General features: G+C 39.3%; 1 protein-coding gene across 3 annotated transcripts; it reads left to right on the top strand.

Moving 5' to 3' along the window:
- The first annotated feature begins 63,132 nt into the window (after positions 1–63,132).
- On the top strand, positions 63,133–265,773 carry LOC127573398 (kelch-like protein 4). 3 transcript variants are annotated; one of them, XM_052021587.1, is made up of 11 exons: positions 63,133–63,246; positions 224,469–224,642; positions 225,945–226,081; positions 228,350–228,546; positions 242,954–243,166; positions 243,991–244,177; positions 244,933–245,157; positions 251,338–251,500; positions 255,416–255,628; positions 257,975–258,146; positions 262,531–265,773. In XM_052021587.1, the coding sequence occupies exons 2-11, from the start codon at positions 224,500–224,502 to the stop codon at positions 262,588–262,590; spliced, it is 1,710 nt and encodes a 569-aa protein (XP_051877547.1). In that variant the 5' UTR covers positions 63,133–63,246; positions 224,469–224,499; the 3' UTR covers positions 262,591–265,773. The 3 variants fall into 3 exon arrangements, with proteins under 3 accessions (XP_051877547.1, XP_051877545.1, XP_051877546.1); XM_052021585.1 differs by lacking the exon at positions 63,133–63,246 and adding an exon at positions 154,155–154,672; XM_052021586.1 differs by lacking the exons at positions 63,133–63,246; positions 257,975–258,146 and adding an exon at positions 154,155–154,672 and having other exon boundaries at positions 262,531–262,591.
- Positions 265,774–288,358: the final 22,585 nt, after the last annotated feature.

Genomic DNA, 288,358 nt, shown 5'->3' with positions numbered 1-288,358 from the left:
TTTAGGGGGGAAAACTGCAAATGCTGGAAACTAAAATTAAAAGCAGAATCAAAGGAAATAAACAAGTCATACATTAATATCTATTGAGAAAAAATGTGTTCATATTCTATGAATCTTCATAAAGTTAGAATTGGAAATAACTAATCAACACAATAAACATTAATGCATTTTATTTTCAGACTCTGATGTGAATTTCCTGTATTTTGGGCTTTTCTGTTTTCAGAGATAGTGGAACAACATTTTTTAGGTGCTATGTGGTCCAAAATGAGATGTAAGTTGTATAGTATGTCATAATAATGTGTTAGTGTGTGTGCACTGAATTCTGGCAGAAGTGTACACTCACAGATGAAAGACAATTCAGACTAATATTATCAGACCATGCTCAATTCAGCCTCCATTCTGAATCTTGTAAGATATTTCTATTTTTAATCAGTGTGAATCAGTTCTGCAAAGATTCAGGATGATCCTCTCCAGCCAACCTTCCTGTTTCCTTTGAGGAAGACAACTGTGGTTAACCTTACAACAATGTGAACCTAGTTCTCAAACAGCATTAAAATCAGAACTGTCACAACTTTTGGGATAGCTCTTGGCTGAAGTTGAGAAAATAATATCGATTTGTTAGAGAGGATTTGTCAAAATGAGTAGGTAGCCCAAAGCTCTGGAACAAGACTCCAACAGTTGTTACTATACTACAATGACTTGGATTAATAAACTCAAAGCAAATTGGGCAAATATGTAGATACTACCAAATCTGGGGCAGCAACAAACTCAAGTAAAATAACTCAGAAATCATAGAAAGCATTGGATGAATTCTCAGTGGAAATTGCAAAAGCAGATGAAACAAATTAAATGAGTTTAAAATAATATACTTAATAATCTAAATAGAAGACTAATGGCAAAAATGGAAAGACCTACTCTTGGGCTTGAAGTAGTCGATGCAGCTCTTCTCTCCACCAGCATGATGAGACACACTCATGGGAACTATTTCTTCCAGCAACCTTACCAGCAGTGGCCCTCAGGTAATTTCACTGGGTAAGAAGATAGGGGACTGGTGGAGACTGGAGAAGAAAGAGAATGGAAGGGGGGTGTGGTGTCGGCTGACAACATCCCATGGTGGAACCAGGATGAACAGCTAACTCCTCCTCTGTTCCAGATAAAGATGAGTTTATAAAGATTTACTTACTTGTTCAAGATCATTGACAAGATCACTGATCTATTGCTACAAGGAGAAAAACAAACCCATTTCCCTCCATCACACAAACAAATTTCATGGAAAGGTTTGTGAACAGGCGTTAAGTTGCTCAGTTCCATAGTTATGGGTCTTTCTGCCAATTTTAGACATGCTTGAATATTGCCTTATCCAATCTGAGAAAGGAAATACTTCAGGTACCACAAAACTTGGCTTTTATTTCCCCCTTAATTCCTATTTTTTTCTTCAAAACACCTAATGAATAGTTTTGGAATTCCTGAAAATGAAGACTCTTAGTGAACATAATTTGCTTTATGTCCAACCAATGCACCTTAAGTGTCAACAAAGCCATGGTGAGCTACCTAGACAAAATGATAGAATGCAAGTCAGATGAAGTTGTAATCTGTTTACAGACAAGCAAAGGATATGTCCCTATTGTCATACTGAAGATAATTCAGAGAAAAGTTGAGGTGATGCTACACAGTATATGTCAGATAATTGTGTTGCATAGGTTGTGCTCTACCGGTATCAATCTGAGTCTGATTTTTTTGTGCAAATTGCTTGCACACATTTTTTGCATGACTTGCAAGGGTTGCCCTTTAGTCCTTGAGTTTGTCTGCCCTTTAGTTTCCATCACCTGAACTACTCTGGAGGTGCTTTGCATCATAGATCAGAGCTGGTATCACAATCTGTTATAGTCGGTGGCATCTCACATAATGTGAGAATTATCTGAACCAGTAGATGTGATGCTGGAGATGATGCTGGAGGAGGTGAAACACAGAGCAATGTTGGGAGATGTATTCTGGTAGTGCCACCAAGAACTGACAGGTAACATTGTGGCTTCAGTGAAAAGAATCTGAATCCAATTGTTGCTCCAAGGAGGAGAAGCAATCCAGCTCTGGACAACATGCTGGCATGGGTTGGTAAGTGATAAATAATATTCAAGCCAAACAATTGTCAGGCATTGATCAACTCCAAGAATGAGAATCTAATAATTCTCCTTGATATTCAAAGGCATGACTATTCAATTCTCCCATTAACTTCTGTCAGTTCTATTGAGCAGAAATGCTACTGGACCAGCCAAATAATTACTTTAGTTGCATAGGCAAATCAGTGGCTGGGTAATGTGTAGCAAGCAGTTTGTCATCATTCAACAGAAGGTTGACTGGTTGATAGACACCCTCTCTAGACCCCTCTCTCCAGCTGCACATCGCCAGCTGCAAGTTCATCTCCATATCAAGACCACCTCATGGTATCTCCAACACCATTGGGTTAAAATTTGGAACTGTCTGCTTCATAGCAACACTAAGTACCCTCAACAGCAATAGGGCTTGTGTAGCCAGCAATTTTGTGAGTGAATAAATTAGGATAAAAATAAAACTGTGCTCTCCAAGACTCTCTGATCCCAATGTAATCTTCCTCTGTTGCAGATCACCACAGAGTGTACTTGACAACAATAGTAGAAGTCCAAATCAACATCAAAAGCTGTATTTAAACATACAGTTATTTCAAACAACATAAATATGTCCAGTAATCACCTTCATGCACAGTAGCACAGCTAGCTGAGCTGCTGCCTCATTTACTCTGGTGAACCAATTTTATTCTGACCTCTGCTGAGTGTATGGAGTTTGGAAGTTCTACCTGTGACCAGGTGGCTTTTTTCCAAGTGCTCTGGTTTTCTCTCACATCCCAAGGATTACTGGCTGGTAGGTTAATTGGCTACTCTGTATTACCCCTAGTGTAGATGCACGTGGAGTTGACCTTTATGTGAAAGATAATAGGTTACAGGGAAATAAGTGTGGGAAATAAGCATTCTGACCAGTTGCATCACAGACTAGTATGGATGCTCCAATGCACAGGATCACAAAAGGCTGCAGAGGGTTGTAGACTCAGCCAGCTCCATCATGGGCACAACCATCCCCACCATTGAGGACATCTTCAAGAGGTCGTGCCTCAAGAAGGTGGCATCCATCACTAAGGACCCTCACCATCCGGAACTTGCCCTCTTCTCGTTGCTATCATCGGGGAGGAGGTAAAGGAGCCCGAAGACCCACACTCAATGATTCAGGAACAGCTTCTTCCCCTCCGCCATCAGATTTCTGAATGATACTTGAACCCATGAACACTACCTCATTCTTCCTTTTTTTGCACTATTTATTTATTTTGTAATTATACTAATTTTATGCCTTTGCACCGTCCTGCTGCTGCAAAACAACAAATTTCACGACATGTAAGTTGGTGATAATAAACCTGATTCTGATTCTGAATGGGATTGACAGGATTATTCTGAAGGCTGGCATAGACATAGCGGATTGATTGGGCTTCTTGTGGGAAATGCCATTAGAAATACATTTAGGGTCCAACCCCTCACTTGCCTTTGACTATACCACAGTTCCTGTGTGGTGGTCCCTCAAACATTGCAGCTTGGCCAGTGGAAAGCTGCTGACTTGCAGTGGAGGAGGCTTCAGATGACCTAGGAGGCCATCCTAGAGCAGATTTGGGCCAGGAAGGCCCAGCAACAGATCACACCACCTCACCATGGAAAGCAGCATCCTGAGCTGGCTGACTGACAGGACACAGCAGGAACGGGTGGGGAATAGGTCTGGTGACAATATTGATTCTGCCATCCTGACAGAGGGCAACCAAAGTGTGCTCCGTGGAGTGCTGCCAATCCCAGGGCAGTGCCACAGCAATCCTGGTTAGTTGTTGGAGAGCATCCTCAGAGGACTTTGAACAATCGGGCTGGGAGCCATGAAGGCAGTATCCTGACTGCAGGTTCCCTAAGTTGAGATATCAGTCATCAAAATGTTGCAGCATAGAAATGGCCACCACATCTGTGTGGGAAGGATGGGCTCCGGGCTCCAGGCTCCACCAAAGCCACCTGTACATTTTGTTGGCTCTCCTGTTCTCCTTAGTTTCTCAGACAGGCCTGCCAGTGCCTTGGGCAGTTCCTTGCCTGTCAGCCTTTCCTGTCAAATGCCTGTCAAAAAGTTCTCTGAAGCCAACTTTGCCCATGATGGAACTGGCTCCTGGCTACCACTTCCCCTTCCCTAACAGGAAGGTGTTCATGCTTGGCACTCTTCCTCCTAAAGCAGTCTGCAAAATGCCAGGATCTGAGCCTTATGTGCAGCTTTGGGCCAACCATTTGTTTTGTTCACAATAAAGTGCAGGAAGATCAGGGTCTTTAGACGTAATGAACAAGATGTGTTCTTTATAGTGTTACGCTCCTGAGGCTGTAATCAACACTGCTGGGGTCTCCAACAGTTCAATGTGTGTTTTATGCAGCATTCTTCTAATTATCTTCTGTTCTGTTCCTAATGCTGATTCCAGAAACTTTGTAAAAGCCGGCAGTGCAGTAAAATCTCAGTTATCTGGCATGTGCCAGACTTGGCAGCTGCCTGTGCATTAGGTAAAGTGGTTAACATGTTATCAGTCCTGGTGCTTCCTTGCTGCTGTCCTGATGTAATTCTGGCCACTGCCTCAGCACTGTGCGATGTAAACCCATGAACTCCCTCAGTCGTATTCCAACATCAGCCTGTGCGCTCCCTCGGTGGTGTCCCGATGTAAATCCATGCACTCCCTCAGTGGTATTCTGACCTCAGCCTGGGCACTCCCTCGGTGGTGTCCCAATGTTGGCTCGGGCACTCTATCAGTTGTTTTACTGATATCAGGCTGGGCCCTCCTCAGTGGTACCCTGATGTTGGCCTGGGTGCTCCCTAAGTGGTGTCCTGACGTCAGGCAGGGCACTCTCTCAGTGGTATCCTAATAGAAGCCCAATGGTCCCTATGTTGTATCTGGATTTCACTCTGGGTGTACTCTCTGAAATACTGGCTACTGGAGCATTCCTGTTTCCCAGGTGCTATTACAGTAAAGATCAACAGAGACGTCTGTAACACATGGAATGTCTCCTCTCATTGCTTATTTAATAAATGCATTGTTAATTGTACCACTAAAGTATAAGGAAGAGTGAGGTCCCAACTTCAGAATTATTAGAGTTACCTGATCTCAGGCATTTAGAAGCTAAAGGTAGGACAATGGGTTTGTTACTGGACAAGCAATCTGGAAGCTTGGGCAACAGATGCTGGCCTTGTCACCAGCAACTACAACACATAAATGAATTAAAATGTGATAGATTGGAGCAAGTACTCTGCAATTTATTCATTGTTTGAGGAATAAGTAGATGCACATTCATTTCAGTGGCAATCATCACCAAAATGGAGATCAGAATAGGGTGATATCTGACAACTATTATGGTTCTCTTTTTCCTTCCATTGTCAGAGCTCATGCATGAAGAGTCAGCATCTGGTTAATGTACAGGGAAACTCTGGTTATATCTATACATTCAAAGTACATTTAGATCTTTAAGATGGGCAGGGAGATGGTGGAAAAACATTCAATATCATTTATGTCTGAGCAACCCTTAAACTCGGACAGATGGCTGATGGGAATGTCCTTAAATGTCATCAATGTCAACACAAATGACTGCAGATGCTGGAATCTTGAGCAAATATCAACCTGCTAGAGAAATTCAGCAGGCCAGGCAGCATCTGTGGAAGCAAAGGAATAGTTGGCGTTTTGGGTTGAAACCCTTCATCCTGTCTTGATGCAGGGCCTTGACCTGAAACATTGATTATCCCTTTGCCTCCACAGATGTTGCCTGACCCCCTGAGTTCCTCCAGCAGCTTGATTTTTATGTATAGCTGTGCACTTTTTCATCACAGCCACTCCCTGACCTACTGAGTATTTACAATTGCTATTTAAAACTTCCAGGTTGTTTAGTTTTTTCACTTTCTGACCTGGTGCCTGGTGACTTGTTAGGAATTTGAAGTTCTCTACAAGTTGGCACACAATTCATTGAAATCTCTGCGTACTTGTGCATAATCAAAAATGGTCTTACAAGAATTGTGCAAATATAAATTCAAAGGTCCATATTTATCAGGATTATCTATCAGAAGGTTCTACCTTTCCTGGCTGTTTTGTCTCTGTTGTATGTTATTGCATTGACTCACTGAATTTATTTACTTTCTAACACTGGTGCTGATTGATCTCAGCTTCATTATGGCTGCAGGAAAACATACTTCAGCACTTTCCTCTCATCATAAATAAAAAAAGAGTTACAGAATGCATTCTCACTCACTTGTATGGCATTGCCTATTATAAATTTTTGATGGCTTATATTTAGTTTTAGCTCAATCAGTTGGGGAAAACTGTTATAGCTTGCTTTGATATTCACTTTATGCCTGGGTAGAGGTGGGGTGGAGGAAGGTGGTTGCCTCGGTGTGGTGCATGTATAGTAATCACTCCAGTCTTTAAACAGGAAGATTTCCTTCTTTGATTTCCTTTTAGTAACCAATAATGAATACAGCAATCACATTCTAATTGCTCAGTGAAATGACAATGAGAAATAATTAAGTTTATTTCTAGTGTACCATCAATAGACATTTCCTTGTTATTCTCAGGTTCATCTTTTTGCCAGTCAAATGAGAATTTCAAAGATGTATTGAAATATTCTCGGCCACTATACTTGGCAGCCCAAGACAATTATGCCTTAAATGCCTTAACTCAAGCAAGTGAATTATGGAAGTTTAGAAGCTAGCTATATCCTTTTGCAGTTGTACACTGCACATTTTTTTTAATACTTATAGAAAACAAGGATATGATGTGTGAGCTCAGGATTATCCAGTGTATATGCTGAGGGAAGTGAAACGGAAAACAATTATCAGCAACTTCCTCTCAGAAAGGAAAGTGTTTTGGAGTAAAATGCAAACATTTATCAGTCTTTGAAGGGCAGAGGAAAGAGGAAGCAGGTTGCTATTGCATTCTCCAAAGTAATTGGTCATTAAAAGGAGTGAAACAAAAAGCAGATTTAATGTCACAGCTTAGTGAAAAGACACTTCTGTTATAACAAGGACGAAAGCACGACTTCAGCCTCTGGATACACAACTGATTTGACAGAGTACCTGCATCTCCTGCTCTTTTACTTTAAAAGGTAAGAGCTTGATTTTTTTTACTCTCTTGTTTGTATTTGCTGCAGTCCAACCTCAGGCACATACTCCACCTGTATTGTGCCAACACCATACCTATTACTTAATATATCTGGTGAAAATACTAAAGCTATATCAAAACCCATTTGAAAAATGCATATATAGTCTTTTCCAGAAAGGACAGCTGTTGAAGTAAGCAATGTGATCGTGTTTCCTAACTCGAGCCTTTCGCTATTAACACATATCATTTCTGAATATTTCTTCTATCGATACATAACTTTTGCCAACTGCTTTATGGCTGAAGCTTCCCAGAGTTAATGAATCAGGATTTCTTACATCAAGAGTATACTTCTACAGCAAGTGTAGGTTTACTTAAAATAAGTAATTAATAATATATCAAAATATTTTCAAGGTAAATGTGTTCAAGAAGCAACAAACACAATATTTTCTTTTGATTCTAATCCAGAGCTAAAATACTGGGAGAATTTTTCTAAATTATACCACTATGCAGAAAGAGAAATTCTGAATTGTTACGTTAGTGCTTGTAATCCTGAATAAAACACAAACTTTGTATTGCAGCAAAAAATAAAACACTCACAAAGAGTTAAGAAAGCAAATTGAAATTGATTTTGATTTGTGCTTCTACAACCTGAATTCTGCCATGATTGATGATTTCCTATTCTTTATACCTTTTGCTTCACTTTCTAAATACCTTGCGGGTATCCAAATCTACTTTAATTGTACAGCCTAATATTGGTGTGGATTTTTAAAACCAAGTCTATGGTTTGTATATAACAGTTAGACAGCTCAGTGAACAGTCCAAATATCCCAAATATCTTTAGACCTGGCAATAAATCAAACAGAGGGACAATTTCAGTATCAGTGGAAGTAACAGTTATGCAGTAATTCATAGTCAGTCTTTGCACTTTGTCTGAGCTCAATCTTAGAATCAAGCTAACATTCACAGTGGATTCATTTTCTCTGAAAAGCAGGAATTTGGGATTATTTATTTTTGAGGAAAAGGAAACTGAAGTTCTATGGACACAAATTTTGCCAAGACGAAAAATACTTGGGATATTTAGACTGTTATCTGAGTTGTATATTTGTTATATACAAAATGTAGACTTAAACATAATGATTCAGAATAGCACACAGTTGTAGCATTCAAAGGATTCAAAACATCTCTCAGGATGTTAGTATTGGTTGGAAAGACAAAGAAAATACTGCTTTTGATGCCTCTTGAACACATATATAATGATATATTGTATTGTACTGTTACAGTTAATGCTTTGCCCATTTCCCTTCAACAATTGAGTGCACTGTTGTCAACTGAATTGGTGTAGAGTGCAACCAATACATAGCTCCTTTATCAGAAACAAGAATGTAGCCAGAGATTCCTGGCTGAGTTAACGAGACAGAGGACACATGATGAAGATTAGCCATTTCCTTATTCAGTACACTACTGAAAGGCCTCATAAACTCAGATACCTAACTAATGAGTAATAATGAGGTTAAATTTATAAGTAAGGCTTTGTTTGGTACTCCACAGTGACTAAGTTCCCTACTTGATTTATGTGGTCCTCTTTGTTGTCTATAATGAGTCTTTTTTTCAAATTGTACTTCCCAGTTAGGGTGCATGAGAAAATCGAGTTTGAGCAAAAATACATCAATAATGCAGTTGACACATGGGGGAGGGGAAAGAGGAAATCATGCCAGAAGCTAGGAGGTGATAGGCGGAGGTGACAAAGAGCTGAAAGTGATGGAATCTGAAAGGAGAGGAGGATGGCACATGGAATCAAGGGAGGGAGGTGGGGACGGCAGATGGGAACTGTGGGGGGAGAGGAACCAGTGGGAGGAGTGTGTGGGTGATGGTCAGATGGAGAGGGTGGAGGAGGGGAAGGAAACAGGGCGAGGGGGGCTGAGTTGAGTGTAGAAAGAACTGAGTAAATCAGGAGGATGGAGGAAAGGGACAGAGGGGAGCAGTTTACCGGAAATTGGAGAATTCAGATGTTCATGTACCCAGGCTGTAAATTACCCAGGCGGAGTAAGAGGTGTTGTTCCTCTAGTTTGTGTGTGTGTTCTAACCTTGGCTGAAAAGTGCAGGCCTAGAGTCAGAAATGTGCTGACCTTGTCAGCAGATCTCTTCCAACCCACCAACCAAAGGTAAGTACTCTCCATGTTACGTCTGTAAGTTTACGCAAATGTTGTCTGTATAAATGGGTGCAGTAGATAAAGCAAAGATAGAGAAACTGTTTAAGTGTCTTATTCAGGGTTCAAGAATATTATTACAGACATTGTGATGACTTTAGTTTTGTACTGTTGCTGTTCTTTCTTCACCACTCTTCTAACCCAGTTGTAACTGTCTAAGCCATAGACTTTCCTCTGGACACATTCAGTGTTGTCTCAGAGTCCAATCAATTAAACAGACTGATCCCGCAATAATTGCCTTAACATTTCTCTTTCTTACTCTGTTTTACTCACGCATCACTCTCTTTTTCGACTATTATTTTACTCTTACACTTGGTGCAGTCCTCATTTACCTTATTTATATCATTATTTGAGGAAAGGTGATCAAAGTTGAACATGTAACTTCAAGAGATTGACACTTCTAGCATCTTGTTTCCATGTGCTGTCACCAAAAATTCCAATACTTGTTAAAGCGTGTCAGATCAGAGTAAAGCTGACTCAAAACAGCCTTGTAATAAGCCTTAAATCCTTACTCAAAAAAATTCACTTCTTGCAGCAACATCCAAGAGCAGCCAACAACACAATACATCTCAATTTCAAATCCTGGTTAGTTGCAACTTGTGGATCTACACTACAATAAGAATCATCCACCAAGACAGAGAGAGGAGAAAGCAGAAGGAGTTTCTTTATGTAACAGGTTTTTGACCCTTGGAATGCTTTATCATAGGGAGTGATTAAGACAAAGGTTACTACATTTAAAAAGAAAGTTAAATTCTAGAAACAGAGAAATATGCAAGAACATGTAACGAGATCAGAATGAAATAACAAAGACACTATGGACTGGATGCCCTTTCTCTGTGCTGTAAATATCCGCAGCTCTTGTTACAGATCTACTTCCCAGACAGGAACACTGGACAGATGGAGCACAGCGTTCTTCTTCCAGTCCAGTACATTCCTGAGCTTTTGTATTATTTCCAAAGCAGTTGATTTTCATCCAACCACTTCAAATTATTAAGCTATGCTCAGTTTTGTCCTTTTAATTAAATATTACACTGCTGTTGATTTAAGCATTTATGTGGGAGTTTAAACTTGATCACTTTCATCATTAACTCATCGGGTTGGACTGATGTTTGAATGCCAAAGAGAACTAACTTATGGCAATGGATAAAGGATAACATCATGCTCCTTTGCTCTGTTTGAAGAACTAATTCTGGGGTTAAAATCAACCAGTAACAATTCTTCAGACAAATAGAATGGAACAAAATAAAATTCAATGTTGAGCTTGATGATGAAATGTAAAACATGCAGTCATGGCCTCTGTACAAAATACAGCTGCTGATCTTCTAGTCTTCTCTATATGAATGATTAAATACACAAAATGGGCTGTTGTAATATCACCTTGCAATAGTTTCCCACCCACCCCATTTACCAGTGGCAGTACTGGAGGGCAAACGACTTTAGTCCAAAGAATGAGTGCATGTTAGCATTTGATTCAGCCTGGCTAAAAACACAATAAACAGATACTGGTTAAATGCTCCAAGGAATATAATCGCCTCTCTGCTACTGGAACAACAAATGAGTCATCTGTATGAAGCAATTGTTCAGAGCCCAGCAGCATGTCTTGGAAGGTTGTATAAACATTTGGGCATTTTGTTTTTAGAGATGAGAGTATTGTAGTATTTTATTTTCTTGCCAGTCTGTCTGTAGTGGGTATTCTCCCATAGGAGTTTTACTAGTTGGTTGTAAGCAAGTTTGTATATTGTGTGTGACAGGATCGGGTGAATAGTCTACTCTCATTTCAAACACTCCTTTCATCAAGAACATTGCTTTATTAGAACAATTATGAATGCAAGAACCGAGAACAAGTGAAACAGTCAAGTAGTAGCTGGTTCCAGTGAAACTTAAAGGCTGCACAGCTAATTTCATATTAAACTGTTGAAAATTTTGGCAGATGCCTTATTCATATCCACCTTAACTCAGGGATGTGGTTGCAGTGGCATGATCTAAATTATTAGAGGGATTTCAGCTTCACGTTATCTTGAGGGTCCTCAGGGAGCAGCAACAAAGGGTGGAAGTAAACCATTGTGGAGGGAAGGATAACAAATGAGAGATATGGTGATATGATCTCCTCCCAGCAGTGTTTGTAGTCCAAGGACCCACAGTTCCCAGAGGATTAAGTTGAAGAGGCTTCACTACAAAATAAATGGTGACAGAGTTGTCACATCTTACAGCAAGATCTGTAAGACTACAGATGGCACAGTAGTGACTTACTGTTCTAATGGTCACTAATTCAATCAGGACCTTCACCGCTGCATCGGGCACCCTGTCCACATTACCCATTCTTCCAGTTTTGCTTGTCTTTGTCCTACATAAGGGAAAGTTTCTCTTCCCTTTATAGTGCTGATGCTACCAGCCTGTAAGAAGCAACTCTGTTTTATATATATATGAAGATTTGTGTGCCTTTTAGAACTGAGTGCACCATGTGGTGAGACTTTGGATAATTTGTTGTGCAAGCTACTGATGTTAGATAGAGCATGATTTTTGATAGCCCAGCCTGTGTTATTTGCCTCAGTAACACCACCAAAAAGCCTGTTGACAGCACAGCCTGAAGTTCCCATCTCCTATTTAGGAATGTGCTTCACACAGGAAGCTTAGCATGTGCATTAGAATTTGCTGTGATCCCACAGCAAATCTGTCATTCAATCTCTATGCACATCAAGTACCTTGGCCAATATACATGTAATCAAAATCAATCCTGTTATCTTTTTATCATTATGAATGAAACAGTCTAGTTTGCTCTGAATTGTGAAATAAAAATACAATTTTCATTTTGTTGATAATCAATTCTAAAATAACTACTTTCTACAGATAAGTAGAACCAAATAAATGTATGATCTAATTTTCTCATTTGAAGTAACATGGATATCACTCCAGCAGGCATATAACCAATAAATTGTACCAGCTTTACTCTAAAAAGTTTGAACTTCATATTTAGATGTCACACTTGGCTGAAATATCTGCACCTGGATTTATGATTGTACCACAAAGAGTGAGCAATATAAACTTTTCTTCCTTGTGATTCTTGGATCACATGTACAACATTTTCAAAGGTAATTTTACAGTTAGGTTCATTGGAGAAAATTCCTTTTTCCTTCATATAGTTCACCATGAATGAACATCTCAGCCATTGATTCTGTATTCAGACTACTGAATGTTCAATGGGAATTCTTTAGATGAAGCTACTCTCTTATCAGGATGTGGTTGAAGTTGTTTCTGTGTGAAAGAGCCTCAAAAACAATAAAGGAAGGAAGGAAATTGAAAAGAAAAACCTAAGTGGGATAACATTAACAGGTATTTTAACATAATCCTTTATAAAGAGCTAATCACATCTGGTCACTATTTTATATTGCACATAGAAAAGCTTAGTGTTTTTCAATGGATTGTAACATACTGTGTTTTTTTTGTGATTTCAGTTCTCCAATTTTCACCCTCTATTTCTTCACCAAGGCTCGTTTAACTTGTGTGATGTTTTAACTTGACTGTGTCCACATTCTTTGAGAGGTTGCTGTGCATTTGCTCTTCTCAAAAAAGTAATTTCTTTTTGTTACATGCTTCAGTTTCAGCTGATTATTTACTAGGGATCCTTGATTTCCTTTTTCAAAAGTGTTGCTTTCAAGTTCTGCTGAATTTTGATAGACTGAGTAGAAATATCTGAGAAATTTAAAATCACTATCAATCGGATGGTAGCAGCAGTGACGTACCATCCAGCCCATTAACACTGACCCACTGGCCAGTGCCATTTTTAGTGGGACATTATCACCAAAATTGGCAGAATTCAATTTGACGCAGTCTTCTCTACAAAGAAAGTTGTGGTCCAATCACACACTTTGAACACTAATTGTAATCTTTAGGTACCACGCGAGCAAAGATAGTTGCTTCAGACATGGCTCCAAAATACTTAACAAGTTTTATTTGCTAACCTATCAAGTATCAAGTGTATTGTTCTCCACCTGGCCCACAAAACACACACACACACACAACCACACACACACACACAACCACACACACACACACACACACACACACACACACACACACACACACACACACACACACACACACACACACACACACACACACACACACACACACACACACAATGTTTTTGATTTGTGTCTCAGCAATGAAGGAATGTTACAGTTTTGAAATGTCTGGAGACAGATGAATTCAGCTACTAGCCTGATGGAGAGGTCTTAAAAAACTTGTGGGAGGGAACACAAAGAGATAAATGTGATTTGTTCTGGCAATCGTGGCACAACATGGAAGAGAATGAGCTCGACAGATATACAGGAGGCATTGGTTAATATAGAGAGGGAGTCGTCTATTTCTTGGAATCCAATATGTCCTCAAGGCATCAGCTGCTTTGTCAGTTGGAGATCACTCTGGAGCTGACTGCCTTGAGCCAGTTGCCAAGGACTTGGGTGGAGTTTTATAATCTGTTCAGTGAGCTCACATGTGCAATCAAGGTCAGTCATCTTCAGATGCTACTGTGACATTCTTATTCAGCTAAACCATTTTTCGCATTTGACACTGTTAGCGATGATGGGTACAGTACCCAAATCAATTGAAAGACATTTACCAACCCACTTCCCTTTCTCTTGCTGTCACGTAATTACCAGGAATGTATTGAACTGGTGGGAGTCAAGTGCATTTGATGAACTAATCCCCACACGAGACAGTGTAGTCCATAATTTGAATGTGTGTGTGACATAGGTAGTGTCTAGTGGTAGGGTCAAAATCATTGTAGCCTCAGACTCCTTAGCCTCCTTCTTACATCTCATTTTCTCTTCATTCTGCAAGCTCTTTTGATGTGCAAATTGCCAGTAGTGTAAGGATGGACATCCATCTTCCTCCCTATCCAATGCCTGCAGCCCTGAACTCATGCTTTTCTTTTTTCAGAGAACCAATAAACAGCATCTTGGTCAGGTAGCGGTGTTAAGAGTCAAAAGCTAGAAAAGGTGAAGAGACACAACCTGTGATGAAAGATTTCCAGCTGCCATGTCAGATATTGACATGTTGCCCAATTTAGTGATTGGTTCAGAGGTGAGATCTGTAGGTGGTGACGTTCTGGGAATGTGACCATAGCCAGGCAGGGAGAGGACAGATCAGATGCCAGCTACCACAGAGGATGAGAACTGAACATTAATGCAGAGGACTCAGAGGACAACTTCATTGGGACATCCCACAGAAGATGCTCAATGCACGATAAACAATTTGCTGCCTTGGCAGGGTGCCAGAAAGTATACAGAAAATGTTAAGGTGCATGGGGATATTGGGTTCCCACCTTGTATAAGGACCTGCACAAAGCTTGGAGCTGAAACCTTCTAGCCACAGAGTGCTCAGAGGCTTCACTAACAAGCTTGTGTAGCCAGACTGGATGCTGCTGTCTCAGCTAACAATGTATGCAAGCAGAAGTCACTGAGTTACTGAGTATTACAAAGGAAACTTAGGCTTCTGCCACTATGACTCTGGATACCTGTATTCAGAAGGGCTTGTGGGGTGTCATCAGCTGAGGTGCCACCCAAGGGGAGTGCAGTTGCCCTGTTCTTCTCTCTCTTGATCCTGCCAATGCCCTTGCAGTGCCTGTCGGTCAGGCCAGTTCGAGGCCATCATTAAAGGCTACTTCCAGCCTCCTCCACTGCAAGGCAGACACCATGCTGCATCCATAGCTTAAAGCCATATACAGGTGATGCATTGGAATACAGGCATAGAAGGAGTGGAGGGTTAGTAGCTGTTTGTATGGTTGGCTTTATAAAGTGGCTTAGTTTAGAATGTTTACTTAGATGTGGCATTTAGATTTGCCTTGAGGCCAGATGGTTTCTGTGATTCCTTCATCTTCTTCCTCCTGCCTGCTGCTGTTTGCTGGTGATAAGGGACAAGATCCCATATTACCATGGTTTGTAGCACACAGCAGACCACCACAAATCTCAAAACACACTCTGTTGGTCTGTACAGGTCATCCCCAGTGTGATCCAAGCAACAGAATGTGATCATATGCATGGATAAGGACCCATAAGTGCAAGGGTTAGCCTTCATCTCTCTATAGCCATCTGGACTCATATATCAAAGACCCAGGAGACTGAGCAAGGTAGAGACATAATGACCACTGTTGTTCTTTTGTGGTCTCACATCAGCAGTACAATGGAAGAGAGTAATCCCTTCTGGTTTTGATAGACTTTTGAATTGTTATCTGGTACCCTCAATGTGAGTGAAGTCAATAACAGCCTGAAATACTATAAATTCTGCAGTCCTTCTTGCTCTTTCTGCTGCTCTTTTGAAAGGGAGAATGAGATGTATTCAGTATGAGATATTGAGCATTCATGACTTTGCCTGCACCGTAGTGAAATATTTTGCAGATTATCTCCTGCTCTAGCCTGATACAAGACCAAGACATTGAAAATGATGACCCCCATTACCTTGACAGTCCTAGAGTAATTCCATATTTGGATATGTGACTGTAAAATCTGGTATTTTTTAGTGAGGATCTCCTTTGTGAAGTGCAAATGTTTCACACTCTCCTCCCAGATGCACATGGGAGAATCACTCACAGAAGATCCTTGGTGGATGCAGTTTTCAAATGAGAGCACTTTGCTGACTTTTCCTCTTCTCCCTTATAACGTGTCTTGCTCTACACAGCCTCTGCTCATTCTCCTTGTTACATAACAGTCATAGACAATGGCTACTAAAATACCAGTGTGTAGGAGCAAATGGCTATTATAGGTGTTTTGAATAAAAACAATCTCCTCAGCAACTGGAGTAACATTTCCTGCAGAACCTATTGACTTTAAGAAGAAAGCCTAGAAACATCAAACACCAGTTGAATTGAATACTCAATAGAAATCAATCAACAACTAACCAGCAAGAATCGATGATCCCTCTTGATGATGTTCTAGTGGGGTCCTTCCTGCCACTCTCTCCATGTTTGGCTGTGATGGTGGTATCTGTAATGGGCATTAAGATTTCATGAGTTAATTCCTTTCTCACCATGGTGACCAACACAATTTATATGCTCATTAGACACTGCTTTGAAAACAAATGGAGATTTGTGGTGACCAAAAGAGAGGCTGCACATCTGAATTTTATGACCACAGAATCATGGAAAGTTATCACACAGAAGGTGGCTATTCAACTCATTGTACCTGCCCTGGACCTCTGGAAGAGCATTTGTGCTTTATGCCACACATCTGGCTTTTGTCCTCATTCTCACACTTCTGTAAATTGTATTTATGGGATTAGCTTCCATTATCTTTCCATAACCTTTTCAGATCCATTCCTGATTTCAACTTTAAGAAACAAAAATACTTCCCATTTCTATTTCTATTGTCCTCCAGTTTCCTAGCCTTGTTTCCCAGAGGACTCCTGGGGCACTGCAAAACAAAGTCGCCAACAGATCTTCGGTCCTTTGGGGCGGCACAATGGCGTATCTAGTAGAGTTGCTGGCTCTCAGCTCCAGTGACCCAAATTCAATCCTGACCTCTGGTGCTTTCTCTGTGAAGTTTGTTCATTCTCTCTGTGACTGTGGCTGATTCTCCTGCGTGCTCTAGGGTCCTTTCACATCCCAAAGGCATGCATGTTGGCAGATTAATTGGCTACTGTAAATTTCCCCTAGTGCGTAGATGTGTAGTAAAATGTAGGGGAGTTGATGGAAAAGTGAGGTGAATAGATTGTTGGGAATAGGATTGGTCTGTGAGCCAGCAAAGACTTGTTGGGCTGAAACGGTCTCCTGTTATGTTGTATGGAAATATATGGAAAGTATCTGTGAAGCCTGAACATCTGCAAAAGGAAATGTCCATGTCCATGTGTATCAGATTCAGATTGATAAGCAGCTTTGGATGTTTTACTATTTTAAAGGTAGTGCAGAGAAACACTTTATTTTATCACACCAGCCAGAAAGGGACCTGTTGTGAAGAACAAAATCTCTGCACAACATCTTTTAAAAGAAACAAAAAAAGATTTAAAATTGGTTATGTGTAATTATCCATGTCTAAATTTCAGTTAAATGTTCATGATATTGAAAGTGACCACATTATTCATTTTTGGTTTAGAAATGCAGAGTAAGTATTTTGGTGTAAATGCAGAACAGATTGCAAAAGAAATAAATCGACATGATTGTGGTACTGTTTTTAAAACATTACAATTTATTGATTTTATTGGCACGATATTAGTGCATTAATAAAATGTTTTACGTGGAGTTGGATTAGATTTTAATTTAATGTTAGTTTGATAAACATGAAGGAATGTAAATCGCAAATTCTACTGATATGTGCAACATAATATATGGTGGCACTGAAAGCAATGCTTCCAGTTAATACTTTTCCAATTAACTGCAATCTGCTAATTTTATGTGTTCTGTACTTGCACATTTGAGTTATTTATAAACATCACCCACACTGAGCACTGCGCTCTTCTTGGCCTAGTTAGGGCCTTGTTTCTGAGCAGAATAATTACAACCTGCAGTTTTCACACCTGTTAGGTTTGCCTCATTTACTAATTTGCTCTTCATTGTCTGATGATGCTGACTTTTGAACCTAAAGCCTCACACACAAAATATACTTTTCAGGCTTCTTAAAGATGTTTAACCTTATGTTATTTTTGCTCTAATGTTTAAAGACCCTGATTCAGAATTTGCAGTCAGTAGTGAGAAAAAAACTCAGTTCGAAAGATTCCCTGCCATCCAGCAGTTGTAATGCTATTGTGTTGGCATGGCAGCCAATCACATTAATCAATTCTCAGAGACAACAAAGCAGGATGCAAAATGCAGAAATGTAAATTAACATTTTAAAATTATTCAGAATTCTAAATAAATAATGGAGCAAACACATATCATTAAAGTTGAATCTGACTACTAATACATATTAAAATAATTTTTGGTATTATAAAATCCTTTAGATTTTGAAATAATGTAATGAAGGAACTACAACTCACTTACATAAAATGTATTTATCATTAATTCTTCAGTCTGTTGTGACTGACAAAACTAAGTCACACAGAAGCTGTAAATGGGAAATATAAAAAGTCTTTATTCATATGGCAGATCTACTGGAGAGAGAGAATCTAGATCTCCTCACACAATGTTTTATACTTTATGAATACAAGGACAACAATAAACATTTAACTACAATTTCAATGGCTATAATCACCTACTTTAACATTTTGAATGCAGACAGGTAACTTTGCAGAATTAGATATTTACAAAGGAGCACATCCAACTAGCAGGACCCCTTAGATCCTGAGCAGATCAGCCGGCAGGGGTATTTGCAGACATATTTAACCTCTCCCTGCTTCAATCTGTGATTCCCACCTGGTTTAAGAAGAACACTTTCATCCCGGTACCTGAGATAAACAAGGTAACATTCCTTAATCACTACCGCCTGGTGGTCCTGACATCTGCCATCATGAAGTGTTTGGAGAGGCTGATCAGGGCACACAATAACTCCAGCCTCCCGGACAACCTCAACCCACTGCAATTCGCCTACTGCCGAAACAGGTCTACAGTGGATGCCATCTCCCTGGCCCTACACCCACCTCTGGAGCATCTAAACAGTAAAGGCACCCATGTTGGACTATTGTTTATTGACTATTGGCTCTGCCTTCAATATTATAATTCCAAACAAACTCATCACCAAACTCTGGGACTCAGGGACTTGAGACCTGGGACTCAACACCTCCCTTTGCAACTAGATCCCCCTACTCTGCTCCCTATACACTCATGACTGTGTGGCCAGATTCTATTCGAACTCAGATGATACCATTGTAGTGGGTTGTATCTCAAATAACAATGAGTTGGAGTACAGGAAGGAGATAGAGAGCTTAGTGATATGATGTCATGACAACAACCTTTCCCTCAATGTCAGCAAAACAAAAGAGCTGGTCATTGACTTCAGGAAGTGGGGGGGGGGGGGGGGGGATGGTGCACATGCTCCTGTCTACATCAATGGTGTTGAGGTCGAGAGTGTTGAGAGCTTCAAGTTCCTTAGAGTGAACATCACCAACAGCCTGTCCTGGTCCAACCATGTAGAAGTCGTGGCCGAGGGAGCTCACAACCGCCTCTACTTCCTCAGAAGGCTAAAGAAGTTTGGCACGTCTCTTTTGACCCTTACGGCATCACGGCTTGGTATGGCAACTGCTTTGCCCGAGACCGCAAGAAACTGCAGAGCCTTGTGGACACAGCTCAGCACATCACGGAAACCAGCCTCCCCTCCATGGAGTCTGTCTATACTTCTCGCTACCTCAGTAAAGTAGCCAGCATAATCAAAGACTCCACACACCTGGGACATTCTCCTCCCCTCTCCCATCAGGCAGAAGATACAAAAGCCTGAAAGCATGTACCACCAGGCTCAAGGACAGCTTCTATCCTACTGTTATAAGACTACTGAACAGTTCCCTAGTACGATAAGATGGACTCTTGACCTCACAATCTACCTTGTTATGTCCATGCATCTTATTGTCTACCTATACTGCACTTTCTCTGTAGCTGTTACACTTTATTCTGCATTCTGTTATTGTTTTACCGTGCACTACCTCAATGCACTGTGTAATGAATTGGTCTGTAGGAATGGTACGCAAAACATGTTTTTCACCGTATCTTGGTACATGTGACAATAAAAAAAAATCAAATTCCAATCCAGCCCCTTTGTATATTTAATACTGATGGCTGGTCCCAAAACTTCTGAGCACAATCTCCAGACACTCAAAATGTACCTCCTTTGCTACAGTGTTGAGGGATGGCTCCTTGAATATGCAACTAGCCAGAAATATTAAGTAACAAAACAGACCTATCTTGAACTATGCATTAACTGGCAGGGATATGTCTTTAACAATGCATTAATACAGGAGATGCCCACTTAATGCATTTGCTGATACACAAGGGAGACTGTAGATGCTGGAAATCTGAAGCATCACACACAAAATGCTCGAGGAACTCAGCAGGTCAGGAAGCATCTATGGAGGGAAATGAACAGTCGACGTGTTGGGTTCAGACCCTTCATCAGGACTGGAAAGGAAGAGGGCAGAAGCCAGAATAAAAGGGTAGGGGGAGGAGGAGGACTTTGAGCTAGCAGGTGATAGGTGAGTCCAGGTGAGAGGGGGAAGACAGGTGGGAGGGGGAAGGGGGCATAAAAGGGAATGATGTGAGAAGCTGGGAGTTGATAGGTGGAAGAGGCAATGGGCTGGAGAAAAAGGAATGTGATAGGAGTGGACAGTAGACCATGGAATAAAGGGAAGGAGGTGGGCAGGTCATGAGGGCTGGGGAGGGGAAAGAGAATAGGTGAAGGGGCCACAGGAATGAGGGAAAACAAAGGGGAGGGAAGGAAAGCAGAGGAGAGTGGTTACCGGATGTTAGAGAAATTGATGTTGATGCCGTCAGGTTGGAGTACTGTCCTCTCCGATCAGATAATAAAAATTATCCATAAGTTCATCACTCCAGAATAATCTCTAACAAAGTCTTCCAATAAAAATCCAACTGGATCCCATTTGAAAAAGCATGAGATTTTCAGGGGTTAGTTCATAAATGCCCTAAGTTTATGTGTGTTCCATTGATTTTCCTTGACTCTGTTGGAAAAGACTACAGATAGTGCAACCTCTGGAGAAGGGCTGAACACCAACAGCAATGTCAGGATTTGTGTTAAGTTACATCTGTGTGGAAATCCTGAAGTTACTGTCAGCTTCACAAGGTAAGCACAGCGAAAGCCAATAATTTCACTGTCATCACCACAGGGCCACTGGCTGCCTTTGAAAAGTGAAATTGCTGTTTTAATTTAATTTGTGCAAGTCTGAATTGCATTTTCTTTGATCCCTGGTCGGGGTTTTTTCAAATGCACTGTTCATTTTTGTACTTCTTGTGTGTGTTCTACCTTTCATTGGCAGTAATGTAGAGTAACTGCTGGTACCTAAATCACAGAATGTCTCCTGACAGGGTTGAATTTATGTTGACTGATACTGAGGAACATGTCTGGATTGCCACAAGCACAGCAAACTATGTGTCAAATGAGACATATTTACATGGCCCTTTCAACAACCTCTCTATTTGTTTACTTCATCTTTTTGCTGGGGATTGTAGAAATGATGTCACATTACTTTCAAAGGATATTCAACGATGTCAAATCTGTACAAAGTACATAAACAGGCCACAAATTTGACATGGTTTCGGTGGTTTAAATAGATTTCTTTACATATCCTACCCAAATAAATGTTGTATCTTTCCCATTTTTAAATAAACATTACTTGCTGCTTCTTCATAAGTCTGCAGTTTGCTGCTTCCTTTACTGAATTCTTTCCTTTTGTGCTTGGCTGCACACTTATTTAGGCTGTCTGCTTCCACAAAATTTCTTTCCCATGACGGGACCACTAGTCAATTCAATGGGGTAATACTTCTTCCAATATGGTTTGATGGACCTTCTTTTATTTTTTTATATTCATTTTTAGCACCTGTGTGGGACTGACAAGGCCAGTATTTATTGCCCATCCCTAATTGCCCTTGACGAGTTGGTGATAAGTCTCCTCCTTGGACTGCTATAATCCTTCTGGTGATGAGACTTCCACAGTGCTGTTAAGTAAGGAGATCTTGGACTTAGATTAAGCAATAATGAAGAACTGACGATATATTTCCAGGTCAAGATGTATGTAATTTGGCAAAGAACCTGAAGGTGACAGTGTTCCCTTGCACCTACTGCCCTTGTCCTTCTTGGAGGTAGATGTGTTGTTGAGATATGCTGTTGGGGTAGCCAGATGAGTAACTGCAGTACATTTGTTGATTGTTCACACATAAGCCACTGTGTGGTGGTGGAGGGAATTAATTTTCAGGGTGGTAGATGCAGTGGAGATCAAGCAGCCATCTTTGTTCTGAATGATGTTGGGCTTCTTGACAGTTATTGAAGTTGCTCTCATCCAAGCAAGAGAAAAATATTCCATCGCAATCCTGATTTATGCTCTGTGAATAGTGGAAAAGTCTTCGGGTGTTAGAAGGTAAGTCACTTGCCACAGAACTTCTAGCCTCTGACCTGCACTTCTAGCCACAGTGTTATGTGGCTGGTTTGATTGAGGTTCCGGTCAATGGTGACTCCCAGGATATTGATAGTGCGGGACTCAGTGATGGCAATGCTGTTGAGTGTCAAGGCTTGTGGTTAGACACTCTCTTGTTAGAGATAGTCATTGACTGGCACTTCTATGGTGCAAATATTATTTGCTACTAATCAGCCCGTACCTGAAAGTCGTCCAGGTCAGGTCTTGCTGCATGCAGGCATAGGCTGCTTCATTTGCTGAGGAGTTGCAAATGGATTTGAACTGCAATCATCAGCAAACATTCCCATGTATGACCTTATGATGTAAGGAAAGTCACCAATGAAGCAGCTCATAATGTACGGCCAGGACACTGCCTTGACAAACTCCTTCAGTGATACTCTTGGGCTGTGATGATTGACTCCTGACTCTGACAACTATTGTCATTTTGTGTAAGGTATGACTCATCCATTGTCGTGTTTTCCCTTTGATGTCCAGTAACTTCAGTTTTCCGGAGCACATTGATGGCACATTCTGTCAAATGCTGCTTTGATGTCAGAGGCAGTCATTCTCACTTCACCACTGAAATTTGGACCAAGGTTGTAATGAACAGATTGGCCCTGGTGAAGCCCAAGCTAGCCTTTGGTGAGCAGTTTATTGGTTAGTAGGCACTGCTTGATGGTGCTGTCAATAACAGTTTCCATCATGTTGCTGATAGATGAGAGAAGACTGATGGGGTAGTCATGAGCTAGATTAGTTTAGTCCTGCTTTGTGTGAACAGAAGATACTTGGACAATTTTTTACATTGTTGGCTAGATGCCAGCTTTGGAACTATACTGGAGCAGCTTGGCTGGAGTTGCAGCTGGCTCTGGAGCACTGTTCTTCAGTACTACAGCTGGGATGTTATCTGATCCCAGAGCCTTTGCTGCATCCAGTGTTCCCAGCCATTTCTTCATAGCTCTTGGAGTGAATGCATTTGGCTTCTGTGATGGTGGAGATCTCAGGCAGGAGCTGAGGTGGATCATCCATTTGACACTTTTGAGTGAATATGAGTGCAATCAGCCTTGTCTTTAACACTAACATTCTGCCCCCGCCATCATTGAGGAGAGGATGTTCTTGGAGTCTCCTCCCCGCATTAGCTGTTTGCTTGTCCAGAGATATTTACATTTAGATGTGCTACAATTGCAGATCTTTGATCTGATCCACTGAATGGCCTAATCAGTGTTTTAGTTATCTTCTTTTTCACCTCTCAAGTTCTTACCTACATTCATGTTTATATTTACCTTATTTCTCCTACCCTATCAATAATCAAAATCAGACACAGGATTATTATCGTTGACATATGTTGTGAAATTTGTTGTTTTGCAGGAGCAGTAGAGTGCAAGACATAAAGACATAAAAACTACTATAAGTTACAAAAACAAATAAATAGTGCAAAAGAGGAATAACGAGGTAGTGTTCATGGGTTCATGGACCGTTCAGAAATCTGATGGCAGAGGGGAAGAAGCTTTTCCTGAAACATTGAGTGTGGGTCTTCAGGTTCCTGTACCTCTTCCCTGATGGTAATAATGAGAGGAGGGCATGTCCTGGGTGGTTATGGTCTCTAATAATGGATGCCACCTTCTTCAGGCATCGCCTCTTGAATATGTCCTTGATGGCAGGGAGGGTTGTGCCCATGATGGAGCTGGCTGAGTCTACAACCGTCTGCAGTCTCTTTTGATCCTGCACATTGGAGCCTCCATACCAGGCAGTGATGCAACCAGTCAGAATGCTCTTCACCGTAGATCTGTAGAAATTTGCAAGAGTCTTTTGTGACATACCAAATCTCCTCAAACTCCCAATGAAGTAGAGCCGCTGGCATGCCCTCTTCATGATTGCATCAATGTGTTGAGCCCAAGATAGATCCTCTGAGATGTTGATGCCCAGGAACTTGAAGCTGCTCACCCTTTCCACCACTGACCCCCTCAATGAGGACTGGTGTGTGTTCTCCTGACTTCCCCTTCCTGAAGCTCACAATCAATTTCTTGATCTTGCTGACATTGAGTGTGAGGTGGTTGTTGTGACACCACTCAACCAGCTGATCTATCTCAATCCTGTATGCCTCCTCTTCTACTTCTTCTACTGCAGTGCTAAGTTAAAATTTTGTAAACCGTATAGTGTAATTTTTCATGACAACACCTCAGTTAATTCCCAGTATTTCAGGAAGATCTTTCTCAGGGATATTTCAGAGCATTAGAGTTGCCCAAATGTATGCCAATCACCCACTTAAAGCTAACTGAAAACATGAAATAGATTTAGAGCAGTGTGTGTTATTTGATCCTGATTCACATTCAGTGGAATTTGGAAAGAAAATGTGGTTATCTCCAGTCAGTATAATTTGACTAGCATTGTTAGACTGGGTTACACTTTAGCAAAGGAGAGAGCATTTAATTCCCCTGAGCTATTGAGAGCAAGGGAAAATGTATTTCAGTAGTTCCATCTCCTGCAGGCCTGGGCTAAGTGAATGTAGAATAGGATGTGAATGCATTAATTCTTCATATTGGCAAGATCAAAAACTTGCAGCCTTCGTATTCCAACTACATCCCATTTCATTTTTATGGAGTACAAAAGGAATTTTGATTTCTACCTCGAAGCTATGTTGGTTGATCAAGGTAAAACAGTATGGAACATGAGTATCCATGAGAAAAATGAGCTGCACATTAAAAATAAAATGACATTTCTAAGAGACATTTCAGTGCAGTACTGAATGGAGGCAGTGTCTTACAGTTGAAATGTTAAACCCATGAAACCTGTCCTCTCAGTTGCATGTAAAAGATGTTAGATAACCAGCAAGTGAAAAAGGACATTTCTAACTAATGAAAAAAAAAGGTGTCTTTAAGAGAAATAATGAAGTGTCCTGTGCCAGTTTTGAGAGGGATATTAGGACTCCAGTTTTCTACTTTGCATGAGACCAGCGTTGTGCACAGGACAATAACTCTTCCACAGTAAATTCTGGAGAGCAGAGATTGGGAAGGAATTGAGCTGGACAGTGGAATGGTGGTCTGGGGAGGGAAGTGCTTAGGATCCAAGACTAGAGAGGAGGGGTGAGGAGATAAAAGTGAGGTAGGGTGAGAGGAGGATTAGGGGGATGGGTGAAGAAGTTCAGGAAGGGAGGCCAGAGAGGGATATAAAAGGTAATTGGTGTATTATTGTCACTTGTACTGAGTTACAGTGAAAAGCTTTGGTTTGCATGCCATCCAGAAAGGTCATTCCAAACACAAGCGCATTGAGTTGGTACAAAGTGAAAAGCAATAACAGAATGCAGAATATAGTGCTACAGTTACAGAGAAAGTGCAGTGCAGGTAGACAAATAAGGTGCAAGAGCCATGATGGAGTAGACTGAGAGAACAAAGTCATCTATATTGTACAAGAGGTCCATTCAAGAGTCTGATAATAACAGGATAGAAGGTGTCCTTAAGCCTGGTGGTATGTGTTTTCAAGCTTTTGTATCTTCTCCCAATGGAAGGTGGAGGGTGGGGGTGGGGGAGAGAAGAGAGAATGACCAGGGTGGGAGCAGGTCTTTAAATATGTTGACTGCTTTCCTGAGGCAGTTGGAAGTGTAGACTGGGTCATTGGAGGGGAGGCTGGTTTTCCTGATAGATTGGGCTGTGTTCACAGCTCTGCCATTTCTTGCAGTCTGTTTATGAAGACTTTGGTGGTGAGGGTGCAGGGTGAGGGGTGAAGGGGTAGCAGTGGGAATTATGGGGGTAAGCTCTAAATCAAGAATCTACCTTGATGAAGATGAATGCCTTGGACTCCCCAGCCATGGGTTAGGTAAGCTTTAGCTCTTTATCTACTGCTGAAGCGGGCCTTCACCCTTAACACCTTATGCATTGTTCAATGCCAGCAATGTTCATGAAAAGATTTTGCATGAATGACATTATTGAGGATTTCCAGTATCCACAGTGTTTAGCTTTGCTGGTCATTTTAAGTGGTCCTTTGTTCTTTAGGAGATAAATTAAAATCTTGTGGATATCCTCTCCATTAATAATTCCACGTATTTACTTGTTTTCTCAATGCCATGGACTCATCTAACATTCCCTTGCCAGTTTATAAGCTTACATGAAAAATACTTCTGAGATTACTGTTCAGCCCTGACTCTCTGTGATACATTTGCTATGTACTTCTTCAGCATTTCGAATAGCTAACCAAACCTGTCAAAATTCATCCATTTGGAATAAGATCCACTTGTCTTAGTTTTGAAACCTACCCTGATTCAATGTATCATACAATGAAAAATAAACATGGTTCTATACATTTAAATGGGTTTGGAATTGGTGTCTGGGTTTTGGAACATAAATCTCACTCTACTCAAGACCTTATCATTGAAACCTCTGTATATTAAGGATGTATTTGAGATTCATTGTTTGGATGTAAATAAAATAAGATGTACTTTGTCTGAATTTACTGTCAGCATTTGGAGCATACAAACAGTTGAGTATCAGAATCAATTTTCAGTAATTAGTCACAGCAGTCTTAACATAATGCTGTCTCTGCAGAAATAAATAATGCAAGAACAAGAGAGAATGCAGGTTACAAAGCCTTCCATGGTATGGCCATTTTGAGTCTTAGATCTCATTGTGGTTGGATTTAGACAATGCAGTTTCCATTTTATCTGAGCTTTACACCATTTGTCATCTACCTTCATGAAGAAAGCCTTTGGCAAACCTTTGTTTGGAAAAGGAAGGAATTATGAGATTTATGCAGCATTTTCAGCTGATGTACTTCATGATGAAGTAATCATAACAATGCTTTACAAAATGAGCTTGCATATTCCTACAGAATTAAAAATATATTACTTTTTTCTCATCAGCTGGGTATACATTTATTCTCAGAAATGCAGGACATGTTTTTTGCTGGACTATTTGTCCATTTGGTACTCTTGTATTCTCAACCAGGAGATTAACTTGAGTTTTAGATGACCTCCTTTCTCAAAATATTTTGTTTCCACTCTTATAATTAATTATGCATTGCATAATTTTTCAGAGTTATATTTCAAACAGTGTAATTTGAGAGGTAAGGGATTTTTGTATCACTTGACAGATTAGGTGGATTGAAGGGAGAAAATCCTCTTGTATCATATTTCACTGCGTGCTAATTCTTGGCAGAAAATTCTGTTGTGACAATATTGATTTTATGTCTGACAAATTACTGAATGTTTGGGTTGTGTTATAGGGCTAGCTTACCATCCAAAACAAACTACAATGTCAAGCCCCGCTATTCTTCATTTAAAATTTAATGCTGTTTAAATCTAATAACATTGTAATCAAGCAAGATTGCCCAATACCTTACGAGCTTCTGAGTGCTTATTGCAACGGGACACACAATTTTCTTTCATTTATTCAGTCATTCAGGGGATGTGGACTTTTCTGGCATGCCTGGAAGCAAGTAAGAGCCAATCACATTGGTGTGACTGGAGTCACATACAAGCTGGACTGGGTGAGGATGGCAAATATCCTTCAATGAAGGACATTAGTAAACCTAGTGGGTTTTTATGATGACCCAATGGTTCCACTACTGTTAGAAAGTATAGTCTATGGTTCCGCTGCACAATTTTTTAGTTCAACATACACAAGCAAGCTATTTTTACTGAAACAAGAAGAGAATGACATTCACTTCACTAAAAGACATAGCTGGATGTTGATGCAAACATCAGTGTATCTGAAAATTCAGCACTTCTATGTTACCTATCTTTTTGCATGTTTGCAGGTCTCAAAGCTGTTTTTAAGATGTGCTGATAACACTTGAGACTATTTTTGATCAAGTTTTTCTGTCCACTATGTTATTAGTAAAATTCGTTAGACCTGAATAGATCACTTGTGATAAAAATAACATATGGAATGTTTTAAGACATTTCAATACACGTCATAACAATGTTCTGATTGCAACAGATCAAAGTGTTAGTGTAGAACATTGAAGTATGAGTCACCTATCAGCACTCTGCTTTGGGATTGTTAAATAATGCTCTCAATAACAGGAATAAAGATTGATGTAAAGTATTAATCATTTGATCTGTGCACACATTGTAAGCAGTTTGAATTGAAAAGCAAGATGTAGTATGTAGGATTAACCCATACACATAATGTATATGGTGTAGTGGTCATTTATAGATATCCAGATTTCAGATTTCCTAAGGTAACACAGATGCTGGAAATATATCTTATATAAATACAAACACTAAGTGCCAGACATCTTCAGAAGGTCAGACAGCATCTGTGGGTGAGGAAAAGTGAATGTCTCAGGTTGATGAGATTCCATTTGGATTCTTTTGTTGGAAGGATTATTAACCTAAACCATTACCTTTCTTCCTCTCCCCATAGATGCTGCTGTGTATTTCAGCATTTTCTGATTTTATTTCTTGAGCTAACTTTTGGTTACGTGCCTTATTCCCTTCAATCCAAAAGTTCAACTGGATGGATGATATTAATAAATTATCTCAAAAAAAGAAGGCTTGGTACCCTGCGAAAGTGGTTCAACTCCCAAACACTCAAAGCTTCTCAACTATTTATATTGGTCAGGGCAGAAATCCGATACTATCAATATTTAATTGTTTGAATGAAGCAAAGAAATTCATATAAGTAGAATCTCAATTCAGGACACACTGTTCTCCTGAAATACTGCTTCTATCCCACTGTTATAAGACTATTGAACAGTTTCCTAGTATGATATAATGGACTCTTGATTTCACAATCCACCTCATTATGACCTTGCGCCTTATTGTCTACCTGCACTGCACTTTCTCTGTAACTGTAACACATCCTCCTTTAGTTTCCAATGGGATGCACTACAACAATTCACTTCTATAGCAGATCCCATTCATTAACCTTCATCACCAAGGAGGATGAGAATGTGGAAGCAGCTTTAGCTCCAAGTTTTGCAGCATTTTGCCTTGGATTTCTGAATGCATTTCTTCATCTCCACTGAGTCAAAATCCACCTACACCTAAAGACATTGTTTATTGACTACAGCTCCATCTTCAATACCAAACTCATCTCCAAAATCCTAGACCTGGGACTCAACAACTCCCTTTGCAACTGGATCCTTGACTTCCTGAAATAGTGGTGTCCCAAAAGGCTTCATCTTCAGTCTCCTACTCTACCCCTTATACACTCATGACTGTATGGCCAGATTCTGCTCCAACTCTATCTCTAAGTTTACAGATGATACCACCATAGTGGGCCATCTCTCAAGTAACGATGAGTCAGAGTACAAGAAGGAGATAGACAGCCTGGTGACATGGTGTTATGAAAACAATCTTTCCCTCAATGTCAGCAAATTAAAAGAGCTGGTCATTGACTTCAGGAAGGGGGGTGATGCACACTCCTGTTTACAATAATGGTGCTGAGGTTGAGACGGTTGAGTGCTTCAAGTTGCAAGGAGTGAACATCACCAATAGCCTGTCCTGGTCCAACCATGCAGATGCCATGCCCAAGAAAGTATACCAGCGCCCCTACTTCTTCAGGATGCTAAAGAAATTTGGCATCTGTCCCCTTTGACCCTCACCAATTTTTATTGTTGTGCCATAGGAAGCATCCTATCCAGATGCATCACAGCTTGGTATAGCAACTGCTCTGCCTATGACTGCGAGAAACTGCAGAGAGTCGTAGACACAGTTTAGCACATCACGGAAATCAGCCTCCTCTCAGTGTACTGTGTCTATACTTCTCACTGCCTCAGTAAAACAGCCAACTTAATCAAAGTCCCCACCCATCCTGGACATTCTCTCTTCTCCCCCCTCCCATTGGGCAGATACAAAAGCCTGAAAGCACATACCACCAGGCTCAAGGACAGCTTCTATCCCACTGTTATAAGACTATTGAACAGTTTCCTAGTATGATATAATGGACTCTTGATTTCACAATCCACCTCATTATGACCTTGCGCCTTATTGTCTACCTGCACTGCACTTTCTCTGTAACTGTAACACTTTATTCTGTATTCTGTTATTGGTTTTCCTTATAACTACCTTACTGTACTGTTGTAATGAAATGATCTGTGTGAATGGTATGCAAGACAAGTTTTTCACTGTACCTCGGTATATTTGACAATAATAACCCAATGTACCTATTTCCTGGAACTTTGTACCATACACATTGCAGGTGCACCATTGTCATGAGAAATATAGTGCAGTAGAATGAAATCCTTGGTGCATTTTTAGGCATGCCAGTAATTTGGAGCATGCAGTGGCAAGAATCTGCGGGAATCCAGCACTAAGTTTGTACAGAGCTTGGGGCCCATTTATTTAAATGTGAAACTGTGGAACCAGCTGTTGTAAGATTTAATGGTCAACGTCTCAGCTTCCTCTGTAGCACAAGCAGAAAGTAACCAATGCCTGCATACCATGGTAGAAGGTCTGATTCCTGCGCCAAGACTTTTAGGTTTTCACAGTAGTCCAACAACCAGTGCACTAATGGATTATTTGGATTGCTAAGGCAGCCCTATGTGTGGCACTGATTCTGTGGAGTGAATCTTACATTGTGTCTTAAGATGACAGCATTTAGAATCCCATTACCGCCATTCTGCCAGACCCCTTGCTGTTACAATGCCATCTGCATATTCCACCATTCTGTCAGCAATTTCTATCAGCCATTCAGTAGCCACCAGAACAGCATTGTGTGGGAGAACTAGGACACACAAAGTAACAGGAGAACAGACAATAAGGGAATGCATAGTAGTTTAGGTTGGAATGTTTATTTTATGGTAGCTTGTATATTTACATTGTGATATACACCAGTCACATTCTACATGCCGAATGCCTCGTTCATAGTTATGGGTGGATTATAGTGGATAATAGTCATGGGTACAGTGGGTAATAAAGTGATACAGAAGACATTAAGATCATGTGATATACTCCAGTAAGCTAGAGAACAGTAGTGAGCATTCCAGTTACATTGGCCCAGATATTTGGCATAGTCTGGTTCATAGAAAAGGGCCATTGAACAGAGAAAGTTGAAACTTCTACTGCAATGCTTGCTTTTGAAATAATTTTATATATATATATATATATATGTCACTTCAGCATACATAATCATTCAGAATAAATACTGTAAGATATAGTATGATAAAATATTTAATTAGCTGCTTGTAGGAGGCTCTTGGTAATAAAGTGCTGCTGTAGCTATATTTTGGTCATGAGTTCTAGCTCTAGGAATGAATTGAAAGTACTTGTGATAGAAAGTTGAAACTTTCACTGCAATGGTTGCTTTTGAAGTAGTTATATATGTCACTTCAGCATACATAATCATTCAGAAGAAATACTGTAAGATACATTATGATAAAATATTTAATTAGCTACTTGTAGGAGGCTCTTGATATGCCTTTAGGTTTTCAGTCTTAATTTACTACTTGGGTTCAGCTCAATGACCCTTTTCTATGAACCAGACTACGCCTCTATCTGTCAGATAGCTAGGGCAATATAACTGGAATGCTCGCTACTGTTCTCCAGCTTACTAGAGTATATCACATGATCTTAATGTCTTCTGTAGATGAATGAATATATAGTCTAAGAGCCCCAGGCTCGTGTCAAGTATCAACAGATAAATGTATTTAGCAGTAATGAATAACGTTGAGTATTATCAATATATTTTTAATAGCTGCAATATTTCCTAGGTTGAAAATAACAAAGATGTTACTAGTGTATGACCTTATAGTCTGAACCTGATGTTTTAAACATGGTCATTCACTTAGGTCCAACCATCATCAGCTGCTTTATCTATGCCCTTCTTTCTACCATATATCAGAGATGGAGCTGTTTGCTGATGGTTAAACAATGTTTAATTCCATTCACAAACACATTAACAAATGAAACAGTCCAAGTTTGCAAGCAGCAAAACCTAGAAACATTTAGGCACGGCTGCTCAGTGGCTACACACACACAAAATGCAGGAGGAACTCAGCAGGTCAGGCAGCATCTATGGAGGGAAATAAACAGTCAACGTTTTGGGTCGAGAGCCTTCATCAGGACTGGAAAGGAAGAGGGCAGAAGCTAGAATAAAAATGTAGGGGGAGGGGGAGGAGAATTTGTGCTACAGAATTTCCAACTAATAACCGTATCTAAAAGAGAGAGTGTAATTATTGAGTTGAGATAATGTCATTGGTAGAAATGGAACACTCTCCTCTTGCCTCAAGACTTTAGGAGTTTGAAACCATCCAAGACAAAAGAGTATGCTTCATTGACACCTCTGAACCATCCTAAACAATCTTTCCCTCCATGGCCAACATTCAGTTATTGTAGGTTGTAGCATCTGCAGTTACACATCTAGGCCAGATTGACAGTACCTCCCAAATCAATGACTTTTACCACCTAGGATAAGGGCAGTGGGTGTTACAGTGTTTAGCACTGCTGTCCTACAGCTCCAGAGGCCCAGGTCCAATCCTGATCCAGGCTGCTGTCTGTATGGTATTTGCACATTCTCCCTGTAACTGTGTGTCTTTCCTACCACATGACAAAAATATGATGGTTGGTAAATTAATTGGAAATTATAAATTGTCCTTAATGTAGACAGATGTCAGGAGAATTGGGGGGAGCTAATAGAGATGAAGAGGAAAAATGGGATCAGTATAGGTGCATGCTTAATGTTCAGCAAGGATATGTTGGGCCAAAGGGCCTGTTTCTGTGCTGTATGGCTCTATTTAATGACATTTAGACATTAAGAATTCATTTCAGAGGTTTAATATGACTATTTTCATCAATGTGAAATTCATCCACTTTTCTCAGTCAAGATTCATATTATTGTATTTGAAATGTCCAATGCAACTACCCTGACTCTTTATCTCCTATTAACATTAAAATGCCTTGAAACTTTACTAAGTGTAAGTACTAATTTATTACATTGGTTATTTCCTTGGTGCTCATCTCTCCATTTCCCATGCCTTCCACAACCCCTTCACTAATTTTAATTCAGCCAAATGTAATAAGTAAGTATGCATAAAACATTAATTTGTGTCGTACTTAACCTTTGTCACATCCCCTTACTTTATCTGTGTTATATAGTCTGCTTTTCCTTTCTTTGTCTGCTTTACTTTTGCATTTTGAATTAGCGATGCACTTCCTGAGCAAATTTACTTATTTGACACAGACTCTTATGAGAAGAAATTCATTTAGGCCAAGAAGGTAAAATGCAAATTAACAGCATGAATTACACTCCACCTGATATTTTTTGTTTGTTAAAGTCAAAGGAGATGGAAATCAGGGGGACTGTAAAATGACCCATTTTACTTTTGTACCCAGGAATATTTTTGTGTCTTTATACCCTCTCATTTACCTCCAGAATCTCCTCCCATATGCTCCCGATTCAACTAGCTCATTGCTTTTTATTGGTACGTGTTGTCCATCAAAGGCATTGTCACAGCATCATCTGTAGCTACTTCACAATGATTATGGGATTATGAGATGAATGGTCATGGAAAATGCAATGAAGGAACATTGATGAAAACAAGTTCTGTCTGCTTGGAGACAAAACACCTCACAGAACTGGCCAGTATTTATTCTTTAAGCAGTGCTACCAAAAACAAATTTAAAGACGATTTAACTCACTGCCATTTATAGTATCTCTTTGTAAACAAATTAGCTGTTGGATACAGTACAACAATACTACAAGTCATAAGTCATTGGTTGCCAAAGTGTTCAGGGTGTCGGATTCGCATTATATAACATAAAAGTATGATTGCATCTTTAGTAGACAGCAGCATTCATATTAACCTTAGCTGATGGAAACATGTAAAACAGCAGATATTTCAGGTCTGAAATACTTACAGAAGTGGCTGACGGCATAAGTGATAGATCTTTAATCCTTTCCTCTCACCTGCCACACCTCAACACCCATGCATCTAACTAGAATACGACTAGTTGTGCATCCTCAGGAACTTGCCAGCAGAGCAGGGTTTTAAAAGCAATGACAGGCAACTTCTATTAAAACACCACAATGAGGTATCTTTAGTGATTCAATTAGCCAAACTGTGGCAACTTTTTTATCACCAATGTGGGTGGTCAGACTGTGGGGTGGTAACTGTGAAGTTAAGAGAGTAAAAGAAGTTCATTTGTAGGTCGACTTATTTACTTTGCAGCTACCCAACTAACTATCCATACTTAAACAGGAAAAGGAATGGGATAAGATTAGTTGATCTTCCATATATTTCCATATGACATGTTAGGGAGCCATTCAATCTTTCTCCAATATCTGTACACATTTTATTAGAATTTGCCTAAGTGATTGCTCGCCTCAAAGTATACTTGCATGCCCAAAAATGCTCCTTTCGCTTCTTGGCAACAAAGTGTTAGAACTAAGAATTGATTTGAAACTAGGTTTAATAATTTACTCAAATTGTCCTAGATTCTAACAACATTCATAGGTCCATTTAATTTGTCTTAAAACGCATCTGCATCCTGTTGGTAAAGTACAAAACATTGTGAGAAAAATAATTTGAATGAGTGTAGACTTCAACTGATGGATTGTTCATTAATCCTCTGCTTGTTAAGATTTTAGTGCCTCAATATTTTAATGAAAGCAAACTGAACCAGCAGTTGTGCTTATGTTTTTCTTTTGTGGAACTGTTGGTATGAAAATGTAATGAGAACATGTGGGAATGACAGCTCACTGAATAAGATTCTAATGGGGTCATTTTGCACTAACGAGCTACTAGATTCCATGTCCATTTGAATTCAAAGTAGAATACAAATAGCAGCAGTTCTACTTCTTGTTATTAACTACAGGGAGAAAAATAGATACTCTCTGCTTGTGATGAATATAGTAAGGATACAAAAAGCCAGATTTATGATGCATTGGAGTGTAAGGTGCATGGAATTACTGAATTTAATCAACTCAATTATGTGAGGCAAGTACTGCTGTAAATCAGAGTGACAAGGTGCAATTGATGGTGTAGCTTTGCATGCATATCCACAGATGGTAAAATTTTAGTGGCAATCATATTTCTGTGGGTTCATGCCAAGCCAGGCCAAGTCATGTTACAATTGTGCTTTGTACTTGCTACTTGCTTCCAAGTTTCATTGGCTGAAGCCTCAGGTGAGTTTATCCCACAGATGCTCTGTCATGAATGGTGAAAAGGAAGTATAGAAAGGACTGTTGCTTTTCATTCTTTTGGAATGAGGGTTAATAGAGAGATTCCCTCCTGCTGTTCTTCAATTCTTAACATGATTAACTTGAACCTTTTTTGATATCTGATCATACACAGCAAAGCAATTTGATTTTCCCATTTAGTTGAATAAATTACTTCGGTATATTTTGTACAATAGTGGACACAATGTGGATGGCATAGTAGTACAGCTGTTAGGGCTGCTGCCTCACAGCTCAAGTGACCTCCAGCACTGTCTGTGTGGAATTTTCAAGCTCTCCAGGTGGTCCAGTTTCCTCCCACATCCCAAAGGTGTGTGGATTGGTAGGTTAATTGGCCAGTCTAAATTGTCACTCGTAGGAGATGGAATCTTGGGAGGGTTGGTGGGAATGGGAGCAGGTATGAACTTGATGGGCTGAAGCAGTCTCCTTCCAGGTCATAAGGAAATATAATATATGGTAGCAAAAACTAAGAGAGATTTTATGCTTTTGGTTAATTTTTTAAATCTTAATTCACCTTCAAGCTTTTTGTGGCTTACTACAGTTTCCAACTTGAGCAACAAAAATATTTCCATAATGAGGCTTGCCACCTCCTATCTTTTGAGGTTTACTTCTTCTTCCTTGATCACTGTTGTCCTTATTTGAAAGATTTATGCCTTCATATTGGATTGCACTTATTTCTGGTGCACAAATAACACTGTTGTGTTTAGCGCTAATGTCAAATCATGACCCCTCAACTTGCTTTAAAATAGGTCAAAAAGACGTTTGAAGCATTTGAGTGGCTTGCATCTAGAAAGACGCACAGAAATGTGACCTGTGCATTTCCCAAAGGGACTTGGCTCAGTTCAGTGCAATTTCTGACAATCAGCTGCTCAGCTATCTGTGAAGGCCATCAGCACTTAAGGGCGCACTCCCCATGGCAACTAGACACTGGTGACATGAACCATGGCTGCCGTGGAGGAGGGAGAGATTGCAGCCGAGAGGAAGCGGAGTCTCAGATTGATTTAAAGGGATGTGCAAATCCTGGTCAGCAAGATAGATACCACAAGAGGACCAGGAGACCTACCAGGATCACTATAAGAAGAGACTGGCAAGAGTTGGCTCCAATTATCATTTCAAGGTGTGAGAATCCCCAGTCAAAGGAACAGTGCAGATATAAATCTCAAGTCCTTGCAAGAAATGAAAGGGAGAACTGTGGGCCAATGACTCACTGTCTCAGTAGCTAAATTATGATGTATAAAAGGCATCTTGACAGGTACTTGGATAGGAAAGGCATAGAGAGATATTGGCCTAACGCAAGCAAATAGGATTAGAGGAGATAGACATGGAAGAGGTGGATCAAAGGGGCCTGTTTCTGTGCTGTACGTTTCTCTGATCCTGAAGTCAAAGTCGCGTTTATTGTCATATGTGCAAGTAGATACATGCACTATTTATAAAAAAAATTGCTTGTAGCTGCATCACAGGCAGATAGCATCATATAAGCAGCATTCACAAGAAAAACATAAATTAAGCACAATCTTTACAAGAAAGAACACAATTGGAACAAAAAAACAACCGAGTCCATTTTAGTGCAAACTGATCAACATGGTCATGGTGTTGCTAAACTGTTGTGATTAGGGTTCAAGAACCGAATGGTTGAAGGGAAGTAACTGTTCTCAAACCTGGTGGTCTGGGACTTCAGGTTTCTCTACCTCCTGCCCAATGGTAGCTGTGAAAAGATGGCATGGCCCAGAAGGTGGGGATCTTTGATGATGGATGTCGCCTTCTTGAGGCAACACATCCTGTAGACATCTATGATTCTAAATGCTGGAGAAAACACTCATTAATGGCTGCAACACACATTGTGGACATTAGCAGGTAGGTTACAGGACTGATGAGCCTACAGACAGTCCTGTAACCTATTCACCTCCCCTGATGTCAACAGTGACCCTTTAAGTAACAAGAAAAGCGCAAAGAAGTGTAATATTCTACTGAAATTGTTCCATGAAGTTTTTGGTTGAAGCTTTCAATTGCAACTTACATTGGTACAGTTGGAAATGGGCTTTGTATGATCTGTGGTATCATTAGGTATCTGCCTGACACCAGGAAAAGGTCAGGTGTGCTACCACAGTGTGCAAACAGAAATGTCCAATTCAATTTTTAATCCAATTTCTAGGCATTTTAATATTATTTTCTCATGGGATATTGGCATTACTGACAAGGCTAGTGTTTAATACCAATCACAATCTTGACACAGTCCAGTCCTGACGCAGGGTCCTGACCTGAAATGTCAACTATTCTTTTGCCACCACAGATACTGCCCGACTCATTGAGTTCCACCAGAAATTTGTTTGTTGCTCCAGATTTCAGCATCTGCAGTCTCTTGTGTCTCTAGGCTTTAATACCCATCCTCAATTGCCCTCAGAGATGGTGGTGAGCTACTCCCTTGACCTCCTGCTGTCAGTGTGGTGTAGTTACTCCTAGAGTGCTGTTGAGTTCCAGGGCTCTAATCCAATGACAATGAATAAAAGGTATAAAAATGAAAATTAACAAAAAACTGCAGATGCTGTAAATCTGAAATAAAAACACAAAATTCTGGAAATGCTCAGCAAGGCAAGGCAGCATTTGAGGAAAGAGGAACAGAGTTAGTGGTTCAGACCTGAAATGTTAACTCTGTTTCCCTTTCCATGAGAGTTGATAGCATTCTGTGTTTAAAAGGTGTAGGGAATTGTGTGTGATGAGGTTCCTTGCCTTGGTTGAAAAGGCTTGACAGCTTGCTGCAGCACAAACTGCTGATGGTGGAGGTATCAGACATGGTGTCCAGAGGTGGAGGGAGTGAACTTTTATAATAGAAATGTAGAAACATAGAAAACCTACAGCACAATTCAGGCCCTTTGGTCCACAAAGCTGTGTCGAATATGTCCCTATCTTAGAAATTACTAGGCTTACCCATAGCCCTCTATTTTTCTAAGCTCCATGTACTTATCCAATAGTCTCTTAAAAGACCCTATCATATCCGCCTCCACCACCGTTGCTGGCAGCCCATTCCATGCACTTAACACTCTCTGAGTAAAAAACTTACCCTTGATATCTCCTCTATACTTACTCCCCAGCACCTTAAACCTGTGTCCTCATGTGGCAACCATTTCAGCCCTGGGAAAAAGCCTCTAACTATACCCATGATCAATGCCTCTCATCATCTTATACACCCCTATCAGGTCCCCCCTCATCCTCTGTCGCTCCAAGGAGAAAAGGCTGAGTTCCCTCAACCTGTTTTCATGAGGCATGCTCCACAATCCAGGCAACATCCCTGTAAATCTCCTCTGCACCCTTTCTATGGCTTCCACATCCTTCCTGTAGTGTGGTGACCAGAACTGAGCACAGTACTCCAAGTGGAGTCTGACCAGGGTCCTATATAGCTGCAACATTATCTCTCAGCTCCTAAATTCAATTTCATGATTGATGAAGGACAATACACCATATGCCTTCTTAACCACAGAGTCAACCTGTGCAGCTGCTTTGAGCATCCTATGGACTCGGACCCCAAGATCCCTCTGATCCTCCACACTGCCGAGAGTCTTACCATTAATACTATATTCTGCCATCATATTTGACCTACCAAACTGAACCACTTCACACTTATCTGGGTTGAACTGCATCTGCCACTTCTCAGCCCAGTTTTGCATCCTACCTATGTCCCACAGTAACCTCTGACAGCCCTCCACACTATCCACAATACCTCCAACCTTTGTGTCATCAGCAAACTTACTAACCCATCCCTCCACTTCCTCATCCAGGTCATTTATAAAAATCACAAAGAGTAAGGGTCCCAGAACAGATCCCTGAGGTACACCACTGGTCACCGACCTCCATGCAGAATATGACCCGTCAACAACCACTCTTTGCTTTCTGCGGGCCAGCCAGTTCTGGATCCACAAAGCCATGTCCCCTTGGATCCCATGCCTTCTTACCTTCTCAATAAGACTTGCATGGGGTACCTTATCAAATGCCTTGTTGAAATCCACATACACTACATCTACTGCTCTTCCTTCATCAGTGTGTTTAGTCACCTCCTCAGAAAAATTCAATCAGGCTCCTAAGGCAGGACCTGGCCTTGACAAAACCATGTTGACTATTCCTAATCATATTATTCCTCTCCAAATGTTCATAGATCCTGCCTTTCAGGATCTTCTCCATCAACTTACCAATCACTGAAGTAAGACTCACTGGTCTATAATGGTGGATAAGATGCCAATCAAGTTCATTGCTTTGTCCTGGTCAACCCATTACTATGATGAATTTCATTGGTTACTTGGTCTAACAGAATTGTATTGCAAGCATGTCATTTTAACGCTCATACTTACAAATGTCACTACTGCACGCACTAGTCATAAGACATATATACTTTGGTTGCCTTAAAGTTAATGACGATCTATAATCCATTATTCAAGTTGCCATTTCAATAATTGATGTTATTTAGCATTGTGATTGTTTTGGTACCTTCTGTAGATGCAATCTTTGAGATGTATTATACGTTTATATTTAATACATTTTATTTAAATAATTTTATTTAAATAATTTAATAACTGTCAGCGGGGAATCCACCTCAATCAGCTGTAAACCCTTTAAGAATTATCTTATTTCCTCAACCACCTTTATAACTCCTGGAGACACAAGAAAGACTGCAGATGCTGGAAATTTGGAGCAATAATGCCGGAGGAACTCAACGGGTCAGGCAGCATCTATGGAGGGAAACGGACAGTTGATGTTTCGGATGGAGGCCCTTCATCGGGACTGGAAAGAAAGAGGGCAGAAACCAGTATAAAAGAGTGGGGTGGAGCAAGAGCTGGTGGGCAATAGGTGAATTCGGGTGAGAGGGGAAATATAGGCAGGTGGGAGAGGGGGAGAATGGGAATGATGTAAACCTGGGAGGTAACAGGTGGAAGTGACAAAGGGCTGAAGAAGATGGAATCTGATAGGAGAGGACAGTGGACCATGGAATAAAGGGAAGGGGAGGAGGGGGAAGGTGTGGGTGATGGGCAGATCGAGAGGGTGGGGGAGGGGAAAGAGAAGGGGCGATAGGACTGGTGGGATAAGGGAAAACAAAGGGGGGAACTGGGGCAAGAGGTTACTGGAAGTTAAAGAAATTGATGTTCATGCCATCAGGTTGGGGACTACCAAGGTGGGGATATGAGGTGCTGTGGAACATAAATACTGACTTCTCTAAATTCTAGTAACCAGTCCCCTTGCCCCCCTTTTTTTCCCTTATCCCACTGGCCCCATCACCCTTTCCTTTTCCCCTCCTCCACCCTCTCGATCTGCCCATCACCCACACATTCCCCCCTCCAGATACCCTCACCTCCTTCCCTTTATTCCATATTCCACTGTCCTCTGCTATCAGATTCCATCTTCTTCAGCCCTTTGTCTCTGCCACCTGTCACCTCCCAGCTTCTTAGATCATTCGCACTCTTCCCCCTTCCCCAGCTACCTATCATCCCCCCACCCCCTCACCTGGATTCACCTATCACCTGCCAGCTCTTGCTCCACCCCTCCCCCCCCCAACCCTTTTATAATGGCTTTTGCCCTCTTTCTTTCCAGTCCTGAAGAAGGGTCTCAACCTGAAATGTCGACTGTCCATTTCCCTTCACAGATGCTGCCTGACCCGCTGAGTTCCTCCACTATTTTGTGTGTTATAACTCCTGGATGTGTTTTGTGATCATTTCTGGTACAAAACTCACAATACATCCATTCCCAATCACTTTGCATTCTCCAAAGTAAGGTGATTTTTAATTTTTTTAAATAGCTAAGTCAGCTTCCTTTCAGCAGATACTCAGTTGGATAGAGAAAAAGTGCCTTACTGTAACTCATCTCATTCTTTAATTACCATTATAAAATTCACACTTAACACACTAATTATATCATCCCATTTTTACCTTGAGGTTCATAGCCTTCTTTCATATTACAGAGCCATTTAGATAATAAAAATTCCATTAACTTTAATTGTCCAGATGACCCACTCTGAGCTCAATACCACTGGGCTGATCAGCCAAAACATCCTGCAACTTCAGCAGGAACAGCAGATGGAAAGGATGGAAAATATAATTATACTGTGTACCCTTTTATAATAGAACATTACAGAAAACAAATATAAATTGAAGAAATAATATGTTACATAATGGCCAGTTGTACAGTGGTTAGTGTAACGCTATTACAGCACCAGTGACCTGGGTTCAATTCCAGCTGCTGGCTGTAAGGAGTTTGTATGTTCTCCCCGTGTACGCTTGGGTTTCCTCCATGTGCTCTGATTTTCTTCCACATTCTAAAGACATACGGGTTAGGAAGTTGTGGGCGTGTTATGTTGGCACTGGAAGCGTGGCGACACTTGCGGGCTGCCCCCAGAACACTCTACGCAAAAGATGCATTTCACTGTGTGTTTCGATGTACATGTGACTGATAAAGATATCTTATCTTTATAGTGGATCTGCACATCCCTTTTCTATGACCCCCTCACCCATCTTCAAATCTCTATTTGATTTATGAAGACCAAGTCTTTTCTTGAAATGCTGGAAATCCAACATGTCAACTAAATCACTGTTACACCTGAGCAGTATTCCAGAGATTATTAAATAAAGTACAATAATTTTCCTCACACCCTTCAAATTTTTCCTCTGTGATCAAAAGAATTACAGAATTGCAGGAAGGTTAGAGCATGGATGATGGCCATTCAGCTTGTCGATTTCATACTGACTCTATGAAAAAGCAATCCAGCTCGACAACACCCCTGTCCTCTCCCCATGTAACTGAGTTGTTCATCCCTGGAATCATTTTGGTAAATCTTTTCTGCTTCCTCTCCTAAGCATTCACCCTTTTCTAAAGTGTGGCATGCCAAACTCGGCAGAATACTTCACTTGTGGCCAAACCAGTGTTTCATCAAGTTTCATTGTGACTTCTCTCCTCTTGTACTCCTATGCCTCTATATATAAATAAAAGGATTCCGTACACATTTTTAAAAAAAAGGTCCTTTCTCAACCTGGTCCTATCACTTTCAATGAATGATGCACAAATAAATTAAATATAAATGATCTGTGCTTATTAAAGCAGGTCAGAGTCTGGATACTCTCTGTCCAGTGGTATATTTCCTGATTATCCAAAGCCTTTCCCCCATCTACATTGTTTTCAGGAATATAATGGAATCCTCTCTTGGCTGAATGAATATAGTTGCAATAACACACAAGAATTACAATAACCTCCAGGTCAAACCAATTCACTTGATCCACACCCTACCTACAGCATAAACTTACAATGCACACCCTGGCTGCGGTGCCTACCAAGATGCTCTGCATCAGCAGCTTAGGGTTCTTCAACAGCACCTCCCAAAACCAGAAGCTCCATCAATAAATAGTTAAGGACAGCAGATGCTTAGGAACATTATTACCATCAAATTTTCTTCCAAATCGTACATCATCCTAATTGGGAAATATTGCCAATGGGTCAGAATCATAGAATACCCTTCCAAACAGGAGTGTGAGAACGCCTTCAGTATAAAGAACACAGAGTTCAAGAAGAAGGATATATAGTACCCTTTCAAATGAAAACAGAGTTAGGCAGTCACTGCTGTGCTTGAATGCATCACATATATTCTGAGAATGAATTAAAATTCATAAATTAAAGGAAATGAAATAAAATGATATTGTGCATCCAAATTACTAATGCTTCAGAGACATTAGCATGTTGTAATTATGCCAGGCATGTTCCAGGTAAATCTGTGAATCTACAGTCATTGACTTTTGTCGTAGTAAATGACAAGAAATATACATTCTATGTGGAATATCCTGCAATAGTCACTGCTGCAAAAGTCTTCATTTCTTTCTAAAGTGCTTTGGATAGGACTCGGGTGGATATCAGCACAGGTAAGGAAAGATTTCTTCCAACAATAGTGCCAATATTCCTGAACAATGATTAAATTGCAAAGAAAGCAGCTGTGCAATACTTATGCTCACTTAGTTTAACTGATCATGTTCCATGTACTAGATTTCTTGTCCAGTAAAGTCCAACTTCCCTCTGCCATCTGGTGAGTGAAGAATAGAGAAATGTACAGCAAGAATTTGTTTAAATTGAACTGGAAACTACAAGGTAAACTCAGCTGTAGAACATATATAGACTGGATATTTCTGTGAGTGTCTCTTGCCATTCATACCGTGTATAGTTGCCCATACAGTATACATTTTGCTAATGTAATAGAAAAGCACTGCCTGTATGAATTTGGAATCCTCTACAAGGGTTCTCTCATTAAACAGGTAAAACAAAGGGACTCTTCAACCAGACGGAGAAATCCTCACAGAAGCATGCACATTGCAAAGCAAGAATATATTTTTTTAAAAATTGGAAGTATAAACAATGTTTAAATCCTTCAAAAAGAAGTGAAATAATGATTGGAACATGCATATACTATTAGCTGAAGTCATAAAAGACAATAACCATATAAACATATTGTTCATTTCCTAAAGGTCTTTAACAATTTTCTTTTGAGGGGAAAGACTCCAGCTTGCAAAGTTTATATAGATTAGGCATGATGGAACTATATTTCAGGATAGGCTCAAGTGACTGTCTTTCTCTAGTTCCCATAGAATTAGAGGACAGAAAATCTTAAAGGAGCTTAAAGATTAGAATGTTTTACATATCCAAGGATGGGGAAAGGAAAATTGCAGCTTAGGAATGGGAAAAAAAGTAATATAGCTGCAAAATAGTTTTTCCATGTTCTACCAATTTATCTTTAGGAAATCACCTTATGAAAATGGTTAGCAGTTCAGATACTATTATATTCTCAAATTTAATGCATATGTATTTATAATAGAGTATAAAATTGAAGTTATCACTAAGAATACTATGTAAACCACCCAATGGGATCTGGAGAACTAATGGTGACAGCAGCTGTTAGTTTTTGTGATGCCTGATGCACATCCTTGCTTTTCCTACAGATAGTAAGAAATCCTCATACCAAACTATTATTCCACTGCAAAGTTGTCTAAACAAACCCTATCACTAATACTTCACTTGGAGAATTCCATTTTGGCGGATCAGAAGATTTCAAAGTTCGAACCATGTTGAATTTACATGAAATATTTTTCTGTGATGAAATTATATTACACATATAATTATGGCCACAGATGCCAGTAACATTTACTTCATTGTCAGTGTGATTTTATTAAATATGCAGTGAGCCATTAGAGAAGCTCCTTTTCTCCCTCTGTACAGTTTTACTGGTGGAAATAAAATGTTTCATTACTGATAAACATAAATTATTGGAAGCAAACAACAGCTGTATGTGATTTCAATATCTCCCATTCTCTTAATAAAATGAAGTCCCACACTTCCTAAAAATGCTGCAAGATAATATTCTTCACTCATGTGATTTTAATTACACACAGATATTTATGGCACTTTTGGCATAAGTGTATTAATTTATTTTTTTATAGATGACATTAAATGTCAAAGGAACTATCTGTTTACTTCCTGAACTCATGTAGATGTCTGTTTTTGTAAACTTTTAATACAAAAAGTTTTCATTTCTCAACATAAATTGAATTATTTTTGGCTTTGTTCGACACTTTAAAAATGTACTGATATTGAGGCAAGCAATGAAACTCTTCGATGAAATCAATAAACATAGAGTCACACAGCACGGAAATCATATGGGCTTTATTAAAATGGTGGGCAAAGGACTTACAAATGAAAAATGAATATGTTAACGTGAAAAGTTTGCACATTCTGATAACACCTCAAGGATTTATATTTGTTTGTTTCAATATATAGGTTGATCTACACCTTGCCTTCCACAGATTAAGTAGGCACTACATGGGTGTGTTTGAAGTATGGCAAGGAAAGTAGACGGGAAAGATGAAGAAGACGAAAAAGGGATGAAGCAAACTGAGGATGAAGAATATTGGGAGAAGGAGAAGATATAAGAATGTGGTGGGAAGTTGAGGCAACTAATATCTGCTGTGTAGGAGGGAAGAAGATAAGCATTTAGATTACAGAATCAGGAAATATGTTAATTGGAATAATGGTGGCAGGGATTTGCACTGGTTGGGGGTGTGCAAAGAGAATGAAGACAAATATTCTCAGTAGGAGTGTAGGAAATATCAGATCATTTTAAAAATAGGGAGGCCATTCCAAGGCTGGGGGCTTGGAGCCATTTTCAACCTAAGGAATAATGGATGTCACAGTCTTGTCGGGTCAGCAGTGAAGCTAATTATGAAGGCCAAAGAGGAGTTAAATGTGGAGTGGAAGCAGCTCAAGATAAGATTTGAGATAGGGATAAAAAATGGTTAAGTGTTTTATGTCAGGCTATTCTTAGTGTAATAAAAACAAAAAATTGCTGGAAACATCCAGCAGATCTGTGGAAAGAAATACAGATACTGTTTAAACTCTGGCATCCTTTATCAAAATTGAGAAAGAGAGAAAACAAGTTAGTTTTATGTAGCAGAGAAGCTGGGGGAAGGATGAGTCGAACAAAGGGCCAGAAGGCTTAATGTAAAAGTAGCAGTTTCTGATCTTTGACATCAGAAAGAAGAAGTAAAGTCAACAATTACAGCCTCGAGTATGTCAGAAAATAAAATAGAACTCCAGACCATGACAGTGTTGTACCTAGTGTGGTTAAGATTTGATATAAAGAGACAAATATCATTGCATTTATGCAAAAGAAAATAACAAAATTTAACGAAATCAGGAATTACAGGAATTTGGTTATCACATCCCAAGAGAACTGCCTCAAGGGGAAAGAAAATCACGTTACCCACCCGCTGACTAATGTAATACTCATTACTTTCTTTTCACCAGAGAGTGGGTCAGTCCTGGCTACACAAAATTACAATTAAATTTTCACACCATGCTCATTTTTAAATATTAATTTTGCAAAACCATAAATATGTAATTTTTGTCCCTTTTCCCTCAGTTCTTTGTTTACTCACTTGAGGCTTTCATAAGTTTATAGCCCCTAACTTTCTTTTTAATTGATCTTTACACTCCCAATTTTACTCCCTGATCTACTGCCCTGATTTTTGAAGTGTGACCTCAATTTTTGGAAAGATTTACTTTATATCGCTTTCCTTTTTATTCAGTATCTTTTGTTTTTTTAAAGCATCAGCTGCCCAAATCTATGCAAAGATGCTGGTAAATCTGATATACCTAAAGGAAATGGATCTAGAAATGTTATTGCAAAGCACAATGTTTATATACACCCTGCAAAATAATTCTATAAGACAAGATAAGATTTCTTTATTAGTCACATGTACATAGAAACACACAGTGAAATGCATCTTTTGCATAGAGTGTTCTGGGGCCAGCCCACAAGTGTTGCCAGGCTTTCAGAGCCAACATAGCATGCCCACAACTTCCTAACCCACATGCCTTTGGAATGTGGGAGGAAATCGGAACACACGGAGGAAACCCATACAGTCACGGGGAGAACGTACAAACTCCTTACAGACAGAGGCAGGAATTGAACCCAGGTCGCTGGTGCTGTAATAGCATTACGCTAACTGCTACACTACCATGCCTGCCCATTGTTAGTGAAGAACCAATCATATTCAGTGGCTGTAGTACATATAACACAGTATACAAAACTGCTTGTGCGATCTCCTTGCACATGATGCTCTAATGCTTATGGGTGCTGTGATATATGGAGCACGAGCTTGATAAGATTCAATTGTGTATGCATTATTTGGGCTTGATCATACTTCAGCAAAAGCTGGCATTATTCTGGAGTAGATCCCAGGCTTTGGTTAGGGCTTGGAATTGGCTGCAGGTGAAGGCCCCTTAAGTTAAAAACTTACACCTCACAATGGGTCTCCTTCAGGCCCTCCACCACTGTACTGTAGCCTAACATAATGTCCACATAATAGTCAGTTGATGTGTGTTTTCTCAGTTTCCTTTACATGAAGCAGAGGTTAAGTACATATTAGATAATTGTAAATGATCATGTTTGGAGATCTGTGTTCCAGAACGGGCAGTAGGCAGACAAGTTTAAGGAGAATGTGGTTCACCTGCTTGATTATAGGATCATAGAAGTGTCCTTTAATAATATCAGATTTGTTCAACTGGCATACGTTATGGACTAGGTTACTATTGGTGAATGTCCCTTTAAGATAGAGCATAGTGGTGTGTGCATGTGGCATGCTTATGTCAACAGAAGATAAAGGATGTAATGATGTTTTTGGAGCAGTCAGTCAGAGGAGAGAGAGGAGAGAGAGAGAGAGAGAGAGACACCAGCTAGCTAGTCTCTATCGATGGATGGAAAACAGTAACTGTGCCTGTCACTACAATCCACGTATGGATTTTTGGAGTAATCCGGTGGAGTTCACTTTGTCGTTAACCTGTAGAGGGAAACAGGTATTTGTGTGGATGGCCACGTCTCGGATGTTTTTCGGGGTGGCAGATACTTTGGAACTAAGCAGTGGAGTTCACTTTGTTGTTGACCTGTAGAAGGAAACAGATATCTGTGTGGACTGCCATGATTCAAGAGCCTTTTGGGGTGAGGCAGATGCGGTGGAGTGGTCTCTGCTGAGTAAACACTGAGGTGTCATTTGGGTTCCAAAGTGGAACATTTGGATTTCGTAATATCTCTATTTTCTCTCTCTACATCTACGTTTTGTCTTCAGTCAACAGTGGTTGTTGAAGAAGCCTTTGCTCACATTTCACCTTACGGCTTGCTGAACTGAACTTTAAGAACCATTCCTGGACTTGGAGTTTGGGAATTTGCCACACACACACTACGAGTTTAGTTTTTGGGGTTAATGTTTAAGAGTTAACATTTTTACTTCTAACATTCTAACATTTTTACTTTTATTTTTCTTATTATCATAAGTAGTTATTAGTAAAGTAGTTTTTAACCCTTATACACGACTCGGAGTGCTTCTTTTGTTGCTGGTTCGTAACACATACCCATGTATATTAAGCTATCCATTGACTTAATTATATATTAGTTGGATAACAGGAAGTGTCATTGTAATAACAACAAACTTTCATCTAATTTATGACTCGATACTTCCAGTTTAATGCTATGTTAGTATGTAACAAAAAGCTGGGTCAGATTCTATTCCATTGAAGTACCCACTACTGATGCCAAATAAATTGGAGGACACATGAACACATTTTTCTCAACTTTCTTGAAAAATATCACAGATAGCATCAACTCTGACTCTGCTTTATTCTTGGAGGAAAAGTCACATGTACAAGAGAACCACACTGAGGCAAAGGCAAAATGATCAAAAACTAACCTCCAATCTTCCTTAATTTAATTTATATTCAAAAGCAATCAATGAATATGAATGAAAATAGGCATTAGGGAAAGAACAATGTATTCACAAACAATGATGTAAACTATTTCCTGCTGTTATTTCAAAGACAACCCGGTGAAATCTGACCAGTCCCACTTTTGAGCTGTTTCTGTTGTGTATGCACAATTGAAATGAAGAAGCCTCTTGTGACTGTGACTCCTGTGGGCAAGCATGGTAGTATAGCAGTTAGACTAATGCTATTACAGCGCCAGCGACCAGGGTTCAATTCCAGCCACTGTCTGTAAGGTGTTTGTACATTCTCCCTGTGTCTGCGTTGGTTTCCTCTGGGTGCTGAGGTTTACTCCCACATTCCAAAAGATGTATGGATTAGGAAGTTGTGGGCGTGCTATGTTGGCGCCAGAAGCTTGGTGACACTTGCAGGCTGCCCCCAGAACACCCTATGCAAAAAGATGCATTTCACTGTGTGTTTTGATGTACATGTGACTAATAAAGGTATCTTATCTAGTTCACCTGTGCTTTTCAGCATGTTGAAGAGCTGGGTTAACTTTCTTTTTCAACCTTTTCTCCAACACAAATAAATTACTCTCTATGACTGTTCTCCAGCTTAGAACTCTGTAGTTCGTTCTCTGAATCCTCCTTAAAAACACCACTTCAATAGGTAAAGGTCCCAGATGTAAAATTCCATTCATCAGATTTTAGTTTTGTTGACTGGAATTTTATTTAATGCACTTGAAATCAACTGCTGAAAATCAACCACTTCAAATACAAAATTGATTTCTAACAACAACAACATTTTAAGAACAACACTTCACATTCCACTTGGGTAGCCTACAACACAATGGTATGAATGCTGAGTTTTCCATTTCCAGGTATCCCAGCACCCACCCCCACCCCTGCGCTCCGCCACGCCAACTGGTTCTCTTTCCCTTTGTGCACCTTTGCCATCCTTCCCTCCCCAACTAACCCCATTACCTACATGTGTTACACCCCTCCACGTAGTTCAGCTGCCCATCAACCACAGAACTATACATCTGGGTTTTTCTCCCTTGGCTCACCCTTCCCATCCCACCCCCTGCCTGGTTCTATCTGCCCATCATCTCTCCCTTGTCTGGTTTCACTTATCGCTTCCAGCCTCTGTCTCTATCTTCTCCCTCCCTTCCCTGGCTCCTTCTGCTTAATTTGTTCCCCTCAGCTGTTTCCAACTACCACCCACCAGCCTCTGCCTCTAAATCCCACTCTCCCCATCCCTCACCTGACTCCATCCTCCACTTCAACTGTCTCCACCTATCACCTACAAGCCCTTACCTCACCCCTCCCCCTCACATCTTTATACTGGCTATCTTTGTTCTGCACTCCCTGTCCACCTGTAAGATCTCAACCTCAAATGTTGATGATCCCTTTGCCTCCACAGATGCTGCTTGACCTCCTGAGTTCCTCCAGCAGTTTGTTTTTTGCACGACATTCATAGTATCTCAAGAGAGGTTCTTAACGTTATACGGTTTATGGTGGATTAGGAAATCTTTAGTTGTACCTTGGTTAATCTGCGAACTGACTCTTAAATTTGCTGGAGTATGATTCAAGTTTCTTGTGTAACTAGGTTCATAATCCGAGGCTGATTTTGGCATGCAGTTCATGACTCCTTAACTGGATATTCTTAAACCATCAGATGTCACCTTCCCCTTCCCCCCTTGTTCAATATCCTACAATGAAGGATAATAACTGAGGGTAATGGTAATATCTTTACACCATAAGGAACTTGTATGTTACATGTCCTGATGGGTCACAGGACATCAGGACATGTAACATACAAGTTCCTTATGTGCAGTGTAACACGTAGGAAACATAGTGAGCTCTAGAAGATGTGTTCAGTTTATTTAAAGTTCTTCTCAGACTACATACGTGTGCACAATACATACATAATCTGGCATGTCATACAGGCACATCACATGTACTGATGTGTGCTACCTTGTTCTCCACCTTCCAGAGAAAAGAAAGTGAAACTAATAACATTTACAAATTTACAGGTTTAACCAATTTATTGTGTTTTGAAGTCTCTTCGATTTTCCTGAATGCAGTGATATTGCTTGTGTTGATTTTGGGAACTCAGTAGATTTTGTTGATGTATTTGTCTCTGGGCTCCTGAACTCTCTTCTGTCAACTACTGTGTCAACTCTGCTTCAGAACTCATTTCAGAAGTATAATCAAATTGGGAATCTTTCTCACTATTCTCTTGGGTATCTTGTACCTAGATCAGAACTTCTCACCTACTATTATGAAATAACTCTTGGAACTGTACATCTTTATAATCTATTTCATCATCTTTGACCTCCCTGGTGGTGCCTGCTCACAAATTCATCATATAATCTGATCTTCTTTCCCTTCTAGCTTGCCTCAGCATAAAAACATCTGAAAAAGCAGAAGCAGGTCACTTGGCCCCTTGGGCCTATTCCTGCATTCAATAAGATCATGGCTAATCCTTTAGCTCAGTGCAAAATTTCTGCACTCGCTCATATCCCTTGACCCTTAATATTCAAAAATCTATTGACCTCTGTCTTGAATATACTCAGTGAATGAGCCTCCACAAGCCATATTGTGTATAAAATTCTAAAAATTAACCCTCTTGGAAAAGAAATTTCTTCTCATATCATCCCTGAATGACAAACCACTTATTTTGATACTGCGACATTTGATTTTAGACAAGTCAACCGGGAGAAAAACTGTCCCTGCATCTATACAGTCAAACTATGTGAGGACTTTGTATGTTTCAATGATATCACATCTCATTCTTTTCAACTCAAGAAACTCTAGAGCCAATTTGCTTAATGCCTCTTCATAGGATAATCCTGCCATCACAAGAATCAACATTGTGAATCTTTGCCTTCTTCTGGATGATGAGATTTCCACAAAGCATTCCATGTGGGGCCTCATCATCATTCTAGAAAATTTCAGTAAGATGTCCTTATTCACGGTAATCTATGGGGGGAGAACAGAATGGCCCAATGGGTCACTTCCCTGTTTAGAATGGTATCCTTTGTAGCTGTGATCCCACCAGATTGTGTACTTGTTGGGTATATCTACCAAATCCTTGTTAATGCCTGGCCATTAGAGAAAGCTATGAGCTATTGCCTTCATGTTAACCATGCCCAAATACTTCATGGTAAGCTCTTCCATTATTTTGTTCTTGTAGTTCTTTGGGTGTAACAACACTATGACTCTAATTGGCGCAGCATGGTTTATGGACAACTCCTTAAGCTTGTGATGGAGAGTCTGGTTCTAGACTCCCCTGCCCCAGGAAAAAGAATGTGACTATCTACCCTATCTATCCCCCTCATAATTTTATAAATCTCTATAAGGTCACCCCTCATTGTTCAATAATATTCCCCAATAGCCATTCATTGTGTATGCCCTGGTCTGTTTTAACTTCCCAAAATGTATCACTTTGCACTTGTCTGAGTGAAATTCCATCAGCCATTCCTTTGCCCACTTTTCCATCTGATCTAGGTCCTGTTGTAGCCTAGTCAACCTACTTCACTGTTCACTACACCACCAATTTTGATGAAAAAAATCATTGATCTGAAATATGAATACTGCTCGTCTGCACAGATGCTGTTGAATTTGCTGCATATTTAAGCATTTTCGGTTTTCTTACAGTAGCGGGCATGGCTTATAATCTGCATTACACGTGCAATGCAACTTGTCAAGAGAAAAATGGAGTTCTTAAACTGCAGAATCAGAATTGGAGTTTGGGCTGAATCAGCAGTCTGTGTAGTATTACATTAGCAATGTGAACTTTAAGTGCACCATGAACTCATGATCCACCAGGCAGCACTTGAGGTGGTACCAGCTCTGATTTATGGCATGTGAAAAGCAGATAATCACATAATGACCAATTGACTCCTCAGTACACTACAACAATAATATAACACACAGATGACCCTCAATAGAAAAAATAATATGTATTTCACAGATTAGGTTAACTCGTTCTACAAGAGAACCTAGTTGAAGGATGTTATATAGGCAATTATCCATCTGCCATTGTTGCTACTTCTGATTATTTGCAGTCCTGTCACCTACTTCTAGCTTTCATTAATATTTTGGCATACATTCTGAGAGTCTGTTTTCACAGCTGTCAGCTGCACAGACAGTCCAGATTGTTTTCATTGGCTTTATCACCACAATTACTCTTACATATTGAATGACATGCAACTGTATCAATCAGCATTGCAAGATTCATACCATTTTCAAAATCTAAAATCAAGTTTTCTATGGCTGCTAAATTGCCCATGCCATGATAACAACCCAACAATGTCTTGGTGCATTCATATGAGTAGCTCACAGCAGCTCTTAACCGTAGTTTGTCTCTTTATGGTTGTCAATGAAAATTATTTTCCTCTTAAAATGGAAGAACTCTTGCACCAGGCCCTTTGCTTGGCAGTTGCCAAAAGGCAGAATTAGACTTCTTCATGATATTTGCTATTTTAATTAAATGATGAATTATTACTTAACTGGTTTAGATTTTTACTATTTGTTAAGTTAAAATAGTGGTCACACTTTGCAAGAAGTGCTTCAGTCTGCACACATAGCAAGTAATTCAAAAGGAGGAAAGAAAACTGTTTGGCTTGAGGACCCTTCTTGACAAAGGACTAATTAATCAAGCTGCAGCAATAATAATGATTCTTGCTTAACGTCTTGATAAAGACCACGATCAAATTGACCCAACTGTTTGAAGCTGATGCAGTATAACGATGGTTAAACAAAACCAGTTGTTGCCTGTCCACAAAACACAAATAGTGTAATTTCAGTTTCAGTGCCTGAAATGTGATATGGCAGGACGGGAATAAGACTTATTTGAAATATGCTTCAGTCATGGGCAGATTAACACAGGAGCTCTGGGTGTGGGGTTCCTGCCATCAATATCCACTTGGATAAAACTGAAAAGCAGCTGAAGGGCAAGAAATTTGACATTAATCCTCCTATTGGTCCTTCAGTCCAATTCTCCAGTCTCTACTTCTTCTTAATGGTCCTCTGCTTCAGTCGCTGCCTCTACTTCCCCTGTTGGTGTAAGGGTCCGACTTCCTCATCATTACTTAACACAATTTGTGATAAGATCCAGCCCCTTTCCCTTCCTGCTCTTATTTGTCAATCACTGTGTCTGCCTCCTCTTATTGGTCCTGGGGAAGTTTAAAGCATTAACACAGGAAGTAGATTGCATGGCATGGGTGTGTGACTGGATCAGAGTTCCCAAGGTAGGGACCAGGGGTCATAAGGATGAAATGTGTACTTTGTTTCGTCAACAGCATTTGCTGTCAAGCCTGCTGCCCCACCCAAGCCCAAGGAAGCCCAACCCTACATTTTGGGTTCGGGTCAGATCACCCAAAAACACGAGTTCATTTTGACTGTGGTTGGGTTGGGGTCAGGCTGGGTTTAAACTTTATACCTAAGTTAACCCTACCCCTCCTGACAACCTATCCCCAAAGAAAAACACGATGATGCTGGAGGGACTCAACAGGCCTGGCAGCATCCATGAAGAAAAGCAGGCGGTCAATGTTTTGGGTCAGGACCCTTCTTTAGGACTGAAGATAGGAAAAGGGGAAGTTGACCGCTTGCTTTTCTCCACAAATGCTGCCTGGCCTGCCTAGTTGCTCCAGCATCATTGTGTTTTTCATCTGGATTCCAGCATCTGCAATCCTTTGTTTCTCTATTCCCAAAGGCCCTGGACCATCCTGCAGTGCATCAGCTTCAGCACAGTGGGGGAGAACAAGTGCAACAGGGTCACAGGTCAGGTCATTGGGTGAGGCTCACAACATCTTGGGCAGGGCCAATGGCTTATGTGGGTGGGGCAGGGGCATAAATTTATGCTTTATTTATTAATGCAACATGCAAAACACTCAATGCTTCTACGTATTAACGCTTTTTAATGCCTCAGTTCTACTTGGGTGGCCTTCAGATTTTCGTCCAAGGCCCCAGTAAAACCTAATCCAGTTGGGTGATGAAATTATAGATGACTCCTAACAGTTCAGAATCTCTGGCAACAATCATTTAGTTAATCTTTGATTAGAAGCTGACTTTTCCTAATGAATGCATTTCATAAGACATAAATGATCACTGAATGATCCTGAAGGAAGCTGTGTGCGTCATCAGAGAACATTGCAGATACGACAACCTATGCTCTTTTTTGTGTGCAGGGATTTGAGTCGACATATTCAAAAATATCTTCTGAACACTGTCTTCCTTGAGACAGGGGTCAAAAGGAAAACATGTCAACTTTGAATTTGCAATTGTAATGGCAGTGGAACTGTCAGTGCTCACTATCATTACTGTTTAAACCTGACAGCTGTTTGTGCACATGCGCTGTTAGATGCAGAAATCCTAAAGTTGCTGTCAGCAATACTCTTCTCCTCCACAATCCTCCACAGATGAAATCCTTGGACAATAAATCATTTGATGTAAATTTCAACATTTTACACTCTTTCTGAACTTGCCAGCGGAGTACTGAATGGTGTACCAGTTCATAATTACTGCTGATCCATTTCCCTGATTCTGACAAATAATTTTATAAGTAGCATCTCAATCTCTCCATTCCATGATTAAAATTCCATAGATTTTTCATAACAACAATTTTTGTGTGTAATTTTATTTCAGTATTCTTCATCACTTGTATTTTTCACTCTTTATATCTTTGATTAAAATGTAACTACTGTCTAGTTTGCTGACTGTAAGAATTTTTTCATCAGAATGGTTCCTCATTCTGCTTCTTGATTTCTCAGGCTCAATTCATCCTCTAGACTTTCAGGTCAATGTCCCATCTAATCATTTTTGCAGAAGCTGCTGAACGTGTATGGGCAGCTGAGAGTGCCATCCCTTTGCTGACTTCAAAATACAGATTCATATGAAACATCATTGTAAGGAGGACTTTTTAAAATATAAACAAATAGATACTCAGCAAATACAATGGGCTGAAACTCACTGGCTATTATTATTGCCTCTTGGAACTAATGTTTGGCCATTCATGTGATAGGAAGTCTGGGGCATATGCACAAGATCTGTCAGAGGAAATGAATCTGTCATTTTTCTTTGCTGAATGACTCCCCTTTGGAGAAAACAGGTATTATTTGTAACGATGGGGATTTGTTAGCACATGGATCATATGCCAGGTCAGATTTGGTACAAGATCTGAGGGATGAAGGGTGGATTGGGGATTGAAGGGTGAAGGAATAGTAAGCGAAGGGGAAGGTAAATGACTTCCGTTTAATTACTCACTGAAGTAATTCCATTGGGACTGTCAGAGTGCGAGAAAAATGTCATACTGTGATGTATTTTCGATGGATTACTGAGTGCCAGAAAACTGTGCACTGAGCAATTAAAACATAGGGCTGGAACAGATAAGTCATGGAAGCAAATTAGAGAAAATGTAGGTGAATGTTGAAATTCTGAGGGAGATTTTTTTGAATGTCATTGAGTTACTGTGTGGTCAAAATCATACAGGTTCCAGCAGGGTCAGCTGTTTATGGAGGCAAGATAGGAACTGACTGGAAGGACAATAGACTTCATTGTAATGCATTGCCAAAAGTAACACTCAGCAAAATAAATATTTAGCTTGTATATTTGTTATAGAGGAGAGGTCTGGGAACTAGCACAGCAACTAAAATATTTTCATTATTATGTTTCCCTTAATATTACGGCAGGTGCCAGAACTGTTCAGGAGTGTCAGCTTCACAACCATTACAGATAATGCAGTTGGCACTAGATTATAAATTAGCCATAGCTCCCTTGATTTATAACAACCCATCTTCAGTACTGTTGCACCATCTACTCCATACATAAAACCTTTGAATTTATTTTAACATTTGCGCTTTGCAAGTAAACTTACCTGATTAAGTCAGCCAAAAGTGCTGACTGGATGAACTATCTTGGCTTCCTCTGAGATCCCCACCATCGCAGAAGTTAGTCTGGTTGTATAATTGAAGACTGTGCTCATGGAACAACTGTGTCTCCAGCCAAGCTGTTTTAGTGCAGATAAAACAGTGACAGCTGCCTGACAATGTGGAAGACTTCCAGGTATATCCTATCCACATGCAGCAGGACAAATGGCTGCTCACTATTTGTAACTTCATCAGTCTCCTCTCAATCATCAGCAAAGTGATGGAAGATATCATTGGCAGTATTGCTAAGTGGAACTGATTCACAAATAACCTGCTCACCGATACCCAGGTTTTTTTCATCAATTGGATCACTTGGTTCCAATTGTTATCACAGCTTGGTTCAAACATGGACAGAAGAGCTGAATTCCAGAGGGAAGTTGACAGTGACAGCCCTTGATATCAAGGGCTGTCACTTGATATCAGTATTTGAGAAAGTCCAGCATCAAGGAACCCTTGCAATACCAAAGTCAATGAGCAAAACATTCTGATGGTTGAAGTCCTATTTTGCAGAATACAAGATGGCTGTTCTTATTAGAGATCAATCCAGCAACCTCAGGACATAGCTGCAAAACCTCTTCAGGGTAGTATCCAGGGCCCAAACATCTTTAGCTGCTTCAGCATAGACCTTCCCTCTATCAGAAGGTCAGAAGCAAGGAAATTCACTGATCATTGCACAATGTTCAATTCTATTCAAAATTCCTCAGCAGATGAAATCCATGTCTGCATGAAACAAGACCTAGGCAACAACGCCACTATGGAATGGATGGCTAAGTGGTTAATACTATGCACAATGCTTGCCAGGCAATGACCATCTCCATCAAGAGAATAACTACCAAACCTTGGCATTCAGTGACATTACCATTGCCACATCAACATTTCGGGGATAATTATTGACCAGAACTCAAGTGGACCTGCCACATAAATATAATGATTACAATAACAGGTTAAAGGCTGACCAGTGACTCATTTCCCAAAGCTTTTCCATCAACCACGATGCACAAATCAGGAGACCGATGGAATATTCTCCATATATCCGAGTACAGTTCCAACAACACGTAAGAAGGTTGACTTCATCAAAGAAAAAGTAGCTTGCGTGACTGGCACCCTAAAATTTCATTCCCTCCTCCACCACCAGTGTGTACCATCAACAAAATGCTCTGCAGTTACTTACTAAAGAGAGTCCAATTTTACTTCCCAAACCTATAACTTTTAACTGCAAGAATGATAAGGATGGCAGGTGTAACAAATTCACCTGCATTTTCCATTCGAAGTAATACACCATTGTTGCATGGAAACACATCACCATTCCTTCATCAATCCTGAGTCTGAATCCTAGATCTCACTCTGGGCGTACCTTTGCCAGAAAGCCTGCTGCCATTCAAAAATAAAGCTCACTATCATCTTTCTAAGGGTTATGAGGGGTGGACAGTACTTGCTGGTCTTGCCAGTTACACCCACATGCTATAAAATGAGTAAATTAAAAGAAAACATAAATTGGAATTCACATGGGGTACAATGAAAGTTACGTGTTACCAGCCTTTCTGAACTTTATACATTATAAATTATCAGTCCTTCAGATTCTTTTGCTGGGATTGTATTCTCTGAAACATAGCAAGAGCTAAGAATTCACCTTTCCTGACCTTCCTGGCCTAGTGAGATGAATATTCACAGAGAAGACAACTTGTGAAGGTTGCATATCTTAGCTGTTACTAGATGTCCAGATGTTAATGGACCACAAGAATCACATCCCCTATGTGTTGTAATATTGCTGCCAAGAAATTCCAGTTCAACCAGTGAACCATCCCCCAACATCCTGGATCTCTTGGCCACCCATGAACCTTCTGATCCATGACCCCCCTCCCACCTTACTCCCTCCCCATTGTTTTGAGGAAGCTGGCTGCTGTATCAGGAGGGGGATAATCAGGGAGGTCAGTGTTATGTCTGGAGATGCAGATCAAGATGTTGTGAGGGGTTGGGTAGAAAATCTTTCCCTATTTGACATCTAATCCTTCCAGCAAACAAGTATTTGTCCATTAATTTTTAAATGCCTTTTCGAAGGAAACAGGTCCTTCACAGTTATTCAACCTGGACTTCTCATAATTTCGTACCCCTCAATTAAATCTGCTCTCAGCCATCTCTATTCCAAGGCAAACAACCCTTGCTTTCCAATCTTTTCTGATGGTTAAAATTCCCCAGTTGTGGTTATATCTTCATAAACTTCCTCTGCAGTCTTTCCAGTGCAATCGCATCTTTCCTGTAATGTAGTGACTACAACTAAACACAATATTCAAACTGTGGCCAAATAAGCATTGTTCTAGAATTAGCCCTGGGGGAGCACCCATCATACGGCACTTCTGGGAAACATGGTCTTAATTCCACAGTGCCAAGCTGGAACACATGCAGATATGTGAAAAGCTTCTCGAAATCCTTGCCACCCACCTCTGCATTGAAAGACCCCAAACGTCTGCCTGTGACCTACCTTCTCAGCTGTGACCTCAATCTTTCCCTCCACCACTGAGGCTTCAAAACTCAGGGGATACAGATTTCAAGTAAATGATAGAAGGATTAGAGGCCAAGTGGGGAAATACTTCTTGTCATCCAGAGATAGAAGGTGTTTCAACTTCACTGCCTGAAAGGATAGTGGAAACAGAAACCATCATCACAACAAAAAAGTGTCTGGGTGTGTACTTGAAGAGTCAATGACCTGCAGGCTGTGGGTTAATTCCTGGGAGGTTGCGTTAGGTTAGTGGCTATTTTTTTGGCTTCAACAATGAACACTCTTTCTGTGTTGTGCATTTTCTATGCTTTTATGAATGTGGTCCATGTTCCTTTACCCACAGGAAGTAATGTCATCATGCTACCCTGCTGTGGAAATTCTGCCAAGGTCACAAAGCTGGCTCATGACCAGAGTGTTTGGTCATATTTCCAGCTTGAGATGAATCAGCCGAGAAAGAGTTGCAAACACAATTTACTCTGGGTTAAGTCTATTATGTGATCCTGTTTCCAGGCATACTTCTCAAATGCATGGGAAAGAGAAAATATAGATGAATATTCTCTGATACAGATCCTCTAGGATGTTTTCAATTAATGGAAACCATGCACGATTGGAATGGTGTAGCATGGAACTAATGTTGGCCAATATTAATGTTGTTGCAACACACCGGAATAGCCAAAAAGCTTATACAGTGTTTCACTATCTCCTCTGAATAGCATTGTCTCTGATTGTTTGCATCTCAGATTTTTTTGTTTGTGTGCATAATGGTGCAGCAATTTATTAGTGCAGAATATCTTTGTGGACCTCTGTTTAATTTTGGGTACCAGGCAGAATTGTCAATTCAGATGAATTAGAAATTAGGACACAAAAGAAATTTATAGTATTAATATCAGTCCAAAGGCTTCCTCATTCAAAGTGTGTTCAATCAATTAAATTCAAAGGCACAATGAGGCAATCTGTGCCAGATGTAACTTAATGAGTTGATTTTTACAGATGGTCCTCTGAGCATCAGCTCATGGAAAGAGGCATTAAATTTTTTCCTTTCAAACTCTTCTTTGAAAGGTTGGCCGTTATGAATAATGAATTCACCTGTTACCCTCCAGTCTGCAAATTCATTTGTGTTTCCATTTGAAAGAGAGTCTGCTCAACTTCTAAGCAAACACTGATCTAATTAGTTTTGGAGTGCAGGGATGAACAGCAACAAAGACAAATCAACTCTTACTGAAGGTGAATTAATCAGCTCAATTTTGTTTATCAGCCTCTCCCCTGCAGACATGGATTCCTTTTCAGTTCCAGGTAGTTGTTCCAGTCAATTCCTGCCATGAGTTTGTAACAGAAATTTGGCAAAAGAGCTTGAAGATAAATTAGAAACTGTATAACCCAAGTCCTGACTCAATCTGCAATGTGCCACATGGTTTTAAGGTGGCTGAAACCTCTTTCAGTACTTCATGAGGTCTCTGATATGAAGGGAAGTAGGCAAGGCATGGTGGTGATGCAATAACGGCTGGGACCAGAGCCACATTCTGTAATATCTTTCTCTCTCAACCCACAAAGGACATAGAAATATATATAACTGGTGAACTGCTGCATGCCCAACTCCAGGAAAATGCAAAAATGACAGCTAGAAGTGCATTAGACTGAAAAGAAGAGGGTGGACTTTGGTAACTTCCTTTCTCATTTGTCTTGAAAGATCTAGGAAATATAATTCTGTGAGAAGGTCTATATTGTTAAAAGCTACCATTCTGAGGATTAGGCCTGTCCTGTCTGATTAAATTCAAAGGATTGTATTATTCCTTAAGATAAGATAAGACAAGATATCTTTATTAGTCACATGTACATCAAAACATACAGTAAAATGCATCTTTTGTGTAGAGTGTTCTGGGGGCAGCCCGCAAGTGTCACCGCACTTCCAGCGCCAACATAGCATACCCACAATTTCCTAACCTGTACGTCTTTGGAATGTGGGAAGAAACCGGAGCACCCAGAGGAAACCCATGCCGTCACGGGGAGAACGTACAAACTCCTTACAAGCAGTGGCCGGAATTGAACGCAGGTCGCTGATGCTGTAATAAGATTATGCTAACCACTACACTGACAAGATTTTCTATTGTATGGTATGATAGTTGGCATTACAATGATCACAGAACCATGATCACAGATCAAATGTTGCATTGATCATTGACCTATGGTAACATTAAGTTATCTGCTTCTTTACTGAAGTAAAAATTATCCCCAAAAATATCATGGTCAAATTTCTCATTTGTTTACTTTCCGAGTGAAAACAGTACTTGGGAAATTTCCCATTTTTTAAATCTGACATCCATAAGTCAGGTGCAATGCAATTTGATGAAGAACAACAGCTTAGGTTTGGCAGTAAATGCTGAGTGAATGGGAATCATTGACAACAGCCTATTGCATTTCCATTGCTGTCATCAGGCATCTGATGCAGTGTAGCACATTTTGACATGAATTAGCAACTATTGGCATAGAAAGCAATAGTAAGGCTCTTCAATAAGTCCGTTTGAAGAAAAGTCTAAGCCAGAAAATCTGAATTGATTTCAGCAGGTAAAAGAAAGTGAGAGAAAGGAATATGGGGCCAAGGGGAAAAAAAAGAGAAAAAGCATTAAAATGTTTTAAAATTTCAGGTGAGTGACCATTTATGAGCATCCATCTTAGAAGGGTGAAGATAACACTTGGTAAGCAACCAAGCCATGCAAGGTTGGAAGGTGAAAGGTTGATTGCGAGATTGTACAGGGATATTTGTCTTTTAATGGGGCAGTGTCATGCACAGATTTTAACATTTACAACGCTGACACGTGTGTAACAAAACAAGTTATGATCCATCATTAGCTGAGGATTTCTCAGTAAAATATCTCCCAGTTGGTTTCTGATATTTCTCCCCTGCAGAAATTTGCAGAGGTAATAAAAATGAACAGCCTCCTTTTCAAGTTTGATTTTAATATCCATACCTGCAAGCTGTTCTGCAGCTCTTTGGCCCTCAAAGGCCTGTTGTTTGCACAGTCAGTATTCTCAATTTAAATAATAAATCAAATATACTTCCCTGGGAACAAAGTGCTTTGAAGTCGAATATTACATTAACTTAGCTAGAATAATGTGTTGACTTTTTTTGATTCACTGCTGTGGAATTGGAAGAATTAGCTCTTTTGGCCCAGTGCAGCACATTTCTCTCAAGGAAAAATACATGGTTAACAATTTCTATGCATTAAGGCACACTATATACATACCAAAAGAAGTAACAGTTTACCTACAAAACAGAACACTTATCCTATATGCATGTGGAATCTTAAACTTTTTCTACAGAGTGAGTGTTCCAGTCAGTGATGCATTGTTACAAAACTGGCATAAGGATGGCATTCTGTCCAACAGAATCACGATATGTCTGCACAAATAGAAACACACGCATATACCACACAATTCATCTTTTTTATAAAAGGTATTCTAATGTCTATGCTTTTTCTCACCATGAGTAATTTAGGGAATGCAAAGAATCCCAAGGAGACTTGGAGAATTGCTTGAGCATTTGCATCTTATTCATTCTCACTTGAACTACACTGCATATGTGTACAGAAATCATACATATCAGTCATACATTCGCACACACTACAAATTTGCCAATACATTTTATTATACTTTCAATAGCATGGTAAAAATAATTTAACAAGATACATATTTCAGGCAATTACAAATAGCTTCCTCTTCTAAATAAACAACAAATATAATGTTCTAGGTTTATAGAGTTTCCTTTATGTTTTTGCAGATTTGGCGCTGATCCTATTTTTGGGCTGTTGGATTTGAACTCATAGAATCCTCTGTCACTTTGTCAGACGTGCTTGGATTTGGTCCTTCGCTTTCCCAAGTCTGCACTACTTCCAACTTAGACACAACTTAAGATCAAATAGTTGACCACCCAGACTTGGATCATCTCACCATTTCAAGCAAATATCTCTCGGTTCCACAAATTTCTGCTATTTTTCTTACCTCCCAATCTTGTGAGCTCAGCTTGACGGGTAAGGACACAAATGTGCTTGTCTTGCTTATAGCTGTGTTCCTACTGATTATAGTGTCCTTGTGACACCTTTGACTTAATGCTTCAATTCAAACCATATTTGCTTGAGCAAGGCTGAAGTGTGTTTGCAATTTTCTCTTTGTCAAGGACTTATTAGCAATAGACAGCATGGGAAATTGTGTCTCATGAATTTGATTGACTTTTTTTGAAGCGGTGACCAAGAGGATTGATGAGAGCATGGTGGTAAATGTTGTCTACATAGACTTTAGCAAGGTCTTTGACAAGGTCCTGCTTGGTAGGCTGGTCTGGAAGGTGAAGTTCATTCCAGGGCCTGTTTCAGTGCTGCAATGAAAGTCAATGAAGTGTATTGTATGACCAAAAGCACACCCAGGAATACTGGCAGATCAGAACAAAGCACCAATTTAATTGACGGAAAATAAGCTTGTGCTATAATTAAGTGCACAATGAACCACAGCCAGACATTCAGAGTGGAATGGGCCCAGATCTCACCAAGGTGATATGGGATCCAGGCAGCCTGTGACCAGTGGTATGCTAGAGGGATTGGTGCTGGGTCCCCTGTTGTTTAATACATATATTAACTATTTGGAGGAGAACGTAGGTGGCATGATTAGTAAGTTTGTGGACGATACCAAAATTGGTAGTGTAGTGGACAGTGAAGAAGGTTACAGCAGGATCTACATCAAGTGGGAAAGTGGACAAAGAAATAGCAGATGGACTCAGGCAAGTACAAAGTGATGCATTTTTGTAAGTTAAATGAGGGCAGGACATACACAGTGAATTGCAAGGCCCTGGGAAGTGCTGTAGAACAGAGAGACCTAGGGGTATAAGTACATAGTTCCCTGAAAGTTGCAACACAGGTCGTCAGCATGATGAAAAGGTGTATGGCATGCTTGTCTTCATCAGTTGGGGCACTGAGAACTGGGACATCATGTTACAGTTGTATAGAACACATGGAATACTGTGTGCAGTTCTGGTCGCCATACTATAGGAAGGATGTGATTAAGCTAGAGAGGGTGCAGAAAAGATTCACAAGGATATTTGTGACTGGAGGGACTGAGTCATAAGGTGAGACTGGATAGGCTGGGACTGTTTTCCCTTGAGTGATGGATCATAAGATCACAGGATCACAAGACAAGGGAGCAGAAGCAGGCCATTCGGCTCATCGAGTCTGCTCCAAGGAAAAGGGAAAAAAAGAAATGAGAAATGGGGAATGGGGGGGGGGGGAGGCTGAAGGGTGACCTCATAGAGGTTTATAAAATCATAGATAAGGTAGATAGGCACAGTTTTCCTATCCTCCAGGGTAGGGTAGTCTAAAACTAGAGGGCAGAGGTTCAAGGTGAGAGGGGAAAGATTTAAAGGGGACCTGCAGGGCAATTTTTCCACACAGAGAATGGTGGGTATATAGAAGGAGCTGCCAGAGGAAGTGATAGAGGAGGGTACAATGACAATGCTTAAATGGCATTTGGACAGATACATTGATAAAAATAGTTTAAAAGGATATGGGCCAAATGTTGGGAAATGGGACACACTCAGGTAGACACTTGGTCAGCATGAATGAGTTGGGACGAAGGGCCTGTTTCTGTGCTGAATAACTCTATAATTCTAAGAGTTATGTAGGTGCATACCACAAGGATGTTGTGGAGTTGCTTTGTACTTAAGCTAAATTGATCAAGGTCTAAATATCTCTGCAACACTTTCTTCTGGAGAGCTTCCTAAACTAACCAAACTGATCTCTCGGCTGTCCCATTTGAAGCCAGAGAAATGAAAGGAGGAGTGTGTGTTATTTTATTTCATTACATTTACAAACAAAATGAATGAAAACTGAGGATCAGAAACAAACTCTTCAGTTGATCCATGACATGCACACACAGATCTCAGGTCATTTCTATTATGTTTATTAGTAGAACTGGAACCCATGTGTTTCACTTCAATTTCCTTCGCTTCCAAGAAATTATCATTCCTTTTCCACAAAAGTCAACATGTAAACTCTGAAAAGGTGCAAAAGATTTTGGTGGCTTGTTCCTACAACTTTGGCAATACTGCATTGACTTACCCATTACAGACATTGTCCAGACAAGACCAGCAAACAAAATCTTCCTGCTTTTGCTTTCATACTGACTCAAAATAGTAGATAGTAGTAGACAGTCTGATTTTGTTGTGCATATATTGATTGAATTGTCTGTCTGTCTTTTTAATATCTGTTCATTGACTCTTTGTTCATTGTTCATTAACACTGGGTCTTGGATGTGATACCATGGAATTACTCAACCTTTAAAGTATAGGTAATATTTTCACTTTCAACATCTGAATTCACATGCGGTCATCATGACATAGAGTAAACCATGGCTTTCTGCTGAGGATTTCTATACTTGATTATATAGTCATATTGCAATAGAGAACTTTGCATGCTGGATGCTCCCATAGTAGGTATTGCCATTTTGGGACATGATATCATCTGTAGTGATCTGTTATTATGGGAGGGATCCGTTTAGTTCAATGGAATTTCCTGATTCCTTCTCAAGTTTTCTATAATTGCGCTTGTTCATTCTGAGTGTGCAAGATACAAAATTTTGAGTTTCACTTTCCTGTCATCCATCAACTTTCACGGAGTATCATAATGAACAAGGAAAGCCACTTTTGCTAAGCATTCCTTGCATTTATCATGTACACTTTGTTTCACATCCTGGCATGAAACATCATGGCATGAACAGTGTTACAAGATCTGGAAGGAAATACATGTACTATTCTACTATCCCTAAGAATGACATTTGTCCTTTACATTTTTATACATTGACGCAGGCTTCTGCTTTTTATTTAACTAGTTATAGGCCATTGGCATCAACATTCAAACCAAGATACAGGACTTATTGCTTAAAAAATGTGCATTTGTTCTTTTTTTGGCTTCATATTGTGCTCACGTATCACCTGAATACTTACCCAAAATCTAAAGAATATTTTCTGTTCTCTTGGTAAACAAGAATACACACAAGAAAACAGGAGCAGGAGTAGGAGTAGGCCACCTACTATATGATCATGGTTGATCTACTCCAGACCTCAACTTCTCTTTTGTGCCAGTTCCATCATTGTCCTCAATTCCTCACTCTTTCAAAAATTTAGATACCTCCTCTTTAAGTACCTCCACAACCCCATAGGGTAGAGAATTCCAGAGATTCACTAGCATGTGTGAGAAGGAATCCCTATGCACTTCAGTTTTAAACAACTGCCCCTTTATTTTGTGACTATATCCCACAGACTCTCCCACTAGTGGAAACATTTCAACATTCTCCTTATTATCGACCTTTAAGATCTCATGTGTTTTCAATAAGATCTCCACTCAATCTTCTAAACTCCAGAGAGTAAACGTCCAGAATTTTAAGCCATTTGTGATGGGACAATCCTCTCATCTCAGGGAATCTCTTATCCTTTCTTAGATAAGCTTTATTTATACAGCACGATAACAGGCCCTTCCGGCCTAACAAGCCCATGCCACCCAATTACACCCATGTTAACCTACTAACCCGTACGTCTTTGGAATGTGGGAGGAAACCAGAGTACCCGGAGGAAACCCACGCAGTCACAGGGAGAATGTACAAACTCCTTACGGACAGTGGCGGGAATTGAACCCTGATCACTGGCGCTGTAATAGTGTTGTGCTAACCGCTACACTACCGTGCCGCCAAAGGGACCAAAGCAAAACCTTTACCATGCTAAACCTTTCCCTTTACTGTGCTAAAGGGACCAAAGCTGCATATGGTGCTCCAGGTGTAGCCTCACCAGGATCCTGTACAATTATAACAATACTTCTCCATTTTTAAACTCCAACCCCACAGCAATAAAGACCAAAACATTAATTACCTTCTTAATTAAAGATCATTTTGGTTGGATAAGCAATGTTGCTCTCCCTGCGAGAAGCTATTCTGTAAAATCTTGGGTAAAACATGACTCTAAGGGGTAACTATACGTATAAGTAGAACACTTTGTGCATATTGATGGCCAGATACTGCATTGTACCTGGGTATGGGAGGAAGAGTAAACTACTGGAAGAACTCAACAGGTCAAGCAGCATCTATGGAGACAGAGGGATGGTCAACATTCCGGGTCGAGACCCTGCATCAGGAATGAGAGTATAGAGGCAAGATAGCTGATATATAGAAGTGAAAGTGGGGGTGAGACAGAAGCTGGTAGGTGATAGGTAGAAACGCAAGAAAGGGAAAAAAAGTAGGGAGATACAAGAGACTGCAGATGGCATAATCAGGAACAAAAAACTCACTGCTGGAGGAACTCAGTGGCTTGGGCAGAGAGGGATGGTTGACATTTCAGGTCAAGACCCTGAATTGGGACTGGGAGAGTAGAGGGGAGATAGAAAGTATAAAAAGGTGAGTGGGAGGGGTGAGGTAGGGGCTGGCAGGTGATAGGTGGAGCCAGGTGAGGGTGGAGATGATGGGCCGATGGGTCCAGATGAGAGTGGGGAGGATGGAGTTGAGAGCCAGTGGCTGGTAAGTGATAGGTAGAAGGAGATAAGGAGAGAGGAAAAATACAAAATGTTGGGGCGGTGGGGTGGAGGGGGGGGGGCAGATGGAGCCAGGTGTGGGGAGTGGAGGATGGAGGTTGAGACAGAGATTGGAAGGTGATGTGGAGACACAAGAGCCCACAGATGCTGGAATCTGATGAGCAAAGTAGGTGATAAGTGGAAGCAGGAAAGGGAGGGATGAAGGGTAGATGGAACCAATTGGGGGAGGGACACAAAACTGGTTAAGTGGGGGAAGAGGGGACTGTGTAGGAGGGATGGTTAGATAAAGGGTGTTGAGAGACCTTGGGTGAACTGATAGGAGTGGGAAAGGAATACAGGGGAAGTGGGTTACCTAAAAATAGAAAATTCAGTCTTCATGCCATTGGACTGTTGGTTGCCCAAGCAGAATATGAGGTGATGTTCTTGTTTGTGTTTAACCTCATTGTGGCAGTGGAGAAGGCCAAGGACACACAGGTCTGTGTGGGAATGGGAAGGAGAGTTGAAATGACATGCAACTAAGAGTTCAGGATGACTGTTGTGGACAGAAAGTGATACAGTCCAGTCCCTATCAGGTCATTAGGAAGGTCTTAGGGCCCTCCATCTCTTTCTGGAACAAAGACCCAAGCAGCTCCTCTACACCAACACTCTCATCTGCCTGGCAGAACTTGTTCTCACTCTCAACAACTTCTCTTTAGATTCCTCCCTTCCTCCTTCAAGAGGGTGAACCCTCACAAGGCATCGGGCCTTGACGTTGCAGCTGGCCGGTACTGAACTGTGCCGACCAACTGGCTGGAGTGTTCAAGGACATCTTCAACCTCTCACTGCTGTGGTCTGAGGTTCCCACCTGCTTCGCAAGGGCAGCAATCATACCGGTGCCCAAGAAGAGCAGAGTGAGCTGCCTCAACAACTATCACCCGGTAGCACTCACATCTACTGTGATGAAGTGCTTTGAGAGGTTGGTTATGGCTAGAATTAACCCCTGCCTGAGCAAGGACCTGGACCGGCTGCAATTTGCCTACCGCCACAACAGGTCTACAGTGGACATAATCTCACTGGCTCTTCACTCGGCTTTGGAGCACTGAGACAACAGTAAAATATATGTCAGGCTGCTGTTTATTGATTACAGCTCAGCATTCAACACCATCATCCCCTCAGTATCAATCAACAAGCTTCAAAACCTGGGCCTCTGTACCTCCCTCTGCAACTGGATCCTCGACTTCCTTATTGGGAGACCACAGTCAGTGCGGATCTGTAATAACATCTCCTCCTCGTTGACAATCAACACAGGCATACCTCAAGAATGCCTGCTCAACCCACTGCTATGCTCTCTCTACACTCATGACTTTGTGGCTAAGCACAGCTCAAACGCCATCTGTAAATTTGCTGATGACACTGCTGTTGTTGGTAGAATCTGAGATGGTGGCAAGGAGGCATACAGAAGTGAGATAGATCAGCTGTTTGAGTGGTGTTGCAACAATAACCTCACACTCAACATCAGCAAAACCAAGGAACTGATTGTGGACTACAGGAAGGGGAAGTCAGGAGAACACACACCAGTTCTCATTGAGGGGTCAGTGGTGGAAAGGGTGAGCAGCTTCAAGTTCCTGGGCATCAACATCTCGGAGGATCTATCCTGGGCCCAACACATTGATGCAATCATGAAGAAGGCACTCCAGAGGCTCTACTTTATTAGGAATTTGAGGAGATTTGGTATGTCACGAAAGACTTACAAATTTCTATAGACGTACAGTGGAGAGCATTCTAACTGGTTGCATCACAGCCTAGTGTGGAGCCTGCAGAGGGTTATAGACTCAGCAGCTCCATCACAGGTACAATTCTCCCCACCATCAAGGACATCTTCAAGAGGCGGTGCCTCAAGAAGGCAACATTCATCACTTAGGATCCTCACAATCTGGGACATGCCCTCTTCTCATTGTTACCATCAGGGAGGTGGTACAGGAGCCTGAAGACCCACACTCAATGTTTCAGGAACAGCTTCTTCGCCATCAGATTTCTGAATGGCCTATGAACCCATGATCACTACTTCATTATTCTTTCTTTTTGCACTATTTGTTTATTTTGTAAGTTATAGTAATTTTATGTCTTTGCACTGTATTGCTGCCGCAAAACAACAAATTTCACGACAAACAAGTCAGTGATAAGAAACCTGATTCTGATTTCTGCTAATCAAAGGTGTAGCCATGGGCACTCGTTTAGGCTGCAAATGCACCTGCCCTTTTGTTGACTACATGGAACAGTCCTTGTTCCAGACCTACTCTGCCACACCTCCCAACTCTTTTTCTACTACATTGACAACTGCATTGGTGCTGCTTCCTACATTTGTGCAGAACCTATCAATTTTATCACTTTTGCCACCAACTTCCACCCTGTCGTGAAATTCATCTGGACTATTTCTGACACTTTTTTTTCTTTTCTGATCTCTCTGTCTCTACTTCAGGAGACAGACTATCCACTGATATCTACTATAAACCCACGGATTCTAAAAGTTACTTTGACTACATCTCCTCCCACCCTGTCTCCTGTAAGGATGCCATCTCCTTCTCTCAGTTTCTCCATCTCCACCACATGTACTCTCAAGATGAGGCTTTCCACTCCGGGTCTTCTAAAATGTCCTCCTTCTATAGGAAATATGACATTTCCTGCCATAGTTGATAAGGTCCTCACAAACATTTCCTCTATTCCCTGCATTTTCCGCTCTCACCCCCCTCTCACGAGACAAAACAGATATAGAGTTCCCCTGGTCCTCACAGTTACCTCACTTGCCTCTGCATCCAGTACATCATCCTTCATCACTTCCACCAGCAACAGCGGAATCCCATCACCAGCCACATCTCCCCCTTTCTCCCCCCCCTTTCTGCTTTCCGTGGGGGGCAACTCTCTTCACGACTCCCTGGTCTCCTCATCTCTTCCCACCCACACCTCCCAGTCCCCTGTGGTGGCTGAAATGTTCTAGTATTCTTGCACGCCATGTTTGTGAATACAACAATTTTGTGTGGAATTTTGAAGTGCACTACAGCTTTGTTCAGTCTACACACAAGTCTGTCATGCAAGTGATGATGTGAACAGTCACCAAAATTGCAATGCAAGGTAATAGAGTCATAGAGTTGTACAGAATAGAAACAGGCCCTTCAGCCCACCATGTTTATGCTGACAATCATGCCTATCTACACAATCCAACTTGCCTGCATTAATTCTATATAAGCCTGTGCCTTGCTCATAACAAGTACCTGCGCAGATGCTTCTTAAATGTTATTACTGTTCCTACCTCCATTCCCTCCCCTGGAAGCTCAGTACAGGTACTAACTACTCTTTTTGTAAAAAAATTACCCTTCAAATCCTTTAAACATCCTCCCTCACACCTTAAACCAAAGCTCTCTATTTTTAGACACCACTTCACTGGGAAACAAATTCTGACCATCCACCCTATCTTATAATTTTATATATTTCTATCATGTCACCATCTACCTCCTTTGCTACTTATAATTCAAGCCTTCCAATCCAGGCAACATCCTTGTGATCTTTTTTTCTGCACCCTCTCTATCTTAATTAAGTCTTTATGTTCTTTAATGAAATAACATAGTCGGCATTTGGCTCTCTTTTCCAAAATTATAGGTTCCAGCTGTTTAAAAGGGCAGTGGATTAAAGTAATCTTCCAGATTTTGTACAACAGTTTTAAATAAAATTTAGTGCTTTGCATGATACAAGGAGATTTTCCAGCATGCTATATGCCTCTGACACAACCAAATTGCTTTTTTACCTCACATAGAACATCATTTTGGTCTCTTGTTCTATCTCCTTCACCTTCAACCTCACTATATTGTATGCTTTAAAGACTATGTTCAATTGTTCGATTTGCAGGCTGAATAGATTTCAAAGTCAATTATACACGCCAAGGCTCCTGATATTGCCAGCGAGCAGCTACGTTACCCCAATCCCATTCAACAATGACACGGCTAAACTTGGTGCATATGTTAATCTAATGACAATCAACACCACTGTCCTTTGCCACTGTAATCTGCCGCGTTACATGCTCTTGTCAGTTCCTACAGAAGCTTAGATAATAAGATTAAAAGCAAATAATCACTAGAAAACACTGCAAAAATCATTTTTGCTCTTGAATACTCACTGAAAACTTGCCAAGCGAGAATCATTAACAATTCAGAAGGAAAAGAATACCTTAGATTCCATTACTGATGTCAATTTGTAACGTCTTCACAAATGAATTAAGGCAATATATATAAAGCTCATGTGCACCATATGCATATTGTCTTTAGCTGCTGCTGCAGCCAGAATGCTCCAGTTAGTGTGACATTGTTAAAAAGTAAACACACAACATGAGTCTTCTGTCCAACACTCATGGATAAACCTCACTGATTAATACTGATATTGCTTTGGGATTAGCGGTAAATTAAAAAAAATGTAATAACATCATTGAAATCTCAAAGCAGTTTGTTTGGGTTTGGAATAGATTGTGTGTGGGACACAGCATATGGAATGGGTAAGAAGAATCTTCCCATACCCCACAACAGAATTCAATACTCACATGTAATATTATTTTGTCAGTCTTCTTTAAGCATGATGTCACATGAAACTCCAATGACATATATTTATAACATATTTAAAAAGTAAACTAACAAATGGCCTCAATACCTACCTTAAGCAATAGGAAAAGACAGCCTGAACCTTTTAGGTGATTGTTTGCAAAAAGAAGCAGGGTAAAAATAAAAAAAATACTGTCAACTCAACAGAAAGAATAGGGGAGCCAAATTTTGTGAAAAATAAAAGTCAAATCCAAATTTGAGTTACTTGCCGAGAGGTTTCAATGCTTCAAGCGAGATCACAAGTTAGCATATCTAACAAACGAACATGAGACTGAGAAAGGTGGGGGTTGGGGATTCCAATTCATACGTAACAAGACCTCACAAACACCAAATGAAATAAACAACCAGTGAATCTGTTTTCTGATTGCACTGGCAAATGGGAAGTGTGTCTGCCAGGAGGTCCCTGCTGCTCAATTTCATTTAAGTACACAGAATGGGTCTTGGTTTAATATTTCTTCTAATAGATGGTGCTCTTGACACTGCAGCTCTCTTTAAGTATTGTACCTTCAGTCTAAATGATGAGGTCAGTTCCACAACAAAAGTGATAACGCTTTCATTACTATGTAACACCTTTGATCTCATTAAAACCTTGCAAAATAAAAAACTGTAAATAAATAAATAGGTTTATTATTGTCACATGTATTGAGGTACAGTGAAGTACTTCCTTGCATACCGTTCATACAGATTAATTCATTACTACCATGCATTGAGGTAATACAAAGTAAAACAATAACAGAATACAGAATAAAGTGTTATAGTTACAGTGAAAGTGCAGTGCAGGTAGAGATTAGGTGTAAATTCATAACGAGATAGATTGTGAGGTAAAGAGTTGGAGCGAGAGCAGACTTGGAGCGAGAGCAGGAGAGTTTAAATGAGGTAGGTCACGGAGCTTGCTTGTAAGTTTCACTTTACAGGAATTTAAAAGAGGCAAGTTTGTTCATTGTTAGTTAGTTTTAAGTTGATTAGCTCACTAGCTAATTAACAGCCACCAATAAAAAGAAGGTAGGGTCAAGTGGAGCAGCCATTGTGACAGTGAAAGAGTGGGAAGCTGAGGCTTTTGCGTGATGAGACTGAGTAAGTGGCCCAGGTGCTAGTAGTGAAAGTGGATCTTTAAAAGGCTTCAGTGAGAAATCACAGGTAAGATTTTACATTGCTGTGGATCCTTAGTACTTGATTCAGTGCAGGCAGGATGATAGAGCAGTGGAAAGCTCCTCCTGCAAAAACCTTACTGTCTCCCTGATGACTACATCTGTGGGAAGTGCACTGAGCTGCAGCTCCTGACAGATTGGGTTAAGGAACTGGAGCTGGATTTGGATGTACTCTGGGTCATCAGGGAAGCTGAAGCATTATAGATGAGACTTTTACTGAGGTGGTTACACCAAAGGTACAAGCTTCAGATAGTTGGGTGACCAGCAGGACAAGGGGAGTAGGCAGTCAGTGCATGGTTCCCCTGTGGCCATTCTTCTCACTAACTGGTATACCTCTTTGGATACTATTGAGGAGGATGTTCGTTGAGGGGCTAGTGGCAGTAGTGAGGTCTCTGGCACTGTGACTGGCTCTGAGGCATTTTGGAAAGTCAAAACAGTGTAGGACTTGTACTAGGGATGGTAGGGCACTAGGGAGTGTAATGGAACAGAGTTGTTGAAAGCAGTGTCACAGGTAGACAGGGTGGTGAAAAAAGCATTTAGCATGCTGGCCTTCATCAGTCAGGGCATTAAGTATAGGAGTTGGGACATTATGTTGCAGTTGTCATTGGTGAGGCTGTACTTGGAGTACTGTGTACAGTTTTCGAAAGATGTGGTTAAACTAGAAAGAGTGCAGGAAAGATTTGAGTATGTTGCTAGGAGTAGAGGGCCTGAGTTATAAGGCAAGGTTGGCCAGGCTAAGTCTTTATTCCTTGTAATGTAGGAGAATGAGGGGTGACCTTATCGAAATGTTTAAACATTATGAGAGGCCATAGGGAAGGTCGATGGTAACAGTCTTTTTCTCAGGGTAGGAGAGTCCCAAACTAGGGACATAGATTTAGGGTGAGAGGGGAAAGAGTTAAATGGGACCTGTGGGGCAAATTTTTCACAAGAAGGTGGTGAGTATATAGCATAAGCTGCCAAAGGAAGTGGTTGAGGGAGGTACAATCGTATCATTTAAGAAGCACTTGGATAAGTACATGAAGGGGAGGGCCTTAAGAGGGATATGTGCTGAATGCAGGAAATTGGGACTAACTGGGTAGGCACCATGGTTAGCATAGACTCATTGAGCTGAAAGGCCTGTATCTGTGCTGTATTTCTCTGTGACTCTATAGGGTCCATCTTGTTATGCTAGAGGACCATTCAATAGCCTTATAACAGCAGGATAGAAGCTGTCCTTAAGCCTGGTGGTATGTGCTTTTAGGCTTTTGTACCTTCTGCCTGATGGGAGGGGGTGGGAGAAGAGACAATGTACTAGGTGGGTAGGGTCTTTGATTAGGGTGACTGCTTTACTGAGAAGTGTAGACAGAGTCTGAGGGGAGGCTGGTTTCCATGATGTGGACACAGCTCGGCATAACCCTCTGCAGTTTCTTGCAGTCACAGGCAAGCAATTGCCATACCAAGCTGTGATGCATCCAGATAGATGCTTTCTATGGTGCATCAGTTAAAAATTCATAATGTTCAAAGGGGACATGCCAAATTTCTTTGGCCTCCTGAAGAAGGAGTGGTGCTGGTGAACTTGCTTGGCCATGGTGTCTATGTGGTTGGACCAGGACAGGCTATTGGTGATGTTTACTCTGAGGAACTTGAAGCTCTCAACCCTCTTGACACCATGTCACTAGGCTCTCTAGCTCCTTCCTGTACTCTGACTCATCATTATTTGAGATACAGGCCACTATGGTGATTTCATCTGCAAACTTGAAGATGAAGTTAGAGCAGAATCTGGCCACACAGTCATGTGTATATTGGGAGCAGAGTAGGGGGCTGAGGATGCAGCCTTGTGGGGCACCAGTTTTGCTGCCTGTCCTCGTTGATTGCGGTCTGTTGGTCAGGAAGTCAAGGATCCAGTTGCAAAGGGAGGTGTTGAGTCCCAGGTCTAGGAGTTTTGAGATGAGTTTGCTTGGAACTGTAGTTTTAAAAGCAGAGCTGTAGTCAATAAACAATAGTCTAACGTAGGTGTCTTTACTGTCCATATGCACCAGAGATGAATGCAGGGCCAGGGAGATGGTGTCTGCCGTAGTGAGTTGAGGTTGACTGGGGAGGCGGAGTTAATGGATGCCGTGACCAGCCTCAAAGCACTTCATGGTGGTGGATGTCAGAGCCACTGGTTGGTAGTCATTAAGGCACATTACTTTGTTTGTTCTTGGGTACTAAGATGATGATAGTCATCTTAAAACAGGTGCTTCACAGGAACATTAAAAACAAAAAATAAATATTGCTGAACCACATTAGAAGAAACTAGGTATGAACCCCAAAGGTTTAGGGAAAGAGGTAAAATTCAAGGAGTTTATTAAAGAAATAGATAGTACTGGCAGGATTGTGTTTTGGAAATTTGGTTCTTGGATCTGAAGGCATGCCCACAGTGGTGGAATGAGTAAATTCAGGGATGTGTAGAAATCTAAATATAATGCTGGCAAATGAGATTAGTATAGATATTTGTGCAATGTCCAGCATGTATGTGGTGGGCTGAAGGGCCTGTTTCTGTGCTGAGTGACTGACTCTATAACCTCAGAGGGTTATAGGGCTGGAGAAGATTAGAGATTGGATGGATTGGAGGGGCTTGAAGGATGTAAAATTTTAAAATCAAGGTATTGCTTAAACTGGAGCCAGCATGGGTCAGCAAGCTCAGGGTGATTAGTAAACAGTACTTGTACAAATTAAGAAGTGCACATCTATGATCAACAGATCATTAGACTGCAGACAGCCATTTGAGTTAATTTATTAATATTATTGTTTTTGTAATCAGTTCGCCAAAAGCAAAACATTCCAGATGTTATCAAAAATGCTGGAAATGTATAGCTGACCATGTAATATGAGTAAGTGAGAAGCCGAACTTGCACTTCAGACTGATGACCTTTCATCAGAACAAATGCTTTAATTGTGTAGGTTCTGTGGTATTGCTGAGAATTTGAGCTCCAACCTCTTGTATTGAGCTAAAATTAGGAACAGTTAGCAGTATATGATTGAAGGATAAAGACGTTTTTCAAATATCATTCCCTGTCACAATTCAATGACCACTTAGATACCTTGTAAACTTCACATTGAATTTAATTTAGAAAATGTGTTAAGAGATCATTTGTGTACAATACCTGGGCTTTCACATCCAAAATCTAGGCTTTCATTGTAGAAGCCCACATTGTCCCTGACAGAAAAAAGGACAGTGATTGATCAAGTTGGTGTGTGTGCAGTCTTGACCAAAATATATCAGCAGGCTTTGGGGAATATAAAATGATCAAAGTAAGCAATATGTAGAAGCTGAGAAGACAGGCTACAGACCTAATTAAGGAGGGATTTCTGTTCATTCTTTGGAACATGGGTTATCAAAATACTGTACTGGATAGTAAAGCTCTTCCATGGCTCTTGAAAACGTATGTGCAGCGTGAAGTAGTTATTTTAAACTAGAGGCTGGAACAATCTCACGACGAGAATGATTATCTGGCTGATTGAAAGATGTGTGGGTGCACACACAGATTCATTCTAAGGAACATCAAGACAGTATAATTAAAAATAATTACCAGACATTTCTTTTGGAAATGCTGAATTCCTGCCTATCGACATTTTTTTTGAAGACAACTGCAGTGGATAACTGACCACTGTCTCGCACACGAGAATCAATGAGATGAGAAAAACAAAAATATCCAGAGTTGGTCTGATCTTTTGGGAAAATCACCTTGAAACTGGAGGATGATTTGTATGTGATGACACCTGTAACTTGATAGTGGGATGCTGGTGTGCAAATATGATTGGTTACGTATATACAAGGTAACTAGCATGTGGTAATGCATCGTGAATTTGTAATGAAGAATTGGTCTTGGGCATGGCACAGCTACTTGAAAACCAGCACTGTGAAAATGATTAAGGTGCCTCAGTGTGAGACATCACTTTAAATTACTAAGTGATTGACACAAGCCTCTATCCAATATGATTGTTTCATTAATAGAATTAATTAAAGGGATTTTCGGTCTTTGAAATGAAGAGACAGTATTTAGGTTGACAGTTGAGGGCTCAGGAGGTCCAATATCTTGAGTTATCCATGGGAGAACTGAAGGAATTTGCATCCACCATTAGGATTGTGTGTAAAGCTACAGCTTTGTCATGTTGCAATTTTTTTCCCCTTTACCATTGTTTGAAAACTAACATGACCTTTTGGAACAGTATCGCGTTCATTTGAAGAATTCACTTTTGTCACATCAGTGTGACCTGAGGCTTGGGTAGACAATTAAGATGGTTTTTATCATCAAAATCCGATTCCAGTGTAATAAGAGACCAAATGTAGTTTCACTGAAACTGGATCCCTGAGACCGTCTTATTGGTGGGATTTCCACCATGAGGAATGTGGCAGCTGTGTCTCCACTCAGTCTGAGACAGTGTGACCACCTCTTTAATATGTTGTCATCAGGATCTCTGATTGACTGGTTGCCATTCCCTTCACATCCTCCTTTGTAGACAGTCCCTTCAGACTGAGGATATCTGGTTTCCCCTCCAGGTTTGTGGGTTTTGAGGTGACAGATGAGCTGCATGTGGACTCTGTTCAGGAGGTGCTTGAAAGGGTGGGCAGATAAGTGCATAGTTTGGAAGGTGGGGTGCTCTTTTTGCCTTTTATGCAGGGCTTCTAAATGGTTCTGATGAAGGAACTTCTCCATTTAGATGTTGCATTCTTTCAAGGAGGCTTTTAGAACCACCTTGAACCTATTCACCTGGTTACCTTAGAATAGGATACATTGTACTGGAGCCTGGTATTTGGTATGGGGTTGAGCTGGCCTCCCCATCAGAGCAGACTGGGTGTAATTAGAGCCTTAATTCCGAGGATCTTGGCCTAGGAAAGGACAATGAAATTGGTTTCCTTTATCCTGCTGGTGGACTTGGAGGATTTTAGAGACTGTGTTAATGATATATCTCTACAGTTTTGAGGTGCTGGCTGCAAGTAGACCATGTTTCAAGTGTACAAAAGGGCAGAGATTACTGATGCCCAGTTAATGATGAGTTTTGTGCTGGGTTTGAGCTCTTGACTTTGAAATGGGTGACCAAAGATACAGTTAATGGTCTATCAACCTTCCTTGCATGTGAAAATAACTGAGCAACTTACAGCACAAAGCCATTCATTAGTTTGATGTATCAAAAATATTCAGTGATGTATCAAACATCAATTCAATGATTCATGGTGGATGGAAGTTAACATAACCAAGAACTTTGACCCCTCCCCACAATAGATGTCAGAGTTACATGACTTTTCTGGTAACAAGTATATTCAAATAAATTGTAAGTGTCTCACTGTTCAAGTGCTGCCATTTGAATGGCAGGGAAAGAATCGTAAGATGGCACCCCAGAGAGAAGTAACAATATCAACGACCAGAACAGCTAAGATGGTACAGATGAATATTCCTGCAGTTGGGAGGTCACTGGACAGAAACAGAATTGACCACTCATTCTGGGTTCAACAAGAAGGAAGGGGTTTACCACGGACGAACTGATCACACATTGTGCCTGCTTATGTGTACTGTCTGGCTGTGACTCTTTGAATATCATTGTCTTTCTGAAGCAGGGAAAATAAGTTATCCCTCATCTTTTCTGAGTTCATTGTTCCAATAGAAGGGCCAGAACATAAGACTGTAGCAGCATGTTAAACAACTGCTTACAAATGGACTAGAGAATGATTGCACTTACCTGCTGCAACACACATTATCCTTCCCTGAACTGGAGAGGTCTACCATCTCTAACCACATTTCTTCTACTGACTGCATGTTACAGAGGAAGGATGCAATTAAATAGAGACCGAGTTTAAAAAAAACTTCATACATATTAGGTAAACAAACAAATCAATTTCTGTTTAAATAAGTTCATACTATTTGAGAAGTGGATTTTAATTAAGAACAAACCTGTATGATTCTCAATAAATTCGATGCATTTGAACCAATTTATGGAAATACAGGAAAAATTGAATCAGCAGAGCATAAAACTTCACATACAAATTCTAGTTTCATATGGGGGGTACTATTTGTTTCCATTTAGAAATAGATTTTTAATGTTATTTGGATTTTAATTATTGCTTGCTGTCAAATATGCACTACCAACTGGTGCACTTATACCATATCTAAATTAGAGGTTTTGTCATATCTATTTCTATATCATTGGTTCAAATTGCCATATTTTTACTTTTATTTATAATATTTTAATGAGCATAGTTTTCTACAAATTTTAGGAATAAATGTTTTCAAAATGCTCTTGGATAACTAAATGACTACAATAAATTGCCCATAATGCAGGTAGCTGTCAAGAGAATCAGGGAGGAGTTGAGGGGACTGAGATAGAATGGATGACCAGTAAATAGAGAGAATGGAACTGATAAGGGCTGGCACAGACTCACTAGGCTGAATGGCCTCCTATATTCTGAGAAATGAAAAATGCTGGAGTTGATCTACTTTATTTTAATACTTTGAAGTATTTGTTAATAGTTTAATGATTGTAATTAAATTTATTACATTATAAATGTTTTAAATAGTTATAAATTATTAAAATCTATTTGATTGGTTTTTAAATCTTTGAATTGCACAGATAGTTAAAAGTTTAAAAAGCTCTTTATCGTTGGTGAGCAGGTTTGGTCCAGAGGTGGGATCTTGGGATACAAACCCTAAGGCTATTCAGAGCCTACTGTACCTTGTCAGACACTTGTAGGGGATGAAGGGTCAGCTTGTTCAGACCTCTATGTAAGTAAAACATATGGGTAGGGACTACAGAGATTGAGGCTGGGCAGAGGGCCAGGTCCAGGATGATGGGGGGTAACACCTGTAATGAAATGAAGGCAGAGAACAAAGCACTAATGCTGCTATATGTTTGTAGGTGTTCACATGTACATCATTCATGAGCAGGAATTGATTTGTGGGCCACAGAACTTCACAAATTGTGCAAATAATACTCTGAACTGCAAGGGATATTATCACTTGCAATTGGGATTGGAGCTAGAGATGGACAGTATATATTGGCCTTGTCAGTGATGTTCCCAACTGAAGAATAAATTATAAACTTGTAATTGATATGGGCCATTTAATTGTGTCCTTGGGCTAGTTGTACTCTGAAGAACGTCAGCAGCCTTCTCTGTTGGAAATCTGTTATCAAAGAACACAGAGCAATCTATAAATTCTTCATAAAGGAAAGCAACATGCCCTTGTAAAGTTACATTTATACAGCACTTCATAACATCTCAGAGCATCTCTGATCCCAGTACAACCAATTAGTTACTTTCAAAGTTCTTCACTATTCTTAAGTAGGCAACTGTAGAGGTAAACATACAGGTAATCTACTTGCTTCACATGAATGATGTTGAATTTAGTGTTCTATAACATCTTGCATCTTTAATACTACATTGCTTGAGATTCATATTGAGTGAACACCAACATTGTGTAGTAGCACTTGCATAATGATTCTTATGATATTAACCCCACAGACTACTGCTAATAACAGATAATTGAATTATCAAATACTTCCAGACATTGAAAGTCATCCCATGTTATATTTAAAGTTCAGAATAATGAACATGCATTGGTTAATCTCCACTACTGTGATTTCAAATGTCACACATTCTCCAAAGCCCTTAACTGATTTGTTTTGGCAGCTACCATTACACATACCATTCATTACATACATTATAATGCTGCTATTTTGTTATAACATTACCCCAATTTAGGCATAATTTCAGTACCATCTTGCTTTCTTTCTATTAGATTCTCAGATTCACATGTTGGATCAGATTCAGTATGGTGACAAAAATAAAATGTCTAAAGCTGCCTCATGAAGGCTACAAAGGAAACTGGTTTAAAAACAGGAAAATAGTTGTAAGTGCTCAGGAAATTGACTAGTACCCGTGGAGAAATGGAAAGCAAAGAGTATATTGATCTAGAAATAGCACACTTCAGGTTTTGGGGATCTTCAGGATTTGGGGAATTCAGGTTTCGGGCATTTTTGCTTTTCTGAAGCAAGGTTGACACTGAATCAAAGATTTAGGATAGTAAGATGAAAGTGTGAAAGAGGTGCAGTTATGTAAAGTGAGTGGAGGAAGGGGAAGGCTATGGACCAAGGGAGGTAGGAGGGAAATTAAATGCGAGGATGAGAATTTACCTGTGAAGTATGCTGGGATTTGGAGCCTTACTGGACAGGATGGTCATGGACTCAGCCCACTGTCTGGACTCGCTATTCATGTTTTTTTTTAACCCAGCGATGAACATGCTGAACATCAACTCACTACAGCCCGTCCTACAGCCATTAGTACTGTGGAATAAGCTCCACACTGTGAGTAGGTTCTATGCAGTGTACAGGGATGCCCTGGCTTATAGCATTCCAAAGTCTGAAAAATGTTTTTTAACTGTTTATGAATCCCTTTGATATTCAGGCACATAATAAGTTATTAACCCCAGAGTGCTGGTGACTGTAATGCAGCAATGATCAGTGGCGGTGTAGGGAAGGACTTCCACTTTAACAGTAACCATAACCTCGCAAATGATGTTCCATGTGGAAAGTCTGGGAATATGTTGCATTACACTGGATAAGTTGGTGAAAAGCTGAGGGTTGGTTGTAAGGTGCATTCAGACCCTCTTCATGGAGGCAATGCTCTGTGGCTGGGATTTAAAGGAGAGTCCAGTGCTGGTGCAGCCAGGATATGTGCTGGTATCTGGCCTTCAGGAAACCTTGGACTTGAGCATCTCGTGGTACATGTGCAGAAGTCCAACACCATGATGTGAAATGCCGAATACCAGCAATTCTATTAACATTCCAGGAGCATGAATCAGCCTGATGCTTTTGGTAGATATTGAACTCCCATGTCAAATACATCGGTTTCATAGAAACTCTGCATCAGCAAACAGTCAGGCCAGATTTAAAGTACACTCAGGCCAAGTCATTGCGTCCAAATGAAAGAGCCATCTTACTTCCCCCTTTTGTTTTGCTCCAAAGCAGTTGTTACATAACAATACCAGCAATGAATGCAACCATGTGATTCAAACGTAACTAGCACTGTCCAAGAAAGGCTATTGTGGGAAATAAACTCCAGATATTTTTCAGTCTAAGCTGTTCTTCCTCATTTACTTCATTCTGCAGGCTATACAGCTGAGATATGGGGGGAGGTGGGGGGAGTAAACAATTCCTAAGGATATTCCTAAGAGTTTTAAGGATATTTTTGATTTAAAAAAAACTTTCTGTAGGTTAATATTGAAATTATTTGATTTAATTGTACATTTCATCAATATTCTTTTTACTGTTTCAAATAAAAACTATTAACTGAGGAATTTTAAGCTGCATTCTCAAATGTGGTGGGTTGGCTGCACCATAATCCAGGTCGTCTCCAGGATATGGCTTATGCTTTGTAAACCACTGAGTGGTCATTGGCACAGCCTGAGCACCTGGTAACTGGCTCTGTGGCCTTGCTGGAGGTGCAGTAATCATCTGTGCTGGATGTGGGGGAAAAAATTTCATTTAAAAAACATTGGCATAACTGGACCTTGAGGATGGTGTTCTCTGTGGAGAGCAAAATGAGTGCACTTGGGATGGGTCCAGGTGATGACTCTTGACCTGAAATGTTTTCTGTCCTTTTCCCTCCATAGATGCTGCCTGACCTGCTGAGTTCCTCCAGTGTTTTGTGTTGCAACTGGGATAGAACTTTGTTGTGCTTAATATACTGTGAACATCTGTGCAAACCCTTCTCACAATTCTTTACTGGAAAAATGCATTTATTAGTTTCTAATTAATGTTAATTTTGTTCTTATTTAATAAAATCAGAATGCACTCGTGTTTTCCTTTCTCATTCTCCTACAAATAAGGAAAATTCCCATTGTGATTCATACACAGATGGATTTTTCAGTCAGCTCAGCCTTGATTTTAACAGATTTGATGTGTGGGTAGAAAAGGATGTGGGAGCTGTCAGGACAAGAGACAAGTTTGTAATAACAAGGTCTGCAGAGGTTTTAGCACTTGGGACTGCTTTATTAGTGCAAGATTAGACTCCTGTCCAAACCCTGTCAGGAATTACTGCCTGGCTGGCAGGAGAGGGATTCTCATTGGAGAGAGGCTGAGGAAACTAGAGACAGTTGTAGATCAAGGTTTCATTGTGAAGCACTGAGGATCATCCTTGTTCCTCCTGACTTAAAAGGGAATCAGAAATGATACAAACTAACTTTGATCTTCACTGTTTTTCCCAGATTTGGCCTGGTAGGAGAAAATCTTTTTTTCCTTTATTTATCTGCACCTTTATTGGCGACTAATCCACCTGCTTAAAGAAGGCATTCTCTTATCAGGTGGGCATTCACGACCTATGCAGTTTAAAACTGGAATTGACTTGATCAGAGTGTTAAGGTGGTCAAGCCACCTTTTCCATTTTAACTGCTTGTACCTCAATTTAGCCAGCTGAAGGAAGTTAAATTCAACGCCGACTTTTCCTTGTGTTGTTGACAAGTATGCCCTATATAAGCTGATTCAATGCAGGATAGTGACACAAGCTGCACAGAGAAAATTAAAGTGGGGAAAGATTTTTACTGTTTGAAGGATCTTCCCTCAGTGCATGAAACAAAAATAAACCAGCTGTGAAATTTTACTGTAAAATATGCAAGAAAATGACATACTTGGTTAACGTTGTGATCAACTGCAGAATATACATTGTTTCAATTGTTAAATCAGAATATAAATTTTCCCCATTCTAACATACGAAATGTCTTGTTTTTAATCGATGTGTCAGTAGATTGATTCAGCTGTGTTTATCCAACAAAACTGCACTGTTGTCTAATCTAAATTATATATTGTGGTCCTGGTATTCTACTTCAGATCTGCTTGGCACTTGCTCTGTGTTTTGCTTCTGTTTAATTTCCACCATGAAGTGTTGAGGGAAATGTTATGTGGTAGGAAGAGAAGTCTTGCACTGAGCTGTCTCTCTAGGTTATCACTGGGCACACTGCAGAATAATAATTTTCTCTAACTCATTTAGACATTAAGCCAATTGCCTTTGCAACAAAAGCTTTCATTGAAGTAAATGGCTTTTTGATGGAAAAAGATTCTCCCTGCACGAACACTGCCAGTCATCTATTTATTATCTTGGGCTATTAGAATTCATTCCATTTAAGTGTATAACAGTATTTTTGTTAAGTGAACACAAATTAAATCCTTTTTTGGGATCAAAACCCAATGGGGTTAAACTTTATTTGTGCAGATTTTTGGACAACAGGAGAAGCAGGTGTTATGGGAATCAACGAGGGAAATGAAGCCAGAGATGGTCTTATTGAATTGTGGTGCATGTTCGAGAGGCTGTACGACCTAACTCTGCTCCTATTTCTTATGTTTGTTTATAGACCAGGCTTTAAAACACTATGGGTCTCCACTGTACACAATTCGATTGAAAATCATGATAGCGACATTGTTGTGAGCCCTATGCTACTTGGAAAATTGAATTAGACACGCATGTTGTTTGATGTGCACAGGATATCCAGCAATATTGTCAATCCTCATGGAGGGGGCTTTGCCTCTTGTACAATATGGGAGCTTCAGTAGTGATACCGTTGGACCTAGAGCAGGATTAGGAGCAGAGAAGGGGGCTTAAAGCCAAACTTTCCTTGCCAGAAGAGGCCAAAGGAGGAAGGCAGAAGGGATCTAGCCAGAAAGCTGTAACCTCCAAAGAGTTTGAGGAACAGTGGTCCTATTGCCACATGTTGAAGGAACAATGAGCCTGGAGAGAAGATTTTCAAAGTATCTGATTGCTGAACCACTGTGGGTCACAGTGACCGTGTATGGATTAGCCTATCACTCATTCCAGCTGGCAGTGGCTGATCATGTGCCAGTTTGGAGAACATGACTACATTTGTGAGGTGATGCAGGCTCTGCACTCGGAGAAAGGAATTCATCCTTTTCTCCTCCAACAGGAAGCTGTTGACTGCAGATTTTCCGAGGCAGAGGTTGATAGACAGGAAGTAATAGACTTCACCCAACCATGAATTTGGGCCAAGTCAATCCCATCTACTCGCCATCATTGCTCACTGTTATTGGCCACTGAAAAATCCCCCTTCCTGTTGGGGGAAAAGGATGAATTTCTTTCTCCTTGAGTGCAGAGATGGCATCATCTCAAAGGTAGTCATGTTCTCCAAACTGGGGGGCCTGACACATATCAGCCACTGCCATCTGGAATGAGCTATAAGCTGATCTATACGTGGTCACTGTGACCCACAGTGGTTCAGCTCTCAACAATCAGATTCTTCACTCCAGGTACATTATTCCTTCAACGTGTGGCAATAGGACTGATGTTCCTCGTAAACCCTTAGAAGTTAGACCTTGTTCTTGCCGAGGCTCCCTCTTCAATGCCCAAAAATGCAACCTTTACCAGCAAGGAGGTTAAGGACAGCAATTGCCTAGGTACACTAGCACTGGTCAGTTGGACTTCAGATCATCTACCGACCTAACCTGAAGCTGTATCTCTTTTCTCTTTGGTTTCTTATTTGCAACAGCACTGTAGGCCTTCTTCCACCACAAGCAATGCACATAACATCCTCCACAACTTTAATCATTAAATCTTGACCTTAATAATTTAATATCAACCACCATGAGTAATTACAAAAAACTCAAATTCCACAGTAATACTGTTCCTATGTTCAGATTCTTCAACCCACTGAATCCATGCCAACCACTTTATTCTCCCCACATTCCCATCAACTCCCTCCACATTCCACCACTCACCTACATGGCTAGGGCAATTCACAGCAGCCAATTAACTTACCAACCTGCACATCTTTGGGATGTGGAAGGAAACCAGAGCACTGAGAGGGGGAAATCAATGTAGTCACAAGGAGAATGTGAAAACTCCACACAGACAGCACCAAAGGTTAGGATTGAACCTGGATCAGTGGAACTGAGGGGTAGCATCTCTACCAGCTGTGTCACTCTGGTCATTCAGATGTTGATCATCTCAGTGACTACTTCAGCACATCGTGAATATAAAAAGCACCATCATCAATATGCTAAACAACTTTATACTTCCAATCAGGAGCAGAAGCATATTATTGGTGACTATACCTCCATGTGCATTCCCTTAGCGTAGGTCTTCTGTGTGCCTTTCCTGCAATACTATTATGCCATGCTCCCCCCAAGCAGCTGCAGCCAAGCTGGTGAATGGTTGCTCCACTCCCTGGAGGAAGCTGCAGATGACATGACATTCTGGTTTCACATGAAAGGCAATGATCTTAACAGAGCATTGTTGGAATGGGAGGAGTGGAAATATGATACTGCCATCCTGAGAGAGGACACTGATAGTCCACTAATCTGCTGCCACACTCCTGCTGGGGGTATCTGTAATCCTAATCATCTGGTTTGGGGCACTCCCACAAAGCCCCAGTAAACACTGGAAACCAGCCCTAGGTCAGCTGCCTGAGGCTAGACAGCAGAAGTCAGAGCTTCCACCACAGCACTCAGTCAATATGTTTGATGTTTGCTTTCCAATGGAAGCTGAGATCTCAGCCAGCAGAGGTTGCACTATAATTGGATCTGTAAGTGTTTTTATGGGTCTCATCACCACGTCCATGTTGAAAATGATGGTGTCTATGCTTCATGCAACGAGGAAGCAGAGCTTCCCTCCCAGCATTTCAGGCCCAACTATGCCCCATACACATCAATGTGCACGTACATCAGCCTCTTTCTATTGCCTGCTCCACACATCCTTATATGTGCTATCGGGTTTAACACATGCCTGGCCTTGCTTTTTGGGGAGTTCATAAACAGGGCACCTTTTCCTTTGGCCTGGCTGCAGACCACTCAAGTCCATCTAATGTCAGAAGTGCTCAGATGGAGGGATTTTTCTTCAATTTCTGTCTGCTGGCACCTATACATGTGTGTCTTCGATACCTGAGATGTGAAAGGCACAAAGATATGGACAAGGGAAAGGACATGAAATGCCCATACTTAAACTGTCTGAATCTTGTAACCTGGAGAGATTATGGGATGGGGACTGGGAGTGGTCGTGGGTGGGAATGGAAAAACAAAGACATTAGGAATGAGTGTACTATTATCTTCCACGTTTTTTGCTCTGCCAGCTATCATTATCTCTCTGATTACTGGCACCCTGTCCCTGACTTGCTCTGTGGCGAGGTTGTGCAGATTTTGCAGGTTCAGCAGGAATCCACATATAAACTCCTTGGATTTGCTGGGGCTGATACCATTATATTTGCATATTTATCATTATAAAAGTGATTTGATCCGTAATCTCTGACTGCAAATTTAGCTTTTAGTTATTGTTGGGGTGCAGGCATGAACATTTGATGAGCTACTCCCTGCAACTTAAATTCTGACCCCAGATCTCCTTTGCAGCTGTAATCATCACACAATAAAATGTGTTTGGGCAGCCTCAATACAATTGTTTGTAGGCAGACAGACAGGGCAATAATTGACCGTTTTATTCAGAGTTCTGCAAGGATGGCTTGCCTGAGCAATAGCAGGTTTCTTTGTGTTCAAAGTAATAAATCTAAGTTTAGGATTGAGGGGAATTAACTTGTTTTTTGGAAGTAATGTAAAATGAAAATAATGAATCAACAGTCTGTTAAACACCATTGACAACTTTACTTTCTATTGTTCAAAGATAAATCAGGCATGGTATAACATGACTACCAATTAGTTTTTCCCCATTTTGCCCCAGAACAACTTCAACCCTAAGGTATTTTGTTGGAAGATAAACAGAGCTTTCCTCTACATTTGCCCAAGCATTTCCTGCCCTCGGTACTATAACTACTCATCAACAACATGCCTCCCCTTGAGCTTTTACTCTGTAATATTTAATGGGACTGACACACTGTCAGGACAGATCATTTATTGAATTCACAAATAAAAAACAGGAACGTAAACTCAAAAGTCCAGAAATTAATATTTGTAATGAAATTCTTGAAGCAGTTAGTATGTTTACATGACTTTTTTTGTCCACTACTTGAATCCAGTAGTAACCAACTTCCAGTAGGGTGAGAAATACCTTTACTAAACAGAGGAGTGTCAAATGAATGCATAAACTGTTTTTTTTTGCTCATATCATACAAGGGCAAGTTTATTATTTGGATTACAAAAACAGGGCAAAGAAAATCATTTTGTTCCAGGGCAGAGATGCATCACCATTTCTAACCGTAAAGAATGAGAAATCTGCAGTAAGAGCAGAGAGAAAAATTTCACCTTCCTGGCCAATGCTGCTCCTGTTGGTCACAATGCCCAGGCAGCACAGCTGCTCAGCTCCTCCTTTTGCTGCAGCTAGGAAGGAGATAATGACATTAGCTGTGGACAAAGCTGACACATCAGGTTTCATGGGGCATGAAAGGCAGATAAGGCTGATGACTGAAGCACCAGGCAAGAAGGTGTCTGAACAATCAATGGAAGTCATTAGTAGATATTACAGAAATATTTCACATTGCTGCATAGCATTAAGCTGCTTTCACATTAGGGTAATACTGCGTGATCTTACTGCCTAGTGCTACTGCATTCAGCTGCATTACCAGCGATCAAGTAGTGGGATTTAATGATGCCAGCAACAAAACTATGGTGTTCACTGAGTTTTCTGATTGCTGCCCATTTTACAGCTTTATTCACTATTCAGATAAATGGGGATGGATCCTGATATTGAGACTGTTAGGAAACGATGTTAAAGGTTATGGATAAAAGGTGGGTAGATGGAACAAAGATAAAGTGGAACATGACCCCATTTACTGGCAGAACAGGTTCAAGAGGATTAATACCTTCTTGTATTCCAGTGTTCCTACAACACCAACTATAAATGTACATGTGATATGTTCATTTTAATTTGTTGGATGAATGTACACTCTCTTTGGCATGATGTCACAGAACTCTGGGTATGACCAGTAGTCAAGTGGCCACAGACAATCTAATTGGCATCAGAATTGGGAGACCGTGTATCTGAGAAGCTGGTTAAATTACATTGAAACTACTGTGGAGGCTGGAAATCTGAAATAGAAACAGAAAATGATGGAATGGAAATAAAAAAAATGCAGATGCTGGAAATATAAAACAAAAACACAAAATGCTGGAAATACTCAGCTGGTCAGGCTGCATCTGTGGGAAGAGAAAAGGTCAACATTTCAGATTGGAGATGCTTTGTTAGAACTTTGCCTTCTGATGAAGGGTCTCCAACTGAAACATTGACTTTCTCTCTTCCCATAGATGCAGTCCAACCTGCTGAGTATTTCCAGCATATTCTGTTTCTGTTTTAAATAGCATTAAGCTGCTTTCACATTAGGGTAATACTGGTCAGTATGTCGGGCAGCATCTGTGCAGAAAGAAACAGTTAATACTTCAGGTCCTCCATTAGAACTGAAGAAAGTGAGAGAGAAAAATGCTCTTAAGTCGCAAAGAAAGGGGGGAGGAGAGAGGATGAGAGAATAAAAGGGAAGTTCTGTGGCTGGGTGGAAGGCAGGAAAGATTAAATAAGTATGATTGATGACTAAAGAAAGTTAGTGAGTGATAATAGGTCATGACCAGTTTAATAAGACTGTCATTATGTTAAAAGGCATTATATTTAACAGGTTAATTATTAGAAACTGGCTCATGATATATAAAAGAACTAATTACATAACACTAATAGGCATATTTTGGGCACACAGTAAAATTGAAAGCAACAGTGCTTTGAATAGTTTAATAATGTTCTGATCTGAATCAAGTACAGCCTTTATTTTAACTCCCTCAAAATGCCTGGATCAGGAGCTGCTTAAAACAAGGATTTTGATCTTCTGAATAAAACATTTGCCATTGAAAAGCAGGTGCTGGAAATGTGAAATTGAAATGGAAAATGCTGCAAGTATCCAATGGGTCAGTCAGTATTTTGGAGAGGGAAATAGGGTTGATGTTTCAGGCCAAATGACGTTTCATCAAATCTGACCCTTGAGGAAATCAATCATGTTTGAATTTAGAGGAAGGGGAGAGGCGGAGAGAACAAAGGTGATGTCTGTGACAGGATAGAAATGAGAGAGACTGGATGACACAAGTGGTGGTGGTGCAGGCTGAGCGAGACAAAGTTTTGTTTAAAAACAGCTGATTGGTTTGGGAGAGATGTACATAATCAAAACAGAAGAGAGGAAAGAAATGCTGAGTTTGAGAGATACAAAACTGCAGATGCTGGAAATCTGAAATAAAACAATGTGGAAAATGCTTGGTAGGTCAACCAGCATTTGTGGTGAGTGAAAACCAGAGTTACGGCAGAGTTAATGTCATGCACGATACTCTATCCAAGGCAGCATATTGTGCATGACATTAAACAAGCCTTGTATTGTGCATCATGTCCTCAGAGAACCCTGACAGAATATCAGGAAGTTCTCTATGAGCACACAAAGTCCCCGGTTAAATTTGACAACAGGGATTTTGTTAATATTCTGTCATAAAGCATATAAAAATTCTATTTTTTGTGACAGAAGTTCTGGTTTTTGAAGATTAGGGGATTTTTAAAGAAAAGTATTGCAGTAAAATACTTAAAAGTGACTTCAGATCAGTAATGTCTATGAATATGAATGCCGCTTTTGAAAGCAGAAGGTTATGTTCATAAGATCTGTGGGACATCTGGAAACCAAAATTGGCACAGCTCTATTGTATATCTCAAATGGCATTGCTAATGATTATTTTCTTATGAGTGGCATTTAAGCCAGTTAGGCATGTGTAGCATATTCAAGTGTGACAGAGGCAGAACAAGATATAAGCTGTTATATCTTGTTCTGCCTCTGTTAGACTCCTGTGGTGCTCACTGTATTTTCTCACAAGAACTCACTCCATCGTGAAAGATTATATATATTACCTTAAAAAGTGCCATCCTGTGAACTCATGAAACACTTATAAATTAAGTTTCCAATAAAAACCTTAACTTTGCTTGACTAACCAATTAACAAACTGAACAGAAATAACAGATGCAGGGAATCCCATGCCAATGGACAAATAGAAGAAAAGCACAGATTCCAAAATAATACTGATACCGTGCAGTCTGATGGTAGGACAGGTGTTGCCTTTCCTTAGAATGTTGAGATCTGGTCCATTTAAGAGGTAGCCTCATTAACGAAGGATTGCTGGATGCAGCAAGCAACAAGTAGCTCAGAAATGTAAGGAGGCAAAAATAAACTATCATAGTCGGTGGCAGGGGACTGAAAAATCTCTGGAGCTCTGCAATGGTATTTTCAACCTTTTGCTTCTGTGGTCTACTTCAATAGAGTCATAGAGAGGTACAACACTGAAACAGACCTTTTGTCCCACTGAATCCCTACTATCACCCAACCACGTGCACTAATCCTACATTAATCTTACATTCTCATCAACTGTCCCAGGCTCTACCACTGGCCTACACACTAGGGGCAATTTACAGTGGCCAATAAACCTGCCAACCTAAACATCTTTGGGATATGGAAGGAAACCGGAGCACCCAGAGGAAACCCATGCAGTTACAGAGAGAATGTGAAAACTCCACACAGACAACAGCTGAGGTCAGGGTTGAAATCAGGTCTCTGGCACTGTTCTACCAGCTATACCACTATATCATCCACAAAAATTCCAGGAATTTCCCTGGTGAAATCCTCCATCACATCCAAATGTTTGTGTTTCTGCCATATTATTGGCCAACTATTGATCAAATCAACAGGGATATAGTGATCACATAAAACATTATTAGCAAGGTTACTAGCAGATTATGGATCACACTTGCTCTCGAGATGATTTGGGGCTCAGTGGCCCCTTTTCTCATAAGTTCAGAATGGTGTCCTTTATCAGGGACAGGTGCTGCACTCAACAAGGCACTTCCCATGTGGATGGCCTTGACCCTATTCCTTACAGTATTTGCCTCAGTGATGAAGGACAATGAACAACTTTTTCACTATCATCCCTTGAGAGCCTTGATTCCTCGGTGGGGTGAATGGGATAGAATGTCAGCAGTGGGATGAGGTGGGAGTGGTGCAGGAGAGCAGAGTGTGACTGAAGAATACTTATGATGGTCTGAAGCTCACCTTGATACATCTCATTAGGTCATAAAATGTCTTCTGGCATTGCTCCATACTGCAGGGATTCTCACTACTGGTCAACACCATCCCAGCATCTTTGCCAGTCTCTTCTAATGGTGATTCTCCTGCCTAACCCCTCTAGGCCTCTATCTCCTGAACGAGGATTTCAATGACCCATTGCATGAATTGTGGAGCTTTTTGTAGCCTCTCTCCTCAGTGGCAAACGTCACATGTGTGTTGCTTTCTGAATGCCATGGGTAACATGCTGTCATCTTTCAGTGTTGTCCCACTGGGAGCAGTGCAGATCCCATTCTAACCATGCTTCTGGGTGCGAACCACTCAAACATTGTTTTAAATATCTTTTTGGTCAATTTGACTATTTTTTTACACTGAAGCTCGCCATAACACATTTCTTCAAGATATAGCAATCTGTAAGAAAGATCTTAAAGTGTGAAGATCCCAGTGTTGGATTCCACTGTTTCAAGTAGTTTTTTTTTAAACATGTATAGTGCTTAATACACCTCAAGTGGCTGTACAAGGCATAACTGCTTCTTAGCTTATTGGTTCGTCTATCAGGTGAATACGTGTTTTCTCATTGGTTGATTTTGCCACAGGTATCTAATAGGTTTTCTGATTGGACTATTGTTATCTAAGGAGTACCTCTTATCTCAGGTATAAAAGGTGTCGTTTTCTGTTAATCACCCTCCTGCTCTCTTCCCCCTCCCAGTTCATTTTTAGTTCCTTTGTCTCGGCTCATCTCCTAGCAGTAAAGCTAGTGCCATGCGCTCTGTGACTGTTTCTTTGTTTTAAACTTCCAATAAAACTTTGCGAAGCACCAAGTAGTTTTCAACTCATTCTTGGACTCAGTTTGAACCTGTGGATTCAAAAATAACTGGATCCGACACCAGTTTGATCATCATGGCTCTAAACCAAGAACCTAGGAAGAAAAAAATCTAAAAACTCATGAGCATTATGGTTCAATAGTTTTGTATTGGATATTACAAAAACACTCACTGTCCAGAAAATCAGTCATCTTACATTTGACCCTACTGCAACTAATAGTTATTCAACCTGACTGAAATCCAGAGGAAGAAATTCATCCTCGGTTGCTTAAGTGAAATGTGGAATATAGAAGCGGCTGTGTTCACCACACACACCCAGAAGGAAGTGTTTAAATTATTATTCTGAATTTGAAATACCACATAGTCAGAAATAAAAGGAGCTGTCCTTACGTAAAGAGTGGATACAGAGTGAGGCAAATGAACAGAGTAAAGATCAACAAAGTAACAGTGAATATCTCACTGGATATTATTTCGCTAACTGCAAACAAAGGTTATTTGAATATGATGAGGTTTTCACCTCAAGTCATATCCCTTTCTTACATTTGTTACCTTATGGTACATCTCCTGGCAGAAGACCCAAAATAGTGATCAGGGTCAGGAACCCAAGACCCTCTTCCTAGCTAGGAATCTGGAGTCCCATTACAGTACATTATATGCTCAGCTATTTCTAATCTTCACATTAATATGAGTTTGAGCAGCCTAGCATTAAACTGTCAATCACAATTCCCTGCCAAATACAAAGAGATGAATTTCCAATTATAAATCTTAAAAGCACTGATAGCACCTTAATTTCAATAGAAATATGTTTATTGGAAAGGATTCAAGCAATAAATGGAAAAAGATAGAAATCAGAAAAAAATGTTAATGGTTATTTGCAATCTAAGCAGCAGTTCTTCATTAATGATTGCAATAGAAGTAATTCACTTTGCAGTTATTAAAAAAAAGGGAACATAAAGAACTGACTTTTCAAGAGAAGACTATGCACACTTCCATGGAGGAATGGTCATAGTTTTACTCATCTGTTATACCTTTTTATGTCAATTATCTATGTACTTTGTTTTTGGACTATTGACGTCACTGGAAAGACCGGCATTTATTACCCTTCCCTAATTATCCTCAGGTACTGAGCCACCTGCTACAGCTGTTGCAGTCCCTCTGGTGAAAGCATTCCCAAAATGCTGTGGGGGAAATGACTTCCAGGATTTAGATCCAAAGATGATAAATTATCTGGGATACAAGATAAGATAAAATGTCTTTATTGGTCACATGTACATCGAAACACACAGTGAAATGCATCTTTTGCGTAGGGTGTTCTGGGGGCAGCCCGCAAGTGTCGCCATGCTTCCGGCACCAACATAGCATGCCCACAACTTCCTAACCCATACGTCTTTGGAATGTGGGAGGAAACCAGAGTACCCGGAGGAAACCTATGCAGACACAGGGAGAACGTACAAACTCCTTACAGACAGTGGCTGGAATTGAACCCGGGTCTCTGGCACTGTAATAGCATTATGCTAACCCCTACACTACTGTGCCTGCCAGGATAATGGACGACTTAAGAGGGGTACCTTCTGTTGGTGGTGCTTCCATGCTCCAGCTGCCAGTGTCCATCTTGGAGGTAGAGGTTGTTGGTTGGAGTTGTAATCTCAGAGTAGTCTGAGCAAGTTCACCTTTGTGGATAATGTGCAGTGCAGAATAAAGGGAATGAATATTCAGGATGATGGTTGGGGCATCAGTGAAGCAAACTACCTTATCTTTGATAGCGTTGAGCTTCCTTAGTGTCCTTCTTCACTCATCCAGGCAAGTGGAGGTTATTCCATCACAGTCCTGACGTGTCCCTTGTAGGTGGTATCAGGAGCTGAGCCACTTACCAGAAGATAGCCAGTCTCTGTTCTCCTATTGGATGTTTTGAACATGAACCTTCTGTTGATGATGTTCCCGTGCTTCAGTTGTGGATGACAGGGAACTCAACAATGGTGCTGCTATCGAATGTCAATAGTGGCGTGGGTGCAAAATTGGTTGAAGTGAAATAAGCTCGCAAAGGGACTGGATTTGCTGGGTTCTCACCTTAGAATTGTGGCCATATTGTGAGCTGCTCATTAACTGAACTCCTGACTGGGTTGGGTGGGCTGTCCCAACAGCCAGTGCTGTGATAGACTGGGCTCACTGGTGCAGGTAGGAGTCATGATTCTGGCCCTAGCATGGGCTGACAAAGTCAGCCTGAAAGGCACACAACCCAAAAAGCTGGATTATCCACAGAGAAAGTATCACACCACTGCACAGGTGATGGGAAAGAAGGAAGGATCTGAAAATTTGCCATCTGATACACAATGGGCTCCTGGTCTTGTAACTAGTCCACATATTCCCATTGGCCAGCATGGTTTGATCAAACTCCCCGGAGCTGAAAGATGTTACAAGATTCTACCACAAATGTATCAGGAATATTCTACTTCCATCTTTTTTGGTGTCAAGGGGTGGAGGAACAAAGCTTTTTTTTTAACATTCATTGTATGAGGATTCTTTTCCTTGGTAGGCATCGAAGTGCTACATTTGATGCTGTATTGTGTAAATCCTTGCTAAATTTGTCAGATTGGGAGGAGGGGAATCTGTTGCTGGTGATTCGTGGTGGTGGTGGGGCTGCAATGTCCATTTGGGAGTGGGATGGTGGTGAGCTGGAGTGCTGAATTTGGCAGCGATAGTGGTTGGGGAAACAACTGTTACTTTAAGAGGCTGTGATTGACCATCAAGGGGACTAATGGAAGGTGAAGGGGATGGGGGCTTATATTGGATGTTGGTGAGTAGGGCTTCTGTTGTTGAGTGACTGTCCCCTGGATGGTCAGATTGGGTGACTGGTGGAGAATGAAGTGTTACATGATCAGCAATGGTGCACTTCTGGGAGATGAATCTGTTGTTCTCTTGGTAGACTTTCCCCTGGTAGCCTTTGTCATCATCCTGCTCCTGCTCTTCTTCAGTCTTTGCCTTGGTTTTGCATGCAGCTGTTCCTCTGGACCCAGCCCAACTCTTCAGGTTTCTAGGCTACTCAACAAACAGCACATATTGGTGAAGCATCCACAGTTACTGAGTGTGTACTACAGGGCCAGAGGCAGACACTGGAATTTTCAGAAGGCCATTGAGGTTTTCCAGAAGGGTTCTGGTGTTTGCATAGCTCTGTTTGTAACGGTGATTGGCTACTGTTGTAGGATGGGGAATTATATCAAGAGACAGGGAAGTAGAGGATAGTTCTCCTTCCTCAGGAACTATCCTTCTGGGCAGTTGGCTGCATCCCAAAGCTCCAATTTATCTCAGTAAGGGGAACAAATGGGTGCTGCATGATTAGTGATGTCATTAGGTGTGCATCAGATGTGGAGAAACACCAGAAACACTAATGGGAATAGCATACAGAAGTGCCCAGTTCAATTTCCCAATTGGCATGATTTCACCCAGATATAATTACCATCGCAATCCGACTCAGATTAAACCCGCTCTAATGTTCAATTTGTACATAGAAAATGGATGATAATTAATCCAATTTTTAGACTCTGGTGTCTATCTAATGTTATGTTTTGATTATAATGTAAGTGAAATGATGCAAGAACACTCAAGCTCAGTTGAAAAGTGTAAGAAAATCTCAAATACCACAAAGTCCCAAAAGAATAATTATAAAAATTAGTGATAATTGGTTAAAACTGAAAATAAAATAAACCTCTCTGGCAATGTAAAATATTAACTGTGGTTTTTGGGAAGCTTTAGATAAATATTTGCCTTTCAATAAAATACTGCATGTAATTGTAATCCCCCTTTTCCTTTGGGCATCATAAATTGCAGTTTAGTACCTGAGCAATCCTCAGTGCAATCATTTTCTCCAACAGTTCTGAACTCTAGCTGCTAAGTTAACCAGCAATAGAGTGAATGATTTCTTATCTGAAAATCTAATTAGTCTATCCAGTTAGCAAGTCATTTACATACTTTTTTAAAATAATTTCTGATTCAGAAACCTTTGAGGACTCGTGTTTTACACAGTGGTTCTGATGCATGATTGCAAAAGTATAATTGTCAAAATATAAAGTCAGGATGGATTACATGGTGTATTTTCAGAATGTGCAGTTTTAAATGTCAAAGATAACTCATAGTTCATGCAAATCATTAAATCCAGGTAACAACTTGCTGTGGTATAGAGATGATATTCCAATTAGAAACATTTAAAAGGCACTCTATTTTGCTGTAAAGGGGCACCATTTTTCATCAATGGGAACTTTCTGCATTACGTGACGCAGATCAAGTTTGTAAAGCGTTTCTTCTATTCCAAATGATCAGTACTCCTGTTTAATTGTATATTGACATGTTTATAACAATCCATGTATAACTGTAGATATGAAAAAAATTCCTCAATATTTCAGTACACTTTCTCTTACACCTTTGAAAATACAGGACAACAGGGAATTTCATTTGCTAGGCGACTGTCAACTCCACCAGCCTGCCTGCGTCTATTACTATCATCTGTGCAACCTACAATGTTTTCAAGTTTTGTGGCATCTGTAAGTTTCAAAACTGTGCCCTGCATCCCTGTGTCCAAACCTGTAATGTATATCAAAACAAGCAGTGGACGCAGAAGCAAATTTTGGGGAACTCCATTGTATAGTTCTCTTCAATCCATTCACATGATCCTTTTTATCCTAAATTGATCAAGAACCTAATATGTGGCACATTATCAAATCTCTTATGAAACAGCACTGGCTTCATTCCTCTGTCACCTCAGCATAACCCTTCCAAATATTATAAAGTAAAATCTTCAATTTCTATAATAAATTGCAACAGATATATTCTCAAGCTCATCAGACAGCTGAAATGCAATGAACCATCCCTGCACTATAGTTAATCATCTTAATACAGGAGTAGCTTATGATATTCATATACTCCTAAGAAAATTGCCTCATCATTTGAATGGTCTGTAGAAATGTTCACTTTAAACTTCTGAACAATTTGCTGCACCTTTTCACGTTTATTTGCTTTCATTTCTTTCATTTTGAGCTGTCGAACATTCTGATCATGAACAGACCGCTCAGACTTTGTACAGCAGAACTGTTTCCCCAAAAGTTTTTAATAAAAACAAGGAGGAAATGACAAGAATGCAAGTCAAAGAACAAGGGAGAGGTATTGACAAAGAACTAAGAGAACTCCTTATTTCTATAGAGACACAAGAGACTGCAGATGCTGAAATCTGGAGCAACAAATCTGCTGGAGGAACTCAGCATCAGGGTTTTGATCTAAAACATTGACAATTCCTCTCCCCCTCTCCCCCCCACACATATAGATGGTACTCGTCCCATTGATGCTCCATTTTTCTATAATTGGGCCATGGGTTCTTTAAGTTCTGTATGAACAAGAAGTGTTAAGCTTGCAGATGACACAAAGATTGGTGGAGGTGTGGACAGTGTAGAGGGCTGTCAAGGAATACAGCAGGATATAGATCAGTTACAGATATGAGCAGAGAAATGGCAAATGGAGCTTAATCCATGCAAGTCTGAGGTGTTGCTCTTCAGGAAGTCAAATGTAAGGGGAAAGCTAATAGTAGGACCCTTAATGGCATTGATGTACAGAGGGATCTTGGGATCCAAGTCTATAGCTCACTGAAAGTAGCCACACAAGTAGATAGGGTGGTAAAGAAGCCATGTTGTGTGCTTGTCTTCATTGCTTGGGGCATTGTGTATAAAAGTAAGAAAGTCATGCTGCACAAATATAAGAGTTTGGTTTGGCCGCAAATGGAATATTGTGTGCTATTCTGGTTGCCCCATTACAGGAAGGATTTGGAGACTTTGGAAAGGGTGCAGAAGAGGTTTACCAGGGTGCTGCCTGGATTAGAGGGGATGAGCTATAAGCAGAGGTTGGACAAACTTGGGTTGTTTTCTCTCAAGTGTTAGTGGCTGAGGGGAGACCTGATGAAGTTTATAAAAATTATGAGAGGCATAGATATTATAGATGGTCAGAATCTTTTCCCACAGTAGAAATGTCAAATACTAGAGGGTATGCATTTAAGCCAAGAGAGGGGAAAGTTTAAAGGAGCTGTGCGAGGCAAGTTTTTTTGCTACACAGAGTGGTAGGTGCTTGGAATGGGCTGCCAGAGGCAGTGGTGGAAGTAAATATGATAGTTGCATTTAAGAGGCTGTCAGGCACATGAATATGCAGGGAATGGAGGGATATGGATAAGTTACAGGCAGAAGAGATTTAGCTTAATTCAGCATCGTGTTCAGCACAGGCATCGTGTGCCGAAGGGCCTGTTCCTTTACTGGACTGTTCTATGTTCCATGTGAATCTTTGGCTTAACATCAGATTACCTCTGTCCATGTACTGTAAGTATAAATAAAAATAGTTCTAATGTGATTCACATCTATGTGGACAGTGCACTTACCTCAAATTCCAATGCCAGCCAAGAATATTGTTGTTATTATTATTACTACTGTCATTAAGAGGAGAGAGAATCATAATGGCTGAGATGTTCACCAGTGTTGGAGAAATTAAAATAGGAGATGTTCAAAATGCTCGCTTTGTAGAGATTTTGAAAGACTGAAAGAGGTTACAATGAAAGAGAGAAGAGAGAGGATAAGGAAGACTTTGAAAAGGAAGATCAGACTCTTAATACCGAGGCATTATCGGAAAGGAAGTCCACACAGGTGTGGGATCAGAGAGATGATGGGAGAAAGAAGTTGATGCAAGTTAAGATGTGGGCAGTAGAATTTTGGATAAGTTTATGTACCGTGAAAACAAATGACATGAAAGAACATTTCAGCAACAAATGAGTTGGAACACAGTGATGTTACAGATGGAGAAGTAGTGGTAATGATGATAGAGTGGTTGGAAGCTCATTTCAGGGCTAAATAGAGCATCAACATCATAAATCACCAAGTCCAAACAAAGACAGTGGTCATGGAGACAGATGGAGCAAATGGCAAGGAATATAATTTATGATGGGAAGTGAGGAGGATGACTTCACTCTTCCCAATATTTGGTTGAAGGAAATACCTGCTCATCTGAAACTGGAAGGTGGACAGTGGAGTGTCAAACTAGAGATGTTGAAGGTATCAAGGTATATGGTGAGGACTTTTTTTTTCATTCATTCATAGGAAGTGGACACCACTGGCAAAGACAGTGATGTTCACTTTCTATGAATGAATGAAAAATTACTGAATGGCTTCCCGGAGAATTTCAGAGAGCAGTAAAGGGTCAGTTTCTTTGTTGTGGGCCCAGAGTCAAGTTTAGGCCAGATAACGTAAAGAGGGAAGATTTCCTCTCTGAAGGACATTGATGAACCTCATTGGAGTTTTGTAAAATCTGTGGTTATATGACGCTGCTTGATTAGTCTGGATTTATTGAAGTACTGGATTTAAATTGTCCACATTAGGGTTTGAAATATGTCTTGGAATCATTAATCCAGCCTTCTGGATTCCTTATCCAATAACATTACACTAAACAACCATGCCCCTGGATAGAACTGGCTATTATTAACATATACCTGGAATCTGATTTTGAACTTCTGGAATGACATCACCAGGGAGGAGTACGCAGATGAGAAATAGGTGGGAGCCAAGGGTAGTTCCATAGAGGACAGTCGAGGAGTGGGAAAGGAAGCCACTGTGGCTACAATTGGATAGATTAGAATGGAACTAGGCAAGAAAGATGGGAGAGAGAGATACAGGAGGATGACAATGCAGCAGACTATGTCAAAGACAGATGAAAAGTTGTGCTGTGTTAACCTGTGCAATCTGTGCCAGTTCCCACAGTTCAGTGGTAGCTCACTACACCAAAGTCTTCAAAATGGTGTTAACATCCTAGTATCCCTGGTTTTTCATCACTTCTCACTCAAGGCAGGCACGGTAGTGTAGCGGTTAGCATAACGCTTTACAGTGCCAGCGACCTAGGTTCAATTCCAGCCACTGTCTGTAAGGAGTTTGTATGTACGTTCTCCCCAGGTCTGTGTGGTTTCCTCCGGGTGCTCCAGTTTCCTCCTACTTTCCAAATGACGTACAGGTTAGGAAGTTGTGGGCATGCTACGTTGGCACCAGAAGTGTGGCGACACTTGCGGGCTGTCCCCAGAACACTCTATGCAAAAGATGTATTTCACTGTGTGTTTCAATGTACATGTGACTAATAAAGATATCTTATCTTATCAAGGTCCTTGAAAGTCAAACTTAGCTTTGAGATTTTAAATCCAGCCTCAATAACGACAGGGACATGATTCTCAGTTATAGTCAGAAACTAAACATTGCTGCATTGTGAACATTACAGGAAACAAAAGAGAAATCCTCCCAATTAACCGGCTCTTCCCTTTATGCGCCTTTGCACATCCCTGCTTCTGGAGTGGCCTGTGAAAGTGAGTGGGCATGGAGAGGAAAATGTTTTCAGAAAACAGGGAAATCACTCAAAATATTCAGTAAACAGCAGCTGGCACTCTCAATGTGATCCAAGCAGCAAAAGAGACCTTAGGGACCGCAGACAGGTAGTGCAAGGTCAGGAAGGCAGCCATATGTAGACAAAGTTAAGCTGTACTGCTGTGTGAAAGGAAAATGATTGTAGAAATGAAAGTCACAGTGGGAGTTCTGTTTCAAGTTCATTAACAAACACCCTAATGTAGGAGATTCCTATGGCCAGTAGACATAGATTAATCAAAAAAAAGAGAACTTTGCAATTATGGAATAGATAGAATATAAACCAATTAAGTGGTAAGTATGGTTACAATTTATCAAATAAAGTAATAACATGCAAAATTTCAGCAGGAACAACACTTCTAAGAATAACTTTTGTAGATATATTTGTCAGAGGTGCTACTCCAATAAGCCAGTCCTGACCTTCAGATTTATTTTGCATTAATTTTGTAAGTTGTTTCCATCGCTAAGAAGGGCATCAGTATTACAGCACTTTGATTACTTATTCTAATGGTCTGAGAATCAATTAATGCAGAATAAGAAAGAAGACTCCTTATTTCCTGCACACTATTTGGGAGTATAGTCAAGACACAAACACTTTCATCTTCCTTTAGTTTTGTAACATGTTGTTCCTGTGGCATCCACATTACAAAATACCACCTTTCAAATCCTGAAAAGCCCTGGGGTCTGGGAATTAATTCAGCTATGTGATAATTTACAGAATAGAATTTCCAAATAAAGGCACCCTTATTTCCTTTAGCTGCATAAGACGATTTGGGCCCAGATAATCCATTTGATACAGCTTCAATCAAAGCATTATGAGAAGGGTCACGTTCAGACCACAAACTTAAATGTGCTGATCAACAAATGGATTCATTTACGTTTGAATTAATTTGAAAGAATATGAATGGTTTGCAGTTAAATCATAATTCAGGGATTTAGAAGGTTTATAATTCTTCTTCGTTGAAGAGAATTTTGTGATGTCAGATCATGTAACATAATGGAGCACTGTGCATCACTTTTATCATTGAACATGTTTAAGATCTCTTAGTTTACAAAAACAACTTCAAATATAACATGAGTAGAATAAACAGATTGTGTGGTGTGTTTTACTGGAGGGAAAAAAAAACAAACTTGTGCCAATTCTAAATGAGGAAGGCATGAATACTCCAGCACACTGAAGAATATTTTGGTGAATATTTTCTTTTCCAAAATGTTTTCACACAATTATTTCCTCCTGAAGAACAATTGGCTTTGGTGCTCCCAGTCTCTAATCTTTATCTGTGCTGAATTAGCTAATCTCAATTGAGGAGAAGATTATTGCACTAAAACTTGTCTCAGTAATTTCATGGTTTTACAATTGGGAGGAAGGTTGGTGGGAGGACAGAGTGCCATAATTCTAGCTCTTGATCCTTTGCCTGGATCTTTTATTAGTAAGATCACAGGTGTGGAAGCTACTTGAGCTCAAGGTTATACCTGCCTGTCATGCTCACTGTACATATATTACCTGCTGACAAATTGCAAGCATCAGGGAGAGTTATTTGAATGTGATGGGTGCATTTTATTGGCCAATAGCCCAAATTAATAAAAATAAAGAATTGCAGTTATATATCCCATGTCCTAGAGAGAATTCTGAAGTCACTTGACAGGTAGTGAAGTACTTTTGAAGTGTATTCACTTCAGGAAGGGTAGCAGCTGATTTGTGCATAGCAAGCTCCTGCAAAAAGTAATGTGATCATGACCTGATAATCCGTTTTTAATGTTGGTTGAGAAAGAAGCTCTTACCAGGACGTTGAGGATAACACTATCACTGCTTGATGAAACAGTTCCATGAAACCGTTTATGTTCCTTTGAGAGACTGGATAGTATTGTGATTTAACATTTCCTCTGAAAAATAAATGTAGCAAAAACAGCCCAGAAATTCTAAAGCCCGAGAAGTGTGTATTAAAATGGAGCTATGTTGCAGATCCCTACCTGTCTTTTCCAGGTCGATGGAAAGGGAGTTTTGTTATGCACAAGTAGTTGTGAACGCAAGTGCCATATATAATCCTCAGTTTTTAGTGTAATTATGTCTGGGAACTCCATGCAATTTCAAAAACTATGTGATGGGTAAACTTATGAGGAGCATCTCCTGCCATGGTAGTGCTCCTTAAGTGACAGTTCTCAATAGGAACCCATCCCATTTCAAGTACAGAGAACTGATTCAAATCACTCCCACTGGGAATGATGGGAGGGATAAGGGGTTATGCACCCCAGTTCTCTGATAGTCCATCACACATTTTTAAAAGCCAACTGGCATTTTGGGGGTTGAATAAGTCATTAGAATGGTTGAAGCAAACCCCTCCCATCCATATCTCCAATGATAGTGATCAGCTTTGGCTGCGACATGCGAGACACCTGGACTATAGCAAGGATTCCATTCAGCCACCGTCTGCCATGTTAAGCACTGCTCTTACAAGCCTTCTTCCTCCCATTAAGACCAGATTTTCTATTTGACTCCTATGCACTTTCTTGAGCTGATATTTGTGCATAAATCTTGCAACACCAATGTGCATAAATCTTGCAACACCAATGTAAAAGATATGTTGCATCCTGGGTGACAATACTGGCATGTGCCCTGTTCTCTCTTTGCGTTAGTACATTACACACATAAATGACCGTAATACTATTTCACATGGTACTGACTGCATTTCAGAAGCAAATGTGAAATTCAAACCTTTCATGCAGTGCACGAGAAATATGCGCCATATGATGGGATATCTAGCCTGCAATAGTGCATGCTGTTAGATGTCTCCATAACAAGCTGTGTGATATGACCCCAGTAATGAAGAACTATTTGTACTTATTTAGCTTTACCATGTCCTTAGGACATCACAAATAATTCATCGGTTGCTTTGAAAAGTGCGGCCACTGTTATGAAAGTAAACACAGAAGCCAATTTGTGCACAAAAGGGTATTATAAATCATAAATAAATGAATGACCAATTAAAATATTTATGGTGTTGCTTGAGGCAGGAATAAAGCTCAATATATTAGGAAAACTTCCTTTCTCTTTTAAGTAGCTTTCAAATTTTGACCAGACAAACGGAGGCTCTGTTTAATATCCCACCCCAAAGATGACAGCTGTGACAATGCAGCAATCCTTTTGCATTGATTTACCTTGTTATACTAATCTAAAGAGCTTCAACCGATGAGTTTACCTCAGATGTGTGAATACTATTAATTGATCCAAAACTAAACTTATAGCTTATGCTAATTAATACTTTTGGGGTCTTACACAGCAATAGTTTTTCGAATTATCTTCATGTTTTGACCACTTTGCCTTACAATACACTTTTTGTTTTAATTGTGTTCTTTCTTGTATAATTTATGTTGTTAATTTATCCTTTTTTGTGAATGTTGTGTATCTGATGCTATGTGCCTATGATGCTGCTGCAAGTAAGTTTTTCAGTGCACCTGTACATATGACAATAAGCTTGACTCTGACATGCCGTGCAGTGTTTTAACCACCAATTAATACAGAGCATTACAAAGACAGAGTTTGATGCTCTCTTACACAGATAATTTGTGACCTATGTCAGGGGGATTTCTGCATAAATTTCTACAAAGACATCTTGTGCAAACACAGACCAGTCATTAAACCAGATTAACCCCCAAGTTTGAAAACACTGGTGTCAGGATCAATTTATTCATCTTAGTTCAGCAGTACCTCATTTTGTTAGCTGGGTATATCTTGCACGGAGGCGATAGCTGCAGCAATCAGACATGTACCCTTTTGCACTGCCAAAAGACCTATAAAATCTTTGCCCACAAGGAATGAGATAGACAGACCCATTGTCATGTTTTGCCCCAGAGGAGAACTCTTCATGTTCATTCTGGTTCAAAATTCAGATGTTAAACAGAGCCTGAGAATAATATTGACCAGTTCTTGTTCTTTCACTAGACTAATGAGTTTTATCAGTTTAAAGAAAAACTGCCAGTGTAGATTCTGATCTGGAAACCCACAGCTCGTGAGGCACTGTGAACAATCAGAGAGCTGAGAAAGAAGCAGATGCCTCTCTTTAGCTTATGTCCAGGTAAAGAGGAGTCAGGTGATGTTGGCAGTGCAACTCTCCTCCATCCCTACCAATGAGCACATGACACCATCCAGGCTACCTTACGTGAACTGACAGTAAATCAAGGTTCTTGGTGTTATGTTAGGTGATTCCATGATGTTGAAAGGAAAACATTGTTCTGTCTAGATAACACCACTGAAGATGTTTACCCAAGCCAAAATTACATTTTCAATGTAATTCATTTCAGAATGTGTTTTGTTCATTGACTCTGTGACCCGGAGGATTGTATTCTTTGGGGCAAATTTAAACCTAGGGAAACACTGCAGCCTGAAAACAACTAGTGGAGGATGTACTGAAGGAAATGTGCTGCTGAAGTGATTCCTTTCACATCATAAACACTACTAGTTTTCCTGAAGAAATGTATTTGATTAAAGATCTCCCTTTTGTCTGAAGAAAACAAGCTTCCTGTCAAGTTTGGGTGAGCTTTGAAAATAACAAAATGGGTCAAATTAAATTTCCTTCATGAAGAAATTTTCAGAAAATCTGTGTCAGCTCAAAGGAAAAAAGCTGTAGTTATGCTGATACCCCTTCAGGGCTCCTTCTCAAAAGTGTAATGTATGCTTCAGCGAGGCGAGTTTGATACAGTTCATTCCTTTCCTAACTTATACTGGAAGAGAGCTATCATAAACAAATTCTCCATTGTCATAATTGATGACACCTCAATTTAATCGATTCCTCCTTTTTGTGTCCAAAATAAGAATCTAATGGGAAGTTAGAGGAGACAATTTATTGCCAGCAGGCTTCAGGGACCAATCTAAATGCAGCTGGATTCTGGCTGTAAATCTAAACCATCACCGAGTCCAACGCAAATCAAAAGACAATTTGGGTACTGTCAAAGCGAAATCAAAATGAATGACTTCGGAAACCAATAGACTGCTGCATGTAAAAATTACCATGTATAGACCCAATGGCACATACTTAACGGCAGTTTGACTCATTTGTCATGTGTTTGCTTCAGGCAATGTGTGCTTCATATTTTCTAGCCTTCATGCTTTAATCACCAAACAGCCTTGATGTGATATTGATGTGATATTTTGTGTTGACTTTTTCTTTGGCTGAAAGGTCATCACACAATAGTTTCTACACAAAAATCAGGTTCAAGTAGATATTGCCTAGTTTTAATTTTCAGATAAATTTACTGACCGGCTCCTTTATTCATTTGGGAAACTGCGGGTAAGTGCAGTTTTTGATTGATATTACTTTTTAAATTGAAGCCTTCAAGCTGGGTCAACTAATGCTTCCTTAGAGACTATTGTATGGTTTATAATATTATATTTTCTAATAAAATAACAAACCTCCTTGACAGATGAAAGCTCAGTTGTGAATAACTGAAGATTTTGGTTAAATTTGCAGAATATTTCAGGTTTCAATCTTAAATAAACATAATAGTCACATTCTGCAAGGCACTGCAGACATGGTTCTTTTGAAAAAGAATAAATTACTTGTTTATATTCAGGTTGATATGTTAGAATAGTCCAGACATTTCTTCATGATCTTTCTTACTCCAATTTTACAGCACCTGCAAATTATTTAAATCCAAGGAGGTTGATTACTAATTTGGGAATTTAAATTTTCTATATTGTATAATTTGCATTATTTTGCCAGCAATTGTTAGTTTATTGAGAGGCTTGGCATCAGGAGGCATTTATACTTTTTAAAACTTATTTTTCATAAGGGAAAGAATGAACACTGCAGGATATGCAACCATATTCTGTGAATGCATCAGGGATCAGGTTACATGCTATAACACTCTGTAATAATGTACAAGCAAAAATCTAAACCACTTGAACTTTTTACCAAGCTGTACTTCTTAGAAAATGGAAATAAATAATTACTGTCTCATCTGTCCCAGAAACATCTGTATTTTGAGGTGAATGTACTTTTTCTTCCCCCAGAAAATGTGCTATCTTCATAAAGTAAACAGTAATGTAATTACGTTATTATCTCCAGTCCCTGTATCAAACAATTGGATACTCTTACATATATCAATGTCACTAACATTTCATCCCCAAATACTCCATCAGTGAAATATTTGAGACACTGTTATACAGGGCCCAACCCCTCGCTGTCCAGTGTGGGAGGACCCTACAGAGTTATAGAGCAATGCAGCATGGGTACATACCCTTCGGCCCAATGAGTCCATGCTGACCACTGTGCCCACCCAGCTAGTCCCAATTTCCTGCATTTGGCCCATATCCCTCTAAGCCCCACCTCTCCATGTACCTATCTAACTGCTTCTTAAATGATTCTATTTACCTGCCTCAACTACTTCCTCTGGTAGCTTGTTCCATATACTCACCACACTCTGCATGAAAAAATTGCCCCTCAGGTCCCTTTTAAATCTTTTCCCTCACACCCTAAACCTATGCCCTCTGGTTTTGGACTCCCCTACCCTTGGGAAAAGGCCATCCACCATTCCTATGCCTCTCGTGATTTTATACACCTGTATATGGTCATCCCTTATTCTCCTACCCTCCAATGAATAAAAACCTAGCCTGGCCAACTTCTCCCTATAACTCAGGCCATCTATTCCTGGCAACATCCTCTTAAATCTTTTCTGCACTCTTTCCTGTTTAACAATGTATTTCCTATAATAGGATGACCAAAACTGTACATTGTACTTCAAGTGTGGTCTCACCAACACCTTATACAACTGCAACATAATGTCCCAACTCCTATACTCAATGCCCTGACTGATGAAGGCCAGCATGTTAAACCACCCTGTCTACCTGTGACACCACTTTCAATGAACTATGCACTTGTACTCCTAGGTCCCTCTGTTCCATTACACTCCACAGTGGACTACCATTCATACTACAAGTCCTATGCTGGTTTAACTTTCAAAAATGCATCACCTCACACTTATTTATACAGAAATTCTTTTGCCACTCCTTTGCCCACTTCCTTAACTGATCAAGATCCCCCTGTAATTTGTGACAACCTTCTTCACTATCAACATCTCCTAATTTCATGTCATCCACAAACTTACTGATCAAGCCTTGTGCAGTTGCATCCAAATCACTTATATACATAACGAATAACAAGGGTCCCAACACTGATCCCGGTGGCACACCACTAGTCACAGGCCTCCATTCCAAGAAGCAACCTTCAACCACCACCCTCTGCTTCCTACTGGCGACACTTGCGGGCTGCCTCCAGAACATTCTACGCAAAAATGCATTTCACTGTGTGTTTCGATGTACATGTGACTAATAAAGATATCCTACTTCCAAGCCAATTTTGAATCCACCTAACTAGCTTTCCCTGGATTCCATGGGACCTAACCTTCCAACCTGCCATGCAGGACCTTTTCGAAGGCCTTGCTAAAGTCCAAATATCCACTGCCCTACCCTCATCTACCTTTTTGGTTACCTCTTCAAAAAAAAACTCTCAAAGCTTCATCAAGCATACAGTAGTCTTTTCCGACAGAAACTTTGTGGTGGCTGCACCAGATTTGCTAGCTGGCAGCAGTTGGTTGCGGCTATCTCTTTATACTGGAAGACCAACACATTTCAGGCTAACTAATGTGAATCTATCACCAAGATGACAATCTACCAGCAGCAGTTGATGTTAATCTCAGTATAAGTCATTGAGAAAAGCCAGCAGAGCAGAGTCCTATGTTACACAGCTGCTCAGGACGAACCTCAACAAAAAATAAAACATTATATTCCTTTGCAGACCTTCTCAGCAAACATGTAGTTCACAAGAGGTAGATGATCATCTCATCTGCACCACGGCCACCTCGAGGGCAGTGTGTGTTGGGACTGAAGCTTTGGCTATGCATGAATGATCCAACACCATTAGCCAAACAAGGTCTTGATGCTTGTTCTGGGGGAATCTGTTAATCCATCATGGGGTAATCAGGTCACTATTCAAAGTAAATAGTGGAGTGTTTTGTGCTCCTTGCAGAAGAGACATTTCCTAGTTAAATTTGTGTTGATGTATACAAAATTGTTTGAAAGCTATGCGTTTGAAAAGCTTATGGTCATCGAATTACCTCAATACATGGCGCTAGGTAGAATTTTGAAAGCTCTGTTTGTACAAGTCATGCTTATTTAATTTGAATTTAGCTCTTCTCATGCAGCTGTAATGGCTAAAATATAGAGTAAGACATTAGGCTATATTTCTGCTGCAGAACCTACCAGTCAGATTCAACATTTTTTAAACCAGTAATTCATTGTCAGACAACTGAACTTTATATGTATATTCTCATTTATTGACAATGCAAACCAGAAAAATAGATTTTTAAAAATTGGAATTCAGTCCTTAGAGGCAGAATTACCACCTAGAACATAACTGCCCATCAGCAGAAAGGCTAGAATTTGCAATGCTTTTGACCTTCTAGCTGTTGACCTTTCACGTAACATAATCCTTCGAGTCTTCTCTTGATTCAGAGATTTAGGTCTATACATACTGCTACTATCCTGAAGTTGAATCCTTCATGTGCATTCCCTGAAGTGAAAATGTCAAGATGACATTGTATTCAAACATTATCCTACCCCACAGCTGACATAAACATTTGCACACTTTTCAGCAGGAGCTACGACACAGAGACTAAAACTGGAAAAGCCTGCATCACTTTTCCACTCCCTTGCTCTAGTACATTGGATTAAATTGTTACATCTCTACTGAGATAGCTCAGCACAGTACACCAATCTACCTCGCATTCAGGGATGTAAATAAGTCTTCTTTGTATAACAGGTAGACAAATGCTGTTGTGCCAATTTCTAATGATGAATGGTCTAAAATAGATTTAGACAAATGTTCAGAACAGCACATAGTGTCCTTTGAATAAAACAAAAGAAAAATCCAGTATTTCAGCATTTCTATATTCTGGTTGAATTTAGTCCCATTGCCTCAAATAGCCAGCAATCAGTCGTAAGGTGTGTCTTGTGTTAATCAATGAATGATGCTGCAGGGGAGAAATTTATCGTGACTAAAGGGTCTAGATGGGTCCATGAGTATCAGCTGTGGTTGCATGTCAGTGGAACCGAACTGGCTGTTGGAAGGATCGTGCAAATGGAAGGCAATGGTCCCACATCTGCTTAACCTGTACAGTTAACAGCTGTTTCATTATGAGGAGACTTAAACTTTGAAATGCTTTGGAAGGAAATTGTATGAAACCATTTCTGTGTAGTTCACCCAAATGGATCAGGAGGGATTAATTTCAAGCCTTAAGACTCTTGAGTTTTTTTTAAAATCTTAGCTGCAATGCAATGAGTTGCAGAATTCCCAAATCAAGGAGACTAAACTCAACTGGACTCTTGATCACAATTACCTCTTTTAGAAACTACATGTGTGCAGAAATCTGAGGAGGATAAGCCTGAACTTGATGAGAATGCCTCTAATGGAATAATCTGCAAACTATCACTGTCTGAAATCAGTTTGGCAAAATAGAATTTCAATGAGGTAGCACAAGATGCAGAGGACTTGTGCAACTGCCTTGAGAAGGGTGAAAAAGGAGAATTATTTATTTAGAAATGAATTCCTCCCCAGGAGGTAGCCTTTTGCCATCAATTCTCGCGACAATAATTTTTTTCTCATCTGCATTCTGCATTTGAAGGTGTCTTCCTTTCAATCAGTTTGGATTTTGTTTGTAGAACAGGAAATAACTTATTTCCACAACTAACTTATTGTACATTTTAAACAGCTTAGAAAGAAACAAAAAAATGCATGTCACAGTACATAACAGTTAGTTACCAAAACATAGGAAATTTTAGCAAATATGAAATAAAATGTATTATTTTCCAACATTGAAATTGATAAACAGTACACAGATATCATTCATGTAAATGAAATGGATCCCAGGCTCTGCTGCTTTTTCAAGTGCAAACCTACTGCAAGGCTTATATCACAAGCGACGTTATTAATTCAGGTGGATATTTATGTAAAGCCCTTTTCAGAAGGCATGAAATACACATCTGCTTCAACAAACCTAAAACGTAAACAGAATAAGTGGTTAATTAGCTTTTGAAAAATATATCACTGATGTTGTGGGATTTGCAAGAAAACAGCATTAGCAGTGAATGCACATTGGTTTTCACACTCCTAAGGGCCTAATTTAAACCCTTTGATTTTATTGATATGCCGCAGTGCAGCTACAAAAAAAGTTGCCATTGTTTTCTCTCCTCGTACGATTCAGCTTTGAACTGGTAACCCTGGAGATTTGAAATCCTTCTACATTAAAAGTGAACTGTAAGTGTGCTGAATAAAGATTCTAACAAGAGAGAGTTAATTAGTTTCCAATTAAAGAGTAATGTAGTTAAATCAAAATTTGAAAAGAATTAGATTAGTTCAAATTATGTCAGCATAAGGATTTACTGGCAATGTTCTCCTTGTTGGCTGATTCAAGGACCTTGCAGGGTTTACAGCAAATGTCAAAATAAAAGTATTGTGTGTACATAGTGCCTTTCATGACTTTAGGACAGCTGAAAGCACTTAATAGCCAATGAAATGCTTTTGACCTGTAGTCAGTTTTATAATGCAGGAAACGACATTGTCATAGAGAGACATAGCATGGAAACAAACCCTTCAGCCCACCAGGTTCATGCCAACCAATGAAAGCATATTTACACTAATCCTACAATAATCACATTTTATTCTCCCCTCATTGTCATCAACTTCCGATTCTGCCACTTGCTTACACACTAGGGGCAGTTTATAGCAGCCAATTAACCTATCAGTCAGCACGTCTTTGGGGTGTGGGAGAAAACCTGACCACCCAGGAAAACCCAAGAGGTCACAAGAAGAATGTGCAAACTCCAGACAGACAGAGGCTAGGATTCAACCCGGGTCTCTGGCAACTGAGGCAGCAGCTCTTTTAGCGGTGCCACCGCTTCCTCCTGAATATAGGAAACTCACAGAAGTATGATAATGACCATTTAATCAGGTTCAATGATATTGGCGGAGGGGTTAAAATTAAGGTCTTGGTTTAACATCCGTTTTGAAAAATGACACCTCCACAGTGGTGTCTAGATCTTTGGCCTCAATTCTCTGAAATGCAATGAGATCCCATTCTTGAAGCAAGAATTATACAAACTGAAGTAGACCTAGGAACTCTCCAGCCTCCAGGAATTCATGAAAAAAAAGGGAACTCGGGCCTTTCAGCCATACACCCATTGTGCCTATTGGAGTTTGTAGCTGATGACGTGAAGGGTCTCAGGATGAGCGCATTTACAAAGTTCCCAAATATGCAACTAATCAATGGTTGGTCCTGAGGTTTTGTTTCCATCAAATTTAAAATTTGACTTGGCCAAATCCTGTTTTGCAGCTCTCTTTGAAAGAAATATTTCTAAAGGCCATTGGGCACATGAATCTGAACCTGCTAAACTTCAGATTTGTTGTTAACTGTAAGATGCATTGTCACTGACATCAGGGAGAGATTTATTTCACTGACAACATCACAATACCAACATTGCACTCAAACCAGATTTTGTGTTTCATGGAAATTAATGATTAAAAACAGATTTCCATGTTTTTAAGGTCAGACTTTTTTTGCTTAGACAACCAGCTCAAAAGCTAGAGATTGCCAGTGTTACAACTGCACTAATAAACAATTTTTAGATTTTGAGCTGGGTTTTGCTTTAAGCAGTTTTCGCCAATCATTTATAAAAGACTTACTGTGTGATTTTTACAATGGAACTCTCTAGGAATTAAAAAGTTAAAACACCCATCTCCAGGGCACCTGAGATCTGTGTATCTCCTTAATCAATGAGGGTTAAGGTTTATTAGTGAGGCCAGAAATGTATGAAGTCAGGAAGTGTCAAAATTTCTTAATCAATGCCAAAACAGATTCAGAAAGAGAAATTAAGAGTGGAGAATAAATACTGGATCAAGAGAGATACAAAAAGATAGAAATAAAAATAATCCTTATAATTTTCAAAATTGATTCAAACTTGAAGGATGACACTCCACATCCAAAATGTTAATTTCCAGAATCAGAAAATTGTATGACAGTAGTTAACTCTTACATTGTCATTAGAAAATTACTTACACAAGAATATAGTAGCATCATATGCAACTGGCATGTCCAATGTGTATGTATCACTTATGTACAGCAATTGCACACTGTTTCATGAATTTCAAATCAAAATCTTTCACTGGGATTGTCTTAGTGAAACCTACAGAGGAGCCTGACAATGAGATGCCAACTCCTTGATCTCCATGTTTAGTTGTGCATTTGGGATTACAAGAAGATGCAGTCCAATTCACAGTTTAACAACAGTGATTGCAGCTATTTCAACAGCAAATCTTATCCACACTCTATTCTTGAGGTATTGGACACTTTAAATATATATTTTTTAAATAAATAACTAAATAATCAAGTTTGCTGGAATTTTAAATGGAGAAACTCTCCATTAAATTCGCATTCTCTTCTACTCTAATTAAATCTTGCCCCACCAGATGTGATGTAATCTTTTTTTCCCACCTGTTAAACCACATTTAACTGGAGTTTAATTGATATGATTCTCAACAGAACTGATATGATTTGCTAATTAAATCATCATTGTTCTATTAAGGCCCACTGATTCACACTGCTCTTGCTCATTCATTTGAAAACATTATATATTTGTTCTGTCTTTTCATGAAAGAAACTTGCCATGATCTGAATGAATGGTGGTGCAGGCTTGCTCCTATTCTGAATTTGCATTTATGTTTGAACAGTTCTATAGTATGCCCCAAAAGGTTCCATACTCTCACAAGCCTCTAGTTTATGAAGCAATCATGCAATCTTCTGGAGAGACATTTATTGTGATCAAATTTTCAATTTGATGTAAATGGGTGCTGTATTAGCTGCATCAGCAATTGCTCTACAATACAACCTGGCTATTAATTCTTCTCCATCACATGGCCACTAATACAACGCCTTACGTTGCAAAACCACTCAGCTTCAGTTGGAGTTTAGTGCAGGTAGACCAACGTATTTTTGTCTTTGCAGTGGTGACAGTGTCAAATGAAAGCTAAAATAAGGATTATTGTAATTATCAGCCCAAGGAGTTTAACGATCCTTATTGTAGCAATGCTAGATTCAGAAGGGCAAGTTGGAAGATTCTCATTTGACCAACAGAAATATTTCATCTTCCTCAAAGAGGCATTTTTTTCAGAACAACACCTTGCTGTGTAGAGAATGAGACAACACAAGGATGAAGAAATTAGAAAAGGCTATTCAGTTTATTGCTCATCTCCCTAATAATTCTCCTTCTCAAGTTCCTGATCTCCAACCGCAAGTCTATGCTGTGAGATGTGTTAAGGAGAGTATGCAGTGGGTGATCTGTGGCACCTCATACTATGGGCCACAAGTGCTTCTGATGCTTGTTTTGTCTGGCCCATGATGGGAATTGACATGTCAGATAACAACCACGTAACACACTTCCAACCACACCAATATACTTCTAGGCCATTATGATGTCTTCCCAACACTTTTTACTTATGGCTAATAAAAGCTTTCACATGTAGCCTCAGCTTCATAATAAAATTTAAATCTACCGTGTATGAAATCACCCCACCATAGTTTGGTATGCCAGATCTTTGCAGCCTTTGCTTCTGTGCAGTGGTAGCAATCAAGCTGCAAGTTGTTTTACTGAAGGACTGGAATGTCTCTTTCCAAAGCTGTAAAATTTATGTTGTCAGTAAGCTTCTAAACAACAGTGAGTTGCATGGTGCCTGTATTGCACCCTTGTATTCATCCTTTCTGCAACATTGCCCACCTCTGGGCAATATTCTCACTTAAACTGCAGAGAAAACACTTCCTTTACTTTCATTACATCAGGTTCCATTGGTTGGCTGCTAATTTTCCATTCAATATTAACACACCGTTGCCCACATTGTACCCCAAAGTCAGTCTCACAACTTGCATCATAATGATGTCAATTGGCTCCCTGCTCCCAAAGCATTGAATCCAAAATATTTCCTCTTATTTATAAATTCTTCAATTCCTTTGCACCTATCTACCATTGCAACCTTTTCAGGGTTTGCACTTCTCCAAATTTTCATAGAATCGAAAACAATAGAAATGGGCACTTTCAGCCCACTTCCTCTGTGCTGTGATCCCTATTTATGTTAATCCCATTTGCCCACATTAAACCTGTATCCCCTTATGCCTTACCTATTTGTACCTGTCCAAGTGTGTTTATAAGCGAGAAGGAGAAGTGTCCATATAAAATGATAAACAAACACTACTGTTTAATCGCCATATGACACTTCTTCTAATTGCTTGAAAGGGTGTGTAAGAGGTTAATTGCTCATTCTTGAGGACTCCAGGTCAATACTAAAGGGTTGGCAACTCGAGTAACAATGATGCCTTTTCCCCCACCCCATCCTCCAGCATTTTTGGTTCATCCTCTACCACTGCCCCTCTGCCCCCAACCATCCACCCACTCCTTCTCTGATACATTACTGATGTCCAGATCTGAGCAGTCTTTAATCCACACTGCAACAGTTACACTACCACAGCCTGGCTTTCATTTTAACCTCAGTGAAGCACAATGGGACTCTTATTATAATAAAGGTACCATTTAAATGCAAATTGTGTTGTATCCATACGTCAACAAACTATTAGTGTGGAAAAAAACTAACATGATGTATTTGGGCACATGCTCTTCTGTTATTTGATATGCACACTTACATTTGAAAGCAATTCTGTCACATTTTTGTGCATTAAGTGTTTTGGTCCTGAGCAGTTTGAGGTGGCCCAATAAATCTAATAATTTAAACAGATTGCTGATTACAAGAACACTTTCCACTTTGCTTTCCTTCAAATTAATTTTAAAATACCTATGAGGCCACTTACACTACACATATTGCATTAGAGGAAAGTAGTTGACCTTTCATACTGATACAAACCTCATTGCATAATGTATAGAAAAATTACTTTTACTACACTTAGTAAGGGATGTGCAATTGCCTTGAACAGATAGTGTTGTGAATAACGTATACTATGGCTTCTAAAGCAAGATAGGAATTCCAAATACCTTTTATTATGAATTAAAGTATATGGCTGAGTGTATTCAGTGCTTAAGTATCACCAGTCATATTTGTGTACATATGGCAGGAAAGGATGAATAAGCTGGGTCTCTATTATCTTGCAGACAACAACTGAGGATTGATTGAATAGATGCCTTTAAAAAGGCATAAAGGACAGGAAAACAAAGTTGCTTTGGAATCTTGTGAAGTGAAATACTTCGGTAGAAAGAATAAGAGGCAATATTGAATAAATGTGGCAGCTCTGAAGGGTTTGAGAGACAAGAGAAACCTGGATGTACAAACGTATAAATACATGAAAGTAGCATGCTTGTTGAAAGAATGGCTAGTAAGGCATACGAGATCCGAGGATTCATACATAGAGACATGAAGTACAAAAGCATGTTAAACTACAGAACACTAGTTAGCCCACAACTGGAATAACTTGCAATAATTCTGGTCAGAACACTTCAGAAGGGATGAGAAGATCCTAAAGGTGCTACAGAAAAGATTTACTGCAGTGGTTCCAGGAATGAAGGTTTCAGCCCAAAGTTGTGACTAGAGATGTTGTGTTTTTCATCCTTAGAGAGAAGAAATTTGGGATGAAATTTGATAGAAGCATGCAAGATCATGACTGGTTGAGTTAGGGTAGATCAAAGGAATCTATTCACTTTGGTGAATAGGGGGCACAAATTTAACATTTTCTTTTGCAAAAAATGTAAGGACCTGTTATATCCCATCAGGTTCCCCAAGGCCTGATGGGATCTATCCCATGCTATTGAGAGAGGCAAGAGAGGATCTTACAGGAGCCTTGACAAAGATCTTTGTATTTTCTCTGGCCACAGGCGAGGTACCGAGGACCAGAGAGTATCCAACGTTGTTCCTCTTCTTTTAAAAAAAAAGGGGGCAATAAGGAAATTCCAGGAAATTATAGGCCAGTGAGCATCACATTAGTGGTAGGGAAGCTATTGGAGAGGATTCTTAGGACTTAATGACATTAGGAAAAGCATGGGCTTATTAGGGATAGTCAACAGGGCGTTGTGCTGGTCATGTCTTACAAACTTGACTGATTTTTTTTTGAGGAAATGAAGAAGGTGATTGATGAGGGTAGGGCAGTGGATGTTGTCAAGATGGACTTTAAGGCATTTGACAAGGTTCCTCATGTAGACTGATCCAGAACATTAAGATGCATGGGATCTACAGTGACTTGGTAAATTGGATTCAGAATTGGCTTGGCTAAGGAGGTCAGAGGATAGTGGTAGAGAGGTGTTATTCTGACTGGAGGTCTGTGGCCAGAGGTGTTCTATAGGGATCATTTATTTGTTTGTGATATATTGTATAACTTGACCAAAAAATGCAGATGGGTGGATTGGTATGTTTTCTGGCTGAACAAAAATTGGTGGAGTTGTAGATAGTGAAGAAAGTTGTCAAAGGATACAGCAGGAAATAGATCAGTTGCAGCTATCGGCAGAGAAATGGCAGACAGAGCTTAATCTGGGCAAGTATGAGGTGTTGCAGTTTGGGAGATCAAATGTAAAGGTACACAGTAAACGGCAAGACCCTGATGTACAGAGGGATCTTGGGGTCCAAGTCCATGGCTCTTTGAAAGTGGCGGATAGGGTGGTAAAGAAGGTATACGCTTGCCTTCATCAGTCAGGGCATTGAGTATAAGAGTCACAAGGTCATGCTGCAGTTCTATAAAACTTTGGTTCAGGTTGCAGTTAGAGTATTGTGTGTAGTTCTGGTCTCCCCATGACAGGAAGGATGTGGAGGCTTTGGAAAGAATGCAGAAGAGGTTCACCAGGATGCTACCTGGATTAGAGCATATGAGCTATAAGCAGAGGATAGACAAACTTGGATTGTTTTGTTCAGAGCTTCACAGGACAAGGGGAGACCCAATAGAAGTTTATAAAATTACATGAGGCATAGATAGGGTAGATGATCACAGTCTTTGAAATGTCTAATTCTAGAGGGCATAACTTTAAGGAGAGAGGGGGAAAGTTTAAAGGAGATGTGCAGGGCAGTTTCCTCCCCCCCCCCCCCCATACACGCACACAGTGGTAGGTACATGGAACATGTTGCCAGAGTGATGGTGGTGGTGGTGGAAGCAGACAAAATACTGGCATTTAAGAGGCATTTGGGCAGGCACATGAATGTGCAGGGAATGGAGGGATATGGATCATGTGTAGGCAGATGAGATTAGTTTAATTTGGCCTCATGGTTGGCACAGACACCGTGGGCCGAAGGGACTATTTCTATGCTGCATTCTTCCGTGTTCTATGTTCTAAGCTAGGAGGATGGTTTTTAAGCACAGAGAGTAGCTAGAACCTGGAATTCACTGCCTGTAAGGATGATGGAAACAGAATCAATCAGAAATTTCAAAAGGAAATTGAATTGACAGAGAGAGGGTGATTTGCAGGGCTTCAGGGAAAGAGCAGTAAAATGAAACTGAACAGATTGCTCTATTAAGAACCATAATAGGCTCAATGAGTAAAGTGGCCTCTTTCTGTGTCATAAAAACACTATGATTGAATGATTCTATAAGATTGAGGGGTGCTGAGGCAGACTCCTTATGTCACTGTTTGATGAATGTGGCTGGGACACCCTGCTGTAATGTTGCTAGTGTACGCAGCAAGTACTCTGTGCCCCTTCTCTGGTTTTCTTACCAATTATATTAATATTGTGCATAGATGAGTTGGGCTGAAGGGCCTGTTTTTGTGCTGTAGAACTATGAATCTATGTATGCCTGAAGTCTCAGTGCTTCACCTGTAGTTCCCTTGCTCAAAGAGATCTCTTCAAGTGTGATTATGGTTTAAATGTCTTAAATTCACAGAAGAGAGAATAAGCACTCTCAGTATGTATACATAAAGTGCAATAAGTTGAAAGGGTAACAGGAGGTCCAAAAGATGTTTGTGGCCCTTCAGAGTTCAGCTTTGGGATTGTACTGAAGTTATCCTCATTACTTCTCTCCTTTAACTCTCCTTTGAGTTTCTTAAACTACCTCCCCCTCAGATCAAGCCCCAAATTTGTTATTCTGAAATGGCTGAAGACAACTACCAATGAAGACTGTCAATAATGTAACTGTCCATTGAGTCAATTTGATTTGGAGAATTACCTCCAAAAGGATTCTTCTCCTACTCTCACACTCTTACCAGTGATGGGTCCAAAAGATTTAAGCTTGGTCTCACATTAGTCCTGTACAAGTAGCCGCTTTTCAATGTCACATTTAGGTGTATGACATGGCCCAGTGCTATTTCACTTCCATTCACTGCTCCCTGCTGAATTGACACCCAGTACTGTGCGAGAAGGAATTTTCCCCAAGTAAATAAATGGGAAGATTTGATCTTCAGATGTTGCTACAATTATAGTCCACTAACCACCAACTCCATTCATCTCCTTTGTGCCCGCCTCAACCTGGAGCCAAATGTTTCTCACTTTGTGTTACATTTGACCCGAGATGAGCCTCTAGCCACACGTCTATGCTATTATGAAGACTGCTCATTGTAAAACATTACCTCATTTTGCCTTGGTTCAGCTACTACTAAAGCCTGTAACATTACATTTGTTACCTTGAAAATTCAGGATCTCCTCCCTCCCTAACTCTGTAATCTTCAGATTTAAAAAATCCAGAGAGACTATCAGTCCCCCATTTCTAATCTCTTGAATCTTAATTGTTCTATCATCAGCAGCTACGTTTTTGCCTGTAAAATACTAAGCTCTGGAATTCCCTGCCTTAACCTCTTTGTATTTCTTTCCTCCTTCAAGATGCTTTGTAAAACCTACCATTTCAACCAGATCTCCCCTAAAATCAATCTTGTTGAACTGGTGGTGTCAAATTTTGTTTGACAATACTCCTGTAAAGTCCCCAAAGATATTTTAGTTTGTTAAAGGCATGATATAAACATAAATTGTTAAGTACAGTACAACCGCAATTAAGAAAAAACAAAGAGCTGAATTTTAAATTCATTTCATATTAGTAAAGAGAAATTTGTCCAATTTATCTTGTTTTGAACATTCTGGTATAATTATTGGTCAGATGTCTATGAGAAAATCTTTGGATGTTTATACTTGCACAGCACATTCATCCCTCTAACTAGATATTAATATGTATTTGGCAAATTTAACTTGGATCCGGGATCTGCGTCCTTCAGCAAGCTGTGCCCTAGGTAGTGTAATATTTTCCCAAGTCATTTGATTATTTGATGCTATATTTGTTATTTTGTGCACTCAAATGAGGTTTTTTTGAGATTACATGGATATACTTGAAGTTATCTAAATTTATAAGCTTTCTTTTTTGAAAGAGAGGAAGAGCATATCACTGATTCATTTACAAAAAACAGCAGCCTGTCATGTAGAGCTTACAGATATATCTGCAATGCAGCAAAATGATTCTAAGGGATTACAAAAGTTTGCACAAGTTCTTAGATTGCTGTTCTGAGTTTAAAGCAACTTCAGGCATGGTGAGTGCAAGCAGAAACACTGCCACATAATACTCCAGCAGCTAGTGTACAAACATATTTTTCTTTAAACACATGCAGAGGTACGTTTACATTCTGAAATTGTGTTAGAATTTTCCAAGCTGCTTTCTGGCTATTTTAATAATTAAATAAAAATAACCAACTCTTCTGTGTCTTCAGTATTTTAAAGGACTATTGTTTGGAACTTGGCAATGTGCCATCAAGGAAGCTGGTTGTCAAATTGGTTGCAGTTATATTAAACACAAGCGTAACATGCTCTAACATACGCCTGCTGTTATTACCTTGATATTCTGACAATGTAAAAATTTTTTGTACTGTGTATGGTGCAATAGCACAGGTTTTCATCATTCTGACAGGCCTGCTTCTCAGTAATTGGTTTCTCCATGACTTAAGGGTAGGTCCTGCAAGTTAATGATGTGGTGTTGTTTCATGAACTACTGTTTCCATTTCATTTGGTTCCCAAAGCTTCATCTTTTCCTCTCTCTAGCCACGAGTAATCAACCAATGGATCTATGCAGATTTACAAAAAAGCATTGAAGCAAAAGGCGGCCACTCAGTTCCTCAAATCAGCCATACCATTCAACGAGAGGTTGCTGTGTATCTAAAATATATTTACCCAGGTAAACTCCTTATTGCTCTTCTATCCCAAAGGATTCGTCATTTTTAGTTTTGAATTTGTCAAAATCGCAACAGCTTCTTGAGGGAGAGTGTTCTAGGTGACAGAATGTTCCAGAGTTGTAGACTTTGTCAGTATCAGTGCACTGGTTCAATTTTATTGGAAACTCTTACCTCAGTATTGCAGGGCCTGACTGAAAGAGAGAAGCAGCACCTTCTGGGATCCGGAGCTGGCAATTCCAGTGGTACTTTATTTGATATTCATATGAACTTCAGCAATAGACAAGTCGTTTTTGCCAGTGAAAACTTCTAGGAGCGCTTTTCGTTAATGGTCCTTCACTCAAACTATTTACCAATGGTTCTGTATTAGATCAAAGAACAGAGAGAAGATAGGTTACCAAAGAAAAATTGAGCCAAATTTACAATTTGAGAACACCACCCTCCTTGTCCCTATACATATCCAGTGAAGGATAGATTATTGGACCAAAAAACGAACTGCTGGAGGAACTCATTGGTTCGAGCAGCATTAATGGCAAGGGGGGGGCGGGGAAGGAATTGCTGACAATTCAGGTTGAGAGCCTGTATCAGGGCAGATCATTCGATGACAGTTCTACCATCCAAAGGTATCACTGCACGCACTATCCAGCAGGCAGATTGCATGGTAGCCACTGCTAACTTATCCTTTCACTTAAAGTGATGTGGTTCCACACATAAGCTGACAACATCCAGCTCTGGTGCATCACCACCTTTCTTGATAAACTGTTAAATTGTCTGAAAATTCCTGCAAATAAATTTTAAGAAGGACAACTGTATTGCCTTTGTATCCATTCCACAAAGTGTACTACTTGGCCACTAACTCCACTTCTCCTCCTGACCACTGTCCAATGAGGCTGAATGATATTGTAGGTAAGCTTGTTTTTGTATGTTACCCTGAGATGAGCTCCTAACCATATATATACATCATCATCAAGACCATCTAATTCTTCATCCACAATATTCTCCGACTCGTCCCTGCTTCACCTCATTTGCTGCTGAAATGTCATTTGTGCCTTTTTTATTTGTCTGGACTTGACAATTCCAACACACCCCAGGTCATTATCCCATCTTCCAAACTCCATAAACTTAAAGTCATCATAAACTTTGCTGCCTAAACTTGCATCACCCCCCATTCACCCATCCCAATTGTAGACCAACATTGACTCCTGGTCTACAATTGCCTTGATTTTTACATTTTCATCCTTGTTTTCAGTACCCTCCATGGATTTGTCTCATCACTTTAATCTCCTCCAGCCTCCATGACATCCGACTTCCTCTAAATTTTAAAGGTTTCGTCATTGGCATTCTAGCCAACTGAGTCCTAAATTCTGGAATACCTTCCCCAATCCCCTTATCTTGCCACCTTTCTCTTTTCTATTACAACACACCTTAAAACCTAACTCTTTGACAAACTGTCCTAATTTTATTCCTTTATGGGATATGGGCATCTCTGCAAAGCTAACATTTTTTTGCCCACTTCTAAAACTGTTGTACCACTGATGGTGATAGTGAACCGCTTTCTTAAACTGTTACATTTCTTCCGGTGACAATACTCCTAGAGTGCTGTTGGGTAGGGGCTCCAGGCTTTGGATCCGGGGATGATCAAAGGAACAGGAATAAGTTGTTTCAGATATACAGCCTCTGAGCAATGCTTGGAGCCATTGTATTTATGTGGCTTGTCAATAGTGAGCACATCTTCCCCTGGGATATTGACAGAGGGGAACTTGGAGATGATAATGTCACTAAACATCAAGGGTAAGTAATTAAACTCCATCTTGAGGGAGATAGTCATTGCTTGACACTTAGGTAAAATAAATGTTACTAAAGACTTATCAGAACCATGCTTGAATATTGTCTGGACTTTGCTGCATGACTTTAGATGAAGTAGATGATCAGGTCTCAGAAATTCTCTTGAAGGACTCCTTTAGTGATAAGCTGAAGATGAAGTGATTGAGCAACACACACAAAATGCTGGAGTTTGAAGTGATTGATCTCTGTAAACAACAATTGCCCTCCTTTCATGAGCTACATCTCCAGCCAGTGGTGATATTGCCCTTGATTCCTGTTAACTTCAGTTTACCAAAGTTCCTTAATGCCATACTCTGCCTGACACTGACTGGATGTCAGTACCTAGTCCCAAGAATTCAACTCTTTTTATCCATGTTTGGATTAAAGGTACAAGGTCTGGGGCTGACTGGTTTTGGAGAAACCAAACCAAGCACTGGCTGAGCTGGCTATTGGTAAGTGCCACTTGTCGACACTGACAATGACACCTTCCATTGCTTTGCTGATGGTTAAGAGTTGATTGATGGGATTGGATTTATGCTGCTGGTCATACCAGGACAATTTTACAACTTATTAGGCAGATGCCAATTTTAACTATACCAGAAGAGCTTCACTATAACAATGATTATTGCTGGAGTGCAAGTATTCAGTAACAAGCCAAGATGTTGACTGGTTCCTTAACCTTTGTATTTCTAGTGCTCTCAGCTACTCCTTTAGTATCATATGAAAAAAAGAATCTGATTGGTAGATTCTGTGATGGCGTAGACCTCAGGAGGAAGCAGGTGAATCATCCACTTGAAACAATGAAGAACACTATGATGCTGGAGGAACTCAGCAGGTCAGGCAGCATCCATGGAGAAAAGCAGACGGGTCAACGTTTCCGGTCAGGACCCTTCCTCAGGACTGAAGATAGGAAAAGGGGAAGCCCAATATATAGGAGGGAAAAGCAGAGCAGTGATAGGTGGACCAAAGGGGGGAAGCGGGGTGGGCACAAAGTGGTGATAGGTAGATGCAGGTAAGAGTTGATGATAGGGAGGTGAGGGGGGGAGGAGGGAGCAGGGGAGAGGAGATCCGCTGGGGGATAGGTCAAAAGGTAAGGAGAGAGAGAGGAAAAAAAGATAGAAAAAGAGGAGGCTAGGAATGGGAAGAAGAGAAGCATGGTGAGGAGGAAAAGAAATCACCTAAAGTGAGAGAATTCAAATGTTCATGCCATTAGGCTTCAAGGTTCCAAGACTGAAAATGAGATGCTGTTCCTCCAGTTTGTGCTTGGACTTCTCTTGACAGTGGAGGAAGCAGAGGACTGTCATATCAGTGATAGAACGATGGATAGAGTGAACATACTGGAGACCCAGGCTGGCGCCAAACTGGGAGACCTGGAAATGGACCTGGAATCCACGTGGAACAAGATAGTGGCGTAGACACAGAGTGAGGAGGGTCACATGGCTGTGGAACCAAGTCTGAGTGAGCACATAGCCGAGGAGCCGGAGACCAGAGGAGATCACAGACGGGGGGGCAGTGAGAGAAACGATGGATAGATTGAACGTAACCACTCTCACTATCCACTTGACACTTCTGGTTGGACATAGTTGCAAGTAATTCAAAAATAAAAACAAGTATGCTGGAAATGCTCAGCAGATCAGACAGCATATGTAGAGAGGGAAATAAAGTTAATGTTTTCAGTTCTTGATCTTCCACCAGAACTAAGAAAAGTATAAAATAAAATATTTTAAATTACAGTGAAGGGAGAGGGATGGAGATAACAAAGGGAATATTTCTGATATGGAGGACAAGAGTGACAGAATAACAAATGGTGGCAGTGAATGTTTGTTAGTCACAGCTGAACTGTGTGGTCGGGGTGTAAATGGATCAATGAGAGCATAGGAAGAGGCAGGAAAAACAGTGCTGGAACTGTGAGATGCAGAACATCACAGAAACTGCTACAGGAACAGCTTCTAAACTAATGAGACACATTACAGTCCTCAGGATTAAGAAGTTAACAATTTCAGATTATTGGGCTTTCCTGTATGTATCAGAACTGGCCGATCCTGATGAAATGTCATCTACCTATTTATGACCTCCATTTTCCTGCCTCTCCACAGGTGCTGCTTGAGCTGCTGAATAGCTCTAACATTCTCAGACTTTCAGCAATGGCAGTGTTTTCTTTTACCTCACAGTTCCAGCACTGTTTTGTTTCCTCCTCTCTGTTAATCATTCATCTCTTTCTGTTGCCATCACCTCTCTCAGCCAGCACCGTCACCTCCTGAGTTGTTCAATCTCCTTCAGCCGCAACACTATCACAGACATTCCCTTCTCTCCATTTTGAAGGCAGAATACAGGGTTAATGGCAGGACTCTTAGCAGTGTGGAGGAACAGAGAGATCTTAGGTCCACGTCCATAGATCCCTCAAGGTTGCCATGGAGGTCAATGGGGTTGTTAAGAAGGCATATGGTGTGTTGGCCTTCATTAGTGGGCTAATTGAGTTCAAGAGCTGCCAGGTAATGTTGCAGCTCTATAAAACTCTGGTTAGACCACACTTGGAGTATTGTTTTTAGTTCTGGTCACCTCATTAGAGGAAGGATGTGGAAGCGTTGGAGAGGCTGCAGAGGAGACTTACCAGGATGCTGCCTGGATTGGAGAGAATGTCTGATGAGGACAGGTTGAGTGAGCTAGGGCTTTTCTCCTTGGAGCGAAGGCGGATGAGAGTTGACTTGATAGAAGTGTACAAGATAAGAGGCATAGATTGAGTGGACAGTCAGAGACTTTTTCCCAGGGCGAAAATGGCCAACACAAGGGGGCATAATTTTAACATGTTTGGAGGAAGGTATAGGGGAGATGTCAGAGGCAAGTTTTTTTTAAATACACAGAGAGGTGGGTGCGTGGAACTCATTGCCAGCAGAGGTGGTGGAGGCAGATACTTTAGGGACATTTAAGAGACTCTTAGATAGGCACATGAATGATAGAAAAATAGAGGGCTGTGTGGGAGGGAAGGGTTAGATAGATAGAGCAGGATAAAATGTCGGCACAACATCGTGGGTTAAAGGGCCTGTACTGTGCTGTAATGTTCTATTTTCTATGTCCATCCCTTCCCCCTTCTCTGCAACCTAAAATGTGTTTGATTTCTAACTTTTCCCAGTTCTGATGAAAGATCATCAACCTGAAATATTAACCATTTCTCTCCACACAGACATTTCCTGACCTGTGGAGTATACCCAGCATTTTCTGTTTTTATTTCAGACTCCCTGTATCTGCATTTTTTTAATTTTCCCCAAAGGCCAGTCTTGTCTTTGGCATTGCTGCACTGTGCTCAACCTTTGTTGAGAATGAAGCTTTCTCTTGTCAGCTTGGCCCACAAGCCTGTTGTACGATTTTGTTTGAAATACTGCTGAATTTCCAAGAGAAAATTGCTGTTATAAATTTAGTAATAAATGAAAAATTGTGTTTCCACCAGATCAAACTCATTGCATTTTCAGGAAACAAGTGTGTAAACGTACTTAAAAAAAGTTTAGAGCTCACTGAAATAACATATTCAAGCCAAATTAGTTATTAATTTTATCTTATGACAAATTTATAATGGTGAGGCAGCAACTGGGAAATGATTGAGAGACTTTTCCAGGGTTATAATAATTCTTGTAGGACAGCAGAGATTCATGAAAAATACAAAGCTCTATAGAGCTTGTTAAGAATGAAGAAGATTGTCTGTTAGAAAAGAAGAGGTAATGGATCATCCAAGAGATTATTTGAACAGCTTCTAAATCCAGACATCAGAAATGCAATTTTGACATCTGGAGTGAATACAGATAGCAGGGCAAGAAAAAGGGCAAGCAGATATAGCTTGGCTCAGGGACCAACTAGAAAAAGTTTAACCTTAGCTGAATCAGTAAGGGTATAAATATATATAAAAAAAACAGAAAATAGATAGCATTAATCCAGGATGTCTGGAAGGCAGTTCTGGGTGATAACCATTATTGCACAATATTCTAACTGCCTGAAAAGATCGAAAAGCACCAGAAGATTTGAGAAATGAAGTCATTCCAATAGAACAAGAATCATCTGCAAGATTTAAAATAAAGTATAATTAGTTTCATTCTGATTAAATACAGTCCCATTTTTTAGTGCACCATGTGTTAATGATTCTTCCCTTCATCTTCACTCACTGCAAACTGGTATGGAAGAAGGTTTTATTTTTATTTTGTCAAAAGGTAATGTTCTACCTTACAATAATCTTTCTCAATTGTCTGGATAAAATAATTTAAGCTGTTAATGATAAGTTGAAATAAAGGGAATTTGGAGAAACAGGCGGCTTCATATCTGGTTTGAGGGGGTGCGAGTGAGGGGAGGGATTAATGGGGGAAGTGGAAGCAGTGAGGAAGGATGGTTGCAGTTAAAATTGCATTGATGACAAATAACAAGTTATTTCATGAACACATATTTACTTTGCCTGTTCCATCGACACAGTGACACATCCAGCCTTTCACCAATAATTATTGCAAGGTGATTCTCAATTTTTCAGCAGAAAATCTTACTGTGTTTTGTGCTATTAGAATGTCAAGAGACGTTAAGATGTCAGTTTACCCTTGGTCATAAAAACGATTTATATAAATCAAAGAACATTTTCACTACTCCAGGCAATAGTATTAAATAAGCCATGCTTTTAAGGACTTTATATCCTGTTTTTCAACAGATATGAATGTGACTGTGTAAGTGAGAATTAAGGTTGTGATACTGGTGATGAGGCTGGGAGGGTGTGGTGTGGCTGCCAGTGGCCACAGATATAAAAGGTCCACTTAATCTTAGTGACACCACCTTGTTTATACACTGAAACAAACATGAAGTGCTGCTAGAAGACTATCATCTTGGTGAAAAGTCCACATGGCCTGTCTGAAATTTGCAGGTATTGCAGCAAGAGGGATTATCCATCACCAGCATTCTCCAAGGTCCAGGAGAATGTCATTGAGGCTTTTGCAAAAGGTAAATCTATGGTTCATACATAAATCAGTGGTGAGTGCAGGAAACATGCTCAGGCCCAATATGTCCTACTTTAATTTGGCATACATTTTCAGGATTTCAGGATGGGAATGAAAGGGCTTAAGTATGATGAGCGTTTGTCGGCTCTTGGACTGTACTCACTGGAGTACAGAAGGATGAGAGGGGACCTCGTAGCGACATTTAAAATGTTGACAGGTAAGGATAGAGTAGATGTGGCTAGGCTGTTTCCCTTGGTGGGCGAGTCCAGGACCAGAGGGCACAATCTTAGAATTAGAGGGTACAGTTTCAAGACAGAGATGAGGAGAAATTTCTTTACCCAGAGGGTGGTGAAATTGTGGAACTCCTTGCCACGCACAGCAGTGGAGGCCAGATCAGTGGGGGTGTTCAAGGAGGAGATAGACAGATATCTAAATAGTCAGGGTATCAAGGGATATGGGGATAAGGCTGGAAAATGGGATTAGAATAGTTTTTTTTTTCTCTTTTCTTTTTTCTTTTTTTCCCACCCCATTTCTTTTCCCTTTTCCTTGGAGCAGACTCGATGGGCCGAATGGCCTGCTTCTGCTCCCTTGTCTTGTGATCTTGTGATCTTGTGATTTGATTATATTCTGTAATGCTTTGGAAAATTCTTCAGTACTGATAGTACTTTATGAATGCAGTGGTGTTGTTACCGAGGCAGGGGTTTAGGGAGAGACTCCCAATATGTGGAAACAAGGTGGCTGATGACTGTCTGTCAAGGTCAAGTAGAGGGATGAAGAAGGCATATTAGGTGAGAGTTTGAACAGCAAAAGGTGCAAGCAGAGATGCAAGGCTGGAGGAAATCATGGAAGGATTTGTGGATGAGAAGAAGGACTGCACTGACAAACCACAGCCAGCAAAATTCTGAAATTGAAGGATATGGTACTTCAAAGCAGAGGTAAAATATAGTATCAAAATTCATTTCAGGTTTCAAGCTCTAGCTAATAAAATTAAAGTGATGAAACATTGTACTGTGTAAGAAAATATACATTGGAACACATTAAATAAGCTCATCTCAGAACAAAAGCTGAATAAAATGAATTGTTTAGCAGAATAAAAATGCTGAATGTGTACTCAATGTTTTTGTTCAGCTGTAATCTTTAACTGTTCAGATGACTTTTTAAAAAAATAATATTCAATTGGATATTTCATTAAAGAAAATAAAGACATAATGTAGAAGTATGAAGGCAGAGCTATTTATAATTGGACCAAGCTGTGATTGTTGACATTTCATCCTCAATCATTATTGGTTCGTAACACAACTCGCTCCTCTGAAATATTCAGGTCCCACAGAAGACTTTTTTCTGGTCATGTCATTATTATTCCTGCCAACAGCATGCAATTGTGCAGTTGATCCCCTTAATACATATCCATAAAAAAACAGTATAGTTCCAACCCTTGCATGCATATTCAATACTTTAAGATTAAATTTCTTCCAACAGTAGTTCAATCTCAAGCAACTCCTAAAAAAAATGAATGAAGTTTTGAACATAGCAAATGTTCTCTTAACACTTATCATAGTGCATGTGAACATACAAATTAGGTGCAGGAGTAGGCCATTTGTACCCCTCAGGATCCTACATGTTTCAATCAAGTCCCTTCTCACTCTTCTAAACTCAGGCAGATACAAGCCTAGCCTATCCAACCTTTTCTTATAAGACAACTTCTCTTTCCAGGTAAACCTTCACTGAACTGCTTCCAATTCCTTATCACCCTTCCTTAAATAAGAAGGCCAATTGTAGACTCAACAATACGGAACATAACTTCCCTACTTTGGTATTCAGTTCCCCCATCAACAAATGCTAATATTCCATTAGCTTTTCTAATTACTTTGTGTACCTACCTATTAGCATTTGACAAATCATGCACTAGGACACCCAGATCTCTCGGCATCTCACAACTCTCACTATTGAAGGAATACACTTCTTATTTTTCTTGCCAAAATGGAAAATTTTTACATTTTCTCATACAATACATCATTTGTTAGATCGTAGTCCATTCAGTTAACCTACTTATATCCTGTTGAAGCCTCCTTTTGTCTTCACAATTAAATTTCCTGCCTACACTTCTGTCACCAGCAAATTTTGCAACCATACCTTTGGTGTTTTCATCCAAGTCACTAATACAAATTGTAAAAAGTTGAGGCCCCAGAACTGATCCCTGTAGAACACCATTCAATAAATCTTCCCAACCAGAAAAAGACCTATTTTTGCTTGTACTCTTGTTTTCCTGTTAACCAGGAAATCTTTTATCCGTGCTAATCACCCCTTGCATCTGCAGTTTTTATTTTCCACAATAACCTTTGATGCAGTACCTTCTGGAAATCTAAGTATTGTAATTCACCATTTCTCATTATCCACTTCATGTGTCATTTCTTCAGAAAACTCCTATAAATTGGTCAATCATAATTTCTTTTTCATCAAACCATGTTGACAAAAAATAATGTCATCAACACAGCAAATGCTATAGAAGGCAAGTTTAGGAGGGTGGGGGCCAGGCATTATGAATAATTCCCAGTAAAAGCTAATCTGAATAATGATTACCGATAGAAGTAGTAATCAGGAAATATGAAAAGACTGGTTCAGTTAACCTACACTCTTTTGGTGTGTACATTGTTCTCCAGGTAGCTAATTGCAAATTATTTTCTAGATTAATTTACGGTGGAAGGTAGTACGTCAGGTATAAAGCTAACAGCATGTGAAAAGCAACCAAGTTGTTTGAAATTATACTTAGATATTCAAACAGGTAAATAAACTTTTTATTTGCGCAGCATGAAACTCAATTCTCTAATTAATAATAAATTTACCAGAAATTTTTCATATTTCACGAAATATTCTTCTGCTCTTCTTAGGCAATCTCTTGGGATTAGAGAATTGTATTAATTCCTCTTCAATTAAAAAATGTAGTTGAGATTTGTTAAAAAGAAAACATGACTTTCAAGTTAAAATAAAGTAACTACACTAAACAATATGATGCTGGAGGAACTCAGCAGGCCAAGCAGCATTTGTGGAGAAAAGCAGTCAGTCAATGTTTCAGGTCAGGACTGAAGATAGGAAAAGGGGAAGCCCAATATATAGGAGGGAAAAGCAGACCAGTGATAGGTGGACAAAAGAGGGGAGGCGGAGTGGGCACAAGGTGGTGATAGGTAGATGCAGGTAAGAGATAGTAATAGGGAGGTGCAGGGGAGGAGGGGAGAGCAGATCCACCAGGGGATGGGTCAAAGGTAAGGACAGAAAGGAAAAAGGGGTAGAAAAAAAAAGAGAGAGGGAGGCTAGGAAAGGGAAGAAGAGAAGAAGCATGGTGGGGGGGTGGGGGGAAGGGGAAATTGAAGTGATTGGCAATGGGGAGATACAGATCGTGGTTATGGACAGAGTGCAGGTGTTCTGCGAAACAGTCACCCAGTCTGCATTTGGTTTCACCAATGTAGAGGAGGCCACATTTGGAGCGCCGCATGCAGTCGATGATATTAAGATAATATTTTTGTCCACCTATTACTGCTCTGCTTTTCCCTCCTATATAGTGGGCTTCCCCTTTTCCTATCTTCAGTCCTGAGGAAGGGTCCTGACCCAAAACATTGACTGCCTGCTTTTCTCCACAGATGCTGCCTGGCCTGTTGAGTTCGTCCAGCATCATTGTGTTTTTCATCTAGATTCCAGCATCTGTAGTGCTTTGTTTATCTAACTACACTAAACACAAGGAGACAAGCATTTAATAGCCTGCCTTGTTTGTTGCTTTCTCTAAGAGACACTGAAGGGTTCTCTGGAATAATGTAAATAAACCTATTCATGCGACCTCACCGAACATTGCAACAATACTTGCTCAGAGAAGTTATAGGTTTCTTTACATCAAAAACCTTTAAATGAAGCAAATCACAACAGGTGCAATAAAAATACAGTCCTTCAGTTGGTGGCAGTTGACATTGCCTTCCAAATCTGCCAGTCATCTGTTTTTTGACCGATAGGATTTGCAACTGTTCTTTTAGCATTAGTATCTTGCTTTGGAGATGATAGACAGTCCATAGAACACTGGGAACTTGCATTTCAGAACAGTCTTCAATCTCAGGCTTTTTGTCATTCTAATCAGTACATGGGTACCTTTCCCAGTAGAATATTAAGGGTACCTGCAGCACAAAGTAGTGGTTTGCACACAGGACCCAGTAATGTCTGTGTAGGGCTTGTTCCTATTTCTTCACTTGATATATCACAGCAATTTAAATGGAGCTAAACATTTAGATTTACCAAACTCCTTGTTTTGTGAAAAGTCTTTGAAAAGTTTTGACAGCATTTTCAGCTTAATCATTTGATTATGGATATAAAAATAATGATGTTATTTGTCTACAATTCCATGCCTTATCAAATATTGCAAATTCTATCAATGCAATTTGGGGCCTATTATCAGAAACTAGAATGTCTGGTTTTCCAAACATTTTTTGAAGTTCTTTCGAAACACCATTCATAGTTGAAATAAGTCAAATCAATTCAATAAAATTATTTGGTAATCCCACACTACAATTAGTATACAGCCACAGTCTAACCCCCACAATATCATCCTGAAATAAAAGGTTACTTACTTGATTATAGAATCATAGAACAATACAACACAATATAGGCCCTTCGGCCCACAATGTTGCGCCGACCTTTAAACCTCAGCTAAGACTATCTAACCCCTTCCTCCCACATATCTCTCTATTTTAAATTCTTCCATATGCTTATCTAGTAATCTCTTGAATCTAACCAATATACCTGCCTCCACCAACACCCCAGGCAGCGCATTCCATGCACCAACCACTCTCTGGGTAAAAGACCTCCCTCTGATATCTCCCTTGAACTTCCCACCCATTACTTTAAAGCCATTCCCTCTTGTATTGAGCATTGGTGCCCTGGGAAAGAGGCGCTGACTGTCTACTCTATCTATACCTCTTAATATTTTGTATACCTCTATCATGTCTCCCGTCATCCTCCTTCACTCCGAAGAGTAAAGCCCTAGCTCACTTAGTCTCTCTTCATAATGCATACTCTCTAAACCAGGCAGCATCCTGGCAAATCTCCTCTACACCCTTTCCAACGCTCCCACGTCCTTCCTATAATGATGTGACCAAAACTGGACACAGTACTCTAAGTGTGGTCTAACCAGAGTTTTGTAGAGCTGCATCATTACCTCGCGGCTCTTAAACTCGATCCTACGACTTATGAATGCTAACATCCCATAAGCTTTCTTAACTACCCTATCCACCTGTGAGTCAACTTTCAGGGATCTGGGGATGAACCCCCAGATCCCTCTGCTCCTCCACACTACCCAGAATCCTGCCAGTAACTTTGTAATCTGCCTTGGAGTTTGTCCTTCAAAAGTGTACCACCTCACACTTCTCTGGATTGAACTCCATCTGCCACTTCTCAGCCCAGCTCTGTATCCTATCAATGTCCCTCTGCAATCTTCGACAATCCTCCACACTATCCACAACACCACCAACCCTTGTGTCATCTACAAACTTGCCAACCCACCCAAGTCATTAATAAAAATCACAAAAAGCAGACGTCCCAGAACCGAGCCTTGTGGGACACCACTAGTCACAGCCCTCCAATCTGAATACACTCCCTCCACCACAACCCTCTGCTTTCTACAGGCAAGCCAATTCTGAATCCACAAGGCCAAGCCTCTCTGGATCCCATGCCCTCTGACCTTCTGAAGAAGCCTACCATGTGGAACCTTGTCAAATGCCTTACTAAAATCCATGTAGACCACATCTACTGCACTGCCCTCATCAATCTGCCTGGTCACCTCCTCAGAAAACCCTATCAGGCTTGTGAGATGTGATCTGCCCTTCACAAAGCCATGCTGGCTGTCCCTGATCAGACCATGATTCTCTAAATGCCCATAGATCCTATCTCTAAGAACTTCGACATGCCAAACAAATATCACACTTTGAAATGTACAGTTTAAGCTCAGGCTACATGAGTATAAACTCCTGTGCCAAAATGTTTAGTGAAGCTATGTTAGTTCTTTACACAATACTGTTGGCATCACAAATTGTCCTTTGAATCTTAGGATTCCCTTGTACAATTAGATCACCTTGAAAATTAAAGTATGGATAGAAACATTCAGGCAGCTTGGCTGTCCATGCTGCATAACAAACTGCATTTGTTTCTGAACTGATCATATGTAACTGGATAATTAGACTGTTCTAGCAGAATGTTCACCTTCAAGTGGAAGTGATCAACTTCTTCCAGCTCATGTGTGAAACCACAGGTACTAACTAATGACAGCTAAGCCCTGCTCAGAGTTAACAATACCATCTTTTTTTGTACACTATTTTCAAAGAAACTTTGTTATCCGGACAGCATTTTCTGTAATTTTGCCAAGCTAGCTTGAATATCCTCCAATTTTCTGCAACATTTCTATGATCTATTTTACAAGCTTGGGGTGACACTGGAACACTTCTCAAAGCCAATATTGATACACTTTCAAATCACATGTCCAGCTTCATAACATTCACCAAGTCAAAATGAGTTGCTTTAAACAATTTTGTCTAGCATCACTGCCACCACAGGTTAATTTTTCCTCAAATATTAGCACGGGAAACATTTGTTGCAAAGAGGAACCAATTTTTATGTAATGTAAAATAAAGCAACTAAAGTCAGGGAATAAAGTCAGGGAAACTGTTTCAGAGACTGATTTGTTGAACACTCAAGATTCCTACGTAAAGTAGTAAACTTAGTCATGTGAACCTACTGATACTGTAACAATATTAGCTCAATAAGTTCATGGATTTCTTTACAGTGTTAACTTTTGTTTCTCGTCTAATTCTGTGCGTTCTGATGAAGCTGTAGAGTCCTATGTAGGATCCACAGACTCTGCCATAGGTAGGGTGGGTGATAGTTGGAGCAAGTGGATGAATTGCTTGGGATGTTGTGCACTCTTTCCATTGTTTGCCCCAGTGCATAAATGTATATAAACTCACAGTAATATACATAACACATATTAATGTAGTCAACACACAGAAACAAACATTAGATTAACTATTAAAGGATCAAATATTATTTATAGAGGTGATATCAAATGAGTTGAAATATCTTAGGGAAATTACTACACTAGTAACTTAACCTATTCAACAAGATTCCACTTCCTATTCACTTCAAAGGGACCCAAAGCTCATTAAAAAATTGTGCTTGTGAAATTCCCAGCACTGGGGTTTCACACAATTCATCGGAGAATCAATGAAACTCACCCCAGAGAAACCCAAATCAATAGTAAAGCAATTACTGCATTCACAACCTGACTTCTCCACTTTGTAATTAAATTAACAGCAAATAGAGACACACAAATTATAGACTGAAGTTGGTGCAGGGTAAGTGAAACAGTGGAAATAGCTCCAACACATCTTCATTGCATAAGGGCTATTGTATTTAAAGTTATTGATGTCTATGCGTACTCAAAGGAAACATCCAATAATTTGGAACAGGTCATTGTAAGGTAAATTGTATATCGTACAATTCCCATGTTGGGAAATTTGTTCACACAGTGCAGTATGTTAGATATCATTTGTGGCAATAATCATACAGATGTAATTTATAAAAGGGAGATATTTCACACAGCATGGATAAATGATAAAATAAATTATTGTGAAGAGAATACTCAAAGCTCCTGAAGTGCTGTACATTGACGAAAGGGTACATCAGTCGATTAGGAATAATTCTCTATCAAATTAAGTCATGAGTGGCATAGGCAGGGTCTTTAACAGCAGAAATTATACACTGAGCAGGATTGTAGAGCTAAAGAACTGCATCACTCTGTCCAGACACAAACAGCATGGCAATGGTGTTTCCCATTTTGTTGGCATATTCCAAAAGGCTTTCATTTACAACAGGTGTAAACTCAGCTTCCCATCTCATGTAAAGCACTAGAAATCCTAAGAAACATACGTTGCAACTTAGCTTATCTGATATCGGAGCTCAGCTTGCCATTTCGTCTGTTCAAATACTAGCTTCAGAGAAAATCAATAGATTCATGGTTGGCGATTCAACCAACAAGAAATAATACTTCTTGACATGTTTTGATCAATAACTATATGTCACCAACTCATTTTTCATGGCACAAAAGTAACTTCGTTTTGATGTTTTCAGAGCAATTATTACTAAAGATATTTAATTGATGAGCCAGATTGTTTTCCCGAACTTTGCTTGAAGGGGAAAAGGGTATTCTACATGGGCAAAGATTTGAAATTAAAACATGCTAAAATATATTTTTGTTGGTAGATTTTAAAACTGAGTATTGATTTTCCTTCGAACAGGAGAAATAGTCACTTAAGTTCAGATCCGTATAATAGTTGTGCTCTGTTATAAGGTACTTTACAATCCATTATGGATAATCTGATCTTTGTTTGCTTGTAGTGGTGTTTCTGAACAATACTGAGCATAGGAGAGCATATTTTCCAAAGGCAACATACACAAAATTGTTCACATAAACAATTAATATAACGTGACAACATAATCAGCAATGATGGTACAAAAATAACCTTCTGGAGCCTTGGAATGCAAGTGTCATACATACAAACTATGCTTTGTGCTCTTCAGTGGCAGAAAGGAAAAAGTGCAAAGTGACCTTGGCACAATGTCACACGGCTTAAATGAGCAAAACAATTGACTAATTTTGTTCTGCTTTCTCTTGTCATCTCCAATTTTCTCCCCATCACTTCACTGAAGCTGCGTGTGTAAAGGGCGCCAGTTAATCTTCTAGTACCTTGCCATTCATGTGTGAGTTTAGTAGTCAGTGATAAGTTCATACATGAGCATCATTTCTATCCTCATAATACCTAAATGTGCTTGTTTCAGACAGAAGCAATTAGATCACAGTCAAGAGTGGGAACCCCAACTTATGCTCATTACCCCAACCCAAAGATGAATTATAGTACTTTTATCAACACCCTTTTCTAAAATCCTTTTTACTGAGAATCAGTCATGGTATGATGTGAAGACTTCTGATCAACATGATTAAGCTCCTTAAACTGTGCAAAGATATGTAAAGCTCATTCACAATGATGATGCATGTGCATCTATATTCCATATTTCCTTGTGGTATATTTGGAGGCCTTTCAGCCCATTGAGTCCGTACTGACTCACATAGCAATCTCACACCCCCACTACATTTTCCCTGTATTTATTCTCCTCATTTCCAACACTAAGGATAATTTACAGCTACCAGTTGATCTACCAACCCACATGGGATTTGGGAGGAGACTGAAGCACATGGGGGAAACTGACGTGGTCACAGGGAGGAGCATAATTTGCCATCCATTGATTTCTTGATGATCCTGCAAATGCCCTGTCCCTGCATTTTCTGCCTATCCTTCTTCTAGAGTATTCAGAATCAATTGAACTTGATCCATAGACAATGCACAATGGATAAAAGTTAGTCAAGTACATTTGCTCTTAACTTGCCTGTGTATTATTGCTGGACATTGTTTAAAATGCCACATTCTGCTTTAATCCAATACTTACCATTCTGATTTAAAAGTGAATGCTTAATGCAGTTATTACTGGATATGCTGGAGAGAAAGCATCAGGAAGATTTCAGGGGCATGGCGATTACATCAATTAGATCAGGAATTTGCCCAATATAGACTACACTGGGCAGCTTGAACACTGCTGTTCAGGCAAAATCTGAAAAGGTGAAAACAAATTAGACAGAAAGCGTACCAGAAACAATCAAAATTATCTCTGTATTAAGCCCCAATGGTAATGGATGTGCCAAAGTAAATGCTTACAGCTTCATTAATTATAACGCATAATTCTGAAGCATTTTCTATTTAAGTGGGTTGTTATTTGGATGGGAATGCATTCCCTTTTAAACTTCGTTACACTTCACTTAACAACTGCTAAATGAGCCTGACTCATTTTTATGAAGATTTCAAAATGGAGAACTAATCTCTACCAAGGTGAATGCAGAATAAGGTGCATTAGCACACAACCACGTGCACACACATACACATATAGACAAAAAACACTATGATGCTGGAAGAACTCGGCAGGCCAGGAAGCATCTGTGGAGAAAAGCACTTTTTACCCATCCACCAGGGGATGGGTAAAAAGTCAACGTTTCGGGTCAGGACCCTTCTTCAGGACTGAAGATAGGAAAAGGGGAAGCCTAATGTATAGGAGGGAAAAGCAGAGCAGTGATAGGTGGACAAAAGAGGGGAGGCAGTGTGGGCCCAGCGAGGTGATAGGTAGATGCAGGTAAGAGATAGTGATAGGCAGGTGTGGAGGAGAGGAGAACAGATCCACCAGGAGATGGGTAAAGAAGAGAGGGAAAAAAAAGGGCTAGGAAAGGGAAGAAGAGAAGAAGCATGTGGGGGGGGTGGTTTTGTGGATAAAGGGGTGGGGATTACCTAAGGTGGGAGAATTCAATGTTCACGCCGTTAGGCTGCAAGGTTCCAAGACCAAAAATAAGGTGCTGTTCCTCCAGTTTGCGCTTGGAATTCTCTTGGCAGTTGAGGAGGCCGAGGGCTGACATATCAGTGATAGAGTGGGAGGGGGAAGGGGAGTTGAAGTGACTGGCAATGGGAAGATGTAGATCGCCATTACGGACAAGTGAAGGTGTTCTGTGAAATAGTTGCCTAGTCTGTGTTTGGTCTCACCAATGTAGAGGAAGCCACACTTGGAGCACTGAATGCAGTGGATGATATTAAGGGAGGTGCAGGTGAAGGGGGACAAGGGGGACCCTATCCCTGTTGGGTCTGGGAGGGGTGGGGGTGAGAGCAGAGGTGTGGCTAATAGCACCCCTACCCCTCCCAGATCTCTGCCAATTTCCACACCTCTGCTCTCACCCCCACCCCTCCCAGACCCAACAGGGATAGGGTCCCCCTTGTCTTCACATTTCATCCCATCTGCCTACATATCCAACACATCATTTCTGCCACTTCTGCCATCTCCAACCAGACCCCACCACCAAGCATATCTTCCCCTCCCCACCCCTTTCTGCCTTTCGCAGAGACTGCTCTCTCCGCGACTCCCTTGTTCACTCCTCCCACCCTGGTAACTTTTCACTGCCTCCGCCATAGGTGCAACACCTGGTCCTACACCACCTCCATCCAGGGACCCAAACAGTCCTTTCAGGTGAGACAGAGATTCATCTGCACCTCCCTTAATATCATCTACTGCATTCAGTGCTCCAAGTGTGGCCTCCTCTACATTGGTGAGACCAAATGCAGACTAGGTGACCGTTTCGCAGAACACCTGCACTCTGTCTGTTACCGCGATCTGCATCTCTCCGTTGACAGTCACCTCAACTCCCCCTCCCACACTATCACTGATATGTCAGTCCTCGGCCTCCTCCACTGACAGGAGAATTCCAAGCGCAAACTGGAGGAACAGCACCTTATTTTCCATCTTGGAACCTTGCAGCCTATCAGCATGAATATTGAATTCTCCCACATTAGGTAATCCCCACCTCCCTTACCCACAAAACCACTGCCTCACATGCTTCTTCACTTTCCTAGCCCTCGTTTTTTCCTCTCTCTCCTTACCTTTTACCCATCCCCTGGTGGATCTGCTCTCCCCTCTTCCCCTGCACCTGCCTATCACCATCTCTTACCAGCATCTATCTATCACCTCCCTGTGCCCACCCCACCTCCCCTCTTTTGTCCACCAATCACTGCTCTGCTTTTCCATCCTATATATTGGGCTCCCCCTTTTCCTATCTTCAGTTCTGAAGAAGGGTCCTGACCCGAAATGTTAGCCGCCTGCTTTTCTCTACGGATGCTGCTTGGCCTGCTGAGTTCCTCCAATGTTTTTCATCTAGATTCCAGCATCTGCAGTCCTTTGTTTATCACACATATAGACAATTGGATGCACACCACACAGTTCTTTTTCATCCCTCACTCTTTTTGTAACAAACTCACCAGACCAGATCAAGTTCGATCCAGCCTACACCTCACACTTGCCCCTGTTCTGTTCCCATGATCCCATACAGATTCTGTGGCCTTGTCAGTCCGCATGTCCTCCTGGCTTTGCAGCCGTGGCAGCCCTACAGAGGGAGTAATGAATACACCTCAAGCATTGGACCTTGAGACCTTGCCCTAATGACCTCCAAAGTGCTTTCAAACAATTAATAAAGAAGAAATTATGCAAAATTGAAATAATGTTACATAAAAACACATTGAAGTGATAGAAATTAAAAACATAAAGATAAAGGAAAATTAAAAAAGAAAATCTCTACTCATATTTTCCAATTGTATTGTATGGCTAAGGCAAAGTGGATCTAGTCCCTTGGCTCAGCACATGTGTGTTCTGCTCCTGGATTCAGTGGCGAGTCCAACTTGTACATCATGTCTGCATTGCAATGGGTGGGTGGACAGCACAAGCTGACCTGCACAATACAGCTAAGTGGTATTTCTCTAATGAATCAGAGGCTAGTGAGCAGCACAATCCATCCCATAGGGAAGTAATGTGGCTCAAGAGAGGTGTGTTTCAGTGAAGTGCATACGTGTCTAGCATCAATACATCGAAAATATAGTAGCAACGTTTTCATTTTACTTTATAATTCATTTCTTGGCTGAAGTGCGTTACTGATGGAGTACAAGTATTACAAGATATCTGAATAGTGACTGTCAATGATATTAATAGACTGCTGTTTCAGGTGTGCTCAGAGGCCTCTCTGGCCCAGCTAAAGTCTTAGAGCACATCCTGGATGAATGGCAGAGGACATTCTTATTGTGTTGCTACTATTAAAACCCTCCCTTGTGTGTAGATTGATATCACAATGTCCAATTGTGAACGTCAAGCTGCATCATTTGGCATCCATCAATTGGCATTTGGATGTTGGCTCAGAAGACCAGCCTAATAATTATATTAAGAATTTCTTCAATATACTACAAAGTCAGTGGTGATATGTCAAGAGGCTTTTCTATACATCCCTGCAAGTTGTAATTCTTTGCAAATAATTACTGTAAATATCAAAGACGATGAAAATATACAACAAAATTCTGTATATTTCCTGTTTTTATTCTGAGATTTGTAACATTTGTAGGAATGAAGGTAGCTAGAGGACATTCTCCAATGACATCTCTACCCAAAAGTAGTAGCACATGCTGCTTCACAGAGTGTAAATCTCTCTCTTCTGGACCATATAGATATATTCTTTAAATAAACATGATCCAATGTAGATTTGGTTTAAAGACAGTTAAACTGTAATGCAGGTGATAAACCGAATAAGTACTTTGCACCAAAATTGCTTCCTGCACAGTCATTTCTGCCTTTGATTAAAATTAACATTCCTGAAACTCCTATTCTAGGAAAGTTCTTGCATGTTACTGATGACCAGTCTGATTTATTTGAACTTTCACCCTCTTCCTTCAACTGAATACTTAGATGACATGAATCTATATATGAAAATAAGACCACCAGATGGTAAAAATAATAAACAATAAAGGTCACACAGATGCTGTGTCAACTGATGCCATGTGCACATTACCAGATCGGACAGAGAAATTTCTCAAGGACATTAGATCTGAATTCCAGGAAAAATTATTCTTTATTGGATTTGAAAGTAGAACCAAGTCAATGCGCCCTGTCAGGCTTCCTGCATGAATCAGATCTGTTTGCTCTGCAAGAACTTGTAGAAGAATCTGCGAGGGATGCTGTGGCATTCCTTTGGAACATTCAATCCATATATAACAAGGTGGCAGAATAAACAATTACTGCTCAACAGAAAGAATGATTGGGTATATAAGAGAAAATTTGTTTCTTCTTTAAATTCAGAAACATACTTTTCACTCCCTACCAGATGGCAAGAATTGGAAAAACTTACTTTGATCTGCAGGCATGTAAACTGTTGCCATATTGATCACCATATGGCATTGTACTGGCGCAGAGCAAAACAATACATCATCCTGCCTAGGTGTGACAGACAAAAATGGCAGACTTGTGATTTACATATGCAATGAGATATTTCTTTTCTTAACTTCAAATTGAATTATTGGAAACAGATCAGAATTGAGATTTATTTAAGAAAATGTAAAGAGTGTAATATTTGGATTAACCCAGCAAAACAATTTTAATTTACTGCGCATCGTCAATGTGAACTTTTTTTTATAAATGTTAAAGCTTCCGGGCAGCACTGTGTATGTCAAGGTGATGGCTCACAGGAATAACAAGCCCAACAAAAGGATGTCACTTCGATAAATGCTTTGCATTATAGGCATCCCCTTTCACAGGTAACACAATGCCACAAAAGGATAAAGCGAAAACACAAGAAAGCTGCTTCTATTTAAAGGATATTGCTCGACCCAGAAGCTGGAGCACAACCGCTGGGCTAACATTCAAGTACCGAGCAAGTCTTCCAAATGTCACTGTAAACCAATGGTCTCTCAGGTCAACTACAATGCAATGTTTTCATTTAGCTTATTTGATATCTGGAACTCAGGTCATGGAGAAAAAGGGGCAGCATGTGCTGTGTAAATCAGCATAATCCACTTTCAATAAACACAAATGGTAAAAGTCTGCTCCATTAATGTTCATCTGGCACATGCATACACACAACCGTAAGACATCAGATCAGGCATCTTGCAACACAAGTTTAATCAGAGGATGTCTCGAACAGCCAATGATCCAACACTTGTCCCCTCTCTCTCTTGTGAGCTCAGAACAGGTTACTGACTCAAAGCAAGGTGGAGTTACACTACATTATTCTTGCCCAAGTTTCTAAACATCAGCAGAACTATTGACATCCCACAAGCCATGTGGATGAACAAATAACAGACTTATAGTGGAGTGCACAAGAGAAGCACACTTCAATGATAAGAGGAACAGAAACATATTAACCACATGAATATAAATCCTTGTATTTTTAGGCAAAATAACAAAGTAAATAAAAACGGAAAATGCCAAAAATACTCAAAATGCCAGGGAGCATTTGTGGAGACAATAAACTTTCTTTCGAAATCTCTTACAAATGATATTGCCTGACCTACTGAATGATTTTCTGTTTTTATTTTAGCTTTCCAGCAGTATTTTAATTTTGAACTCAACAAAAGACCTGAATCTGTAGCTCCACAGAGGAAACGATAAATGCATTGCTCTTTACAAACAAAAGCCTCCTTACTTACTCAGCGCACTGGCTAGTATGTCAAAATGATTTAATTTTGAATTGCTTGGAGTTTTGATTCAGGGGGTTTATATACTGTATCTCTGCCTTTCTTGTATTGTGGAAATAGTGGAGACAGGTCACTTCTCTTTGACACGCCTAGTTGTGGCTGACAATGCAAATCCTGGGACAATATAGATGCATTTGAAACACCTGAGGTAAAGTTGCACAACCTTAATTTGTTTCTTCATGAATTGGTTTTCTACTTCAAATGCAGCAATTCCATTGGATTACCCTAAATCAATTCCAACTGTTCTCCTTTTGGTTGCTGCAAGTGACACAAGCACAAGTAAATACCATTCCTGCAATCAAAATCCAGACATAAACAAGAGCAGGAAGTGGTGCACCAGTGGTAATGCAGATAACGCACCCTAGTAAGCTGAAGAATGTAACCTTTCAGATCAACACTCATATATGATAATCGTGTTTAGGAAAACAACTCCCAAAGTTCAAAGCAATTGGACAACCATTTGTCTGTTCAGAAGCACGAGAGCTGCTTCTTGTTTATAGATACAACAAAGTACACACTGGGTTTTTAATTCTAGAGCATGGTGAACCAGCAGGCAGCACTCACAACACGCTATGCCCTCTCACTCAGGGTTCTCATTAAAACTGCACCTTATAAATATTGCTTTTAGTTTCATTACATTTTAAAAGAAGTATCATGAATCTGCACATCAGACACCATGTTAACATTTAGGACAGAAGAAGGACCCAAAAGTATATGTTGGTCTTGGTACAATGTTTTTATGAACCACACAGATACATTGTGCATCAGAGCACACATAGGGCAGACAGAAGTTGATTATTATAAATGTAACAACTAAAAAACCTATCATCTTGTTTCACATAGTTTAAAATGGATTGTAGGTTGACCCCGCATTGATATAAAGTGTATTCCTTTCAGAGGCTGATCCTATGGAGAACCCTTGCAATAATCCATCATTCTCTGTTTTATTGCAAATAACTTGTTTTCTCATAAAAACATCAATTATTATTGATATAAATTCTTATGATTTCTTTTTGTATAAGTTAAGGATGCTGATGAGTTGAACAAAGCAGTTTTGGGTGCTCAGTGATGGGAAGGTGATGCTGCAATGTGACAATAGGATGTAATTCTGTACTACGGTGGACAAAAATAAGATCATAATAGCTGGGCTTTGTATCAGCTTGGTTTGAAGCTTCGGTAATTTGTTGTATATAATGATTGGGAATGATTGGGAACTATGCCTGACAATCAAGACTCATGACTACACTCTGTAAATAACTAAGAATAATTATTTTGCATACAATTTGGGTGAAACTTAAAAATGATTTGTTTTCTCTCTTCGACCTGAGATGTTGATTCTGTTTCTCTTTCCACTGATACTACCTGACCTGCTGAGTGTCTACATAATTTTCTGGTTTTATTTCAGATTTCCAACATCTACAGTGTTTAAAAATGTTCATTGTGTGCAACTCTCTTCCACTCACTGTATTTTTGTGGAGAAATCACCTTGCTTTTATTGGGAGAAGTTGCCATAGTTTCTGGGACATGTTCTGGTTTTTTTCCCAATCTTTAAAAGGATTCTGTTTACAATCAACAATCTGCTTAGTACCCTATACACCACAAACTCATAGGCTGACAAAATGTTGGTAATAGAGACTCTGTAGTTTAAAAGCATGAGCTGCTCACCGAACTTCTGTGAACCTTACTAACATTTTTCCAGGGTTTGACATTGATATGCTTGCATGCAAATAACATTGACAATTAGCTGCACAGTGGGGAGAGCTGTGCTTTTGTCTAGCCAATAACTGCCAGTGATAGGTTGCAATCTATAGATACCAGTTTGAGATTAACATCCACAAAAGAACCATAGCTTGAAAAGCATCAACAATCTTTTTATCGAAAACTTGTTAGTCAGAAATTAGGTAATGAAGTCCTCTTGTGAGATGGTCCCAAATCATACCTTTTCATTTTCGAGAAAATTACAGAAAATTTCTTCACTCTTGAAGTCTATATTCATTTTATGTATGTATTTTAAAGGCAGAATATAAAATACCAGATAATTATTAAAATAGCTGGATTAATGTTACTATGTTATGGTGATCCTGGTCCACTCCATTTGAGTGGTTGTCAATATTGGTCACTCTGCCCCTGCCTACAATTCATTCCTTTTCTAATTTATTATTGAGCAACACCAACCTTTCCAGTCACAAAGCCATCGCTAGCATTTAAAGTACAATATCTAAATCCATGCCAGCCATTTTGAAAACTGCAGATACCATAGTGCTCTGGGCATAAATCCATCATCCTGATTGAAGGAACTGTGGGATGTGTCTAATGTAGGGAACAATGCTCAAGCCTGATCCTAAACAGGGGTCTCTGGCTTCAACCTCCCAAAGGCAGTGCATAGTCCTCAACAGCATCCACACAGATCATGAGCAAGGTTGCCAACTGTTCCACAAATGTTAGATGACTCATAGTGTGATTGTGCCCTTTAATCCCAAACCATGGTGTACAACATGTCAGCATGTCCATTAAGCTCTGTTGTGGGAGTTATCTCCCCTTGGTATCTCAGGAGCCCACTGAGTGGATTGACAGACAGGATATCTCAGTGTGAAGGGTAAAAAAGAAGAGGGCCTTCAAAGATTCTTACAAAGAAACACACTTTATGATGATGCAGGCACGGTAGTGTAGCGGTTAGTGTAACGCTATTACAGCTCCAATGACCTGGGTTCAATTCCTGCTGCTATCTGTAAGGAGTCTGTACGTTCTCCCCGTGTCTGCGTGGGTTTCCTCCAGGTGCTCCGGTCTCCTCCCACATTCCAAAGACGTACGGATTAGGAAGTTGTGGGCATGCTATGTCAGCACCGGAAACGTGGCGACACTTATGGGCTGCCCACAGAACAATCGACGTAAAAGATGCATTTCACTGTGTGTTTCGATGTACATGTGACTAATAAAGATATCTTATCTTAAATTAATGATGTTTGCAGTGTAACAATGATCCAAGGTCTCTGCTCTGGATTTTTTTTGCTAGTGAGAAAAATGTGGTGGCTAGATTTGATAACCTCGAAAATGTTCCTGGCATAAATACACTTTGGACACTTGACCACTGGTTGCAATGCAGCCAGCACACCTACTCTACACTACCTGGTTATTCCAGCATCCAGCCAGTCCTAACTGCTCTGTGATTGACTGGATGCATCAGCAGGATGCAAATATCATGTACAGTATGGTTAGCTTGAATTAAAATTAGGCTGTACTGAATAAAAGAGATTTTATTTTCTCATTCATGGCATGTGGGATTTGCTAGCCAGGTCAGCATTTATTTCCTGTCCCTACTTTCCCCAGGAGTGAATGGTTTGATAGGGCAATTAATGTTAGCTAAATTACTCTGGTATCACATTCAGGCCAGACTGGTTAAGGAGGCAGACTTCCTTCCTTGAAGGATAATATTAAACCAGGTAGGTATTTATCATGGTTCATCACAACGTTTCATGGTTACCATTAGTGATACTAGCTTTTTAATTCCATAAATCTGAACTTCCCTGTTGCCATTGTTCAGACTTGTGTATCCAGGCCTTTGGCTATCTGTCCAATAAATTAACCACAAAACAACATAACATTGGTAATGCAAGAAGTAAATTTATTGAGGGAAACATTGAACAATGGTACAACAGGGGAGAGAGCAGGCTCAAATGGCTTTGAGATGCTGCATAGGAACCATATGTGGAAAACCTCTGTGTAATCCTGTATTCCCAACGTCCAAGAGACCACCTGGACACTTGCAGTCAAAACAAAGAGCCATGAAGGTCAATGACAGATGTCAAGCCTAGGGGACCTGGATGAGTACCACAAGAAGTTCAGTGACATCATGTAAGCAGTTAAGATCAGTGAATACATCCTTAAATATCCTGTACTACATCAATGCACTCTGTACTAACTCAATGTAATTGCACTGTGTAATGAATTGACCTGCGTGATCAGTATGTGAGACAAGTTTTTCACTGTACCTCGGTACAAGTGACAATTAAAAACCAATACCAATACCAATACCAAAGACATCATTAGCCTCAGGAAATGCTCAATTCTCTGGACCCTTATCACTTACCTACCAAAAGCTTCATCAGAGTTCATAGCCAATGTTCGTGGGCTTCACTTCACCCTCACACACAGCACTGTTTTAAGTCTCACACATACCTCTTGCAGCTTGCAAATGGTGCCAGCTCTACAACCATGACAGCTATTGTCACCCAAACATATTGCACGACACTCCCTCTCACTTGCAGGACAAGATGTGCTTAGAAAATGCTAACCAGTGGGGCCAAGCTTGCCTGGATGTCTTAATTCCAGTATGGAGGAGATAGTGTTGCCCATTGTCAGAGTTGCTGTTGCTGAGACTGTAAGAACACCAAAGGAAACTGTACCTTCCCACTGAATCTCCTGCTCTCACTCCATGTAATACTCAACCCACAATCTCTTCTGATCTAAAAGCTGCATAAACGTCACAAACCACCCCTGTACTCTTTCTCATTTCTAAAATCCAGGAGATGCCCTGACAGCAGAGGAATAGTAGGAAGACAATTGTGATGAAACGTATCAAAAACCTGTTCATATTTCAACCACCAGACCAGACACCAACAGCACATGTCATTGAGTAGGTAGCACACCGTTAGGCATGAGTGTGCCTTAATCAGGGCAGGGACAAGCATAGATGAAAAATGTGTTAACTTCCCAGAAAGTAAAGTTGCACAGAGTTTTGCTGCAGATGATTTAGTTTCATGGTGCAGGCATCAGGAGAAGGCTGTTTGGTACACACAATTAAATGCTTTGTGCATTGAGTGACCTGCCAGAAGCCATGTTGTCAGTGTCAAGGAGCATGGAGGAACAAGCAGATTTTTATGCCGAGTACACAAACTGTCTGTTCAGCATGGAATTCCATTGCACACTTGTCCACCTGACCAGCATGTAGTGTCTAAGGTGTGATGCCACAGTATTCACTGCAGCACAGATAACAACTGCTGCAGTCATTTACAAAGTGTAAAAAAACTTTAAGTTTTCACAGCAGACTCAAAATTTATCCATTGACAGGTTTCTAGGACCTGCTGTTGCTCCATCTCAGGGGAGCAGGAGACAATGTTTGGAGCATAAACCAGCTGCTCTCCATCTAGAAGACAACAGTCATATCCTTCTTCTGCTTCTCTGTTTGTGATCTTGCTGTTAGCCGACAGCTAGCCTGCCTCGACTGATGACCCCCATGCTGGGATGACTGGTTGAAGTCCGCTAACTTTCAGTGCAGAAGGCTGTAGGTGGCTTTGCAGGATATTCTTGCAGAGCCATCTGAAGTCACCCTACAAAGCCTTCAGCAGCTTCCTTCACTGACACACTTGGGTTGCCTTGTTGGTACACTGGGGCAGGCAAAGTCATGCAACTGGTAGTTATTAAGTGAACACGCAGGCTGATCCATTGGATATATGTGGAATATGGTATGACATGCATAAATCCAGTGTGGAATGTTTATCTTGCAAAAGCGAATGGCATTATGGCTAAAGGAATGCCATGTGAGGGAAACAAGGGATTCTACAAGGAACTGAAATTGTATTGACTGGTTATGAACTTGGATGTACGTTGTTATGGACAGCCTAAGCAGAAAGGAATTTAGACTGCTTCTTCCTTTCTTCTCCTCTTCCAAGTCCTTCACTTTGTGTTCCTCCTCCTAAGCTGCTTGCTGTGCAGCTGATGGAAACGCATGTCATCTCATGCCTGTGAAGTTATATAGCACACAGACTAATGCGAATCATGACACACACACACCCAGTACCTCCACAGGGGTGATATACTGACGGTGTTGCTTTGGCAGGCCAGTGATCTCCTCCATTAGTTTTGCATGCTGGCATGAATTTCACTGTATGCATCCTGAACACGTATGCAGGGGCTTGCATACCAGAATATCGACCTTCAGCTTTTCTTGGTCACTTAAATACAAGAGATACCACAAAATAAAGACATCATTCCTGCTGCTAGGATACCAGGTATTAACCTGCATGACTCACTGGATATTGTCACATACTAGATGAATGCAAGAGGAACAGAATTCCTTTGGGTTCTGGTAATAGGGCAGACTTATCCCGCAACAACTATGAAGTGATGTATGTGCAGTCAATGTCATCCTGCACTACGGGCAAGCTTACAGAGCTCACAAAGTTACATATTCTCTCTTTCTCAGCTAGTCTCTGGTGAGAGAGATTAAAGTGTAATGAAAACAGAAAATGCTGACAATACTCAGGAGGTCATGCAGAATGAAACAGTGTTAATGTATCAAGTCATTGACCTTTTTTTTACAGCACTGGGATGAGTTTAAAATGCAGAAAGAAGGAACAAAGGAAGGTGTGAAAGAGTGGGAGACGTGAGATTAAATGGCAAAAGGGGTGATAGTCAAAGTGAATGAAGGAGGGGATAGGGACAGAAAGATAAAATATAAGTACAAAATAATTATTAGCAGAGGAATGTAGAATGATGATTAGAAATTTGAAATACTACTGTGGGAAATACTGATTATCTAAAATTGATTAAGTCAATATTATCCAGAATGCTGTGATGTGCCCAGTTTGAAAATGATGTGTTGTTCCCCAAGCTTGTTGAGCTTTTTTGGCACAGCACAGGGGATCAGGAACGGAGAGGACAGAGTGAAAGTGAGATAGAGAACTAAAATGAGAGGCAACTGGAATTTCAGGATCACATTTGCAAATTGAAGGAGGTTTTTCTGCACTGCTGTCACCCAGTATTTGTTTGATTGCTATAGAGGTGACATACATTGAGCAGTAAATATGATATACTAAATTGAAAGTATTTTGGGTCCTGGGCAGTGGAAGGGAAGAGGTAAATGGGCAACTGTAGCATCTCTAGAAGTTATACATTAATTTGAAGTACCTGAATAAGAAGTGTTTGTTACTTCTCTTGTGCAACACTGAACAGCAAGCTCCAAGATGTTGCAAATATTTCCAGCTCCCATGTGGATGATTTCCCTTCTAGTTGCACACCACCCTGACATGGAAGTATATTCATTATTGCTTGGTCTGAATTCTGGAATACCCTCCCCAGTAGCATTGTGGGAGTATCTTCATCAGAGTTACTGCAGTGATTCAAGAAGGGGGCTCACCACCACCTTCTCAAGGGCAATAAATGCTGGTCTTGCCAATGACGTCTGAAGCCTGAGGACGAATTTAAAATATAAATCTGCTCACCTACCACACTGTCAGTGGACTTTGCTGAATACTGTCAGACTGGGCAAAGTCTAGATGCTGCCAACCTCCACTAGAGTCCATGCAACAATCCACACTGTGGATACGGCAAAACACAAACCACGTTACATATTGTCAATGACTGCCTACTGATTAAGTTCAGTGCTGAACTACAAGGTCGGCCATGGCCACTGAAGATGCAATGTGTGGCTCAGGGCTGATGCACACACTGACTGACTGAACACCTGTCAACCCACTCCCTTTAAGCTTCTGCAACCAAGAACAACTCTAGAAAGCAGCAAATACTTCCAGGTTTGCAACAACAGTAACTAACCAGTAAGCAGATGATAAATTGCTCAGCTGCTAAACATGTGCCTCGTAAGAGGGCTGTATCTGGAATGCTGAATTCCAAAATGGTACCACTGTTGTCACGTCAACCTCGTGTGCTGATTGACATCACGATCCACCTGCTCAACACATTTCCATTGAGCGTTGCAGATCGCTGTGTTAGTAAGACATGCCTTCCTGAAAGTTTGCCTTTAGCACACAGTTTTGGTCCAAACTGCTGAATACCATAACTTGAATTTGCCTGGAGCTGCTAGAGCAGATACTTGCAAGCTTATTGGTATTGGTTTATTATTGTCACTTGTACCGAGGTACAGTGAAAAACTTGTCTTGCATACCAGTCGTACAGGTCAATTCATTACACAGTGCAGTTACATTGAGTTAGTACAGAGTGCATTGAGGTAGTACAGGTAAAAACAATAACAATACAGAGTAAAGTTTCACAGCTACAGAGGAAGTGCAGTGCAGGTAGACAATAAGGTGCAAGGTCACAACAAAGTAGATTGTGAGGTCAAGAGTCCATCTCATCGTATAAGGGAACCATTCAATAGTCTTATCACAGTGGGACAGAAGCTGTCCTTAAGCCTGGTGGTACATGCCCTCAGGCTCCTGTATCTTCTACCTAATGGAAGAGGAGAGAAGAGAGAATGACCCGGGTGGGTGGGGTCCTGATTACACAAAAGTCCTGATTAAAACCAACACTCCTGCAGGATTACATGTGAGTTCAATGCATCTACTTCTATTGAAAGAAGGAGTGAACTGGATGAAACACAGGACTAGAATGGGTCAGGCTTGAGGTAGAGGCTATGCAGATTCTCAGACATGGCACTAGTGGTCCTGGTGAGGAGATACAAAGGCGATATTCTGAGCATGTAGGGGCAAGGGTGCAGCATTCCCTCCTGATCCCTCTCTCCTGCAGCAGCTGAAGCAACTATAACTAGCCACATGATCTCCTCCAGCCCTCCTCCAGACCCTTGCAAGATGCCAAAGGCCAAACACACCATTCTTCCTGTTGATTCACCTTAGCTGTCCATTAAGGTGGATGAGCAGAGCACAACTGCTTTTCAATTGAAGTTCCTCAAGAATTTCAGAAAAAAGATTGTCAGAAGGTTATGGGATTCTTGATGTGGTGTCTCACCTATTTTGCCAAAGTCCTTTCTAAATTTCCAGGAGCAAGGTGGAGTAAAAGGTGGCACACCTTTAAGAATTGCAAAAATCCTCAGCAACCACTTGTTTACTCCCAATCAACTGACTGCTGTTGGGAGATAGCTTTAAGAGAAATGTTGTCCAACAAGTGGCAGATAGTTTCATTGCTGAATGCCAGAAGACTATTCATTTTGGGCAACTTCAATTTCTTTACCAAGTTGGCAAATGGGCTGAAGCCAGGCTGAACAGCTCAATACCCAAACTATTGCACCACAGAGGCTCTTTAATACTTGAAAGAGCCTTCAAAAATCACCCCCTTCAGCTGAATAAATTGTGGCTTTTCTCCAGCTTGTGCTTTATTTCAAGGAATAATAACCTCAGCGCTGTTTTGAAGCACCTTTTACTGTACATGTGTCACTGTATCAAAGAACACCAAACTGCATGATTTTTAAAGTGTACAACATCCTCTCATGAAAAATTGAGAAAGATTGAGTCTATAATTTCTTCTGCAATAAAGCAGAAGTGAAAATTTACCCATTAGTGAAAGCATATCATTTTCTGATTTCAAGAATGAATGGCAGCCAGAGATTCTGAATATGGGAACTTTATTTAATGGATAGTTTGCAGAGAGTTTCAGCCATTGGCACTTCTGAGCAGAATTTTCTCTTTTGTTTCATCCCTCTGATTAAAGCAAGACCAGAGGCATTAAAATAAAGTCGTCCTTTGGGATTTTTTTATTGCTTACGAAATATCAAGGAAACCATGAATCAAAAGTGATCTTCTGCATCGGGAGATATTATATCTTCGGCTATTTTTAAATATAAAAAAGCTAACACTTGCATTCAGTGATTCCATCACATCGTACATCATGTGGAGAAACTGTGCTAGATCAATGACACTTCTGTGAGATTTAAACAGCCTTTGCCCTAATTTAATCACACCACAAAACAACATAATTGACTTGAACTATTTTTCTCTCTCACCACTTTGAACTGTTGTTTAGTGCGTGGCAGGGCTTGACACTAGCCTTTTGACCCCCTTTCCAGTAAAGAAAGTGACAAGGCAAGTCGAGGGACCATTAAAGCCAGATGAAAAAAAATGCTTTGTTGTTGACTCAGTCTTTTAGTGAGCGAATGTAAGTGTCATGTGGAAAAAGGAATGGCAATATTCACTGGCTGCATTTACTTCTCCCGGGAAACACAAGCCCAGGACTTTACTGCCTGTTTTCCTGGATCTTATGTTACAGCTCTCATTTCTGTAAAACAGATGGGATCTTGCTAAGCAAAGGACAGTGTCAGTAAGTCTGTATTCAGCTGCATGTAAGACCAGCTGCTGTTTAGAGTTTTGGTAGCTGTCTTCCTGTGTTAATCTGATTTACTCGTTTAAGGGCTGACCTCATCATCCTGTCAGTATGGTATCCCACCTACACAGTTAGCAGCAGCTTAGTATTTGCTGTGAGTGCTAGCAGTACTGTGTACTGCTCAGACAAGAAAGGTTTGTTCTTTTTGGTTTCTACACTGAAAGGATTCAGTGCAGAGGCGTGCAGCAGGAATAAGAGGAAGCTTGCTTCCATCTACAAGTTTAAAATTCTCTTGGACAATGATGTCTGTATCTGGGAGGAAGGAGTTTGACATGAAGCAAATTCTGAGGCTGAGATGGAAATGGTTTAGCCACCCCTCGCAGGGCTCTTCTGGAAACACTGGCTGTCTTCAGCAGGAGGGATTTGAGCACCGTGGCATGGGTCAGAACAGGTTGAAAAGCCACTCTCGGGACAGGAGTGGGCTCAGGAAAAACAGCAGCCCTATAAGCAGTTTGCTGGCACCTGTGCCAGGTCCAATTTACAACAGACCCGACAGTCAGCCATGCCATCAGCAGAATACAGTTCCACGCACACCAGAGAACGAAGGGCTCTCTAAAATTCCCACACAAGAGGACTCATTTAAAGAAGAAGAAAAAGAAAACAAAGAAACATTGGAATCAGACAGTGCTGATCTTACAGAAGAGTCTGGAGAGAGGTAGGAGTCTGTAGTGTGGAAATATTAGCAGCACTGAAGAAAGCTGAATATTGTTTAGAACATTTTTTAACAGAAAAATCCATTACATAGACATTATTATTCCTATTATTAGCTGTAAAGCTCTCAGATTATTTTTGTGTTTTGCCTATTGCAAGTATAACCGATCAGCTACCGAGTACATTATTACATATTCCAGTGAAGGAATCTAATTCCCGTGGATAATTTGTCTGCAATCACATGTTTTTCACACCTTAGTAAAACGTGCAAGTATGTGCTGCAACTCCATAGGCTGATAAGAGTTTTGTGTCGACCGCTTATGCAGCCTTAGACATACGTCTGCTTTCAGTGCAGTCAGCAGAACAGATAAATAATTTATTCTGGGTTATATTTAAAATGTGTCAAAATCATGTTTATGCAAAGCTTTATTTTATGGCACATTAAAAAAAGCAGATTTTTAGTGTTTTTTTGTCTCCCTTGTTTATGTGAGTGGAAACACCTGATGTGAATGCCCAAACTTGTAACATTTTGGCTTCACTCCAAAGATCCAGGGCACTACACACCATGAGAGTGTGGAACTCAGTACCACGTGGAGTGGCTGATGTAAATAACATTGAAAGGGAGGCTAGATAAGTATTAGATGGTGGAAGGAGCAGAAGGTGAGATGAAATAAGGTGAGAACAGATGCATGTGGAGCATGAAACCTGGCACAGACTTTTTGGTGAATAGCTTGTTTTTGCATTGTAATTTCCACATAATTTCAGTCAACCTCCTACCAAGTAACTGCAATGATAAACAGTGAATGGCGAAAGGGCAGAATGCATGCTGGCATTGCTTATTGGTTATTTAATGCTCTGATTCTGAATTCAAACATAGCAGAATCTTTGCCATCAGGAGGAGCAGAGAACAGGCACCCAAAGGGAAGGAGGCAGAACAGAAGCAGGAGTTGCTACAGCCTGCTGTTGGAGTAATGGTAGTGGCCCGAGGGCACACGGTTGTTATACTTGGAGAGAGAGAGAAAAAACAATATTATGGGAAGTAGGGGAGGAAAACAACCAATACTCAAAAAATGGGGTTTGGCATAGGAAACTATTGACAAAAAAAAAGTTATTAAAGATTAAACCTGAAGATTGCAAATATTTTTCTTGGTAGGTTTGAAAGGTTATATCCTCATTTAAATATGCTCAGGGGTAATTTCCATTATTTGTGATATGTATATGCTAATAAGGATTTGTAAAGGCTGCTTCAGCATTGCTTAAAGAGGACCTGCCAGTGCAATTTGGAGTTCAGTGTCGGGAATGCTCCTCAGGTTGGTGCTCTTTTAAGTGTTACCTTCACCTGGTGGTCCTTCGGACAGTCACTTCCCGCAGCCGCCAAGCATGAGACGCTTGGTGGTCAACCAACCCCTCCATCCATCCACCAATCTACTGACTTGATTTTCTCCCTACCTATCGATCTACTCAGTCAAGTCTCCCCTCAACAACTGACCATGTCCACTGACCACTGCTTTCCATCTGCACTCTTCCTCCTCCCACCCACCCCCCTCAACCAACCACTTGTTTTCCTCAGTTACTAATTTCTATCCTCCCATTGACTAGTAATTTTTACCTCCCGTTAATCCACCACATGTGATTCCCACCAGACCCCCCACACTCCCCCAACCCAATCACCTCAGTAACTTTCATACTTAGCCGTCTTCCATCCATTCAGCTCAACTCTTCTATTCAATCACTGTTTGGCCACAATCACCATCACCCCACCCTCCTAATCGCAGTCCACAGACCTTCACACACAGCTCTGCCACACTACTCCATGTCACCCTGGGACAGGAGCCTAATTCCATACTTGCCTGATGAGGAGTGTGCAAAGGAAGGGCACGAGATGATACCTCGGGCTTTGTGCCTGACTCAGTCTTCCAGCAGTGAGTCATAAACAAAATAATTGTGGCTCTGCCACAAACACACTGTTAACTCCCCTTAAATCTTTCATTTTCGAGACATATAACATAACATGATAAACTAATGCCTCCAGTATCCAGTTACTAAACCACAACTATGGATGTAAGAAGAGAAGCAGAAAATTATTTCTCATGATTTCAGTGAACATTATTGGCTATTTTTCTAGTTGACATATTTGATGGACATTTATGGTCAGGAAGCATATCAATAGCTATATGATATTCAACAGGTGCATGGATAGGAAAGATTTGGAGGGATATGGGCCAAATGAGGGCAAATGGGACTAGCTCAGGTAGGCAACTTGGTTGGCATGGATGAGTTGGGCCAAAGGGCCTGCTTCCATGCTCTATGACTCTAGGACTCTAAATGCTTGGTTAGAATTCCACCATACAACTGAAACAATAAAGAACCTCGAGGTCTACCATCCTGCCCTTCTGATATCACCTTTCTCTTGTTGCATCCAACAACACTACAACCAATTATTATCATCATATTCAAGAGTTTCAATGACACAATTGATTTCAGGCAGTGAGTTGAGGGTGTCACCAGCACAAAACTCCTCCGCCTTCTCCCTACAAGGAAGTGGGAAAAAAAAATTCAGATACATGGAAGAAATCAGCATTTTGATTTTTTTTATCATTGTGTAAATCGTTATACCCTCATTCCCAATTTTTATGTTATATGCCCCTTTCTAGGTTCTACCTTAGCAACACTGCTCCATCCCTCACACCTCACTGTCAGCCTCTTTGCCTCACACCATTCCCTGACTAAAACAGGAGGTAAGCAACCTGTTCTGGAGTTCTATCAATGCAATTTTTGGGAGGCAACCCGAGACAATGCAGTTGCCTTGGCTGAAATGGAACTCATTGTGGACATATTACAGGGCTCATGAGCTCTCACTGTTTGAACTGCAGAAGGCAAGTTTGATCTGCTTATCTTGATGATCCAATTCTAAGCAGAAGATTCCTGATAATCCAGTTCCAAACTAAAGAAGAGGAGGTGTTCAGTCAGTCTCTCAAGCTAGTCTGTCCTTTACATGTTCACTTGTAAAACTCTTCTGTCGAAACCATTGGGCAAGTCTGAAGGACATTTCACACACTTAGGAAAACAAGGTACATTGTTCAGTATAATAAACAGTTGTTGACTGATGTTAGTGGATAGGTTTATTGGGCTAGAACATGCTGGGTCACCACATTAACAAGGATACATTGCCCATGGTCTAAGTTTGCCGACACTAAACTTGGCTGGAAGCAATAGGCCTTTCCTGTAGACCTCCGCATTCATCAGCAACAGGACCCCACTCTGAAATGCATCTGACGCTGTTGACAGCTGGTAAAGTTGAGGGCAGGATTTTGACTTTGTAAAATTTGATTTCAAGAGCTTTAAAAAGTCTCTAACATTCACATTTTACTAAACAAATATATTTAATTAAACTAACAGCACAAAATTCTTTTAAGTAATTAAAAACATCAAACCAAAGGTATTTTTTTGAAGGAATTAACTTACCTTTCTGCTTGCCTCCTAAATCTGTGTCCCAAAATGCCCAAGGAAATCAGTGGGGTCTTGGATCCTGAGCCAGGCACAAGATCTGAGATGCGATCCCACAACACAATATGATGCTGGGAAACCCAGCAAGACTGGGCTCCCTCGCCAGGTTCCACGTGAAGTTCAGTAGCACAGATTCAGCCCTTGGCAAAAAATCACCATGATCTGACCTAATATTTTTCATGAAGCATTTCTTCTGTTTGGCCTTCAAATTGTTTTAAGATTATCACAAGAAAGTGAAGGGAGAAATTTGATTTAGCAGCAAGATATGGGTCAGATGAAGAAAGCAAATGGTTTCTTTCACCTGTTTTTCCAACTGCTTTGGAGCTGACAGCCTGCAGTCCTGGCACACTGAGTTCACAGCTTTGATTGTACACTGTGGGTGAACACTTGTTTCTTTTTAAAAATTTGACCGGGGCTGAAGGTTTGATTTTAAATGGGCAAACTGCAACCATATGCTAATTTCACCCCGACAAACACTTTCCACCTGCATCGATGGTAATCATAACACCCACAAGCAAAAAGGTCTTATAATCAAATAGAATGATGTGCGAATACTAATGATAAGGTGGGTGAAACATGGAGGTGTGTAAACTTTATTCTCATCAAGCAGCTGCAGTATAGTCTTGAATTTTAAAACAACCCACTCCTATGGCAACATTTTCCAAACACAGAACAGTTTTTCTTAAAGGGACAGGCCACCTGAATAAGGTATGTTCACAGTTTAAACTGTGTTTATTCAGAACAGTTGAACAAATATATAATTATTTAAATCATGCAATGAGGTTTGAACATTGCATAAGAACTGTTGCAACTTACATTTATTTAGCATCTTTAATGTAACTATATACCCTAACAGGCTCACATAAATGCTATTGATCACAATTTAAGATATACAGTATGGTACTAGGTCAGATGACCAAAAAAAAGCTTGGTCTAAGAGGTGAGGTGTGGAGACGATTTAAAAGGAGATACAAAGGCAGAAGATTTAGGGAGGAAATTCCAGAGTTTAGGACCCTGGTAGCTGACTGGATTAGTGCTAAATTTGGGGAAAAGGCTTTAAGAACGTGCAAAATAACTTGGAGAATGGAAGGCTGCAAATGCTTACAGAGGACAAAGTCATGGAGGCACTACCTGACTAGGAGCCATTGACTGAATGGAAATTGATGTAGGTTAGCATAGAGACAGCAGTGTTTTTATTCAGTTTATGCTTATAAAGGGTGGATGATGGAAGAATATTGAAAAGTCACTGTAACAAAGAAATCAATGGTTTAGCAGAAGCTGAGACAGAAGTATTTGCTTGGGGTTACATTGTGGTAGGCATTTTAAAACAGAGTAATAAATAGCTATTTAGAACATTTAAAGTGAAATAATAAATAATGTACTGTATCATCAAAAACTATCTTTAAGAATTGTTATTTTCAAATCAATGCCAGGAGATTTTTTCCAGAATATATATTATAGTGTAAAGGACTTGGTAATAGATAAATAACGCTTCATTAGTAGTGGCTGGAAGGATTTAATGCCTTGGATGTTTTAATGTGGGGCTTGGGGCAGCATGAGTTTGACTGTGTTCCACAGGGAGCATTATTCAAATTTTTGAAGAGGCCATGTTCAGTAATTCAAATAGGACTTTTGCACTTTGTATACATGTCATTTTGTGGGAGAATACAATGAACATCTAAATTAAAAATGCAACTTACGTAACAGATGCTGCATAAATGAATATTTCATTTGATTGCTCAGCCTTAAAGCAAAGCTTGAATGAGCTCCCAATGGCTCTCTTTCTTCCTATCACGTGTACTTGGTAAGGTAGGGATTACACTGTTACAAGTCAGAATATAGTTAATGAGATCAGGTGAAACAGAGATGAAACATGTCATTTTGAAATATGTTGCACATACATCAATGATACATCTTAAAAAGATGGTGCTCTATTTTACAGTAAAACCCCATCAGCTCTCTTTTTTGTAAGTGTGTTAATTCTAGAAAGTAAACAATCATTCCCGTCACAAAAAGATGGAGCAAAAGTGTATACCTTCAAACTGGATGTAAGCAGTAAAGGTAAACTGGCAGCAGTATTGGAAGGTACAAATTCTAGTGATAAAGATGGAACAGAAGTTGCCCCTCCATGTTTCAGCAAGATTTTCCATTTATTGGTTGAGCTATACAAAGGGGGAATGAATATTCTGTGTTCACTTGTTGATATTCTGTCAGTTGATCTCAAATGAATTGCAGATATTACAACCAGCCTCAGTACCTCCAGGTTAAAGAGATTTCTGATTACTGTCCAACAGCTTCTAGTGAAATGTATGTTTGTGGGTGCAAGCAAGATGAGTCACTGAAAACCCCTCTCTCGATCAATGGATAAGTAGCCTGTGAAATCACTGTAGACCTCCAATAAATAGTTATTGAGCACTTGAGTGAGACACTGGCAAGTAACTCAAAGATGGATTCAACATTCAGGAGGGTTAGTGGGGGAGAAAAGGAGACCCACAGCTGAAGAGAAAGAAAAGGAAAACAACTGAAGGCAAAAGACATTGGTAGTTAGCAGGGGGTTTATATTGAGGGCTGCGATACATTACAGAGTTTAGATGATCTTTAAAGGCCATTACAGCCATTCGTGACGCTTGCTCCTCAGTTGATCCAACTGCCGTGCTCTACGCAAATTCATAGCTATACCTTTTCTTCATTTTTAACCACATGATAAACAAATACCTTTGATCAAAGAAAAACATTTCCAGACACTATATTAAACAATCAACTATGGTGTGAATTGTAATTAATACAAATCATTAGGTTTCTGAAGTTTAAACCAAAGTTATCTCTGGTGTAACAATATTTAGTCTTAGAGTATTAACACTTTGTTAAGAACTACTGACAAAAGTTAGTACATTTAACTTTTAGATCATCAATCTTATGTATAAAGGTATATAATAATAGCTACAAATACATTAATTCATTGTTTTCTGTATGTATTAATGATCTTCCACAACTTAAGATGGCAAAAAATGTCATTTCATGGATCTAACAATGGATTCAGCAAATTATTGATCAATTGTTCAAGTGAGGTCTTACAATCTGGTACAGTTACTGGATCCTAACTATAGGACTGATTGGTGATTCTCCCTTTCATTGGAGACAGAGAGGCATGTAACTAAGCAGAAGAATGTGGTTTGAAATAACACGTGCCTTGTTCGAAAAAAAAATTATTGCAGGAAATAATTTCCCTTTGGCAAATCATCTCTCAGAATTATACACTGCAAAGTATCTTAAACTGGACATTGGATCCGCTAAAGTTCTAGTAAGTTACACGTACAATAACAGTTTCAGGACACAAAAATTCAAATAAGGTGCTTATTCTAATTCACTGTATATGGTGCTTACTTCATATATGTACATGATAAAAACCACCATGTTATTTTCATAATCCTAGATACATATGGACCCACACTGCTTTCCACTTCAAAGTAAATGCATCTAAACACTTCTCACAGTTGTACATGGTCATTATACACCAACCTCCTCAGTCAGTTTAGACTTCCCAAATGTGTACCTTTCTCTAATGCTTTAGCAAATCTGGTGGTGAGCAACCTTTTGATTGACTCACCACAGTTATGTGACACTTGAAAAATAATTGACTTTTCATCATTAGTGCTGATGCTTCACAGATCCAGTGACCTGGATTTGACCCTGACTTTGAGTGCTGTTTGTGTGGAGTGTGCACTGTGAGTGCATGAGTTTCCCCCACATCCCAAAGACACATTGATAGGTGAATTGCTGACTGTAAGTTGTCCCTAGTCCAGGAGAATCAGGGAGGAGTTGATGGGCAAGTGAGTGAGAAAAGGCTATGGTGGAAATAACTGGGGAATGGCAACTGATGTGAATGCTCTGACAGCCAGCATGGACTTGATGGGCAGAATAGCCTTCTTCTATGTTGTGAAGAATGAGAAAATGAGAAATGTCATGAATACGTTCATCATCATGCTGTACTTCAGTGTCCACAAGTATGTCTCTTGCAGTGATCATCTGACCTATATGGACAGCACTGTTAGAACAGGTGAAGTGTCTACGAGTTGAAATGTTAACTCTGTTTCTCATTCCACTGATGTCGCCTGACCTGCTGAGTATTGCCAGCATTTTTTGTTTTGGGTGCATAGTATCACATTGGGTAATGATAACCAGAGTCTAACAGGAAGAGACAGAATATGGAAGCAAAAGAGTATGCTTCCAGTTGTAGTCAAAACTCAGAAAAATGCTACCCAGCCAAAGCTGAAGGATCTTTTATCTAATTACACATAGCATTTGTAGCAAGAATTTTTGAAGTTGTAACCAGTAAATAGAGAAGGCCAGTAAAGTTGATGTGGTATATTCAGAGTATCAGAAGGCCTCAATAAGATGCCACTCAAGAGATTATTAACCAAAATCAGATCACTCAGTCTAAGGAGTAATATATTGACGTGAACTGACAGAAGGAATATGTAGGCCATTTTTGACACGGGGTGCTGTAGGGATTGGTGCTGAAGCCTCAACTATTTACAATTTTTATCAATGATTTCAAAGAGAGGATCAAGTGCAATATATCCAAGTTTGTTGACAATATAAAACTGGGTGTCAGTTTGGACTGTGAGGAGAATACAGAGAGGCCTTAGGGGAATAGAGACAGGCTAATTGAATGTGGAAGGGTGTGGAGGATGCAATATATGTGGAAAATGTAAGGTCATTCACTAGGAGAGAAAAAATAGAAAAGTAGAATATTTTTCAAATGATGAGTTATTTGGAGGGATCTGGATGTCCTTATACACAAATCAATGTAAGTTAAGTTGCACATACAGCAAGCAATTATGCAGGGTCTCAACCCGAAATATCGACAATTCCTTTGCCTCCAGAGATGTTGCCTGACCCACTAAGTTCCTTCAGCAGTTTGTTTTTTGCTTAAGGCAAATGGTAAATTGGGCTTATGGAAGGGGTTTTATCATAAGAGGAGAGATGCCTTGCTCTAATTGTGTAGGACCCTATTGATATTGCATCTGGAACATTATTCCTACCTAAGGAGGAATATACTTGTAAAACTGTGTAATGAAGGTTCACCAGCTTGACTCCTGGAATGGTGGGTTATGATTAAGCAGAGCAGGCGTACACTTTATTCAGTCTAGAAGAATGAGAGGTGATATCCTTGAAGAACACAAAATTATTTTGAGGCTTGACAGGGTAGATGTGGAGATAATGTTTAACCTGGCTAAGATTTCTCGAACCAGGGTGTCATATCTCATAATAATGGATTGACCACTCAAGATAGAGATACGATGACATTTCTTTACCCAGAGTGTAGTGAATTTTTGGAATTCTCTAACCAAGAGGGCTATGGAGATTTAGTTTCCAAGTATATTTAAGATAGAGATTGATAGATTTTTGGAATGCTAGGGGAATCAAGATATTTGAGGTTAGTGCAGATGCTGAGGTGAAATCAGGCATGATCTTATTGAATTCTTAAGTAAACATGACAGGCTAAGTTACAAACTCTTGCTTGCATTGATTATATTCTTACTTTTTTATGCTTTGTATTACGGACTAGATTACTATTGGCGAATGTCCCTTTAAGATAGAGCATAGTTGTGTGTGTGTGTGTGTGTGTGTGTGTGTGTGTGTGTGTGTTGGGGGGGTGGGGGGCATGTTGACGACAACAGAAGATAAAGGACGTAATGACGTTTTTGAAGCAGTCAGTTGGAGTCAGACTGAAGAAGAGAGAGAGAGGAGAGAGAGAGAGAGAGACAGCAGCCTACTAGTCTCTATCGATGGATGAGAAACTGTAACTGTGTCTGTCACTACAATCCATGTATGGATTTTTGGAGTAATCCGGTGGAGTCCACTTTGTCGTTGACCTGGAGAAGGAAAGGGGTATTTGTGTGGATGGCCACATCTTGGATGCCTTTTGGGGTGGCAGATATTTCGGAACAAAGCAGTGGAGTTCACTTTGTTGTTGACCCGTAGAAGGAAACAGGTATTTGTGTGGACGGCCACGATTCAAGACCCTTTCGTGGTGAGGCAGATGCGGTGGACTGGTCACTGCTGAGTAAACACTGAGGTGTTGTTTGGATTCCAAAGTGGACCATTTGGATTTCGTAATTACTCTCTCTATTTTCTCTCTACATCTACGTTTTGTCTTCAGTCAACGGTGGTTTTGAAGAAGCCTTTGCTCACGTTTCACCTTATGGCTTGCTGAACTGAACTTTAAGAACCATTCCTGGACGTGGAATTTTGGAATTTGCCACACACACACTACGAGTTTAGTTTTTGGGATTAATTTTTAAGATTCTAACATTCTTACTTCTAACATTCTAACATTTTTACTTTTATTTTTCTTAATATCACAAGTAGTTATTAATAAAGTAGTTTTTAACACTGAATCATGACTCGGAGTGTTTCTTTTGTTGCTGGTTCGTAACAGTTTTCTTGAAACATTTCCTTTTGCTTCATTTGCAACCTTTATATTCTCACACTAGGTTATTCTGCACCAATTTCATTCACTTGTGAAGCCACTGGTGCATTATACAGCTCTGCTAGAGTAAAACTAGCAGTAGTTTGGAATTGCATATTATTTAAAGAAGAATTTAGCCATTCAATGATTCATTGTGAAAACAAAGTAAGCTTGCTTCATCAAGGCCTTTTCAAACACAAGCACCTATCTTTTTGTTGCCTCATTGGAAACAGATTAAAATGAAGGAATAATTAAACATCTGATGCCTTTACATCACACAAAACACTCAAGCAAATGCAAAATGAACTATTGTCCATTGCTGAGCAAAGATTCATCTTAATCTTTCAATGGTATGTTCTGCTGTCATAGAAGTGTCTACATATCTGATTTCAATCGAATTTGAGCATGCAAGAACAAGTATAAGAAAACAACTGTTCACCTTTTGTCATTGAAGTGGTTGATTTCCCTGGTGATATTGATGCCTTGCTCTGCTTCTGTCACCCAGTATAGTCCAGTACAACTTTGGGGTAGCTTGAAACACTGGCTATCCAAATTCATCTGTCTAATAGACTTCCAAAACTTGTCCTGAATAAGTCTTTATATTGCCCTTGTTCCTTGTCAAGGGTAGATGATTTGAGCAACTTGTCATAGACATCTTTCCCATAATTAAACAATTTGTAAATCTATATCTGTAATAATGTTTCATCAATCAGGATCATGGTGTTAAAGTCCTATAGGTTCATATTACAGTTGATTGCTGCACAGAGGATATATATTTTGTGCCATCTGTAACGGCGGTAGCATTATGCACATTCTTTTTCTGTGAAGTGGTGAGAAAATTGTTACATGCAAGATTCCACTCCAGCCCATTGTCTTGTGATTTGTTTTATTAGCTATTGGTATGCATCATTTCTTCTGATAAGAGTAGTACTTCGACTCTTTAAAAGAAAAGTTGTTTGGCGAGTGACTGCCGTTACATCTATAATGGTGACTTATGCCACTACTGATTACACAACGCTGCTCTTGTTAGTCAACCAAAGCATTGGAAGTGCCTTTTGGCTATTGGCTACCATTACATTTATGGCAGGCATAAGGCGGAATTTCCTCATGTTCTTAACTGCCATCTCCATGGAAGTCACAATCTGATATGTTGTTAAATTTAAGGTTTTTTTTGTGCTTAAGAGTTTCAACTGGATCCTTTCAGATCGCAGTCCAAAACTCTCCAAAGTTACAAGTTTCAATATCTTTCTAGGTCTATGGGTACCACAGTGTAATCAAGCTTTTGATTGCATGTGCTGAATTTATATCTCTTGGCCATCTCAAATGCCTATAAATTGAAGTATTCATTCATCCCCCGAACTACCTCTGCAAATAAGATATCTGTAGCTTTCTGTGGCAGTTCTAAATTAGTGGGTGTGTGATATACTTCAGAATCTATTTCTGTAAGGAATATTGATTTCTTCCATTCCTTTACTGCGGTATTCATTGCTTGTGCATTTTCAGCACTGCCTTCCAACTCAAGAATATTACTGGCTTTAAAAAATATCTCCATCCTCTCCATGTAGGATGTGAATGATTCACATTTCTTGCCATACACCCCCAGCTGCATGTGAAGGTTGCTTGTGCTTCAGCTGCCATTTTCTTTCATTTTCAGCCGAAATGGTGTTGCTACAAGGAGTAGAAGTATATTCCCATAATTGCTCTCAGCTAGTTGCATTACTTGGAGACACATATTGTCTTCATTGCTTTAATTTCACTTTAAAATTTGGTCGGTGCAGCTTTAAGAACTATTGCTGATGCACTACCATCTAAAGCAACTGCCTGCAGGATCTGTGTAAGCTGTACTTAAATTGTGTCTGAAGTTGGAAGATTGAGTCTTCAAGGCCCATTTTTTACCACTTTTCTTGGAGCCTTCACAGGGAGCACAAAATACATGATACCTTTAAAGGTGCAACACTGATTTTTTGTAAGCTTGTCACCAATTACATTACATCTGAAAAAACGACCTTGAATATTGTCGGAGTGCAGGAAGTATTACTTACAGTAAAGTTCCAGGACACAGGAGCCTCAAACAGTAGTGCTTATTCTAACTCAGCAAGGAACTCCCTACACAGAGTACTTACATCATATATATGTCTTTAGAGATACTAATGCCATCACATATGATCTATCTGTGATGTGTTCTGATTACATGAGATAATTACAGACAAATACACGAATCACATTTTTGTTAAAAGGTAAAATTTACACATGAGAAGAAATGGAGTAGAACAGGTGGTAACTTGGTCAATTAGACCTTTGAGACCTTCCCTGAAAGTTCAGGAGGTTACTCTCTTACGGAGACCAATTATTCATAACTTCTATGCACAAGGTGACAGTAGTCCAGTCTATCACAGTAATGATGTACCTCTGTTTAATATTGTCGATTTCTATATTTCATTGGCCTATCCAGCAGTAAAGCTTAAGCAACTTTGCCAAAGCTTAAGCAACGCTATATTGTTTTGGTAAGATATCTATTTAAATTGACAGACATTTGGAATTAAACAATATGATTAGGAGTAAACTCAAATGGAGGTATGTGCTTCCAACCTCACATGTACTGTTTCCCTTCTTAGACAAATAGTTGTCACTACACAGCTACTACAGGACCAACATTCCTGTCTCTCCTTGGCTTAAATGCAACATATACAAGTCTTCCGTGACAGGCATGCAGCGAACTGGTTAAGGTAGTAAATGGAGTAAGTTGACAGTGAATGGTTCTACTGATGGTATTGATAAGGGGGCAGATTGTGCTGGCCAAGTATCAGATATTTCTAGGGGTATGGATCAATGCAAAAGTGCTTACTAGTTGTTTGTCTTAAATAGTCACTTGTTTCAACATGAACACATCTACAAGGTATTATGATGAGTTGAATAACAACCTGCTTTACCTACCTCACTGAAACACCAATGATAACCATAGTACTGAGCTCAATAACAAAAAAATCGATATAGCAGTTCTGTCAGTTCTAATGAATGCATTTACAGCTGCAGTGTGGTCCAAACAATACATACAAAGTATTTGTATTCAATTGCAGGTGATTACGAAGGGGTTATTCAAATAAATCTTTGATGTTAAGTGTTCTGCATTTTAAAAAGATCACTGGGCGTCAAGAAGAGATGGTCTCTATCACTGACATGGGACGGACACAGCATTATCTGGTTGACATTATAGAGTCATAACATAATGCTGCACAATTAACCATCGAAGCCTTTCCAAAAACATGGGTCTCATACCAAAAACATATAAAACAGGAGCAGGAATGGGCCAATTGCCCCTCTGACTTGCTTCACCATTTTAAGAAAATCATGAATGATCCAGTCTTGGTCTCAATCGCTGCTTTCCTATTCTTTCCGCAGACCCCTCCACTCCCTTGTAATTTAAATGTTTATCAATCTCTAACTTCAATATATTCAATGATTCTACAGCTCTTGTGGTAGAGAACTCCAAAGATTCATGACCATTGGGGGTAAGAAATTCTTCCTCTGGTCTGATTGAAGTTGATGACCATTTATTCTGAAGCTATGTCCCCATGCATGAGATACTCTCACTGGGGGAAACATCCTCCTGGCACCCAACCTGCCAATCCCTCTCAGAAGATTGGAAGTTTCAATAAGATCACCTCCCATTCTTCAGTACTCCAATCAGTGTAGGCACAAACTGCTCAAGCTTTCTTCATGCATCAATCCCTTCATCCTGGGAATCAACCTGAGGAATCTTCTCTGTACCACCTCTTAAGTAAGCATATCCTTTCTTAAATATTGAGACAAAATTTGTGCGCAGTATTTCAGGTATGGTCCCACCAATGCCCTGTAAATTTCCAACAAATGTGACCTATTTTTATATTTCTTATCCTTTTCAATAAAGGCCAACATACCATTAGCCTTTCTAATTACTGCCAGTACCTACATGCCAACTCTTTATGCTTCATATACTAAGCTTGTCCAGATACCTCTGCACCACAACTTTTTGTAGTGATTTGCTTTTTCATTCTTTCTTCCAAAGTGGGTAACCTCACTACTTCCCCACATTATGCTCCATCTGCCAACTTTCTGCCCACTTACTTAAGCATTTACGTATATCCCTTGCAGGCAAATCTGGCTAATGTACATTCAGTCCCTTCATCCAAGTCACTAATACAGATTTGAAGCAGTTGGTGTCCCAGCACTGATCCTTCTGGAACCCAAGTAATTGCTGATTGCCAATCCAAAAAAGTCCCATTTATCCAAGATCTCTGTTTTCTGTTAGTCAGATGCTCCCTTATCCCTGCTAATATATTACCCCCCATCTCTATGAATTCTCTTATCCTGTGCAGTAATGTAGCACTTTATTGAATTCCTTCCAGAAGTCCCCCAGATCTACTGGTTCCCTTTTATCTAACCTATAGATAATAGTAGATAAATATCCTACCATTGCCTCTAATAATGGATTCCAGCATTTTCCAAGGTTGGATGTTAGGCTAACTGGACTATAGATTCATACTTTCTTGCCTTCCTCCTTTCTTGAACAGTGGTATTACATTTGTGATTTTCTAATCCATTTGGGCCTCTCCAGAATCCAGGACATTCTGATAGATTACAACCAATGTATCCACTATCTCCAGCCACTGTCTCCTGTACAATAAAGAAAGACAGCCGAAGACAATACAACCATGTCCAATAAGTTCCAGCCATTCTCTAGTATCTATGGGGAAAAACAAATGCAATGTAACGTGAAGGTAAATCAGGGTTCACCAACCAGAGATTTATTGGGTAGCACAACATTTCAGATGCTTGAAATGGCTGAGAGACAGGTATTTCCAAAGAACTTCAGACATATTCAAAACTGAAGCAAATTACCTGCCTTCATGCCTGTCATCTTTTTAAGTATACAGGTAATGAAATGTAAAGGTAGAAATGTGATTGTATAACATCTGCTATTTTAATGTGTTAAGAGTCCTCAGTTGTGGACAATTTTGATGCATAAGCATGGCAGGTAGTCAGGAAAATAATTTCCCACCACCTTCAATGGAAATAAAAGATGATCAATGCATGCTGATTTCTGAGACACGCCTCCCTTCTCCAAGGGATTAGGAATAAAAGTGATATCCACATTCTCAGTTCACATGTTGCCAATCCTTTGATGTTAATCATATCATTGTTCACTTAACAAATTACGAATATAAGAACCAAGAAATACAACATGCCAAATAACTTTAAACATCCATTCAATGCCAAGCCCATACATTCAATGACCAATCACCATTGTGCATTCATTTAGTTCCTTTGTCTGCTCTATTGCTTCTGGGTAGTGCATCCTTAATGGCTGAAGGTTTAGTGAAAAGTCCTCCTTTATAAGGATCTATTAAAAGCCAATCATCACCTATGTATAACAATAAAGAACAAATGAACAAAATAGAGAGGAGCAGACCTGCTGTTATCAAACAAAAACCAAAATTTACAAACTTTGCCTCAGAACTGAAAGAAGTGATGTGTCTAATTATGTTTCTATTAGTTAATTTATGTTATATGACATGAATTGGAATCAAGTAATCATAAGTTGATTGCCTGTGAAAACCCTTCACTATTATATACAATTGTACACTATAAATACTTTATTGCAGACCAATAAAGATAAACTGCATAAAAAACCTGAAAGAATCATGTTGAAAAATATACAAATATCATTATCTCAGGCTTTCAATGTGAGTGAATATATATATTCTATATTAGTATTCAGAGTAGTCCATCGCTTCACTTATACTGGATGAAGCTTTTGTCAGCAACATTTCATTAGTGCCACAGCCCTAACATCAAGTGGACCTCACAAAATTCATAGGGCAAGCTATATTACTTTCCAAACCATTCAACTAGCTAAATATGAAACTTAATTTCCTGCTGCTTCCAGTTAATTGAGATCGTATAATTCAGTCGGAGTTCATTGTCCTGTTCAATCCTAAAATGAATTGGAAATAATACTTGGCATTGGAACTATAACAAGATAAAATTTTGGTGACATTGTCGTGTGATGTAAGAAGCTCCCTGCAGCTTTGCCTGTGCTACATGAGATAAGCTTGGTTAATTTAAATTTAATGAAAGAATTTTCTAAGGGCATGGGCACATTTTTGTGTCATCAGGTTTAAATTGGAAGCCTTGTTTTTCCATAAAGGGCAATAACGCTCTGTAAATACTACAATAGTTTCTTTCTATCTGAAACTTCAAACATGAACTGTGATCATGAGCTTAAAATTTGGATCCAGGGACAGATATAAATCCAGGCACACACATATGCACAGAAGCTGGAACTTTGCACCATTTGTTACCCTTCAGGAAAGCTCTTAGTAACACTAACATATTTCTGCAGCTCAATTACTTACGCATTCAATTTGTTGTAAACAACATACACAATCACATTTGACTGCTATCAGAGAGGAGCTGAAAAGTTGAAACAATAATTTCATAGTATGGCAACAAACCCAAATCCAGCTTTATTTATTATTTCTGGTTCTGACTACATTACTACAAACCTACATTTCAGGTAGCTGTTATTTTAAGCAATGTTGCACTGTATATTATGATCAAGCAATAAACCATTTGTTGAGACTGAATATACCTTGACACTTTACATTCTATACATAACGTGCTTTGAGCCATAAAGTTTGGTTAAGAATCTCTCCATGGCTGTGTTAGGGGCAATTGAACAATCAAAGCATCGTTTGATATCCTGGTCCATTCCAATCGTCAAAGGTTTACTGCTTTACACTCTTGGGGAATGAGCTACTGGACATCCCAGACAACTTCTCCATTGAACAAAGGAAATCAGATTTCTTTAATGCATTTACTTGCAGACCAGACACTATATAATTTGATTAAGTACATTAGTGCAATCATTAAAAAATAGGCATCATGTGGCAGCAGTGACCACAGGAATGTGGTAAAATCCCACAATGCCTGACACTCAATCTACAGTACTCTATTTTATAAAATAATATGAGGCTCTAGGTATCTGCCTCTCCATGGTCAACCACAAGAGCTACAAGACTGAGAAACCTCTCCACCTAACCTTTCCTCTCACAGACATGGAACTAGTGGTGAAAGTCCTTTGGCTAATAGGATTAAAGTGAGGAAAGATTCCTTCCAACTGTTGTGAATCTCTGGAATTCTCCCCATTTGATTGTTGTGGATGATCAGCCATGGAATATGCTTAAAAGAGAGATCAATTCGTTATGAACATGAATCGAGGGAAATGGCGATAGGCTGGAAAGTTGAGGCAGGTTGTCAGCCATGTTCTTACTGAAAGGGAGAACAGACATAAAGTGTCCTATTTCCGTTTCTTGGATTCTTACACTGTTATTGTCAAGCTGGATAAAATATACCCTTTGGAGAATGTCTGTGTATCGGCTATCATTGGGAGTAGAACTCAGGTTTACTGACTGCAGGATCTGGGCCACCCTTTACAGAAACATTTGACTGGCATCATAAATATACAATTGCTGCAATCACTTTTGAAAGTGTGTGTTTAGATTTGGAAACATACATATAAGAATACTTGGACAACTTCAGATGTCCCAAGACACCTTAAGCATAATGAAATTGTAGTCAGTGTTGCGATGTAGGAACAACAACCACCAATGTGAAAACCCATCTCCCACACATAGCAGTGTGATAATGACCAAGTGATTTTCTTTTGTGATTTTATACAGGACGGTAAGTCTTCAGATCCACTAGGTTTCATGAATGGCACATTATATTTATTCTGGCAGTGATTGACCCATACATGAAGGTCCCAATTTTCCTTCCCAGTCCATTTTAAATAAGGTGATTTCAGGCAGGGCAGCCATTTAAGGAAATGGAACTAATTGCTTCTGGAGGCAGCTGTATGCAACTAGTCCGTACTTAGCTCCTGATCAGTGCTTGGGACCTGCACCCTGCTGGAAATGGATAACACAGAGCGAGGACAGGACCTACCTTGGATGTGATTGCCTCACAGTGGAATAGTCTGCTGATATCTACTCTCCAAACTCTCAGAGAACTACAGAGAACTGGAAGGGTCTCTGTAGCTGCTTCCCAGAGAGGAACTGATCACTGCTGGAAATGAGAGGGGATAATTGAGTGAAAGGAAATACATTGGGTGAGTTCAAGGAAGAAAGAACATACTTAAGGAGCCAAGTAAGTCTTTCATATTTTATGAATATAATGTGTACACCATTAGGTTAGGGATATTTTCTTAATCAAATCCTTTTGAGGTTGTCGGCAGGAGTAATGCAAATCAGCAAAACCAGCATCTAAAATCAGAATCAACAAATAAATAGGGAGAAAACCTCATCTGTGCTACAATTGTTAAGAAAATATACTTTGATATACTGCAGTTTTTCCTCTGTTCCAAAAAGTTAAAACAGCACATCAATGTGATGTTTTCATTTTCCATAGAAGCTTTTGTTATGAAAATGAATTTGTCATTTTATCTTGAATTTCACTTTCAGTTTTGCAAAATTTTCCACATCCCAATTATAGCTATCAAGAGTTCCTGACAAGCTGTTCTATCGAGTCTATCACCGGACATGCTGAAGAAATGGAGAAAGGCTACATATTGATATGAATGAGAAGCCTTTGTGATTAGCATTGAGCCACCTGTGCATGCCATGGTTTCCCCAATAAATGTACCTGGAAACATTTATTTGAAATCTAAAACTTGCATCATGGATATGGGTGAGGCCCTCACTGTTAGGGCTTGTCTTCTGTGTTGCACCAGGGTCGTGTGAGGGACAGAGCAGAACAAGAATGACCCACAAAAACAAGCTCTGAAGGACTTTGACAGCCAGCTAGGCCTTGTCCTTTGGCTTAACCAGAAATGCAAACGCTGTCAAATATTTAATTATTCAAATACTTTCTGACATTCAAAAATTGTGCAGAACCACTTAGTACTAATGTAAGCTTATAAAAACACAAAATGAATGAAAATAATTGAAACTAATTCATACTTAACTAAGTACCTTGCAGACATTTCCCTCTAATGAAATTAAGCACACCCATCCTGCACTTATCTTCTGATCAGTGTCCAGGGCCTGCTCTATGCTAAAGAAGGATAAGTGGTAACTTTGATTGAGGACGGGACCTGCCTCAGTTGTGATTGCCTAATATAATTCTCATATAAGCAGCAGGCCATTGGTTGAGTAACAGAGAACTTAAGGAGTCCAGTGTTGTTGGAGGAATATTCATGGTCTGCAGCCGCCACAGCTCATGTGTAGAAACCAGAAATTGCTTGAGCAAATGTTAGCAGTCTGGTGGGGAATTGCCAGTAATTATGCAGGAAAATGTTGGCTTCCACATGGAGAAATATCAGCTTTACATTTCCTATCAAAATTCACATTATTCTCTCTTCCTCTGGTTTTGAACAGTACTGGTAGAAATTCATGTAATTTGCAATTGTAGAACTATTTTAACCGCCCAATCATGTAATACATTAGATATTTGAAGGTGACCTTTTATTTTACCTATTCGTTGACAGGACGTGAGCATCGCTGGCAATACCATCATTAGTTGTCCAACCCTAATTGCCTCTGGGACTGGGGTTTCATGTTGGGCAGACTGGAGAAAAATGGCAGATGGATATCAAGGAAACAGATGTTTTTATTATATGACTACCCAAGATTACTGTTACTGAGACTAGCTACTTTTTAACTTAAATTCCAGGTTTACTTAAATGCTTGATGGGATCAGATTTGTGAACCATATCGAGATCTATGGTCCACAATTCTGATTGCTTGTCTTGTAACTTACCCACCAGCTACTGTACCTCATAGGGCTCCATGGAAAAGAGCTGTTACTTGGCCACATAATTTCAGACCTTCACTTTAACTTTTTTGACTTCTCCAAATAACAAATAAAGTATTGATAAACTTCAGCATTACCAATTTCAGCATCAACAATCGCATTTAAAGCATTTGCAATGAAGTAAATGATGGAAATATTCAACAGGTCAAACAGATCAGTAGAGAGGGAAACAAACTCAGTGTTTTAGGTTGATGGCCTTTCACCAGAATTGAAAGGTTTCTCTATCCTGACCTGTATCTTTGTATTTCCTGATTTTATTTTATTCATTTCGAAATGCTGTTTACCACGCAAGCTTACTAATGTAATCAATAATTTGTAAATTCATGGAATATACTGGGAAGATTTATATCTTGACCTTTCTCGGTTTATTTATGGACTTTCTCAGAACTTCAGAACCTCACAAGTTTGCCTCTCTACAATACTATCAAAAAGTTAATTTGAAGGTATTTCCAATATAAATTCTTAACTACGAAAGACTGAATAGTTGACTTTTCTCTTATTATAGCAAACATTTGTAAAGTTGCTGAGCTAGAGTTTCAAACTCAAATTAGCATTTTACGTAAAAGTTGAATTCATTTCTTGGTAGCATGCTTATCATTGTTAAGTTGTCGCACATCATTGACCACTTATCATTATGTTGATGTATGACCATTCATTCCCTTTGTGACAATAAACAACACTCAGAAATACAAGCTTGCTTTTTGTTAGGCAATATTTTTAAATTGATACTTTTTTTTAATGTTTCATGAAAATGCTCCAAGGGAAACCAATACCTTTTTGACTAACTTGATAGAATTATGTCTTATGTATAAAAATGCCTATTTCCTTCACCTGATAAAACATTGTAATTAATTTTGCTATTTATTGTTTTCACTCATGCTAATATTTCTGTTTTCTCTCCATGTTAATGTTCATTATAATTCTGATTTTCTGTGCTTTGCTTAATTTTCTTATTAATCTACAAACTTTCAAAATACCTTCCTATTTTGTTTCTAATTTTGGTATTAGCTTTAAGTAAAGTTAAGGTCTGCAAATGGCTAACTTGTAAAATAATTGTTGTTATTTTTGCTCTTCCCTCCCATCATTCTCTCTTTGTGGTGTCACAGCTGGCAAAGCTCTGCCTCACAGCTCCAGTGATCAGGTTCAATCCTGACCTTGTGTCTGTGTGGAACTTGCATGTTCTCCCTGTGACCACGTGGATTACTGCTGGTTGCTCTTGTCTCCTCCCACATTCCAAAGAGCTGCTGATTAGTAGTTTAATTGGCCAATGTAAATTGTCCCTCATAGGAGGCAGGAGAATCAGAAGGAGTTGATAGGTACATGAAGAGAATAGTTACAGGGGAATATTTCTGGGAATGAGATTGAGGGATTGTTCTGAAAGCTGTCATAGACTCAATGGGGTAAATGACTTCCTTCTATATCATTAACAATAAGGGAAAAATGTCATTGGGTTAGTACTGTGGTGAGATGAGAGGGCAGAAGAGCAGAGGGATAGAAGGGGAATTACCTGAGTAAGATTCCCAGCATTTGGTTAAGACATGCACTGGGAGTAGTGTAATTAAAGCATAGTTGTTCGAAGTGGAGTTGCAATGTGATTTAATTTTCCAAGCAATAGAAATTGTGTAATTGATACAAGTGTGAGTCACAACCAGTAGTATCTGGTCAAACATACTGGGTGATTTGACCCAGAAATAGTCACAAACATGTTCTTCTCAATAAATAATTGATTTTCATACATGATTAACAAAAACAATATATAAATTTCTGGGTTGTTTAATGCTTAACCAGCCTTCAACCAAGCTTACAGAAATATGTTTTTCTGTACGTTCACTATTTTGTTTTTGTGATTATATCTCACTTAATTCTTGGCAACTACTCTTGGCTAAGGAGCTCCAGGGTTCGGTTAAAAAATTGCAAAATCAGGTATGATTTGTTAAGACACATTAGAATTGAAAAACAAAGGAAACTGCAGTTGTTGGAAATCTGAAATAGAAACAGAAAATGCTGGAAATGCTCAGCAGGTCAAGCAGCATCTGAGAAGAAAAAGAAAGCTATTCTAGCTCTGATGAAAGTTGTTTAGTCTGAAATAATATCTTTCTCTCTTGGCAGATGCTAACTGATCTGCTGAGTATTTCCAGCATTTCGGCTTTATATTCCCTATCTAAAATTGCTAGTTATGCAATTGATTTAGATACAGAATTGTATCATTTTCTGAACCCTTGTTATGTAATAGAAAGATTCCTCTTGGAGTTATATTGTATCTCTGAGGACTCTAGACACAGCTATGTTATTCTTCTACAGCCAAGGGGCTCCCACCAACTAGGCCTAATCCTGTGCAAACTGAGGCCCTGTCCATACCCCACTATGATGGCCTCCTAAAGTCTTATGTATCAGAAGGCCCTTTCCCTGTTTTCAAAGGTATCCGATGGCTGGTGTAAAGCTAAGTAGTTACATACGAAGTGTGTCATGCCCCTCAGCTTAAGGTCAATCATGAACACTTCTTAGACTCAGTGGCAGGTCTAGGGACAGTAAGTCCGTGCACCTGCATCTGACATCATGTGTATTCTCCATTTATTTGCTGCAGTGTGCAGGCATGGGAGTCCAGAACATGTTGACATACTTTGCAGCTATCTAAATGTCTGTGCAGACCTGTTGTCTTTGATCGACTTTAAATTGGTGGGTTTTTTTCAACACACGTGAGGATCTCAGTCAACAGTGCACACATTTAAGAAACCAGCCTTAACGTAATTTGTACTGTCATCAAAGCTGGGCTTTGACTTACTGGATGAAAAGACCACAGCAACATTGGTCTTCAGACAGAAAATGATCAAAATGTACCTTTTTCCAATTAGCTGCTCATGTAGCATCCATGTGTATCTGTAATGTCGCTGAGAAGACTCCAAGGTACTAGGAAGTGCATAGCATTGGTGCCTAGTATATTGCATTTTGGCTGAATTCAGGCCTATATAATGTGATTTGTGTTTAATAATGTAACTTCTTGAAGTTCCACCAAACCTACTACAGGCAACCCCCGCATTATGACAGTTTGGGTAAAGGAAATTTGCCTTTACAGAATTCACAAATCACTGTGAAAAAATCGGAATACGGAATAAAAATTTGATCTCATGAAATTTCTGTGAAAAAAGTAAATAAATACATGTTTATACGTTCTCCCTGTGTGTCTGAGTGGGTTTCCTCCCACATTCCAAAGATGTACGGGTTAGGAAGTTGTGGGCATTCTATGTTGGCGCCAGAAGTATTGCGACACTTGCGGGCTGCCCCCAGCACATTTTTAGTAATGCAAAAAGATGCATTTTACTGTGTTTTTCGATATAGATGTGACTAATAAGTAGATAGATAGATAAATAAATAAACATATAACTGTTTTTTCAACTTGTGTTTATTGACTTATGTGAAGGTAATGCAGTTTCATGTTACAGAAAGTTGCAATATGGACCATTTTCTAGGAACGCAACCCCTTCCCTCCTCTCAGAAGGCAGGGGTCACTGTATATTGGGTATTGAGGCAGCGTTCAGAGGTATCCTCCTTACAGATCGTAGGCAAATGCATCACTTGCTGGGAGCTCCTGATGGCAAAATCACTTCCTAGATTTTTGGATCTGTTTAACAACAAACTTGAGTGCACAGACATAAGCTGCCTTTGGGGCTTTAACTGAAGCAATACTTGCTGGCTTTTCTTTTCATTTGGCAGCGTATCCTAACAACATTTCAGTGTGGACAAAGTTAAGGGTTTGACTGATCCTCGGATATCTGTAAGGTTAACATAGAAGCCAAACTCCCCTCAAAAGAGTGAGCTCCATGACCCCTCCAAGCTGCACACCTTTCTGATATTCCATTCTTTCATTATCACTGGGTCTCCACCTCATGGACTTGTGGAATACCTTTAGCAGAAGGACTGCAGCAGTTCCAGAAGGTGGCTTACTCAAGGACAATAAATACTGGGCTTGGCAGACGTACACATCTCATATTTGGATAAGTGAAGAAAGCACACACAAGCAATTGGATTTATATTTATTGAAGCCTAGATGCATGCAATCCCTTAACACAATACTATCGACTAAATATCTTCAAAAGAGCAACATTTTATTTCTTCAGAATAATGATGTGTAAAATTCACTGCATTAATTATTTTCTTCAAAAGAAAGAAGAGCAGCAACATATTAGAAAATTGCATGCCCTAACTTAGTACCTGAAGCATTATATAAGCCTCAATAAATATAGAAGATCTAGCAGAAAATCAATAACAGATTAACTCCTACTTTCTTTTCACAATGTCACCTTGTGTTAAGATGCATAGTACACACAATATCACAGCTTAAGCTGTTGAGGGGGTTTACTGTGACTAAATATATTTTATGCTGCAAAGCTTCCATTGAAGCATATCAGTAAGAAGACGAATGACACATCTTTGTAAGATATGCACATCAAATTCTGCCAGATGATCAGTAGCAACTTTCTCATACAATTATGCTCACAGGACAAAATATGTGTTCTGGATTTTTAAAATATCTGTTTTGTTGTTAGATTGTTAGTTAAAAAAACTGTGTATATTTGTTACAGGTAGCTCTCTGCTGTGTGTATCCTAACAAGCACCACCACACTCATCCATCACTTCCTTGAAATCACTGACCTAAATTTGCTTCCTGCCTGGCAATACCTTGATTTTAAAACAAGAGTGCACACTTTATATGAACCATCTTATACTTGTTTACAGGTTCCTCCACAGGCTTGCCCTTCCCTGTCTCTGTAACATCCACCAACTGTAGAAGCCTCTAAGACCTCTATGTTTCTCTAAATCTGCTGTTCCAAGCTTCACCTCTGGTGGATCATATCCTGACCTCTGGAATCTCACCCCTAAACCTTGCCATCTGTCCACCTCTTTCACCTTTCAAAACATCCTTTCAAACCTCTATCTTTGACCAAGCTCTTCGCCACTTATCTTCCTACTTCTTCATCTGGCATTGTGTCACATTTTGTTTGATAACAAAATATTATGTCATCATGTTATTAAAATATTAAGTTATTAATACCAGGCAGCAAATTATGACATAAATGCAAATAGTAATTGTTAAGGTACTTTATTAGAATCGGACTTTTAATTGAATGCATTAATGACATTGATGTTAATTATGAAATATTTTGAAAGCTGTTACTCGAGATTATTTCAAACAAAATTAACTCAAAATCCCTTTTTTAGTCAAATAATCAAAAAAAAACTAATTAGGCAGGATTAGGAGAATGGTAATTGAAAACACATCTTTTTTGTGACTGATGGTCTTGTCATTATAATTATCCTTGAGTAATTAAAATGAAGAAAGTCATTAGACAAGGATTCTGAATGAGTAAAATGTTATCTGCGAACGACTAGTTTACACAATGACTGCTGTATTCCACATTCCAGATAAATGTTTAGAATTCAACCTGGCTATGGGTGTAATAAGTATTATAATCTCTAATGTCCATGGGGTTACAATGTCCTGTCTGTTTTTGACTGGATGTAGAGCCAAGATCAAGATCTCAAGAAAGAGAAGCATGATTAAGTCATATTGAACTTTGTGACTATTCTGCCATTCATCAGATCACAACCATTTGTTTGCTCAATCACAATGACCTTTGATTGCTTTAGATGCTCAATAATCTATCAATCCCAAATCTCATCCTCAAAGATACTGAACAACTGACCATCCACAGTCCTCCAAGGTTAAGTATTCCAAACATTCACAGCCATCTGTATAAAGAAATTTCTCTTTACTTCAGTCCTAAATGGTATAGCCCTTACGTTGAAACCATGCCACCTATTCTTAGATTCCCAGTTTAAGAAAACCTTTACAGACAGCCTTCCTCACAGCTCTTTTTTTCACCTGGTATTGTCGCATTCGCATACTTAGATATTACTCACTCTGGTCTGGAAATTCGATTGCACAACTTTGAAATAAATGGTGTTGCCCCATTGAAAATGAAGTTAATCAGGAGCAGAGTAACATTACGCACACCTCTTTAAGTCTTAGTGTTTGTTGGGAAATTCTATCCCTGATTTTTTTTCAGGGGATTCTCTTTTATCTTGGTACAAGTTCTTTGCTATAAAACTCCTGTAATTTATATGCTCATCAGTATGCCCTGGTTCTCCTCTCATCCATCCACCCTAGGGGTAACTTACAGTGACTAACTAACGTACCAACCCACTCATCTTTGGGATGTGTGAGGAAACCAGAGTTCCTAGAGGAAACACATGTGGACACTGGGAGAACATACAAATTCCACACAGACAGAACCCGAGGTCAGGATCAAATATGGGTCCCTGAAGTGGTGAGGCAGCAGTACGATCTGCTGCATCGCACTGCTGCAAATTAAACTGGAAGCATGCTGCTTGCATTGTTGTCCATGGCTTGAAGACCACATCTGCCAGACTAAATGACAGCAATTGCGGGTACTTGTAACAGATCAAAATAGTAGCACACTGAAGATGACACCATGTGCATTTACACAGGAAAACCTCACAATGCTGTTCTGGGAACATCACAATGGAAGACCACACTGCGTGTGGGACTTTTGAAAACAGCCTTAGGCTGCAGTAAGTAATGTATTTTCATCTGCTGCTGTTGATTTGACTTTTCAAGTATATTATTATCCAGTTCCCAACAGAAGTGCACTTGGTTAGTGTTCAGTCAATAGAGACAGTCCATTATATGTTCAAAAGTTCATTGTTTTCTGATTAACATTGAAAAATCATACCGTAAGTTACGAGACTCAATTTTTAAATTTTACTGAATTAACCATGGCACAAACATTATGCAAACATAGTCAATTTGGGAAATAACATCTTATTATTATTCGCCTCATAAATCGAAAATTGGAAATTGCACATTGTCATCCTAAAAGTAATTACCCTTTTCAGGTGACCTCAGACAAAATGACATGATATCTGCACTAATCTTTCAATTTAGCTTTGCATTATTGGAGTTCTGAGGGTAAAGTTTTTGATATTGCATTGTGTGAATGCATTTTTAAAATCATTAACAATGCAACTTAAGTTTTGTTGATTATGCTGGATCATGCTTTATTCTAGCTAGTTTCCGTTCACTGGACAACTGCCTTCCTGTTGTTGCCATGACCAGACAATAATTCTTGTTTGTTTCAGCAATAAATGTGAAAGTTTTTTAGCTCTAGAACAAGAGTGTTGTTGCTTCACCGCTCCAAGTGAACTATTGTGACTTTTTTTCTGCAAATAGATGGCTACTTTAACTACCATTACCATAATGGAATTATTAAATATTTATACATATGGTTTTGCAATCCAAATAACAAAAGAATTGTTAATCCTTCACAAGTATCAGACTCCTGATCAGTGCAATGAAATTCATCAATCCAGTTTTCTGTAAAGCATTTTCACACTGTTAAGTAATAATTCTGTTGGATGTTACAATATTCTATTAATTGCAGTTTCAGACACTTCTGTAACTTACAATGATCCTTTTAATATTTAACAGTGTGAAAGGTTAGAGTTGTTTGCATTTTTAATCTTTGCCATTATAAGTAAAGAATCTGCATATACAATTCACCTTAGACAGCTTCCAGTTATCTTTGTGATGATAATGAGTGTACTGTTCAAGAGCTCTAAACTTAAGTCAAGACTTTAAACCCTATCTAAGTATCTATGAGTACCCTCATTATAGGGAGATTATACTGTATCAACCTACACTTCAAGGACTAGTTTACTTCACTACTGCAGTCTCTACAGAAAGGTCTAGCTGTCAATAATTACTATCTCGAGTGGTGAGTCCTCCCTCCCAACCAAGGAGGAGGTACTTTCAGCTGCCAAAGCAATCTAAACACACTTTATTTCATTTTAAGTGAGACACATTTAATTCTAATAAATAATTCTTAACAAAGATTTGTAACCTACAAAGAATTTCCAAACACAACTACAATTCTTACAGTTAAAAAGTGATACCAACAAGTTGCAGACGAGCAAGTCGTCCCTTGCAAAAACCAAAGGCTGAGGAATGAATTCTAGGTCTTCTTTCTGTCACCCCTTCTCTCTATCATTTCATTCCGTCATTCCTAACTACCCTGACTGCCTTCTAACATTTATACTATACTGTTTTTCCACTAGTTGGCATCATCAGTATGCAATGTTTCTCAACTACGTTCTTCAGGCCAGGTGGATGGAGTGTTTAATTAGACCAACGGAGACCCTCTTGTTTCTCTTGATTAGGTCATAGTTTATCTAGGTCAATGTGGATCCCATTGTTTCTCCTGATTAAGTCAAGAGGGTGAGCAAAGTGTACTCGTCAGAAGTCAAGAGTGTGAGCAGAGAATACTGGTTAGAATTTTAACTTATTGAACAACAAAAGTCTTGAACCTTGGAGAATTTCTGCTGCTGTGATAAAAAGCTGAGGATAGCAACAAACCTTTTCGGGGTTTCTGTTGTTGTGCTAAAAAAGCTGAGGTTAGCAATAAGCCTCTTGGTGCCTGAAAAGTGAATATCTATCACATCTTATAGTGGGCTTATGCAAGTAAGCTAAATACAACAACATTTCAGAATTCAAAATGAGTTAAAAGATGTGATCATTTGTTTTTGATTTAGTTGAGGGATAAATATTAGTCAGGAAACCAGGAGAACCCATATTCAAAGAGTTCCATGGCATTTATTTCCACCTAAGACTATCTGGATTCGATGTCTCAGACAAAGTAAATGCTTAAAAATTGCAGTTTTCCCTCAATATTGCATTTAAATTTTAACTTAAGTTATACACTCAAGTTTATTGAATCTGCCTGAAAAATAACTTTCTCAATGAGAGAGATAGTTGCTACCACCAAGAGTTTTGCACTGTTAAATCTATACCATTCAAACTCCTTATAGATTGGAAGGAGTTTCCAGTTGTTTAATATGCAGCTAGTGCAATGTCAATCATGGGACTTTACCTGGAAATACCTGCCTACCAGGAAAATACCATGACGTATTTTTACTTCCGCTATCAACTATTCCTGACCATTTATGAGACAAAACACAACTGGCTGAATAATTGGTGGCCAGCAAATCCCTCTGAATTTCTCAGCAATTTATCCTTTATACCCTAATATCTTTTAAAATTCTACATTTAGCCCTCAGCAGCATCATCAAAACATGGCTGATTCCTCATTATGCTCATGATACCCATTTCCAGCTTACTGCTTCTTGAGCCCTTCATTGTTTCTAATTTGCCAGATTCCTTGTCTCATATCCAGGAACAGAGGAGAAACTTCCTCCAACTAAACACAGGGTGAAAAAAACCATTGTTTTTCATCCTTGTCATAAACTGTATTGTCTAGTAGCTGTATCCATTCTTTTCTCTAGCAAGTGATTGAGTTTGAACCAGCATATTTGCAACCTATTTAACTACGAGATGTTCTTCTGGCTATACAACCCCTCCATTGTTGAGCCTGCCTATTACACTTCATTTACATCATTCAAAACCATTCTCACTTAAGCGCTGACAGGTTGGCAGAGAAGCTGGTCAGGAAAATATCTTTGATTTGTTCTGGCAGAAAGAGATGAGTCAACAAGCAATTTGGAAACTGCCATCCACAACAGCAGCACCTGTGAACTCAGCCCACTGCCCGCTCTCTTTGACCACAGTGATCACTTACCCATCGTGGATTTTTATAGATGTGAAAGGCTGAATGAAGTGATTCACCACATCCAAAAGATGTCCCATGAGACAGACTGGGCTCCAAGCAGCAACTAGGCTACCGACATTGCACCCTGAGGTCCTGCCCCTAGATTGTCCATTGACAGTCAGAAATGCATTACCCTAAATCAAATAAAAAACATTACATTTCATTAAAACACCTTGAAAAATTGTAAATTAAAATTATTAACACTAATTACTTTTTAACATTATTTTCATTCTTAAACAGGTTCTCAGTTGAATGTTTTTGAATGTCTTTGATGTTTGCAATAACAGCAATAGCCTTGACATCTGATGAAATGGGGTTGGGGGTCTCACTTGCTATCAAAGCCATTTAATGAGTACAGCCAGCTGTTGTGCAGAAAAAAGCCCTTTTGCTCTACTGAGTCACTTCACGGTGTTGGGAGCCAGGCCCCCTATAGAATACTGTTTCAGGAAGAAGCAGTACGGCCCAAGGAGTTGCCCAGTGATCTCAACCCAGTAGAAGATGTGGCCCAGTGGTGATGATTAAGAAGCCAATTCCTTCCTTTTATTACGCTATTAACTCTACCTGTATTATTATTTTACTGATAACTTAATTCCCCATCCTTGCTTGTCATTGACTTTTATTGACTTAAATGGGAAAATCAAATGAGAGGACTATATTCAAGTGAAAATGTTTGTTTAGGAGCTTAGTAATAATTAGGATTTGGATGAATGCTTGCTGAAGGTAAAGAGTGGACTGGGACATGATGGGAAGAACACAGCTGTTTTATTGAGAGAATAAAGGAAGAAAGACATATTGTTAAAGGAAGTGCGGGAAGTACACATCAGCCAATTGCAACCATGAATTAATCTTCAAATTTTCCTCTGGCTGGGCAGAATGGGGAGTTGTTGTACTCTGTGACCTAAATTTCAGGCAATGTTACTTTTTCATATGGCTGGTTGGCTCCATTCATAAAGGATGGAGAGGGGCAGTTGGCGGAAAGTCCAGAGAGGAAATTTGCACTGTTGGAGGTTGCTGGTTGTCATTAGGGGAAAGTAACCATTTGAGTCGTGGGGAGAGCATTAACAACTTTTCTCAGGAGACTAAGAGGAAAATACCTTTCATACCTTTCTGCCTTGCTTCAGACTTTGCTGTTGTGTCTGCAGACTGGATCAAACCATATTTCAACCTACTGGGGAATCAATAGCAGCTTCTTTTCTCAGATCCCAGTAAACATGTAATGAGGGTACCACTGTCGCAACAAATCTCTAAAGGTGGTATTGGTTGGAGCTGGATGTTTCAACTGTCAGTCATACCCCGTAGTTTTAATTGAAAATGGGCAATTAATGCTAAAATTGGATGTTAAAGATTTAACAGGTCATGACAATTCAGGTGCATCTGAAATTTCATAATCTCTCTTCTTACTGATTCTGACTAATCTGCTGTATGTTATTATACTATTTACAGTTTCTCCTTTTTTATTTGTTTCTTATACTTTAAACCTTGTTTCCAAGAGTCAAAGGTACACTTTAGGTCACAGTAATATCAGTGAAGAATGATTAAGGAAAAACAATAATATTTGTTTCAAGTAAAATAATTTCCTTCCACTTCATTTGACAATGTAGATTTAGTATCACTGTTCTTCCTGTGCTTCTGCAGGAAACCCTAAATGTAATGTTATGACCAGCACTATTTGACACATGATCCCTTTGTACTATTTTCCCCACTCTGAATGTTGAATCTACTTCTATCTGCCATAAGTGTGGACCTACAATGATGCATTAATTAATTGAATAATGAAGGTAGTAATAAAAGCAAGGTTGTTTTAATGGGAGTCCTTAGATTGTATATAAATGGAGAAGAGTAGATAGGGTCACCAGAAAGATGGTGACTTATTTTAATGGAATCAGGATAGTTTTCTGGAGCAATATATTCCAGATCCAAAAGAATGGAGGCCTGAATTCCACTCAGGGGTCTGGTTTGATCAAATAGTAAATTTAGGAATGGGTAATGAACAGATTAGTTAATGAAGGAACAATAGGAAATATTTATCTAACACTAAGCATTATGCGATCAAATTGAGTGTTAGCTTTGAAGATGCATGCATTTCAGTCACTAAGATTCAAAATCTTGGCAATGTTAACTTTAACTGGATGAGATAGAAAGTGATGATAACAAACTAGTCCAAACAGTTATTGGGTGAAATTACAGATAAGAAGTATGATGTCTTCAAAAAAGTGCCATCCTTAATGGATGTCAGCTATATACCTTGAAGGGAAAAGAGCTCTTCTTTTCAAATTAAACAACTGCAGTGGATGGAAGAGGTGAGGGATAGCATAAAACTAAGTGACAGCATAACGGATAGTGTAATTGTCCATGGCTAGGTGAAACATAAAGAACAATAAGGGAAGACAATGCAGACTGTAGGTGGTACAAAGAGGCAGTATGAAAAGGGATGCAAGGGGGGAAGAGAATAGATGATAATTCACAAAGAAAATAGGAGAGATTAGGGAAAGAGAAAAGTCAATGATAAGTGTGGTGAAGAGAGAGAGAGAGAGAGAGAGAGAATGAATCACAAATGCTCTTCCACAAATTATCTCTGAAGACCAGACAGGATTTATTCAGAATCGTTATTTACATTTTATTATTAGGAGATTAATGAATCTTATATACACCCCTTCATCCCAAATTCCAGAATGTGTTGTTTCACTAGATGCTGAAAAGGCATTTGACAGAGTCGAATGGGAATATCTATTCATTACACTTCAAAAATTTAATTTTAGCCCTAAATTTATATCTGCAATTGAAATGATTTATTATACACCTATGGCTTCAATACTTACAAATAATCAAAGATCTCCTTTGTTTAGGCTTTTTCGAGGTACTAGACAAGGTTGCCCGTTAAGCCCTTTATTATTTGAGAGGGATATTGCTTTAGAATCCTTGGCTATTGCACTCCAGGACTCTTCAAATATATGCGGCATTACTCGCGGACAGAAGATTCATAAGATATCTCTTTACGCAGATGACCTGTTACTTTATATTTCTAATCCGGAGGAATCTATCCCCGCAGTACTATTACTACTAATCAGTTTAGTGTTTTTTCTGGCTATAGATTAATTCTTAATAAGAGCGAACTTTTTCCATTGAATATGCAAACCCCAATTTATAGCCAATTACCTTTTAGATTGGTAACTGACTATTTTATGTATTTATGTGTTAAAATTACCAAGAAACATAAGGACTTATTTAATGCTAATCTATTGCCTTTAATTGACCACGTTAAACAATTATTTACTAAATGGTCCCCACTGTCTTTATCATTGGTAGGCCGAATTAATGCGGTTAAGATGAATATTTTACCAAAATTTTTATATTTATTTCAAGCGATTCCAACTTCCATCCCAAAATCTTTTTTTGACATTATTGATTCTAAAATTCTTTCATATATTTGGCAGAATAAAAACCCAAGGTTAAGTAAGAAATATTTACAAAAACTAAAAAAGGATGGTGTTATGGCCCTGCCTAACTTTAGATTATATTATTGGGCAATTAATATCAGATATTTAATTTCCTGGATACAAGATTCAGATGTAATTCAGTGCCCCAAATGGGTACACCTTGAGCACCAATCAGTACTTGAATTTTCATTAGTTTCTATTTTAGGAGCTTCACTCCCTTTTGCACTTACCAAATTAAGTAAACATATGATTAACCCAATTGTTAAACATACAATACGAATATGGTTTCAATTTAGTAAATTTTTTGGATTGAATAAATTTAACCTGTCAAGTCCCATTCAATCTAATTTTTTCTTTCCTCCATCCAGAGTTGACTGAGCTTTTTCCATATGGAAAAGGAAGGGAATAGTATGTTTTTGTGATTTATTCATTGATAACTGTTTTTCATCTTTTGAACAGTTGTCTAACAAATACAATTTGACTAGATCATACTTTTTTCAATATTTGCAGATTAGAAATTTTTTAAAAACGACCGTACCCTCTTTTCCAACACCTTACAAAACTGAAATTATGGAAAAAATTTTAGGTCTTAATCCTTATCAGAAGGGCTTGATAGCAATAGTCTATGCTCTAATTATGAAAATACATCCAGGATCACTGGACAAAATCAAGAATGAATGGGAAAGTGAACTCCAGACACCTATACCTACAGAGACATGGAAGAAAATTCTTCATTTAGTTAATACATCTTCAATGTGTGCCAGACATTCCTTGATACAGTTTAAGGTAGTTCACAGGACCCATATGTCAAAAGATAAGCTAGTTCATTTTTATCACCATATAAATCCTATATGTGACATATGTAAATTGAATTTGGCTTCTTTGACACATATGTTTTGGTCCTGTCCTCTTTTGGAAAAATATTGGAAAGACATTTTTAATGTTATTTCAAATGTATTGAAGATTGATTTATAACCTCACCCTATCACTGCAATTTTTGGATTACCAAGGATAGAGTCTGGCCATTTATCTGCTTCCGCTAACCGTATGATTGTCTTTGTTACATTAATGGCCAAATGATCCATTTTGCTAAAATGGAAGGATTCAATACCCCCTACCACTTTTCAATGGTTCTCTCAAACTATATCATGTTTAAACTTGGAAAAAATTAGGAGTGATACTGTTGATCCTTCACTTAAATTTGAAGATATTTGGAGTCCATTTATTCAATATTTTCACATGATATAGATCCCCTTTCAATAACTTTCCAACTTAGAGGAACGGAGTTGACGACATAATATCGCTCTGTTTCTACTGAGAAATTTTAGTCCAGTCTTTTTTTTTTGTTTGTTTTTTTTTGAAATTTTTCTGTTTAGCTTAGTTTGGTTTGATATATTGTTTATAATTTTTTTATTGATTTGGGGATTTTTTTTCTCTTTCTTGTTTATATTTATATAATAATTTTTTTCTTTCCTTTCTTTTATATTATATTTATTTACTAAGAGATCGTTGGATCTACAGATTTTTTATATTTTATCGTTCTTTATGATTATCTAGGCTATGATTGTTCTCCTGATCTCTTTGTATTACATGTACGAACATTGATGTTATATATTAATCTGTATTAATTTGAAAACTAAAAAAAAGATTGAAAAAGAAAGAAAGATCAGGAAGGAATGTGAATCACAAAGGATGCTCAGAGAAAACAGCATCTTACTTAAGGAAGGGTCAGCTATCCTTTGTGATATTCACTGCTAGATTTGCTGTCAAAGCTCCCAGGAGGGCAATAGTGCAGGATTCATGTCATAGTGCACGTCCACATATGAAGCATCTGGATGGATAAATGCACTATAAGTTATGGACCTGCTCTGTGTAAACATCAAGTATTCAATCAAATTTAGCCATATCGACTGAGCTCCAAATAAAATTACTTTATGTAACACATAAGAATGTTGCACACCATGATTGAATTTTTAAGTTAAGATCTTTAGGATTGGGCAAACATGTTGCCACAGATCACAATAAATGGAAGACCAAGATGAAACTCAAACTAAACAGGTATTAAAATGAAATTCTATCTGCATTTGACGACATTACAATTACAGATAGATTTCACAGCTGCCGTCGGAATCTCAATGTACAACATTCTGTGGCTCCTTCATTAAAGTATTCTGCAACTATAGCACAGTACACTGCTGTTATTTTGCTTCTCATAAATTATTCTATTGGTACAGCCAAATGTTCTAAAGCATCTATTGGGTTTCAATTTAATGTTATATCTGACACCATCCTGGCAAATCTATTTCCTTTATACTTCAGAACAGATGAGCATAGTTTCCCTTTCAATGCAATTGCAAATTCAGTGTATATTGTGGGCAAATTTGCGCTCATTCTATGATTTTTTTTTGCTTGAATTTCCATGGAAATTTAATGGAACTTCCATGGAAATTCATTTGCAAATCAAAAAGTGCAAAATTTGACAGAAACCAAGAAAAAAGTTCAGTGTTTTAAAAACTTAACGTACAAAACATTTTTGTTTTAATGCTTTTCTTTAAAGTTTTTGGAAGTGATAAACTGGAGAAGCTTGACTCAAGTGGCCGAAAATCTGTTTATCATAAAAAATACACACTTTAAATCTGAGTGTCAATCCACCATCTTGAGTACCCTAATTTTAAGTCAATGAAATTAACTCTTAAAGCATTAATGACTTTCACCAAAAAGTATACCAATCAGTTTCTAAGTAAAGTATAATGAAATTCACCCTTAATAGCTTTTAAGGATTTTGCTGTCCTTGCATCCAAAGGAATTAAATTTTAAGAGCCTTTACAAACACCTGCATAGGCAATTAACAGAATTTCCCAATGGTGATGAATTCATTCTGTAAGGTTATGTCCAGGGGGACTGCCACTTGCATGATTTACTTTCTTTTTAATTTATTTATTAATGGAATGTCAGTGACAGTATTAATGTCAATATTTACTGCCCATGTCCAAGAAGCCTGGAGATGGTGAGGATAAGTTGCCTTCAAATGGCTGCAATCCTTCCGCTGAATGTATTCCTACAGCATTATTGGATAGTGAATTCCAGGATTTAGATCCAATAATGATAAGGGAGTAGAATTGTATGTGATTAAGAGGGTACCCTGCAGCAGGTGGAATGCACCAGCTTCCCTTATGCTTCTTTATAGTAAATGTTATGGGTTTGGGAGATGTTGTTGAAGTAACTTAAGCTAGTTGTTGCAACGTATTTTGTTGGTACATCATCGTGGTGGTGGAGAACATGAATGTTTAGGATTGTGGATGAGGTAACATCAAGGAGGCTGTTTTATCCTGCGTGGTTTTGGGCTTCTTGGAGATGCCACTCATCCAGGCAAGTGAAGTGTTTTCTATCACACACCCTTGTAGAGGGGGGATAAACTTTGGGGCATTTGGAAGTGAGTCATCTGCCACAGAATATCCAGGCTCTGACCTGCTCCTGGGCTGCATTGAGCTCCAACATGTGCAGCGATCCCTTGATAAACTGTAGTCTGTTTGTGCTCCCACCTTCAGCCTGAATTTAAATTTCACATTGGGCCACTACAGCACAGAAATCAGATATGGGCTGGAGATTTGTTAACAATGAGTGTGACCCTCGCTCCACCATCAGTCACCATCAAGTCCAGCAATAGTTCCAGATCAGATAGAAATGAGGGACTGGAAGCAATTCACTGTACAACTGACTCATTCATTCAAATACAATTGCTGGGGCTCATTGAAAAGCGAAGTTCAGGTTGAGTTTGTTTATTTTTCTTAATTTTGCATTATATTCCCATTTATTAATTTACAGCAGTTGCATGTGTTTTGACTATTTTTAACTTGTACATTTACTAATTATTTAACTCTATTTAAAGAGTTTTAAAATGTCTCTGATGTTCAAAGGCATTTGAAATGAGCAAGACATGCCTTCGACAGTGTGAAGGTGTCAAAGGCTGTCAAGGTGGTGCAGTGTGTGGGGTCTCAGGGTCTGCTACTGATCATGGATCATGGGTCATTGAATGGAGGTCTTCAGTACAAGGAATCCGATGTGGCAGCGGAATGTTATTGGGACTGCAGAGGGTGAATATTACATATAGGCCAAGGCAAGCATAATCCAGCCCAATATTCATGTCGCTGTTTTAGTGAAGTTTCTGGTCAATCATTAATCACCAGGATGTTGAAGGTAGGCCCACTAACAATAGCAATGGTGATAAATGTCAGGGGTATGTGATTAGAAGCTCTTTTGTGGGAGCTGGTCATCAATTGGCCACAAATGTTTTTAAAATTAATGGAATGATGAACTTGCATTTAGAATTCCACAATATTTTGAGTTGTTTATTACCAAAATTGGATGAACGAAATAGCAATTATGCAGGTTGTGGCGACAATTTGGAACTTTAAGTACTGTAATTTTTCCTCAGTCTTGACAGTTGTGCAGAAAGTTCAGCTTAATTAAAATCAATCACACTGAATTTGGAAGCAGCATACTATGCTCTATTGCTTGTTTGGTTCTATCGACCATATACAAGTTTCCAGTCATGTATCTTATTAATTGTTTTGTTACAGATTCGTGTTCTATTTTTTCCTGAATTTACATTTCATGATTCACGTTAACTATGTTTGATTACAGTGTGCCAATAGCCACTTAACAGTGCACAGAACAATAGCCTTATGACAGAATTATTCCCCTGATTAATGAAATTGTTGAAATACAGGAAAAGAACTCAGAATAAAACTTCAAAGTAATATAGTTCCATTGTGGTTATTGTGTTCAGTCAAGGTTTTATGAGTCAATCTGATTCATTTAAGATATGTAACAAAAACAAATTACTTACTGGAATATATATAGTTTCAAGTTTGTGGATCTTGATCAATACAGTGAAGTGGAAACCTATTGGTTTCATTCTGTACTAGCACAGCCTTCGACCATTCTATCACATATAATGACCACTTCCTTAGCTTTGATTCTCACTGATTTCAAAATATTCAAAATAGTGCAAACATGCAAACTTTCTAATGCAGAGCTTTAAGCACCCATGAACAGGAAATGGCACAGTGGAGACAGGTAAAAGTTGTGAAACCTGATTTCAACCTGGCCACTTCTGGTTTTAATGGAGAAAGATCAAGGGTGAGGCAGTGTGGTCACTAAATTTGCACAAAGAGATTTTATGGCTTATATTTTTAGCTTGTAGATGCTGGAATTCTTGAATCTTGGGTATTCCAGAGATAAAAGGTGATGGATTTAGGAGGCAAGTACCATTATTGTAGAGCTTGTGAGTCAGGAGAGTCATAGAGCACTACAGCACAGAAACAGGCCCTTTGGGCCATCTAGTCCATGCCTGCCTTGTTTTCTGACTAGTCCCATCTACCTGCACCGGACCATAGCCCTCCATACTTCTCTCATTCATGTACCTATCCAAACTTCTTTTAAAATGTTACAACTGAACCCACATCCACCACTTCCGCTGGCAGCTCATTCCACACTCACACCACCCTCTGAATGAAGTAGTTCCCCCTCAGATTCCCTTTAAATATTTCACCTTTCATCCTAAACCTATGACTTCTAGTTCTAGTCTCACCCAACCTGAGGGGAAAAAGCCTGCATGCATTCACCCTATGCATACCCCTCATAATTTTGTATACTTCTATAAGATCTCCCCTCATTCTCCTGCGCTCCAGGGAATAAAGTCCTGACCTATTCAACCTATTCCTGTAACTCAGGTCCTCAAGTTCCGGCAACATCCATGTAAATTTTCTCTGCACTCTTTCAAGCTTATTGATATCTTTCCTGTAGGTAGGTGACCAGAACTGCACACAATACTCTAAATTTGGCCTCACCAATGTCTTACACAACTTCAACATAACATCCCAACTCCTGTACTCAGTGCCCTGATTTATGAAGACCAATGTGCCAAAAGCTGTCTTTACGACCCTATCTGCGTTATCACTTTCAAGAAATTATGGATCTGTATTCCCAGGTTCTTATGTTCTACCACACACCTCAGTGCCCTACCATTCACTGTGTAAGTCTTACCCTGGTTTGTCCTCCCAAAGTGCATCACCTTACAATTGTCTGCATTAAATTCCATCTGCCATTTTTCAGCCCATTTTCCCAGCTGGTCCAGATCACTTTGATAGCCTTCCTCACTGTTCACTATGCCCTCAATCTTGGTGTCATCTGCAAATTTGCTGATCCAGTTTACCACATTATCATCTAAATCATTAATATAGATGATAAACAACAATGCACCCAGCATCGATCCCTGCGGCACACCACTAGTCACAGTGCTCCAATCAGAGAGACAACCAACTATCACCACTCTCTGGGTTCTCCCGCTAAGCCAACATTGAATCTAATTGACTACTTCATCCTGAATGCTAAGTGACTTAACCTTCTGGAGCAGCCTCCCATGCAGGATTTTGTCAAAGGCCTTGTTAAAGTCCATGTAAACAAGACGTGACCTGCCACGCACAAAGCCATGTTGACTATCCCTAATCAGGCCCTGTCTATCCAAATACTTACATATCCTGTCCCTCAGGATACCTTTCAATAATTTACCCATGACTGACATCAGGCTCACTGGCCTATAATTTCCCAGTTTATTCTTAAACAAAAGAACAGCATTAGCTATCCCCCAGTCCTCTGGCACCTCACTCATGGCCAAGAACATTTTAAATATCTCTGCCAGGGCCCCTGCAACTTCTGCACTGGCCTCCCACAAGGTCCGAGGGGACACCTCGTCAGGCCCTGGGGATTTATCCACTCTAATTCACCACAAGACAGCAAGCATGTCCTCTTCTGTAATCCAGATACAGTCCATGACCTCACTACTCTTTTCTTCTCAGTTCTGTTGACTCTGTGTCTGTCTCCCGAGTAAATCCAGATGCAAAAAATCCATTTAAAGGAGCAAGAAGATGCTATTCTTCACCCACCCTCAAGATAACCTGTGCACAATCATATTATCTTGATTGCACCATCAGCCCACCACCCTGTCCTCTCATTCTGCGTCTTATCTGACACTCCTCTGTACATGATGCCTGACATCACTGTGATTCCAGTTTATGATATGCTGATTGATCTTTCAGACTTTGGATACATCAGTCTAATTTTCTTGATCTTTCTTTGTTTCAGTGACAATATTCCATATGCGAATGTTTTATTAAGGCCACATATTTCTTACATTCACTTGACCATTTCCATGGGTTTACTACGTTCTTAAATAGAAGATGCAAGTTGCCAGTGATTGCATGCCACATGTCCCTGTGTAGCTGGCAAATATCTTAGTTTGAGAGAGAAGGTAGAAGTTTATGTTCCATATTGGCATCACCACTGTGATCATTTGTACAAGGAGGAAGTCCACTCTGTTATTGAAACAGAATTTGCACATGTAAAGTTAAGCAGCAATTTTTCCCCCAGTAAATGGTGCTTGATATACTGGCCTAGAAACTGGATTGCATAGCTTGTTTTCTTCAGTGGTGTGTGATTGAAGACTGATTTAACTCGGAGTTGATCAGTTTTGCGCCCACATCCAAGTCAAGTCATACCAATCAGAAAATCTTCCTGGGCACTTTCTCTTATGAGTCACCCTTGTGACTCCTACAGGATTCCCATGTCAAGGATGCATGGAATGCAATCGATCCTTGTGCAAAGTTTCTTGTGGAGCATTGCAGGGAATCTGGGCTATGTTGTCTTGGGGGCATCCATTAAAGGGTACTCCAGGGTCAACAGAATCTTAATCTCCTGTCTGGGAGACCTGCGGTCATTAAAAATCCATCCTTCTGATAGTGTCAGTTCCTCAGGAAGCTTCTCTTACTTCTAAGTCAATTTGCAGGCTAAATAAATCAATCCTCAAAAAAGTTGATCCAATTGCTAGAGCATAATCTTATTCCATGTCTAATTTCTATATTGGCTCGTAAAACATAAATATGTTCAAAAATATTTGAATAAATAATCCAAATATGATCACTGGAACCATTATGTATTAACTATAAAATGTGAAATCAACATGTTTGCCAGTTATGCAGAGAATTACTGAAAGTAAATCATTGTTGGGGGGGGCAGGATATATGCTTATTGATTTTATGCATTTATTTTGCCAATATATGACTGCATAAACTTCTTCAATTCTACATATTTCTAATTTCCACTTCTGTACTAATAGTTAACACAGACAATGCACCATGACACCAAAATTTACAAAATGCCTTCATTATTGTGCTGTGAGATCTCCTGCTATATTTTATGTTCCACAATAATCTAATGAAATGGACAAATTACACAAAATTGAGCATCATTAATGAAGCCAAAAAGGTTTTAAATAAACAGATGGGCAACTTGAGGCTGGTTCACAGGTTTAAGACCCACATATGGCATGCACTGAGTGATGGATTAAGTGCAGTGTTATATTTGATGGGTGATTTAACTGAGAGTCTTGCGAGTCTCTTATCTATATTAGAGTGCACTCAACTTTTAATTCCTTGGGTAAAACATTAAGACTGATAAATAACAAAGTCTTTTAGTGCGAATGATTGCTATTAAATAAGAGAAGCACAACAGAGATGGCAGTTCCCTCATGTGACCAATGGTAATTTATCTTCATGCCTCTTCAATCCTTGTTTACATCTTACTCACTTGATTTAAGCTAACATATACCAGCTGTCAAGATTTCATTCAGGACTTGGGAGGGTTTGGTTCTATTATGCTGGCTATGAATACATTTTACAGAATAAAAATATATGTCAATTTTTATTGAACATGCAAGAGATGATGGCTGAGAAATTCATCAATGCACACAGAAGAGCATTAATCAGTTGCAGCACAATGGGTTAATCAGTTCCCTGGTTGCAGGCCAGTGTTTGAAAATGTAGATTGGCACAATGGCACTGCGGATAGAGCCCCTGCCTCATAGTTCCAATGACCTGGGTTCAATCCTGACCTTTGGTGCTGTCTGTGTGGAGTTTGCATGAGTTAGCTCTGGGTGGTTTTCCCAAAACTGTGCAGGTTTGTAGGTTAATTGGCCATTGCAAATTGTCTCTAGTTTATAAGTGAGTGATCAGTTCTAGGGGGAGGTGATGGGAATGTAAGGAGAATAAAATGGATTAGGGTAGGATTTGTGTACTTGATGGTTGGCGCATATTCAGTGGTCCAAAGAGGAGACACAAGAAATTCTGCAGATGTTGGAATCTGGAGCAATACACAGAAAGTGCTGGAGGAACTCAGCAGGTCAAGCAGCATCCATGGAGGGAAATAAAGAGTCGACATTTCGGGCCAAGACCCTTCATCGGGACTGGAAAGGAAGAGGACAGAAGCCAAGAGCCTGTTTCCATGCTGTTATACTAGAGAATCAAAGGACTGCAGATGATGGAGTCTAGATGAAAGACACGATGATGCTGGAGGAACTCAGCAGGCCAGGCAGCATTCGTGGAGAAAAGCAGGCAGTCAGTCCTGAAAAGGGTCCTGACCCGACACGTTGACCGCCTGCTTTTCTCCACAGATGCTGCCTGGCCTGTTGAGTTCCTCCAGCATCATCGTGTTTTTCATCCATGTGACCTCTTGATAACTCTATGACTCTAATTTCTAATATTCTCATACTACAGGGAAGAAGACTATTCAGTCCATCAAGTCTGTGTCATCTCTCAGAGCAATCCTGTCAGTCCCATTGCCCCATTTATTTCAGTGTAATCCACACTCTCTCACATGCCCATCAACTTCCACTGATTCTCCTGCCACCCACCAACACAAGAGGTAATTCACAGTAAATAATTAACCTACCAACCTTCTTATCTTGGGGTATGGGAAAAAACCGGAGCACCTGGGAGGAGCCCACATGGTCACATGCAAACTCCACACAGACATCACCAGAGACCAGGATCAGACCTGAATCACCAGAATTGTGAGGCAGCAACATTATCTGCTGCACTGCTGAGCAGTAGTGGCCAAGGCCCAAGGTGTTGGGTTCTACTGACTTTGCTTCTTTATACGCTGTGTCAGTGTAGAATGCATAAAACAAAACAGAAATGCAGGGCTGGGTTGGACTTGGGGTGGCGGTGAGTCATTGATCATAAGGGAGATGTTAAGGCCAATGTCAGATAGAAGCAAGCAGTGAGCAGCACTTGTGATCAGTAGTCAGTGGGCATGTGTGGTGAGTTGGAGCTCTCTGATCTACATCGGGGGTAGAGTTTGGGTGAATCAGAGACCTGCAATCAGCAGCTGGGGTCAGACAGTAAGTTGGGGGTCTGAGATCAGCATTTGGGGGGTTGGGGGGGTAAATCAAGGTCCTGTGATGGATGGTTGAATCTTGTCTGTTGAGTGGGGTTGATTCAGATGATCAGAACCTGAGGCTTAGAAGAAAGATAAGCTGGTTGTGGCAGAAGCTTTGAGCACTGTGCACTATTTGGCCTTGTTATTATAACATGGACATTGAAACACAAATGCAGATTCACAGGGTTAATACAGGTTTATATCTGCAAGAAAAGGCTAAGCAGATTGTTCTTCTGTTCTCATGAAAAGAAGATATTGAGGATTGATCTTACAGAGATTTTTAAGATTAACGTTAAACAAGGTTAAGTTTAGGTGTGAGACAGGGGGTGGTACTATTGGGAATGGGGTTGGATATCCAAAGGAAAGCAGATAAGTGAGGTGAGCCCACCTGAGTCAGATTCCCAATCTGGTGCTGAGACCTGATCACCGGATTATGGTGCATCAGAGCAAGGAGTGGTTTTAAAACTTGGTTGGGTTGAGACTGCCTAACAACAGGTGTTCTTCTGAATTTCTCCTAGCAACACTTTAAAGGAGTGATGTATAGGGATTGACACCTTTATGTGTGCATATGACAAAGAACACGGCCAATCTGTGCAAGTTCACAGCAGGAAGTTCTTAGTCAAATCTCCAAGACAGTGTGATTTGACCCAGAAATCAAAGAAATTGCTTCCCACTCCAGAAAAATCAATTTTCAAACACATAGTGCTGAAAAGATATGGACCTGTGATCAAATTTCCAGGTTAATATCCTTAATTGCATTTACTGTTATTGAGTTGCAGTTCTGTTTTCCCTATTGACAAAGGCAAATATTATAGATTATCAAACATTTGTAGAAGTCAATCTTTTCTGTGCATTAAAGTATGACAATGAAAATAAAAATGAAAATAATTCAAGTTGATTTCTTTACGTATTTGTAAACTGAAGATAGAAAATGAAGTAGAATGTCACAAGACCTTGAGATGGAAGTGTTGGGGCAATAAATATTTTCTGCAGGTTTTCTGCTGTGATGGTCAAACAGGTCCCCTGAACTTTCTCCATCAAGTCACAGTTTCCTGTTAATCACAAACACCCAATATTCTGCATAGAATTGTAACAAAACAAGCAAACTAGGTGCTCAGGATTATCTTTATTAATGTTCCCAAATTTTAAAGGCAAAGCCAATCCAAATCTAGAGGTTTTTGAAGGAGAAGGAAGAGCCAAGGGCCACGGAGATAGGAATCATTAAAAATAGTGTTGCAAATTAATAAGGTCATGAAAAGTGCAAATAGGTTTCTGAGGTGGATTTCTATAATTGAAAAGTGGACAAGTTGCACGGAGGCTTTGAGCATTGCACACAATTTGGTCTTGATATTATAACATGGACAGTGAAACACTAATGCAGATTAACAGGGTTTATTCTGGAAGCAAGGATTTATACCTGCAAGGAAAGGCTGAGCAAACTGTTCTTTTCTCTCAAAGATTGATTTTACTGAGATTTTTAAGATTATGAAGGAGATTTAGGTTTCTAATTGTGATGCAGAGCTCAACCGGAGTCATAAAATAGGAACATCAAAACAAATAACATAGGAAATCTGGGATTTTTTTTTACACCGAGCATTTAGGTTGCAGAACTTACTACTAAATAGTGCAGGTGAGCTGAAAAGTTTGAATGAAGGAGATAATCTTGGAGGGTATGTTGATAGATTTGGATGAAATGGGATGGGAGGAGTCTTATGCAGATCATAATCCCGAAAAACGACCTTATTCTGTGTTACGTTTTGTTTAATTCTATGAGAATTGTCATAACATTCTCTGCACAATCTTCATAGTGAATTATAAAAAAATGATTTGAACAATTTTAGTTCATACTTTTAGTTTCCTTCTTAAGGCTGTCCTGTTGTTTTCAGAGGTTCTTGAAACTTTGGAACACTATTCCTCAGAGGGCAATAGGAGCAGAATCTTTGAAAATTTTTATGTAAGAAGTAGGTAAGAAAGAGTGTACAGTTACAGTGGGAACACAATAATGTGGAGAGAGGTCAGTTCAACCATGACAGAGGGGTTGGGTGGCTACTCCTGCTCCTAATTCATATGCGTGTTTGTTCTTTAACTCAGGAAGTAGCCTGGTCTAAAGATGATCCCACTACAGATACTACACCTCCAATTGGTATTGGTTTATTATTGTCACTTGTACCAAGGTACTGTGAAAAACTTGTCTTGCATACCGATGTACAGGTCAATTCATTACACAGTGCAGTTAACATTGAGTCAGTACAGAGTGCATTGATGTTGTACAGGTAAAAACAATAACAGTACAGAGTAAGGTGTCACAACTACCGAGAAAGTGCAGTGCAATAAGGTGCAAGGTCACAACAAGGTAGATCGTGAGGTCATAGTCCATCTCATCATATAAGGGAACCTCTATAGTCTTATCACAGTGGGGTAGAAGCTGTCCTTAAATCTGGTGGCACGTGCCCTTAGGCTCCTGTATCTTCTACCTGATGGAAGAGGAGAGAAGAGAGAATGACACGGGTGGGTGGGGTCTTTGATAGAGTAGACAGGAAAAAAGCTGCAAAGTAACCTATCACCTTGTGCAGAAAATGACAGAGATCTTTTGGTTCCTCCATTAGACACCTAAACTGGAATCATTTCCCTATCTACTCACAGTACCTTCACACACACCAATGAGCTCAATCAGAAATCTCCAAGCTGAATTAACAATATCAAGCTGGCTCCTATTTTGCAAGTAGTTACATTTTAATATTTCCCATCTTCTATCATGTTGCACCTCCAAATATATCACAAGTTTATCACCTGCAGTGGAAGAAGTGTAATGCAACCCCTGTTACCACTTTGTTAAGATTCAAATTGTGCCACAGTTAGAAATTCCACTTCATACAACCTTACTGAAATATTAAATAAAATTAACAGAAACCCACTTCCAACAGATAAGTGAGAATTACTTGTTTTTCTAAAGGTATTAAGCCTAAAGCAATTTTAAATTATCAACTGTGAAATGCAGTGAGCTGGAATTGATCCAAATTTAGTGATAGTTATACTTAAGTGATTATATCTTTATTTGTATAATAGTCATGAAAGGCATTTTTACTTGGGTCATTCATGTATGTTAATCCATATTTACTGTAATTTCTGGAAGAGGTAAATTTATATTTACGGACTGTCACTGGGTTACGAACACTCGACTTATGGACACCTACTTACAAACAAGCTTGCATAATATTATTAAATTTAAAAGTCCAACGTACTACAGCAGTGCGTTCTTATGAATGGCAGTTTCTTCTCTCTCTCTCTCTACTTTTAGTAATTGTTCTTTCTTATCAGTCTTATGTGTTTTTGATGCCATTCATTACAGTACTGTGGAGGTATGATTATCATATTGAGTGATTTTTACACACTTTCTGACTTACAGACAAAATTGACTTATGGACATCCATAAAAATCGAACCCGTTCATTATCTGGGGAAGGCCTATGCCGTGGTTTACTCCTTGAATATGTTTTTCCATTTTTTTTGCTATCTTCACTGGTCTCTAACCAGGTGCTTAATAATAAAGCATTTATTTCTCTGAGTAACCCACTTATTCTTTCATAATGGCAACTTAGATCACTTTTTGGAGGTTCTCTGCAGGAAAGGGAAAGTTGACCAAACTGTATTTTTCTCCTATAGCTTCATGACTTGGTTGTTAATGGCCAGGACTTAATTTTATTTGATGGCTTAAAGATTCAACATCTCATATGTTAAAAATGTCGATGTGCAGAGACACACAGAAATATCTTCTGGATCTCTTGTTGAGTGATGTTCTTGTGCGTCTGTTGCATGAGGCATTAGCGCTTTAGTGATGTGGGTTGCATGCAATATTTGCATGTAATTTTGTGAGTTGAGAGTGAATTATGAGCCAACACAGAAAGTCCTTACGTGAGTGGCACTCTTCAAATTTACAGAAATTTAGGACCGAAAACAGCACCTGAAACATAAACAAAGGCAATTTCAAATGTATGACAGCAGAACTGGAGAAAGTAAACTGGGAAAATAGATTAAAAGGTAAAAGCAAGAAAGGAGGAAGAGGGAAAGAAGGAAATTGTGGGCCATTTGCCTACTGTCTGTCATGGGGAAAATGTTGGAATCCATTATAAAAGAAGTAGTTATGAGACATTTGGAAAATTAAGCAGAGCCAACCTTCCTCATGAAAGGGGAATTGTGGTTGACCAACTGTTAGAGTTCTCTGAGATTGTAATGAGCGGTCTCAATAAAAGGGAACCAGTAGTGTACTTGTTTTTCCATTTGGTACATTGTTACATGAGAGATCGTGGCATTGGAAGTGATATACTAGCATTGATGGAGCATTAACTAACTGACAGAAAAAAGGGAGTGAGGGTAAATGGGTCATGTTTGGGTTGGCAAAATATAACCATTGGGGTTCCCCAGTGATCAGTGCTGGATGTCATTTACTTACAATTTACACTCATATGTAGATTCTCCTAAGGTTTTTGATCAAAATCCCTTTAAGCGTAGTTTACCCAGGCGCTTTATATTTCAAGGTAAACAAAAGGACACAGGTTGGATCCCAGTATGAACAGAGCTTTTCACACACACACAAACACACACACACACAAACACACACACACACACACACACACACACACACACACACACACACACACACACACACACACACACACACACACACACACACAATCATGCAATACTTAGGCTCTAACTATCTACTTTGGCTCCCAGAGTCTCTGCTTTTCATGGAGGTCGGTCTCCTACCTTGGGTGGTGCCAGCATCATCATCACTCCCTTGGTTGGAGCCCTCAGAGTTGCCCTTTGGTGGCTGTGGTCCTAACTGGCTTCGCTGGCTGCTGTTGAGGGTCTTCACTGCAGACCACTGGGGTGGAGTTATTGCTGCTCTGGCTTGCTGATGGGGGTTAGTTATACCCCTGCTGTGACCTTCCAGAAACTTCTCTCGGCTTGACCAATTGGATGGCAAAGTGGAACGACCACTGTGAGTCACTTCAAAGGATAATGAGTTTGGGGGAGTTTTGAATGCAAGTGGCTAAATAAGGTAGGGGCAGGAAACCTAGACTCCATTCAGTCTGTTTCTCTTTCCTGGACCGATACTTATGTTAAGTATTTAATCACTTATCAGTGGACCTGCATTGTGGTTACTCATACCTATTCTTGCCAACAGCATACTAGTCACTACCTCTGAGGTCAGACCGAATGTCTGGTCCAGCTAGTTTTATGGATTTGGATCTTATACTCATCTAAGTTCAGCTTGGCTAACCTTCCCATGATTCCTAGCTTCCTGTTCTGGGGAGCTGCTTGGTCACAGATGGCAGAGAAGAGTATATTTTTGCCAACACTTCTGATGATGCAAAGACAGGAGGGAAAACTAGAGGAAGGTTCAAATAATTTGCAAAGGGATACAGATGGGTTGAGTGAATGGATAAAAAGAAAGTATGTGAAGTATAATGTGGTGAAATGGGTGATTATCCATATTGGTAGGAATATTAGTGAAATAGATTATTGTTTAAGAATACTGCTGCACAGAGGGAACTGGATGTTCTGATACATGAAATACAAAATTAACTTGCTGATGCAGCTAGTAACTAAAAACGCAAATGGAATATTAACGTTATTTGCAAGAGTGAGGCAGTCCAAATGTGAGAAAGTCTTGTGACAGGTGTAAAGGTCATTGCTGAGACACTAGGAATCCTGCATATAGTATCAGTTTCCTCATTTAAGGAGAGATGTAGTTACATTGGAAGAAGTTTGGGGCAGCATGCTCAAATGATAGGGTCACCTTATGAGGAAGGGTTGTGTAAGTTGGGCAAATACTGAAATTTAGAAAAATGAAAAGTGATCATATTGAAACATATAATACTTTGAAGCGACTAGGTAAGGTGAACAGCGAGAGGATGGTTCTTCTGATGGGGTTATCTCGGATGAGGAGGACTAGTTTCAGAATAAAGGCTCACCCATTCAAAACAAAGATGGGAAGAAAAGTCTTCTCTCAGATGGTCATGAATCTTTGGAACTCTTGATTCCAGAGAGCTGTGAAGGCTGAGTAACCAAAAATATTAGGGGCTTAGATGAAAATGCTTAAACAAGGAGGAGTTAAGGATAATCGGGAACAGGCAGGAATGTTCATTTGGAGCCAAGATCAGATTAGCCATGGTATTGAATTGGGGAACAAGTTCCATAAGACCATAAGACAGAGGAGCAGAATTTGGCCATTTGATCAAGGCTGATTTATTTTTCCCTCTCAACCCCGTTCTCCTGCCTTCTCCCCATAACCTTTGATGCCCTTACTAATCAAGAACCTATCAACCTCCACTTTAAATATACCCAATGACTTGGCCTCCACAGCCATCTGTGGCAATGAATTCCACAGATTCACCACCCTCTGGTTAAAGATATTCCTCATCATCTCTGTTCTAAAGGGATGTCCTTCTATTCTGACACTGTGCCCTCTGGTCCTAGACTCTCCCACTACTGGAAACATCCTCTCCACGTCCACTCTATCCAGTCCTTTCAATATTCGATGGGTTTCAATGAGATCCCCCCTCATCCTTCTAAACTCCAGCGAGTGCAGGCCCAGAGCCATCAAATTCTCCTCGTACGTTAATCTTTTCATTCCCAGGATCGTTCTTGTAAACCTCCTCTGGACCCTCTCCAATCCCAGCACATCTTTCTTTAGATATGGGGCCCAAAAAGGCTGTATGCTCCCATTTTTCCATGCTTAAGGCAATGAAGCTCCACTGAAACTGCTTCTGTAAGAAATTGGGTGGCTTGAGATAGTGTCCTAAGGAATGCTACAACAGATAATGATTATGGCAGCAGAGGGGGACACATGAAGAGAAATTAGTACCACATTGAGTCCCCTAATCTCAATCCAAAAATATAGAAGCCCCATCTGAATTATGCTCAGAAACCTGAATCCATCAATGTCTTCTGTAACAACTTCTCTATCAATGATAAAAATCAGATTCTTGACATATTCCTTGGGTAGGTGTGATTCTTTCTGTTGAGCCTGATTTTCCATTCTTTGCATTATTTCTTCATCGTGTCTCTCTGGTCTAATGTTTCTGCACCTAATCAAATGGGTGTTGCACATTGATTAAGTCCATAGGGAGAAGGACTTCATGATCCAAAATCATATTGAAAACTACAGATGCAATTACTTTCAGAGATCTATTTTACACCTCAGTTCAGTTGTGTAGTGCATAAAAAATGTGCTACGTAATGTCATTTTTAGGGCTGTGAATATAAAATTTACTTAAGTTAGCACTATTTTAAGAACATTACTTTGTACTGAACAAGATAGGAGATGATATAAACCCTGGAGGTATTTAGGTTCCGTTGTGCTCAGCAGAGTGAGTTCACTGAAGACATGTATTGACAAATCAATTATTTCATAAATTCAAAAAGTGATTATAATATCAATGCACAATAATTTTCTGATGCTTTTTGGAAAAATACAACATCCTAAGATTAAGGAATTCAGATTTATAAATATAAAAATATTGCTCACACTATGTCTACCTGAATGATTATCAATTGCTACAGGTTGCCATTACCCAATAATGGTTTTGCTTTTGAAGCTGGTCCTGGAAGGTTCCAGAAAGCTGGAATTGAAGTGTACTTTTTTATCTTTTTCTTTATCTTCCTCCCACAACCACCCACTCCTTCTGAGCTTTGCATGTTTCTCTACCTCACGTCTGAACTCCATCTGCTGATAAACCCACATGACTGCTTGCAAGAGTATTCCTTTGTGATGTGTGTCATTGAGTTCTGATACTGCTTCATGACACATCTACAAAGGGAGAAACATACGCTGCAATAGTGATATCACTGCAAACCAAAAATAAAGTGTACATGAGAATGATTCACATTATATTTTGTGCCAGAAAATGGGATAAGAAACATTGACAGCAAGGTGATACTAATCTTGAACGTCCAGCACCATCCTTGACGCCTCCATGCTGTCTGTCAATCAAACAGGAGGAAATCCTTTTCAGAGTCATTCAATAGCCATGAATTATGATGTAGTCCTTCTGTCTGTGCCTACTCTCTCCTAGTATATTTAGTCACCACACCTAAACACTGAAGATCAGGTCTGTTCTAAGAAGTGTTGCCTACTGTCCCTTATTGTCAGGGATTTCATTTAAAAGAAATTCCTTCTGGATTGGAAAGCTCCCCAGAAATGTCTAGCCATATTTATGGTGTAAAATTTCCCCTTATAAAAGTTATTGGCTGTCTGGCATTAATTCAAAGAAGCTACTTGGTACCTTTAAATTGGCTGTGCAGACAACCACATTAAAACACTGTTGCAGACAGCAAACCAGGAAGTAATGAGAGTTTTTAGCGAACATTTAAAAAATTTTACCAAGTGTGAAATAAAGGTAAGAAAGCATAGGGGATTTTAGTGGATGCAGAAATGTCAAATATTTTTTAATGAAAAAATTATTTTAAAATCAGCTATGTTGGAAATTTATCTTGAGAAATTATAATTCATGTAGGTAAGTTTTTTTAAAGACCAATGATTGCTGCGGAGGAGGCTGTAACTTCACCCTGTTATGGAGCAGTTTTGTGTTTAACTGTGCATGATCATTCTCCAGTAGGTGCTGTGACATTCACGGTGCAATGAATTTGAGTGTTAACAGTTTTATCCTTGTTCCCAATGCTAAGTGCAGTCCATTCTTCCTGCCAGCAGAATCTCTGCTATTTTGACAATGAAGCTGGAGGAACTTTAGGCTTCAAAACATGCACGAAACTCTTCACACTCATCTGACGGTTCTTTGAAAAATCAATGCTGATATTGCAACTGCGGTATAATTTTCCAGTCTACCCTCATGTCTGTTTCCAGAGGATAATTAGCTTCATTTTTATAAATGAAAGATTTTCTTTGGTATTGTTTTGCATTTGCTGTTATATCCAATTCCAATTTTCCCCTGATGCTCTCACTTAGCTTTGCATTATGTTTCTAAAAATACAAGTGTAATATCTTGACTAACATAAGGCTCATTAACAAATCCTGAACTCTCTAAAGGTCGTACTTACAAGAAAGTTGTAAAGATTATAGCATGTTTGCCGTAATCAAAATTCATTGATTAGTTCAGAGTTGTTGCATTAGAAACAAAGCATTGTTTTGCTTTGAAATATGTGCAAATTCTCTAATCCAGAAAAAGTACAAAATGAAACACTCATTCATTACATAATTTAAGAATGATTTCATTACCAGATAAAAGGCTTAGCAAAATTAGATGATTCATTTAAAGGAGTTAATAATAATATAATCTGAAACGATATTTATATATACTTCTGTAAAATTACAGCAACAAAATAAACTGCAAGATTTTATCTTATGTATATTAAGTAAATGGTTATGAATGATTTTATTTACGCAAGTTGCATTGCAACCATAATTTTTATTTTAAGCTGAGGGGAAATAAGGAGACTGCATAAGACTTGGGAGAATGTTAAGCTTAATATTACTCTCTTGATAATGTATGTCCTCATCATCATCCGTGATGATTGCTCAACTTGTGATATGGTCACGGAGCCAAGAGATTGTTTTTTATGCTATATCCTGTATTTTTCAGTTCCATTTCAGTTATTTTCCTGTTTTATCATGATACTGAGAGTCCTTCAAACATCTCAAGGATCACTGCAATATGAACAGTTTCAAAGTAGAGTTACAGAAAAGAATTTGTAATTGGTTTAATTTTAACTTTTACAGGGATGACTTACAGTGAATTTAAATGGTACGATTGTTGTGATGGATGCTGTTCCTTTGCTCAGCATGTCCTTCAGGCCATATTCAAAAGTTACAGTCCATTAAATCCTGCCTTTTGCTGAAGAATAATGCAAAACTTCCATTATATTTGGATGGGCACCATATAATTCAGTAGTAAAGTTCATCACTCTATTTTTAAAAATTAACTATGCTGCCCCAATATCAATGGCTTGAATTTATTCAACAGTAGATTTTTTTTATATTGGCTACATTATCTTTCAACAGTATAAAGCTAATATGTAATTCCTACCATCAAACAAAGGGAAACAATATTTTGCAGCAAAAACTAGGACATTAACTGGTTAACCCTGACATGGTTAAAGCTTGCGATTTTCCTGAGTAAAGACTTGGAAGGAAAAATTGGAATACTAAACCTATCATGATGCTGAAGCAAGATGCATTTCTTGCCCATGACTTTGTAAAACTAATATTTATTTGTAAATTAAAATTTCCAGCTATAGGTTGTTCTGGAGGTCACCTGATAATATTCAGTGTTCAAACATGTAAGGCTATTTTAAAAAGCGAAAAACAAAATTCAATGCTAATTTTGACAAGTTTAGGGGAGAATTCTCATCTGCCAAGCCGCTAATAATCCACATTCTGGACCACTGGTTTTTAAATCAATGCTGTTATAACCCCCACCATGTATTAATTGAAAATCAACATTAAAATGGCTCCATTTCAATCAATAACTACAATTTCTTCAAAACCAACCTTGGGTTTTATTATATCCTTACACCAGATACCTGATTGCGCAATTGCTCAATATGTGACCTCCATAAGATCTAAAAGGACATACATTTCAGATGACATATTTTAATTGACAGAATTCAGGGTCAGCTCAGATCACATCTCACTTCTTTTATTGGGAAAATGGATGTACAATGTATTCTGTCAACCCATGTCAAACCCCAAAGTATATACTAACTAGTTACTGTGCTGGAAGCAGACATATTTTGATGAACACCCCTTTCTCAAAATATATCACAGAACTTAAAAGTGAAGAAATTGCTTTATTAAAAAACACAGACTTCAGAATATACATAAAACAATAACACCTCGCTGTGGGGAAAAGTAATATAAATTCTTTTGGAAAATATTGAAACATGCAACATTTTACAGTTCAGTAAAAGAATTGCTAACAAGAGATGAGGATAGATTTATAAATATCTGGAGCTGCATTCTTGTTATAAACACTACATTTTTCATTGATGTCCTTATTGACCTATTGATGTGTACGTTTCGCTTCAATAATGAATAGTGGAGACTAGATTGCTTCATGAATTTTAAACAAATGGCTTTTCTTTCAGCCAGGAAGATATTCTCACATTTCTTCTCCATTACATTTTCCAGTGCAAACTTAAATTTCAGTGTTGTATTAAAAGAATTATGACAGTAAATTTAGAAATTACTATTTCAGTTATGTTCTTTCCATTGCCAACTCATGTGATAATTTATTATAGAGAATTTTAGATAGGATAGTAGGTGGTGGACAGTGAATGAAATTCCTCGAATTCAATTAAATGCTTTGAAGAAAGTGTACAAAAGACAGGAGCAGAAGGTTGAAATATTCCATTTCAGTTATTTATAATTCATCCCTGGTCAATCTTTAGCAGATGCAGATATTTTAAAAAAAAGCTTTAAGTCTCTTATTTTAGTATAGGTGGAATAAGATGAATTCAAAAAATACAAAAAATGTAATTATTGAGGATGTGTAGCACTGGTTCTACTACCAGACTACTGACTAAAGATATGTTCATAATTGAGTGTGAAACAGTAAAGAATACTACTGACGGTAGCCAGAGTTGCCTGTATATTGCTCTGGAACTAGGGGGGAAATGGCAACAGTTCTGCACTGAAACATTGACTGCATATCTAACACTGAATAGCAGTGATTCTGCCTTTCTGCCTGTTCTAGAGACACAGATAACCTACAAATGGCATCTCAAAGCACTGGTTATGGTCCTTGTATAATCCTTTCTCCAAATAACTACTGACAGATGCCTGATTGATAGAGATTGTTGGTAGGTCAGTGCAGTGGTGCGAATGTGATGCATTTACTTGTGGCTAGGGATGCAGTTGGAGATGAGATCAGAAGATGCAACCACTGACGTTGACCTCCCACGTGAAATCATTGAACTTTTTGCAGCATCAAATTCAGTTATCATTTCTTGCAATCATCTTGACAGCTTCTTTCCACTGGCAATTCAGTTTGAGCCTGGAACACCCCTTTCTCTCTCCCTGTTACTCAAGGCTCCAGGCTTGTGTCACTGAGCCCACTTGGCTTGTGTTCTGCTTTCTCTTCGAGCAGCCGACGGAATGACTTGCTGCTTTTGATCCAGCACACACTTCTGCTTTAAGAGGTGCATGTTGTCACAGAGTCACAGAATCACAGAGTTGTACAGCACAGAAATGAGACTTTCAACCTACCACATCCTTGCCAACCCTTTTCCCTGTCTACACAAATCCCATTTGCCTGCAATAGGACTGTATCCTTCTATGCCTTATCGAGTTAAGTGTTTGTCCAAATGTCTCTTAAACGTAGTAATTGCATCTGATTCCACCACCTCCTCTGGTAACATATTCCAGATATCAACAACTCTCTGTGTGAAAGATTTACCCCACAGGTCCCCATTAAAGTTCCTACATCTCACCTTAAAACCATGCCCACTATGGGAAAAATATTTTGGTGATCTACCCTATCTATGCTTCTCATAATCCTATCTATTTCTATCAGGTCACCCCTCAGCCTCCTTCTCACCAGGAAAAACAAGCCCAGCCCGTCTCTCCCCAATAAAGTCCTCCAATCCAGACAACATTCTGGTGAATCTCCTCTGCACTCTCTCTAGTTTTCAATCTGTGCAAGTTAGGTTGAGCTGGTACTGACCATTCACATCATTGGACTTGTGGTGATATGTTCATACATTCAGTGCTGTGATTAGCTTTGGATGGTTGCTGGAATCATGTTAATTGTACATAAGCACACAAAGCCGAATCTGGGTAGAGCTACCATAGGCTAATCATGCTTTTCAATCCCAGCATAACTTTTCTGATGCTATTCCTTAACTTGTAACTGGCAAATGCAATGGCCTAGCAGGGCACTAAGTTGAATGAGATGTATTAGGATGCAGTTTAAGCAGCCTCATTACAATCTTTTCCAGGGCATAGAGGGATGGGCAATAAAAATCCTTTGTCTCCTGTGGCTGCAAACCAAGAATAAACAAGGCAAATCTGTGTCCCTGGGACTCAGCAAAACCCCTCTCCCAGAAGGTGAATCAAACCTTTGTGCAGGCAGAGCACTTGTTGGATGTTGAATTACAAATGAGCCAGAATTTCACTTTGTATAGGCAGTGGGAGAATTCATTGGCTTCCGCCCTGCTAAGATGTGTTAAAACATAAAGTACTTCGCAAATTATGGCTCTCAGCGAAGAAGGGAAGGGTGAAATCAGGCAGAGTGATAGTGATAGGGGACTCGATAGTAAGGGGCGCAGGTATGCATTTCTGTGGCTACAATCGAGATTCCTGGATGGTGTGTTGCCTCCCTGGTGCCAGGGTCAAGGATGTCTTGCAGTGGCTACAGGACATTCTAAGAGGGGAGTGTGAGCAGCCAGAGGTCATGTAGATGGGTGGATTAGAAAGTTTGCACATGACACCAAGATTGGTGGAGGTGTGGACAGTGTAAAGGACTATCAAAGAATACAGCCGGATATAGATCAGTTCCAGATATAGGCAGAGAAGTGGCAGATGGAATTTAATCTTGACAAGTGTGAGGTGTTGCACTTTGGGAGGTCAAATGAAAAGATATACAGTTAATGGTAGGCCCCTTAAGAGCATTGAGACACAGAGGGACCTTGGGGCCCAGGTCCATAGTTCACTGAAAGTGGCTATGCAAGTGGATAAGGTGGTAAAGAAGGGGTATGGAATGCTTGCCTTCATTGGTGGGGGTGTTGCGTATAACAGTAAGGAAGTCATGCTGCAGCTATATAAAACTTTAGTCAGACCACACTTGGAGTATTTTGTGCAGTTTTGGTCACCCCATTATAGGAAGGATGTGGAGACCGTGGAAAGGATGCAGAAGAGGTTTGCCAGGATGCTGCCTGGATTAGAGGGTATGAGCTATAAGGAAAGGTTGAACAAACTTGGGTTGTTCTCCCTGGAGTGTCGGAGGCTGAGTGGAGACTTGATGGATGTTCTTAAAATTATGAGAGGCATAGATAGGGTAGACAGTCAGAATCTTTTCTCCAGAGTAGAAATGTCAAACAACAGAGGACATGCTTTTAAGTTTAAATGGGGGAAGTTTAAAAACGATGTGAGGGGCAAATATTTGTAAGCAGAGAGTGGTAGGTGCCTGGAATAGGTTACCACGTGTAGTAGTGGAAGCAGGCAGTTTGGTGGAGTTTAAGAAAAGTTTAGATAGATGTATGAATGTGAAGGGAATGGAGGGATGTTGGTGATACACAGGAAGACACTTAGTATAAATTGGCATCAAGATCGGTACAACATCATGGGCAGAAGGGCCTGTCCAGACCTGTACTGTTCTATGTTAACTTACTTCACCACTCTCAGATTGCAGGTAACCTCATCATTCTGATGACCTAGAACTGAGCTGCAAGCCCATGCCCAATTTATTACTCTTCGTATATACTTCCATTTCTGAATTATTGGCCTTTTCTACCATTATTGAATATAGAAGCTCATGCTTTTGATCCCTCCAGAAGGAATAATTTTCAACTGATGCCCAAAAATGACTGAATGATACATGAATATCAGGGGAACATTTTGCACTCCCATTAACCCTCATGAATAACTTTCAAGCATCTCTCTTACTTGTCAGTGAGAACTCCTACCTAAAACAAACATAAGACCAACCTATTTTGTGATGAGATTCATGGTCAATAACATTTGCTATCTTACCTGACTGTGAATTTGGAGAACAAAGAAACAAAATTTGTAAGTTTCAGGTTAAACTGCAAATTGGAATATTTACCCCACAAGGAATTATGATAAAGAAAGTCATTAGTGTTTTGTTGATTAACTCTTTTGAAAAGAAAGTTGAAATAATTATCTGATTAAAATTAGGATTGAAGGTTATTACGATAAAAATGGAGAGACAAAATCAAATACTCCATGGAACACAATGCCTCCTGTGCTGATAGTACCATGGCATTGTTATCTATAGAAAGCAAGATGCGAGGAAGAGTAATGGGGGTTGCAAGGTTAATAAGTGTTCTACAGATTGGTTTGATTGCTTCAGAAGGTAGAGCAAATTTTACACAACTCTGAATCAGAAAAAGAAATAAATTGTTAATTGTTAAATTACTCAAAATGTTCAAGTCTGAGGAAATAGCTTGATGGATAAAATGGAACTTCAACATCTACATTCTTGAAATATTAGGAGTGTGGGGAATACAGACACTGTGTTTCGTACATTCTTGGTAAATGCTTTCTCCCTGTACTTTAAATCCTTCAAATAGTGCCAAGTTTAAACAGACATGAATACAATAGCAAACATCATACAGACTTAATCAAAGAGTATTTCCAGAATGGTGAAGACAAATCTTGAAACAGAGAATATAGTTTTAAGGCAGCACTGCAAATTGGCATACAAAATAATTATATGTAAATCCAGCAATCACCGGACAGAATAGTAAATATGTTTGTTCATGGTCCATGTCAGAACAATTGCCTTAAATTTAAAGTAGGAAAATGATCAATTTTTTTGCAGATTTATAACAGCATTTGATCTTGCAATCTAAAAATAATCAATATTTTACACTTTGTTCTATGTCCTGGGGCTGTTAAGAATTGCTTTGTTATCTAATTAGTGTTGGGAGTATTCACCATGCTGTTATGACAGTAGTTTTGGCACTAAGAAGCCTTCAAAGTCAGCAAGACCTTAACTTTCTTTGCTTGGCTAACTATCTTTTCGTCCAAGATGCCTTCTTGATAAAGGATTTTAAACTCATGTAAGAATGACTGCCCTAAGGATAATTAGGCCCCTTACTGGCAATTGAATTGGCTTCTGAGGGATATTAGAGACATTGCACAATGCTTGGCAGGTCAGCAAGCAATGCAATTAACAAGCTCTCCTAACAGTGACCAGCTGGGCAGAATTGATGAGAATTACGAGCATTACTTAAAGCTATCCAGATTTCACAGCTTGCGTGCTGATCAAAATTAACTGACTACTGTTTGAAGAGAGTCTTTGATATATATCTGGAGATTTTATGGGGCATTTGTTGAATCCTCACAAACACAAGATTTGTTTTCTAGAAAGTCTTTGAAGATTTCATGTAACGGAATGAAAGCTATACTCTCTTAATGGAGATAGTATAGGTACCTTCTGGGGTTAGAAGGTGGCAAGATATGGCTATTATATTTTGGTTCCCTTTGGTTTGGAGGAGGAATGGGATAAGAAATGATGAAAAGTGAAACAACACTAACTGCTGGAAGAGATAACGACCTGAGGGACAGAAGGGTGAAGAGTGGTGTAAACAGGAATCCCTATTCATTGGGGTCTTCAGATTATTCCTAATTCACAGCCCCAGTTTCACCGTATGAAGAAATTGTCCTAGATACCTGTGGCCTCATGGAAGGAAGACAGACCTTGCACCATAGCCTGTGACATTCAAGGATACAGGTAATACTTATGCAGCAAGAATCTTTCAGAATGCCTTGTGAAATATCACTCACGTCTTTGAATTCTCTGTGGTCTTTTCATACAGGATATTCTTGTGACACTCTGAACTCTGGGGAATGAATATGTACCATAATTATTGGCCATAGAGAACCGAGGGCATAGATTGTAAGAGTCTGAACAGATTGCAAGACTCCCAAGGTCCAGGGAGCCATAAACTATGCATGTAGCAGTGTATTTATATTTGGATTCAGGAACAGGAAGGGATGCTGCCATGTACAGCTTGTCTGTGATTACTGGCAGTGCATTATGCAGGTGAATGCTTGTGATCCAGTAGGCTCATAACATTCATGAGACAACCACCTGATGCAATGATCTTCAAGCTTCAATCCATTGAACATTGTTTCATAGTAGGTGACAAGAGATAGCTGCTGATGCCATAACTCATAACTCTAGAGAGAAACCTTCAGACACTTGGTGGACACTCAGTCATCAGTGAACTGGATTACCATTGAGTAGAGCACTGAGGTACTCAAGACAAGACTTAGACATATTGAGTGGTCAGGAGGTGTCTAATAGTACTCAGTCAAGAAAATCTTCTGAAGTATTCTGATTTGATCTATGCTCCACAATCCAGCCATTATCTGGAAGCATAATGAAGAGAATGATTAAGAAGAACATGTGAGAGAGTCATGTAGATGGCCAACATCTGGGGCAGCTGTTTGCCAGCTTCTAACTGAATAGTGTATCTGAGACAGATCCTCCATTATTTGACTCCAAGTACTATTACTTTCCCTACCATAGTTGAGGATCAATTAAGATGACCAGCATAGGGCACTCAATCCTTTCAAACCCCTTCCTCATGGAGAATGCAATAAAAACAAAATAATTAAATCAATGAGTGCCGCACTAGTCACAATCAAAAGTGCTCAGAATATTAATCCATACTTCCTGGTGCCTACATTTGGGCTATCTATAAGTACTCTTGCCTACTTTGATGTTCCAGTGAGGTACACCTCCAATGGCACTGGTCGACTGGGAACCTGAAGGCAATCTAGAAGTTCCTTGACAAACCCTCTTCTGACTACACTGTCCCATCATAGTTTTGAGCAGGGTGGGCATACTGGCTCAGAGGCAACTGCAAGAGCAATGGAGAAGCTGGAGGAGGAACCTCCAGAAAAAGGCTGGTAAGTTCCTACTCCACAATTCCAGTAGAACTACCTTTGGGCATTGCTCAGTGATCCCAAGCATGGGGTGGAGGTGGGGAGATCCCTTGATAGTTGACACATACTTAATACCCCTTTCAACCCAGGAGTCCAAAGTCTTCATGGCAACTGCACTTATCCTGGGTCTTGTTGCTAAACTGCGGTGTTATCACTCTTTGGTACAGCCTCCAGTATCTCCATATCTGCTTCTGATGATCTTTCTGAGATGACGGCTTTCTGATTTGGAATTCCCTCTTCCTTGAATGATCTGGGATATGATGTGTGTCAAATGTGGGCTTCATCCTTACTGTGTCTCCAGTACTTAGTGATGACAAGTAATACCGTAATACAGCAGCAGGTGCCAGTCTTTTTCTGGTTGCCTCGAATTATCCTCCTATACTTTGTCCATCTCTGGTTCTAGCAGACTTTCTGTTGTAGTAAATAGAGCTCTAATGCAATAACTCATCATTTTCTGCACTGATTTGCTTGTCTTTCTTGGGTTAGGGTATTGCAGAAGGCTAGGATCCTCAAGCAAGAGTCCAGCTATGATGAGATAAGAATATATAACATAGAAAATAAGAGACAAATGGCTCTTCAAGCCTGCTCCACCATTCATCATGGCTAATCTACTCAGTCTTTCCATGACATGGAGGTCAATATCCTCCACGTGTTTTACAGCATATGGGTGAATGACAATAAAGTATAACTTGACTTGAACTTGACTTGACCACTCTCACAATATTCTCTGCCTCCCTACTATGTAGAAAATGAGATGATGACTTCCAATGATCAAATGGCCAGTCCTTAGAGAAGCTCACAAAGTTGTCTGCTGTGAATTGCAGCCATGTTAAGCCCCTCGGTGAGGCCATATCTATCCTTTGTTCAAGGGGTGCCTATTGATGAATATGCATCTTGTACTCAGACAATATCCCCAAAAAATTGCAAAATAATCCATTAGCACATATTCCCTCCTTATTTCCTTGTGGTTCTGCAAGCTATTCTCTCTCTCAAGCCTATCAACCCTTTGATTCTTTTTGTCATTGACCTGCATTAAGGGTAATTCACAGTAACCAATTAACCTTCCAGCATGTGTTTGGGATGTGGGAGGAAGCTGGCAGTAACCCATGAGGCCACGGGGACAACTTGCAAACTCCACACAGACAACAGGGAAGGTCAGGAGAAAACCCAGGTTGCTGGAGCTGTGAGGCAGCAGCATTAGTCACAATCCTGCTGTGAACATTGGGACTTAAAGAGAATGAATCCCTTGGTTGGTTCTGCTCTACAAATCTGTAGATCTTGCATTTTGCTTATTGTCCCCAAGCTTCCCATTCATCCTCAGCCAATAGATACTTTCATTTGTTCTGTGTAGGCAACCACACATGTGCAGGTGTAAGAAGTAAATTTGTTTGATTGTATCATACCTTTGTAGCTTGAGAATAGCTTTGTCTCTAAAGATAAGGTTACCTTGAGCAAATTGTGAAGTATGGTTGGAGAAAAGGAAGGATGTGATTGCGCTGGAGAGAGTGCAGAGGAAGGTGTTGTCTGGATGGAAAGATTTTAGTCAAGGGGAGATATTGGATATGCTGTGTAGCAAGGAAGGCTGAGTGGAGACATGACAACATTATATAAGATTATAAGGTATAGATCAGGTAGGTAGTCAATTTTTTTTCCCATAGTAGTGGTATCAAAAAGAAGAGGGCATAAGTTTAAAGTGAGACGAAGGAGTTTTAAAGGGGATCAAAGGATTGTTTTTTGTACAGAGATTGGTTGGTTTCTGGAACGTGCTGCGAAAGGAGGTGGTGGAATTAGATACAATTGCTATGTTTAAGAGCAAGAGCCTTCAGCATATTGTTTCTTCAGGACTCTCTACGCATCTGACCATAATGTTAGTTTCAAGGTATTACAACACAGGCTCTGTTGTGACCATCTCTTAAATTAATTTGACGGCATGCTTGCAAGTGTCCAACCAGCACCATTCCACATCTGGACAGCTGTCTGATGGACTCGCGCATCTCACCCAGATGGAGCAAGAACGTGTCCAGATAGGTGACAAACCCCAGAAATCTTTGTACTGCTGCAACATTGATTGAGCTGAACATCTCTTATCCCTGCCTTATTATTCGATGAATCTACCTTCAGACCATTTCTGGTAATCTATGTTATATATACATACCAGACTGCAAACTTTTTGTGCAATAGTAAATTATACTTCCCCTACAGGGGAAGGGAGCAATTTTATTCCACCAGATCTCCACAAAGCTTCACCAGTGAGTATAAAGTCCCATTGTATAGTTGCTTCAACATGGTTCCTTATTTGTTTTTAAAAGCTTTGCTTCCAATATAATTGTGTGCAGTAGTAACTCTAGTAGACAGCAACTAATGTTTGCAATAACATTGAAAACACCAACCGTAATACTGAGGGCTGTTTAAGCAACTGAGAGAGTTGGAGAAAGAATGGGTTAGATGGGTTCTGTTCATCATTTCAATTTCCCCATCTGCACTGCAAGGTGTTCTGTTGCACTGATTCATAAAGGAAGAAACCTATACTTTCCCACAACTGCAGAGAAAGACATGCTAAAAATAGTTGTCAATTGGGTTAGGCCTGAAGATTCAGCAGTAAATTAAAATCCTTGATAGAGAGAAAGATAGACATATAAACAAATATACACTGGCAGCTCTGTGGTGCTAACTGCAATTGTAATTTAGAAATAGAAGCTGCTAATTATCCTGAGTTTGCAAAGAAATATGAAAAGCAAATAGCTGTTATCTGTTTAAAATTTTATCATCTCCCCCAAGCGCTGCAATGTCTGGTAAAACACTAATGTTCAGAACAGCATTAACATTAGTCTGGATGACTGACAGTTTTTTTGAATGCCCCAATCAATATGCAGTAAGTAATTTGAGGCTGCAATAGCTCCAGGAAACTATTGTTGTGTGTTTTCTCATCACTTGCACCACTTTATACAATATTAACATTCTTAAGGGAAAATCCATCTCGTCTGATTATGTTAATCTGAATCTACTGGTTGCCTTTCTTGATCCAGGGTGCTAGGACTCTTGCAGGAATTGACTGAGGTGCTCCATATGATATATGAAACAAAGTCCATTGGTCTTCCAGAGAGATTGCAACAGCATCCTTTCAGAGTTATCAGATTAAAACTGCGTTATCACCAGTTAAACTCATTAAACTATAATTTAGCTGACTACTAAGTAGAATAATTAATTAATTGCTGTGTAAATTGTCCTACTCATTAGTGATCCTTTACTCAAATACTCCAAAAAAAAACAATGGAAAATCCAAGCATACAACAATAAATCTGACCATTAAACAATTTATAATAAAGTGGAGAAGACATAAATGGCGTAAGCTTAACAGTAAAAAGGAGCAGCATAAATTGTGGGTTACTAAAACACTGAAAATGTATTCATGGTCATAAAGGTTATAATCATCAAAATAATAAATTCAAAGATGTTCAAAGTAATAGATGTATTGTTTCTGTTTAACATTTGATGTAGCACTTAGTGGCCATTCATTATTTTCTTCCTGACACTTCAAATGGCCATGGTATGAACTTCCTAAAAATTTCAGTGCAATATTTGATCAAATAAGAAGATATATTTCAACTAAATAAAAGTGACAAATATAACAGTGATTGAATACACAATGTCATCATTTTGCTTGTTTAAAAGCAGTTATCGAATCAAGCATATACAGAGAACTAGAATGAGTTTTCAGTACCAATACTGACTCTGTGTAAATGAAGAAATTGTTAAAGCCTGTTTCACAATGAGGCTGCTAGGTTTTCTGTTGCAAGAAATATTTGTGTAATTATAGTGAATTTAAATGCGCAAATATGTTAAATGCATTAAAGACCACTTACACTGTGAAAATGCACTACAAAATAATTAACCAATTTGTCAAAACATTTCACAGAACCAACATACAAATTTAGCTTCAAACTTGCTATTATTTAGTTATTTTTAAATTAGTTTTAGTATAATATATACAGAACAAATGCTGCTTAACAGTTTGACTGGAATATATAAATAACCTCATTTTGTAACAAAATAGATTATATTATTGGTTGAAAGGGGAATTGTAAAGCAAACCAATGAAGGAAAGGGTTCTTTGGCAATTCTGACTTATTAAAAAAATTACCAAAGGTTTCCAAAAAATACCCTGGAGCAAGGTAAAGCAAAATCCTTACTGGTTGTGTTATCTTACAATGCACCCTCATTCATTCATTAACGCCAATCCTGTACAAAGATTCTATTATTTCATGTTTTCATATTACGTTATGACATAGAAGGAGACCAATTTGGCCTGTTGAGTCTCGATTGGCTCTCAAAGCAATCACGTCAATCACACTCTCCCACATTTTTTTCCAGCCTGTTCTCTCTCACATGTCATCAACACTATCTCCCCCCTCCCATCCCCTCTCTCTGAGTTCTCTTACTACCCACTTATACTGGGGGCAAATTACAGTAGCCAATCAACCTACCTGCTTGTCTTTGGGTTGTGGTCGGAAACAGGAGCACTTGGGGGAAATTCACATGGTCACGGGAAGAACATGCAAACTCACACAGATAACACTGGAGGTCAAGATCAATTCCGAGTCACTAGAGAGATGAGCCAGCAGGTCTACCAGCTGTTCCACTGTGCCACAATTGAAAGTGTCCCTTTGAGAATATCCACTTTGCTATTGTGTGATCTTATTAACAGCATTTTCCATGATTAATATTTATGAAAATAATGTAATTAAAATTTATCATATCTTGTTAAATTCTTTCTTATTTCCATCCAGTAAATTGCATGAGTCTGTGTGTATGCATGTGTGTATTTGCACACACATGCACATGCACATCATCCATAGCTGATAAGTTCCAAGTTTTCTGCAATGATTAAGTTTGTATCAACATTAAATAAGAAAATACTGAAAAACTGAGTTCACGTAGAATATTCCAGCTATAAAAGATCATGTATGATATTGGATAATAAAACATTTGGTGAGGTTTAAAGGCCTGGTGAGATTTCAAGGCAAGAAATAACTGATTCTCAATCCATTGTTTTTACTTTTTTTTCCTCCTATTGTCTGCCTTCAATTATAAATACACCAGAAAGTGCTGACAGCTTAAACGTCTTTAGAATTTCCGTCCTATGCCTCAGTGAAGATTCCTGACTTTAGGTTGCTGAAAATGGTAACAGGATGTACACATAAAATAGAGTCAAAATCCCCATTAATTAATTTGACAATACAGTTGAATTGTGATAAACACATGCTACCTTGCCAAGATATTTTATGCTTTAATCTGGGATTCTAAAAACTATGAATATTACTCCAGCACCTCCTGATGATGTTTTCCAATACTTTAGTCATATGGAATATATGCAGCAATAAAAATGTTTATGAGATTGGATATTACACATAAAATACGCATTTTGGACAACTAAAATAAATGGCGGTTCATTTGGTACACTCCAATTTTGGCATTAATTGTATATGAATGATATATTACATTGCATGCTCCAAAGTTCTTTTTAAATGTTGTGATGCCATTTATGATTAACTAAGAGATAAAAGCTTGTGATGAAAACCAATGGAAAAATGAATGATAATTCAATATTCTCCAGTTCCTGGGAAATATAAGCCAATTGAAATTATTATATTATGGATTCTTTGCAAATGTGTTGGATGCATTTTTTTGTTTGAAATTCTTATTCATATTTTGAAATAAAGTATCAAAATAAATAAAGATTACACTACTAAACAAGAATCATTGGACATTATGTAGAAGCAAATGTTTTTAAGTTAAATGTTTGATTTAGGAATTGAATACAATTAACATGAAAAGAATCCTGGGAGGTATTCCAGATGTTATTGTTTTATCACAAATGTTTCATCATTAATTGATTAAGTCAGTGGGACAGAAGTCATAGTCAGCTGCGAGTCACCTGTGCTTGCAAACCCTGCTCACTGTAGACCAATGAAAAAAGTTCAAACTATCCAAGCCTTGTTTGCTAGTGGGAATGTGGGTCAGAAGTGGTTCAGTGAGAAGCCCTGCATATTGATGGGGATAACATGGAGTTCATGGTGGGGCTGGGAGTGGGGGGTGGGTGGAACAAACCACACCCACAAAAAGAAGGCAGTCAGATATATCAAAGCTGTCAAAAAAAACCTGAATATTTTAGGCATTCAATGACATTCCGAACCATTCAAAATTTATTGAAACTCTGCTATTAAAAATTACTGCACCAGGTCTCACACTGACAATTCTGATTGAAACCACTGATGTCAGATGTTCTGCACTTCCATTCATGTGAGTTTTCAAATGGGAAAGTTTGGATTTTATCGTCTGACTTCAGTGGTGGGGCTCAGTCTTTCTGGGATTCCCCAACATAATTCCAGATATGATGACAAAATAAAGCTGAGATTCTATTTTAATTATTTTGCTTTAGTTCTCTGTTTTCAATTACTTTTAAGTGTTCTGTATGTTATTAATTAACTTTTTTTAAATTAATCACTTCAATACATTTGGAATTTTTCTGAAAGTCAACATTATTTAAAAGCTTTTAAAATCACTTTGAACTTTCACAGCAGATAGAGCCCCATTCCCAGCTTTGTTGGCTCTGAACAGTTGCTTCAATGATTGTGCCTACAGACTACTCCACCCACAGTCCAGTCAGTGTTGAGACCATGCCGCAAAACTCAATGTGCAGAGAGCCAAAAAGATGGGCCTTCTGCAACTCAATGAGGCCAGTGCACTCTTGTAGAATCTCTAGATGGAACTTCTTGGCTGGTTCAGCATGATACCATGCAATAGGAGTATTAACAACTTTTAATATTTCTTTTTTCAGAGTAAAGTTAAAAAGAAACTGAACATCCCAAAACACTTTCACGTGCTTACATGAACAAGTATTAAATACATCAGAGTTAACCAAAACATTTCCCTGTTTATTGCAACTATTCTTCCCCATTGAAACCACAATGGCTTCTCTTGCTGAATTCCAATATCAGATCACATTTTAAAAAAACAACCACTAATAGCTGACTGCAACTTCAGGAATTCTGTGCTCGAGTAGTGATTCGAAAGTGGCTCATGGCTGTTTAATGAATCATTAGTAGTTATGTGAGTAAATGCCAACATTTCCCCATAAAGTCCAGGCTATCAATTTTTTAGAACTGTTTTGAGAATATGATGCAAGACCATGCATTGGAATGATCTGTTTACCTGTCAAAGTTTTTAACCAGTGATAAAATAAAAGTTTAGTTAGAAGACATATTTTACAATTGAAATATAGGAGCAGGAGTAACTTTTTGAGTCTGCTCCACCATTCAATATGATCATGGCTGGTCATTCATGTAATAGAAAATAATAAATTTATGTGGGAAACTGCATTCTGTAATTGACTTTCAACCACATTGACCCTCTTATTTTCTGATCAAACACAAATATTATTTGGCTTAATCAAATATGCCTGAAGTTTCAGACAGGATCAATGATTTTAAAAAATGATAAATTTCTGAAAGAGTAGCTGGGACCATATTGCATTCAAGTAGTTGGTTGTTGAATTAAAAAGGCAATCAATCACATGTTTCGACAAAAGAGTGAAAAGTTCATACTTAAGTTGATAATTTGACTCTTAAAAAGATCCTAATTTATCAGATTCATTATTGCAAAAAAGTAACAAGTAAACATAATGTTCTTCAGTGATTACCAAGCTAAGTGGTAAAGTGTTATTCTGGACACCTATTAATTACATTAAACATATGTCAAGAGACTTTCTTTCTTAAAATAGTGTTGTGATCTTGACAATGTAGATTTAGAAGCAGGCAATTCAGCTCCTTAATCCTTTTCTCATATTCAAATGGACAATCAACTCCACTGACTTAATTAAAGCAGAAAATCCTAAGGATATTCACCAGGTCAGGCAGCATCCATGGAGACAGAAACAATTAATATTTGTCAGAACTTTTGTCAGAACAAACAGCATTTTCTGTTTTTATTTCAAATTTATTGCATCTGCAATTGTTGATTCCACTTTGCCCTCTATCCTCAATAAACTTCTCCAACAAAAATCTCGTTGTCAATGCTGAAAATTACATATGATCCAGCATCCACAGCCATTTGGAGGAGAGGTTGGAGGAGAGGTTTCCAAATTCCACTTCCCTTTGCATGAGAAAAGTTTTCCTGAAGTGATCAAGATCTGGATGTTAAGGTAGTAGTATCCTAGATCAGGAAGTAATCTGTCTTCAACTAGCCAATTGACTCTCCATAACTTTGAACAGTTCTGTTAGTTAATCTCTCAATGTTCCAGTCAAAGAAATAGAAACCATGATTATACTACCCTGTCTCAGAAGCAAATCCTTTAAACCCAGGTTATAAATATGCCAAGTGTTTGCTCTAATGGCCTATGCATGATCAATTAAATTGAGCTCTTAGCATCATTGATGTATAATGCTTGCTGGCTTTTTTATTTGTATATTTAAAATTATCATTGATTTCAGTTTAGTTGGAGGAATATAAACAGTGAGTAAAACATGTTCAATTTTAAAAAGTGGAGAACATAGCATGCCTTTAGAATAAGTGAAGAATGCATTCTGGACTTTTTGATATTGTAATGTTAATGAGTTAATCAAAACCAAATAACAATTGGCTTTCTTAAACAAATTCATCATATTTCTCATAACAGTTCTGCTTAACTTTAAGAAATTTAAATTTCCATATGCCTCCACAGTTTAACCAATTTTCTGTTGTTCAGTCGAAGAGAAATCCAAAGCACTCTGATGCTTCACGTGTTCTGTTTGTTTCATTGCAAGGAGCCCATGTACTGATTTTTGCACCAGTTTTTCAAGCACCTATGAGTGGAAAACAGAATAATGACTCCAGGCTTGGCTTTCATTGTCCCACTACATTCTCATCCTTTTTCTACAGGCTGCCGTTAAATAGCTGTTCTTCTAACAGGATGAGTTCCGGTAGTTCGGATGAGTTCTTCCAGTCAATGAATCATGCAGAGCAAACATTTCGAAAGATGGAGAACTACCTCCAACACAAGCAGCTGTGCGATGTTCTCCTAATTGTTGGCGATCACAAGATTCCCGCCCATCGGTAAAGTTCAAACTTTATTTCAGTCCATTATAGGACTTGTCTAACTTGTTTCAGTGTCATGTATATCCTTTGAGGTCACATTGGACTGCTGGTGCTCTTCAGCTGATAAAAATATTAAATTCTCTATATCTCTCTGATAATTCAAAACACTGAATGCTTGCAATGAGAATAAAGGCAGATCTATCAAGTTACTTTTTTTTATCAGTTACTTCATGTCAACTCAACAGCTTGTGCAAAAAGCAGGTGTATGAAAACCCTATTGAAATAGGCAAATGTAGACTTTGAAGTGGCATCTTGAATATTGATGTGTTTGGCATTATAATTCAATGTTAGCACTGCCAACAAGAATTACAGTATTTAAATATTCTCCTGATAGCACATATTTAAATATAATAGGATTTCCTTTCATACCCCTGACATGATGAATTTCTATTCTGTCAATGATGATGTAAAATAAAGAGAAAGTAAGTGATGGTCTTAGTTGTCATCACCTTTGTTAGCGTTATGTTTTTCAATGAAGTCCCAATGTATAATCTTCCAACTAAAATCACTTCTAACAAAGAAATTGGTACAATTGAGATGATGAAAGAATTGCTTCTCTTTCATTAGAACTGAACCAGAGGAAATGAAATTAATATGGCTATATTTTTGTTACTTATAATAAATTCACTTTGAAGCTCACTAAAATTGTACCTTCATAAAACACACAGTTTAAATGAATAACAGGAATTAAACATTAAATCATCACTGCCGCTTCCATCAAGAGTCTGTTTTGAATTCTTGGGAGTACCAGATGGTGGTGATTAAAGGCTTTTGGCTTAAAACTCAGGACGTCAATACTTAAACAAAACCTAATCAATGTTTGAATCCTATTTTGGGGGATGAACATTTATAGTCATTTAAAAGACAATTTGCGAATTTCATCATGTTTTTGTAAAAAGAATATTTGTTATCACTGGACAAAATTTAAATTTATGGTTGATGATTTTCATCATCAAAATATGAATCTAAGTTTCAGTATTTTTTGTCATGTTGCTTAACTTATCATTCATTATGACCTCACTCGTAATTAGCATAATGTTTACTTGATAACAAAAATCAAGTCCATTAACTGTAGCCAGCTACTCTTACATAATTTTCCTGTGTAAAGACCTGACCTGGAGAAAAACATTAAATAGATACGTAACAATTTCTTTGACTAATGTGAGGCATTCAGGGCAAAGAAGTTGACAGAAGGATTAGTGCTACATTTTTATTTTGAAGTTTTCTACTTACCATTGATGTTATTTCCACCACTTGCAGACTGGTCCTCAGCGCTGTTTCAGACTATTTTGCTGCCATGTTTACAAATGATGTACGTGAGGCCAAGCAAGAAGAAATTAAGATGGAGGGTGTAGACCCAGAAGCACTTAAAGCACTTGTTCACTATGCTTACACAGGTAACCTTTAATACAGGTTGATATTTATTGACATTTTATTGGCCCAGTAACAATATTTATATTGAAAGTCAAACTCCACTTCAACTTTCCAATTGATGTACAAAAAAACAGATGTATTTGTCCATACATCTGAGTCAACTAATTGGACTGAACATATTTTAACATAAGGATGTGTGCTTAGAAAGTTTTTTTTTAACTTCTGAACTTATATGAAAGACTTCAAGACTTGCGTTATTGTTTCTATTTTGGAAAACTGTCAAATGCTCAAGTGCTATGCAAAAACAAACAGGAATCAAGTGTCTGATGCCCGCTTAGTACTTATATTATGCCATTTAAAAAGTCAAGGATCTCACAGAGCTCCATGATATGGAGTAATTAAACTAATTTTTCAAGCTTAACAATCCATAGAGTTACAATAATGTCAGATTTAAATGATGAACTATTATATACACCCATGGAACATCTACAACATCACTCACGTGCTGCTCTCTGTTCTGTATATGTGACTTGTACTGAACCAGAGATGTTAGGATATCTGATGGGGATAGGGAGAGCTGACCAGTTTGTCTCACAGTCTCATCATCTATCCAGCGAGGATTGGGAGTGGGATTCTATTTTCACCAGGCAAGTTGAGGTCAAAATCCTGCTATTGTGGAGCATTCTATTCTTTGCAGAATCCTTTTTATTACACTTGGCTTTTCTATTTCTTTTTCCATTTTCATTCCTTTGACTCTGTTCTTGTTTACTTTTTGTAACGTCTATTTAATTCCTTCACAGATCTTAATGCATCTTCTCTTATTCTAGCAGTGCCTGCAGTTATCTGCACCTGCTACCACTTTCCATTGATTTCCCACAGTGCTGCCAAAGCACTGAACTAGAAGTTGTAAGTGCTTCAGAAGGATTGAGTGAGAATTTCAATAATTAAACAATAAATAAACAAGACACTTCAAAACTCTTAAAAACATTGAAATAAATTCAAACCCCTTGGTCCTTCTAGGCTTTTCTCCTCTATTAAGATCAATGGAGAGACAGTCCAGTCTGGAGCAGATCTTCACAGTGAATTGTCAATGTAAAGGAATCACAAAATGGGAAAGTTGCCAGTTCACAGACTCGATGAGGAGCTTTGGAACTGTGTCATTGTAAACACAGTTGAGAAACCACCAGCGATCGCTTGACTGAGAGTCTGGCACTCGCTATAATTTGCACTAAAGTTCCAAAGTTGCTGACAGTTACATGGAGAAATGAAAGAATTACAAGGGATATCGCCAAAATTTCTTTGGAAAATATGGGCCAATTGAGGAGCATTTCTGCAACATCAACCATCTTGCAATATTGAAACTTGACACTTACATATGCCAAACTAAATTGACCATGTAGACAAAAGAGACTATGGATGCTGGAATCTGGAGCAACACATAAAGTACTGGAGGAACTCAGATGGTCAGGCAACATCTGTGGAGGGAAATGGACAGTTGAAGTTTCAGGTCGAGACCATTCATCTAAAGTGAAAGATAGAGGGGAGATAGCTAATATCAAAAGGCGGAAGGAAGGTGTGAAGCAAGAGCTAGCAGGTGACAGGTGGATCCAATTAAGGGGGATCCAAGTATGGTGGGGGGGCGGGGTTGATAGGCAGATGGGGGAGAGGAGAGTGGGAATAACTCCAGAAGCTGGGAGGTGAGAGGTAGAAGTGACAAAGGGCTGAAGATGGTGGGATCTGATAGGAAAGGAAGGTGAAGCATAGAACAAGGGGAAGGAGGTGGGTGGGCAGAGGTGAATAGTGGGGAAGGGGAACCAGTGGGAAGAGTGTGTGGGTGATGGGCACATGGAGACGGTGGAGGAGGGGATAGAATCATGGTGATGGAGCCCAGGTAGATCAAAAGGAGAGACTTGGCCCCATCACCATGTGTCTTCAGGTGGTGATGATCAGAACTTGTAGATGAAGGGTCTTGACCCGAAATGTCAACTTTCTATTTCCCCCTGTAGATGCTTCTTGACCTGCTGAGTTCTTCCAGCATTTTGTAAATTGACCTTGCATCGTAGCCCAAGGTTGAAAGTTGAACAGAATTAGATTCCTATTTTGAAATTAAAATTTGAAACATCCAAACCCTCGATTGTTATTACAACTTGACCTGATACACAATGAAAATATCTTTTAATTCCATGTCAGATAGAATATTACAGTGGGCTGAAGGGTCTGTTTCTGTAGTGTATGATTCTACAACTCTATGACAATTTTATTGCTGAAAATTTCTAATCTATGTCTCACAGGTCTCCTAGAACTGAAGGAGGAAACTATAGAGAGCTTATTGGCTGCAGCCTGTCTTCTGCAGCTCTCTCAAGTGGTGGAAGTGTGTTGCAACTTCCTTATGAAGCAGCTCCATCCATCAAATTGCTTGGGGATAAGATCATTTGCTGATGCACAAGGCTGCATGAATCTGCTTAAGGTGGCCCACAGCTACACCACGGTAAGAACGTCACAGATCAATAAGCCTTGTCTTCACCACCATTGTAGCTGCTTTTAAATGTAGCTCCATAAAGGAATTCTCCAAAAGAGAAAAGATCCTAACACTTTGATCCAAAGTGAAAGTTATTGCAAATTATAATCTTCCCTCGTCATTTGATGACTATAATATTTATCCAAAGGGATAGCCCTAGAAATTCAATCACGCAGTAGTTTTTTTGACATTAGAAAATTGAAAATCCATTTTCTCTCTGGAACAAAAGTCATAATGACCATTTCCAGTTTGTTTTACGTCACTCTGGAAATTTGACTAGGTACTTTCAGGACTAAGTCGTTTTCATGCCTAGGTACTACTTTGTTACTGGGGGGTGTGGAATGATGTCATTCCCCATGCGTTGATCCTTTTGTTAACTCTAAGGGAAATTAGACCAAGCTGTCCTCAGAGTCACTATCGTTGTGGACTCCTGGGATGAATAGGTCTTCCCAATGCAGCAATAGACTGGGAACACCATTGGGCGTGTCCCTTACTTCCACTTTCTGGTCCAGTTTCCCAATGGGTAGAACTTCCACCAGTGCAAAGGTTTCAAAATAATTGCATTTTGCTTTTTATGCCCTTTGTTTATACTTTAAAAAAGGTGGAAATGGATCCAAATTTTAGGCAATTTTCTCATCACTATGTTTTTCATTATGCTACTTGTCAGACCTCACTGAGTTCAAGTCAGGAGCCACATTTTTCACAGAACAACTTGAGTATTTTTGGAATATATTTACTATTGTAGTGTGCTCTGGAACCTTTGGGGGTTGTGAAAGACTTAAGTTTAAATTAATGAAAAAAGTGAATTTATCAACTTGAGGGATTTCTGAGCAAGTGTAAATTTAAATGGTAAGAAGTGGAATGTTTACATGTTCTGTGTCATCAGTAGATTTGCTCACATAAGAAAACTAGATCCTGGATGTTGAAGTTCCAGTGTTAATGAAAATTCATTATTTTAGCCTTGATTACTTACAATGAGAAAGATAAGATAGTATTATATTTGTGAATCACAAGAAAGGTCATTTGGAATGCTACTGCCTTCAACGTTAATGAAAATAGATCAACGAGGTAGACAAACAAAAATACTGGTAAACATTGGGATGTAACAGGCAGGTTAAAATCAAATAAATGTGTTAGTGACCTCAAAAGCTGAGAAAACAAATAATACATTTATTTGTATTATCATGTCAGTTCTACTACTGGTCTGCAGTAAATTAGTCATGGATACTTAAAAATAGTTAGTTGCATTTAAAATTTTTGAGCCAACCTTCTTGTTGCAGATCTACAAGGGATTAAAGAATTACCGGCTGCTGCAAAAAGGAAAACAACTGTCTTACCTTTCCACAGCTTTTAGCAAATGATTATTATTATGAACAGACAATAATGATGAGTTCAGGACTTTATTGTAATTTCCAAACTGAGGTAATATTTAAAAATAAAGAAAATCTTGCTTTTTAATTACTCCTGTAAATTGACAATTAGATTAGATTATAAATTATCTCTACCATTTACTCCTGATCCAAGACATGTCTAAAATTAAACTCTCAATATTTTTGCCCACAATTAGTTACATATCATAAAACAAAGCAAAACATTAAGACAGAGAAAAATAATTATACTAGGTTTCTACACTGGAACTGATTTATTCAATAATGTTGCATTATTGACGTTTCTGTCTCATCTAAATGGGCATCATTTTTGTGCGTGTTCACAATGAACTTTTTCTACTGGAGCTTGCATCACTGCAGCTTTCATCAAGTTTATTTCCTAAAGGAGATGATCAACTTTAGTCTATTTCTTCTCTCACGTTACTGCTCTGTGCCTGTTTCTTCCAGTCTCTCCTTTCATTGCAGAATCTATTCATTAGGTAGCAATTTGTAGCTGGAAGAGTTTGCTTTTGTTGTGGTATGTTCCTTTAAGAGCTGGGTGCAAGATCACAGCTGCTGTACTCGGTGCCAGCAGTTGCAAGAACTTGTCATGGATGAAGATAGTGCCCTGTTGAAATTGACACAGTGCAGTGTCATATAGGGAACCACAACAGCACTTCTGTGACTCTCACAGTTGAAGACTTCAGTCTTTATGAGACTTTCACAAATATTTTATGATGACCCATTAATAGTAGCTAAGTTTCTAGGTCACCAAGTATAATTATACTATGATACTGCCTGAAATTAATTAATGAGGCACACGAAGTGATTATATCCAGAATGTTTTGATCTGGATGGTTAAATTATTCATTCAACAAACTTATAAAATTAGCCTGTAGTTATATCACAGTCTATGATTCAGGTCTTCCCCAAGTTAGCTTTGAAATCAGGCACCAGCAAATTAAGATCTCATACATGCATGGGATAGCAACAGTGGTTCAAGAATTAGATGGTCATTACTACTATTTCATTCTGATTATTGATCTAAATTTACTACACAAATTTTATGAGCAAATTTCTGACTGCAGAACTTTATTTATGCTTTCCAAATTTACCTGAAGTCATGATCTAGGCTAAATGAGACTTCCTGTTCCTCATTTATAATAAGAGCAACCCTAACTTATTTAAACTTCGAGGAAAAGATACAAAGCTGCAGTTCTCTGAGGGGAACTACTGGATCCCATATCATTGGTTATAATTTCTAAATAAATCTGCATTTGCATGGTGCTTATTGATGCATGCATTGTCATTGGAGAGACTTAAGCAATATGTGTTTCAATTCTGTTGCATTTCTTTCAGTGATAGGAAATTCCATTCTGGACCAAAGAGAGCTGCATGGAGGTCAGCATAATGATATGAGATCATGCACCTGTACGTGCATAGATCATAAGTGAAAGTGTTTAAATTGAGGAAGAGAGCAAGGAATGGGTTCCATTTTGAAGTAAAATAAATAGTGCAAATGAGGCTGAAGTTGGGACCAAAGGAGAGGGAAAATGGAGATAGAAAACAAATTGTAAACAGCTGATGCCATTTGTATATTGTCTAACATTTGATCTCCAACAGGAAAAGTGAACACTGCTGGGAAAAGCGTATGAAGATGACAGCTGAAAGGGATTAACATTTTCTGTTTTAATACACAATAAGCAGTAACAAGACTTCTATGTTAAACCACTCATGTACCATTGTTGAATGCTGAGAAATGACAGCAGAGCAAAATTGACATCATAACTGTATTCTAAAAATACTTCAGGGGAATTAGTCACATGTCTGCATCTTATATCAAAGCTCAGCACAGAACAATACAAAGATAAACTAGAACCACCAACATATAGCCACTGCATTTTTGGCTCAAATACTTCTGCAAACAAAATTTACTGCAGAAGAATTTTTCAACTTGTTGAAAGTAAAGATAGTATTTTAAATCTAAAGTTTCTCCCCTTGGGACAATTTTGTGTTTCATGAATTTTAACTTCAGATTTTGACTGCAGTGTATTAAATTGAATGAGATTATCTACCCCACAGAAGTACTGACATTGAATTGATTATTTATATTGCATTTATGTGAAAGGTTGTCACGTTCACAGCACTGATGACAACACTAAAATAACTGCTGAAATTAAAAAATGTCTAATTTACAAGCCAGCAATGCAACAATTGTTTAACCACCTCATGTCAGAGGAGAGGGACAACCACCAGCACAACCAAAGCTAAAATATGTTTTTATTTGCTATTGGCAGTATTTTATTCTTGGCGCAGCTTGGAAACCTATCATGTACATCAGCTTTTATAGTTGTCAGTAAGTCCAGAGCTGCATGTACCAGTATTTAGCGAGACACATACAACCTCACTGGAGGATTCATATAAGAACCATAAACTCTCCCAAAACTCTTGCCAAATTTACTTACTCAATCTACACAAAGAAAAGAAATTGGTTGGTCATTTACCTTGGTCTGTTTGTGGATTCTTGCCATCATGTTATCCATAAAACATGTCTGCATTTCAAAGAAATTAATTCCTAGATGTAAAACACTGGGAAGTATGAAAAAAATGAAAGACAGACAAGTTCTTTTTTAAGTTAATTTGCAGGAGATTGATATTAATAATTCACACCAGCCTGCTACTGAGCATGTGCTTCATGCCTACACTACACTGGAGTGAAGTACTAGTGCTGCATACCAGGTACAAAACCAGACATCAGATTACAGAACAAGTAACTCTGGGTCGCACTACATTGCCATGGAAATTACCTGTGAATATATTACAACAGGAATTTACAGTGCAGTGGAGACAAAATTAAAGGAGCTAATCTGCTTGCCCCTCTCCCTGCTGAGTCTGTTCTAACTTGTGGTCTCTCCCTTAATGGTCCCTCTGGATAGCTCAGCAGGTTGTAATTTTTACTTGGAACTAAGATTTTAAGTCATTGGAACATTAGAAAATGTGAATACTACCCATGAAACCTATGATAACACATTCAACTGCATTTCAATTCATGTCTTTGGATATGACAAAATCATATTTTAACGACAGTTTAAAAACTATACTTCAGTGTATTCATAGATGTTTCATCAAAACACATGACTTCAAAATAAATTCACCAAGTGCACTGAGGACATCCTGTTTAATCCCTTCAGTCATGGACATAACAGAACAGATTAACAATTAACAATTTCCTGCTGCAGTATCTTTCTCATACACACAAAGTCCATCCTGATAAACAATTTTGCCTATTTTTGTAAACTGAAATGGACTTGGCTTCCTGTTCCTTTTTTTCCAGTGAAAATCACAGTGAGAGATTGTAATAGGATGTGGATAATGGCTTGTATTTCTTGTTACAATTGGAGTCAGCACTTTAAGCTCTGCCTGTTTTGTAGTTACTCTATATTTTGCAACATAAAAAGAGATGAAAGACATCAGTAAAGCACAAAACTAACTTAAGGGCCATCCAGTACTTCCACCATGGTAAGGTTATCAACTAAACAAGAGTGCCATGTCAGTTAGAGTAAGTTCAAATGCATTGGAGAGTAATCATTTAAAATAATATTGTGAATATATGTTTTTTGTGATATGGGCAGTGTAAGTAAGTCTACCTCTATTAATTATTTCTGAAATGTGCTGTGAAACTAATCATAGATTGTAGCACTGAGGTGACTGGCTGCACAAGTGAGGACGTTAAACCCAGCATGAAAATTAAGTCATTTCTAGGCTGCATTAGCCATGGAAAACCATGTCACTATTTTTACTGAGCATTTGTTAACTACTTCATGTTTATGGCAATTCAACAGCAAGCACCAGCTGCCAATTACTGTGTTTACTGGGCTGAATCTTGTTGTCTATGGCCAATTATTCCAAAAGGGAACCAATGACAGTCACCCATTTGGACAGAAGTAAGCCCCAAATTTGAGGAGATCCACTTTAAGTACATCTGTCCTATGCTCTTTCATTCACTTGAGGAGCTCAGTGATGCTGGGATTCCCCACCATTACACAGGGAATTGACACTCAGATCCAATGCTATAACAGACCAGCATAAGAATGGAGACCTCATTTATTTGAAGGGGGATTCTCAATCGGTGGATGAATGGAGAGGGGTTATTTTTGTATTTTAGTTTAATATTACTGATGATTTCTAAGTATGTATTTCTTCAGTTTTCAGCAGGGAAGTTACTGGCAAGGCCAGGATTTCCTTCCATTCGCTAATTATCCTTGATAGGATGGTGAACTCTCCGGTGCTATTGTGGAGGGAGCTCTGGAATTTAGACCTGGTGATGTTAAAGAGATGATGATATTCTTCCAAGTCAGTATGGTGCATCTCGGAGAGAAACCTGCAGGTGACGGTTCTCCTATGCACGTGCTGCCCTTGTCCTTCTTGATGGGACAGGTCACAGATTTGGAAGGCGTTCTTGAAGTAGTCTAGGTGAGTAACTGCAGTGCATTTCATACACACTACCAACAAGAGTCCATATGCACTTGTGGTGGAGGGAATGAGCATTCAGGATGGTGCATGGAGTGCCAGTCTTTGTCTTGGAAGAGTTTGTAAAGATATTGCTACTAATTGAATGTAATCCATATTTTCCCACTTCTGTTGAAGCAAATGCAACAAAACGTGCAGAAGTGAGTGTAACCATAAAATCTTTTAAAAAAATTATGACAGAGAATGGGGCTATTTGACCCATTATGTCTATGCCAGTTGAAAATAAATAATGGTCCCCAGCCTCTTCTCATCTTCCAACAGTTGATCATGAGCCCAACAGTTCATGTTCTTCACGTACACATCCAAGTACTGTTTAATTGTGATGTGGCTTTTTGCCTCTACCAACCTTTCATGCGGTGAGTTCTTTTCCCTACCACCCTGTAGGTGACAATTTCTTCCCTATCTTCCCTCTAATCTTTCCCTAATTACATTAACATTAAAGTGTATATTCTCCGATCATTAACCCTAAACTAAGGGATTAAATCCTTCCTATTTAATCATAATAGGCCCTCCTTTACGTTTCCTTTCAGCCAAAGCAAACAAGGCCAGGTTTGCCAATCTTTCCTCATTGTTAAAATTTCCCAGTCCTTGCAGCATTCTCATAAATCTCCACTGCACGATTTCTAGAGCAATCACATAATTTATGTTCTGTGGTCACTAGAACTGTGCACAGTACTCAAGCCATTGTAAACTAGTGTTGCAAATGATTTCAGTATAACCTCATTGCTCTTATATTCTATACCTTGGATAATAAAGGAAAGGATTCTGTCCTGATGAAGGGTCTCAGACCAAAACGTCAACTGTTTATTTCCCTCCATAGATGTTGCCTGACCTGTTGAGTTCCTCCAGCACTTTTTGTGTATTGTTAAAGAATTCTGTGTGCCTTCTGAATCAGATTATCAACTTATACTGTTGGCTTTAAGCATCCGTGGACATATATTCTAAGCTAGAGAAACAAAGGACTGCAGATGCTGGAATCTAGATGAACACCACAATGACGCTGGAGGAACTCAGCAGGTTAGGCAGCATCCACGGAGAAAAGCAGGCAGCCAAAGTTTCAGGTCAGGACCGCTTGCTTTTCTCCTTGGATGCTGCCTGGCCTGCTAAGTTTTTCCAGCATCATCGTAGTTTTCATGTACTCTAAGCTCACCTTTTCCTCCACAGTTCTCATTATCCTGCCATTTATTGTATATTCTTTGACTTGTTACAGCTCTCCAAATACATTTCCTTTAACTTTTCTGGATTAAATTCTACTTGCCACTTCTCTGTCCATCTGAGCAGATTATCTGTATCTACCTGCAGTCTCAAGTTTTCCTCCTCACTGTCAACCGCACTGCCAATTTTTTTATCATGTTCAAAATTACTTTATCATGCCTCCTACATTTAAGTTCAAGTCAATAGAATATACATTAAAAAACAAGGGACTGAGTACTGAGCCTTGTGGAACCCCCTCCCTGGTAACCCCCTCCCAGTCACAAAAACACTCAACAAACATTAATCTCTGTTTCCTGTGTTCCTGTTACTCTGTTACCCTGAGTTTTCTGTGTTCGCAAAGTTAGTGATCAACAAGAAATCCTTTTCCCCTTCATGTCCACTCTGCATATGAATATTGTCATATAATACAGTAATATAATTCTTATTATCTTGAAAACCAAAAGATTGTGAGTCTAAAATCACCATGATAACTTAACTTCCATTGAGCAGATTCTCCTAGAGTTGCTCCATATTTGCTTACAACATTAGAGGCTAGTTCAGCCCATCGAGTCTATTCCTCACAAATTTTCCCTGTAACCTATTCTCCTCCATTCCCATCAACTGCTCCCAGATTCTATCATTCACCTACACACTAAGGGCAATTATAGTGGACAATTAACCGACCAACCCCCACAAGTTTAGGATGTGGCAGGAAATCAGAACTCTGGAGGAAGCCCATGCAGTCACACAGAAGATATGTAAGTGTCTACACAGACAGCACCAGAGATCAAGATTGAACCAGGGCTGCTGGAGCTGTGAAGCAAGAGCTTTACTAGCTGAGCCACTGTCCTGCCCCAACACCCACAGTCCCCACCTACTTGGTCTCATCTGGAACAGATGCAAAAGGCTGATCTGGCAGACCTTCTACATCCTGGAAGGGGACATTGAATCCAGATGATAAATAAGCCATGATGACATGGTCTTGCAGCCCTCCCCCAGAATCAATCTGCCTGGCAAAGCTGGCAGCAGTGATTTGGTTTCTACCAACATTGTGAGACTTCTGAGCAGATTTTAAATGACTCCTATGTTCAGAGATATTTTAAAAATGTTTAAAATTGACATAAATGTTTTATTTAAAGTTCATTGAAAGCACATTAAAACTCTTCCAGGACAAAGCTTGATTGGCACTCTGTGTACCATCCTGAACGCTCATTTCCTCCGCCACCAGTGCACATGGACCCTTGTCTGTAGTATGTACAAACTGCACTGCAGTTACTCACCGAGACTACTTCAAGAATACCTCCCAAATCTGTGACCTGGCCCATCAAGAAGGACAAGGGCAGCACGTGCATGGGAGAAGCGTCACCTGCAGGTTTCTCTCCGAGATGCACCATACTGACTTGGAAGAATATCATCATCTCTTTAACACCACCAGGTCTAAATTCCAGAGCTCCCTCCACAATAGCACCGAGGGAGCACCTTCACCAGAAGAACTGGAGGGTTCACCATCTTGTCAAGGATAATTAGGGAATGGAAGGAAATCTTGCCCTTGCCAGTAACTTCCCTGCTGAAAACTGGATAAATAAATACTTAGAAATCATCAATAATATTAAACTACAATACAAAAATAACCCCCCTCCATCCATCCAACGATTGAGAATCCCCCTTCAAATAAATGAAGTCTCCATTCTTATGCTGGTATGTTATGGCATTGGATCTGAGTGTCGATTCCGTGTGTAATGCTGGGGAATCCCTGAGCTCCCCCAGTGAATGAAAGAGCATAGTGACAAATGTACTTAAAGTGGATCTCCTCAAATTTGGGGCTTACTTCTGTCCAAATGGGTGAATGTCATTGGTTCCCTTTTAGAATAATTGGCCATAGACAACAAGATTCAGCCCAGTAAACATAAAATGTTGCTGACACAAATGACTGAGTGTTGTTCAATGGTCACTGCATAAAATATTTCCATATTAACCTTTGCATTGATTTTTACTTAGCTTGTGTATTACTTACTTATTTTTGTGACATAAAGTCAATTTAATTTTCTCCTATACCAATCAGTACCAATTCAAGCAATATGTTTGTTTTGTTGTTTCTGAATTTTTGTAGTGCCACCACTTTAGATTTTCCTGTCATTCATAACACTGATTTAAGGTATCAACTGCTTATGCGGGTAGTCTCACAATGTAAGCAGCTCAAACCCTGAATATGGACAATTCTAGGCTTGCCACTTATTCATCACTGCAAAATAGTTTTTGCCAATTGGGGATTCAATGTCAATTGGCAGAAAACTGGTTTGAAAGCTCAATGGGCTCATATTTTGGTCATTTTCTCTCATTTTTAATTTCTCTCACGGACTTGACCAGTGAAACATACCGTCTCCTTAATTTATTTACCATTCTTCAATACTGAACCATCTCTGATCTTAAATACAATTGCCTAGAAATGGGTGTGGGTTCCGAAATGTACACGCTATAGCACATTTAATAACCCTGACTGGGGAAGAATTTCGCGGCAAAAATTTCCAAATTTCCTTCCTTTACTTATGTTGCCTTGCACTGGATTTCCTTCCTTAACTATCTACAGTGTGTGCTGCCCTCGATAGTGTAATTAATGGAATAACATTCAACATAAAACACACAGCTTTAGCTGAAATAATCAACTTATTAATTGCTATTTGTTCTCTATTTGGCTTATAAAACGAAGGTTAAAATAAACAGAAGCTAAGCAATCTCCATCAAACCGTTAGTTAAAAAAATTCTCCTAACTTACTCTATTCATTCCGGTGAAGCCACTATTTTTGATCTCCACTGCCTAGAGGCTCAATTGTGGAGTGTATAAATTTTGTGTCGTGGGAGTAATATGTGAAATTGATCGCTGGTTGCGATTGGTATAGTTAATATTGAAGCTTGCATACATTGAAAGATTCAATTGTGTCATGGAAGGTGGTGCAAAACATTGTGTATTGTCAATTCAACACTCCTCCTGTCAAATCTATTCTTGGATATTCAGTTAGAAAACACATATAAGTCAATATCTAGGCAACTGAAAGAATTCCTGCACCTACATTGCTTAAAGCAATCATCAGTAATCTAGTTCATTTTAAGTTCAGCTGGAATAGAGCTTGTTTGTTTTAGCACTGTTGACTGATGGAGACTTAACAGGGCTGAGAGCCTCCAAGCATTTTTGAGTGTACATAAAATTTCTATTACAAAACTAATGATTTCATTGTGCTTCCACAAGACTCCAAATTGATCTGGAGCTGGTGAAGAAGGCCCAAAGCCAAGGACTTCTCAGTGCAGGTAGCAGGAACACTCAGGCCTGGAGGGCCTATCCCACAAGGGAAAGAGCTCTGGCCAGAAGAAATCTCGTATAAATGGCCTATTCCTAAAAAGAAATGCTCCTACCAAGACTGCCTATTTCCCAGGGGATGGTCATTGGCCAGGAGAGCCTGCTCCTAATGTGTAATAAGGGAGAAGTTCTTCTTCCTCTACCAATGTGAGGAGCCAATCATTTCAAAGCTGTGACTTTTCTAAGACATTGGTGACAGGCAGCAGTCATTTTCCAACATCTAGCCAAGCTAACTAGCCAAAGTCTTCTTACTTTTCATTATTCATTTGTGTTGAATAATGTAGTTTTATTTACTACTTTCCAATCTTGGGATCTTTCCAATGTCAAGATGATTTTGTAAGTTTGCCATTAGTGTGTCATTATCTCAGCAACAACCTCTTCTGGAACATTAGGATGCAACCCAGCACGGGGATTTGACAATTTTTAGTCCCCTTAATTTCTCCAGTACTTTCTCTTATCTTTATTGCTAAGTTCTTCACTGTCTAACACTACTGATGGTACATTTATTGTGTCTTCTAGAGTAAGAGAAAATACAAAATAGTTGCTGAATGCCTTAGCCATGTCCTTTCTACCATTATAATTCCTCCTGGCTTCAGTTTTGCTATTGTCTTCCTCAATGTAGATGTAGAAACTCTGACATTTGTTTTTCTTTCCTGGCTAATTTATTCTCATATTCCATACTTATTATTCTGTATATGTTCATGTATTGCAAATTTCTGTTCTTCCAATACTTTTTATGGAACATTGTAATCCTTTTCATTAAATCTAATACTACCTTTAATCTTGCAATTGTTGAGAATTATGAAATATTTCCTCATACACTTAGTTATCCACTGGAAAATCCTTTGTTATACTTTCCCAATATATTCTTGGGAAACCTACCTCTCACACCCCTGTAATTGCCTTAATTTAAATTTGAGGCTTCAGGTTCTATTTGAATTGTATACTTCTTGAGTCAAACATAAATTTCTATTTTATTGTGTTCGCCTTTCTCTGGAGGGTCCCTAATGATGAGATTTCTAACTAATCTCTACCCCTGTCATCCACCAATGTATGATAATGAATAAATAGAATAGCAGACCCCCTAATGTACCATCATTTCCACATTGTCATTCTTCTGTTACTAATCATTTCAGTGTCCACTTCAGCATGAATCATTGAAGGCAGATCCAAGCTAATCAATATGTCAATTACTTTTACACATCCAACAAATACCAGAACAATCGATTCATTGATTATTCATCATGGTGCATCTCTTTGGTGCCGATCTATCACATTATTTTGCTTGCCCTACATACTTCTAAACAGTTCTTCTCAGTGACTGTAATCAAGTTGGCAGACAAAACATTAAGTCTGTGAGATGTGCCTGCCATGGCTGGGTGGCTGGTATTGTGTGTAAGATGGGAGATGTGCATTATGTTTGTAGTAGTAGGAAGAATTTGACTATGTTTTAGGGCTCTGAACATCAGGTGGGATTGTTAGTTGCTTGATGGAGTAACGTATGGATCAATATTGTTTGTTTGCTGGTCAGGGAAATTTCTGACCTTGTCCATCTATGCAAGATCATTAAGTTTCTTTCTCCACTGGGACCTCATCCTGGAGACATTATTGAATGCAGTGACTTCACTGCCCACCTTTTTGCGTCATCCTTAATTAACATGGAGGGTTGCCTGGGTCCAAGTGTGCAGGATATCTCCCCAAGTATCCACTTGTTCCAGTATATTGAAGTCAGTGTGGAAAAAGCTAGGGCTAGCTCCTTTCTACGCATTGTCTCCCAACGACCTCCAGCAATGGATGGGGTTGATGATGGCCTCCCCTTTAAGAGATGCAGGCATGACATGAGTTAGCGTTCAGGTTAGCCTTGACTAGTCCAATGAACACCTGAAACTACCTGATGTTGGTGTGCACTGATGGTGAAAAGAACAAGATCGACACCTCTCAGTATCTTAATCTTTGAACCAGGTGTACACATAAAAATCTTCCAGGGTTGGCAGTGGAACGGACTGTTGCTGGTGCTCCCCATACAGTCTGATTTCAGTGTGTTTTCTTATGCATGATTGAATTTCCAGGCGATAATTTTTCTTTACTGCCTAGACTCCACACAATGTTTCAACTGCGGTCTAACCTGTGTTTCATGAAAATGTATTATTACTTCTTTATTGCTGTGCTTTATGCCCCCAATTAATAAAACTGAAACTTTAATGGACTTTTTATAACATCATCTGCAGAAGTAAATTGCACTGAACATATTTCAGTGTTTGGTTCTCACAGACAAGCAGTAGAGCTTTTGGTTAATTTCCAGCCATTAGGAAGATTTAAGGCCTACCATTTGAACTTTTAGGTATAAATGATGCTAATCTAGTACAGCATATTAAAAGAACAGTTCTATATAGTTTGGCTCTTTGCACATAATGGTTTATCTATGGACAATCTTACTTGGCTGTTCAATCAAAATAGTCAAAATCAGATGTTTCTCAAGGATAAGTAAGTAATATCAGGTGTATTATAGATACAAAGACAAAAGAGAATACAGATGATGGAATATGGAGCAAAAAAAAAGAACGATGGAAGAACCCAGTGGGTCAAGTGGTATCTGAGGAGACAAAAGGTATAAGTCGATGTTTTGCATCAAGACCCAACATCAGGATCTCGACCCGAAATGTCAGTTTACTCTTACTGCCTCCACAGATACTGTTTGACCCACTGGGTTCTTCCAGCATTCTGTTTCAGGTTTATTATACCTGCATTAATAGAACCACCTTCACAATTAAATATCTCAATATGCATCACTTTGTAGTGATTAAGTATTATAAAAAAACTGCAGGTTCTGGAAATCTGAAATAAAACCAGAAGATACTGGAGATGCCCAGCAGATCAGGCAGTATCTGTAGTATAAACTAAACAAACTTAATGTTTCAGGTCTGAGAACCTTTGTCATAATTGAGAAAGAGAGAACGCAAGTAGTCTCCGCCGCATTGGAGAAATCAAATGTAGATTGGGTGATTTCTTCAGGACTGACCCTGAGCTTCTGGATACCTGCACTTCAATTCTCCATCCTATTCCCACTCCTTGCACTGTTACAATGAGGTCCAACACAAGATTAAGGAACAACACCTCATCTTATTCCTCAGATGTTGCAGTCTCTATATCAAATTCTCCAAATTTAGATAACTCAGTCTTTCCTTCTGTCTGTATCAGAACTGGCCATTTCTGCCCGTCATCCATCTATTTTCTTTTGGCACAGTTTTTCTCTCTCTATTAGTATAGTCTGGTCTGCTATTAGCAACACGTTGTAAATATAGAAGCATGATCTGCTTCTGTCTATCCCATTAACATTCAGTCTCACCCTATCACAGATACTCCCTTTGTTCCACCCAGCCCTCCCCCATCTTCTCTGCTGCTGAAAATTCACATGTTTTCTCTCTTTCCCAATCTTGCACCTGTAACGTCAACTCTGTCTCTCTTTCCACAGATGCTGCCTGACCTGCTGACTTTTTGTGGCATTTTGTTTTTACTTCATAGTAACAGTTCAACGGGAAAATTTAACAGCAAATCTATATCAGCAGCATTCCATAATCAGTGACAGGATGAACCACTAGCTAATAGGAGACGTTTTGGGAAGGTCTAGTTGTAGGAAATTCTCCATAGCTTCAAGGTATCTATTTGCAGCTCCTAAAGCATTGAAGAATGATCTTGTCTCCACTAGTTGAGCTCCAAATGCATTGAGAGTTAATTTGGTGTGCTGTGGGCTTCAAGCTCTGGCAAAGAATACTGGATTAACAACTGAAACATTGAAGCAATGCTCTACCGCAATGTTCAAACAGAAATAAAATGATCCAATCATGTTTTACTTCACACGCGTAGAGAATTATACACATCTGGTAATAAATAATATCTGGTGTCACCAATCATTGTTTTGTTAAATTGATCTCAGGAACATTTCATGGAAGTGATTAAGAATCAAGAGTTCCTTCTGCTCCCCGCCAGTGAGATTGAGAAGCTCCTTGCTAGTGACGACATTAATGTTCCTGATGAGGAGACCATATTCCAAGCTCTGATGATGTGGGTGAAGCACGAGATACAGAAGAGGCAGCAGGATCTTGCAATGCTCTTGTCTTACATCAGATTACCATTACTCTCCCCACAGGTAAAGGAAAACACAAAATGGGCCCAAAAGACCTTTCCCATACAGGATTTAGTAAGCACTTGGTACTGCATTCATTTAATATTAACCTTTTTCAATACATCACTAATATTCTAATGAATATTCCCAACCTTCAATTCCCTCTATTGATTCAATGGTAAAGGATCTGTTCTTGTTACCAGACTCAGTTTTAACATAATGACAGGATCTAGAGGCACAAGTAGGCAAGCTCTTAATTACTTTCCTTGTGACACAAAGAACAGCAGTTCTCCTCTGAGTCTTGCAAGACAAACTGCCCCCAGAACACTCAATGTAAAAAGATGCCTTTCACTGTGTGTTTCGATGTACATGTGATGAATAAAGATATCTTTTATCTTATCTTATCGTAGAGTCTTGTCCACTATACCTACTATTTTAAATCCTCACAAGATGGCAATATAGCAAGTACTATTGCCCATTCTAGTTGTCTCCAACAGCTTTATTTCCCAATGACTTCTGAGGTGGGAAATCAAAATCAAATGAGGCCTGGGATGTAAAATCACTTAGGTCTAATTTCAGAGTTGTGGTTGAATTTCTGTCTGAGTTGTATTCTCAGGTTCTGCAAAAATTAAAATCAGGCCTTCAGGCTTAATCACATAGACTTAATTGCTAATTGCCAAATCTAATATGAACACATCTAAAGAGAGTTAATCATTTTAATTATTACCACAATAATATTTGCAATCTATTAGATTGTTCAAGTAGAAAAATCTGGGAGAGTGAATCATTTTCTGAAATTGTAACATGTTTTATGATATATAATGACTGATGAATTCTGTTTATTGTAGCTGTTAGCCGATTTGGAAAATAATCCAATGTTTGCTGATGACTTGGAATGCCAAAAACTCCTTATGGAAGCTATGAGGTATCATTTGTTGCCAGAGAGACGACCCATGATGCAAAGTCCCAGAACCAAACCTAGAAAATCTACAGTTGGAGCACTTTATGCAGTAGGAGGAATGGATACTAACAAGGGTAAAAATAAAAAGGAAATTGAAACATGCATTGAAGATAATATTGCTAATGTGTAAATAGTTATAACTTCCTTGCAATTTTATTAGTGACTGCCCTGCATTTGACATTGAAACTCTTTCCTTTGTGAGATTATTTTAAATTATTGCTTGGTCATTTAGAAGTGAGAGTATTTCTTCAAGGAGTAGTAGACAAAAATTTCTACTTTTTTTCATTTTAGATGTTCTTATGTCCTCTTTCCATCCCCTTCTGCAGTTTCATGGACATTCCTCTGCTCAATGGGAGTGCCAGATTTGAGTAAAATTATTGTCCAGCCTTCCAAAAGGACCTTAACTTTGACCTGAGACTTGTGTTCTCTTCCCACAATTATTGTGATCAAACTCTTGGCTGCCATTCCATGTCTCCACAATTGGTCACAGTTCAGATCAGAACCTCCACTCCACAGAGAATGTCAAGTAGAAAGCCATGATCAGTGAGTTGTGCTTGCAGAAAGGTATTTTGGTGCACATTGGTCTAATGTATTAGTCCTACCTCTCAATTGTCCTTTATCTATCCATAAACACATTCCTGATCTGAGTTACTACCTCATACAATTAAGTTGTTTACTGCAATAGTTAAGGCAAGAGGCCAGCAACTCACAATATTTCTTGTTAAGAGTCAGAACTTAATAATTTAACTGAATTCATGCTTTTTGGTTTATAATTCTGCAATAAATAATTGTTGTTATTTCTCAGATATACAATTAACTATTTCGATAGGTGCCACAACAGTGGAAAAATATGACCTCAGGACAAATACCTGGATACAAGTAGGCACAATGAATGGGAGACGTCTGCAGTTCGGTGTGGCAGTAATTGACAATAAGCTGTATGTCGTTGGTGGGAGAGATGGATTAAAGACATCCAACACTGTTGAATGTTACAATCCAATAGCCAAAGTATGGTCAATAATGCCTCCAATGTCCACTCATAGACATGGACTAGGTAAGAAATAATTATTTTTTAATGATTTACAAACATTGAAAATTACTAACTAATCCCTTTTGATGAAGCATACACAACATTGCACAATTTTGTGTGTTACTTATGGTACATAACTTAGCAAAGCATAGCAGATTTACATGTGACACAAAGAACTGCTATGAGAACGTTATTATTGGAATCCTCTGTTATAGGTAGGGCATGCACCATTTACACAATGGTTGTTTCCACCAAACTTGCTCTTGCAATAGGCACAGGGTGCTTTCTACTAAAGTCTACTCAATGGTCCAGTCTTAACTATGACTTTTGAATAATGCAATAATAACCTGTACAGCTGATTCCCGCGTTACAGGGGATTGCGTTCCCAGAAAACAGTCCATATTGTGATTTCCCGTAACACAAAGCTGCATCATCTGTGCATGTGTCAATTTTTCTTGCATTTCACACTGGATGTGTTTCATGGGCAAAATGGCTTTATTTTAAAGATGTTACTTTGCTCTCTCAGTGACTGAGTCACTTTAACCCTTCCTAATGCAACCTGGATTTTGCAGTTAAAATATTGATGAGATTAATGACACTCACCTTTAGTAAAATGTAGATTGGGCACAAGCTCTTAGATAGATGTATAGTAAATATAGCATTATGTCTTATCCCTTATGTTCCCCAGTTTCTTGAGAAGCTTTGTATAAAATTATCTCAATGCATACAGTGGCTTAAAGTTGCTCTTGTTACACTCTAGGTATGGAGTAAGAACTAGAGCATATCTATTCTTTTGGAATTGCAATTTTAATGGCTTGACAAGTGTTAATTACTGCTTAACAATCTCTCTTCATCATTGAAAACTAACTGTATGAGATGTGGAGTTTCTATCCTGTGAATACATTTAACATTTAATAAAGTGAAGAAGGTAAATATTTCTCTTACAGTTTTTTGATCACATTGGAACATCCAAGTTGTTGTATTTCTAAATCTGATTTGACATGGCATTCTATTATATCTTATTATTAAGCAGGATACTTATGAATTATGCCATTACACTGCTAAACTGCAATGAGCTACTTAACAAAAATAAGCTCTGAGCAGAATGTATTTTAAAAATCACAATTCCAGCGCAGTGCTCCCGAGACAGGGAATGAATATTGAGAATTCAGATATGGAGATCAGTAGGTACAAAAAGATTGTTGAATGCACACAGCTTCCTAGTTATGTATTCCCAATACATCAAGCTCCATGCCAGGAGCATGATTCCATAAAATGTACATATTTGCAGTACCCCAAAAAAATTATTCTACAGAATTTGTTATTACCTTCTTGGTGTGCTGTTTATAGATAAATTTGGTGAAATCAAATACTAGATTTATACTTCATGTTAGAACAACTTTAGGAAAGGGAAGTGACTTGTGGGACAATAGTTAAATGTCATATTAAAGAACCTTATTTTGTATGTTCTATTGGTGCTATTCACCACCAAGTGCATGCAAATATGTTTGTATCTAAATGTCCTTGAAGGGCAAATTTGTGGTTGTGCTGTTAGGAAAGGTTCTACTACAAGGCTCTTTCACAAAGATGTTCATAACCAGAATATAGATACACCAGTTGATCACCTCCTAGTGGCCAAGACAGAATGGCATAAGAGAGCATAAAGTGCAGCAGAATTAGAGAACAAATTTTACCTTACTGATTCTGTGTGTTGGTGTACCCTTCACTAACATATCAGAGAACTATGACAATCACCTAAAGCCTGGTTGAAAGCAAACCCTGGACGACCAAATCATTCATGCATTTGATTGGCTCAATACCACACGGCATGACATGTTCATCTAGTCAGGTAATGGGAACCTCTATTTATTGTGCGGTTTAAGCTTATTGGAAATAAACTGACAAATGAATTGTAAAGAAGCCAATTACACAGTTCATTCCTTTGTGATGCCTAATGTCAATTAAATATGTTATTAAGGCAAGATATATTTGAAAAAATATGTTTATAAATAAAAATAAGAAGTAAAAAATCAAATCTACAGAATCAAGATTATTAACCTTCAAAAAGTATTTTGTATCTGTATATCTGTAGACATATTAGTTGGTGATCAATTTATCAACTTAAAACATGCTTGAATTTCTAAAGCTGGGATATACTTTGAACTAGTTGATGAAATGTCTCAATTTATATGTATAATTGAATATTCTTTGACTTACTTGGTCTCAAAGAAACCTCATAGAATCAAGATCAAGTCGCTAAAACTAGACAGAGTACGATGAATCTTTCATGGATTCGTTGTTCTAGTCTTTCTGCCCAAAATGTACATAAAAGTTTAAAAACTAGAACAGAGCAGCAGAAGTGAAATATTTGTTACAAACACAATTTAGGCCAGTATCTGCAAATCATGCAGGTGAAGTGTTGCATGTGACCTGGACGCGTATCAAGTATTAGAAGAATTAAACTGATCCTTATTGGCAGAGCTGTTCAAGCCAATCATGTTCTGTATCATCCTGATTTTCTCTTCAATTTAAATCAAGTTGGTGTGCTGTACTGCTTGTCGCCAATTCATTATGATTAATTTTGTGTTACCTTCAAAGACCAGTTTCATCCCATAAGTCATCAGCATCCCTATATAACTTAAGCTTATAGAGATACACATCAGTAAATGATGAACAAGATACAACAGATTGCCATGGCCAACATTGCTAATGCTCTGACTAATTTATATCAGTGAAAATGAAGAGAGAAACAGAGCAAATGTTTTAGTATATGATCTTTTGAGTTAATGTTTAAGGTCAATGGCACTTCTTCAGGAATTGCTGATGAAAAGTTATTAACCAAAAACATTAACTCTGTTTTGCTTTGCAGATGCTACTTGACCTGCTGAGTTTTTCATGTGCTTTTTGTTCCATTTTAGAAGCTTGGCATTCATTGATTTTTATTTGCATTATCAATAATGGGTTGTCATTTGCAAATGGGTTGCATACAAACCAGAGGTCTGGCATCTAAGTTATTCTTAAGAACTGAAATAGGTAAATGCTTAGTTTCAAGTTTTGCTTTGTTATCTGCCTTGTGTTTCGGAGATTGATAGACCATGCTTTACAACATTACAGATGTGATCTAACACAAAAGGGAATGTTCAGATCAACTCAGACTTAAAACAAAGCGTGAAAATACCTGCATTTTTGTAAACCCATTCATGGCCTCAAGATTTCCCAAAGCGAGGTAAATTTTGGAAGCCCATTCATTATTATAATGGGGGAAGTACACAGTCAATTTAGCACAACATCCCTCAAACAACAATGAGATAATGACCAGATTATCTATATTATTGTAAAATGATTTACCTTTGAGGGATGTAACAAAAGAGATGCAGTGGCAAGTAGAGAAGACAGCTTAAACACATAAATAATGTAGCTTTCTCTGAAAGATCAATAATATATAACCATTGATGCTATAAAAAGCTTCCCAGGGGAATATTGTCGTCAATTTTTTTGCTTTAACATATTGGTATTGGTATTGGTTTATCATTATCACTTGTACCGAGGTACAGTGAAAAGCTTGTCTTGCATACCGATCGTACAGGTCAATTCATTATACAGTGCAGTTACATTGAGTTAGTACAAAGTGCATTGATATAGTACAGGTAAAAACAGTAACTACTGAGTAAAGTGTCACAGCTACATAGAAAGTGCAGTGCAATAAGGTGCAAGGTCACAACAAGGTAGATCGTGAAGTCATAGTCCATCTCATTGTATAAAGGAACCGTTCAATTGTCATATCACAGTGGGGTAGAAGCTGTCCTTAAGTCTGGTGGTACGTGCCCTCAGGCACCTGTACCTTCTACCCGATGGAAGAGGAGAGAAGAGAGAATATCCCAGGTGGGTGGGGTCTTTGATTATGCTGGCTGCTTCACCAAGACAACGAGAGGTGAAGACAGAGTCCAAGGAGGGGAGGTTGGTGTCTGTGATGTGCTGGGCTGTGTCCACAACTCTCTGGTTTCTTGCGGTCCTGGGCAGAGCAGTTGACGTACCAAACCGTGATACATCCAGATAGGATGCTTTCTATGGTGCATCGGTAAAAGTTGGTGAGAGTCAAAGGGGACAAACCAAATTTCTTTAGCCTCCTGAGGAAGTAGGGGCGCTGGTGAGCTTTCTTGGCCATGGCATCTATGTGATTTGACCAGGACAGGCTGTTGGTGATGTTCACTCCCAGGAACTTGAAGCTCTCAACCCTCTCGACCTCAGCACCATTGATGTAGACAGGTGCATGTATACTGCGCCCTTTCCTGAAGTGAATATCACGCGATTAGTACAATTGTCCGATATTCCCATTATTCCAACAAATAATGTTGAGTGATTTATTTTATTATCTGGATTTCCCTATCAGAATAATGTTCACATTGTCATGATGTGTTGGAGTTGTCATTCTTTCCAGCTACATTGCTGAAGCAGTGTATAGCTGTACTCCACAAAGTGCTGTTTCCACCACTATAATGATAATCATGCATTGTTAAGTATTACCATGATGATACCTTTCCCAAATGTTGAATATCAATGAACACTCAGGTCTTGACTTCCCTACTGGTGTTAAATTGATGTTGGTGATTGTTCAAATAAGATGAATTGGTCATTGTAAGCATGACGTTACAATTATTAAGAACTACCTCTCCCGTCAAGTCTCATCCATGAAGGTAGAAATTCAAGTTAAGGTACTGTGGAGTGCCTAGCACTATTGTAACTGGAGTAAACCATTAGCATACAACCTTTTTGTGGGGAGAGCAAGATTTACAATCCAAACTGCTTCTGAGAGCCGTTCACGAGAAACATGTCTTATCTGAATCAAATATAAATGGATCTCAATATTTTTATTCATGTTTAAAGACACTAATGCCATAGTTTGCACTGCTTCACTCACCTCCTCCCTGTTGTGCTGGTTCTTGCTGCGCTACATAAGAATATAAGAAATAGGAGCAGGAGTAGGCCATCTGTCCCGTCGAACCTGCTCCTCCATTCAATAAGATCATGGCTGATCAGGCCATGGACTCAGATCTACCTACCTGCCTTTTCCCTATAACCCTTAATTTTCCTACCATATAAAAATCTATCTGTGTCTTAAATATATTTAATGAGGTAGTCTCTACTGCTTCCCTGGGCAGAGAATTCCACAGATTCATTACTCTCTGAGAAAAGCAGTTTCTCCTCATCTCCATCCTAAATCTATTCCCCCAAATCTTGAGGCTATGTCCCCTAGTTCTAGTCTCACCCACCAGTGGAAACAACCTTCCTGCCTCTATCTTATTTATCCCTTTCATAATTTTATATGTTTCTGTAAGATCCCCTCTCATTCTTCTGAATATTACTCCCTCAGCACATTTCCAGTGGTCCTTTACATCTTGCCAACCACATCAACACTTTGCATAAGACAGAAACTACTTAACATTTGTGAGAGAGAAAAAGAATTACCAGGGTAGGTTGATGAACTTCCATCAGAACTGTGTGATAGAGCTGTACCCACTGATATTGTGCAATGGGGTTTAGAGCTTGATATCGACTTGGAAGATCAGACTGGACCCAAAAAGGTCCATGGACCTTGCATTGAGTGGGCACTGGGGACAGAGTGGACAACATGGGGGAGTCATCTCTCCTCTCCAGCCTACAGCCTGATGACACTATAGGCTGCTTCTTTTAAAGCAGTTGGAGCTGTCCTAATACACCTGGCCCACAACCTCTGTTGGCTTTATAGGAAAGCAGGCATCCCATATCAATGCCAATTCCACTCTCACAATCGCTGGCAGAGCCATGGACTATTCAGCAAGATGATGAATGGCCAGTCAGGCCAGAAGTTGCAGAGGCATCAAGTGTGGTTGGGCCAAAATGGCTCAGCCCATAGACTGCATGCCGTATGTTGTGCACATACAATTTAATGCAAAAGGGAGAAAATTAATGAGGTTCAACAAATCAGAGCACTCTCACCCTTAATATAATTCAGTTGTATCTGTGTATATCACATAAAGATTGATTTCATTTAGACATTAACATTTTGTTCTTTGTGATTCCTATTACAGAATGTTGTGTTTATTTGGGAAAGTTTCTTCAAGCTGTATTTTTTTTAAAGCTGGATTTATTTAGTACTTAACTGCCACTATATTAAATATTAGATGTTCTGAACTTCAAACTTGTATATGGACAATTTTATTTTAGGAGTGGCTGTACTTGAAGGACCAATGTATGCAGTTGGTGGACATGATGGGTGGAGTTACTTGAACACAGTGGAGAGATGGGATCCACAAGCCCGTCAGTGGAACTACGTTGCCAGCATGTCAACTCCAAGAAGCACTGTTGGAGTTGCAGCATTAAACGGCAAGTAAGTGGATGCATAGTAGACTGTTAAATCTTTACATTAGCTCACTAGTAAATTACATCCATAACTTTCCAATCATGTAACTTAATCAGATCAATAAATGAACAAATTAAAATTGATACTTAGGGCATTATAATTCAAATAAGATTTCATGCATGGATTCCATAAACCAATAATCATCTTTGAATTTTAAGAAGAATTGCAGTAGGATTGGATGTACGCAACAGGTCAGTTGCACCTGAAGAAATACGTTAATGCTGTATATACGTATCTTCCAAAAGATAGGGGTATTATAGGACAGAACAACAGAAAAAGAAAGGCACAGTTGGAAACATAAGATAGAAGTCATGTTTAAAAAACAATAAATAGGGCACAAAAAAATTACCTTTGAAGAAGTGGGAAAAACTGATATAATTAGATGAGGAACTTTCTAAAGCAGGCAGCAGAAAATGTAGGAAAGGTAAATCAGTACTAAATCAGTCTTAGGTTATTGCTGGTGTTGTTATCAATTTCCCCTTCAAAGGAACTAATTCACACAATTTTTGTCAATGTGTGCATCATACATCCACCCAAATCTGTTAACATTTTATATGCTGACCATTCATTTGATGACAGACGAGAAGCTAATTGCAAGCAGCTTATCGCATCCAAAGAGCATTTGCTTCAGGCACCCTGGTTTATAGGAGAATGGGGAAGGAATGAAGTGATAGGTGGATGGGAGAAAATGAGGGGGGAAATAAAAGGCAATGTTTTGCAGAATGCATTGGGGAGGAATCTATTAAATAACGCAGAACTTCCTTCTGGGGTGCAAGAGATCAAAGATGGAAAGGGCACCTTGGATGTTTGAGAAGACATAAAGTTAAGGATTGCAACAAAATTCAGAGAAATGGAGGTTGAAATTGGGGCCTGGGGTGGGAAACAACATTCCACATATACAGTACATCGAAAAGATAGGTCGATTTGGGATCTGCTCTTTTTTTAGTCTAATAATTGCAAGCTCAAGTTTAAAGAGAGACACAAGATCACTTGCAAACAATGATTTGTTCAATGTATGCAATATTTGTCTACTTAAAATATCTTAACACTTTGTGCAGCTATTTGGATGTTTCAAAAATCCATTATGAGCATCACATTCAAATAATGTCTGTTTTAAGCACCTCTGTTTATAATAGATAGGGTAGGAACGCTGCAGGTTCACACCCTGATCTGTACCTTACATTATATACTAATATATGTTATTTATTGTATTTGTTTTATCACATACACCTTCAGGGATCTGAATGGTAGAACAAGCCAGGGATTTTGCATGCAATTGTTTTCTGCAAGCTCCACAGAAATATGCCAGGATAGAAATAGACTCACGTTTGCAAACTGGATTTATCCACCAATGGAGTTCAAAGCCAAGACCTCACTGAGTACCTTTTCACTATCTGGAAGGTCCACATATCCAAATGTGGAAGCAGGATTGCCAACATGTGAAAGAATCCTGTGTGCTCAATTTGTTCACAAGACAGCCAACGTTGTTAATAATAACCATTCACAATTGCAGGGCAACCTGCAGAAGAGAAAAGGAAAAGCAGGTGCTCAGGTTTCTCCAATAGGAACACCACAACCTTATAAATATACCTATGTTATGGTAATGCAGCTGAAGCAGAGACTGCAGTTAGCAGTGCACTCATGTAAAGGCTGTATTGTTACAACAGATCTTCCCCTCTTCACACAATTACTTGTCATTTAATCAGCAGAATCATGTCTAATTACATTACTGCATTGCCAAGGAAGTGGAAAATGTTCTTACGATGATGATTCAAGTCATGTGTCAATTTAGAGGAGGGAAGTCCTACAAGGAACATTTCCTGAAGAGAATTTAATTCTGTTATTCTCACCAATTTATTCAGAACAATAAAAGGTAATAGTTTTGAGATACAATGAGTGCAGCAGTGCAGCTAATGGAGCTGCTGCTTCACAGTGAGAGACCCAGGTTCAATCCTGACCTTAGGAACAGTCAGTGTAAAGGTTGCACATTCTCCCTGTGAGCACATGGGTTTCCTCTTCAATTTTCTTCCCACATCTGAAAGATGCGCGCAACCTCTTGTGTAAGTGAGTGGTGAATCTGGGGGTGGGGGGTGGTGTAGGTGGGAGCAAGTTGATGGGAATATGGGAGAGAAAAGTGGGATCAGTCTAGGATTAATGTAAATGGGAGTTTCATTATCGACACAAACTCAATGCGCTGAAGGTTGTATTTCTGTGCTGAATGACACAATGACCCTCTGAACCTGTAACAGATGGAACAACAATTAAATGTGCAAGAGTGAGAAAGTCCTGCAAGAACTATCTCCTGAGGAGAATTTAATTCTGTTATTCTTATTGACTTATTGAGCTATAACAAGCAGAGTGGTTTGATCTTGACCTCCAGTGCAGTCTGCGTGGAGATTGCACGTTCTTCTTGTGACCCCGTGGGTTTCCAATGCATGCTATAGCAAGGATGTGATTTGAGTAGGAAGCCTCATGAGTTTATTCTGAATAATAAGTGTGGGTAGAGTAACACATGCTGAAGAATGTTGCATGGAAAATAATGTTAATGTTCTGCACTCTAGATATTCCAGGGATAGAATCAATGGCAATTTGCATCAGCATTCACCTTACAAGATTTTCTCCTCTAATTCCATCAGGATCAATCACATTAAATGGAATAAACAATCTTAATATTTCACATAGACTGACCTTTAATTTGTCCAGTGTTCCTTGGGGACAGAACAGAACTGAACAGCACTTAACAATCTAAAAATATCAATTGGAATTTAATCACTGCTAATTAGAATCTAACTCCCTGTAGCATTGTGAGACATAGCAAATCTGTATTAACTTAAATCATTTTGATATCATACTTCACTTGTACTGTCCAATCCAATTAGTGAAAATATTTGTAAATTTTATTTTAAAAATATTCTTTGCTGTCCTCTTTTCATAATGCACAATACAAACAAGTCAAGATTTAACCTTTAGTTTTCTTATGTGTGGATCATGTTCTATTTGTATTCAGTTCAGCATCCTTCCAAATTTTCTTCCATTCTCACATGTGATTCTGATATGCTTAGGTTTAGTTCCTGGAATTTTGATAGCAATCTGACACTTCACTAACTTGCTGTTTTTGTGTAATAACATGGACAGTGGATTTCCATTTTTCAATGGTTAGCATCAGAGCCAAGTCTACTTTGCTGACATCTGAACTTAGAGCACATAGATATCTAGACCACTCCATACATTCTCACTACCCTACTGACAAGGATGGCAACGTTGTCATTGTGAATCAGCATCTACCCTGTGGGAATGGAAAACCAACTTTCCAGGTGAAGCAGTGATCAGCTTCTTTGAATTTAGTTTACTGTATTTGCTGCAATGGATGTTAGATCAATTGTTAATTGTTAATCTGTAATTGATATATTTTTGTTAACTAAAGGTTAGAATAGAATAAGAAAGGCAGATAAATGATGTTAGTCACAAGTCAGCCACAAACTCATTAAGTGATGAAAGAGACTTGAGAATTTGAGTGGGCAACTGTTCCTGTCTTTCCAGGCTTATAAGTGTTGTATACTCTGCACTGGGGAGATCGAATGTAGACTGGGTGATTACCTTATTTAACACAACTATTCAGTCTGTAAGGATGATCCTACCTGACAGTAACCCATCATTTTATTTCCCTGCCTCACTTCACTCAGTCCCTCACATTGGTGTTTATGAGAGCTTGGTGTGTGTAAATAGGCTGCCATGTACCAACAGTGACTACACTGCAGGAGAATTTCAATGGCTGTAAAGTTGTTTTTGAAGTCCATAGGTTGCAGTAGGCTCAATGCAAATACGTCTTTGATTTTTTTATGGATGTTATACAATGCTGAAGGTAAACGTTGTGTTTTGCAGACTGTATGCAGTAGGTGGCCGAGATGGCAGCTCCTGCCTACGATCAATGGAGTGTTTTGACCCTCATACCAATAAGTGGAGCATGTGTGCACCCATGTCCAAGCGAAGAGGTGGAGTTGGAGTTGCCACATGCAATGGCTTTCTTTATACTGTGGGAGGACATGATGCCCCTGCTTCTAACCACTGTTCTAGATTGTCAGATTGTGTGGAACGGTAAGAATGACCACGTTTGCCTTCTTTATACTCTAGCTTTATGCCCATTCCTTCCCAAAGGCACAGATGCATGCTGTTGAATAATCCTGTTGACATTAAGGGATATCAGGAATTGAGAAACTGGGCTTTCATCACAGTAAGATTATAACCCAGTTATACAACATAGAAAAGAAAACTAACTGACAACATTTCATTGTTTGGTACATCTCCATCGGCTTTTCCTTTGAAGATCTCAAGTATCAGTGCAGGAGTTGCCACCTCATTCATTGTGTCTACGTCGGTGTGAGCTCCAAATAACATGATCATTAACAAAATACCAGCAGGATTTTTGTGTTTAATATTTTCTCTATTTTATATGCGTTTACTTAATTTGAGATTGAATTTTGTAAGTGAAATGCCTTCAATATATGTGATTTTATAACAACAAGATTATTAATAAATGATAGCTAATGTTGTTCCTTTCTTGAAGAGGGGAAGCAGGGATAAATCAGGTAACTACAAGCTGGAGAAACTTATGTAGTGATAGGTAAATTATCTTAGAAAATCCCAATAGTTTGGATTTATGTACATTTGGAAAGGCAGGGGCAGATCAGGGATAATCAGCATGTCTTTGTGTGGGAGATATCCTGCCTCACTAATTTGCGTTGTTTGAGGAGGTAACGAAGAATGACGAAGGCAAGGAGGTAGTTGTTGTCTATAGGGATATTTATGAAATCTCTGGCAAGGTTCTGCATGGCAGACTGGCCCAGAAGACTAAGGCACATGATGCTTTTCTGATTGGAAGTCAGTGACCTGTGGTGTACCGCAAGTATTGGTGCTGGAACGCGTTGTGTGTGGTATATATTAATGACTTTAATGTGAATGTAGGAAGTATGATTAGTAAGTTTGCAAATGCCATAAATGTTGGTGATGTGGTGGACATCGAGGAAGACAGTCTAAGGCTACAGTCTATGGAAAGTTGTGCAGAGCATTGGTAGATGGAAATTAATCCCATAAAGTGCAAAGTGATACATCTTGGGAAGTCAGATAGGGATAGGACATCTGCAATAAATGGTAGGATGCTAAAGAATGTTGATGAAGAAAGAGACCTTAGGATATAAGTTCACAGTTCCCATAGTGACCATACAGGTAGATAGGGTGGTAAAGAAGGCATATATGGCAATGTTTGCCTTCATAGGTTGGGGCAATGTAACAATTGGGATGATATGTTGCAAGTTTACAAAACACCTGTGAGACCACACAGAGTATTGTGTGCAGTTCTAGCCGCCAAACTATAGAAAAGATGTTGCACTGGAGAAGATGCAGAGGAGATTCATCAGGATGTTAACTGGATTGAGGGACTTTAGTCATGGAGAGAGATTTAATAGGCTGCGCTTGTTTTCCCTGGGGCAAAGGAGGCTGGGGCATGACCTAATAGAATTATATAAAATAATAAGAGTTTTAGATAGGTCAATAGTCAGAATCTTTTTCCCATGTTAAGGGTATCAAAAACAAGAGGGCATAGGTTTAAGGTGAGAGAAAGGAGTTTTAAAGGGGATTTGATAGGAATCTTTTTCTTTACATAGACAGTGATTGATATCTGGAAATAGCTGCCAGAGGAGGTTGTGGAATCAGAGACAATAACTACATTTAAGATACATTTTAACAGACACATGAATGGGCAAGGCATGGAAGGATATGGTCCTAATATCAGCCAATGGGATTAGTGTAGATGGTCAAAAAGGTCAGTGTGAACATGGTGGGGTGAAGGACCCATTTCTGTACTGTACAACTTTCTATGATTCTGTGACTTTTTTTGTAATGGGCTAGTCAAGTATTTTAATACTAATGCTGAACCTTGTTAAGTGAGTGTATGGGTCAGAGAACTGAACATGTTTGGGCAGCATTTCCAATCCAGGCAATTATAGTCTTCTGGTATTTGAAGCCTCATTATGCAAAGTTACCCAAGTATGCCAATTGTGATCGAACTAGTATCTTCTGCAATTGCGTTATCACCTACTTCTTTTTGTATACAAGGCTATGTATTTAAAATCTGGACTCCAATTTTTTTTTCTCATGAAACTTCCCAATCACCATTTCCCAATCACCATTTAATTAACTGTAAGTGGAAATTTGTTTTCCATTCTCGTGATCAGATTATTTTCACTGTTTAATCTTCTGTTTATATATATTTGTACATCAGTGATTGAACAAGAAAAATAAATGTGCAAAAGTTTAAAAATGGGTAACATTAATGAATTCATAAGCCAATCAGTATTATAATCATAAACTACTATAATTGGTTCTGAGAATACACTGATAAGACTTCCATAGTTTTAAAAGCCATTCTCATTCTTAAATTTGTAGGTATGATCCCAAAACAGACACCTGGACAACCGTGGCACCTTTAAGTGTTCCAAGAGATGCTGTTGGAGTGTGCCTTCTTGGGGACAAACTTTATGCTGTGGGAGGATATGATGGACAGACTTACCTAAACACTGTAGAATCATATGATGCACAAAATAATGAATGGACAGAGGTAATAACATCAGGAAAAAGTAATAAAATGCCAGATAAATATGCAGTTAAATTAAATATAGGATTTATCCAGAATTTTTTAACAAGAAGGTATATCAAAGAATGCAGTATTTTAATGATACCTGTTATGGAAATATATCTATTTCTTACTAAGTTTTGAAAGCATATTTCAAATGCATCATCTGTATGGAGCAGATTGACTCTGGAACAGTTTCAACCTCTGCTACAGACATTACTACCCACAGCCTTCAATTCCAACATGGAGAAGTGTGCTAAAGGTCATAAGTATATTGAAAGGAGCATATCTTTTTATTTTAATTTCTGGGTATACTGAATATTAGATACAGTTACAACTCATTATCTGTGAAACAAAGAACTCATAACAAAGGTATGAAAGAAACATGAGGGTAAAAAATTTGATTAAAGTCCTGACACTGGGGACAAGCTCAAAATTGCCTTACTTTATCAAATTTAAATAAGAGCAATATTATTTGGAAACAATTCCATGTCCGTGATGGTGTTAATCTGTGCTTGCATAAATGAAATCAGGGCACAAATGCAAAGTGTGAGACTCTGACAGTCCAGAAGCTCATGATTATCTGCAAGTACAACGCACAGTTGCAGCTAACTCTTCAATCAAATTATTTTCCTCCCAATTTTTGAGCATGAAGTGGCAATGATGGGAATGACTATGAATGGTAAGAATGAATTTGAGTGTAGAGTTATGGGATGTGAGTGTGAGTACAGAATGTCAGGATGTGAGCATGAACACTGAGTTACAGGACGTGAGTACAGAATGTGTGCAAGTGTGAGCACAGAGACATCATCTTTGCAAGAGAAGAGTAATCAGGGTGGGTCAGGAGCTGAGGTGGGGAGACTGTTGCACAGTATTGCACAGATGGCAGGCTAAATTCATATTATGCTAGCCGTGGAAGTAGTGAATGTTAATGACAGGCAATTGGATGGGGAGGGGGTGGGGCAATCAAGCTTTGTAGTGGATCTATACTCATCCAGACAAATGGAGACTCTTCTATCACACGTGTCGTGCCTTGTACATGGCAGAAAGGTGAAAGGATTGTCTCATCACCTAAATACACACATCCTGTATTTTGTGGTTGGTCCAACCTGTGGAAAGTGTCTGTTTGGACACTGCAATAATTCTATAGGCCGTGGTGGCTGAAGATTGGAATGGTTCAGCTTCACGCACAAATATTTATAAAGAAAAGGAAGTTATTTAGGTTCTGAGGAATGGCACTTAAGTAGGAGTCAATCATCAATGAAAATTCACACAGAATTTACAGCACACAAAAAAGCCATTTGGCCCAACCAATTAATGCTGGGATTAATGCTTCCAGTTTATTTCATTTTAGGTAATCTGTTCTTTTCTCCGAGATGTATTCTCCAGCTTCTCATTAAATGCATCTCGCTATTCACCTCAACCACTCAATGGAGTAAGTTCTACACTTCCAACACCAAGTAAGGAAATTTCTGCAGAGTTTCCTATTAGTTTTAATAGTGATCCCCTTCCACTTTCTGGCTTCTTTCAGAGCACATGGTGAAAACCATCTGTACATCTATTCTGTGGAAGTTCTGAATTGATCTGTACGACCAGTATGCAAGACAAGTTTTTCACTATACAAGTGACTATAATAAACCAATACCAATACCAATCATTTTAAAACCCTACGTTAGTTCATTGAAGTTGAAGACACAAAGATTATGGATCCTCTCTAGGAGATCTAAGATGTCCTTTCCTGGAAAATATTATCTTTTCCATTAAGATTACTTCTTTCCAGTTAATTTTAAGCACCTTTACATTTTTACACGGTTAGACAAAATGTTTGGATATAAATTGATCAGTTTGACCATCCATTCACCTCGTGCTGTCTCAACCGGTTCTTGATCATAGTTCAGGGACAAGTAACCTCATCTAAATGCCCACCCTTCAGACAGTTTCTTCCTACAACCCCTTGTGTCGGGGACTCATCGCCCCTTCCTAACCAATACAAGTGCAATCATTCTTTCACCCTTTTTATTGAAACAAGCACACCCCTCTGATTTTCAGTTCAGCCTGGTAGTCCTTTCTTGGCTAATTGTGTCAGTTCACTCTGGGAGAACCAGCCTCTATTCAATCAGTGCTCTTCCTTTCTCATAGTGGTAACACCTTAGTTCCTCTCAAGCCTAAAATTCTACTCCTAATGTCTCCTTGTCCCCTTAAAGTGTGCCTCTTAGTATTTGCCTCCTTTCATCACCCCTTCCTCATTCCCTTCTCTCCTCACTTTTTACTGTGCTCTGATGTCCAGCCATTTACTCCTTTCTTCAATTTCAGTTTATCCTTTTCCTCTTCTTTTATTGTTATCTATTCTTCTTATTAAACATGTCTACATGCTCCTTTCTATTTTGTATCAACAGCCATCTTTTCTACCCACCACCAGTACAACCAAGTACTGCACATATCCATTCCTGCTGCTTGTGGAAGTGATTTGGCTACTGAATATAACAACTAAGAACTCCATCTCTTATGGGACATTCCACCTACCATATTCTGTAACTGGAATCAACTGGACTTGAAAGGGGGGTTTGAGAATTTGTTAAATCCTCTTGTGAAATGGTTGACAATGGACTAGTAAATATTGGCTAAAAATGGTGGGGAAATACGGATAAATGCTCTGTAATCTTTATATCTGATGTTAGCCCTGGTATTAATCATAAGAAGGGAGAGATTTGGGACATCAATGACAAGATGTCAGGGCAATTAATAAAACTTATCTAAATAAAACCATGAAACTGAGGTCCTGCAAAGATCTTCTTTCCAAATAACTGGAATTCACTCTTAACACTGAAAAAAATCTGTAAATTCTTTGAAGAAGAGGAATCTCAATGCAATTTATATAAAATCTGGATTGTGCTTCTCAGTGACATTCAGTTGCATAAATTAGTATTTTTGTTTGTAATTGAGCAGAGCAACATTGTCCAGCTGGGCAGTGAAAATTCTATTCAATCACCCAGAGAAATCTTTTGGAAGTAGCTTGGACAATTCAATAATTGCTATATGGTCTAAGCTAAAGATCAGTTGGACTCAAATCATAAAATTACATGGAAGAACCACACATATTTGAAGTAAATATTATTAAAAATTTTACTTGAACAATCTAGTTTTTCTTGCTGGTAGGGAAAAGAAATGCCAAATTATAGTGTATTTGTAACATGCACCTTTAGTTCAGTAGACAATAAAGTACATGTGAAAGTATGACTTAACACATTGGGACTTAAAGCAATAAAAACAGAAATAAAATTATAATGCAGAAATCCAAATCTCACAATGTGATTCATGAACAAGTAAAGCAGTTGCATGCTTGGAGAGATATATCTCTTGATTATCAGTTTAATAACCAAGGTTAATATAGGTAGCTCATTTTAATTGGATTATTTTTATACAGTATGTATTGCAATATTCTATTTATTTAAAAAAAAGCTGGATGTGTAGGGTATTTGACTCATCTACTGGACCAATTATGCCGCTTTTAGATCCACAACCTTAACTCGGTGCCCATGAGCTCGTCTACCTTCGTGAACCTGGACCAGGTTTAAAGGGTTGACCAAGCTGATGCTCTGAACCTGGGTGGTGTCTGATGAGGTCTCAGCAATGACTAGGATTCATGTGATGTATCACTGAGGTCCTATCCTTGGAGGCACGGACAGGAGGCAGGGGTGGTAGAGAAACTTCATCTCCTGTCAAAAGCTGCGAGGCTATTTAACAAAGTTTTTTAAAATATTACTCTGACTCAGAGATAATTAAAAACTTTGAAGATTTCAAAATTGAAATGATTTGCATGTTTAAAAATAAATAAAAAATTGAAACATAAATAAATAGTTATAACATTAAAATAAGGTTAAAGTAAATAACTGACTTTTTTCCACCTAATCTTCAAGTCAGGAATTCCAGCTGAAATAAAGAGAACTCCAGTCCCATGTTGGGTCTGATCAGAGAGGCTGTTCTGGGGAGTGCTATGCTGGGGAATTCGAGCAATACAGGGCTCTGCATTCTGCTGTTGTTTTTCCTTTTGTACTACCTCAATGTACTTATGATTGGAACGGTCTGTCTGGATGACACGCGAATCAAAGCTTTTCACTGTATCTCGGTATATGTGACAATAATAAACCAATCACCACTTACCAATTACCATTAGTTTCCCTGTGAATTCCTGGTAGTGGACAGGCAACTCAATTTGGCTCAATAGCGCAACATCCATTGGGTTGGGAAGTTTCACACTAATGGTGGAAATCATAATCTAGGATTAAGGGATTGTCTTTTAAACATGCAGCTTTAGCCTCATACCACCAGTGTTTCTGGAGACATTCACTGATGTATTTCTCCCCTACAGGAGGTGCCTCTGAAGATTGGAAGAGCTGGAGCTTGTGTTGTTGTAGTGAAACTGCCATGAAAAGCTGAAAAGAATGTTTAGTTTTCTACAAGACCACAGAGATTTAATAATATTCTACTGTATATAAACAGCAATCATTCCAAAACTGCATCAGCCTCACCACTGACTGAAATTACAAAACAAGAGGTTCAGAAGGAATGAGTTATGTTTTGATGCAGCTTCATTGCTGAAATGCATAAACATGAGCCTACTGCAGATTTAAATGGTTGTCATCAGAACTCCATCATTAACAGAATCTCATCCCAGAATATGGTGCACCTTACCAGATGCCACCATGGAGTGGGATGTACAGTGATGGTGAATGGAATGTATACTACTGTATGAGCCGCCTTTCTGGAAAACTTTATTAGTGAAGCTTTCACTATGACTGATGCTACTGTTGTTGGTTTACTGGTGCTGCGCTCAACGTGGGAGAAAAATTAAGAGTTCTTATGTGTGTCGATGTTATTGTATGAAACATTGTGTATTACAGTGAAAGAGGCTTGATTTTTCAAGAAAGTTTTATCATTATCTCTTTAAAGGTGGAATTTAAACAATCAAAATTAAGAAGATGAAATGACACTGAAGAGTCAAATTTTGTTTCAAATCTTTGATAGAAAATCATCTTATAAATATGTTAATCAAAACAGGACTTTGTAACCTTCACTCCATGACATTAATAGTCTCCCTTCCACTGGCCCAAGTCTTTGTCATGGGAAAGGTACCAGTAAAGAGGCTACAATACTGTGAGATGAAAAGCACATCTGGGAATTTTTCCACAAAAATTCTGTTTTCCTTTTATCTGAGCCATCACAATACACTCACCACCAGTAATATTGCAATACAGGAGTAGACAGGAGACTCCTGGGACTTTGCAAAGCACATCCTTCACAACCAAGCGCCATAGTATAGAAAAAGAAGTACTCTACATTGTACAGTAGCCGAAGCTGTTTATCCAAATTTTAAGGAAGTTGCTTGATTACAAATTGGTAAAAATTGTTCAAAAAGTTGATGATTTAATTTTTTTAACTGTTGTACATCCCAATGTTGCTTTAAACGAAACATAAAAGGGCAGGGAGTTAACAATTTTTTTGCAGGATTGTGAATCTATATTATCCAAAATGATAGTGGTTCAAGTGTCTGTGTAGGGTTTATTATACTTACATATTTTAATTTTAAATGCAGTTGAGTAATCAAATGGTTTCTGAGAAGCAACTGAGGTGAAATTTCAAAGTGCAGAAGGTAAGGGTTGTTTTTAATGAAGCTTGAAACACATTTTCTAAACTTGAGTAATCACAGTGACTTGATATAACCATATAATTTGAGGAAATAAACCTTCTGTTGATGACAACACAGCCACAAAACAGATTTTGAGGATTATTGCAATAGTTACATATATCTGCATTTCCTGAGCTTGTAGGTGATAGAATGATGCTACAAAATTTATTCTATGTTTAGAAAGATTCATAAAATTAATTTTGCTGAACATGAACCTAAATATTTATACAATGTGGTTGTGTTTTCGAAGAGCTCCCCACACTTTTGACAACCTAATACATCTCTTTAAAGTAATGTGATGATTCAAAAATACCTACTTGTGATCCAATATATATTTCTACTGCATAAAGTGACTATTAAATGGAATGAGTATCATTTTCATGATATTGAATCATCTTTGAAATTCTTGCATTAATTAGTATATCAATGACAATAATACTACACCAAAGTTAGTCATAGGTGTATTTATGTAGTGCTAGCAATGCAGAGTTATATTTATGGAGATATATAAATATAATCTTTAATCCAAATGTCTATGTATATATCATATTTATATTGGAAAATGTATTATTAGTGAATCCAGTTTTCTGAGCCTTTGAATGTGCCAACAAAATCATGGCAGGAGTGTACAAACCTGCTGAATAGACAAACAGATAGCAGTATACTTGCATTGTACAACATTCCACAACATTTTCTACAACCATGCAGAGAAGGAAGAACATTTTATACATTACTAGGTCAAAAGTTGTGCAAGTCAAAGCTGCAGTATTGAGTAATATACTCCTGACACTGGGCAGGGTAGGGTTAACATAAATGAGCTGGAGGAGAGGTGGAAGGAATAGCTTACTTTCTTTTAAAACAGGGACTAATTACAGAAAATGTGAATTATATCTTTGGATCGTAATCTTTGCTCCTGAGTCTTGCTGATTATAAAATTTCTAAGCAATGTTAATTTTATTTGGCCTCTGATAATTTTCAGTCTGCAGAATCAGTTCTGTTGTACCAGAAACCACTCTAATGAGCTGACAATACAAACAAGAAGGTATACTGCTTGTCAAGTGTGCTCTGCTCTGTACTGAAAAGAAAATAACATGAGCAGTATAACTTGAATGATTCTTGCAACTAATCCTATGTTACCAAGGAGTCTGTGTACACTTTTGTAATGATCATACAAATTACTCAAAAATACCGAATGTCTCTGCATAACTTGTATTTGGCATGGTTAGCACTTAACAGTCAATTGAATCTTTTTAGAGGTGCTGAGGGGGTGCTCCATACCTCTGCCAAAATTTTATGTTGTTGGTGTACTTCTAGGATGTTGGGAAGTCTAGGAGCTCGGAATTCTTTTAGCCCTGACATGCAAATGATGTTTACAGTTCAGCTGCCAGTTTTAATTCCTCTGCTGCACCTGAAGGAAATGGCTTTCAGTTCTGGAGTTAATTCAGCTGGCAGGGGGAGTTGTGATTGACCTATCCTTTTGTACAAAAAATGCATTTATTGTACAGCGCACCAATTTATTTGTAATTTTTACACAATATACAAGTAAACAGGATTTAAATAAATTGAAAATTCGGATTATTTTGATTCAAAAGCTGAGTTAGAAACATTCTTCATAGGTCAATTTGTTGTTGATTGCAATCTTTTGGACAAATAATAAACTTTTAGAAGGTTGCATGGGATAGAAAATCCTATCTTTTCAACTATAGACTAAATTTGCAACACAGGAGGCCAAATATTGTACTTAGAGCAGCTATTTACACTGCCTTTCAGTATCAATGGACTCTGCTAAGGCAATGAAGTATCTTTTCAGTACTGCGATTTATACCAAAACTTTGGTTGTTCTACTGTATTTTTTGTTCAGCATGTGAAGAATCTTTCCTTTCTTAATTCCCTTTTGGTGTACTTATCTTTAAACCTTCTGTGTTATTCTGCAGTTACCAGTTTGCAAATAAACAAAGATATTAAAATGAGCAAATTTTGCTTCAACCTTTGTTTCCAAAGTTTAAGCAGAATGAAACCAGGCTGCGGGGTTTTGAGCGCAATTCTCTCTGGACATATTTGTAAAAATATTCAGTGGTAGACATCACAATTACAATATATGAAAATTGATAGATCTAATTGAAAAATGAAAGTACACTAATAACGAAAGGCGTGTATGTTCACACAGAAAAAGTGTGGATGGTCAGAGAATAAAGGAAGCATCAGACTCATCTACTGCCCTTTCTTTGAGGTTACTGGAGAGCAAGATCATTTCACTGGGAATGAAAAACCTGATTCAATGCCTTAAAATAGTTCACTGAACTGCTGTTCACTCTGAAGTACTCCTCTATATACTTGCATTGGAATCCAATCCACAGATCCATTTACTCTGATGACTGTTAAAGATTACAAATGAATCAGATTATGGTAACTTCAATTTAGTACAAAGGAACAATAAGACTTAATCTGAAACTTCTCGCTTATTTCTAACTGCACTGTAACTACCTCATGCATGACTGAGAATATGCATAAAAAGTAAATAGCTTGAAGTGAAAAGAAAAAGATTATTAAAACACTGCATGATTATGTGAAAAACCAGCTGAAATAAAATTATTTTAACCTTTGATGGACATCTTGAAATATTGCTGATACATTGAATCCCGTAAGAAAAAAAGATTTAGCTAATGTATGTAAATATTGCTTTGAAACATTGCCCATTCTCCTTAGAGTGTAAGAGTTCAGCCTGCTTGTCTATCTCCTCTGATACCTGCAGAATTCATTCAGTTTCCTCACTACAATTGAACAGAATGCCAGATTTACAGGAAATCCTTAAAATGTAAACTTGTGAAGCAAGTAGGATTTCAGCAGATCTGTAAAAACCTTCTTCCAGTAATCAAATCACAGAGTCCCTCAGAGGCACTCCAAAAAGTAATGCCGTGAGATATGGACAGCTGTATTTGAAATTGTGAATGAAGTTGTGAAGATTTGGTTAAAAGCCTTTGTTAGATATCTTTATTTTGGTGCAGAACAAATAATTTTACATTAAGGCTCTGATTTTATAGATGTGCGTTATATCATTAGTTTTCAGAAAGTTAAGAAGAAAAAGATATTTAGAGCATTAAGAACAACAAGAGGTGACTGTAACCAAAACGATCCTCCTAAACACAAAGAACTCTAGTGATGATGCTCTGTGTAAGATTAAAGCATGAAATTAACTATTATCCATATATACATCTAATTGAAAATAAATAAGAACATGATTCAAGAATTAGGAACAAGAATAGACCATACATATATTCAAGCCTGCAGCACCATTCCATAAGATCAAAGATAATTTCCTATCACAACGTTTTACCACCCTACCTTCACACCTCTCAAATTCCTCACGTGCTCCAAATGCACATTACCTCACTCTCGAATTTATTCACCAGCCAAGCATCCACAACACCTGGAAAGGGGAATTCAAAGGATTCACAACTCTGAATAAAGAAATTGCTTTAATTCTCAGTCCTAAACAACCAACCCCCTTATCTTGAGATTATGATCCCTCATTCTGTGCTTCATAGCCAAGGAAAACAGCCTCTCAGCATCTGCCCTGTCAAGTACTCCAATATGTATATAATGGGTTTCAATGCAAGACCTTCCTTTTCTTCAGAGAATCTTGCCTCATTCTAAAGAATTTCATCGCACCTTGCAATGAATATAAACTATTTTGTGGTATTTTTTTCTTTCAAGCAAAATAAATCAATATCAGCATTTCATCACCTTAAACTACAGTAACTATTAAGCCCTTTGTGTGCAGAGATATCAAGGAAACAAGCTGAAACAGCTCCCATCCCAGTTACAGATCAAGTATTTTAGGTCTCTTTCAAGAGTACAACCGGTGGATAACTCATTAACACACCTCTGATTTTTGTTTTAGCTCAAGTACAAAATCCATCTCCAAAGTCACCTCAGCCTCAAAGGACTGGGGTTAGTGACCAACAAATAATAATAGGGGAAGTGGAATTGTGGCCAGAGGTTGTATTACTCTCTTTTTAATGGCATTAACATGGTATCATGGGTCATCCTGACATAAGGAACAAGAAATTTAATTGCAAAGTTCACAGGACTGCATCTGGGGTATTCTCTGTGTAATGCTGCACTGCAACTGGTGTTGTTAGACCGAGGGAGAGGTGGGGGTATTGCGACTGAATAATTGTATGCTTCATTGATGAGGTGCAGGGGAATAGTGAAGGGGATATATGAGAGCGCTCCAGGGGTATCAGAGCGATAGGGACAGGTTGATGTCCACAGGAGGCATTTTATTTTTGTGCAAGGGACCATTGAGATCCTCCAGGATTACTGCCTGACAGGAGGTTGCCAGGGAATTCTCTGCAAAGATGCATTCGATGGGCGTTCCTTTGGAACTGAGATGAGGAGAAATTTCTTCAGCCAGAGGGTGGCGAATCTGTGGAATTCGTTTCCACAGAGGGCAGTGGAGGCCAACCAATGGGTGCATTTAAGATAGAGATTCTTGATTGGAAAGAGGGTTAAGGGTTACAGGAAGAAGGCAGGAGAATGGGATTGGAAAAAAAATAGCTATGTTTGAATGACGGAGCAGACTCGATGGGCCAAATGTCTTAATTCTGCTCCTGTATATTCTGGTCTTATGATATGTGTACCACCTATGAATGCCTGCACTTTGGAGAAGAATTTAATGCAGGCAAACACTCTATTTACTCTGCCTGCTGCTGTGGGCTCAAGAAAAAAATCTGAGGCCCTATCTCCTTCTGCTTGATAGGCACTTCATCCACAACCATTCACTTACTCCACCATCGACACACAGTAGCAGCAGTTTGTGCCATCTGCAACAACTACTCAAATTTCCTTAGACAGCACAATCCAAACCCATGACCTCCACCAGCTAGAAGGACAAGGACAGCAAGAGCATGGGGACACCATCACCTGCAAGTTGCCCTCCAAGCCACACTGCATCTTGACTTGGAAATATATCACCTTTCCTTCACCGTCACTGGGTCATAGCCCTGGAACGCTCTTCCTAACAGCATTATGGGTATACCCACACATCAAAGACTGCAGCAGTTTAAGAAGCTCACCACCACCTTCTCAAGGGCAACTAGGGATGGGAAAGTAAATCTTGGTTCAGTCTGTGAAGCCCGTGTCCCTTGAATGAACATGCACAAAAAAAATCTGGCGTTTGCTTGACTTCCTAAACGGAGCAATGAACTGTGAGTTGCGACTGCAATGGCCATGAACCTTTTCTCCATGGCCAGAACAGTCCAGGAACACATGAAGTTACATTTACTGTTGTAGGAGGTCAGATCTCCATGAGGACAAAGAATACAGCTTAAGGTTTGGCCCTTTAAATAGCACATTTTTGGCAAGATGGTATTGGTAAATCCTAGTTGTTATGGGAATAAATAAGAAATGTTATTTTCCAGATAAATGACATTGACTGTTTCACTGCAGATGAATTTTTCATGCTGCACTAATGTTGAGGTAATTTCCAGGAGTTGGAAAAAATCCTGCTGAAAAGTCAAGAACTGAATTTCCTGATGGATGCCAACAATGTATGTGCAAATGCAGAGTATAGTTAGAGCAGTGAATCAACAACTTGCACATGTTCTTGAGCTCGCTATCCCTTTTCCGGTTTCTACATCACCCACTGTTAGATTAAAGAACCGGTCCATAATCACGTAAACTCTGTGCGAACAATGGTTTTGTTTTATGTTAAGGTGATTTTCAATGGTATCTCAGTTTTCTTTTCCAGAGTTGTTTCTTTTCCAACCTCTTCTCATCTTGGTTATATATTAGAGGTGACTAAAGCTGTGCCTGCTTATGCCAGGAGTTGCTGACGTTGTAAAGTAGGAAGCAGGAAGAAAACAAGTATGAGGGAAAAGGAAAAAATGTGCTAATATGTCCCAAAACGATTCATCAGCCAATGAAATTGATTCAGTGTAGTTACCATAGCAAAGCAGGTGAGCTCAGTAGAGAATTTTTTTATATAAGGAGGTCTAACAAACAGCAGTGACAGAGGAACCAGATTGTCTCTTTGAATTTTCTTAGCTGAGAAATAAATGATGGCCAATATTCTATGTATCTCCCCTGTTCTTCGCCCAAGTAGCATCACAGGATTTTTTTAGATCCACCTTAAAGAGGGCACACACAGAACAAAACTTAATGCTCTATCATGCTCCTTAAAATTCTGACAAGGCTGCACCAGTTCAGGTCTTCAAAAAAATCTCTGGAGTGAAGTCTGTGACTGCTGGCTCAGAAACAATATATTAATTATTAGATTCCTGATGCAGGGTTTCGGACTGAAATGTCAACAATTTCTTTCCTCCCATAAATGCTGCTCGACCCGTTGAATTCCTCCTGCATTTTGTTTGTTGCTCCAGTCTTCCAGCATCTGCACTCTTCTGTCTCTTTCAATTATTAGATCTAGATATTAATAATCTATGCATTCTTTAAGATTTTAATGTCAATCATTATCCTCATTACTCTAGAATCTAAAGGGCTAACACCACTGGTTAAAATCTAATAGCTCTTATACTTCTAACCATAATCTATTCTTGCTTTTGTCAATTTTTGCAGATAGGAGATAACAAAACTGGTACATTGTGGCAAAAGTCAGAACAATGTACAGATATCCTCATGGTTGCATTTGGATCAGACCTAGGTTATGATATAGTAAACAAGTTGAGCTGGTCGGAGCAGATCTAAGGATAGTGTAATTATTTTCTCCAGAATGAATTAGCTGTCTTCTTCCTGCTGATAAAATCATTGAAGACTGTGATGTTACAGTGTGCTTAATTATAACATATCTAGAGGCATTGTGGTCATGATCTTTACAGTGTTAAGAAAAATGCATGGAATAGCATCGACTACATGGCCTCTTTTGGCCTTAAAGTGTCTTTAACTCTGTCAATCAAGAAAGAAAGTACAGGATCTTTCTCAAATATGGTTGCTCCCAACTGTTCTTCCCCACACCATGGCATGTAAACTATGAATTTAATGAGTAGATGAGTGGACTGGGGTCCAGCAAGGCTGTTTTATCACTTCAATCCTATGTCCAATCTTTTTCAAGGGAAATTGTTCAAGCCCTCAAGCCCTGTTACCATAGTCTATCTCCAGCACCTCCCCCCAACTCCAGAACTAGGGTTACTCCAATCTCAGTCATTGAGTTGTGGGACGCATATGATACTAGCATCTGTCCACTCTTGGAGGCCAAGCTCAAAGTAATTAGTGACTGAACGTTATGAGAGCATGAACCTTACACTACAAACAAAGGTCCTCTATCAACCTGCCTTTGCTGCATAACACCACCATCTGATAATAAAGATCGATCGCAAGGCTCTGGAAAATGTCGACCACTTTCTGTAGCCAGCCCTCAGTAGGGGCAGATATTGATGATGAAATTCACCTTCACCTCCCATGTTTTGTGCACTAACACAGCATTTGACCATCTGTGACCCGACACAAAGCTCATGAGCTAGCTGCAGCAGTGACACCACCTTCCTGTGTGCCACAATGGATATGTCAAAGCACTAGAGAGATACCACCATTGCTGTCTCCATATAAACCTCTAAATTCACTGGGAGGACAAGCAAACCAACATCAGTATCCTCTACCAGGCTAATATTTCCAGTATTGAGGCTCTAGTCACATTCTGATGTGCGGGTCACTTCATTTGCCTAGCACCAGACTCCTGATGTAGGCACTCTACTCACAGCAAGAGATTGCTGGTCAGACGGGTGGAACAATTCAAGGATATCCACTATCTTCTACCTATCGTCTCCCAGCTTCTCACATCATTCCCACTTCCCTCCTCCCTCCCCATCTACCTACCTTGCTCCCTCACCTGGATTCACCTATCACCCACCAGCTCATGCTCCTTCCCCTCCCCACCCTTTTATTCTGGCTTGTGCCCTCTTTCTTTCCAGTCCTAATGAAGGATCTCGGCCCGAAATGTCAAATGTTCATTTCCATCCATAGATGCTGCCTGACCCGTTGAGTTCCTCCAGCATTTTATGTGTGTTGCTCCAGATTTCCAGCATCTGCATTCTCTCTTGCGTCAAGGATATTCTCACAGCCTCCTTGATAAATCATGGCATCCTCACTAATTTACGGGAATCCCTGGCTTTTGACCAATCAAAATGGAGAAAGTGCAAAGTCAAAGTCGAGGTTATTGTCAGATGCACAAGTACATCTATACACAGGTGCAATGAAAAACTTACAGCAGCATCACAGGCACATAGCATCATATAAGCAGCATTCACAAGAAAAACATAAATTAAACAAATTATACACAAGATACCTTTATCAGTCACATGTACATTGAAACACACAGTGAAGTGCATCTTTTGCGTTGAGTGATCTGGGGGCAACCCGCAAGTGTCACCATGCTTCTGGAGCCAATGCAGCATACCCAGAACTTCCTAATCTGTACATCTTTGGAATGTGGGAGGAAACCGGAGCACCTGGAGGAAACCCATGCAGACACGGGGAGAACGCATCTTACAGACAGCAGCTGGAATTGACCCTGGGTCTCTGGCACTGTAATAGCATTATGCTAACTGCTACACTACCGTGCCTGCCCCTATTTGTACAATTTGTACAAGAAAAAAACACAATTAGAACAAAGAGAAACATTTTAGTGCAAAGTGATCAGAATGGTCATAGTGTTGCTAACTATAGTGGTGATTAGGGTCTTGCCATCTAGTTAGAACTGAGAACCTTGAGCCTCTTTTTTGGGAGCAGGTAAAAACCCAAAGGAAATGACTGAAGGGGTGCACTGCCTCCTATACTATCCATCTATCTGCCCCATCAAACACCTCCTGTCTCAACTGTAGCAACATCAGCAGGTCTTATATTGGCCTCATCTACCACCTCAGAAGCCACAGAACTGGAGAGGAAGCGAGTCAAGCATGACCCCTAGGGACTGCCTAAAAAGAAGGATTCAGTGTTTGAGGTATTGCCTTTTGGATGTTAAATGAAGATCCTGTCAGCTCTGTCAAGTTGACATAAAAGAACCTACAGCACAATTTGAAGAAGAACAGGGTTTTCCTGCTGTCCTGGCCAACATATTGAGGGAATATGTGACAATTAGCTGTCAAATACGGCTATATGACAACACTTTTCAAATATTCTTATTCATTGTGGAGCAATCTGTGAGAGTAAAGTGAAAAGTACTACTCAAATAAAAATTTAAGTTATTTTTTTCCACCCATTGAAGACTCCAGATGAATAATAGTTAATTAAAAGGATTGCATGGGTTAAACAATTACACCGTCAAATTTAATTGTATTGGACAGTAAGACACAGAAGGAATCATTTCTAGCAATGGTCCAAGAAGATGATTGCCAGCTATATAAGTTCCAATGTGATGCCAGCATCAAATTACTATCATAGCATACTGCTGAGCCTAGTAATTGATATAAATAATGCATGCAATCTGCCAGCTAAAAACAAATATTGACAAGCAGATGTCCAGAAAATCTTTTGTAACATGATTGGTATTATGCTATTCTGTATTGAAGGCAGGATATTTAATAACTAACTCTACATTGTGCAAGAGTATGAGTGAAAATAGAATTTCCTATTAAAGCATAGGCTATAAACCAATGGTAAACAACTCTGAAAGTATGCATTTGACAATGTTAACAACACCTCAGAAAGAACTAACACAGACCGAAAGACACTGAACCTGATGATTTGGTTGTTAAGCATCATGAGGGACAGCGATGCAAAACCTGATCTTTAATAGGGTCTTCCCTCTTGGAAGGTCAAGCGACAGGGCCTGACAATAACCTTACAAGGCTATGAGAATGCATCCAAGGAGATCTCATTCATCTAGTAGTGTGAAATCACCATGCATTATACTCACTAAATGGCCACGAGCATACTGTTTACTATTGTGCAATTTGATAGATTGAGGAGCATATTAAGTTGTCAATCAATATAATATCCATCAACTCCAATGCACACTACAAAGAATACATCTAAGTCTCTCAGATGCTTTGCAAATTAGAGCCGTCTCAAATTCTTCTCCTTCCATACCAGTTCTTTTTCCCTTCTACTTATACAACTTACTGCACTTTCAGTGTCTAAAGTGCAGATCTGAGTTTCAAGAATACTTCTATATATTGCTCATTGATCCTGCAAATCCCTTGCATCCTATTAGGATGGAAAAATTGCCATTTGAAACCACAAATCATTAGTTCTGTTACATCCTAACAAGTGCTCCAATTTGCAATCAGAAGATTACAGACATACAGTGCAATATAAATAGGTTTGCTGGAAGATAATATAATTATTTTCTTAAGAATGAAGACATGAGTATTTTTATGAATGCACAATTATGCATTGGTGAGTTTCCCCTATTCATTTTATTTGAAGAAAATGGTGGTTATATAGACCACTCAAAGGTTATAAAGATCTTGAATGACCCAAAAAAAATCAAGTCGTTTCAAGCTAATGAGAATTACCTCGAGTTATTGGTTTGGATTGTTTTTCAAAGCTATACAGGAAGTCCCCAGGTTACGAACTAGTTCCGTTTTTGAGACTGTTCATAATCCGATTTTGTGTGCAACTCGGAACAGTGTCCGCACATGCGCACTTGGGCCAGGGATCGCGACTGCACATGGCCCCGGCCACACATGCGCACTTGGCCTGGGGTTCCCCGACCGCACATGCTCATTTGGCCTGGGGTTGGGCCAAAGAAAGTGTACTGCTGCCGTGGTAGGATCGGGGGCTGGGCCCGCTGACGAATTGACCACGAAAGTCAGTTCATAAGTCGGGCGTTTGTAAGTCGGGGACTTCCTGTAGTTGATTTAGACTTGCCTGACCTCTTATAAAAAATTGTGAGGATTGGAAACAACTTTAAATGTCTCTGATGCACTAAAGCACTCACACTCAGTCCCTGCACTAGTCCCATGTCCGCTCCAATCTGCTGCGACATCCATGGGCTGGACCACCCTTGAGGCCTCCACTCCGCAACTCTTCCATGAGGAAAAGCGACAACATGTGGCAACTAGACCACAGGTGGTGGAACCTGAGGCTCCATCTCTCCCAGTTCTTCCCTGACGGCTTTGAAAGGTCATCACTGTCAAAGGCAACTTATACTTCAGAGGCATTTAAAAACTGTTCAAATTGATTTAAATAATTAAATGTAAAAATTATTTTAAAATTTATTAGAAAGGAAAAGATAATAAGTTCTGTTAAAAATACATAGAACTGCTACATTTAAAAATAAAAAAAGGTGAAATAATGAAAAGTAAGAAATTTAACCTGAACCTGAGCTTAAGTCAGCAATCCCATTCAAATGAATGGATATGTTGCTTTTATGTCAGTCATGCTGGGTTAAAACGGAGGAGCCAGATGCAAAGTGCATTCAGCACCTCAATGCAATACAATCCGGAACTACCACTGGTCTCAGTGGTTAGTTCAGTGACACAGAAGGAGTTCAGGCACACCAACATCCGATCTCCAACTTCTGAATTGCAGTTTATGGATGTAGAAGTTGAAGATGCTTCGAACACCAGAAGGCCCCTTCAGCTTCCATATGGAGTCCAGTTACAAAGGGTTGTGATGGACACATCAGCATCTGTTGCTCATCCTTAAGTCATGGAGTCACAGAATTGTGCAGCAAGGAAACAGGTTCCTCAGCCCACTATGTCCGTGTTGATCATTGTACTAATCTATACTCGTCTTATTGACCAGCATTTGGTCTGTATCCTGCTATACCATGTTGATTCAAGTGGGGCTGAAAGAGTCCTGCAACAGCTGAATGAAGGCAGTTTCCTTTGGCCAGCATTATTCCATCCTGTACCTTAATGTGAATCTAAGCTTCAGTTGATGATAACAATAGTGTTTTGCTTATTGTAATGTTATATTGTTGTTTGTTGGTCAAAGGCAATTGTTTTCAAAGAACAAAAATAGCGACCTTGACTGCTGAAGTAACTATTTATGGATGACTGCTGGCAGTAGTTAACATGAGCATTCCCACAAGACACAGGAAGCTGGTGTCAGAAAAGGAGGCTCCACATCATTCTTCAAAAGCAACAAACATCTGGCATTGCATTCACTGTGCAAGGGCCATGCTGAGCACCTTTCCCACTTATCAGCGGATGCATTTAAAAAATTCAGAAAGCAGTGTTAACAAATATGGATCTGCCTGTCAGGCACTGATAATTTTGGACACATACAACACAGTCTGATTATAGAGTAATAGGGTCATACAGCAAGGAAACAGATCCATTGGCCAACCAAGTTTGCCTTGACCATCAAGCACTCATTTCCACTGATTCACTTTTATTTTCTGCAGTTAATGAGGGAATAATGTAAAGGACTGAGATAAATAAAGAAGAATTAATAATTACTGATAATCTGAAACAATAGAACATTCTAAAATGGATCATTGATTTCTGAAAAAGGAAACCAAACTATTAACCCAGCTTATTTTCAGACATTGACAATTCTGTTGTCTATTTCCAACATTGTTTTTAATTTGTTAGTGTTACCTAAAAATGTGACTCGTTTTATACCTTAACTAAAATGTCTAAATTTTAACCTTGCTCAAGAGCACTCCTCGCTCTCTGAATAGTTTTGATCTGCATTCATGCACTACACTGCAATAATCAACAGTAAAATTAAGATAAATAAAACAAATACAAATGTGAAAAATAGTTTTAATAATCACAAATCTGAAAGCTCATTAATTGGACTTATTAATTTTGGTTCTTCTTCACAGGTGGTGCTTAATCTGCTGAGTACTCTCAGCATTTTTATTTTTATGTTATCCCCTGTGTTTTTAATCTATCATTCCTTGTTCTTCCTCCTCTTTGTCCTATTTCTCAAAATGACCTTGTTTTACTCTTTTCTATCCATTCCCATTAATTCCTGAAAAATGTTTAATTTAATTTTCTTTTGCCAATCTGCGACTGGGATATATTTTGGACAACTTAAAAAGCAAGTTTTGGAACCAATCTAGTAAAGTAAAACGCCAAAAGGAACTTCCAATGTGGAAAACGTCCAAATAAAATCGTCAATCATCTCCGAATCTGACAGTGCATAGGCAGCTAAACCTGTCCATGGTTCTTGGAAGTTTAATAATTTAGGTCTGCAGTTAAACTGACATTTCCACATTGCTGTGAAATAGTTTTGCAGTACTGGAAAAATGAAGACAATTGGTGATACGACTCCAGAGAAATCACTGGCATTTGGGAATTTCAATCCTGATTCATAATTGATTTCTTAGAACTCGGGTATAATGCAGCACTTTGATGAATGTAATGTTAGGACTTAAGGACAACACAACAACTTGCATTTTACTACATAAAAATATCTCAAGGAGGCACAAGGATGAATGTAAGAATGCAAGAAAATAGGAGCAAAAGTCAACATGTAACAACCCAGAAAAAAAAAGAGGACAGTTCTGTGATGAGTTTTAGGGAATAAGGCTGGGCAGCTAAAAGGGACAGCTGAAAGAAATTCTTAGTGGTTGTGACTGTAAACCACTTCTCATTTTCAAGGACTTTGGAAAAGAACAGGGATAGACTGGGAATAAAACTTCACTGGGGAAAAAACAAGGTTAATAAGATGGACTGGAAGCAGTTACTGGAATGTAAATCAGTGTTGTGGAGGCATTCACAGAAAAAATTCTCACAAAGAGAAAAATTCTTGAGTCTCAGATCTTGGTTCCTATTGATGAAAATTAGCATACAGGGTAGGACAGGGGTCAATGGGAGAGCTTCTGTTATACCTCACTAACCATGTAGAAAGCCCAGAGGAATATAGAAAGTGTGGGGATGAAAGTGAAAAGGAAATCAGAGCAGTAGGAAGAAGGTATTGGAAAATATTGTCAGATAAAGTCAAGGAAATCCCCAAAATATTTTAGATACACAGAGCAAGCAAGTAACAGAGGAAAAGATAATCCACATCTAAAGATAGGAGGTATGGTTTTGGTTCTCTTGGTGTGAATTTCACTAAAGTATGGGATAAGGTATAAGGAGGAAGCATGTGAAATGTTGGATGGAATAATGCAGACAAAGAGGTTTATCACCTTTGAAAGTCCATATATTGTCAAACCTAGAGGAAATATACCCCAGACTGCTGAGAAGCAAAATGATATCTATCATTTCCCCCATCCTCTGTGGTTAAAGGTGTGGTGCTGAAGCACAGGTAACATTATGCTATGCTAAAAAGGGAATAAGGATAGATCATGTAAGTACAGACCAGTTAGCTTTGACTCGATTATTGGAAAATTATTGGAGGAAATTCTGATGGCAACATTAATTATCATTAAGAAGGATACAACTTAATTAATGGTTTTGTTTAGGGAATGTTGTGTATGATCACCTTGATTGGATTTTTTGAAGAAGTAACGAGGAGCATTGAGTACAATAGATATCAACTACATAGATTTTACCAAGGCTCGTGAAAGGTTCACATGAGATGGACTGATCAGAAAAATAAAAGCCTACAGAATCCAAGGAAAGGTGCCAAGATGAATGGAAATCTGATTTAGTGGTGGGAAATCAGGTGTTTTGGTGATTGGAAGCTATTTATTGAGTGTTCCACAGGCCTTAACACAGGGTGATTTGCATGCTATGCTAGTTACCAATGATTTAGAATTGAATGAAGGGGCGATGTTTGAGAAATGTATAGATAATACAAAAATGTGCCTGTGTCATTGAGAGCTGAGGAAGAAAATTATAGATATTGAGGATTTATCAATGGATTGGTCAGGTGGACAGAAAATTGGCTAATGGAATTGAATCCACAGAACTGTAAGGCAATGCACTAAGGGAAGGAGAATAAGGACTGGGAACGCTCAATGAATGATAGGACATTGAAAAGTAAAGAGAAACAGAAAGATTGATATCCTGAATGGCTGTGTTTGGTAATGTAACTTTCTTTGAATCTTTGATTCCAAGCTTATGTCATCAAATCCAAATCGGCAGCACACGAAAAGAAAATCAAAATATTTGATCACAGAACTTGGCCTCTGTTAAACTAAATAGCAAAAAGGTTCAACGTACAGGATTTTTTGAAAATTAATTAAACCGAACTTTTAAACATCCAAGAAGTATTCTAAGCTACCTAAGATAAGTAGAGCTGAGACCTCATACAAGAAACAAATTATTAGTTAAGTCAAACTTTGAGCTGAATCTTGTTTTTTTTTAGGATGGAAACTTAATTTTGTTTCATATGTTTATCTAGAGGTAAAGTCACCTTTTGATTTGTTAAAGATGATTAAAACTGCAAGCTCCTGCCACCTACAGGTCACTTCAAGACAAGTAGAATTCAAAAAATAACCATTTAAGAGTTCAGTGGTTCAAAAAATTAAATACAGTGCATCAAACTTGTTTAGTATAATTTTTAATGATTAATAAGAATCAGAATTACTAATCAGAAAGACGCCAGGATTTGTATTGTATTTGTGAATTTCAAAGATCTCTTGCTATTTCCGGAGCAATAGCTCAATACCACAGAAATTATTTGTTCTTATCTAAATAATACATTACTGACAGGTATCTTTGGAAATCTAAAGTAGGAATTAATCAGACCTTTGCACTGTATTTTTAAAAGGACATGATGTTCTTTTAAACCTAAAATAAAATTCTAGAAATCACAGCGGAAATATTTTCTTGTGTCTCCTGTGAGAAGTTGTCATCCAGATCAAGATAATCCCAAATTTAATTTTCAGTGTATGCAGTTTTAATTGATCTCTGATGTATTGGTCATATAGTAGCTAGGGTAGACTTCAGCAATTACAGTTTGGAAATATCAGCCAGAAAGCTGCACATTATTGCTTATCGGAGACCCCTGCTGGAAGAGTGGATGTGCATCAGGAGATTAAAAAAAGCTGTGCTCACTTTGATACCACTTCAGGCAACTGGACTGCTGTCATTCATTACCACTATTGAGAATGTCTAAACCATCGACATGCTGAGAATGCTTAGCCCAGTGAACCACCTACACTCAGCTCCGATGGGGAAAATTCAAGGAGGCCGTAGGTGTGGTCAGGAGAAGGGTCAGTCAGAACATAATTGAAGTCCCTCAAATAGAGAGTTGCAGGGAGCAATCACAAAAAAATACTTGAAGAACCAACCTCTGAGAAGACGTTCAATTTCCTCCACAACAAACCATGTAAGATCAGGACTCCATTAAATTACGTTAAAGTAAGATTCCATCTTCACATTCAGACATGCCATTTTCCTATTTCAAATATCTAGCACAGTTTTACATGCATGGTATCGAAATGAGTTAAGCTGTCTGTTTGATGTCATCACCTATGCTCAGATTGGCACTTTTCTCATTCACATGCAGAATGAAAAAAAATCTGCAGGTTGTTACCAGTACACTAAGCACTTGATCATTTTGATAAAATTCTTCCATTAGAGTGCAAAAATGCAGTGTGATGCAATATAATTTCTGGGCCCTAGTGTGAAGAAGTATTCTCTGCTCCAGGAAGAGATCCAGCCACAATTATGCCTGGATCAGAGTTAGCAGGTAGTGCCCTGAACTACCCAGCCACCAGGTCATTCCAGGTGGCAATAGCTGATATATCCCACATATCACAACCTGCAGTTCAACACTGATAACTCACAGATGTCCTATAGTCAAGGAGAGGGCAGGAAAATTGGCTCAGTTTGCAGATTTTCTGCAGGTGCATGAAGTGATAGAGTGAGTGCATGTGATGTTCCTGCCACCACCAATCAATCCAGAGCAGAAGGTTCACCTCACTTGAATATTCATACTGTGCGTGACCACAGGTAAAGCTATTTTATCATCAGTGCATTGCATCCAAGAAGTTTTAATGGCTCCTTTAATTTGTGGTAGTTGCTTTGGCCACTGTGCTGGAAAAATTGATGGTGCTTGGAGATCAAAAGCTACCTCTTCCCTTCTGTCAGAGTTTGCAAATAAAACCTCTGCCATAAATGAATATAGAGCTAAATGGACACTGCCATTGGGGTCCTCAAGATAGGATTCTGCAGCTCAGACCACTCAGGAAGTAGGTTGCACACACTCTAGAAACCTCTAGAGAGGGTCCCATGATTCATCATCACCTTTTGCATAACACACAATCTGGCACAGCAGAAGGGAAAGGAAGAAGAAGAATCATAGAGTATTACAGCACAGAACCAGGCCCTTTGGCCCATCTAGTCCATACCGACCTGATCATCTGCCTACTCCCATGTACCTGCACCCGGACCATGTCCCTCCAAACCCCTCCCATCCATGTACCTATCCAAACGCCTGTTAAATGTTACAATTGAACCCACATCTGCCACTTACACTGGCAGCTCGTTCCACATTCACATCACTCTCTGAGTGAAGAAGATTCCCCTTAAATATTTCACCTTTCACCCTAAACCTCTGACCTCTAGTCCTAGTAAGAGAAGGAGGAGGAAGAGGAAAAGAATGAAGGAAGGGTGGGAGATAGAAAGGAAAAAGGAGAAAGTGGAGAAAGAGGAGGAAGAGGATGAGAAAAGCAAAGCAAGCTGTGAGGGAGCATCTTATATCTCTGAGATTTACACCAGGACTCCAGTCCTTTTGCTCAGGCAAAATAAGAGAGACAGCCATGCCTGAATGCAGCAAAAATTAGAGAGCATACTCTAATAAGCTGCACTTCTGATAGTTTTGACTGCAGAAATGAAATGGAGCTTATTTCCTTTGCTAATATCGATAAGTGATCCTCTTTCATAAAAAGCTCTGCAAAGCCAATAACATTTTAAGCTGATTCATTCATAAATGATTTGAACAAAGGCTTAGCTTACCAAGCCCTGTTTTCCTGTGGAGATCCTGTAAATGTAACAAAAACAGAAAATGCCAAAGCACTCGGCAGGTAAGATAGTACCTCAGGAAAGAGTAACAGAGTTAATGGGGACTCTTGGTCAGAACTGAGAAGGAGAGAAAATAAGTTAGTTTTAAATTGTAGGGAGAGTGTAGGATACGACAAAGGGAAATCTCCGATAGGGTGAGACCAAGGGTGATCTGGGGTTAAGTTGTAAATGAGCTTATCGAGTTGATGGGGTTACTAGGAGTATTTTGGAAGAAAGAACATTATGCTGTTTATTACAGCTGTGAAACGAGGGCAGTTGGAGATTGAGAATGCAGACAAAGGAATGTAGAATTTGTGAAATGCAAGACTGCAAGGCATGCCCAGCAGGTCAGGGTGTGCTTAAGGAGTGAGAAAAACTGAGCCAGTATCCATTATCTGCAGCTTTTTCTTTTTACTTTTCATTCTGTCAATACACTCTTGCATGGCTGGTCTAGGTTCATTCCAGGAGGATGTGGGAAGGAGTAATACAATTTTCATCTAGTCACTTTACACTCACTTATCAGCTGAAATGATCACTGCATTTCAAGACTCCCTTTCCAACTGTAATCTTGGTCAAATTACCCAGGGAAATTGCAACCACAATGCTGCACTTTTGCTGTCCTGATTATACAATAAATAAGCTTGCCCCACAAGACAGCACTGTTATTCAGTTATTCTGTGCTTTTTTATTTTGGTCTAGTTCCAGCAGATAGCCTCCAAACATGAACCAAATCCCACAATTTACAAAGGGGATAGAACCATAATTTCTGCAAGCTGATTTGCCTTTCTGAAGAGAGGTTTTCCTCATTAGCAGAGCTCACTGAATTAAGTAGAGATTGTCTCTGTGGACTTGAGATAAACTGCTTCACTAAAGCTAGATTAAAAGAACAGCTGGAGTAGGGAATAGAAGAGTATTGAATTCAAGCCAGAAGACCTTCAGACAATGCATGATTAGCCCCAGCTAAATCATCCTGCATACTCCAGATATTTCCCCCATAAACTGTGCCTCAGTCTGCAAGTGCAACTACACACAACCATTACCTCAAACTAGTTTCATCCCAAATTGGCCAGTATAATACAATATAAAAGGATGTAACTCCCTGCACCTTCCTCCATTCCCAAATATTTCCAGAGAACGATGTGCATTAATGTGAAAAGTTGAGGTAACAAAGTCCAGCTGCATAACGCCTGTGTGCACCAATTAGTGTTCAGTTTGTTGCGTGATATGTGTGCACACATTTGCAGTGTGTGTTGCCCTGTCTGCCATGTTAGCAGTGGTCCTCAGATGTATGGCTTGGTATATTGAGAGTATGCAGAACAGGCAGATTGTAACAGCAACAATACTCAAGAAGCTTGACAGCATAAGGGCATAGCAGCGCTCGAGAGGCACCCCATCCACAACCATTATCTCACTCCACCACAGTAGCAGCAGTTTGTACCATCTTCAGAGTGCACTGCAGCAACTCATCCAGACTCCTTAGACAGCCCCTTATAAGCCCATGACCTCTTCCAGCAAGAAGGAAAAGGGAAGCAAAAGCATGGGAACACCACCATTGTGACATTGCCCTCTGAGCCACACACCATCGTGACTTGGAAATGTATTGCTGTTCTTTCACCAATGCTGGGCCAAATTCCTGGAACTCCCTCCCTAGCAGTATTGCAGGTATACCCACACCTGAAGGATTGCGGCAGTTCAAGAAGGCAGCTCACCAGCGCCTTCTCAAGGGCAACTAGGGATAAGCAACTGAATGCTGAATGAATATATTAAAAAAATTGTGATGTCAGACAGGGTCTGACATGGTTTGATGTCACTGCTGACAAACTGGATCTCAATGACGCAACCAAACATCATGCATTCAACACGCATGGAGGATCAAATATTCAGCAGGCAATCACTTTCAACTCACATTGTCCTCACAATTCATTGTGTTGACTTGAATAAACCTGCATTTGTTGTTCGTAACTTCTTTAGAGTTTAAACATTTCATGAGGAATGCGGAGCCTGGAGTACTGGAGCCTGAGGCACTATTGCTCTCAGCATGCAGCTTGACAGAGAGAATGAGGGCCAGACAGGTGGAACAGCACAAACTGCTCAAAGCCGGGGGAGCTGTAGGGGGGAAGGAGCCTTAAAAGACAGCCATATTGTCCTAAGGTCTTCTGACAGAAATCCTTCCCATGTATACCTCAGAAATAATGTGCATGAAGCAACCACAATGTGCTAAAGAGGTTCTTAAAGAAAAATGCCACATGTTCCATACAAAGTAACAATTGCAGAGGACTGGTGATTGTTAATATCATGTTGGCCATGCATTTCTTTGCATTAAACTTCTTCCAGGAGGGAGCTGAAGATATCCACAACATTGCAACTTTGCAGAAGGTAGTTCACACAGACACGCTCCCTTTTAAGAGAGCTAAATTCATCTCAATCTCCCTTGGAAGAAAGTGATGGGAACAGACTTGCCAGGATTGCAGGCTTCCCAGGGAGCATTGATGTTTTATCTCTGACATTCACTACAACTGAAAGGGGCTCCATTCCCTGAACATCCAGCTAGTGTGTGACCATCCAGGACCTGAGACGTTAATTGCTTCTCTTTCCACAGAATTTGCCTGACCTGCGATGGTTAGTGGCAAATGGCAGCAAGGGCATTGGTGGAATAGCAGTGATATAATCACTGTGCTAGTCATCCTGAGAGAGGACAACAGATTCATTATCAACAGAGCCACTGTCTGTGCCCCAGGGCAGTACCTGGGCTTTACTTGATTCCTGCTGTGAAACCCTGGAAGCGATTCTAAACACTACCATCAAAATCCATAATGGATACAACTGGAACACACAGGTATTGTGTGGCTTTTGCCTGTGGTGCACTGGAAGTTGGACCATCAGATACTGCATCAAGGCTAGCTCCATGATTGTGTTAATGTTATTAGCCACCCCTTTTACATTGGAAAGATCATGCTTCAGGTCTGTGTTAAAATAATGTGAAAGGTTAGTGCTGAACTCCATGTTCTTTGACATGGCATGTAAACTTTCAGGCAGGCTTGCCAATACACCGTTGTGCTTACTCAACTTCTGTACAGATTCATTCCAGCAGTTCTATTGCTGGAATTTTCTGGAGTACAAATTAATTCCAAATACTCATCTGAATTCTCTGCTGCAAAACTTACGTACAGCCTTGCTCTCCAACAAGCTGGCACATATTATCTCTCCTCCTGGTATTGGCTGCAGGCTTCTCTGTTCAGTGACTCACCACAGGCAGATCCCACTTCCAAACTAACTTGTAAATTCCATGGTATCAGTAGTGGCTGTGAACATTATACCAAGTAATGATATGCCTTCATCTTCGCATGCTTCTGGGTCCTGCATCACAATCTGGCCAGGTTTTCTGAAATGGAAAAGGCTAAGGCTTTGTTAAGGGGAAGAGATGACGATAGTTGAGGAGGGAGAGTGCAGAAAGTAAGAGATGCACTCTTTTATCATCAGCAGGATAAATGTTAGGATGACCAGAAGGTGGAATGAAAAAAGGATTAGAGATTAAGAAGATATCATCAACATCAGTGGTCCCAACCCTAACACTGGACAACTAAACAATACCATATCCTTCTTGGGGGTGGGTAATGCAAATGTGCTGTTCATTGCTGGCTAGCTCATGCTATATTCACTTGTGCAGCACCAGGGAAATAAGTGGGAGAATAGGACTGCTGGGAATGCTCCGAGCACCTGCAGAGGTTTGATGACAGTGTTATTGATATCAAGAGCAAGTTCCTTGTCCTTTAGCTGATGGTGGTTATTGCCCAGCAATTGGATGCACAAATATTCTAAAGACGTACGGGTAGGTTAACATGGGTTTAAAATGGGTGGCGCGGACTCGTTGGGCCAGAAGGACCTGTTACCTTGCTGTATAAATAAAATTTTAAAGTTTTAACGATTTGTCAGCCTGAAGGTTGCCTGGAATAGCCTCATTTTTTTGATAATGCAAATGAAGTTGCACATTGTACAATTATCAATAAACATCCCAACTTCAGACCTTATGGTGGAAGAAAGGTGCTTAATGAAACATATAGAATTGGGCTTGGTTTTTGGAGACTATTACCAGCAATTATGGACCCATGACAAGGGGATTTGTACTTTAGCACAATTTAGAATAGAAAACTTAATATTTTACACAGGGATTAAAGATGCAGTAGAATCCATTTCCACTGTTATTACCTGAATCAGATAAAATGTAAGAATACAAAAGCTGAAAATAACATGGAAGGTGCTGGAAACACCCAACAATTCAAACAGCAACAGTATTGGGAGAAATAATTAACACTTTAGATCAATAACCTTTCATAAGAACTAGGAATAAATTAGAAATAAAGTTACTTTGAAGATGCAGCAAAAGAGGAAGGAAGAATGGATAACAATGCTAGTCTGGTGATGCAGATGGCAGATAAGCATCTGAGATTACAAGAAAAATGCCTTGAAGCTGGAAAAGTGAAATGCAAATGTTCTTCAGTTAAAATTGTTGAAATTTGTGTTGAGCTTGGAAGTCAGTAATGAGCAACGCTCTTTTTCTCAGGCTTGGTTATGCATCATTAGAGTAGTTCAGGAGATTGAAGTCAGGTGGATGAGAGTGGGAATGGAATGGGGAATTAAAGTGATGCTTGGACTCACGTTTGAAGATTAAATGGAGGTGTTTTACAAAGCAGTTGCTCAAACAACTTTTGGTTTCTCCAAGTGGAAAAAGCACAAAGTGAGGAGTGAATCGGTTAGCTCAGTGATTGAAGTTTCTGTGCAAGGCTTACAATAACACAGACTGTTTTGGTCTACTGACTTTCTGGGCAATGCCTTAGAGAGGCTCTGGTGCACAGGACACTGAGATTACCCAATGTCATTCCTGGATCCATTCAAACTGTCTGGAACTTTTCATGTCCTTGAGCTTTGCACTGCTAAAGAGCAGAAATCTAAACTCAGAGCTTGTCTCCCCAGAGATCCAACTTATTGAACAAATCTAATTGAATGGTCTAAACTAGTTCATAGTAAAACCAAAATGCTTGTAATGTAACCTTCCTGTACCAGTTTGCAAAAAAGTTCTCTGCTGATCATGTGACCATAAACAAGCTAATTACTTTTGAAAGAAGGTTGCAATACCAGAAGTATGATATTGTTTCATTTCAGATGCATATTTACACTGCCTTAATTGAAATGTTGCTTATGACATTCTGTTTCTGTCTTCCAACTGTGTTTAGAATGGCTCCAGCTAATAGTTAGAAAGCTACGGCATTTCCCCACACTGCACAGTTGCCTAAACAAAGACTTTGATTGATATAATTGCCCAAACCAATTTGACTGATAGCTAACAGTTCCAAAGGGAACTGCTAGATATTACCTGCTCAGTGAAATGCAGAAGTCCAAGGCATGCTAGAGAACAGAAGCTGACACATCTGTTCCACTGCTAAATCCACTCCATGCTGAGGAAATAATCGGTATGACTCTGGCCCTTCAGTTTTACATTAGGATGTACCAGTGGCATGCAAAACTTTGGGCACCCCTGGTCAAAATTTCTGTTACTGTAAATAGCTAAACGAATAAAAGATGACCTGATTTCCAAAAGGCATAAAGTTAAAGATGACACATTTCTTTATTATTTTAAGCAAGATTACTTTTTTATTTCCATCCTTTACAGTTTCAAAATAACAAAAAAGGAAAAGGGCCCGAAGCAAAAGTTTGGGCACCATGCATGGTGAGTACTTAGTAACACCCCCTTTGGCAAGTATCACAGCTTGTAAACGCTTTCTGTAGCCAGCTAAGAGTCTTTCAATTCTTGTTTGGGGGATTTTCACCCATTCTTCCTTTGAAAAGTCTTCTAGTTCTGTGAGATTCTTGGGCTGTCTTGCATGCACTGCTCTTTTGAGGTCTATCCACAGATTATCAATGATGTTTAGGTCAGGGGACTGTGAAGGCCATGGCAAAACCTTCAGCTTGTGCCTCTTGAGGTAGTCCATTGTGGATTTTGAGATGTGTTTAGGATCGTTATCCTGTTGTAGAAGCCATCCTCTTTACATCTGCAGCTTTTTTTTACAGAATTTGCTGGTATTTAATTGAATTCATTCTTCCCTCTACCAGTGAAATGTTCCCTGTGCCACTGGCTGCAACACAAGCCCAAAACATGATCGATCCACCCCTGTGCTTAACTGTTGGAGGGGTGTTCTTTTCATGAAATTCTGCACCCTTTTTTCTCCAAACGTACCCTTGCTCATTGCGGCCAAGAAGCTCTATTTTAACTTTATCAGTCCACAGGACTTGTTTCCAAAATGCATCAGCCTTGTTTAGATGTTCCTTTGCAAACTTCTGACACTGAATTTTGTGGTGAGGATGCAGGAAAGGTTTTCTTCTGATGACTCTTCTATGAAGGTCATATTTGTGCAGGTGTTGCTGCACAGTAGAACAGTGCACCACTGCTCCAGAGTCTGCTAAATCTTCCTGAAGGTCTTTTGCAGTCAAATGGGGGTTTTGATTTGCCCTTCTAGCAATCCTACGAGCAGTTCTCTCGGAAAGTTTTCTTGGTCTTCCAGACCTCAACTTGACCTCCACCGTTCCTGTTAACTGCCATTTCTTAATTACATTACGAACTGAGGAAACGGCTACCTGAAAATGCTTTGCTATCTTCTTATAGCCTTCTCCTGCTTTGTGAGCATCATTTATTTTAATTTTCAGAG

Source organism: Pristis pectinata, chromosome 8, assembly GCF_009764475.1.
Source record: "Pristis pectinata isolate sPriPec2 chromosome 8, sPriPec2.1.pri, whole genome shotgun sequence".
Taxonomy (NCBI): domain Eukaryota; kingdom Metazoa; phylum Chordata; class Chondrichthyes; order Rhinopristiformes; family Pristidae; genus Pristis; species Pristis pectinata.
This window is presented reverse-complemented; position numbering and strand designations above follow the sequence as displayed.

What these genes read in the sequence shown, in the direction of transcription:
- LOC127573398 (XM_052021585.1), top strand. Translation starts at nt 154,257, where the DNA reads ATGATGTCTGTATCTGGGAGGAAGGAGTTTGACATGAAGCAAATTCTG. An exon ending in TGTTCACTATGCTTACACAG is followed by an intron (nt 226,082 to 228,349) that starts GTAACCTTTAAT and finishes TATGTCTCACAG; the next exon opens with GTCTCCTAGAACTGAAGGAG. An exon ending in CACTCATAGACATGGACTAG is followed by an intron (nt 245,158 to 251,337) that starts GTAAGAAATAAT and finishes ATTTTATTTTAG; the next exon opens with GAGTGGCTGTACTTGAAGGA.